Here is a 288,358-nt window from a genome sequence, read left to right as displayed (position 1 = left end):
ACTCTGCCAGCCCCTGCTGACAGGACTTTTGGACCGGATTAACATATTTTCAATTGAAAGGATGCATTCCTCTCCCCTCATTTTGTTACCTGCTGGCCTTGCAATCTCTACCTTGGATAGCAAGGTCAGATTGTGTTCTTTTCTGGCTTGTGCATCCTTGTTATGACTGAAGATTGCATGCCTGTAACTTGGCAATAATAGTATCCAGCAAGAGGAGAAGTAATAGAGTTGTTATTTGTGTCAATAAAACCAGCAAGTAGGACTTGGAACACACACATGGAGCTAAACTCCTGAGAAAGGGAGAGTGACTTTTCCAATTATAACAACACATTGACACACAGGTCAGAGGTTGAAATATTAAAAAGTAGTTAATAGGTCTCTTGAGAAGCACTGGTAATGCACAGCAGCCCTGCATACTTGTAGACAATGTAACTAGCCACAGCATTATCCCTTAAAACCAAATGCTTGTGTGCAGAGCTCAATTAGTAAAAGCTGTTCAGCAACTCAAATGCTAGTTCTGCTGGGAGATGCCCTGCCCAGGAGCAGAAGTAACATAGCGCTGCGATACCCTCCAGGACCCAAAGGTGCTCTGCGAGGCAGGGAGCCTGCTGTCAGGCTGAAGTAGAAGCTGTCTCATACAGCAGTCTTGGAAAAAAGTAATGGTGATGGTGCCTTTTAAAACAGACAAATGACCTTTCTTGTGACTAGCCTTGTTTTTTTTATTTCCACAACTGCCTGAAGTAGTACCACTTTGCTCTTAATAATCTTGGACCAAAATTCAAGTGGGCTGTGCATCCACAATTAGAGCTAGATTTTTTTCTAGAGTGTTGAACTTCTGTTTAGTTATTAAAATTGAATATCTCTCATGGCTTTTCTGTGGTTCATTACTCTCTTCTGACCTAGAGACAGACTGTCAGTGGGAATCGCAGTCTGTGTCCTTCACAACCTCTAGCTGCAAGTTTCTGATCTTTTCCACCATGGTGGCCAGTGTTTGGTGTAACATGGGCATAGGTGAAGACAAAAGCACCCCAGGCTCCACGACCTGCGCTCTGCATGTGCACACCACCGATCCACAGTAACCCTGAGGTGTGCAGCAGCACAACCCATACGGTTCTTTGGCCAGACAGCTCAGATGTCCCACCTGTCTCATAGCCCCATGCTATGGATGAATCTGCAGCCAGCTTCTCCACCCTGATTATTGTTTGACTTTGACATCTGCCTTATGAGACATAGGCTGATGGATTAAGGTTGATATGGATGTCCATGCTTGTTACTAGTTTATCCAGTCTGCTGTACACATAGGGGAAGAGGGAGTTCAAACTTTCTGTGTTGTGCTCTCATGTTGTTTGAGTAGGAGCAGAATTCCAGTCATTTTGAATATTTGATGAATTTTAGAACAGTATGGGGCTGCACCCATGCTTATCTGCAGTTAGGCACACGTATGAAGTGTCAGTCCTCCTAGTTATTCCCTGATTTTGGGGAGAAACAAAGTCCCTGTGAAATCATATTTGCCTGCTTGGTATTATATTGTACATTATACATCTAAGCCACTGAGAAGGGGCTCTAGTTTGTCTGTAAACTCCATGGCTTTTGTGGTTTTGTTACAGGGATTTCATACCCTGAATTTAAATAAACTGGGAAATAAGATTCTGTTCCAGAGCCCACCCAAAAGATTGGTGGTCTTCCCAGTGCACTGATCAGGCAATATGAAGGGAATTCAAAACCTACATCTGACCAAAACAATATGTAACCAAAGTTTCTGAGTGCTCCATGCCAAACAAACAAATGCTGAACCTAGTGATTTTTACAGTCAATATATTTCATCATCTATACAATAACTTGGTAGATGCAGTTAGATCAAAGGTTTTCTTTCAGTTCCAAAGCAGAGGATGTTTTACAGTGAAATCATGACAGTTGTTTCTACTAAGCAAAGTACTGTGTGGCTCTGTGACTGAGATAAAGCTCTGCCTGTTGGAAGGAAAATCTCAGTCACTCTGTGGCTATGTCATCCTTGCTATGGGTGGAAGCTGTTTTGATGGGTAACATCTGTTATTTTCACTGAAATCTGAAAGACCTGTCTACATGCTTTGGTGTTGTGTTTTTTTTTCCTCAGTATAGGATGTGAGTGAGGGAAAAATAACTAAATTGACCTTTTAGTTGACTGAGATGCAGAGTAAAAAGACTCAAAGAAATGAACATCCTCACAATTATGCACAGTAAGGCATTCTTACCCAGTTTTTCTCATGTAAAGAAAACCAAGAAAAACAGAGCTATTATGACTTTACCCACCTACAGACAAAGCCTGAGAAGATCCTATTTCTCAGACCTTTGTCAAATTTTCAGTCTATCTAGCGGGAATTTTTTTCCCTCCCTTAAAAGATAAATATGTTAAGTAGTCTCAAAGGACAAAAGTTTTTCATCTGAGGAAACAAATGTCATCTCTCTCTCTCTTTCTCCATTCTTCTCTTTCTTTCCCCACTCCATATTTTACCCCATCCCTTTTGCCACAGGAATACATATTCTCTTTTGCCATTCATCTTACTTTTCCTGGGATCATATACCATTTAGGGACAATATATACTGACATAATGATATACATATCTTTAAATTTGATTTTAAAGAAAATGTATTAGAAAACATAAAAACAGAATGAGAGATTTGCAGCAGTTTAAACAAAACAGTCACTGATAATGAAATAATATTTACACTGGTCATTACAGCTTCTTGAATATGCCAGCAAATTCACATTTTCCCCTGAACTGCTCTATGTTATGGAAGGGAAGGGAAAGGGAAGGGAAAGGGAAGAGAAAGGGAAGGGAAAGGGAAGGGGTTTACATTTCCAAAGTAACATTGAAAATGTTGAAAATATATAATATGAAAACTTCTTTCTGCTTACAGAACTTGCACACCAGGTAGCTGATCTCTCCAACTCCACTCATGGCTGTTGGCACTGACTTTAAGGCTCTGCTATTAGTATCAGCAACTCTTATATAGTTGTTTACACATATGCATTCCCAGATATTGGATCAGCGTCTCATTACTTCTTGATGACCAGTAGCAAGGCTGGATCATGAGTCTTACACTGTAATTTTAGGCCATGAAACTAGCATGTGCTGTTGTGGTGGCTGCTGGTAATCCAGATCCCTGCCTATGGGGAAGCAGTGAGCTGGCAAGGCCTGGTGAGGCCAATATTGATTGATGGTCATCCTATTTCAAGGGTGCAGCCCCATCCTATCTCATCCTCTAGTGGTGTAGCTGGGAAGTCATTTAATCCTGCCTGCAAATGACTCCTAGGGCTCCTGCAACCTTATGGTTCATATCTTGTGGCTCTTGGGTACACAGAGATTTTGCATACGGCAGATGATGTCAGAAATGTTGGCCAGTCTGGTTCTGTGCACAATGTGAATATCTCTTCCAGCTCATCTCCAAGCTGATAGCTTGCCATCTACAGAAGCAGATACTGGGGCAACAGTGTAAAAGTGTGAAAGTTTCTATTGTAACCAGCTGTGTTGTCAAGTGGGGGTGGGAGGGGCTGTCCCAGGCTGTGCTGCTGCTGCAGCCACTCGAGCACTTGGCAGGGATTGCTAACGTTTCTCACCCTGTGCAGAGATACACACCAAAATCTTATTTTGGTTGATAGCCACAGGATATTCACCATAGCTCCTGGAGAGAGAAATAGAACAAGACCTCTAGGTATTCATAGCCAGGAGATATTCAGAAATCCCCCATTACACTATGCATTAGGCTCGGTACACAGCTAAGTCCCAGAGGACTCCATTATTTTTGGCCTAAAAAAATCTGTGGAGGCACATTTCTGCCCACTTCTGTGGGGTCACAGTACATACGTTCATTGTGGGAACCATTCTTGAACTGCTTAAGGCTTTAGAGTTACAGTTTCGTCAGTTCTGCTCAAGGCTTTATTCCTTGACACCTTCCCCAAAACACCTGTATCTCCAAATAAGGATTGCCATAAAATTAATAACAAAAAATACTCTAACCATGAAAACAGTATATTACAGAAAGTATCATCATGCATATACACATGTTGTGAGTTTCCTAACTTCCTTTGCAATCTTTCTTATGCTCTTAACGTATTTCTGTATGTCTCATTTCTAGCATTTTTAAAAAGCTAAAAGGATAGAAGTTCCAGTGATCAGCAGCATTATGCCATGTGAATTTGAGGAACTGGAATATTTTTATCCAGCACATGGACTTCTGCCATCTGCACTAAGGGAGAAGCTGATTTTGTGGGTAAGTTATCAGTAATTGCAGGGGAATCCCTTTAAAGCCAGATACTGAAACATCTGTAGTGCAAAAAGATTTCTTGGCTACCAGCTGCTAATATCTCACTGAGCTTGTGTGAAATGAAAGGTTTTCACTAGATTTCCTTTACAATTTTTACCCTTTTTCAGACACTCATGAATAATTTCAACCTGAAGACCTGAAAAGCTTCTGACTTGTAAGAAGCTAAATCAGAGCCTTATAACAAAAAATTCTGAGCAAGACTAGAGATAGGCAGAACTACTTTAAGCATCCACCTTGGTAAGAAAACAGTAATAAATATGCTTCCAAATTCAAGATTAAGTCACAAGGATGTTACATTGTGCAAAATCTCAATGAGCTTGTTTATTATTTTCTCTCTTGACCTTTCTCACTTCAGTGCCTTTGGACTACTTGATATTCATTGCAACATATCTAAAACTGGATTGTAAAACTGGTGAGGCTGGAACATATTCAGATCTCTTAGTGTAGCTGCCTAACTTAGGTGTTGCAACTAGAATAGTATATGAATTCAAGAGAATGATATGTGATTCAGACTATCTGTTACCTAGGAATGCCAAACAATGGTTTCCTATTCAGGAACCAGAGGGAAGGTGTTAATGATGCACAGACGCCTATCACTGGTACCTAACTTGGCACTGACTCTCTTACCAGAAAATTGCAGCCTAGGTAGTAGACTTTATATATTATTCTTTTAATCTTTGGTTGTACTTACACGGTCTTTTGTAGACAAAGCTGATTTCCTGCTGCTGCTTTATGAGCCAGCAAGGCCAGGGTGAGCTCCAGAAGAAAAACTGTATATGAGTGTTTTAAGTCATCAGATGTCTTTCCACGACTCCTTTTTTTTTTTGCCCAAAGGGTGCTGGTTTATGCTTACAAAGTGGGAGCTTTCCTCCACACTATTCATCCCTGATATCACCTACCCTTAAATGTGACTCCTGGAGCTCTACTGCAAGACATGTTGGGTTGTAGGCTCACCAATACTTTGCAAATTTTTCCTGTAAGCAGATTAGCTGTTTCTATGCAAACAGACTAACCTGCATCTGATAGATTGCTTTTGTTTTTACTGGACAAAGTTAATGATGAAAATAAGTTTAATCTAGTAAAATAAAAGGTTAAGCAACTGATAACAAAACAGGAAACTGAGCTACTAAGAGCTAAAACAATAAAACATGATGTCAATGTCTTTATTCCCAATTGTTCCTTCAGGTTTTTCTTTCAGCATTTCTCTCATGTACTCTTCCTGTCAGATTCTTTGAGAACCTCCTAAACAGGTATTACTCCGTTAATGTGACTGAGACCCTCCTTCCATGAGCAGCTCTGGGCTCTTTACCTGTCATACTCCAGAACAGGAATGCTGACAATCCAGATTTTTCTCCAGTGAAAATGAAGAGCTGTATGCCCTTCTTGGACATTTCCCCAACTCATCCCTTACTGTATTATTATTTAAGAAAATATACACTGTCTACTAGTTTCCCCTTGTTCTTTTCCCTTTCTGCCATTTTATTTAGTGTTAACACTGTAAACCTATTTTTCTGTCAGTGAAAATGTGAATGTAACATGTTTTCACGTACTAAGTAATGTGGGTTTGGTTACCACTTGGCGTGGGATTCATTTTGCATAAATTTGGCTATTTCACAGATAGGCAGCTCACTGGAACTAGGTGCCTTGGATCTCCCTAGGGATACTGGATGAAGCAAAGCTCCTCCAGAACGTGACTCATCCTGGTCACACGCATACCTATATATGGCAATTAGACACTGTTGGGAAAGTAATCTTTCTTCATACTTAACATATATTGGCAGAAGGATACTGTATACTAGCAAAAAAGTCTTGGTTCATTTCTCTGATAAATGCCATCCCATGTTTTCTAACATGGAAAAATACAGATTTTTAAAAATCAGGCATTTGGTTTTTTAAAAATCAGGCATTTGGTATCAAACTGTAGGTATTTTTGGTCAGATTCATAGACCTTTCTTTGGACTGAATTTGACCTTCAGCTGTAACAGTATTATCTGCAAGACTGAGAAAAGGGTGGACCGCATCCACTCATACGATACTATAAATTAGCTACAAATACAAGATTACAAATATCAAAAGGTAGATCATGCAACAAAGGTATTTTCTAACTTTCCAACTTGTTTGGCTTGAAGACATGAACTCTAAAATGTCTGCTGGGGACTATCAACTATCTTGGAGGCAATAACCACTGACTGCATGCGTGAGATCACAAGGACAATGGATCCAAGAGCTGTCTTTCCTGATATACCCAGGGAATGTGCATCTGTTTATACTTTAGAATAACAAATATCACTTTGTAATACAGTTTATGGCTTATGGGGAACCCTGGTGATTAAAACTATATCAGAGAACATGAATTGGCCTATTTTTTGTTTTTTTTTTTTAATATTTTGACTCATATCATAGTACTCTGTACCTTGCCTAAGTACTTTCAGGTTAATTTCAGGCTTAATCCACCTTTCCTCGAAAAAATTCAACTGATATTAACACCCATATAGTTCACAGGATGAAAGGATGCAACGTCTAAAAAAATGTACCCCAAACTTAAATTTTAACACATTTTTAGAGTGAACAACTCTTGACTTTCGGGAAACTCTTATCAGAATGGAGAGTTACGCTTGTTTTATGATAAATAACTCCCCAGGTATTGAGGTCTAATACTGTAAATGGTGTATTGCTAGGAAGTGAAAAGAGCAAATGGAAACTGCACAAACCAATTTGCTGTTTTCACCTATGCTTCAGAGCTCTGAATGTCATCTTGGGTGGAAAATGTCTTAGCAGCTTTCTCTAGCCATCTGAAACCGTTCTAATATATTGAAAAATGGCAGTGACATTTCCCCATTTTTATGTGCAGTACCTGGTCCAGATCTAAGTGAGAAGAGAAAAAAGAGCTCTGATTATTTCTGCAAACTGCTGAAACAGTGTCCCCAGTTACTGTAACTGCTCTGTTTTTCCAATATATAGTTGTTCTACAAGAATCTTCATCTTCATGAAAATGCTTTTTTAAAAAAATATTCACAAATATAACCTTCAAGTTATATCACGAGGACTCTGAAAAAATGTTGTCATTGGCACTGATTGCATTGGCACTTACTCAGTGAAGAAACATAGTAGTGGATTTCACCCTTTATAAGGATTATTAGTAATAGTTATATTTAGTTTATCTATTCCTTTAATTTATAAAACGCAAAGTTGTAGAATGGCGACTCCTCCTCTCATCCCCTCCTTTCTGGTGGTATAAGGACAACTTTTATCAAGGATAAGAAGCGGCAGGTGCCCCGCCCCCAACTTCCGGGGAAGCCCTGCCCCTTCCTGGCAGTCACCTGTCCCACTTGCCCTGGAAGTCCCACCCCTCTTCCAGTCACGTGGTCCATGTGCTCCACCTCTTTTTGACCTTGGGGGTCACCATTTTGTAAAGCGTCCTTCCCTCATGTGTTCACAGGCTGCCCTGCGATTGGCTGGCAGAACCAGTCGCTCCGCCTGGTTTACCCGGAAATATGTCAGAACATATATGTGCACACACACATGCACATTTATAAAGATGTGGAAATTAGATATATGTATGTGTAAAAAGCATAGGTTTAAAATGGATAAAACATTCTTTAGTAAGAGCAAAGGGAACGAATAATTAAAGTTAAAATGTGAATAGAAAGTAATTCAGAAAGTTAATGCAACAAACAGAGAAAAGATTAATTTTGAGGCACTGAAAGATCTTGTGTTGGATTATGGCATGAACCCAGATAGTGATGATCCTAAAAAGATCGTGATAGAGCAGCGCTCTATCGTTAGGAACCACGGGCAATAGAAACCAGGCCCCTCCAGGAGACGCAAAAAGTGGTCCATGACAAAGGGTACCGGCTAAAACTTTTAAAAGCCTCCTCTGCAGTTTTGATCATGGACATGCACTGGAAGCACTTTTCTGCTATTCTGGCAGGGTCTAGCAACAGTGGGAAAAGTTATTTTGTAAAAAGTCTTTTGGAGGATGCCAACCACTTGTTTTCTGTTATGCCTGAGAATATTGTGTGGTGTTACAGTTGTTAGCAACCGTTCTATCAGGAACTGCTCTGTAAATATCCTTTTATCAAATTTGTGGAGGACTTGCCTGAAAGTCTTCATGATAACCATTTATTTCCCCCTAATAAAGTAAATATGGTTGTGATCTATGATTTGATGAACTCTGCTTGTGAGAGTGACAAAATTGAGAAAGCTTTTACTAAGTATGTGCATCACAGGAATCTTAGCATCCTGTATGTTGACCAGAATGTTTTTTGCTAGGGTAAAAAAAAAAAACACACCATCACTCTCAACACAAAATATACAATGTTATTTAAGAACACCTGAGATAAGCTCCAGGTTGCATCCCTAGCCAATTAGATGTATCCTGGCAAGGCCCAGTTCATTTTAGAAGTGTCTGGAGCTGCCATGAAGGTACCATATGGGTACCTGGTTTTCAATTTAAATGTTTCTACCTCTGAGGCTTTTAGGCTAAGAAATGGTCTTTTCCCTCCAGAGTGGCTAGCTATTTACATACTGGAAAAAAGAAGAAAAAAAGACTGCTGCTCACTAATAAATAGAGAGGAACCGGACTGACACCCTGCATTGCTTTTGGTGCAAACTCAGGAGAATGATGTCCCAGTGCCTGAAGAGTAACCTAACCTGTCCTTTGTTGATCCAGTCCTTCCCCCACAGAGGAAAGCAATATTCTGCACAGCTTCTGATGACCTGATAAAGGTCATTTCTGAAATTGCTCTGACTACCTTGAAGGGGAACATTCCGTTAACATCCCACCAAATACATGTGCTGAAAAAGGGCCGCAAAGCTGGTCCATACATTCCATCAGCATGGAGAGGTGTGGATAACAGCCTTTCCACAAAGCATACTGCCATGTCTTACCCTGCAGCGCTATTTCAAAGGTGACATCCTCACTGATGTTATTCCAGCTGTGCAGGTATTGTATTTCTGCAAGCCTCACCTCCCACTTGCCTGAGAGCTCCAGGGGCCTCACCAGCTGTATGGTAAAGTTTGAGATGGTGTTTTGTGGGAAGAATTTGGCACTGGCATTGCTGGGTTGCATGATGTAGAATCTGCCATCCTTCCTTTTCCCCCCTACTCCACTGCCAGTCACTAGATGTCTGGACTTTAATGGTCTTACAGGTAGCTGTAAGATGCCCCACAACCATGGGGAAAGGGAGCTCCCCCCCACCATGCATCCTCTGTATGTGACACTTACCTCAAAATATAGTTTGCAATTCATGGGCCCATCGGCTGGTTCTTCTCATTTGCGTAGTGTTTTTCAGGAATGCCTTAGGGTCTTTTTCTTCCTGTCTCCATGCACATGTTCTCCTCAAGCTGACATTTTGTTCTGGTTTTCCATTTTTGCAGACATTATTGCCTGTGTCTTGCAACACCGTGCAAAGCCCAAAGTCTGCCCTGGTAATATTGCATGGTCATCCTGTTGGGCTGAGTCTGGATGCAGAGGCCTGTCGAGCCAGCTCACAGGATTGGACTCTTCTTTGCATGTGACCAGGTTTGTACATGGGACCCCTTGGTGGGCCTCCTAGGAGGGGTTTGTAGCCCTTGGGCATGTTCCAACTTGTTTGTGCCCACGCTTTTTTGGTGCTGCTCCGCCCTCTTGAATTTCCCCCAACCCCAGACAAGACTATGGCTTGTTCTGCAGCCTTGTAAAATGGGGGCGCCGAACCTGCCTTTTACTTTAATTACTTTCTATTCACATTTAAACTTTAATTATTCATTCCATTTACTCTTATTAAAGAATGCTTTATCTATTTTATACCTATGCTTTTTTCATATAAGTGGCACCTGCCACTTCTTATCTGTGATAGAAGTAGCCCTTACAGTACCCTGCCCTTCCCTCTCTCTCTCCTTATAAAATGTTGACAAAACAGCAGCAGTGATTGGAATTATAATTGCTCTGTTGTCACTCTCCTGCCAGGCTGAGTGGAGCCTGCAAATACAAACTCTTTGATATCAGCAAAGGAATTTGGACCAGCAGGTGAAAAATGTCTAACAATTTGTATTTGTGTGTGTGTGTGTGGGGGGGGGGTATTTCCTCACATCTAGATGGTGGTGATTGAGCTGCGAACAAGACAGTGCACTTCGGGTGCGTTGTAAACTTTCAGTGCATACGGAAATAGGGAAATTCCTGTGAACCTGCAGTGGAAGTACCTGGAAAAGCAGTTTCCACAAATGCCAGGTTTTATAATATGTTATGGGTGTCACGGTTCATTGTGATCTCTCAAATTTATGGGATGGCGTACTGTGTGAAACAAACTTTATTTTTACAAGCTCATTAGGTTAAAAAAAAAGGAGTTAATCCCTTCGCTGTAGACTAGCCTAAATTGTTAATTCCCTAGTTACTTAATTTGCTATTTCGCTGATTCATTAACTTGATAATTCATGAATTCGGGCTCTTATGAGCAAAATAGTTACCTAACCAGTAGTGAGAGTGCTCATCCTTCCTCCTCCATCATGATGAGGGCATCCCCTGAATTGCACTGGGAAGCACGAGAGCCTCAACAGTCCAGCTGCTGGTGGATCTGTTTCAAAGGCTGTTTGGGTTAGTTGACATATTTGTACCTGCCAGCTCAGAAGTTTGGTCTATACCATCCCTCTTGGTCGTTTCAGTTATTGGGCAAAGATTTACTTCATTCCAAAGAATTTTGGTCTTATCAGGAGTTAACAAGCAGTCACTTATAAAACTGCAAGGCTGGCAGACCTTGTGCATTTTGTGCTCGAGTGTCGGGTGTATGCTTTGCTCTCGCTTTACCCTAATGGCACTGCTCCCAGCATCCATCAGGCCTTAGCATGAGCTGTGTGTCTGGCCCCAAGCCTGAGCAGAAGTCGAGTCAACAGTCACAACAGGTGTCACCTTGTGGACTGTGTGGAGAGCTGCTTTCCCCACTGCCAGACTGAGTGGGGAAAGCTGTTTTCAAATTTTGACTGCTCCTACAGTAGGTCAGGGACATTGTTGGGTATATCAGGATATGCTGTTCATATTGTCATAGTAAAGCAAGCAAAAGGTACCTTCACAAGGTACTATAAAGATTTCTCAGTTTATAATGACACACATGTCCACTAAAATGAAGGTAGGCTTAGAGCAGAACATATCCTAGAGAAGCTGGAGGTATATTTGAGTGTCTGATGGTATGCCACGATGACCCCATAGCGCCACTGGCATCAAGCTGCTAACCCTCTTATTTCCAAAGACAAAAATGATTTAGGAGGTGATCTTGATCAGCTCTATAAGAATAATTGTCAGTACTTCTCAGATGATTTAAGTTAATACATTTCTTGCTGAATTAAACTATAACACTTGTGCTTTTTTCTGTCCATATCTTCTAAGACAATAAGGGAATAATTTCTCCTGTTGTAAAGAATCTTAAAGGATTATCTTCCAACTGATCTTTTATTTTGGACTGGGCCCAAGGAAGAGTTATTGTTGTTTGTGTATTTCTCACATAAACCCAGATAGGCTTGGGTTTTTACAAAACAAGCCAGAGGATTTAGTACATAGCCAGGAAAGCCTCTGAATCTAAAACCAGTGGTGCTTCTCATGGACATGCAATTTTTCATATGTTTATGAGTTCCAGTTTTTCATATGTTTAGGAGTTCCACCCTGTTAAGAGAACAAAGGCAAGTGTGAGAGGAGTGGGATGAGGACAAAGCTGCTGTGTATCACTTCGGAGGCTGAATTAGTGCCTTGATGCTTTATTAATACATACATGTATATTGTTGATGCATTGCATTGAGGTAGCATTGTGTTGGTTCTTAAATACTTAAACAGGCTGAGAGTGTGGCCAAATGTGTTTGGGATTTGGCAGTGGAGACCTCAGTTCAGTTCCTTTCTCAGGTTTTCTTGGTGAAGCTAGGCCAATCTTCCTACCACCCCTAAAGGGCCCCAGTTCTCCTGTGTGTTAGATGACCACAGAGATACTGATGCATTTAGTAATGTACTTGGAGATTCATGGAGAGAGGCACATCATCTGAGAAACGGGAACCAATACCATCAGTGTTGTTATTAGCTATATTACTTGATGTGTTGATAGACACAATGTCCTGGTATCTTCACGCCTGTACTGTAGAATTATCATGGATACAAAGCAAGGTCAGCAGGAGTGAGAATTGATCCACACCTATAATAAAACAGGCCAGGCACAGAAGTACAGCCATGGAAGGGCTGTATGTAAGGGAAGTGCAGCCATGTCTGAAAGTAGCAGCTGGGGCTGTGAGGCCAAGTAGTCTACTTTGAAACTCTCAGATGACAGGTTGTTGCTTGTTTTCTTTTTTTTTTTGCCTTCAGGGATGTGCTTGATGGTTGCTATTTATTCAGATTAATCAGCTTCACACACCAGATTGGGAGCATGAGCTGGATTTTATCCTGGCCTGCACGCTTTCAAGAGAATCATTAAAATGATTGTGAGAAAGCACTGGAAACAAGATTCCTGGAAGTAATTCCCAGCTGTCATGTTGAATTATAGAGTGACTTAGAGCTGGTACGTTTTCCATGTCTCTGTTTAATACTCTGTAAAGTGAGCAAAGTAAAACATATCTCAGAAGGATGTAGTGAGTTACCAAAATGATATTGAGAAAGATTTCTTGTTTCTTTGGAAGAGGTGAGCTGTCTAGTTCACAGTATTAGTGTTTTCCTGTGATGAAGCAGTTTTCTCTCCTACATAAAACAAGACAAAGCCCTGTAACATCAGTGCTTTATGACTGATGACTGACAGCTCCCATCAAATTCATAATTATAGGCAAAACCCACATCCATTTCTTCATAATAAGTGTTTGGAATTGTGTAATTGTGATGTAAGAAGAAAAAGTTTAGACCATTTCTTTATTTTTTGTAAAGAGGAATAAGGGAATAGCATGAGTTAGTGCTCCAGTTTCAAATAAACTCCATCAAAAAAAAAAATCTGTATTTTGCTTTCCTATATGTTACACATTTTCCAGGTTATGTTAGATATACATATTCATTTCATGTGAAATGTATTTGTTATTTTCTGGTTTTCCTCCAAGACATTTTACCATTATCCTGCCAGGACAGTATGTTGTCTGACCACTTCCCCATTGCAATTAAGGATTGAAACCACTTGCTTACGCACAACGGAGACCATCATACCTAACCCCAAAGGAGGCCAGAAACTCCTAGCACACTGCATTTCCCAGACCAACCAGGAGGCCCAGGGCACGGAAGGAAAGTGTGCTATTTGCAACAAGGGCTGGCACACTGACAATCCACATGAGTGGAGCACTTCAAAATAAAGAAAAAAAGTGTGGGGGGGATTTAATGTATCTCACAGAGAGGTACCCTCTGAACTTTCATAGTAAAAAGAGATAGACTACTTACAAATCAGCTATTCAAAACACAGTACCAAAGAGCCAGTCTCAGGGAGTGACGTTTAATGGGCAGAATCACGGGCTTGATCTGAACAGACATCAAAACATGAAGTTTGTACTAAGCCACACAGCCTTCCTCAGGAATCTTGTTCTGCTGCTTCCTTCCTCATCCCAGCTTTTCCTCAGTTCTTTCTCCAGTGTCAGAGCCAAAAAGGAGGAGCAGAGATGATGCCTTGGGGTGCCAGGGGTGGGGTATAAAAGAGAAGGAGGCAGTCTCTGTCTCTGGACAGAAATACTTCATTGGCTTCAGTGTGTTTTGGATCAGGCCCATTGTGCTCAACAGATTTAAAAGTGAGCAGCATGCAATAATGCAAGTTTCAGAATCAGCCTGTCAGGAAGATGAAAGTGATTGTTGACTCTGCAGTACAATTTTCATGAGCTTATTTTTCAGGTATGGAGATAGGACTAATCAGTCATGAATATCAACCCACTGAACTCATTTTTAGTTTCCCACAAGACTGATCGTGCCATATTACATGCTTATAGTTGAATTGTGTATGAATTTGGTAACCTGCACTGACAGTAATCATTGCAATCATTTGTTCCATTTCTTCCTCAAGGCTGATGTTTGAAGACCTGAAAATGACAATCAGTTTGGATCTCCACAGCACACAAAAAAACTGAGCAAGCTGTATTGGATATCCAAGTCCATGTGGCAACATTTGTGAAATACTGTTATATGGTCATAGTATGAGGACATGGTGTTTTCTTAGGATGAGGAAACACTGGGAGGGGAAGAAGCCTATCAAATGACATACTGGCACACACATCCATACATATCTGAACAGAGAGACCTTAGGTGTGGGGAGTGCTCTGTCTACATGCATGTTTAGTCTGAAAGTGGTTCTGTCAGAAAGATCCAGTTCAGAATAGTTAAGAGAAAAGAAATGATGGGGTTGTGTTTTTTTTTTTTTTCCTCCAAGCTTTCATACTAGTCTGAAGCGAGCCACAGTTTGAAAATAAGAAGCTGTTCGGATTTATTGTATTCTGGAGCCATTAATTACAGTGTGTCCAGTTTGTGTTTATTTGTCTTAGTTCTTGGTGTTGAAAGACTGACCCTCATGGACATAAAAAAGACAATCTAGCTTCATCTGTCTCACCATCCTCTGTGGCTTAAGTCCTTGTGGTGGGGCACTTCCCCAGACTACAAGACACAGCCAGATGTAACAATTGGATAGCAGGCTATGAAATAGCTCTATTTTAAGATGTCAGCATTCACACCTCATAAAACAGAGCATATTACAGTGTGTGTTAGATTCTAGAGCAAATAATACCAAACGTCTATTAGGGTGTGTTGTAGATTTGAATAATCTGGCAGACTGTATTTGGAAATATTCTCTAAATTTCCTCTGTCCCTGCCCTGAGACTGCGGTAAGTAGCACAGAGACCAGCTGTCCAGTCTTGTTTTTCTAAGCCATTGACTAAACAGTGAGTTCATGTTCAAGATAACTGTGGGGAACCAGTTCATGAACTTCTTGAACTCTGCTGTCCATATATGTGGTGATGGGATTGAAAAACTGCCATTTAATTAATGGTGAGCCTTGTAACTAGAAATTAACCGTGGACCAAAGTGTTTTTTTCATTAAAAGAAGTCTGGAGAGCAAAAAAAAAAAAAAAAAAAAAAAAGTAAAAGAGCTCAGCTGGCTAAGCGGTTGACTTTTTCTCAGGAAAAGACATGGTTCTGCAAAAGAGGGAGATAAAACTATCACCTGCACATACAATCCAAGGAGTTGCAGTGCATTTTGGCCCTAATGCCAGATTATCTGCATGGAGCAGAATTCTATCTGTGCTTCTTTCTAGACTCACTTCCTAACTTGCACAATGACTAACCTGGTGGTCTAGCAACCAATGATGTCTATTCTACTGCCACACTTTGCAGCCTCCCCTTTTCTTTGTGGGATTCATTTCTGTGACATTTACTGGCAGCATATAGTCTGGTCTCTGAGGGAAAGCTATGTAGTGCTCAAAGCTGCAGTCCTGTATTGCTGCTTCAGCCTCTAAACCTCTCCACTCATCTTGATAACAACATCTAGATGTTGAGACTTTGTCCAGTATTTTCTACTTTTCTATAATACTCTCTAAAATAGCATGAAGCACAGCAATATTGCATAGATCCCCATACTCTGCTTCCCTAAACTGGTAACCATATAATTCCATTCAAGTATGTGCATCTTGCACAAGCATCTTCCCTTTAGTATTAGAAAGCGTTTGACATCCACAAGCAAAAGTCAACAGAGGAGCAGGGCTGGAAAGGACTTCCTGAGGCACTAATATAGACACCTGCTATTGCAAGGCACCGCATTAAATAATCTCTTTCATAGATGGATTAAAGTTCATCCAATGAGGTTTCTAGAGAGGTTTCCTGCCCCTTCTGCTCTAACTGGTAGGCTGTTCCAGAACATCACTCCTTTAATGGATACAAACCTTCTTCTAATTTCCTGCTTAAATATATTCCTTGCCAAGAAAATATATCCATTTGTTTGTGTGCAGGCCTTTAGTTAAATAAACTCTTTTTTTTTCCGGTTTCCCCAATGTATTTATGGCCAGCAATGATACTTCTTCAGCCTTGGTTTTGAGAGGCCAAATAAGTCATGACTTTCTAGTCTCCTTTCAAACAGAAAGCTCTCCATTCCGCTAATATTCTGGTAGCCTTTCTCTGTTCTGCTTGTAGTTTGAAATCATCTTTCTTGCATATGTATACCAGCCTGGGATACAGGATGAGATCTCGCCAGGGTTTTAACCCTGCCTCAGTGGAAACAGAACTGGAACAAGAACATTTTATTTGGAGTCTTACCTAACTTGACCAGCTTGTTAATAATCACCTTTGAGTAAATAAAGCAAATGCAAACATTTCAAACATTTCAAACTATAATTAGTAGGAAATCCCCCAAAGACCAAAGTATTTTTTTCACACTGTTGAATTTGAAGCCTCAAAGTATTTTATGATGTGTAGTTAGGATTCATATCCTGATTCAGAAGTGTGACAAAATTAGTAGCACTATTCCCTATTTCAGTTCCTTCTTCTATTATGCTTTTGTATGATAAAGCAGGATAGGGTCTGATCTTTTGCAAGTATTTACTGGTGAAGAACCTATCCCATTTCTTCATATCCCAAGCTAAATAATGGTGAAGAAGCTGGTTTCCATTCCCATTGTACCTGAAACCATTGTTGACTGTGTGTACTCTTGGTGCACTTGTTAAAAATGTTATACAGCTTTTATCACTACTGACCTACTAATAGATTACTATAAATAGAAGGTAACTACAAGTGCCTTTCCTTGCTGTTGACTATGCTACATTGTTGTGCGGCCTCATTCTGTAAACCCTCTGCTATGTAATGCTCCTGCGCATTTTTTACATGGTGTCTATTTGAACTACTAAGCGGCTCTGGCTGCAGGATCAAATGAGGTGAAGGAGGAGGAAAAAATAGTGGGGGTGTATTTCAGCAGGTTGCTCTGACTACAGCATGGACTTGGACCATGCACTATGGCTTGCTGGTGCTGTATTGCGCACTGTGACACCTAATTTCTGTGATCCTTGCCAAAGCACTGATGGACACTGTCCTGAACTGAGTCTGTAATCCTTGTTCTTCATAGCAGGTACTGTGAATGAAACTCTCAGAGACAGGTGCTGAGCAAGGAACTCTCTTGCGTTGTGGGAGAAAGCAGAGAATGAGAGAGAAGCTTCCTAGACTGGTATTTAGGGCAGACATCTAGAAAGAAAAACACCTGATCCCTGCACCAGAGAATGCTTTCATGATTTACATTCAATGCTACATCATGATTTATATTAAATCCTGCCCCAAATTATGCTCTCTCCTCTTTGCAATGAGTATCCTACTCACTAAGTTGGAAAATCCCAATTTGCTTTCTTTCTAATTATTCCAAGCAATGTGGAACAGTTCTGACAGGTGGGCTTACGCAAATCCCCTTGCTTCCACGTCAGAATAGTGTGCTCATTGTGGCACTCTCCAGGGAAGTGGGACATGCTGCTGTGCCTTTCTTCACAGAGGCAGATTGAATCCAGATGCTCTTGTCCCATGCTTTAACCACTGAAATATGTGGATAAAAGAGGAAGTGCGAGATGAAGACAGATGCTCCTCCAAGGTAAGATATTATCTCTGAGGCAGATTATGCTTTTTATAGGAACACTTACACTCACACACACACACACACACACACACACAGAGATATTCTCTTTCTCCCTCTTCTCTTCATCTTCCAAATCTTTAATTCTGCTAGGAAAACTGGAAAAGCCCACCCCTCAGCACACACATATGTGGTTAGGATTTCTTCTTGGGGATCTTGGAATATGTGTGGGCTTGAATCCCACTGGCGAAAGAGGAATGTGAAGGGAAGTTTCCCACATCCTGTGGAGTGCTCTAATCAATGACCTATTAGATAAAAGTGAGTGCCTGTGGGAGAGCCCAGCATCTCCTCCTAAGGGCTGTTTTGTGCTGAGCCCAGTCTGGTGCTCTGAGAACACCTACCGATGTTGCTGGTGCCAGTGAGATGGGTGGAAAAAAAATTAGTTTGTGAAACCTGATAGGAATGGATGAGAGCACTATCAAAACTTATGTGGGAAGAGCAGGGGCAGAGCTTTTTCTCTTCCCATATGCCCTAAGCAGTCCCATGCCCCCTTTGGTAAGACCAAGATTCATCTTCAAGTAGACAATACATTAAACCAGCTTCCTTTCAAATACTGTTTGGTACTTAATATGAACAATGGCAGTCAGATTTACAGATGCTACTTCTTTAGTAAGAAGCTTCCCTATTGTGTTGACCCACAGTGGTTCTATGTCTTGCTCTGTCCCCACAGGTCTTCCTTCACTATTGAAAGTTTCCAGGTCCTCCCTGCTCAGAATCCTCTCTGAGGGATCTTTGCTACATCATATGGTACTCTCTGTCCCCTCTTGTGAGCCACAAGCTCCCCTGAGTCTCTGTCTGACAGCTTCTGACTCATCTTCTGTGTTGTAATCACTGCTGTATTGTGTCTTTTCTTTTCCCTTTGTGTCACATCCACTTGTCTGTGTCCTATGCAAGGCTCAGCTCCCACTGAGGCTCCCTCACAGGGTATGTACACACACAGTCAGAATCCTCAGGCATCTTCAGGCACAATCTTAAACACAAAAAAATACCACTGCTGGCTTAGGACAGCTCTGAGCCACAAGTTGCTGCAGTGTACTGGGAAGTGTAATTACATGCTTGCCCTATTCTTTCATCTTTCTTCCTGGGCATAGACTATTGGTCACTGTTAGTTCTGAAATCAGAACGTTATTCTCTTGTCTTAGTTGGGTGTACTCACTATTGATCTTGTGACTATTGGTTTTCTTGGGCAGCAAGAGACCCTGGCTATTGAATGCGAGTGTATGTTTTCTACTCCCCATCACTGTGGATGGTGAACTGCAGGTGTTAGGGAGTGATCCTGGCTTTCTTGTGGGCCTGAACCAAGTTCCCAGACAGTTCAAGGGTCTCCGTCCCAGGAACTCCAGCCTGGTGGCCAGGCACACTGCAGCTCCAGACTTGACCTGATTAACAGAGTTGTCCCTGTGAAGTACAGCCTCTGGGGAACTGTAGTCTGGCTTCCAAAGGGCAGGGCTTGGGCTAGCCACACTGCTTTCCACAGCTGGACATCACAACTCCTCCTCTGCAGCAGCTGCCACCCACACATGCAAATGTGAGCTAGATGGATCGTTGTCTGACTCAGTACTGCTGTTCTTATTGTCCTGCTGTGTGAGAAAACTGTCCTTCTGCGCAAATACTATCAAGAAATGATCTGTTTTCAATTTTAGATATCTTAGCTAAATCTGAATGGATTACAGTAATAGCAACACAAGTCTTTTGCTTGGCATCAAGGGAAGAAGTCCACCATTTCTAAGCACTGCTGAAAGCAGTAAGGTATAGTAGCTGCTAGGAAGAAGAAGAAGGCCATTAAAATGTAAAATTATACAGCTCCTAGGTTGTACTGGATTGTAAATTGAAATGTTAAAGTTTAGGCAGATGGCCTTAATAAAAAATTAGGGCTACATGTATTTCATTACCATGTTATAAGGTAGGGGGAAAGGCTGCTCAATGAAACTAGATAGAAGATTCTCAACTAATTCTAAAAACATAATTTAATGAAAAAATACCATTCTGCAATGCTTTGGTTTAACTTTTTTTTTTAATTTTGTTGGGAAAAATAAAAATGAAACACTTTGAAATTAGTTTGACTAGAGCGACTTTATCCAATGTCAGACTTCTGATCACAGCGCTTGGGTGCCTGTGCTCCTGGGATGGATTATAATCCCAAGATGGACTACCATCTGGCTTTTGACTCCACTTTATGAGGCATCACAGGAGTCTCACAGCTCTGTGTGTATCACCTGTAACTTAGTCATAGACCTTGTCTAATTAAGGGCACATGGAGCTTCAGCACTATAAGGAGATGTGATATGACAGTGAAGTGACTCTAAATGAACCTTGTCTATTTAGAAATGTTTCAGCATATCTGGATTAAAGAAATCTCCAGAAGGCTCCTTTTCTGCAAAAGATTAATATTTTGATTCTTTGCCTACAGTTGAAATCATGCTTATTTCCCACACAGCCCAAATTTTGATTTTTCATTGAGTTCTAGCTGAAATATGGACATCTGTATGATGACTAAAACTGCTAGAAGAGATGCAGCTGAGCTCACATGCGGGAAGGATATCAGCACAGACTGTACCAATACAACTAGGGCAGTGCATGCTTGAGAGATGCCTTCAGGTAATGTAATCCCACGTGTGAAGCCTGTACAATGCAGAAATAAATTCTGTAAATTAATATAAGGTGACTTTGAGCCTGCAGACAGAAGAAACCTGGTCCAAAAACCTATTAAAGTTCTGAAAAATATATTCATCAGTTTCACTGAGCTTTTAACAGGCCCCAGGGACTCTAACCACTGACAAGCAATGGTGGGTTTTTTTCCCCAAATGTAGACAGACCTCAACTGTTCACTTATTTATTGCCCAGTATTTTCAACAATACCCTGTCTCTGACTTTATTTCTTAAATGATGTAAGAACATTTCTATAATTTCATTTCAAGTAATTTTTTCTGGACAGAAAAAAGTTATTTCACTACTGCCTTGATTTAAGAGTTTTTACATAATTATATGACTTTAATATACTAACTATTTTTGTTGAGAATTCAAAAGCAGCTTCATTGCTGTGACCTTTGTCATACCCACTACACTAGAAAAAAGCAGAACAGCAAATCACTAGGAAATTTAAATGACATTTTAATGTGTTTTTCCGCTGTTTTCAAATATAATGATTATTTCCTGGTATATAAATTGCTGTTTCCCAGGCTTTTTTAGAACACTATTTCTAAATAAAAGTGAAAGATTTCAGTGAAGGATTCTATGTTATCGGCCACAGTCTGACACCCTTCTTTTTTATAGTTATATATTTCTCCATCTCTGTGTATCATGCAGAGGTGTTAGGAAAAATGATAACTCCATTTCATGACAATTTCTGAGGTTATAGAATTTGGTTTTCTTCTAGCATGCAGGGAAAACACCCCTCCAAATATTTTGACTAATTGCATCAAAATGTCCATATTCACACTCAGTAGACCAGAGTTTCAGTACAGGATTCCCCTTCTAACCCTAAAAAAGCCTGTTCTGTTCCTTAGAAACTGTATGTCCAAATTGTTGTCAAAACTGATACCTCTCAATAAAACATTTGTGCCTTGTCCGAAAAAACTTTTATTGATGAAAAATTTTGCCAACAATATTCCAACCCACCATAACAGCAGAGAAGTTATGAACATCTTTCCCTGGAATAAAATCTTATAGATGTAAGAATAGAGTAGTGGTTTAACAATGCATGTTGAAAAATGATGCAGTTAGATGAATGCGCTTATTGATTTACCTAAATGCAATACTTCAGCTGCATAGCTCTCTCTTGAGTTAAAAAATGCTGCCTGATTGGAAGCATAGATTGGGAGAATTTTTACTGATTCGCCCTATTTTGGAGGAGATCAAACTAAAATTTTTCTTTCAAATGTTTTACTTTGAGCTGCAGGCCTGCCGCTCTTTCACATTTTCAGATTTTTCAAGACTTTCAACTTTGCAATGAGAGCCTTCTTTCAATGTAGTCTTTTATGTAAACGCTATGCTTCCTGTTTTGCTTCAAAGCAAAATGATAAAGAAATCCCAGCAGTTATGCAGTGCCTACCAGAACAGGTACTATATTCATGATGAAGTCTTCAATACAACTATTATGTTGACAACAACAGAGAGCTATTTTCTGCTTGGGCAAGAGTATACAGTTAGGTAAAGCAGATACTGGGTAAAGCAGACATGCTTTCAGGTACATAAATTACTCTTCAGGTCTGAAATATAAGAGAGAGCTTGAAGGTAATTATATGTAATTGCTCTGAATTGTACTTAATTGTGTTTGTTAATCAGTCAGACATTTGAGAGAAAAGCGTTTGCTATTGTGGGAGCAGAGGGTAATTGTGGCCCTGCAAAGAGGCTAAGAGGTGATAGAAGCTAAGTGATCAGAGGAAGTAGTAGGTAATTCCCATTAAAGATCAGCAAACATTGAGATACAGGGAAACTCACAGGTCTTTCCTGAATTCACCTGATACGGCATCTGGTATCTGATAGAGTTCTAAGATTTAGTTCCTTGGCTCATCTTTGATCTTTCAGGATCAGGACTGCAAGGTTAGAGATGGAGTAGTTGTTCTGCAAAAATCATCTCCCAATTGATAACTGGGTGTTGCTGTTCTTTCCTAAGCAGTATATAGTGGCTGCTTGGTTTCACCCACATAATTTTCAGAGAGCATTGAATGTATTGTATGATGACTATTAGGTTTCAGAATGTGCATGTGTCAATGGATTTTGATGGTTCTGGTGTAGCAGGCATGTATCGTGAGGGTTGTGGCAAGTTTGGGATCTGTTTTCTGGTGCCACATGGTTCTAGCCAGTGTTTGCTGGTCTGCCGGAAATTTACTTTTGATGATGGATCTAATGACGCTCTGTGTTGTTTGAAGGGAAGGAGGGATGGTTCTAGGAAAACTCATTTCAAGGTATGATTTTTTTCCAATGTAAGTTGCAACTTGTTAATATTTTCCAGTACATAGTTCTTGCGTACTGTGGTATATGATAACTGGTGGGGAATTTTCTCTATATATTGTAGTAAGTTTTTACAAGGTTTAGGTGGCTTCTTCAAATATGTGATCCATTTCCTAGAGGAGTGTCACTGTTGGATGAATGTCATCTGTAGCTTGGCAAGGGCGTGCCATGAATATTCTCCTCAGAGCAAATGAGGTGATGTCTGTGGGCTGGTTGTATATCACAGTTTTTGTAGTGCGCTTTGGATAGCTGATGGTTTGTGGAAGGAGGTGTGTTGGTCTGTGGATTTTCTGCATATGGTAGTTTGTAGGTTGCTATTTTTTGTGTTGACCGTGGTGTCTAGAAAGTTGATGCTGATGTAAGAGTTTTCCAGAGATAGTCTGATGGACAGTTCTGCTTGCTGAGGAAATCCAAGTTTTCAGTCCAGATGTCATCTATGTATCGTAGAAACCAGCACTGGTTTGGTGGGACTGTTATTCAGAATCCCTTTCTTGAGTTGACTCATGAGGAGCCTGATATCCTGTGAGACCACCTGGGTGCTTGTGGTTCTGCCTGTGACTTGCTGAGGATGAAACTGTTATTGACAAAAATGAAATAGATGGGGTTCATATATATGAGATGACAGCAAGGAAGTTGGTTTCACTTTTTTAGTTGGTTTCACTTTTTTAGGCATAATGCTTTCCCAGTGTGGTATGTTAGTGATGATAACAAGAAAGATGGTGTTGGTAAGAAGACAGTTTTGGATGCAGTGATCAGGAGGAAGCGTGTGTTCTTGAGAAAGCTGCTTTCATGTATAACAAAGGATCTAAAGATGTTTTCTGCAGATCCTCATAGCTCTTCAGTGAAAGTCTGCCAGGGTTTCCTTCTGGAAGAATGTAGAGAAGCACATGAAAGTCTTAAGGTTGCAAAAGAAGGAATTGAATTATGCATTTTTTCCTTCTTCATTAGGAAGGGATTTGAGCTCCAAGGTGAGAAGAGCAGATGTCTTTCTTGAGTTCCTTCTTTTATGAAAGCATCAAAAATCATCTGTTAATATCACTGATGCTATTCTAACTTCTCCTGTATCATTTTTTAATAATTAATTGATGACTGGATTCTAAGAACCATATAGACTCTTTCTTCAATAGAAACAGTAGCTGCAGTTGTGCCTTTCGAAAATCATTTCACTGTTACCCTTCTCCTGAAATGATTGCTAGTGCAGCTCAAGGTAGAGTTCAACCAGTATGTGGTGTCCTTTTCAGTACTAAGTGAATTTTTTTTTCAAGGTTATTTTGCAGGGGATGGTGGTTAGCTTACCCTCATTTTGTTTCTAGAAAAGTTTTTTGAGACAGACTTAGAGAAACAATTCCTCTAATTCTCTGGAGACCACAGTGTTACCAATATTTCAGAGCATAAATGTAAGCATTTAGAAAGAACAGATAGTTGGCTCTGGGCTAGCCATTCAAGGTTGCAGTATTGCTCCATGACTTCCTGATGGGTGATGTTGGGAAACAGGTGCTGTCACCATCATTTCTCAGATGTGTCTCATTGGTGGAGTAACTGTTATTGTGCTATTTGAGTTCGGTGTTGAATGATGTCAGTTTATTTTGATAGTAAGTTGTTGTACTGTGGTGTGGTATGTTTCACAGAGTTTTCTTTTAATTTGTTGGAGCATGTAATTATCTCTTGTTCAGTCCCTCTTGTATCCCAGTCCCTCAGTATCTCTTGTTCAGAGCCTCTTATGGACGTGCAGTTTCTCAGTGTCTTAGCTTAGGGAGACATAAATACAATATTCTGTCATATAGCAAGAGTCAAAGAATTGAACTATTTTTCTACAGTCCGAATGACCTACATGGATCTGTGTCATTCTCATGTTCTTCAAAGCCTGTGCTGGATTTTAGCTTGCCTTCAGCTCTTGTCTGGACCATTGTCCCCACTGAATTTTACAGGGCTGCAGAACCAATAAATCTGACCTGCCTTTACAGATGAGCACTTCCACAAGATTTAGGAGAACACTTTCCACTGGGAGGCTAGTCAGGCACAGGAGACGGATCTGCCACGGAGATAGTCACAGCTCTGAGGGTGTAAATAAACTGATAAGCAGAAGTGCGGAGGGAGGAAAGGCTATAAACAGACAAGTTCTGAATGAAAAGTTCTTCTTCATACGAAGGGGAGAGTTGATCTAAACGGATCTAAGCGGAAAGATGTCGTTCCTAATCATGAGTCTGGAAATGCCTCTGCAGCATAGTGGCTGCATGAAGGGAGATGGGGAGACTGACCTGGTCTTTGACCTGGCAAGTCAGTGCCATCATTTGTGTTCCTTTTAATCTGGCCTGAGTTAAGAATGGGTTAAGAAATCGCAGGGCATGCCAGCATTTCACCCCCCTGGGAAAGGTGAACCCTTGAACCGGACGAGGGCATCACTAACGCACACGCAGCTCCCAGCGCCTTGCTTCGGCCCCCCACGGCACCTCCAGGAGGTGATGTGGGACCTCGGGCGCTGAGGGAAAAGGTGACGAGCAGCAAATTAAAACTTCCCCAAACATCGGCGGAGACCTTGTCTCCCGGGCCGTGCGGGTGCAGGGCAGCAGAGCAGCAGTAAAGCTGCGCGGTGAGAGGGGCGCGGGGGCCGCAGCAGCCCGGCGGCTCCTCCGCGCTGGGGCTCTCGCAGGTGCCGTTTCCACACCCGCCTTCCGCTTGGGCACCGCAAAGCGAGCGCTGGGGCCTGAAAACGGGGGGGAGGAGGAGGAAGGGGGGGGGGCGACGGGACGAGGGGTCGCCCGGGCCGGCGGCGTCTCCCTGCTCCGCGGGCGGGGGAAGGGGCAGCCGGAGTCCCCGCGGCGGGGGGGGCAAGCGGAGCCGGCGGGGGCCGGTCCCTCCTCGGGGAGGGCAGAGGAGAGGAGGGAAGGGGGCGGCGGTGCTGTGTGTGCCAGGGGGGCCGAGACACGCCGCCCGGGGCTGATTGGCCGCCCAGTTTATAAGGGCTGCCCGGCGGCGGCAGCGGCGTTGTTTGCCGAGGCCGAGGAGCTCGGCGGGGCCGCTGGCCGCCTGTGTAGCGGAGCCGAGGCGAGGGGAGCGGAGCTGCCCGCGGCGCCATGCGGCGCGCCAGCCGAGACTACACCAAGTACTTGCGCGGCTCCGAGGAGCTGGGCAGCGGCGCCGCCCACGAGAGCGCCCCGCCGCCGCCGCTGCCGCCGGCCCACCCGCACCCGCCGCCCGCCTCCCGCTCGCTCCTCGCCGCCCTCGTCCTGCTGGGGCTGGGGCAGGTGGTCTGCAGCGTCGCCCTCTTCCTCTACTTCCGAGCGCAGGTGAGCGGCGCCCCTCGCTCGCCGCGGCCGCTTCCCGCCCTGGCGGCGCGGCGTGGCGCGGCCGGGGCCCAGCGGCGTCCTCGGGAGCGGGGAGGGCGGCGGCGGGGCGCGGGGGCAGAGCGGCCTCCCGCGGCCCCGAGGCCGGCCCCGCTTTGCGAGGGGCTGGGCCGGCTGCTGCCGCTTGGCCCGAGGGTGGCGGGGCGCGGCGCGGCGAGGCCGGTGCGATGAGCGCCGGGTGCTCAGCCCCGGGAGGGGCTGGCTCTGCCCGCGGGCCCTGCAGCTCCGGGCTTGTAGCTGCCCGCGGGGGAACGGTTTCACTAGGCTGGTGGCTTCGGCTGCAACCAACACCTCACCAGCAAGCGAAGCGTCTTCAAGGAGGGGAAAAAAAACCCAGTCTGGGATTGTTCGCCCTACACGCGAGCCCCTTCCCCCGTGAGGGCCAGGCCGCGGGCCCGTTGGGCAGCGTGCCGAAGGCGTGGGGCTGCGCGAGCGAGGGCTAGGCCGCGGCGGGGGCGACGAGCCCGCTGGCGGTGGCACTTTCAGAGAGGGAAGGAGCTTGCTTCTTGGAAACCACCAGGCCGGCGGATTCGCGCCCCGCTGGAGGAAGCGGGGGGCTGCTGGGCTGGCGCTCGGCCTTCCCCCAGTGGCTGGCGGGCGCCCCTTGTCCTGCGGGCGCTGCCTTCGCGGAAGCCGCGCTTCCGATGTTTGCCTTTTCGCGTGAAGTTGGCGAGCGGTGGAAACCGGTTTCTCTCAGTTTACTTTCTAGGTAGATGTGCCCGATCTTGGTGCAGCCCAGGCAGGCTGGATTTCTGAGCAGCATGCTCCCAAAGCAGATGCCGCACGCGCGTGTCCCAGCTTAAACTGATGAGTGACTTTCGCATGCACGGTAGCGCTGCTGATGGTTTGTTATGCAGCCCCGCATTGTATTTTCAGTTATCTGCTGTGGCTTTGTGCTTGTCAGTTTAACAAAATAAAATGTATACTCTTGGAGCAGTAATAGAGCCCTTAGTTAATCATATCCTGTATGTTTCAGAAAAGTGACATTTAATTTCTGGGACTCACTGTAAAGTAGCTTACAGCTACTTGTTTGCTTGACAGTGAAATAAATCAATACGTACTTCAGCTGGTGGCAGACAAATATTCTTCACTCTATGACAGCACAAACCTAAAGATATCTTTGTCAAAACATAGCTCATAGAAATGCACAACTGTACCTTGATTAGTATGCTCAAGAGCCATCGCTATCAAAGCAACTGATCAGAATTATTATTTAGCTTATTTCTTGAAAACCCTGTATTTTCCCCCTCCCCCTTATTAAGGACTCCTTCCGATAAGTTCATGTCACTGCTTCACAGAAATCTGATAAGGGGCAAAAAGAGGTTTCTTACCAAAATGACTATTTTTCTTTTGTTTCCTTAATTAAAAAAATTACATGGTCTGAGTGTAATTCTGTGTTTGGCACCTAATCCCCTCACCAGTTTGATTCCTGTAGATTCGGAATAATGCTGTTGGACTGAGTCCTTTGTAAACTTGAACTTCCAAAATATCTAAAAGAGAAGATGTAGCTAGATGTAGACTTGCTTGAAATAACTGCCTGAATAATATCTAGTGGAGAAAATGTCTTCCTTGCCACAACTGAAAAATAGAATATGTGTACACTTGAAGTAAGTACATAACTCACAGTAATAAGAAGTGGTAAGCCATACCTGTTTCACAATTTCTTATTGTGAAATAAGACAGATTGCAGGACCTATTGTGATTTTTTTTCTTTTTTCAAAAGTATTATTTAACTGCCTTGCAAATTGTTTTTATTTATATGGGATCTGATCTTTCTTTTGAAAAGATTGCTCTCACATTTGAGTTGTATTAAGCCATCTAGATTTATACTTTTCAGCTACTTTTAACAACATAGAACTTAAGTAATGTGTATTTTATTAAAATGTGAGAACTTAGTAGTAGGAGAGCACATTTTCTTGAATGTGCTGAGCTATGCATCAAAAATGTGAATTGTTTGGTTGGTGGATTGACCAAATGTGAATTAGTGGGATATGATAGTATAGGCTAATACTAAAAAATTTAATAATTTGAGACAACTGTTTTACAAGCTCCTTAAAACTCTGGCTAAGAGGCTGAGTAAACTCTGACTCAGTTTTACCATATACTTTTTATTTTCATTTGCATAAAATCATTTGGGCTACATCATGACAAAATATAAACTGAGACAATAATTGAGGTTTTGGTTTTTCCTTAGTTTTGTTTATTTTGTGGCTTGAGCATTTGGAATTTCACAAGACATATAACTAAAACTGACACCATATTTTCATGGGTAAACACATGTTTGTGGCCAAGAAATAATGCAGCACAATGCAAATGAGAAAAGGAGCTGGTATATTCAAAAAGAACAAAAAAACCAATGATTAGCTGAGTTTTACCAATGTTTTGGTAATAATATCTTGAATTTTAAAGAGTAAGATGTTCTGCCTTTTTTTTCTGGACCATCCTGTGCAATGTACTGAATCCAAGAACATTAAACGCTAACAAAATATTTTCCTCTTAAATGTTTTTTTCATACTTCATGAGAAAATTTGATTGAAATCAATGAAAAAGCAGTGGAAACTTCAGTTTTCTTAGTTAGATACTTGTAATGGAGCAACTGGAGATCATCAGGTAATACAGACTCATAGGACAAGATGAGACAGCTAAGTATTTTGTTTAACTTTTATCGGTAAATGCTGAAGTACAATCTCCCCGAATCTGGCTTTTATTTTTTTTTTTTTCTGGTTGATTTTCCTTACTTAGATCATAAAAGAGTAGGAACTTGGTCTAATACTGACTGAGCTGGAGGGTAGTGGAACAAGCTGGAAGTGCTCAAATCCAAATGTGAGATCTGGATGTCTAATTCCTGTACCTTAATCAGGAACTCCAAGTTTTACCCATTTTACTCATTAAAAAGTCCGTACAAATGTTATACTTAACATCCTACCTTACTGAAGAATTTATACTTTGCTAAATGGTGACCTAAAGGCAGATAATAAATATCTTTTCATGCATCTATGGAACTCTGACTTTCATTACAGTATGTTTTTAGACTATCTCCTTTCAAACTTCATCTAAAATGTGGTGCCCCTGCTAGCAAAACAGTGGCTAAAAGAAAACAGCTTGCTAGGGGTCACTAGCACTTTTCAGAAGCTCAAAAGAGCCCATCCTTGGTTAAGATAGATCAAGGAGTCAAAAGTGATATTATTTGGTAAATTGAAAGTTGGTTTAATTTTGAAAATAAGTAGGGATATAAATGGTCAGTATTTATTGTGAGGAAAAATGAGGAGATTATAAGATTCTAGCATTGCATAATTCAGAAAATATAGGTAAAGTTGATTGAAATCTATTTTATCTTTTAAAAATGAAGTTAATCTTTTTACTATTGGAAGATTATTTTTAATCTGTTTTTTATGGCAAAATTAAACTCCCACTGGAAACTTTAAATTTTCAGGGAGAATATTCTGAGTTTTATTTTCTCTTGTTTTTTTTTCCTAGTTTTCTTTTTTTCTGTATTTCTTGCTTTGCCACTAAGGCAAGAGAAAGGGAGAGAGATTGTTTTCATTCATTTTGTTAGAAACCTGTGAGATTGGTCATGGCACACAACTTTTTGACTGCCCCTAAATGCAAGTGAATTGATTTGAAAAGGAAGTAAATAGTGAGGTGACAAGCTTGACAGATGGTGATAAATGACTGGTTATCAAAGCTAGAAAAGCCATAGAGGCATAACGTGCAGGATGGTGGACAGCATGATGACAGATGCAATGTAGTCTTGACTAATGTACGCCAATGTATATTTGAGAGAAACAAACTGTGCTGAGTTTTACCTGATAGTAATGTAGAAGATGAAAAAAATCCCAAACCAATCCGGGTCACAACAGAAGGCTCAGTGAAAACTAACTGTGTGCGGTAGTGAAAGCTGTAAACTAGCTATTAATGTAGTGGGTGGACTGGGAAACATGGTGCATTTGAATTCTGTAAGTTGGTCTGGTCTCACCTGCAATGTTGGAGTCATTTTGGCTGCCCTGAGTTAGATAAAAGGAGTCCAGAAACGACTAAAATAGAGACACTGAAAAATTTTGTAATGTAGAAAAAATAAGCTTTATACAACTGTTTTTAAATAGGCTAATTCCTCTAGGGTATTTAGCTTCCTTAAAAAGTTGTAAAGCTTTATTCAATATTGTTGATTGCACCTTGATACCTTTTCTAGATATTACATCTTTATGACTTTGTGCTGTAGATCTCTGTTTTTTTCCAAAGGCTAACCTCCTGTGCCTTGCAAGTTAGCAAGCTGTTCCCTGTAGACCATTCTAGTATTTTATTTTGGGTCTTCAGTAGTTCTTTTCAAGAAGTGTCTTTGAAAGTATTTCTGTTGGTCCTTCTTGCCCACAGTTTTGGTTGCAGTGCTTGGTAATGTCTGTTCACAACCATGGCAGTTTAGTGAATGTCTTTATAAAATATAAGATATGGGATTCCTGAGAATGCTGGTTTAGACAGCTGAGCTAGTTTTCATGGTTGAAATATGGTGATGACTGGGTATTCTTTGAAAAAGGTAAGGGAAATCAGATAGGTTAGCTAGTCCCATGATCAAAGATTCACTTTATCAAACACACTAAATCTCTATAGAGGCTTGCAACTATATCAGAACAGGTTGCACAATATTAAAGTAAGCTGCTGAAGCCATCAGTTAGTGTTTCCATTAAAGCCTTCAATCTTAACTGTAGTTGCAGAGATGTTGGTTGGGTTTCTGTCTTGAGCCTTCAGTAGATAAGCTATCATCCAAATAAGTGCTTCTGTACAAGCTATTGTTACTGTTCTGGCACAGTGTTTGACCCATTTGACTGATTGCTGATGGATGATGCCTGTAAGTCTACACTACACATGATTTGTCAGGCTGGACACTTGATCTAGCCCTTACAAATTTCATGATCTTTGTGTTGTAAAACCTATTTTTCTTGTATATGTTTCAGCAGATTTCTCTTAATATATCCCAAACTAGACTAGTAATCTTTCACTAGTAGTATCTACTGATTAAAAAAAATAAATACCAACAATTATTTATCGTGGCTCCCCTATCTTACATCCTGGGGTTGGTGTGGAGGGGAGCAGATTTATCCAAATCCTATTGAAGACCCTCACTTCCTTGGGTCTCTAATAACCCCACCATCAGAGGTCACATCTGGAATAATTGGCCTTGTTTTGGGTCCACCGATACAAGAAGGATATCAAGAACTGGAGAGAGTCCAGTGGAGGGCCACTGGGATAGGTAGGCGCTGTAGCACATAAGAAATGGAGGGCTGGATTACTTCAAACTATAGAACAGACTAAGGTGAGGGAAGCTAATTGCTGTCTTCAGCTACCTAAAGAGGAGTTATAGAGAAGATGGACCCAGGCTCTTCAGAAGCATGCAGCAAAACCAACAAGAGGCGCAGTCATGAATTTCAGCAAGATGAATTCCAACTGGACATCAGAAAAAGTGCTTTTTACAATGAAAGTGGTTAAATGCTGGAACAACTTGGCCAGAGAGGGTGAAAGTCACCATGAGTGGAGATTCCACAAAACTGGACTAGACAAGGGCCTGTGCAAGCTGACCTAACTTAGAAGTTGGCCTTGCTTCATGCAGGGGGTTGGATTAGAGACCTCCAGAGGTACCTTCCAACCCAGGTTATTCTGTATTTTCTTTCTCTGCATCTTAACAGCTGTTGGTAAACATCTTGTGTTTCTTTTTTTTTTTTTTCCCCTTCCATTTACTGTTGATTTTTTGGGTTTCTGGACACCCTCAGTGGAACATACTGAGGGAGACTGTGTTAGGCTGCAGTTCTACAGTAGTTAAGCTAGTGCTCCCTTCCTGCTCCTTCTTTCTTGTGCCTGTCCCTGTACTGTCTCTGGTGCTTTTGATTTCTGCAGGGAGTTGTTCTGAGGGTGCTAATCCTTCAGGAAACCAGATCAGCAAAAATCCTCTCAGGTTAGAGCTCCATGCTGTTTATTTAAAGGAGGAATGATATTTCATGGTGAAGAGGATGAGAGCCCAGAGATGCTCTTTTAGATCAGTTTAAACTGTTACAGGGCTGCACTACACTAGCTGACTAGAGGTTATTTGTATAGACTTTAGAGGCTGTTTATGTAGTTTTTAGTATGTAATTCATAGAGCTGCATGCAGATTTTCCTTTGGCTCCAGCTGTGTCAGGTCACCCCAGGAAGATGTTATTGTTTTCAGGCTGTCCTGTTACTCATTGCTACTCCTCTACTCAAAGTTATGGCTGCCTTTGATCTTCAGGTGAACCTTTCCTGACCTGTTTCATTCCAAATCTGCAGGGATAACTGAGACCAGCTAAACCAGCTCTCATGGGCTGCTGTTGGTTTGGATGGATCAGACAGACGGCCTTCAGCAGAAGGATGGTGACAGAGGAGGCAACATTTGCTGTTGCTATAGCCATCTGTGTAGCAAATGTTTCTTTGCAGCGTGCGTCTGTTGGATGGCTGCCTGCCTGATGTAGATTTAAATTCTGATCACCTCTGTAATCCTAACCGTGTGCTCTTAAGTTATCTTGGTTCTCTTTTGGGATTAGGGAATAGAATTTATGTACATGTGAGCCAGTGATATAATGTGTGATTCGCTCTGGCTGTTCGGTATCCTGCAAACCTTCCTTTTGATACTCTGTTTTGTTCAGTTGTATGTTAAAGGAAACCAAACAGTGGTCTGTAATGGCTTGGTATTTCCTCTTTGACTGTGAATAATATATTACCTTCTGTAATTCTCAGATGTAAGGTGGCTCTTCAGCCTTATATTATGCACATTATGCCTTACATTATGCACAAAGGTGCAGAAGTAAATGTCTTATTAGACCAGCTGGTATTGTTAGTGAACTTAGGGTTTTGAGAACACAAACCCTTCTTAGTGTCTGAAGTAAAAACAGAATAAATACAAGTTGAGAACAATTGCTAAGAGGCTGTCTCTGAAAGAAAGATTAGTATCTGAGTGTAAGGATCTGGAGGGGGGGGGGGAGAGAGGGTGAAATGGCTTAAATGATGCTTGTGCAATTAAACTCTGAAGACACAATCCCAGTGCTTAGAGTATCCAGCTTTCTAATTTATCCAGCGGATAGGACTTAGGAGAATTCTAAACATAGGTTTTAAAAGTAGAATATTTGAATCAATCAGAGGTTGATCATTAAAAGTATCTTGTAGTTGTTCTAGATTTACTGGTCTTTTTCTAATAAAGTAGAGGTGTTTTTGTGGTACACTTTTATAGTTATTTGATCTTTCTGGATTTGTGCTGTGTTGGTGACTGTTTCACCCAGCAGTATGTCTTGCCCACTGAATATTTTCAGTGATAACTGGCACCTGTATTTCTGTATTTCCGTCTTCAAAAGGATGTGCTAAATACATCCACCAACTTGTCCTACTTGGCATTTGTGTGTCAACTTGTGAGCTACAGTTCTTATGGATGAGATGGCTGTGTATGTTGCCTGCTAAAAATACTCATGAGATTGCATGTAGTTGGTTGAAAATGAAATTCAAGATAATGATATTGCTATAAAGGTGGAAATTTATCTTGTTTAACTTTTAAGTCAGGTGTCCAGTCTAAACTAATGAAGTAGACAGCTCCAGAAGATAATTCATTCTTCTATCTTATGTACTTGTAGGATGAAATGAACCTTCCTGTAGGGAAGTTCATCTCTTCATTGTTTACAATGAAAATCTAGATAATGAACTTAAGTAGGTGTTAAGTTCTTCTAGATGGTTTAAAATTCTCCCTGACTTAATGCTCTTTAATATCTGTTGGGCAATTACTTAAAACTATGGCTGTGCTTATATTTTTATTTCAGATGGACCCTAATAGAATTTCAAAAGAAGATGCACACTGTGTCAGAACATTTCTAAGAGCTCAAGGAAATACAGATTTGCAAGAGACACCATTTGAAAATCAAGAAGCAAAGTTAATGCCTGACTCATGTGGAAGTATGAAACAGGCTCTCCAAAGAGCTGTACAGAAGGTAAGTGCTAGAGAGACACTTTTTTCCTTTATTTGGTGCACCTATCAAACTTTTAACAAGTTTTCCAATATTTGTATTCAGAGGTAAGTTTTAGAAAGTATTTTCTGGAGTTTGAATAATACCTGGAGTTGAATCCAAGATCATACTGCGTTTGCTCATGTGCTAGTGGTTAACCAGTTCTGTATTCAAACTAATTTTATTTTATTATTTTTTAACAAAGACCTGAATTCACACAGAAAACCATGATTGTGGTTAGCTAATTGTCCATTCTGACACTGGGGTGGGTTCAAATGGTAGTCATTTGTGCTAACATTTGTATAGGTTTGCCAACAGTTTGGATGTTTGCAAAGAAGGACAGTTCCACAGTTTTTTTCAAACCAGTCTCCTGACTGTTTCTGACACAATTCTCTTCTTAGTCAGGATCATTGGCATGCAAAATTTTGGCAGAAAGACAGAATGGATAGTATCTACTCTTGTTGCTTCTTGTTTCTCACTCTTTTTGTGTCATATGATGACTGATTACCTAGAATGTGAAGGATAGTATCTCCTTTTTCTTTTTTGCATACTTTGCCAGTTCTGTGCAGACCATTCCCACCTGGGCAGAAGAACTGCTTTACCTTAGCATGATAACTAGGCAGTCTTTCTCCAGCAGTTGAGGATGACTGCTTTTTCCCAAAACACAAATAACAAAAGTAACTACTTTGTTACATCAAGATATCAGCCCTAATGAAGAAACCTGGGCAAGTTGAATATACTTGTCACAATACCCCTTATTGCAGACAATTATTGTTTTTGATCTCTTTGCACATTCATAATAGTGCTTAGTGCTAATTATGAACTAATCAGGGCTATTTAAATGCTAAATGTGTGCTGTAGTACTTGGTTTTCCTGGCTTACTAGGTCCACTGCTACTTTACTACTTGACACCTGCGTAAAGCTATCATTTTTTGTTCATAAAAGAAACTGCATTACCATTGAGTTGAACTCATGTACACTTTGTACAGAGTGAATTATACTTTAATTATATGGTGCTTTAATTGTGCTAAAGTTTAATTTTAATACAAAACACTGAGTGATGGATTTTTTTTGTGAACAAAACTTACAGAAACCTGAGAGTTTGTCGTGCCCTCTTCACTTGTCACCTCCTTTAAAAACTCAGGAAAATAGTTTAGCTCCATAGGATTAGTTTTTTATTCCTGTATTTTCTAGACTCTCTTACACTATATCCATTTCTATATTCTGTGTGCATGTACTAGACTGCTCTTTATGCAACTCCCTTGACAGTAAGGAGCTTGTTACAGTAAGGGAATGGGAAGCCCTATATTCTGGTTATTCACTGCTGGTTACTCAACAAAAGCCTTGGCTTTAGTGGAGGCTGCATATCCTGCCATTCTGGATAGAGGTTGAATGCTGCAATGTCCGTGGCTAAGATAAGTAGCGAGTAGGGATGATGTTTTTGGTTGATGGCCATTAGTTTGAAAAGAATAAAATTTCTTTCGCCAAAGTAATCAGGCGCAAAATTCCCTTTGAATGCAACAAAGTGTATTAAGTAGCTGGATCTGTGTCCTTCTTGCTTTGGCATCATATATTGATGAGATGGATAAAAAAGATAGAAAAATGCATGCCTGGGACTGTATTTGCATCTTTTCAGATGCAAATATATCATAGAAGTATATCACGGAAGTGAAAGTGCCAGTGTTAAGGCAGAATCGTGCTTTATCATGTTTTGTAAGCTGTGCCTTTCATTGGCTATGCTATACCCAAGGAGAGAGATACAGCTGAATCTTGTGTCCAGTTGTGCTAGTCTTTTATGTGAGAGAATGCAGCTGATGCGAGTGGAAAGAGGTTTCCTATCTTCTTTGCTTTGTTCACTTTCCTGAAGGAGAATCTAACCTCTGTGTGTGTGTGTTAAAATCAGGTATCCTTATTTGAGTTGGCAGTACTTTAGGTGACTGAAATGGAACACTCTGAAATACAGTTTAAGTTTTGTGATTTTTCAATTTTGTCTTTTGCAATTCAAGCTGTTCAGGAAATGAAAATAGACAACTTTTTTTTGCTTAAGGTTATGGTCTGGTTACAGATTTTAGCTTACTGCGCTGGTTCTCATCTGTTTTCCTTGCACACCTGTAGATTAGTGTTTAAATTTAAAGTAAGGGTTGACTTTGAAAGTGCTCTTATGAAAACCAGTGTAGCAGGGCTGCAAGGTGGAATCCAGAAACATTTGTCTCCTACAAATATACTAATTCAAAATTTTCTTGTAAAGAATATCTAGTGCTGAATTCCTCAACAGATTCTCAGGTAAAAATACTGCTTAGGGAGCAGCTTGCTCAGTAGAAAACACTTTAAATATTGCCTAAATGCTTTCAAACAGACAAATAATATACTTCCCTAGTCTGTTTAATTTTTTTGCACATATCCTTAAAAACCCTTTGGCAGTCCAGGTGCACTAACCACACGTCTTATGAAGTCAATTATGAGTCTAGACTAGAAAGAATGACAAACATACCTGCAGTCAATTCATGAACTAACTTTTCTTGGCAATAGTCCCAGCCTCTGGCAGCTTGGGGAGTTCACAGGCTTAAACTAGTCTCCCAGATGGCAACAAAGTGCTTTGTTGCTAGACCTCCAGGACAGCCCTTATAAAGAGAGCTGTCTACTTAGCAGACATTCTAAGTGCACATGGGTATGGACAAAGTCAAGGTGTCACTGATGTTTGTAAGTTGTTAAAATTTCATGGTTTTGATCACACAGCCTTACATGCCTTTTCTTTGTGGGTAATAGACTATTCATTTGAGTAGAGGTTGTAATACTGATCTCTAAACTATCTTCTTCAGAATATTGGTTCATGTACTTTCACTTCCTTCCTGATCAGCATTCTTCAGATTGGTGAATTTCCGGCAAGATAATCATACTTCTCTTCTTGGTATTAATTGAACCTGAGGCTCTGAAGTAGTAGAACAAACTGAGTAAGGGAGCTTTAGACTCACAACTGAAGCCACCCATGAATGTCAAGAGGGTCTCTTCTAATTGAGCTCAACATACTATTTATAGCTACTCAGAGTAGATACTGGAATATTTTAAAAGCCAAAGAAGAAAAATGTTCATGAATGTTGTCACTTGTTCAATTGTTAGGCTACTTCAGGGGCCTGTCTAGGCATTCTCATTGGATATAACTTTCAGAGTGAGTGTTGGGTTTTGAAGCTGTTAAGATACTAATGTAGTAATAAGCCTGATAGTTGTCTGAGGAGTAAAACCTTCAGTCCACTGGATGATGAAAGAGCAATTCCTGTTTTTTTCCAAACATTTAAAGCATCTTTTCATTTTTAAAAATTTGGAAGTTTAGCAGCTTCCCTAAGGCCCCCTAAAATTTCTGAAAAAGGAAGACATGTTTCTCTTCTTTTGACTGGTTGTTTGTTTGCTGTTTAAACAGTTACTATATGAAAGAGGTTGGAATGTGGGAAGCAAGCCAGCAGAGATGACTCGGTGGGCAGCCAGCAAATGATGCAGTCAAAGGTGTACAAGTACACCTGATTGTAAGGCTAACAATGTGGTGTGGTTTTTGTGTACAGTTTTTCTAAAAATAGCAGCTTGATAGTGCGCATGCTTCTGTGGGAGGAAGTCTTAAGAGATATTACTGGTGGTAATTTGTCAGCAGTTCTCATGCCGTTAAAGCAGTATCTTTATGACAAGTTCTGTTGAGCTGTTTCTGCTTTTGTAATGGTACTACACATTGTGACTAGGTATGGGATGCTTAAAAGTGTTCAGGTATCTAAAAATGCAGTTGATGTCTTGAAGGTTTGAAAAATCCTATGTCGTAATTTCTTGCTGTGAGGATACAGGGGGATTTTTATAATCCCATTAAGAGGCCATCTTTAGGCATCCAGAAAGCACTCAAAAGTGTGTTCCTTAGCCTTTCAGAGTCAGGAGAAGTGAGTATATACTTAAGCGCTCTTCTGGTTGGGTTGCGTATTGGTATGTTAGAACTGTAAAAATAAATTAAAAATCAAGAGAAGCATTGAAATATGGTATCATTCTTTATGAGCAAACCCACAGCTCCAGCTCTGTTCTCTAGGGACTAGTTCATGTATTTCTTTCAGCTTCCTGTTTGAAGTTTGGGCCACTGAACAGAAAGGAATATCAAAATTAACTGGGCTGGGCAGAATCAAGCAAAGAACATGACTCTAGTCCAGTGCTTGGGGAACTCAGCTGGTGGGAGTGTCCTGCTTTCTGGCCCCAGGCTAGCCACTTCTCATCCAGCAACAAGCACACAGATCCTCTGAGCATGAGCCAGACTCCACCTCTTCTCAGTGTGTTAGTTTTGGACTCGCTCTTTTAATCTCCCCTTTTGTTGTAATGGCACCTGCATTTTTTGTATTGCAAAGTAGCCTAGCTTTAAGAGGAGAGGAGAGTGTTCTTGTCAAACCCGGTCTCCAGTCTGGTGGGATAGAGATGCTTCTAGGAAGATGCATCCTAGAGGGGATGGGTTCAAACCCCTCAGGACAAAGGAGGGTTGAGGACCTGTTTCTTCCTGGTCTGCCGTTCTGCCTACCAAATGGTGATGTAGCAGATGATCAGCACCACCACTAATGAGTTAAAAAGAAAGCTCATACTGGATTTCATGAGGAGCACAGCCTTTTCTTACATTCCGGCTGCTCAAGCCAGAGTGACTTTGGACATGTGCAGAAGCAGAATTCTTCTGCACTTTTCTGCAGAAAAATATAGATTAAAAGGAGAATAATGATTGGCCAGTTCAGGGACTTGCATGGCTATGCAGTTACCAAACAAGGGATTTTTTATCATGTCTTTGGATAATAGGAGATTAAAATCTACATAGGTCTTTTTAGATCTGCTTATTAGTCTCTCCAAGCAAGTGCATTGTCACATCCACTAGAAGGAAAGGATACAAAAGCAGACTCCACCTCCCAAAAGACTTCCCTTAAGAAAGCAAGAGAACAAAGAAGGAGCCTCCCCTTCCTAGCGAAAGGGTTGGGAACAGGTATGGTGCAGTAACCTCGCAGAGCATGGTCCATCTCCCAGTCTTCTCTACATTATTGTGGCTTGTTCTCTTCGATTGCTTTTGCCACTTCTGGCAATACCTAGTACTCACAGTTATTCTTCCTACTTCTGATGAAGTTGAAAGAGCTCAAGTGTGACTAGAGTTTGGTGCTGATTTGCAGCTCTTAGAATGGAGCTTCATGTTCATGCTCCTAGAACTGACACTGAAGTAGCAAGATCAGAGAGGAGAAATGAATGTAAATGGGGGGCGGTGGACATGGGTTTTGCTTCTTTTGAAGTTGCAATTCTGCTTTTTTTTCCTTGGCTCTACAGCAAAAAGCATCTTAATGATTCTTATCTATAAAATGAGCATGTTTCTGCTGAAGTATTGTGCTTTGATAGTCATACTCCAACTTCAATTCTGCTGTGGCTTTCCATTTTGGTTTAACATTTAGACACCTACTGAAAGGGGAAAGTAAAAATACATAAATGCACCAGCTAAGGTGTTACAGATTTCACTGTTACTGCAAAATTGCATAAAGGCAGGACTTGAGATGTTTTCAAAGCAGGATTTCAAATTCTAAAACATTGCAGTGATTGAGAATGTGGGGGACCATTGCTGATCTGGCCAGATATCTGAGGCATATTGCAGATAAATGGTATTGAATTAGCAAGAGAGTAAACAATGCTTGCAACATAAAGACATAAAACACAAGATTATGCTTAGGCTTCAAAAATAAGAGAATGACATGGTATCTGCAGCAAAATATTTCTTTTTATTTTTGATAGCTCCATGGTACTAGGTAATCTAAATAGCTAGAAGGAGAATATTATCCTTGTTTCTCAGACAGGAAGCTGAAATGGGGAGAGTCAAGGGGGAAGCTGGAATAGAACTGAGGATCGAACCGATATTACCAACACCAGACTTGTAACGAGAACATGCTGCTTAGAATTTTGAAAACTGCTGTTTGTATGTTTTTTCAAGAAGGAAACAGGAAGACTGTTGAAAGCAAGGCTTTTTGCAGTGCCTGGTGTCTGCTGTTAGTACGGTTCTTGGGTTTGGGTAACATGGTCTTCATTCATGTTAAAACTCATGTACTGTTCTAAAGAATTCATACATCCAAATCCTGGCACCCAGTCTGCCTGACCCATTCCAGATGGAGAAAATGCTTTAATCCGTTCTTCTGTACTTTGCTAGAATTGAGGCATGATTACAGGCCTTGTGGTGGTTTGAGGCAAACAAATTGCACAAGCTATTGCAAAGCTTTGCAATTGTCTTGCCACCTGTCCTATAACTGGTTGGGTGTGAGGGGCAGAGGTTGTTTCATTTTCCTCATCACTAATGAAATGCACACCTTAGCTTTCCTCTGTTACTAGTGTGACTACACACTAATGTTCTTATGTGGAACTGCCTCTGTCATTACCTTTTGACTCCAAGTAATTGGGGTCTCATTGTTCAATGTGATGTTCTTAGCAGCCATCGTTCCACTATGCTTGCAGAAATATTCCAAATACAATAACTAGAAAAGGTTCTTGGAAACTATTTGCAGTATACAATATTGTAAAAAACAAGACAATGTCAAAGCAATTGCTCTTTCTCATTTTAGGAAGTGCAGCGTGTCATGGGAAGAGAACTACCAAGACCAGAAAAAGGTAGGCACTGCTTTATGCATAAGAAATATTTCAAATTCTTCTAAACATTTTTCTGAGGTAATGCAATTCTTTTATCTCTAGTTGCGATGCAAGCCTTAGGAATGGATCTGTACAAGAAAAGTAAACCTGAGAAGCAACCTTTTGCCCATCTTATTATTGATGATAAGAATATTCCATCCGGTAAGTTCAGTTTTAAGCAAAAAGTTCTAATGCTACTATAAATGTATTAAACAGTGGAGTATATGAAAATAGTTCAGCAATACCAGAAACAGATTGGGATTTCAGAAATGGCTTTTGATAATGAGCATAAATTGAATGCACAGAAGGATTTAAAAGGCAGCAGTAATAATGTTAATGAAGGATAGCTCCCCTTTGTCTCAGGTATCTTGCATGGGAGGCCCTTGTGCTGCTAAATAGCCTGTTTCAGATGACCAGGCTTCATGTTAAGACTTATGCTCTGAGGGCTTGGCCTTCCCGGTGTCCTCAGGTGAAGGTATGCATTAAGTGCCCTTCTCTGGAGTTTCTTATTTCCTTTGGCCAGCAGGGTCTATCTGGAGTTTTTCATCCACAGTGGCGTCAGCCATGTATATACGAAGATATACCAGCAAAGTCCACGGCCAAAATCCCAGTCCTGCAGGCTGGAAGCTTTCCCATTCACTGAGTCTTTAAGGTGTTTTGGTCCTGTTGAACAAATATGCTGATTTCTCTTGTAAAATTCAAGAACATCCTGTATGTTCACCTGGTGAACCCTTCCCAATAACTCTTCTTTTATGTGCTGAAGTGTCATTGGGTCTGCTCTGGGTGATACGGCATTTGGCTGCAGGGTGAATCTGGAAGCTGAAAATCTCTTGCATAAATACACAGGACACATGGATGTCAGGCGTGCATCAGTGTAAAAGCTTACCCATAAACGAAACTCATCTGTCATTCTGAGGTGTTGAAAACGTAAAACTCCAGTCCCGAAGTTGTAACTTGTCTCCTGGTTCCCTGTCCTCTGTGGGCTCAGTGCACTCTGATAGCATAGGACTGAATTTGTAGCAGCTGTTTCCATTTCCATTGTCTTAGAACAGCATGTAGAAAGGGATTTGTCATATTCCATTTTATGTTGTGGTGTGGGTATAGGCCATGACTCTTCCCTATGAAGATTACCAGGGCCTTTCTGACATTCAGACACCCCAGAGCTTCATGAGTGTGTGTCTACATCTAGTCCTGTAGTAGTGAAGTCAACAGCTGTTGCACTGTACTCTCCGCAACGGGGTTTCTGGTCAATGCATTGACTTGGATGCAGTATGTTTTTGAGCTATTGCGTAGGCACTACCGGCCACTATAGAAAGGGGATGGCATTATTCTGTCTTGCTAGAACTCTGTCTCTACCCACAGGAGTGTCTTGGGATGGCTTTGGGAACACCCTTACTAGTATAATATGAAGGAACAAATCATGAGTCTGCCCTTGAACACTCTGCAGAGGGCCTATGTCAAAAGATTAATTCTTAAAATTTTAAGTTACCTCAGTACTGTTTCCTCTTTGCCCCAAGGCACTGTGAGGTAAGATTTTTCTCTCTGTATTGTCAACGTACTCATCACTGGTATGGTAGAAGTGAGTGAGAGTTTGTTTTGAAGCTGTCAGAGAGAGGATCTCAAGCTAGGAGGGAGCACTGGTCACTATTGTCTCCTTCCTCTGCAGATGGATACATTCTGCAATGCTCAGCTCCACCTTAATGAACTTGCATGCATTGCTTTTCTGTTTTTTGCAACAAAACCAAAGGGGAAAGCTCAGATTTCAAGCCTTAAGAGAGCAAATTCCACTGCCTGCATACTCAATAATACCTTGCTTCTGATCTATTTAAATATAAAACACTCCTGCACGCAAGGGGTAAGCTTCTTGCCTGGAGGGATAGAGTTCTCCCTCCATGTGCATTGGCATTGCCCAAATTCAGAGCTTAATAAGCAGAGAGCTTAAGCAACTTGTTAAATGGCAGTCTGACCTGCAGGGTTTCTTACTAGCTCAAATACCTCTTGACGAGTTTCTATTTGCGTTAGTCAGGTGTTTGCTTTTGACATAGGTCAATAGTAGGGGCCACAGCATCTGTAAGCCTGTCTTAGCATTTTGTCTTTGGAAGGATTGGATTAATTTGCTAATCATAGCAACAGGCCACTTTACATCTGCAGCACTGGTATGTGTGTGTCACATGTGGTGAAATGCATCTTTTCCTGTGGGAAACTTATTTTCTCTGTCCCTAGACATTGGTCTGGATATTTTATTTTAACCAGGGGCAGCAGTTGATGTTTTTTACTGCTGTGCATTAACTTTTTCGTGTGTGACTTAATGTTGTTAGCACATATATGGGTAATGGGAGGAAAGGAATTGCTTGTGTGTGTGCGTGCGCGCACTCTCTCGTGCTTGCGCTCTCTCTCTCTCCCTCCCCTTACCTGCCTACCTCTGCCTCTAACTTAACAGCACAGGCTACAGGAATGCTCAGAAATACAGCACCTGTAGCAACAAGCATCTTTGTTTCTCCCTGGAGTAGGTCAGCCCCTTTCTGACCTGATGTGTTGGACTTACTCCCTCCAGATCTGGCACGTAAGGCTTATGTTTCATTTACAAGAGCATTGCCAGGACATTGCTGGTGAGGACAGCTTCTGTAGTTCCTGTGGGCCCTGCAACAAGGAAAGGCTGCATCCTTAGGAATAGCTGAAACTCTGAACTTAGAGGTGTGAGGTGTTTCAGTATCATATGCACTGATGTAAGGCGCTGCCAGGTTGGCTGGGTAGCATACAAAAAGTTTTTGAGGTGCATGAGAGGCCTAAAGGATGAAGAATTTTCCTCAGCATCACCAACCGTTTTTCTGCTCCATCCTATTTTCTTTGATCCCAAATGGGAATTTCTATTTTCTTTTCCTGTTCCCTGTTCTTACCTGTCTGAAATCCTTCTAAATTGTTTTGTACCAGCTGTGAGTCTGGTCAGATACATTCTTAGCATTTTAAGTTATCTGCTGTCATCACTCTGACCCAAAATAAACAATGTCAGGAAAAAAAAGTCAGTCTTGTCATTACTGTCAAACAGGATTTTATTCTTCTGTTTTTATTTGCTACTGACTGCCCTTCATCAAAGGGCACTGAGCAGCTTCTGTAAGGGAACATTTTCCTTTAGCTTGATTCACAATAACATGACTTTAGACTTTTGCAAATTTCCAAATTGATTTTTTCAGCCTTAAGGGGGAAGGGCAATGGGCCTTCCCAGATCTTGATGTCCCCATCTCTTGGCTGCAAAGCCCTAGTGGTTTGGTTTGTGCTATGTACTTTTTAGGTTTGCTGTCTTTGATAAAGGCTGAATGATTGCTGCTTGCTTTTTACCTGAGCTAACTTTAAATGCCACCCAGGTTTTAAGCGAAAACAGCAAATTTTGGTTTACAAATTGATTACAGAAATTAGTTTAAAGCAGAAAAGCATAAACATAAATGAATGCAAGTGTTAAATATGTCATTTGGGAGGTGTTATCCTTAGCTGTCTAAGGAAATGCTGTAGAATTCTCTAAGCTATTTACTGCAGGTTTGGTTCAGCTGCCCTTTGCTTCTAGAAGCAATTTTTCAGAACAGGCAGAGCTTTGGTCCTTCCCCCAGCCTTTACTTATTATACCTGAAAGCTATTAGTGTGCAAATAAGTTATCGATGCAGGGTTGCTTTCTCCTCAGTTCCCCTTCCAGCTTCTTTACTTCTCACTAATCAATTTTCCTGAAACTCATTTGTATTGCTCTTAGTTCATGCCCACTAGCATCCAGGACATTACTTGGGTTTTTCTTGAGTTTTCAGAAGACTGTATTATCTTGATGATTTTCATGTTTGCTGTCCTGTCTGGGGAGTTAACTTAATGATTGACTGACTTGCATTCCCACTGAGGATTCGTCAGATTGCTACATGATTGTTGGGGCTGGCAACTAAAATCTGCCTAGCAACAACCCAGTATGGCACCAGTCTGTCACAGCATGTATTTCTGCTCAGTCATATGTATGCATTCCTGTTCCATATCTGATGCGCCTCTGTCCTCCCCCTGATGCAGTAATATTGATCCTACTTTTTTGCCTGCCCTCCTCCTCTTGAAGATAGCCCAGTGTCCTTGGGACAGTATTTCTGACAGACTTGCACTCTGTGTATGACAACTACAACTTTTCCGGCTGTTCCCAGTGCGTCAGAGTTGTACTCTGGTACCTCTTCCAGCATTGATTCTTGCAGATGAATAGTTCCGGGATAGGAGACTTAGATGTTTGAAGTGTCTTCCAATAATTGATGTTTTTCAGAGTTTTTCTAAGGGACTGCCCAGAAAAGGGTATGTGTTTGAGTTTGTTTGGATAATTTCTACCTGGCTACACTGGAGCCATATGAGGGCAGTTCTTTATGGTTTGCCTTTGACAGTTTATGCTTTGCACAAGTCTGTGGAAGAACATGAGAAGCTTTTTGCCCTGAACTACAGCAGAAGTATTCTTCTGGCATGCAGAAGTTGCTTGCCCTTGGTAGCTAGGGAAGACTTATAGTTCTCAATTCCCCTGTCCCTGCTTCCCCTTGCTTCTTTCTGTGCAAACAAATCCAGGAGGTGTCTTTGCAGCCAGTTGACTCTAGCTGCATGTTCTAAGCAGGTGTTTAGACACGTGAAGAGTGTGGAGCACGGAGAGCCAAAGGTGTAAGGCCCTGCAGTACCTGTGCAGACCCACTGCTGTGGGTGCCTCAAAGGGAGCAGACAAAGCTGGTCTTGTGTGCTGGAGGTTACTGGTTAGGAGGACAAGTTGGCTGACTTCCATCTGTTGTGCTGTGCCCTGTGTTGAAAAAATGGTAGGATGCAGTGGCTCTTTCAAGCCTTGGTGTGTGTCAGGAGGGATGTTCCTCAAGGACTGTGGCTTTCACAGGGGTTGCTATTTCTTCTGCATGGATGTGCATGTGGGCCTTGGCTGAGTCTTCTCCCATTGCCTGTTTCATTGTTTTTGCAGGCAGAGACTGTGAGTAGAGGTGGATGTGAAGGAGATGAAGTGAGGGAGGCACAGGAGATTGTGGGATGTGTGCTGCAGAAACGTGCTCCTCACTAGAAAATACTGTTATAACCCACTGCATAATACACATGCTCTAGGAGCCATGCTATCTAGATGTTGCAGACTGCTGCTTAACAGTCACCAAAACCAAACTGTTCCTCACTTCACTAAAATGCCAGATGTGGCCAGGATTCGAAGAAAGACCCAACCAGTCTCTCAGTGCATTTGTGGCCTCCCATCAGGCTATCTCTTAGCACAGTCTCAACAGGATCTAGATAAAATGACATCTGAGGCTTGTCCAGAAGCTTGAAACACCCAAGAGAGGTCATAGTGTGGCTGCTTCGCATAGTGCAGCTACGTAGCATCCAGGGAAGTGCCTTCCAAGCCAGTGTTCCTAAGGTACCTTAATTCCAAAGTTAACTTCTAGTGAGAGTGTGGAGCTGACAAGCTGCTCAGAATATCTCCAGTCTCTCAGCTATTTCTTTGTTCTCTTCACAGAGCATCCTTCACTTACCTTTACAGGTAAGGGACAGCTTCTTGTATTCCAGGCCACCATCATACAGGCAAAGCTGAGAAGGCTTATATGTACCTGTTACAAGTTAGAAGTAATTTTTGTATAATTCTTATCTGCATATGTCGGTTCTATTAATCTGTCCTTGTTTGGTAGTCAGCACTGGTAATTCTTATGCATCTATTTTGATTCCCCAATGCATGACATTCTGTAGAGAGAGACAGAATATTATGGTCATTTTCTTTCCTAATTTGTGGGTCTCCAGCTTAAGATAATTTGAAGGGGACTGTTCTCCAAGTGTGGATTACTAGCTTATTCTTTCTAGTTCCCAATTTAGGATACCTTAAAGACAGTAAAGCATCTGAAATCACATTTGTTCTCATAGAAGTCTTTTCCCAGGACCTTCTTCTACATATGAGAGGAAGAAGAGTCCGAGTTTGCCTTCTAAATAGCTGTAAAAGTTCATTGCCTAGCTATAAATATTTGTATAGTAATCAAAGAACTAGGATTGTGCTGTAGAGGGGAACTATGTAGGATATAACTAAACCAGACTGTGGAATCTTATTCAGGTATATTCAAGAGCATTGGGTCTAAGCACTATTTTGCTTAAAAAGACTTCTTGTGTCATAAATACTTGAAGTGGTATTTTAAGCATAGGTAAGTTATATAGTACTACAGATGCACAGTAGTTGTATTGATTTTTTTTTTCCATTTTTTTTTGGTTCTCAAGTGAAAATGTTTTTACCTTTGTACCATTACATTCACCAGAGCATAAACTATATGAAGGTTACACTAACTTTGGGGAAATACCACAATTTAACTTTCAGATTCTATTAAATTATTCCTTTCAAACATTTATAGCATGCATGGAATTATATTCCAGCCAACCCTACATGACAAAGATCCTTTGGGGATTAAATGTCTCACCTACTTCAACACCACAGATATAGAAGCTAGTAGAAACAAAGCTAAAGTTAAGGCTGAATCAAGATTTATATTATGTCCATTAGAGAGCAGTTTCACATGATTTGCAGTGTGTCAGCTAAGTTAGGCAGATAGTGATGTTGCTGTACGCATAATTAGTCTAGATAGAAATGTTTTCTGTTCTTTCCATAGTGTCTGTATTTTACTTCTCCATAACTTAATTTACAAGCTTTTTAGGAGATTATGCTTTTAAACTATATATATTTAGTATCATGCAGACAAATGATTCCCAGACGTGGTCTACAGTCATTATTCTAATACTGATAATAGGTGCCTGGCATCAAGAATGCTCTGCTTCTCTTTTGACCTGCTTGTTATGCTGTGTAATCATTGAATTTCTGTAGTAAGTCACTTGGAGGCATCTAGATGAAGGGCCCTCGGGCTCTAAGTAGTACCATCTTTTGTTCATACAGTGCTAGTAAACAGAGAAGTAAATAGAGGCCAAAGTCATAGCTAGATGTTTAAATCCCACTAACATTAAAAGGACATGTTTAGGCTTCTGAGTCTCTAGTCTCGGGGGCTGACAGTCTAAGTAAACTATCCACCAGAACTAGGAATTGCATTGAGGGCAGAGAAGTAGGGTGTGAAATATCTCATCCTAACAAGGCATGTAGGGTCACATTAATTGTCCTATTACTCTTACTCATAAAGAGTGGAGGCAACTAGATTGCATTTGACCAGATGAGTCACATCCTAGAAGAGAGAGCCAGCTCTGAAAGGGGAGTTGGGAGGGGGTAAAGAGAACTTTCTGCACTTAACTTTTGACCTTCCAGATATTGGAGACCCTGCACTGATAAAAGACCAGGAGAATGTTTGAAGAGTGTCTTAGACACAGATGAGATCCAGGATTGGAGATTATGGTGTGTCGAGAGTTAGAATACTTTAGGAGGGAGGACAAAGACAAAGCTAAGAACAGATGTGGAAAAATGGGGACAGAAGAGAACTGCCATGGAATCAGCAGCAGGGGAGAAAATATAGAAAAGCTCAGGGGTTTTGTCTTGAAATAAGAATGTGTTGGCGTTGGTGGAGAATGATCCTGCAGCAAACTGTAGAGATCACTTCCAAGCAGTACTTTGAAGAGTCCTGAAAGAAAGACAGCAAAGGTTTCATTCCTCTGTCTTAGATGTCTGTATGTTATATTAGTACAAAACAGCTTAAAGACCAAAACCAAGATTTACTGTTTTTTCATTAGCAGTTTTTTTTCAAATCCTTCTCAGGTGTTTACTTGAATAAAATTTTTGGTGGAACACAACTTCTATACACTGCTTGTCATATGATCACTTAGCATAATCAAGTTATTGGCCAAACGAATGTTTTGTACCCTGTTCTGCTGATGTTCTTGTGGAAAGGCAGGTAGTTAAAATAGCAAACTGAATAGGGCAGTACATGATAAAAAAAGGAAATTTCTTATGGATGTTTATCGTACTTGTCTAATACTTTGAAGCTTCAAACTTCACTTCATGTAACTGTAGTTGCTATTGATGCTGAAAACCCAGGGACTGCTTTTTAAACATTCAGTTTTGTTAAAAATGCTTGTAAAAGAAAGTAATTTTTTTTTTCTTTCCCCTCTTCAGGAACTCGCAAAGTGAACCTTACATCCTGGCATCACAACAAAGGCCAGGCAAACTTATCAAATATGACATTCAGCGATGGAAAACTCATTGTTAATCAAGATGGATTTTACTATCTTTATGCCAACATTTGTTTTAGACATCATGAAACGTCAGGAAACCTGACTAAAAGAGGGCTTCAGCTGATGGTGTATATGACGAAGACAAACCTTAAAATAAGACGCTCTGATGTCTTGATGAAGGGAGGAAGCACCAAATACTGGTCAGGGAATTCAGAATTTCACTTTTACTCTGTAAATGTAGGAGGTTTTTTTAAATTAAAATCTGGTGAAGTGATAAGTATCCAGGTATCAAACCCATTGCTATTGGATTCATCCCAAGAAGCAACTTATTTTGGAGCATTTAAAGTGAGGGACTTAGACTGAATCCTTCTGTCTTTAGTGTGGTATTATTTTTGCCATGGGACTCAAAAAAAAAAAAAAAAAAAAAAAAAGGGAGTTTATAGTTGTCCAGAATCAACTTGAAGACAAGATTGAAAATCTCTTGGGTTCCAGTTGCATTTGTGTAAGCCACGTATCATGCCTGAAGATGCATTTTGCCCTGTGCTGACTCTAGCAGGAGTCCCACAGATTCACAGAAGGGCAAAATTACACAGTTCTCCTGATTCAGTCTTATACCAGTTTTGCTTCGTATAACTCCACTGGCTTCAGTAGAGTCATTACGACTTTTACATTGGTGTAACTGAAATCAGAGCTATTAATATTATTGAATTTCTGTTTCCAAATTCTTCCCTGACATTCTCTACAACCTGTTCTACTCTGTTTGCTTTGATGCAAAGGTAGAGCACGACAGAATTTGGCTCCCAACTTGCATTTGGGGCTTTGTTTTGCTTGGGACTGAGCACTCTGATCCTGAGGTAGCAAAGATGGCGAAGGTATGACTAAGTACATTGTATTCGATATGGCTTTTAATATCCTTAAAGTTAAGCTTGTTCTTGCTTTGCTGGACCAGGGCTGGAAAATTCAGGTCCTGGCAGAAACGAGTTATAGAGCACCTAAACAGTTCAAATTTAGTTTTACCTTCTTAAAAGGGTTATTCCAGGGAGAGGGGAAAAGATCTGACCTTGCAGTTCTAAAAGATTAATTACAGGTCATTTTATTATTCTTGCACAGCTAATTGCAAATATAGATTGCCAAAGTATTGTGTCCCTTTAAAGTGTTACATTGTGCCAGAACCTGCAAAAGCATTTTTTAGACAAAAAGTATGTATTTTTATATTCTGTAATATCTAAAGTTATATTTCAGATGTAATGTTTTGTGTAAAAAGTGTAAATTATATTGTCCTATAGTATTTGATACAAAATATTTAAAATCTCTTACTGTTTGTATATTTAATGTTTTAAACTGTTTTTAATGTACAGACGTTAAACTGGTGCACTTTTTAATCCCAATGGGAAAAATTGCAGCTAAAAGAGGTTGTTTGCAATTAGCAAATGTAATATATTTCTTTGTTCTTTTTAACTTAATAGATTTCTGTTAAACTTGTCAGTATTATCAGGGGAAAAAAATCATACCAATGTCATGAATAATTACACCAGAATGCTGGTCACTGGGTACCTTTCAAACCTGGAGGGTGATTGACGTTACAAAGCTGGCATTACTTAAAGTATATAATAGGCCACATTATGTCTTAAAGGTATTTATAGTTACTGAACAGGCATTTTTTTTACTACAACGAATTCTCCAAATTGTAAATTCTGTAGTTGAGTAATGACTTTCTTAGCCTAGTTTTCTGAAAAAATGAAGCTTATGCCATTGCAGTGCCTGTCCCTGTCTCCCCTTCTAACTCTTTGCACATTTCTGCCAGATGTGGCAGATGAATGGCAGTGTTAAGAGATTCTTACAGGTTTTATAAGAACTGACAGCTGAGAATAACTCAGCCATTATACATTATTTGTCAGTGGCTGGCCACTGTTCATATTAGCCAATCAGTTAATATGGAAAAACTCCTAGTTAGCCGCTGCATGTGTTGTCTCTTGTATAGTTGCTTGGCCAAAAAATTTAGTTATAAGGAATCTGAGGGTGGGTGGTATGGGAAGAGCTGCAGATACCCATGGTAGATACCATGGGTATTTAGGGCATATCTGGGCAGACAACAGCAGCTGTTGAGAGAGAGGTTAAGAGGGAGGTTTTAGGGGTATTTCAGTCTGGGTGCTGAGAGGATGTGGGGAAAAGCTGTTCAATGCAGTAGGAATTGCAGAAGGCAAATGACTCAGATCTGTAAGAAATGAGGCTTCATAGAAATCCTCAGAGGCTTTTTTTATAAGAAACAGAGTTGAATTCAAGCAATTATTTTATACTGTATCATAAACATTTCTTTTTAATGTTAATATTGTTTTCTTACAAAATATATTTCTAAGAAAAACTTTGTGGTTTTGTGTCTTTTTATTTCTTGTGCAGCTTTGATCATTTATTCATATTTCAGAACATGCAGGTTGTATTACCATAACTCTAGAAAACTGAGGCACAAATCTCTTATTTTGGGACAACTATATTGAATTTTATGAAGTCTTTATTTGGCTCCAAAACTTTGGAAACTCCATTAAAAACCAGAAGCGTGATCTCAGTTAAGCTATTATCTTTGCCCTTTAAAATTTTAAACCTGGTATACAAACATGGGTGAGCAAGCTAACCAAGAGAGAAGGGGAAGATTTCTGACTCTCAGTTATTTCTTGATATTTATGGAGGCACATGTGTACACGGCTTTCAAGCAGGTTTACATCAGAGATGGGAAATTTAGCTGGAAGCAAGGACTTCCACTTTTGTTTTGCACCAAATAGTTGTCAGATATCAAACCCAGAAATGGCTGAGGAAGCCAGGGTTTTTCTTTCAAAATTTCAAGTGTTGTAGGTCATGCTCCAAGAATCTTGTATTTCTCTCCTATAGAGATGTCTGGTGGTAGGCTGGTGGAGAAGAATGTTTACTGTCTGTGTCCCTTCTGTCACTTGATGGTTAAGGCACCCTCTGGGGAGGTGATGTGGGTTTGAATGGCCACAAGTTGTGTTAGACCTAAAGCTTAGTATTTGACCTCCTTAGCTAATGCTCTGACTACTTAAGGTATTACATGAAGGAGGGGAACCACCAGCACTGACTGCTGTGTCTGAATGACAGTGGCAGTGGGCTGTGTGTGCGCGTGCTGTACGTGCTCACAGCACTTGTGCGTATTGAACCCCAATGAAGGCATTTGTTGGCTGCTCTATGAACTCCTGCCTTAGCTTGGGAGAGGGCTCCTGAGGCTCAGCCTAGCAGTGCATCTGTGTGTGCCCACTAGGGCAGTGCTTTTAGCATCTGAATTTCACAGTGAAATGTAGGGCTTTAAATTCCCCTTGTGCAGTGACATAGGGACCTAAATGAGTTTGGGGGGTTTTGCATTAGTGTCATCTGGATGCAACTCTGTGCTATGTGGGAGAAATCTGGTGAAATAAGGTTCATGGGCTACTCCTAGGACTGTGTTTTGCAGCCATGCGCTGGCTATCCACAAAGCAGAAAGCAAGTGGGAGCCCTGTTCTGCCTGTCTTGTCTTGTGTAAAGTCTCATTCTTACATGCATGTGAAAGGAAGCAGGAAATTCCGTGTAGCACTGTTAATAAAGGTTAATTTTGCCTTTAATTTCAGAGCAGTCCCCTTTTGAAAAGCTTTAGTGTCATTTAAGGCAGCCTTGGCAAGTAGCTGAGGTGATAAAGTAAAACCGCTTGTTCTAGCACTGACATTGCTATAAATAAATCTCCCAGAAGTGTCTGTTCTTTTCCCTTTCCTTCTATAAAAGGTGGCCTTGTTTGGACACAGCAAAGAGAGTAGGCCAATCAATTAACAAAGAGAGTTACCTTGCAAGGGAGGTAATGCCTCCTTAGCTAAGAAAGGTAAGTATGGCTCTTATTTTATAATCTTCAAAAGATGGTTTTGGTCTGTGGGTAGAGGATGATAATTTCCTGAAATGTGAAGTTAAAAAAGCCTTACTTGGAAATAGATAATTCATTTGGCATTCTAAGTATTTGTGTGGATGTAAACATCCATATATTTTTACTGTGTTCTTGCAAAAAAAAAGTAAATTTTCATGCATGGGGTTAAGCTGCATATTTTGGCACCTGGGTACGATTTCCCCCCGCCTTCCCAAGCTCTTTCCATCCATTGCGTGTTTCTTTTTCTGTCTATCCCACTTCCTTTTCTCTGGCTCCTTCCAGCTGCCAGTGTCTCCTGCTCACCCCACTTGCTGACTTAAAGCTCTTTTTGCTGGTGGTAGCAACAGCAATGGGCGAGGTGTAGCCATACTTCCCCGCAACTGGGCCCATTTCAGTGGCTTTGCTGTGTATTGGGGTATAAAGCATTAAGAATGCTTGTCGAAAAGGTTTTTCAGGCATTAATGCGAAGGCTGAGCTGGATAGGAGTGAAGAAAGAAGCTGGGGAATAAGGAACCAATGAACTGGACACACAAATCGGTCCATGCTGCCTTTTGGTTTGATGCATCCATTTATGAGGGCTCCAAACAACTTATGCATGCTTATCCTTTTGCCATCATAAAATTAGTCTCCAGCAAAACTTCATAGACACAAACATGATCATACGGAGCATTTTGCTGCAGTGATGCAAGAAAACGCAAATCTTGGCCAGATTCTATTCTCATGTGTATCCACAAGCACATGCAGGTGGTTTCTTCTTCTTTCCCCCTCTCTGTATTGGTTTCTTGTCCACTATTTCCTGGTTGCTGGTATCTGGGATCTCAGCCTGCAGACTTTGCAAACTGTGCTTTTTTTTTTTTTTTTTTTCATTCCCTGGGATCTGATCCTGCAGAGCCCATACATTTGCCTAATGTTACCTAGTCCCAAAGCACAGCTTGACCATGAAAAGCTGAAAAACCTGTCAGCTGAAGGTTGTTTGAATCAGATTTCACAAGTTCGCAGGCAAATATGGATTTTTCTTTCTTCTACTTTGAAGTTTCACCTTAAGTGTCAATGTGCTGGGGTTTCTAATTGCATTTCCAAGGAAGTGTTTGGGCTGGGGTGGAGGTAAGGGGCTGGGTACCTTTGATTTACCACTCTCTGTTCACAATCTATTTTATGAGGTTTAGTTGGAGCATATTTGCACACTGTTGTTCACCATTTGAGCCATGTGCTCCCTACCGCCTGCCCCCTCGTATGAGACACAGTGCTTTTCCCCAGGCTGCACATCACCAAACAGATCAATTTATGTTTAGCTATGGCAGAAAACAAGCAGGAACTCCAATTACTTTCACCTCCTTACAAGCTGCAAGTCACAGAATGATAGATCCCTTTTATTTTTCTAACTTTCTGGTTCTCGACTCACCCTCTGTGAGTTCCTTATGTTCATTTAGCGGAGGATGCCAGAATCCTTTTTTGGCAGCCAAGCTGACATTTTAGGTGCTGTCATGTCTTTATAACTATGATGTAGCTGCTGCCTCATCCTGTAGGTACCCAAATCCCTAAGGCCCTAGTTCTACTTTACCCATTGTGAGTAAGGTTGCCTGGTGGGCAAGGTCACCTTTCAGTTTTTGGGACCCCAACTCTGTAAGGGGAGGATTCACAAAGTGGGTGTCCTTCCCCATCACCTGCCCAGCAAGACACAGATTTTGCAACACTTTGAAACATGAGCACAGCCTCCATGAAGGACAGTTGTTTGCAAAGTTCAGATACTCCTCTGTACATGATGTTTTTAACTCAAGTTCCAACATTTTGAAGGATTTTCACCTGTTCTTTTTTGTTAATTGGACTGAATGATGTGAAATGCTTGGAGTCATCCCAAATTTTTCCTCGCTGTGTCAAAAAAAATATCAGACCCCAGAACCTCAGCTTTCCATGGACACATGTAAAATCATTTCACCACAGATGTAGGCTATTACTGCATAGACTGGAGCAAGTCTTCATTGCTGGGCCATGGTTTATAGCCAGCCTAATAAACGTTTAATTGTTTAAACAAAAATCAAACTCTGCCCAACATAGTGTGCAATGAAACAGCCCTGTTCCAGATTATCCCAACCCCTGTTTACTGGAGCAGTCACCCCAGAAGAGAAGGTAGAAGCTCACGGTCCTGCTCTGACTCCGGCGTTGTAAGAGGTCCTCTACTCCGTGGTATGTTCTCCTTTGTCAATCTGGTGTTCAGAGGAATGGATGTACTCCAAGTCACATAACATTTGTATACTTATTTTGCCCTCTGGGAGGGCAGCTAATAACTAATGAAACTACTTTAGTTAGTAACCATTTGCAGAATGTCTCCTCCTTCTGCATAACCATTTCCTAAGTATTATGCTTTCCGCGTTATCCAGAAGTTTAACCAGGTCCACAATTACGTGTACCACTTTGCAATGTCAGTACCACTAAATGATTTTTCTTCTGTGAAATATCATATGCAGGAATACAGTTTAAACAAAACAAGGTCCCTGTGGTTTAATGTTTTATCTTTCATCATGGCTGCAAACCTTTGCCTGGAAAAAGAACTACAATTCTGAAAATGTGAAGTTACGTTATTTCTGTCCTGCTAACTGAAAGAGGGCTGAGGTTAAGAAGCTGGCTCATAGCCTTGCTACTTAAACCTGCCTCCCTCTTAAGCAGAATGATTTTACATACTGAGATACTACCAAGTCTCCTCTAGGCCCTATAGGGTGGCCATAGGGCTCCTAAAACATAAATGCTATTTATGAACCTGAGAGTATGTACCCTTGGGCTTGACAGAGAGCTCCTGGCAGTGGGTCAAAAGAGACCCAGCAAGACAGCTAAAGCAAACCCATGTGGGCAATGTGGTCCGCATCTGAGCTTTGCCTTTTCCTTCTTTGATTTATCACTGTCAATAGAGAGTGATAAATTGAAGAATAATCTGGCTGTGAAAAAAGTTGTTAATTTTCTTACCAGTTCCTGGAAACACCTGTTTATTTTACCATCTATTGTCACTTGTACATGTAGAGCTGAATTACTATTTATGTGAATTCTCATTTTTCTCTCAAATGTAACAGTTCTACTTTACCACTATGAATAAGAAAAAGTAATTTTATTTGTACCTAATTAGCCTTACTATAAAAATAAAAAGTAATATAATAACTTAGTATCAAGTGTCTTGGATTGCAGTCCAGTGTTTTGCTGTCTCTGTATTAGTAGCATTATATTCTCTTTCTACTATTATTTGCTGTTATCTGGCTATTTTTCTTTTTTTCAATTTGGTCGAAAATTACATTTAAAAACCAAAATCTTTACAAAAACACAAGCCAAATAGAAATGCTCCCATGATTTATTTGAAAAAAATCCAAACAAATTTCCTCAAATTTCCTCTTGTTCTCTGGTATATGCCGTCTGTACATTTGCAAAATTTTGCTGATGTGTGAGATTGTGAAACAAAACAGTTCACATACATAAAAAGGATAATGGAGTACTCTATCGGCCCAGCTGTGCTGTGAGACTTGCTGAATGTGAAAAATTTCCCCAAAATACATAAATTAGTTGTTACAATTCATTCAGTTTTGTTAATCTGGGTTAATAATTGTACTGGTAAGAAAGGGCTCAGCTTCTCACTTTGAAATCAGTGGAAGTTTTCCTGCTGACATCAATAAGATCGCTGTTACAGATTGTTTTATATATGACAGTTTTTAAGCTTTTTTGGGTAGGTGGCTATTTTAGTTCATACTGGTATTTGTCACTCTGTGTCATTTTAAACTGACTTAAAAAAAACACAGGGACAATCCAAGTAATGTTTCTTCTACAGAAGATCCACTAGTTGTATCAATTTCTGATGTGGTACATATAGTACAGAAGTAACTGGGAGTAATACTGGCCATGCCCTATAATATTTGTTAGTCTGTGACATATTCAATCTCTGTATCTCTCGTAAGATTTGCCATGAGGGAACCTTATAACTTGTTCTGGGACTTCTGGGCCTGTGCTGAAGGGATAATACCAAACGACTTTGTAGCATCAACAACAAATAAATAGGTGATCACAGTGGAAAAGCTGTATTTGCTCACAAAATGGGCATGTGTACAAAATGACTCATCTCTTGTCAGCATCCCTGACTGGCAGCAAGTTATAGGTCACTGGTAAGGGCATGTAGTTGCTTCATCCTAGCTTTGAGGCCATAGTCTAGCGAAGGAGCAGGGATGTGACACACCTGGTTTTCCAGTGGGTTTCACATTGTCTCATCAAATGTGCTTGTGCAACATGTATAAAATAGGACCCAGGCAGAAATTCTGCCTTAGTGGTAAGGAGGGTTTTTGGTTTTATTTTTGTTGGATTTTGCTCAGATATCAATGACGCTCATAAAATTGAAAGACATAAAGCAGAGAGGGACTCCAGTCAGCATCTGTTGTCCTCTGCTTGTCAGCCAAATGCCTGAGAGCACAGATGGCCTTTATGACCAGTATGGCCTGGAGACACATTCAATGAAAAGTAACTTAAGTTCTTACAGAAAAAAAAAAAAGTATATGAATGTGGGTTTGCTCCCAACACGAGACAGTCTGAATCAACAATGGGAATGGGCCAGTTACCAAAGAGTCTGCTGGAGCGAGCTCCTGCTGCCAGGGCAGGATCTCCTCTCCCTCTTGGCCGTTAGAGGGAGGAAAAAATAACAGACTGTAAGAGCCACTAAAATAAGGACCTACACCAAGAATGTACCATGGGTTTAATACCAGCTCCTCCTCTTGAAGTAATTATAGCGATGCTGCCCAATGGTTACTGACGAACTATCTTTCATCGTGGTTGTTTGTTGGAGTCAGTAGTTTGGGTTGAACATCAAGACTAGCACACACCAGTCGGGTTCTCACAGAGAGTAAAATAGGACTGAAGGTGACAGTGAGCGTAATGCTGCTTCAACCATGAAAACAGGCAGCCAGCTTTGGGCTAGACCAAAACCTTGTTTGTTTCACACTATATAACCTTTACCCAAAAGTTCACCCCAGCTCTGATTTTAAAGTGAGAAAAGGCCTGGCTGAACAAAATACTAGTATTTCTCATATTATCGTGACTCCTGAATACTCGGAAGTGTGGTACTTGCTAAAAATGTATTGGTGAACGCAGAAGTTTTCTTTGAATTTCTTGTGTGCGACCTAGATTTGGGTGGTGCAAGTAACCCTTGCAATGCCATGTTCACCAAATCCATTCCTATTTATGTGCAAAAGAGAAGTTATATATCCATCACTGTGACTTCCTCCTACAGTTGTGTTTGCAGGGCTTTTTTTTTTTATTAGGGGGATAATTAATTCAGCTTGTGCCATTTAGTAATATGCCCCTGAAAGCTCAAGTTTTGCATTGCTCCTAAATTTTAGTGCAGTACGTTTTGGTGTCTCTTCTGCTATGGAAGTGAGCCGCTCATTAGATGGGTGGCTCATCACTCCAAAGCCACTAATCTGATGGACATGATCATGGATAACTTGACCCATAGAGGAACCTTTGTTTTAGTTACACCAGTTTCTTTGCTTAAGCAGTAGAAAACTTTACTCTCTGATAGTATTCCTCTTCTTGTTCATCTCTGTGGATATGATGATGAACATCGTTCCCAGTTATTTCTAATGTTTAAGGAAGAACCTTATCTAATGCAGTGAAAAGTCTGGAAAAGTGGTAGGAGAGCATGCGCAGATCTCTGCAGACAGGAGTTGCTCCAGGACACATTCATTAGGGTTTTGGTGCTTTTACTAGAGTTGTGATGTACTCCAATAGAATCAAAGCATTAAAGAGGAAAAACGTAGTCCAGAAAACCCACTAGAAAACTGTGGTGTAGAAGTGCCTACTGCCACCATCTGTCTTTGCCTTTAAGGATGCAAACTTTTCTGCCTTTACACATGGTCAGAACCACTCTCATCTGAATGACTCCTGCCTAATCCGGGTAGAGATTCAGACAGAAAGTGCGCTGGTGCTCTCTGCCCCAAGGGGATCAACCCTGCTGCTGTACCAAAACAACGCCAAACAGATGAATAAGACCAGGCTCCTTATGAAACACAGTTGCATTTACTCAGTATCTGGAGGTGCTCAACACTCAGCCATAAAGCAGGAGATGCGACAAGCATGGAACATTTTCCTCCATAATTGCACAGTATTTGTGTGAGAAGGAAAAAAAGGGCAGCTGTGCTGTCCCCGTGATTCCTCCGTGTTTTTCCCACATTGTTCCTTTGTTGGCAGCACCAGCTGTTGTGCCTGAGCTCCTGAACCGCGTGGCAACCCAGCCATGCCTTCAGCACTGGATTGGTCTTCAGATGACCGGCCTTTGTCAGTGATTTGCAGAAGAGCCCCCCAGCCAAGGTCTTTTTCAGTCGGTGGGGCTGGGTGGCAAAGTATTTCTGAGAACTTGAGTTGAGGAGTTCAAGGGCTCTGAAATTTTTTTGTCCTCAGCTTTCTAAATTAGGCAATACTGTTACTTTTTTCAGTGGCCTGTTAACAAGGAACAATGATCCAAGGGGACAGTCCAGCTCACTTTTTATCAAGAGGAGATTTCCAAATTTTACAGTGCTGAGCTGAGCACAACAGGCCCAGGCTATCTTTAAAACTAGGTCACATTTTCAAGCTGTAACTTAAACTAGGTCATACTTTCTGACTAGTGAAGAGGGGGAGTATAAGTTTCAAAAGCTTGTAAATTATCATTTCCTGGAAAAGCCCCAACAATGATTTAGTGCTATCCAAAAAATCGACCAAGCCAGCTTGACATATAAAAGGAAGTTCATAAAACATCACTTTATCTTCCTCCGTCTCATGAAAATGGAAATGTATTTCCCTTTCAAAATAATTGATGGCGCAAACATTGATGCTGTGTGTGGTTTAAGCTGCTACTGAATCATTTAAAGTTCTGTGAACGGGAACATTCAACAGACTTTTCTAGGTCCATTCCTATAAATTACATAAGTAAGGGGGAGGTTTGCTGAGCCAAACTCAGAAGGCACTTAGGTTTGCAGGGCTCAGAGAAGAAATTTAGAACTTGAAACTTAAAAATTTAGAAAATCATTAACAAATCACCTTAAACATTAGTAATCCTCACAATACCTTGCAAAGTAAGAAAGACAGCAGCTCTTGGAAATTATTCATCAAAAACTTGAATACTCAATAGATTCTTTATACTCACTAATGGGAAAAGTAGCCTCAGATACCCACCACGTCCAAGGAATTAATTGACCAAAACTTACTCTTCTGATACTTTGACATCTCTGTGTTAATTCCTGTGAGTATTGATTTGTGTGAAAGATGGGGTTGATATTTGCTGTTTCTTCTTAACATTCCTATTGTGTCCTGTCTTGGTGTCATAACAAACAATAACTGGGACATTAATAATTTAGGAACATAAATAATATGCCTAGACAAATGTATCTGAATACAGAATAATGATTTCAATGAATAATCAGGCTGAGATTTTTGAAGCTGAACTCAAGGGTTTAGCTGCTAATTCTGATGAGAGCTGGGCACTGAAATCCCTTAACTGGCTCAAAAACACCCAGGCTAAGGTTTTCTCCACCAGATCTTCCTGTCTGCTCTGAGGAAGGGGAGCGTCCAGACCGCTATCTCTAATGGAAGACCAGCAATGCTGGGATGGCTGTTGGAGAGGGATAAAACAGGATCTGGTGGAGCCACATTTTCTTGTAACAGTGTTGCCTTCCCACCCCAGACCAGTGTGGGGGGACTCCTCAACTTGAATTCCTCCCTGACTTGCATGGCAACACATGTCTTGCCTCTGCTTGGGGTCCTGGGGAAACCCTGTGGCTGGGAAGCTGCAGAAAGCACGCCAGGGACTTTTGCCGCCTTCATTTTCTTTTCCTGAGCTGACAGTCTGTTTGCTCACGTCCTGCTCCTTGCAGCATCTCTGCCGCCCTGTCGCTTCACCTCAGCTCACCTCTGTCCCTCTTCCCTCCCTCTTTCTTAGCTTGCCTGTCCCACGGCCACCCCTTTCCCATCCTGCAGAAGCCCTGCATCCATTTGGCACTGACAAGGTCTTTGCTGTGGTGATGGTTTTGGATCTGCCGTGTGTCCTACCTGACCATCCCAACCCCCATTTTGGGTACAAACTCTTTAAGATAGAGACTGTCTGCTTCCCTATGTCTGTGCAGCCCCTAGTCTGACAAGGTCCTGGGTTAGTCCTTTGGCATTGCCATAGTAAGTGTGGTTAATGATGAACTGTTTTACATGAAGCTGAAGTAACTTGCCCCAGTGGGCCAGTAGATGAGACAGAGCTTTTTTTGACCTCTTTATCTATGCACTGGAAAGCATTCCCTCTTTGCAAGACAGACAGGACAGCACCCATCCCTCCATGGTACACGGAGGTCCTCATCCTCCCCTCTGCTCCCCCAGCATTAGCGCACTGTTTCAGACAAGTAGAAAGGACACGGGTCTCCCCAGGCTCCCTCTGTCCCCATGATTAGCGAGATGTCAGCCCTGCTCCTCCAGTGACTGTCCCCGGGAGGACCCTGCCTCCCACTGAGATGGGAGCTAAATTCCCAAAAGCTAAATGCCTCCAAGATCCCAGCAGACTTCTGTTTCCTACAGATCTCCTCTCCATCCCAAAACACACAAAAATCCCCAAACTTTTTGTGTCATAATGGGCCCAGATTTAGGGACTTTCACTTGTTCTTAGTGCATTGGCAGCTGCCTCTTGCCAAACAGTGTGATGGATATTGAGATACTTGCAGTATCTGTTTTGGCCCCAGTTGCAGAACTAAAGGAAATATCTGCATTAAGCAGGACGTACGCTGTTTATCACACTATGAGCCAAAGTCTGCAACACTAAAACTGCGCTAGAAACCAGACATTGGCAGATTGGAGACCTATAACACAGCAAGATAGCTACACTACCTAGAATTTCCTCTTCATTTGAAATGCATAATAAAAATCTGAGGCAGGAAACGAGTTATCAGGTAAAATTTCAGATGATGTTATTATCTGGTATAACCTCAACACACACTACAATTCATCACCTACCTTCCAGTCCTTGAAATTAGCTCGATTGTAATGAGCTGTTACTCATTTAAATTCTCATTGTATTGGTGTAGACATACACCATACTTTAATACCTGTGGGTTATTTCTCCCAAATGTCACTTTCAGCTTTCATCTAGGAGCTGAAATTCACAAGTGTCAATGTAAATTAAGGACTAGAGTAATGATGAAATATACATATATATACATGGAGGCACCTACATATATTTACAAATATCCTTGCAAATGAAAACTTTGACTTCTGAGCTAAATGTTCATTGTGGTTCCCTGGAATCACAACAGCATGAATAGTGTCCAAGCAAGTTCTTCTGCTGTCTGATAAAACACATCCCTTAATAAATGTTTAAACATTACAGATGTTAGAGAAACCTTAACATTAACTGATGAGATAAAATTAACACCTATCAATCAGTAGGGCACAATAGTCATTGGCTTTTCAAATGCCAGTTACATGAGGATTAGGTTTCTGAGACATTGTTTAAATCCCATGTAAAGGTATAAACAAGACCAGAAGAGGTAAGAGATGTGCACTTGAGAATGAAGGGGAAAATAGGCCTTAGACTGTCCCTCTAAAAGGAGGGACTCATATTTTAACTCACATCAGAGTAAGAAGTGTTACATGGCGCAAAGTTAGTATTGAAGACACTTCTGTTTCAGCCATCTAAATTAAGCTTGTAAGTCTAAATAGTCATCCAGGCTCTCCAAACAGTCAGTGGAGACAGCAGATGTCTCTGGATGGGGACTGAACCCCCTGTAAAAGAGGACGGTGGGACAGGTGGGAGGAAGGTTGTTGTGGAGTTGTCCATCTCCATGGCTCATGGAGGCTTAGCATTAACCATTATATGCCAAATTTTTAGACAGTTTCAGTTAGGAGACTTGAATGCGCCCCAGAGATACCCACCTGGATCTGTCTGCTCCCCGCGAGCACAGCTTGCAGTATCACTGAGAAATCACTGATTTCTGGGGCCAACCTGCAGAAGCCTTCCTAAAGGGTCAAACAGTTCCCTAAATAGCACAATGGAGTTACTGAGAGTAGGGGAAGCCAAATTGCTAATGAACTCACCAGAAAATGTGAGCCCAGAGGGAGACATTGCCTCCACCGGTGGCAATAGGAGCAGGGAGAACTCAGAGGATGCTGCAAGATCCACCTGGCCAGGCCACAGTGGGTATCTTGGAGCAGTCTGCAGCAAGGGCTTTTGAAACAGCCTGATCCCCACACAGTGCTGATGGGTATAGTTGTGCTGCTAAATAAAAGAAGAGCAGGAAACACGTTTGAGCACAGGCTCCCCTGTTATGTGTGCTGTGTAGCTGTGGCCCAGGTTTGTGCCGTTGAAGCTGGCTCGCACCGAATGACCCTGCTCTCAACAGGATGGCTGGGAGCCTGTCTGTGGACTTGGCCTTGGACTCACCCACGGGCCTTTTTATTTTAGCAGGGTAGACATGGCCTGAAGGACTCAGCAGAAGCAACTTGTGGCCATTCTCTTCTGGAGGCTGGTGATTCCTTGCAGGGAAAGTTTTTGCATTTAGAAAAGACCTATGCTGAGCAGAGGTGAAAAATGCAAAAGGAATGTCAAGTATCAAAGCAATCCTGGAGGGAGGTTTCTGGCTACCCACCTGTAGGCTCTTGGTAGCAGGTACTAGGTGAAATCGGCTGGTGGTTGCCAGCTGGTTTGGCTCCAGCAGTCGCAGCTGTGGCTGCCCAGCTTCCTCTCCCACCCCACTGGCCAGAGACATGTTGAGCAGAGCACCCCACTCCCCAGAGTGAGGCAGAGGGCTGAGGAGCTCACTCTTCCCTGCTGAACGCTCAAGAGCGAGGGAGACAACAGCAGGCTGAAAGCCAAAGAGGCTGAATGTGGCCTTTAGCTTCCCCCTTGGCAGGCGTTGGTCGATTTGACTTTTTGCCATGACGAAATGCAGCTGACAGAGCTTTCCAAGTTAGCAGCTGGGCTCCTGTCAGCTCAATTTGCCTGACAGAAAATCAAAATGTTTTTGAGCAAAATTGAAAATTTTCTCATGGAAAATTGCCTTTTTGTGAGGAAGGTGTTATTTTCCCACTAAAATAATACCAGCTAGCTCTGCGTTACTTGTGAAAGGCTGACATAAGCAGCTGTGAAGCAATAAATCCTGTGCGGGGCAGGATGCAGAAGTCCAGAGAGTCATGACTGTCCAAGCTGTTTCTCTCCCACACAGTCTCCCATGGGAGCCTGCCAGCAGTTCCCTGAAAAAATTGAAGTCACTCTCCTGAAGTTCAAGGTAATTTTTACACTAGTTGTCCTCCTCACTTCCCTCAGGATCTTAAACTCTACCACCTCATGGTCACTGCAGCCAAGGCTGCTGTTGGCTATCGCATCCCTGATCAGTCCTTCATTATCTGTGAGTTACAGAGTTGGTAGAGTACCTCCCTAGCTGACCTGTCCAGTACCTGCGTCAAAAAATTGTCCTTGACACACTCCAGAAATCTGCTGGCTTGCTTGAAGCCCACCAGGCTGCCCTTTCAGCAGACACTGGAGTGGTTAAAATCCCCCATGAGAACCAGGGCCTGAGATCAGAAGACTTCTTCCAGTTTAAAAAAGGCATCTCCTTCCTCTTCTTGACCAGACAGTCCATAGCAGATGCCCATTGTGGCATCCCCCTTTCTGATCCTGACCCTTCCGCGTAAGAATCACACAGATGAGAGCAACCTGAAAGTGTATCTGAGTGTATCAGTATCAAACAATGTCTTCTTGTTACTGGAAAGTAACTGGATACAGTGTTTATTATTAAGGAACAATTGAAATAAAAGACTCAGTGCACAGAAATGATGCATGTAACACATGTGAAGAGTCTGTAGGTGAAAGAGATAAAGGTTTATTTTTGAATGTACACTTCAGTTCTAATGAATTCTGATTCTACCAATTATGACCTCCAGCCAGGTTGGCAAACACAGTGAACCTGAATATAATCAAGCCTTTCACTGTTTGCAAAGCAGCAAACGATATGCTTGCTAAGTGGAGTAGACATATCTGTATGCTGATCTCTTTGCATTGTGCAGTGTGTGCCATGCACAACTGGGCTGCTGCTACTGCTGCCAAACTCTTCTGAGTAAATGAATGGGGCATATCAATTTACAGAAATAAAGACAGCACATCAGACTTCAAATTTCTGTGCATCCTTGGGGAAATATTAACAAATTCAGCAGCTGGGAACTGTAAGAAGAAAAATCCAGAGCAGAACCCTATTACTTGGAGAAAGCTAAGGAGTCCTCAGTAATCTGAAAAGAGAAGCATCACCCAGGTCACATCTCAGGTAATAATCACAGTGAAAATCTAGAGATGTCAAAATTGGAGGGGTTAGTTTTGGACCCCTGTCCAAGTCCTTGTGCATTATAGTCTAGTTCCCCTTTCCCTGGAATATTTCTTTCCATGTTGATCTTCCTAGAAGAGTGTTGTTAAGGAGTGGTACCTTTATCTAGAAATGTAACAGAGAAATATATACCCACTGCCTTATCACCACAGAGCTATGTAGGAAAAAGGAGAGCACAGAGAGAGCGGATGCACAGGAATGCATCGGTCACAGAAACCTAGGTGTTGGACAGCTGAACCTCAAAGATAGCCTCTTGATTTCTCAAGATTTAGGAGCCTAAAGATCTTTAAAAATTTGAGCCACAACAACTTCAAAAGAAGATGTTTTGGTTTCTCCTGCCTCTGGGGTTCAGGCTTTGTCTGTCTGTCTTTATTTCTGCTGTTCCTGCCTCATTTACTCAAGTTTTGAGTCTTCAATTTCAGAATGTTTGGCCTTACTGTCAGCACTTCCCCTGGTATAGCCCAGGGTAGGACCCCTGTGCATGCCAGTGCCTGCACATCTCTGTGGGATTAATGCTGTGTCTCCAGGGAGTGAGACCGGTGAGGGAATTGCCAAGGTTTCGCCTTCTGGTCTTCATAGTGGACTCAAGTTATGAAGGATCACTGAATGTTAAGTCTCTGAAAGTTTATGTTATTCGGGACCAGACAAAACCTTGATTAAAGCTGGGGAGGAGAGGTACATACACACTATGTAACTCAGGTACAAACTATTGTTATGCATTTACCTGGAAGCAGACAGATTGGTGCTACCTGGGGTAATATCTCCTTAGACAGTCCCTTCCTGGCCAGTTTGTGCCTGGATGTTTCAAGAACTGTTTAGTCACCCGTTATGGTCCTGGAGTTGATTGCTTGTTACACCCAGCCATAATGTTGTCCACTATGGTGATGACTGCTATAATTCACGTATTATTGGTAAGTGTAATATATTTCTAACACCCTGTAATTAGCTCTTAACCTTGTATAAACTCTTTCTGTGGGTACCATTTTGGTAAAGCATGACTGAATATTCAGTCTCCTTTCAAGGTAGGATCAGATCCTCAAAGGAATTTTTAGCACTCAACTCCTTTTTGAGTGAGCACTGGATGTGTAAACACACCTGAAAATCTGTTGGCGTTATTGGCACAGGCCCTTTCAAACTATGTGGATTTGTTGTAACATTCAGAAAGCATCAAGGCAGTGCCTGGAGCAGAGGGGTGGTGATGGTTATGGTTTCGCAGACTGGTTGCCACATTTTGATGGGGCTGGCGCTCATTCAAGACCTGCCTTCTGCCTGCAATTGCAAACTGTTGTAATAATCATCCCGCAGTGATGGAAATGTGGGTCGGGGGTGGGTGGGTGGGTAAGCCTGTATCATTCAGGGACACACAGATACCCACAGTACTTTATTAGGAAAGCTACCCCAGAGGTTAGCAGTCTGATGGTACAAGTAATCCAGTCAGACCTCGTGTTGGTATCTATAAAACATAGCTGTTCTCCTGCCTACCCAGAAATGAAAACACTGTATTTCCACATTATTCTGATAGTCCTTGTATTTCAACACACAAAAATTCTCATGGGATACCCAGTCATCCATCTGCTTCCTCACAGAGCTTATGTTCACCTGGGAGGTGCCATGGGCATCCTCAGAAACGGACATCGTTCTGTACCTCATGCCACAGGACCCCAGTGTGCCACAGCGCAAAAGTGCTGAGCTGCAGAGCCCTGGATGGGGACTTTTAGACTTTGAGTCCCTATGGCTACCTCTGAAGAGACAGTAAAGCTAATATCCTAAAATCACCTATTGCACAGACAAGTGTGTATGTGTATTCCTATACATCATTTGTTAGTTATATATACCTGCAGTTTAATAAATGTGGAGTTTACGCAGTGCCCAAAAGATGGCACTGTTTATTTGTACTTTTACCATTCTTAATTGTATACTCTCTCCTAGACTGACACACTGTCTGACAAAATTAGGACAGGACTTATATACTGTAAGAGAAAGAGGCACAAGGCTCAAATCAAGGTATTGATGCAGCGTGGCCTTTTCTGTAGCCTTTAATGGGCAATATTTTAGTACAGATGGGCATAATGAACTGCTTAGTATTATAAAGCAGCATAGTTGCCATTTTATTTTCACCCTGTGTTGTCCCCCCAGAAGTTGCAATCTCATATGTTTCCTTTAACAGCTGGTCATTAAATAATATGCTTAACTTACATAAAAGGAAAAAGAATTATTGACAAGAGATGGATCAGAACCAGAGTTCTGGCTTGAGGGTCCATGAAAGTTAACATAAACATCTCTGGCTGAGCACTAATAATTATCCTGACGTGCTGAAAAGAAAAAAAAATACCCAGAAGAACATGACAGACAAATTGCAATGAATCAGTTGCCTACACTTCTGTTTGAACAGCCAGATCCCAAGTCCTACCTTCACAGCTTGCTGCAGCCATAGAATGAGTGAGAATGTGGAAATGCAGTTTACCTTGCAGCAATGAATTTAATGAAAGGTTTGCTGGTGACCATAGCAAATGACAGCATTAATCCTCATATAAACTGTCAGGTTTCTCCAGGCCTGTAAAACTGGAAGGTGTGCTGTACAAGCAGCAACAATAATAACAATAACAACAATAATAACAACAACTTCAATGCTTTATTTTATTAAATCAAAGCTCTTCACAGTATCAACATAAAAATCACTTCACCTAGCACTGACATCCAACCTTTTCCAAGGTTAAAAAACTTGAATTTGAATCGGAAACAGAATACCTGACAGATGGCTACCATGGCTTTTGACTCCAAATTTTTCCCATTCGACTCTACATTATGTCATTTGTGGCTGCTACATGAAACTGGAGGGTACTGGGGGTCCAGTGGCAACACAAACTCCATTGCTGCTGCCCCTTGCCAGAGCCTCTCCCAGACCTTGGCCCTCTTGTACTAGATGGAGCTGGTCAGTGAAGGTAAAGACAGAGAAAATCTGTGTTGCTGTTGCGCTCTGTGCTGCACAGCATGGGTCCAGGAGGCCAGCTGAATGAGTAAGTCTCAAACATAAAGCTTAAGCCTTGACAGGTCTAAATGGGTAATGGATATAATTGCACATATCTCTCTTTCTGGTCCCTCAGACCTTCATGGGGTTTCACTCCCTGCCCTAAATGCATCTCTCCTTGGCCTGTATCCTCCTCTGCTCTCTGTAAAATTTCCTGCTTGCTTTCCCTTCTTAATGCACTCCTGCTCAGTGCTGCCTAGTCATGGATCCAAAAGAAGTGTGGTGGGCTCAGATGTGCAAAAGGACTAAGCCACTGCGATGCCTAAAAGCTACCGGCTGGCTCTGGAAGCAGTGTTCACAGCGCTGGATTGTGCCCTGAAGATCCTGTTAGGGGAATGGGTCTTACTTTTCAGAATAAGGTGTCCAAGAGGCTGCATGTGAAGCCAAACAACAAGACATGCAGGAGAGAGGGGTGACTCTTAGACCCCATCTTCCTCCTGACTGTGGGTGCTAATTAGCAGCTCAGAAACAAGGGAAAGGGGGATTCAGGAAAGAGAAATGCCAGCAGCCACCTTTGAGCAATGGGCTAAAGCTCTGACTGTCTAAGATATGGTAGACTTGCTTCTAGGTCCACCTCAGCATGAAGAAGTTCAAGGCTGTGCTTCCTGGGAAAGATCCCTAACCGCCAGGAAAGGGGTAGGAGACAACCACCGCACTGAAGAGCAGGGCTATGTCTGCTCAACCTTTGAATAAGAAGACACAATCCTGGTCCCAGACTTTAATCTCCAAGCTACCATGAGCTGTGAGCTCACTTTGGCAGCTCATAGCTCAGTGGACTGACTAAGACCCCTGAAGCACCAAACCTGGTGTCCCAGGTGCCACATCATGAACCCAGGGCATACAAATTAGATGCTGCAGGCTTTAGGTCCTAGGGACCTTGTATGGTATGTATTTGGTTTTGAAAACTTGTTTTGCTTTGTTGGTCTTTTTTTAATGAGGCTCCAGAGGTCCCTTCCAATCTCAACGATTCTGTGATTTTTTTAAAGCTATCTATCTCATGTTGCTTACACACAATTCACACCCATTTTTAAGGTGCATGGCCTTTGCAAGCAAAAATTGTGGTCACATTATTTCTGCTCTTGATTAAATACATAGAAGATGCCTAAGGAGATGAAGTGTGGGTTCAGTTAGGAGGTTCAGTTCTAAATGCCTACAATTATGGATGCCAAAAATTGTTTTTACTATACTGGAAACTGTTTTTGAGAATCTAGTTGAAGATGCAGTTAGAGTAAAAAATGACTTATCATTTTTTTCTTTTTTATCCAGTTTCTTCTTGCTCTTAGATGTTCATCTATTGTTCAGGAAAAATGTGTTGGGATTTGTTTCAGCTTTTGGTTTCTGTTTGTTGTTGTTGTTGTTGTTTCAAATGGTAGAGCTGCAAGAACCGGATGGGTATCTGGAAATGAAACCTTTTTTTTTTCTCTTTTTCTCATTGCCAATAATAAAGGATCAGAAATCAAAATTTAGCTGGCAATTTTGATGCTGCTGCAAGAAGTAGATTAGAATATAGCTTGTTGTTCAGCTATATTGGCTCTGCAGTGCTGAAAGCAGTAAACATTTGATTGTGTCAGTAAACCCAACTGATATATCTCAGAAGATACATATGGGTAAATATTCAATGTAATACACCGAGATGGAGCCACAAGACTCAGTGTTAATGGGAAGTGAGTGACACTACTGAAAACCTCAACCACAGAGAGCAGATCTGGGCAGCAACACGGTGTCATTTTATAATCACCCTTTTCCCGTATCACCGCAATTGAAGACAGTATTTTTCTTTGAAGAACTTTTTACGGGGTGGCATAGCTCGGTCGCTGCGAGCAGGACGTGCAGAGGTGGTGGCTACTCTGGCACTGCTCCCCTGCACGGGGGTAAATCTCCTTCCTGGAGGGAGTATCTCCAAGGCAGAGCCGGGAGCCCAATGCCAAGCCATGGAAAATCTCTGAAAGTGGCTGGCTTTGGAGATAGCGTATGCACACGCAGGCAGCCAGGCTAGCTGGTGGTGGGTAACGGCTGCCGAAAACCAATAGGAGATGTTGGCCTCAGGAAACGAAAGCTGTACAAACTGGCATATGCCCCTGCAGCAGAGCTTCCTCTGCCCTCCTCAGCCTTTTCCTCTCGGAGAAAAAGGGCCTTTAAAGGAGCTGCAGCCAGTGCTCGAGCAGCGGCGGAGGGAAATCTTTGACCTTGCAGTTTCACGACAAGCTCCTTTATTCCCTTTTAAACACCCCCAGCCGAAGAGCACTCTTGCTTGACAGGCTAAATTACAAATACAGGCTCTCAGCTGGTCTCTTTTCCTCACTCAACTGATAAAAGACACAGAGTGCAAATAGCTTGATATATGTTAGCTGAATGTATGCTAGAATGTTGTCAAAGACATTGCCAAGGCTGAGCGAAATGTTGGCTTATTCTGGGATAGATTTGGTACCTAGGCTGAAAACATGAGCATGACCAGCACTGATGAATTTGAGGCAGGGCTGGTGTGCGGTTTGCCACATACAGTCAGTTTTTGCTGGGCACTGCCTCCTTTTAGAGTACGTGTTTCAGTGACTCACCTTGCAAATCAGCTGTGGTCATAATCTCCTTTCTGATGAAATCCATCTTTTTTCAGGTTACCACGGAATAGAGGCTTATAAGGTGCCCTCTGTTAAATCTATGCTTCACTTTCAGACAAGTCTTCTCTGTTTTTTTCTTTTTTATGCCTATTTTTTTCTGCTTGCACCAGATACTGAAAGGGTTCACTGCTTCATGGCACATCCACCCCCCTTGAAGCAGACAGCAGTACTCACAGTGCTGCCCAGTTTGAGTTGGATAGCAGAATATGACTCCTGCAACCATTCCCTTTCAGCAGTCTTCCTGGAAATCCTAACTTCTTTTTGAAAGAGCAAACATCAGACTTGCATCGAGACCACCAATGTCCTAGTAGCTGTCTGGCAGTTAGAAGCTACAGAACTCCCTCCCCCAACCCCATCCCTGGTAAGGAAATGAGCTTCTTGAAAATGCATCAAATTTTCACACACCATGGCACCAGACAATCTAAAATTGCTGCTAAATCAGGATTACCAAAAAAAAAAAAAAAAAGTCATTAGACTGTTCTCTCTCTCTTAGCTATTTAACTAATATTTAACACTTTAATCCCCCTGAGGCATATTTTTCTTTTTACTATAATCCCCTAATACAGTCTGCACTGTTTATAATCATTTTCCTTTCTCACAGTTTTAGGTTCCCATTTAAGCTTGGCTAACTGTAATCTGTCAGAAATCACAGACATGAGAGAAGGCAAGCCCTTATGATGAGGCTGCCTTCTTGCCAAAGAAAAACTGCTCATTGCAGTCTCTTTTCTTAAATTTTATTCACAATTTAGGCTTAAATGCCTAAAGTCAGAAAGCTTCTACTGTTTCCTTTGAGATACTAGACCACAATAGAATAGAAGTCACTGTCAGGAAATTTTTCTATGAGAAGTTTCATGATTGGGGTTGTGTATCTTCAATACATGCAGTATTTACAGGTACTCCCAGCTGTTATCCCCTTGACCTGAAAGCATTCCCCATCTCCAGTGTGAATTCATGCATCCGTGTTACATCATTCCTTGGCCGAACAGCCGAGACAATAAATCATTCCAGGAAGGGATGGACCTCAGTCCTTCTGGAAACATGGAGACAGAAAGGAAAATTGACAGCAGCTAGCAGAATGGTGGTGTTGCTGTTAAATGGATCTGCTGGTTCAGTTCCTAATGATCTGGGCTGGTTCTTTAGCTGATGTAGTCTCTGATTTGTGAGAGCTTTGTTGAATACTGTGGTGCAGTAAGGAGCAAGAACCTCACTGAGTGCCAGCATGGGACATCAGCTACAACATCTGCAGGGTGTGCTATAATTTATTCTTTTGTTTACTAGCTTACTTTAAATGATGCTTTGGATCGTCTTCATGGGAAGCAGCTGTGTCTGTCATTGCAAAGTCCTGGGCATGAGTAGGCAGGGCATTTCTGTAAAAACAGAAGAGAAATGAGCCTAATAACCACAAAATACCTCCCAGAGTAAATAGCTCACGGAAGTTTCCATTCCAGAATAATATTTTCAAGTAACTGGAGATCATTTCCTCTAATGTTCATCACCTTTGCTGGTGCTCAGAATGACTCAGAACCAGCTGCAAGACTTCTGTAGTCTTGGAAACCCTTGAAAATATATGCCTTGCAACACCACTGTGGTAGCAGAAGCCACCACTATACAGTCACATAATGATGTGTACGTTCTCAAAAATCTCTTTTTACTACCCAGTCTATTTCTTCATGGCTCAGAACATATCTGCCACCATGGACTTGAAACTGTCAGTCCAGGATGTGTAGTGCTCTTGTTTGTATGATTTCAATACCAGCTCTAACATTTGTGCCTAGATCCAAGAAGACATGTGGGTGCTTAAAATGCTACGTAGGTGGAAATGAAGCGCTTAAGCCCATGGGAGTGACACACATATAATCTACCTAAACTCTCAGTAGTTGAGAATACTCAGGTGCTTGCATTTTTGCCTGGTCTTGAAAGTCCTGCTAGTGTCTGTTTGCAGAGCTGCTACCATTTTGGCTGAGCCTTGGGGTTAGTCTGAAGTCTATATGTGATTCACAAAGTTGGCCTCCCTAGACCTAAATCCCTGAGCAGTCGGGTTTCGTAGGTTTGTTCTCAGCATGCCTAAGTCATGCTGGGGCACTGGTTTCAGTTCACAGCACAGAAACCATCATTACATTTTCATTTACTGACCTCACAAAACGGTAGAGTAAGTTCAATTATAAAACACAGCCATCAAAGCTGTTCTTGTTTGGAAAGAAGAGAAGGAGACACCTACCTTCTGTAAAACAGCTGGTGGCTGGAATATTCATTGACAAAGTAGTAAAATCAAGTTTCTGATGTCCTCAGCTGAAAAGGAGATGTACTTTCGTCTCCAGCAATTCACGGGATATTCTGGTATTGTGAGAGGTTCCTGGCTGGGAGGGAAATAGAAGGGCAGAAACTAGGCAATTTTACAGTTGAAACTGCAAGACTTGTGAAGCTTGAGGGAGCCCTTGCAAAATCATCTTATAATGAAGGAATTCAATGGTGTTTCCTCCCCATTCCCACAATGGTTTATGCATTTTTATCCTAAGACTTTTTTCCACAAAATTGACTCCCAGAAACCTTGGTGTCCCCTTTACAAATGGACTCCCTAAGCATTAGGCTACTGAGTATCCCTCAACCCACGAATCTGCCATTCTTGCCTGGATGGTGGTAGAGTTTCAACAGGGAAAAGAGCCATGCCATCAGTGTGGTGGCTATGGATCCTTCCCAGGAGCAGTCAGTGCAGGCTCCTGTTGGATCCAGTCCCTAGGTCCATAATCTTCTTGGTGCACTATGTGATGCTTTGGGCACTTCTTTCGCTCACGATGAAGGTGAACAGAGGCAAGGGCTGGGGCTGACAGAGCAGGAGCTAGTCCCAGCACAGCTCCACGCCTAGCTGAGAGAGAGGACTTACTGTCTCAGGTGCAGTGTGTGCGGATGCACAGTGTTAATGCACAAGTTAATGGACCCGTCAGCCCTGTGGCAGCTCCTCCTTGCATCACTAAGGGCTGTTTTTTGGTTTCCATCTTCTCTGGCATGAGGGAGAGACACCTTAGCAGTCAGCCTTATTGCTTGTATCCCTTCCTCTCTTGTCTTTGGTGGATGCACTACTTCGTTTTGGGCCTGTTGCTGCTCACTGTAGATGCCTTAATTCCTATGAACTTCAGGGAGAACAAGAAAAAGCCCTTCATTAGTTAATATTTGTGCAATGCCCTGAAAATATAAAATGCTGTACCAGTGATGAGTGCTATTTACTTCAGAGCTAATTTGTTAACCTTTCCTTTCTTTTGGGACCCTTTGGTCTTTGCTGTTCATTTGCTTAATTGTATCTCAAGCTTCCAGTTAAAAATGCCCATATACACAGCAATGATACCCCAGGAAGAAAACTTTAGGGATAATGTTGCTATCCCATCAATCACAAAGCCATTTCTAATCATGTGCTGCATCCCTCCCTCCACCTATTCACTCCGTGTCTCACTTTTCCCCACCATCTCCCATGAATATACCTGATAATACCTTTGAAATATCAGCTTTACAAGGGTGGGGGGGAGGGGGGCTATGATATCGATAATATCAGCATCATACTAAGGCTGACAATACTTTCTTCTCTCATGTGACTTGCTGCTCTACCTACTCACTAGTTGGCTGTTTAGTACTTTTTATAATTATCTCTGTAACATCCTTAAATATGCTTTAGCCTCATTTAGAATATGCTGTAGATGATATGATTTTGATAAATTAAGCAATAATCAGAAAACATTTTCAGTATTCTGTAATTTTCTATTAAGTTACAGTTATAGTGATACAGTTTGCTCTGCTACAGTTCACATTGATTTAGCCTTGTTTTCATTAAAAACCTCATTATTTAGAGATTTATAACTCGTCCATAGAAATTTGCTCTAGCATGAAACTTGACCGTGTTTTCAGCTCAAAAGAAAACTTTTAAAAAAAAATGTTCTTCTGGTTTGTGTTTTGTGATTTTTAAAGAAAATTATTCTACCTACTTAAGTGTTTTGTGCTCTTATATCTCAAAATAGTCTTAGTTTTAGAAATGTGTTATTATTTATAATAATAATACTTGCTATTATTACAACTTCTACTTATACAGAGAGGATAGCACTGAAGAGTGCAGACAAGAATAAAGTAAAGGTATTTACTTCAAAGAATGTATAACCTCCCCCACATTTGGTAGGTGAATAAGATTAATTTTCCTAATGCTGTATGCTCCCCTTTGGAATATTGCAAGGAACATATATGGAAACAAGCCATGGTGGTTTACACATTATTTGCCAGAATGATTTCCCATAGCTTTCTCTGAGAATTTGGACAACTGACTGGACTAACTAGTGCTTTGACCTCTATTCATTCCTTTGTCATATTTGGCTAATCCAACAGAAGAGAGAAGCTTTGAAACAGGAGTGGGCAATTGTAAAAGCAAGATTAAGATAAGAGCACAGCATCTGAGCAGTACTGGTAGGCAATTTATAAAGCACAGAAGCAGGCACAATATGAAAACCAAGGCTACAAATGCCAGTGCAGAACATGTGTGGTACAAGTATAAGATCCGGCAACAAAGCCCTTCATGAAATCTTCTGAGTGCTACTCAGGCCCTTGGGAGAACCCCCTTGAGTTTAGGGGATCTGAATAGGAGCCAGTTTAGGAAAGTTTTTATTCTGGTCTGTTTCCTATGGACCTGTTTTGCATCAAAATAATTTTGCAGTGTTTCATATTAGTTTGTTGCCTGCATTTTCAAATCCTGCCCTACTTAATACTGTGTATGCAAGGAATTGGTAGTGCCTTTTTTCGGGGGACACATATTCAGCCAATTTGAGTTCACAAATACGAGTTTTGTCTTCCTACTTGGGTGGGTAAAGTCATTTGTGCCTGACAAAATTAGACCACTAATTATAGAGACTGTCTTAAAACTGCTTGAAAATTTGATACAAAGCATGTATCCTGTAGGCAAAAAACTGGGTGGACTCTCTCAGTTTATAACATGCAACCTGCAGGAGAAAATTGATCCTACATAACTTAAGACATTACAGTTTTGTTATATCAAGCATAAAATATAGAAGCAGCATTTTCAGCATCTACCTTATTTCCAGATCTATAAGAACAGGAATAAAAAGAACTAACATTTTACTTTGACTCAGTGACTAATCCTGAGTGTTGCCTCTTTACGTTCCTTATGAACTCTTGCCAGCTTTCTGGGTCGGAGTAGCTGGAAAACAATCTTGTCAGCAAAAATTGAGGAACCAGTTATCTTAGTGAATAATGGAAACATCTTGCATCTGTCTGTGTAGCAGATTAATGCTACCCCAGTGGAATGGACTTGGCAATTGTGAGGAGAAGTAATACTTTGAGACTGAAATTTCAGCAATGAACCTTTTAGAAATGGTAGTTTAGTAGGAAGTTTGTTCTACGTGCATGTATGATATAAAAGAAACCCTGATAGCATTGGGATATAAACTTGATTTCACTGCCATATAAACAGTAGTAAAACAGCTTTTTCTGAAATCAGGACAAGGAGTAGGTTGCTTTTAAGTAGTGTTTGGGATTGATGTTGGGGAAGAGAAATACCCAAACGAAAATTATTGATGCAATAAAAAGAAATTCAAATATTGTTCTTTAGCTCAGCCCGTTTTCCAGGCAAAGTTAGAAGACAGGATTCTCTGGGGGAATGAATACTGACTCCTTGGGCATTCGGAGTTCAGTTTTCAAATGGGCATTTTGTGGCTTTACCTCTGTTTCCACAGAGGTCAATGCCTTTGCCTGTAGTGAATACCATCGATTTAGTGGTTACGCTTTTGCAATTTAGATTCTCTTGCAAATCCCACTTTTTAGGGGTGAACATTCAGGCCTTTGAAGGTGTTTAGGAAGTTAATTCTCCCTGGATACCTGCATGCTTCTGAGGATCTGGATCTACCTATCTGCATATCCAAATTATGCATCACAAATACTGTGGCATCTAAATTCAAGGGGGCAATGGCTGCCTCTTTTCAAGGGCCATCCTTGGTGGAGAAAAGAGGCTGCAACATCGAAAGTAGGCATGTGTAAGAAAGCCAAATATGGCTACAGCAGCCCTATGTCCAGGATCCACAGAAACTCACTTAAATCACAGGGAGGTAATATTGGACATTATGGCAGCAACAAGGAAAACTATGAAGAAATAAAACAGTTTAGCTTCTTTCAATGTTAATATTTAAAAATTTCAAGTTAATTTAAATAGATACATGCAGCAGCCACAGCTATTTCTCAGAAATGGATTGCACAGTTTTGGTGAACCTGTAGGTTCAGGTGACTGCATTAGTAACAGACCAAGCTGATGGGCTTTTTAATGGAATGTCTCAGTCCCAATTAAAAGAAAAAAGGGAAGACTGACAGCCTTGAGAAGACTAGCTTTGGTAATGTATACCACTGCAAAGCAAATGCTGTGATGAAGAAGGATGCACTGCTGTGCTCCATGTCTGCAGGCAGAGACAAGAAGAGACCAAGGAATTCCTTCAGACATCCTCACTTCTCATGTAAGATAAATCAGAAAAGCCCAGGATATATGGTTCCTGACGAATCCTCTGGCTAAAATGTCTCCCTCCCATGAATCCCTGGCCAGCTTAGTGCATAGTGTAGTGATAAGGCATAGTTGCATCTTATAACAGGATGGCCTGATGGCCCAGGCAATCTTTTCCTCTCTGAGGTCTTGCAGTTCCAGACAGGAAAGGATTACATTTTTAGAAGTTGCTATAAGCCTTCTTAATGTGTGTAAATCCATCTGTGAATGTGCTGTGATGTCCACACATGCCAGTAAGAACTCATGTGCGGGAATTTCCACAGTTATGTTCCCAACAGCATTTTTCAGGGAGAGAAAAGGAGACTATTGCAGAATCCCTGAATCCCCCTGCTGCGCCAGCTGCTTCATCATGTGTACAAGAGGGCAAGAGTGCTCTTGGACTCTTCTTTTGCTGTGATGGGCCCCATGCAGGTCATATGAACAGGGACACATCTGGCTCTTTGAGTTACAGGGAAGGGCAGAGCAGTCAGGTGGGCTCCAGTCCACTGGGGATGGTGGGTGTCCTCACTGTGGCAGCAACACTGCCCTCATGGCTCTCCACATGCCATATGGGGCTGAATCTCCAGTCAGGCTTGCCAGCTCCACATGGCAGCCAGGGCCACCAGCCATAAAGGAGGCCTTGACTGTTTTAACTTTCTTTGCTCCTTCTTCCATGGAAAGAAAGTCTTCTCCCCAGGCACCCGCGAGTCAGGGCGGCTCTGCTTGCCTCCATACCCAAGAGAGACACAGCCTTGTAGAAGCTGTCACCACCTGGCACTTGTTTCCCTTGTCCTGCCATGAGAAAACTGGGATCCACCTAAAGGGTCTTCAACCACTGCTGTGTGGGGTAGACAGAGGCTGAGCTGGAGGGGATGATGGTGTAAGGACTTAAGCATCTGGGAGTCAGAGAATATGAGACTGATGGAGGATTGTGTTTTTTTTCTCAGTAGGAAGGAAACTGATGACTTTTTAAGATTGGTTTCATTTGTTGATCAGAGAGCAGAGGAAGGTATATTACCAAGCAGATGTTGCATGATTTGCTGACAAAGGAGAAATTTTTCTGCTGGAGCCCTAGTTAAAATTTTGGCAGCAAATCACTGATTAGATGAGAAATGTGGTGTTTCAGATGGAAGGCAAAACACCTTGTCGTATTTATCTGAAGTGTGAAATATAGATTGGTGACTGTGTAGCTAAGCCATACAGTGCCGGTTGATCATGGTGTATTCCAAGCAGGCAATATTTTCCCTGTCATGGAAGAACCATTTCAAGGACCATATGCTACAAAGTCTTCACATTGATGGGACTTATGTAGAATCTCTTTGGAGCGTGTGCACTGCAGTGACTGCCTCTGGGGTGAATATGCAACACAATGTAAGGGAAAGATGATGTTTTCACATGCCATTTTGGACTTGTGACCACTCCAGTACTGTGTAGCATTGTCATCTGGGTATGTCTTAGCACCCCAGCAGACAATCTGGGAAAGCAGACTCCAGCAGAACTCTTGAAAAGAATGCATGAGAACTTTCTTTGAAGGGACTCACAGCCTCAGTTAAGAATAACTGAGCAAGGTATTGTTCTGTTAAATTACTGTGACTGCCTGAAAGATGAAACAGACAGGTTGGGATGATTCTATCATTAAGATACAATGTAATTATTGTTTATACCTTTTAGTATGATACATAAAATCCAAGTGAGTATATGGGATAATAAGCACCTTACGATTTTTCATCAGGCTATTCCCATTATTTTTGCTATTACTTTCAAGGCTATAACTGTTCTTCTACCAAAAAATTTGCAGGATAGAAGGTAATTTGACATGATTTTATGAGTTAGAAAAGGTTTCAGTTTTATAAAGGTTTTTGTACATTTAATGGAAGAGGACCTTGAAGAAAATTAACTGCATAGGCTGGGCAGGTGCAGGGCCATAGTGGGGCTGGAGCCTGGCACCACTGTGGTGTTGTGGGGCAGGGACTGATGGCCCTGGGCTGTGCTGAGATGGGGCTGGGGCTGAGCAGGGTGGGGAGGCCGGGAGTGGGCAGGGACAGTGCCCTCAGGGCCCTGACAATAATCTAAAGCAGGCTGTAAGTAATAATAATAATAGGAAAATGTAGCCACTCTTGTATCTCTCCTAAGCACTACCCACATGCATACTTTATTCTTGTCTATGTAAACATTTGAAAGAGAAGCAGATATGTCATTATTTTAAAGGCTTCTTTGTGCCAAGCCTGACACAGAAAGGCTGTTCAACCAGTGCAACCAGAAGAAACCAGATGAAACCATAGAATTGCCTCTCTTAGATGTCATTTAACCAAACTGTATGTCTATATTTAGTTCTTTTGACTTGTCCTATGAGGCTTTCTCTTTGGATCATTCATCATTTTGCTAGTTTTTGTCTGGATACTTTCCCATTGTTGACAAATTTTGGCAGTGATATACACAGCGCTGACATTAGTATGCCAAGGATTTGTCTTCACCAGAGAAAGGCATTAAGCGTGAACTTAGGTAACTCGGCAAGGCTTGAGAAATGCCCTGTTGAGTTACCTACATTCAGCTAACTTGACAGACCACCTGCCTTGTTCCTGTGGAGTTACTGTCCAGGTAAGTGGCTACACAATGTCTGCAGCTTCCACCTTACAAGGTTACTTTCTAGCGAAGCCAAGCCTACTAGTGGTCTTTCTTTGGTGATATAAAAGTGAATTGAATTTCTCTTTGCAAAACATAACACCATAAACTAAATTCATATATATTTTCACAAAGGGAATGGAAATTTGCTCATTGAAGGATCCTCAGTCTGGCAGTTGAAGAAACAATAAGATTCAGGGTTGGAACTTAAAACTCAGCAGATTTAAGATAACAAAGAACTTACCAAAGTTTGTGTTGAATTCATCACTGGAATTTTTTGGATGAAGAACAGATTTTTTTTCTAAAAATTATGTTTTAGTTCAAACAGGAATTGAAGATGGGCATGACGACACAGGGGAGGACTATAATGCCTTCCAGAATGACCTACAAGGTGATGGAAACAGAAAAATAGAAATGGTTTGGTCTTTAACAGAGCAAAATTCAAGGTCACCACCCCAATGCTAATAACAATCATTTCTGTTGTAAAATGAAAGCTTGTCAGTTGCAAATGAGGAAAATCTGACTAGATAAAGCCCCGAGCAACCTGGACTGATCTAATAGTTCAAGTAGTTTAAAGCAGAGCAAGAGGTTGGACTAGAGACCTCCAGTCCGAGTTATGCTGTGATTTGTATGATTCTTCAATTCTATAGAAGTAAAGACTGTGTTAGCTAGTTACTGGGTGTACAATGCGGCTGTAGATTCAGACACCTAAATCTAAGCATCTACAATGTATGTGTCTGAATGTGAGCTGAATGCCCATCCTCCCAATACAGTCAACAGAGATCAAGTCATTACAGAAAATGGAGTTTGCAGAGGATCATGTCAGGATGAGATGAATAGCTGTCTAGGTGCTATTGACTGTAATATAGACACGCACTCACATACAGACACCTAAATTGTGGAGTCTGATTCTGGAGCTGCATCCCATCAGTCAGCACTATGACATGTCAATGAAAAAGACAGATGCATCTTCAGGTGGGCTGCACAAAATATTCTTTTTAGAGGTAAAGTGTTAATGTTATTTTACAGGGTCCTTCTGACATTTCCATGTTTTAATTGCAGTTAACCATCTTCAAGACAAATGGAATCGAAGTAGATGAAGAAGAGAGAATGTCTGCTGAGATGGTCAGTGGAATCTCACAAAAATCTTACCATTCATAAGGAATTAAGACTCCATTTGACTATTTTTTTAATACCCAAATGAGGAATATAGTTTCTCTCTATAAATACTTCATGGGTTAAAAAAAGAATGAACTGTAAGGGAACAGTGCTGACCTAAAATGCTTTAACCACCAGATTTGTTTGGGATTAGATACAACTTAATTGTCACTCAATATTTTTGCTAGAATCAACCCTGACCAGACTTACAAAAATCATTACAAATTCTGCCTAGGTAAGCATATATTAAGAGTTAAAATTCTTTAGCACTAATATCAGAAAAGGTTACACTTACAAAATAGAATCTTGGTTGTAATCTGCTACCATTCTTTTACTCATACCTTTCTTGGACTGGAAAAGCAAGAAAACCAAAGAATTCAAAGGTGTCATCCTGAGCAAAGCTCCAAATATTCTTTATATAAGCCATTTCATGCTCCAACAGATATTAATTACATGTTCATTACAAGCATATCACAATATATTTGGGTATTCTATTCCTTTGGTTAAACATCAGTTGCTTATGTCACTCCTAAATTTGCAACAGAGTTAGGGGAGAGTGGCCTTACTGGTAGCTTAACAAACTAACTCTTTTGTGCTATTACCACCATCCTCATAAATCTCTTAGTAGAAGCTTCCTATCATCCATTCTCCACATCCTCTAATTACATTACAATGAATTAACACATTTCAGGGTATTTTTGCTCTTTATATGAATAACAAAAAACAAATGCCATCTTCTGTGACAAAACGATGAAGTAAAAAACAGTAGCTGTAGAACCCTTCCAATCAAAGCATTCTCATATTTTTTTACAATTAATAACCACAAGTTGCTTGTTATTCCCAGTGCTGGTTTTGCTCTGCACTGGAATGTTCTTTTTGGCTGTTCTTCTTGTTCGTCATGGATAATTAACCAAAATACTTCCCATTTTTTTCTCTGGTCATTGCCTTGCTCTTAACCATTGGTAAATACTGCACTTCAGTTATAAACCGTGTCTGTATCTACAAACAGTTGAGGTTCAAGTTAAGCCTTGCAAATCATGTGTTGGGCTTAAGATGTTTACATCTTTGTGATACATTAGAGGTAGCGCTGCACTGGTACACATTTTATGTAGGTTCTGTTTTTAGCAAGACCACTAAACAGACAGTTGCCAGTTATGCAAAAATACCTGTATTTGGGCCAAATGTTGGTAAAGACGTTGCGAATGACGCATATAAGGCTTTTTAGTTCAAACAACAACAATCGTTGTTGGGATGGGGTGTAACAGTTCCCAAAACCCAAAATGTTCTTCAAAATGTTTTTGTTATAATAGTAGGCATTTAATTATCATTGTCTTCTATAGAGATATATGTGTATATTTGCTTAATTGTTATCCTTATTAACTCATTAACCTGATTTTATATTTCATTAAGTTGATGGGCTATTTCACACATAATTAAACTACGAAAACATAAATTGTCATCAACACAATTTGCACCCCTTCTTTTATATGCCCTTTCATTTAGATTGTCTAAAATATTAACCTCTTAATTTTAAAATTTAAATGTAGTTTTGGTTCTGTTTGGAACTGCACAAACCCATGTTGTTATCATTGACCAAGCACATATTTTAAGGCTTCCTATAATAAATTTTGGAATACTTTAATACAAGAGATATCTTTTCCTACTTTTGTCTATGGGTATATAGCAGTGTTGGCAAAATGAGACCTGTGAAAAATGCAGTGTAAGTTTTTGTGGCTTGGCTCCATGCTTTTGAGAGTCTGAATTGTAAGTAGAGCCTGGTCTCTAAGGAAGCTCTCACAAAAATCTTTCTTTTTTGATTCAGAAACTTGCAGTCAGTCTCCAAAGGTATGGTTAGAAACTGGTCATGAGTATATTTGGGTTGGAAAGTTTCCTAATGACAGAGTTATGGGGTTCTGGAACAGAATTCTAGAAGAAAAGGTTGGAACATACAAACTAGTTAGCTTAGAAATAGACCTTGATAAGTTTGAAATAGAAATATTTGGTATACTGGCCCACAAAAGCAAGATGGGCTCAAGCTCAGAAGATCCCACCTGGTTCTATATCCTGTGTTTCTAATTCAGGAAAATCCCTTTGGTTCAATTCTACAGCTAGTCAGGCTTGCTTACAGTGGCCCCTTCCGGATTTACAGTTTATGAATTGTGCTAAATGGTAGCTTCGCCTTTCACTGCCACGTAATTTTTAAAATACTTCAGTTTGTTTTCTAGTGTAGACATGTCTGTGAAGATAATAATTTACAAGTATTTGAAAAGCTCACATTAAAGAAGGACAATAGGTGAGGATGGTCTAAAGATCTTTACCTTGACATTGTGCAAATAAGTTAAGGAAATAAAGAAATTGCCTGAATATCAAGAAAGTTTTTCCAACAGTTAGATTTTATTAGGCTGTGGAAGAGACTGAAGATGTCAATTATACCTAGGCTTAACACTAATTCTTGTGGCAACCCACTAATCACCTTCCCACAATTTGATGAATAGTTGGTTATCATTACGCTTTGTTTATAGGCCTCCACACTAAGGAGAAGGTTTCAAGAGGAGAAAGCCTTTATTCCATTCCTGGCCCTAAGAGAAACTACACCAGTGACAGCTGCTCTCAAAGAAGGAAATTGCTTGTGCCAATTATAGTCAGTCAGGAAGGAAGCCAGCTAAAACCTCTTATAAACACCAACAAGACTAAGTATAACTGGTTTATTCTGCTTACTGTAGTGAGGTCAGCTTTTCCTGTCCCATTTTTGAAGAACTTCATATATATTGGGCAGAATGGTGAGATTTCACCAAACCGTACTTCAAAATGCTGTCTGAGAGTTTAACATATATTTGATGCACAGTCATCATCTGTTAAATTTTATTCTACTCTATGAATGAAATTGGCCCTATATAAAGGTCCAGCACAAGGATTAGCAAACACTTCAACTCATTCTTTGTTTCTGTGTCGAGAGCCCACCTGGCTTCTGCTAGGAATAGTTTTCCATCAGCACTGTGAAATGTTGTTCATTCAGGTCTTTATCATGCAGTAGAAAGCTGCTTAATTATAAATAGCAAACAATGACAGAATATCTAAATAAATGGGTAGGATGTTGGGAGAAAGTCTGCTCCTATTGCAGAATTCCCAGAGCAGATCCCTCTTCTGCAGGGGTGGCATTGTGTATCAGCCCCAGTATAGGCTGAAGATTTGATCCATTGAGATTAAGGTCTGAGTGAATGATTGGGTTTTGTTTCAAAATCCAAATCAAGAAAGCTGACTGATTTAGGTAATGCCAAAAAGAAAACAGTCAGTTTTTCCTGCTGAAATAAAATGCTGCCAAAAAAAGAAAAATAAAAAAGGCTTGTTTGGTACTGACAAAATTGTTTCTCTTCATTTTTAATAAAAGCAAAGCAATTCAAAAGCATCATCTACAAAAGCAGCACAAAGGTAGCTATCACCACCCTCCTTGATCAATGGCAAGGTCACTCATCCAGCCTGTGCAATGTCTAAATAGAAATACTCTTGTTACATGATAGGATTTAATTCTGCATGTCCCATCTCCAAGAAGCGTGCCTTAACTGTTACATGATAGACACACTGGGGCAGGTACTGTTTGCATAAGCAAGAACATTGTCTTGGAAATGGGGCCTGAAACCCTGTTTATTTCCTTGGTGGTTTGTGCAGCAGATTATAGTTTAATTCACGCACGTAGGATGTTTTTTCTCTTTCCCCAACCTGGTGAATAAAGAACTTGAGCCAAGACTCAGCAGTTTGCATGGGAGAAAGTAGGAAATGGCTCACACCAGAATACAACACAGCATGGCGTTTACTTAGAAAGAACCGAGAGTTCCAACCTTTTTTGGGTGGAGGAGCAACCCAAACCCAGTTTTACATACTAAATAAATTCTTTAACTACCAAGTAAAGGGGAGAGGAAGAGGTTGAAATCCAAGTGCAAAGGAATGTTCTGCTCACCCACAGTTTTGGTCCATCCCACATTTATACATACTTTCAGGCTGCATGCATTTTGTCACAAATCCAAATAAATTTGCCCATCTTTCATAATAAGCATTAATGTTCTTAATGAAGCCTGATATTTGTTTATGGAGACCAACAAAGTTTTTTTCTTTTTTCTCACAGAGGTGTTATCATTAATTTCTTTGTTCATTGAACTGCATGATTCTATTACTGCACTTATTTTTAAAACTGCTTTTCTCCGTTCAAAATACAATAAGAAGACACAGATGTGATTTTAGAATCAAAGGCCCAGACAGAGCATTGCGATATAATTTAATCAACAGAATCAAACACAAGGCTGTTATTTAGAAGATGAAATACAAGAAGGAGTGCTGCCATGAATAATGACAGCTGAGATAAGGATAGTAGAGGTGACTCTGAGACTATCAGAGAAAGAAAGTCAAGCTATGGTAAGAGTGGGTATGACAGTTACAGCATTTGGCATTCTCTTTTCAGGCATTTGCATCATGAATGAGTTTATGATAGTATATAAAAATTTGGATAAGCCTTTCCTTCAAAGCATGCTGTTCTCCTCTTCTTCTTACCTCAGGACTTGTCCCATAATGCAAACCTTTTCTTCTCTAGAAAGCAATTCCTATCCACTTTCTATAAAGAATGCTTAAAAGCCAATGGCTTCCTTGAATCTGAGAGCTCACTCCCTTTCCCAGCAAGACCATAATCTCTCGGGGTCAAAAATTATTTTGCTCTGCTATTTTTGCTGGTATTTTGTGCCATCAGGCTCTCAACTTTACTTAGTGCCTTTGTCTGTTACTGCCATAAAAGTAATTGTTTATGAAATATAATTTGCTGAAGTCACCTGGGAAATCTGTGGCAGGGGCAAGGCTTAGAAGGATACTTCATTTTCTTCCTTCTTCTTCTGTTATCCTGCTAAGAGACTGCTCTCACTTTTTAGAGGAATACTGGGATATGAAAAAATTCAGCTCCTTGGAAATGGAGCTAAGATGTGGAGGGAGACCACAGACAATTGGAAAAGAAACTTTCAGAAAATAAATTGTACTCCTTCCCATGCAATAAAACTATAGATGAATATATATTTTTAGAAAGTAATTTTTGAAAATAATTTCAATATTCCTATAATACAGGCAGAAAAAGGGATTGCAAATATTTAACATTTTTTTCTGTAAATAATTGCTTTTTGTGTACTCACATCCAGGATGAACCACTGGATGTGTTGTTCCACCCCTTTAATTGTTGTATAACTGAATAGGATGCAGACTAGATTAGTTTAAAAGCCGTGAAGTGACTTGCTGAGTCATGGAAGAGGGAGAAACAGCATTTCTTTCCCGTGTTTTAAAACATTTTTCTCCTTTTGCTGTTGTTTTTGTGTTTTTTTTTTTTTAATGCCTTAAGCTTAACACCTGATTAAATGATTTATTCATAAGGAGAACTGTGATCACCCAGGGAAGAAGGTTGTTTATTTCTATTCAAATGCTCTTCAAAAAGGCAAAGGCTAATGCGCAGAGCTAAGGCAAGAAGAATAAAGTTTGGGAATATCAGTCTATCAGTGAATTAAGCATTTATGTGCGCTGTAAGTACTCAGGGATGGAGAACTCAAATCCTGCTGGGAATCACCAGCTCAGACAAATGAAGTTTAGGGGGCTGTTTCATTCCCTATCGTCCTTCCCTAGGCAAAATCCCCCCTGTTCTTTATGGCATATCCACAGAGTGATGTGAAACACAAAACACACATAGCCGGGCTGGGGGCACACTTGTGCTGAAATCAGTGAGCGGCTTGTATTAGTAAGTATATTTCTTCTTTGGCCATTAAAAAGGCAACTCTGAGGAAAATGTAAGAACAATATACAAAAGCTGAGATCCTAGTCTGCTAAGCTGTAAAACTTACTTTCGTTTTGTATTACTTTAGATGTAGACAGATTTTTAGCAACCCCTTGCTTTCAGCTCCATTAGCCTTTTATAAGAGTCGATCAAAGTTATCCATAGGTCCCCACACTGAGAATTGGTGTGAAACTGGTTGTCCAAACGTAGACACCAGGTGTCATTTCAGGGTACCCTGCTTGTGCTTCAGCTGTGGCTCCAGAAAGGCACAGATATCCCATAAATCCTGTGTCATATCTACTCACCACATGCAGATGTGCCAGGTGTTGCAGGGAGTCTAAAATGGCATCTGTGTTCAAGCAACTGAACCTGCCTTTAATGCCTAACTGTTCTTTTAAAAATGTGCAATTTTTTTGATGTAACTGTCTTGTTTTTCCAGCAAAAGATATACTTCTACTGGGATGTAACGGGTTGTGACACAGGCTCCTTTACAAACAGATTTGAGGAGAAGAATTGAATTTTCACTTTAGGAGGCAAGGAATAAAAAAAACCCCATCTGATCACACATATTTCCTCAAGAAAAAAATTCTGTCACTTCCAGTGGTTTAGTTGCAATTATTTCCCCCCCGATTACAAGAAACCAGAGTTCCTCTGGGACAAGGACCAGTAGCCTTCTCATCCTTTGAGTAAGCAAGTGATTTTGGCACCTTTCAAAGAAGCCTGTCTGTGAAACTTGCACTATTCTGGGACAAAATTTTCTGTGGTCACAGCACACAGTTTGTGTGGTATTTGGATTCCCAACACCAAGGTACCTGGTGTTCCCTGGGATGCTGTGGAAACGCTGGGGCATCAGGAGGTCATGGTCAATCAAAACAAGGTAAGGGCTGGTTCAGAGGCTCATTGACTTGGGAAATGTGCAGTAAGGGGCAGGGGAGAGGAACGGCTTCTTTTTCTTTTCCAGTGGCATTTACTGTAGTGGACTGAAATTTATATGGCAAGAGCTTAAGACAAGTTCTCTTCTCATTTTCAATTTTGTTTTATTGTTGGAATCAAGAGCCAAGACATCTGCTGAATCATCCACTGCATTCTTCGATGGCTCCGCATGCAAGTTATACCCATTATCCTGTTTTTTTCTTTGCAAATGAAGATTCAATTGCAGTTAGAAAAAACTGTTTTCTCTCATGCACATAACCATTATGTTGTCAGGAGACAATCTTGCATTTATGTCAAAATTAATTTTTTTAGTTCCTTTAAATTTTCCTCTTTTGCTACAATTAAAGCATTGCATAATGAACCCTTCATGTTTAAATATCCAGAGGGAGGTGCTTGAATAAATATTTTTAATTGCTTTTTTTGTGTTTCATAGAGGTGAGATTCCCAGTATGAAAAAGCTCCTGAACGTTCTATTGTACTCAAATCTCACTCTCATATTTATTTGTATGGCACCGTCACTGAGAGGACATTACCGTTCCCCAGGTGAACACAAATTGTCCCTGGATGCAGCATGGTACAAGGATTTCCAGCATAGACACTGGAGCTGTTATTTGATGCTAGCAAAACATCAAACACTTTTCAGCTGTAATATCATCTGTCTCAGTAACATTCTGTTTGTCTGCTTCAAGAGGCCACTTGGTAAATGTTTATCTTTTACTTTTAAAAGCATGAGCTGTTTTCATGTTCAATTATCATGTTCAATTGCTTGTTTCCTCTCTAAATTCTTTATCTTTTGGAAGACCAAGTCAAATTTATAAAGCAAGGTTTTCTTGCTATTACACATTAGTAATTTACCTGTGCGTAAAATTAATCCAGTTTTCACAGGTTTTGCACTAAGAGGAAGGAACAACCACCTTTAGAAGTGAAGACTGGCACAAAAGTTTTGCCAGCCTACTTTCCACTGAACTTGGATCCCAAAGACCTTCCTTGCCTTCCCAAAGTCTGTAGCTCTTAATGAGGCCAGTTGAGAGCTTTACCTGTTTCCATCTTTTTATCCTCCAATGTCTTGATATTTAGATACGATTAAACCTCTTCACTTCCCCTTTAGGTTTCCAGGCAATTTTCTTTGCTCTTTTCTGCTTTCTTACAGACACAATAAGAATGCAGATGCTCTTGTCACTTCCCTTTTCACGTGTTTTAAAGAAAAAAGAATATTAATTTTCATAGGTTGAAATTAAAATCTCTTATTTTGAGGGTAAGGGGTTTGTAAATAAACTATGTATGTAAAGAAATTATCCTGAGTAACTTAGAAACTAAAATAAAAAACAGCAGTGGAAAAACCTGGAGAAAAATTGAGCAATCCTTCAGACTGAAAGACCAGCTCTGTCCTTCCCTTCCTTCCTTAACCTATAATCTTTTTTTTTCTTTTCTCCCCAACTCTGGTTTTTAATTTGTGTATTGTGAAAGAACCTGCATTGTGACCCTTTGCAGAGTAGGAGACCAAAATTGGAGAATGCTGTCACATGCAGATGACCAGGGAACCCCCTCAGAGTTAAGAGGGAAATAAAGGCCACCCAAGAGTTGCACATGGTGGAGGTCACCAAGTTAGTTCCCGCTCACATTAGAGTTAAGGGGAATTTTGCTGTTGAGTTTAGAGGGAGCAGAAGTGGGTCAGGAGGCAGGCAGGATGAGTTTTGTATAAGATTCTCAGCAGCTTTCTGCTGCTTGCACACATGTTCACAGTTTAAAGGGAAAGACCATGTGTGAGCGCCAAGGGGTGGGACACTGTCCTGAAGAAGTGGTAGCTCTCAGCACCATGACTTCTTTTATGCTTCATCAGAACAGAAATGTCAAGCCACATAATCATCCTAAAGCTTACACATTTAAGATAGGAGAGACCGATGACAAGAAAAATATCTCCTCTGTCTCCTTAATCATGCCCTGTTTATGTGCTCTGAGCAGTTCTGTAAAGGGAAACGTCTAATTCTTTTCTGTGTATACAAATGTTATTGCCTCAGGACCAGTTATTTATCTCGAAGGAGAGAGAGGGCAGAAGGGGAAAGCTGTTAAATAACCTAAATGAATTTCTTCTCAGTTCTGTTCATAATCTGGTTTCTTGCTCACTCCTTGTGTCATGGTGAAAAAAAACCAAAAACCCAGCAACATCAGATTGACATTGCCTGCAACATTTATGTTTCTTACATTTTAAAAAATACATCTGAATTGCTAATGCTTTTTAATAGTTCTAACCACTTTATAATACTGATGTGTACCTTATATCTTTGTAGCAAAATATTATTTGTATGCAAAGGGCAAAATATTTGCTACATAGTTCCAGAAACAAAATGTGAAATGGTCACCCCAGACTGGACTTTTTTGCTAAGCTAAATGTGTTGACTGCAACTTTTCATTTTACAGTGCAGAACTCACTAAAAAAAAGTTGTCCTGAGAAATCTGCCTGTCTGCCTGCCATCTAGGCAGCTTTTCTGGATATTTAGACCAAGGTCTCAGCAGTCTTTTTGACGAGGGTGGCATTACTCTGCCCAAAGGTAGGCATCAAGGAGTCTGGTCTCCCTTTAGGTTTGGTGTAGAGAAACAGGAAAAAAAAAAAAAAGACGTAAACAATTTAAATAACCCTCTGAGAGTGGTTCCTCATATTCTCCAGACCAGTAGAGCTGCCTTCCAGAGTGCCTGTTTCTCTCTCCACTGGCCATGTCAGATTTTGACACCAGACTTTTAGATGTTTGTGAGAAGGTGAGAGAAGATGGTTCTCCTTGGTTAGAGTTGTCAGGTCTTTGCTCACATTGCCTCTGAACGGAGGCAGAGATGGAGCTGTCTCATGCTTCTTGACACATACATGCATTTTTATTCCTCACGCTGTTTCTTTGCTGATCATGTATCAAACCAGCAATGGGGCATATAAAGGTGGCATGAGATTATCCTTATGGGAAAAAGCATGAGGCAGCACAGCTTAGAAAAGAGTGACTGGCAGAGGGAAACGTGACTGCTGGAGAAGCTGCACAATGAGGAAGCAGAGAGAGGCAAGATAGTTTGCCCCAGTTTGGGACCATCTGGCCAGTGTATAAATCCAACCACTGGAGAGCAGGGGGGAAAAAAATCCAAACAGCTGGAAAATCTGCAAACCAGCCAACAGCTGCATAAAAGTTGGCTAAAAGCCTGCCAGATTGCTGATGGTTTTGTAGGAACTCTGCCCCTTATTCAGGGCAGGCTCCTACAAAATCCAGTGAGAGCTCTACTACAGTGAAAGGGTAACGCCTGTGTCCCTGCTTGTCAAGTTCCTTCTGGTGGAGCACCTGGGTGTCACCAGAGTGGGAGATGGAAATGCTGTTGCCTTTGGTTACCAGTTCAGAGCTAGACTCCAGATATTTAAAAATCCTCTTGGGACTCACGTGAAGGAGCAATCGAAATGCTACACTCTCTGATATGTCCCTGGGTCTAACACTTACCCACTCAGTAACCATGGGGGAAATGCAAGAGGTTTTGTTTGGTTTATGGAAGATCACAGAGAATCTGGATGATAAATGTTTATTTCTTTATCCTTTAGCCTTCATCCCTTCTTCCTCTTCCATCACATGCTCCCTCTGCTATTTGTAAAGGGCTTTTTTGGCATCATGGGTCCACAGAGCTGGTGGGAATCTTCAGATCTCTGTCTGAGGCAGGACTACATGGAGCCAGCCCATCTCCCCAGCCCCTGACTCCAGAGTTGGTGTATCTGCATTGACAAGGATTCAGAGGATCCTTGCTTATCTCAAAGGAAAGGTGCTATATATAGGATGAGAATTCTGTGGGGCAATGTACATAAAATGAATTATTACATACTTTTTCTCTTGTAATTTTTAGGTCCCTATCACATAACCTTGCAGTTAACCCACATTCTGCACCTATTATTACTGGCAGTAGGAGAAGGCTGTTGCTGCCACAGTCCCAGCCAGAAGGAGGTAGTCAGCATAGACAGGGTGTAACAGCAGGATGAGATGGGCCGTGTGGGCTCTGTGTGGGCAGTGCTGCACTGTACCTATATGTACATATGCAATGCATATGCGGGGCACATTAATAACCTTATTGAACCTAGACTAAATGAACAATATGACATGGTTATTCACAATTGCCACTAGATGGAGAGCTTTAGATACGCTCTGCAAACATATATATGAAGAGATTCAGAGATTTTAAGGCTGGAAGATGCCTGTATTACCCTCAAGTCTGAGCTCCAGCAAAAAAAGAGCAGAAAATTTTACTTAAACACTTCTGCCTCAAGGTCATCATCCCTTGCTGTGCTGAAACATTGCTTCTCAAAAGACAGATATCCTTTATTTAAAGACCTCAAATCAGAGAGAATCTACTGCAACCACACTGAAGTTGTCAAATAGTTGTTCAAAATATGCACTTCATTTCAGCTGAGAATTTTAGCCACTACATTTATACCTTTAATTGTCTTAAAAACTGTGTCTATAGTACATAACTGAAATTTCATCTGCATTTCTTCATTTCTGACCAGTATTACCCTGACCTGCTGTGGCTGGTACTTATCTGTTATTACTGGAGAAGCTAAGTGCTCAGTATTAGTTTCAACGCTTTGTATTTTTAAATTGCATTTTTGTTTTAAAAGCACTAATTCCACATTTAACACAGTTTGTAAGGGGGAACAAAAAGCTTTGCTAAAATCTTCTGCCATTAATTTAACAAGTTCCAAGGAGAGTTTAGTGCTGTCTGGTTTAATTTAAGCAGGTTTACCTTGAAATGCAGCATTCCTGACTACAAATTCCTACTTCAAAAAGAGAGGCTGAAAATCGGAGTTGTCAAAGCATTCCATCAAAGTCCAAAGTAATGTTAAGAACCCTGCTTCTGTCTTGGTCATTGCTAGTTCTGTGAATTATTTGCATTAGGAAGCTGATTCCATACAGCTGCCTCACCTCACTAAGTCTTTTCTCTGCAGAGCTTTCACTGAAGGGAGAGAAATATGAATAGCTTTTTTTTAACTACAAAAGAGCTTTCTTACTACCTCTGTTCTCAGTTCAGTTCCATTTCCACATCAGGCTAGGTACAGTTGCTGTGAGTTCCCAGAAAGTCATCTGGAGGGTGTGGGAGCAGAACCTCACACAAATGAAACCTGGCCATGGTTTTGTGCTAGCAGCATTTCTGATGGCACTTTCCCTACTTATGGTGACAGAGGACTCCTTTCCCCTATGGATTGGGGACTACCCCCCCCGCATGCTTGCACTGACCCTCTCCATCCCTGAGGCTCCACCTCTTCATTTACGCCCTCCCTGCCCAAGGCCTCAGCAAGTCACAGGAGCTTTTCATCTACCTCCTCCCAGGCTGGGCCAAGCTGTCTGCCCATGATGCCAGGAGGAGCAATTTAACAGGGAGGAGGTGACTGGGACTGTGGGGCTTGCTTCTCTGCCTTGTCCACTCATGTGTCCAAGAGGGGCATCACCAGACAGTGTCCACCAGCTCCTCAGATGCCTTCCGGGAAATGATGGATGCTGTCAGGCATGCCCTTCTTGGTGTCCTCCCCCAATTCCCTTGACACTCATGTCTGTGCCATTGACCCTCACACCCTTTCCTCCTTTTCCTCCCCTTCATTAGTTCTCCTCATGTCTCTTTTTCCTTTAGCCTTCTCCTCTCCCAGAAGAGCTCTAGCCTGACCCCAAAAAGGAGGATGGCAGGTGTCCCTGTGGTTTCCTTTGGATTGATGGCCTCTGATGCTTACAGAAAACACCTTCTGGAAGGCTCTGCCACAAGGCAGATATTGCCAGATTGTGCCCTGGCTCCTGCCTGGTGAGGCTGCCTCAAGCCCCACTGACATCAGATACATGCAGAGTGCTCTGTACTTTGCAAGGTTAGCTCTGCAGAAGGTCTCTGACCTGTTTGGAAGGATGAAGGCCTCATATTACAAGGGTGCTGTAAAGAGTCCAAGGAACTGAGTTTTCTGGAAAAAATTCACAAGCTATTTTGATGACATCAGTGTTCAAAAAAAAAAAAAAAGGACATAAAGGTATTGCTTTCAGTGACACAGACACTATTTAACAAGATGAAGTGTAACTTGTGGTGCAGGAGACACTGTCTAACTGGGAGGAAAGCAGAACCTGGCGGGGAGCCCAACTGCAGTCAGTGCAGGTGCACGGTGACTGTGAGAGGCAACTGCAATGATGGCTGGAGACACTTCAGCTACTCAAGAGGAGGAAAGATCCAGAGGTCCTGCAGAAAGTTCAGGAAGACAGGAAGAAGTAAAATCCATAGGAGAAGTCATGTTTTGCCAAACAAAGTTCCCTTCTGTTGGAATCTTTTTTATGTCCTTGATTTTGCTACCAAACCCCCCCCCCCCCACCCAGCACTGAAGCATTTGCTCTTGTTCATACACTTATCAAATACATAAAGGGAAGTTAGACAAGAATCAGATCTTTCTGAAGTCTGCATTTTCATAAATATTTCCCTTTAGGAGTTTATGAAATTGAATTTGGGTTGATAACCCTGCTTTGTTCACCCAGTCTTACATCCTCAGAGAACGGTGAGAAAAATGAAAAGATTTTAACAAAATGTAATCATGGCAATTCAGTACAATGGCATGGAGACAAAGATAAGATGAGAAATAAGGTACTGTTCCCTCTGCTTTCCTTGTTCCCTTGCGTAAGTGATAATTTTCATACCTTACCTTTGAAAGATATAATTACAGTAATTGGAATCTGACTATTTCTGAGAGTTATGTTGTGCAATCCTTTTTCCCCTTGACATTTGTGTCTTTTTAACTAATATAAAATCTTTAATCCACTAAATAAATACGTGGAACCTGATTCTCTGCTGTGTACAGGAACTTTGTGCTTCTCAGGCATCTAAAAGCTCCATTACAGCCAGCATAAGCAACAACAGGAGATTGAAAACTATTTTAGCACTTTTGGGGCCACAATAAGGCATAAGTCCTAGGTGTGGGTTATGTCTCATTTTGCCTTCATTAGCTAATAATTAGGCTAGTTGCTTTTAGTAGTCAGTAAAGAAGGTGAGTCCAAAGAGGGAGGTGTCTAAGAGAGAGGGGAGGGAAAAAAAAGTTTCTATTATTTCCTGCATGTGGTGGAAGGGGAGAAAAGCAAGCTGAAAATGCGAACCTTGAAGAAATGAGGCGGCAAGTCAGCCTGAGCTTGCAGAAAGCAGGCTGTGTACCTCTGGGGGGCCAAAGTGCCCCACACATTTCCCTAGGAAGGTGGCAGATTCTGCTCTCCTCAAAGCCCTTTGGTCCCTGCAAGGGGTAGGATTTGGTTGCCTAAACCTGCACATCTTGTTTAATTTTAGATGTTCTGTTACTGTCAGGAGAGAGATCCAGCTTAGTCACTTCACTGACCAGGAATTTTCTTCTGCTCTGCCTTTGAGCTGAGGTAAATGGAAGCAGATATGCTCTGGGGACCAAATCACTGCCAGGCCAGCCCTACAATTTGGGAAGGGCAAAGATCCATGTTATGTTCTTTACTGGACTCAACTGCCTCTTGGCCACTTCTCAAAGTATAGCCAGGATACCCACTGTCTTCCAGTAACACTGTCCTGGGTAAGAGCCAGGTTACATGACTAGTGAGCAGTACAAAGATGGCCAGGGTTGCTAGCATCAGTGAGCTATAAATGGATTCCCACAGAGTAAGGCTTACACTACTAAAACCTTTAAATATGAAGATCCTGCATCTTGTGCTCAGGCATTCATACAAGGGCAGAGAGGTTTTGTGCTGCTGCTGGAAGTTGCAGGATCCGGACGTATTTTGGTAGTTTCCACCCAAGAACAAGGCTTCCCAAACTTTGTTAGCTTTGCACCACCAAAGCAGCAGCAACAGCTACATCAGTGACCCCTCATTGCTCTTGAGGAGGGGAGGAAACCCACACCAGCTCCCACCACCAAAGGTCCCTTCCATCCTAAATCTTCCTTTGATTCAGTGTTGACCATGGCTGGGCCACTGCTCACAGTAGGTCTGCAAGAGTGTTAGTGAAGCGGAGCAAGCCTGGAGGGCCACCAGGATGACAAGAGGACTGGGGCACATGGTGTACAAGGAGAGGCTGAGGGAGCAGGGCTTGTTCAGCCTGGAGAAGAGATGGCTTTAGGGGGAGCTAACAGCAAGAACAAGTTGATGCCAAACCTTTCTCAGAGATGCACAGCAAGAGGACAAGAGGCAACAGACCCAAGCTGCAGCAAGGGAAATTGCAACTAAATATAGGGAAAAAAGATTTCTTAAGGTGATGATTAAACATCAGAAGAGGTTTCCCCAAGAGGCTGTGTGATCTCTATCCTTAGAGATACTCAGAACTCAACCGGATGAGGCCCTGAGCAAACTGACCTAATTTCAGAGCTAGTCCTGCTTTGGTCAGAAGTTGGACTAGATGACATCCAGAGGTCCCTTCCTACCTGAATCGTCTTTTTGTGATCCTGTGCTTAACTCTACTTAGGTGTGGGGAGAGTTGCTTGACTCTTTGGCAGCATACAACATTCAAATGGTATGCATATTTCTAGTGGTAAATGTGGTATAATACACTTTGGTAACCTCTGCTGTTAACACAAAAGAAGCAGGATTTCTTTCCGCTCTTCTCCCTGAATAATCTTCCTGACTAACAACCACACAGTACAATTATATCCATTGATTAGGGCTAAAACCAGATTCATTGACTGCGATTAACATTTTATATAAATGAGCTTATAAGGCTTTTTTTCTTCAGTACTGGCTGAAATTTATGGCTATTAATGTTTTGGTCAAGGGAACAAAGCAGAAACGGGCATATGGATCCTGCATGCATTCATACTCCTTGGTAAGATGATCTTGAGCAGGTCTGGCATCTTGTCATGGTCAAATGCTTTTGTTTGCAATACCTGGCTGGCTCAGGAAGGGTCAGACATGCTACAGCAGATATTCCTAGCTCAGCTCTTCCTCAGCACATACAGGCAACTTTTGTATCTGAGCTCCTCTTAAGCTAAAGCCAGCACAAAAAGTCATGGTGCTCAAAGGTCTTAATCCAGCTCAGCATGCATTTCATTTTCTGTTGTGAATATAGCTTTTGTGTCTGTCCCCGTTTCTCTGTGCATTGCCTGGGAGATAGAGTCAAGAATAAGTCTTTGGGAGAGTACTGTTGGAATCAGAGGAGGAGAACGGGCTTGACCCTTTTGATGCATTTTCTGCTCTAGCTATTATTCTGCGTGAATAATATAATTTTACATTATTTTTTCACTTAAGTTTTACTGGAGTCTTTTTAATGCTTACCAAATGGCTGTGTATCCTTCAATACAGAAACACCATGGAAGATAATATAATTCAGCTTCACTGATTTTCTCTCCATTGGAGGAAAGGAAAAAAAGGCACATCTTGACATCTTCCATTTTAGCAAGTAGAATTCAGTCATTTCTCATTCTGACCTGTTTTGTTCCATCCCCTTGAAAGTGACATTGAGGCAGAAAAGAATTCAGTCAAAATGAGCAACAGTAAAAGAATAGTGATTCCAGCTGTCCCCTTGGAAAATGGGACCTGAAGCACTAAGTCCTGTTTGCCTCCAAAGTTTCTGTTGGCCTTTTCTGATTTCTTTTAAAAGGAATTCCTTTTCCAGTATCATGAACTTGAGCTATCTAGGGTGATAATACTTTTGGGAAGGTGTTTCATATGCTAAGAAGGCTTCCAGTGATATCACATGCATGGTGACTCAATAGATAAGTTAGTCAGAATGGGTACTTTTTTTTAGTGATTCTTACTTTTTAAGCTAATTTGGACTTGTATGACTGAAGCACAAGAAGGTGGAGTGACTTCCTTACAGTCACACTCTGACTCAGTGGCTTAGTACCTTCAGGCTTCCCATATTTTTGTTCCAGCCACTGAGAAGACCGCATGGCTTCCTCTTGGCATGCTTTGGGGTGTGAAACCCTCATCACAACTGAGAGGTGCAAGCTGCAAAGGCTTTTGCTGTCGATATATGAGCTGAAGTTCTTAATGTAGCAGGACAAGAACTAACTGGGAGCAACAATTGGCTTCTCATCCATTCACTCCACCTCCTCTTTGTGGAGATCCTCTCAAACATTTTCCTACAGCACTTTCACTCACCACATAGTCTCTGCTTACCATGGGAGACAGGAAAATCGCCGTGGTTTTTGTTCCCAGGGTTCTATGTCAACCTTTCGTAGTTTTGGCTGGTGAGGTTCGCACACCCTTATTTTTGCTCATCATTTCAATTTTTGAATGAACCTTCCGTCTTTCCTCTCCTCTGCCCCAAAAACCCAAAACAAAAATCAGCTGAAATGGCCAATTTTTGCCGACTTTCAGATGGAAACCATGCAAAACCACTGAGTTTGGTCTGGTTTCTGCTGGAAACTATAAATAGGGCCATTCAACTTGAAACTCAGCCCTGGTTTACTCAAGCCACAACCCAAAGTTGTGAGACTGTTTCTGAACCTTGGAGGATATTTTGGAGAGTGTTAACCAAGTATGGTGGCTACAAGAAAATCAGAATTCTGCTGAGTTACCTGCTTGGTTTGGTGTTTCCTTGCAGAAGTTTCATACAGCTGTGTCAACCATTGAATGCTCTGAAGCTTGTTTCTAGGTGCCTACCTGAGCTTCTTCAGGATGGAAAGGGAGCCTTGACTGGCAGATAGGGGATTGGGTTGAGACCTGTGTCTGTTTACTGTTCTGCAGCTGACTTTCCATGTGACCTTTGCTTCTCAGCATCTCTGTTTCCCTGGTTGCTGAATGAAAGGCTTCTAATTCTCCCCCAGTTTTTCAAGATGGATGGAAGCATATATATATCTTTTTTTTTCTCAAAGCTTTATATGGTTTATTCAAATCCCAATTCTTTTTATTTGGACCTGACCATACAATTTCATGGAGACTCAAGGGCCTACTGAATGAAAATGTAATCTTCCCTTCTTTTTAAAATAATGTTAAAGGTCAAAACCCACAAAAGTATATATTAAGGGCCTAACTCTGCATCAATTTATCTCTGTGCCTAAAAGAGGAGTTAGACTGTCACAGGGGTTTGGATCAATATCTTTCCCTTACAGCAAACAAAGTACTTTTAACACATTTCATCAACAACAAAATTAACTATGTATATTTAAATTTTTCCATCCTTAGAAAAGCAGTTCATTGTATCTGCATTGCTTGTCTGTGGTTATTTCAAATTTTGCACCTAGGACGGGTTAGAATTTCTGCTGGATTATATATCATGGCACAGGAGATTCAAAGATTTGTATCACAACACAGGAGGACGTTCAAAGACCTTCTTTTCCCAGCTGATTTTTAGTTTATTCACCAGAGATAACAATGTATTCTTGTGTTAGTAGAGCTGTCACACTTCATTTGATAATTTAGAGTTTGTTTTTTTGGTTTAGTGGATGAGGTGATTTTGCAAGGCAGTGTAATTTAATGAATTTTTCTGCCTGGAAGGCGTCACCTGGAATCTCACAGAGATCTATCTTTATATATTAGTAGATCAGCCTTGCCTCTGGAAGCACCTCTAGGTCACAGTGCATCCAAATCACTTTAGCACTGGGCATGTAGTAGTGAGCAAGAAGCCAGCTCCCAACCCAGCTGTCAGACAAGCACTCTGGAGAAATTAATCACAGGGCCAATTGTGTTTATTGCAGACCAGCCGTGAAATACCATAACAAGGACCCCTTCTGAGGCCATAAATACTGTATCTTCAATCCATAATGAGGGTGACACCACCAAAACCAGAAAGCCTGTGTAGAGCTCTCGGTGCAGAGGAGGAGGCCGGACGTGAACCCACTGTGTAAAGTTTCCTAGCTAATGTAAGCAGGCCACTGAAGTACCACTTGCACAGCTCATCACTAGTTGCCTATTTCTCATTTTCTGAGAGCCTTGGACCTGACTGAACCTTGGATCTGATTTGCAGAAGGGGTGAGCGCTCACAGCTGCAAGTGAACAGCAGCAGCTGTGCTTTGAATGTAGAAAGTGCCAGATCATGGTAAATACTGGGAAAAACAAGTCTGGGGTGTCACAAATGAGAGCCTCCAAATTAGTGGCTTTTCTGTATTACTTAACCCCCTCTCTACTACAATTCATGGTCTTAAATAGAGAGGCAAAAGCCTTTTCTTCCTCTTATGGGGTTTGTGAAGGACTCAGGTACTGCAGTGGAGCTAGGAAGCAATAAATGTCCCCTGAAGAAGTGAAGAAGAGCACAGTGAAAACTAAACATCCTGTTCTGTGAGGATTTGTGATTTGGCAAAAAAAGTTAAAGCTAATGGGGATAAAGGTCATGGTCTTACTTGTATGTGTCTCTTGGAGACAGCAAGCCCAAAGTGGAACAAGGGAGTGAGCTAACAGTTAAGCAATATGGACAACCGATGTTGAGTACTGGACAGTATATTTAGCAGCAAATAAACTCTGTCCCCTCCTTCACCAAGCTTTTTGTTTCAGCTGACTTTTCAGACTCTCTCCTTCCAAGCTGGATCTTGTTTCCCTCTGGCTTTCTCCTCTCCAATACCAGGGCATCTCTGGGCAAGAGCACCAGAGAAAGCCTTCTCCCCTTTTCAGTTTCAGCTCTTGGCTCTGGCTGAAAAGGCAGGAAAGGTCCTTCTGAGCCCTGGGTTGGGGCACAGCTGATGCTGGTAAAGCACCAGCAGACATCTATTGAGCCTGTATGCATGGCAGTTTATCAAAATCTCATAACCTATGCCATGTATAGGCATAATTTTTTCTTTTCCTAACAGGACTAGGCAAGTCATTGAGAGAGAGGCAGCCACTCTGTCAAATCTAACATCTACATTACGGAGACACAAAAGGCTTCTTGGGGAACCATGTAGAGAAACCAGTGTTTTGCCTAGTCTCATTCACAGAAACAGGTGAATTTTGTCAGTGAAATTATAAAGAAAAAAAATTGGCCTGAAGCAGACACTCAGAATAGGAAATTTCAGCCTAAATGATTAAAAAATTTGCAAAGGGCAACTGAACCCTGTGGCCAGTTAGGCTGGGCTGTACTTCATCCTCTGTATGCTGTGTTGCTTTTATTCAGTTTAGCTGTCTAAACTAGTCTCTTCTGTACAGAATGACTCTGTTTAAAAGAATACCAAATTCTTGTGAATATGTAATACAAAAATAAAACATTAAAGAAGAGAGCATTTTAGGCTGACTGCCTAAATGTGGGGTCTCTTTCCTCTTTACATGAGTAAACAGGACCACTTTGCTATCTCTATTGCAAATACATCTTTTCTCTTTTTGTTTGTTTGCTATAAAATACATTAAAACAACACACAGTGCTGATGGGTCACATGATCACAACCCAATCAATTAGCAGCTTTTAAAGATGACTCATTGTTTTGTCTGTAATATAAAGCAAAAGTACACAGTGAAAGCCATAACACAGCCTTTTAGAAAAACTCGAGATTTGTTTTTCCATTTGTGGTTTCATTTTTTAATCTTTCTCCAAAGCTTGAGGCACAGATCAGGATGAGCTGATCCAGCATGTGCATGCAGCAGGCATTTCCTCCTCTCGCAGCTCACATTACTGCCCCACCTAATCTACAAGTACAATTTTAGGGTATATATCTGATTCCCACTCGTTGTGCTGAACAACCAGGTTCACCCAGCAAGCCTCAACTTTTGTACAAACAGACTTATTTACGTCAGTGAGAGGACTTTTATAAATGACAAACAATTTCCTTTTGCTTGAGTATGCAGAATCACAACTATTCATTTTCATTATGTATTTTGGGATGTATTAATTCATGTCAAATCTGTATCTGACTTATGCTTTGAGATGCAAAGAAGCTGCAGAAATTCTGCACTGAAATAAGCTCTCCCCATTTCATGTTATGTTGATAGTATTCTCTTTTAATTCAGAAGACTTGAAAAGAGACTTTCTTGGCTGTCACTCTTTATTAGTTTAACTTACAGTCTTGGAACATGTCTTACATGATATTTTCAGCCCTGAACAGTAAAATCCAGTAAAAAACACTACGTCAAAAAACAAACAAACAAAAAAAACCCACCACCAACAAAAATACCCACCTTCCCCCCCAACAAAATGGAAAAGGACCTGAAACAAAAAGACATACTCCGTGCAAGATGGTTCTTTCAAACAGGACTGGCTGCCTTCTGGATAACTAGACACAGGAAAAAAGACTCCTTTCCCATGGCTCCTCTCAGACTTCTATAATTCTTAATCACTAGCTTCCTTTTTTTGTAGGCATAGTAAAATTGATTCCGTTGAATCCCATGAATGGAGTAGAGCAAGAATTGTTAAATACTCATAGGTTCCAGATCTGTTCTTCCATGTGAAGAAGGGTCTGGTGAAAGGGAAAAAGTAGTGCTTGTCAGGTGAGGAGTGCATCCAGCTCATTTCAGGTAGACTAAAGGAGGCCTGTGTGTTGAGTGGTCCACTTGCTCGAAGCTGCTGAGGAATTAACAGAAGTATCTGCCTGGGCTGAAATCTGCACTGGTGAAGGAAAATACTGCTTGAGCCTTTCCTCATACCTCCTCTCTGCTATATTTTTCCAGAGAGTCCAATATGTTGCCTTGCTTGTGTCACGCTGTTATGCTATGAAGGTTCGATAGCAACGACTGAGACAGTAATATAATAATAATAAAAAAGATGTTTATTTCCTCACACAAGTTCTTGGATTAGTAACATCCATTAAAATAATGCGATTACTAATTTAGGAAGGATAACACAAAACCATCAGTTACTAATTTAGAAAGGATAACCTGAAACCGTCGATTACTGCGTTATTAATTGGAAGGACTGCTTATCCCTACTTGAAAGCTTTCTTGTTCACTCTCCTAGTGAGAGGGCTCTCAACCTCGAGGAGTTACCTTAACCCAGCGTCCCAGGAAAAGGGGAGGGGGGGGATACTCACGGTCCAGCCGGAGAGGATGGTCAGGTCACGTTCCCGTCCCTGCTCAAACTCTCCTAGCTCCCAAGTCTCTTTTTATACGGCTGGGGCTCTGGGCAAACACTGCTTTTGCTGACTTTTAGCAAGTTTCACAATCACAGGACTGTCTGTTTGTCTGCTTGGGGGGGGGGACCCTGCTAGCGAAGCAAGACCACAACACCTCCGTATTGTTTCTTCCCTCCCCGGGGGTCCGTGCAGATTCCAGGTGGCAGACTTCACTTCTCCAGTCTTGTTAATCATTCCGCAGCCTTGCGCATATCAGTCCTTGCGCATATCGGTTGGTAGACTTCTTTAGTCCTGTTAAGTCCTCTGTTCAGCAGCTTTGTGCACTTCAGCTCTTGTGCTATCAGTTCTTCTGCATATCAATTGACAAACTTCAGTCCTGTTAACTCTTCACTCGCCCGTCAGTCCACCCCGTGACCAGAGTCACAGCCGTACACCCCCCCTTTTTTGCCCCTCAAGGACAATCATGGGTTTGATCTTGTTGTTGCAAAGGCAAGTAGCCTGTGTTTAAAGCATTTACCTTAGCAAAGATTGTGCGTAATATTAAAGCTTTCAAGCAGACAAAAGCAATACATATAATGATTATCATGAGTACAATTATTATGACAGTTTGTAAGCCCGACGCGAGCCAAGCTGATACAGACAGTCCGAAATTTTGGAACAATTTTTGCAGCCAATTAAACCCGTTATCATTATGCTGTTTAATGTCCAAAGCTAGGTGTTTAAGGTTTGTGATCTCCCCTTCAATCAGGGTCGAATGGTCACTCAGATTGAAGCAGCACATGCCTTTGAATTCTTCACATCCATGGTTGTGTCGTAAAAGAAGATAGTCAACTGCCGCTCTGTTTTCTAATACACCGGCACGCAAGGCTTGCACATCTCTAAGCATTGCTGATAAGGCAGCAGAAGTGGTGTTGATAGTTTTAGCTAAAGAACATGCAATCTTTTTTATAGCTTGATAGTTCATAGCAACTCCCACCCCAGGTGTAAGGAATGCTGCAGCTGAGATTTGTGATGCTGAGAATAAGATTACTTCTGAATTACATTCAGGGTTGAGGGATGAGGCCTCCCTCCTCTTTCGTGTTTGATTCCCAGCTATTTCCTCAATCTCTTGTTTGCTTGGCATATAGATGCTCAAGCGACCTATGGTACAGGGGCCACCAGTAGCATTGGCTGGAATGTAGGAGTAAGCTTTTACCCCACATAGCCAAAACATTCCTGTAGGGAGCACAATATGTGCATAGTTAAAGGTTACACTGGTTGTCTGATTACATTTAAGAGGAGGCCCATCTTCCGTAAAATTGTGGCACGGTCGGGTTTTGCTGGTACAATTTACCATCATAGCACACTCAACCACAGGAAACATTCCTTTCACCTTAATTTCTATCATTGCTTTGTTATACTGTGTTGTGGCGGAACCCCATCAAGACATCTGATTAAACGTATTAGTTACTTTGAAATTTGCTAGTATTGCCTTGTTTTGCACTGTCTCTAGGGGTGTAGGGAACCCAATAGTGCAAGTGGTGTAAATTTGGGCCGCCGAAGTTCCTCCTTCTAGACAAAAGTGAGTGGTATTTAGTATTTCCCTAGCTAACTTTTCCCAAATATTGACATTGCTGCCCCATGGGTTTGAGATCAATGTTGTCACCCGGGCCGTCTGGAGTAGGAGCACAAGTCTCCACATGGTATCCTGTAAGAGAACACATTTAGGTTTTCCTCGAGGCAGGGTGCCTCGGAATAAGTGGTTAATAATCAGGAATTATCCACCGAGAACTGATTCGATGGGTTTTTTCTGTGGCATCAAGTGCTTCCCATGCAAGGGGTCCTCGGGGTTTAGACAATGTTAACGGGACTACTCCAATTTGTGGTAGTTTTACCATCACAGGCTGTCCTGGTTTACCACGTGCAGGATCAATGTCAGGATTATCCTTAACGATGCCCATATCGATAGGGCAAAAGGCCTGGGTTCTGGGACTACCAAATGTTCCCCATCGATTATTAAGTAGATGCACAGCATGGTTAATGCGTAGGTCCCAACTCGCTTTTTCTACTTGAGCATATCTTTTAAGTAAGCCATTGGCCCTTTCCACCATCCCGTTTGCTTGGGGATAGTAGGGGGTGTGGAATGTCCAACTAATCCCTTCTTGTGTCGCCCAGTCCTGGACTACGTGGGCTGTAAAGTGAGTCCCATTATCGCTTTGTATTTCCTTTGGTACCGGTAATACACTGAACCATTCTTGTAATACCTTAATGGTAGTTTCTCCATTCGCAGTTCTGACAGCTGTCGCTCGGAGGAGACGGGAGACCACCTCGACTCCCACTAATATATATTTTCTCCCACTTGATGGTTTAAGAGGCCCTATATAATCAATCTGCCAGGTTTGCCATAATTGTTTTCTATTACTGATATGTAGTGGGGCTTGCTGTTCTGGATGATCCCTTTTTAATCTTAGTTGGCACTGAGGACAGGCTGTTATGATTCGTCGTGCAGTTGTTATATCTATGGGCCATCCTCGAGCTATACTTTCTTTTACTAAATCCTTTTCCCCTGAATGTCCTTGCTGTATATGTAGCCATTCTCCTATTCTGTCCCACTCTACTTCGCTTACTGTTACTCCTCTTACCCTCGACAACTTGTCAACTATCCCGTTCCATTTAGCTGCCAGACTTCCGTCTGAGCTGTGGGCTTTCACCCACCCTATTGCAATAGACTATTTCCTTCCTTCTTCCAACAACTCTTCCCAGTCTGCTTGCTGCCATACTGGGCACCTATTTATTTGCCATTTATTACATTCCCAGAATCCTATCCAGTCTGTGGCCCCCTTGAATACTGCATATGAATCGGTATACACTGTTGTTGCTCCATTTCTTATGGCAAGTCGGACAGCCTTGAGTTCTCCTACTTGGGCGCTGCCATTGCCTTCTTCTATTATCGTATGGCCTGTGCTTATTTCTAAGGCAACTGCTTTGTATTGCCACCCCGTGGCTATCCTATGTGAAGAGGCATCGGTGAACCATACCCCATTTAGGTCAGACTTTTCAGTGAGTGGTTCAGCTACTGCAATGGGAGATCTTGGGTAGCTTGGTACTGTTTCTGGTACAAGGCTAGTTAGGGGTAATTGGTATTTGGTTATCTTTACTAGTCCCTCCTCTATTTCCAGGCTATCTTGGATTCCTGATAGATATGCATACCATTTACGAACTGTTTGTCTCTGGGCTATACCTTCAGGGGGTGGTGTTCCTCGTTTCACAGCATCTAAAATGTGGAAGGGCCCTCTTAAGATTACTTTCTGTTGGGTCGCTATTTTTTCGGTGGCCTTCACAGCCCTTACCATGGCTAAGATTCCTTTTTCCCATTCACTATATCTTTGTTCTGCCTCCTTGAAAGCAGTGGATTCAAATAAAATTGGCCGTTTAGGTTCACTTGTTGGTGATTGGAAGATGGCACAATAAGTTGCATGTGTGCTAAACCCCCACTCTACATCAAGAGGGTTCCTGGGATGCACGGGACCTAGTCTTTGATACTGATTCATTGCTTGCATTATTTGCATTAATGCTTGTTCATGGGTGTTGTCCCATTCCCATTTGCTATTCTTTCGCATAAGGTTATAAAGAGGTCTGGCGATTATCGAGAATCCTGGGACATGCTTTCTCCAATATCCCAACGTACCCATAATTTGTTGCAACTCCTTTTTACAAGTTGGGTTTTTGGATTTTTCTAAAGTCTCGAGCACCCTTTCAGGGATTGCTTCTGCTCCTGCTATCCATTTGGCGCCTAGGAAGGTCACTGTTTGGGCAGGTCCTTGACATTTCTCTTGTGGTATCTTTAGCCCTATCTCAGTCAGTTTTTCCCAAATTAAGTGGGCTTCTTGTCGCACTGCCTCCTTTTCAGGTCCCCCTATTAGTATATCATCTATATATTGATAGACTTTTACTCCAGGGGTTGTACCAAGCGAATCTAAGACTTTTGCTAATGCATTATGAGCGATGGTGGGGGAGTGTTTGTATCCCTGGGGCAGCCGAGTGAAGGTATATTGAATGCCTTCCCAGGTGAAAGCAAATTTGTCTTTATCTTCTTTTATTAGCGGGACCATGAAGAACATATCTTTTACATCTAGTGTGGCCATCCAGGGGTGGGCTGCAGTCCTAAGCTGACTCACCAGTTCCGCTATATTGGGGACCGCAGCCACAGCCGTGAGGGGAGCGGTATTAGCATTCAATCGGCGATAATCTACTGTTAATCGCCATTCTCCATTTGGTTTTTCGACAGGCCACACCGGAGAGTTATAGGGGGAGTGGGTGCGTTCTATAATCCCTTGCTCTTCTAGGTCTCTAATGACTTTGCTTATTCCGGATCGTGCAGCAGATGCTAAAGGGTACTGTTTAACATTAGTTATCTTACTAGGCGGCAGCACGGGGGAGGTTTGCAAAAGCTTGATGTTAGCTGTTCCAAAGCTCCACCGGGTACCGTTTGGGAGTATCCAGTTTCTTCCTCGTAAAACATCAAACCCTAAAATGTTGTCATTTCCCTTTGGGTTTATTACTACCTCAAATTTGGTAAGACGTTTGTCTCCCGGGAGCCAGGCACAAAGTTTTGCCAAAGGACAAGATTCAGCAATTCCTGTAACTCCCTTTATAAAAATTGATCGTCTAGATGGTTTGATATTTAACCTATTGGCTGTCTGTTTGTCCAAAACACTTATCTGTGCACCAGTATCAATTAAAAAAGAAACTTTGTGTTTTCTTGGTCCTACCGGAATCACAATCCGGGGTTCTAAACTTTCAGGCCGCTGCGCTATTGATAGTACTCGGGTCGGTTGGCCTGATTTTCGACCAGCGCTACCTAGTTTTTTAGATCATGCAACTCTTCTCGTAACTCTGAGAAAGTGTTACTAGGCTTAGATTCTTGTTTACGATCTTGTGAGCCAGGTGGGGCGGATGGCAGAGTCACCCTTTTCACTTGTTCCAGTTTGCTCACTATCTGTTCTATGTCTTCTGTTTTCCGATTATGCAGCATGGATCGTGGAACACCTAATGCCAGGGCATGTCGCCACAGTCTATTTCGTTTCTCCCTGTCTTCTTGTTTAGTTCCCATTTCCTTGTTGTGCCGCCTGGGGGGGGAATGTCCTCTCCTCGGGGCATATGAGGCAGTAGCCTGTCTAATGCGCTTTTCCCGTGGTTTGGTATCCATCCCCATCTCTTGCGCAGTTCGATGCACTTCTAACAAGGTATCCGCCCATGTCGGTATTGGCATGGGGGGGGCATTGAGGTTATTATGATTGTGTGCCTCTGCAGCTACAATGCGATCTCGTATTGCTTGTAGCTTCAGCTTTAACACTGTAGGCAATCCCCGTATTAAAGGCGTTAGGCTGTTTGGGCTTACTGGGGCTTGCATGGGGACGTCATAGGCTCCCCTTTCATATATCTGCTGTACGCAAGCTGCCTTTTGTATGGCTTCTGTAAGCTCACTGTGGGTATTTATACCTATTCTCAAAGGTTCTCCTCTGTTCCTCGGGTCCTGTCCCCCTGCCCAGTAGGCTACTCGGGAGGTGAGGGAGCGATTCCCAACTCTACCCGTCAGGAAAACTCCTGGTCCCCAATATCCTGATGCCTCCTCTTCACTTAGTATTATGCGATCACCTCCTGTTAAGGATACCCGCCACAAATACTCAGTTTCTGTTTCTGTAGGTTGCCTGCAGTATTTCTCTTGCAGTTTTCCCATCTCGTCTCCTGAGTAAGGGGTAGTTCTAACTGTGGTTCTAGCATTACCCCCATGGGGTCCTGTTGCGGTTTCGGTTTTTACAACTGGCCGCACATCCAGAGGTGAGGGTTCTGGAGGGTACAAATCACCATCGTCCTCTGAACTACTGCTGTTTCCCCATATATCTCCGTCCCAATCGTCCGGGTCCTCCACCAACATTTTTCTAATCTGAGCTGCTGTGGGGGGCTTCCTTGCTGTTGAAAGGACGAGTTCTAACTTGTTTTGTAATTTCTGATTTCGCTCTTTCTCTAATTTCAATTTTCTTTCAAGATCTACACACTCCTGCACCTTTTCTTGTAACTGTTCCTTAGTTTTTTGATGGGTCCGATTGGCTTGTTGGGCTGCCAGTAAACAGGCCCCTAAGATGGCACATATACCACCTTTTCCTTTCCCATCTCTTTGGTTACCTCTGACTTCCTCTATCCTACACACAACAGAGGCTTCATTTTCCCAATTATCATTTGCCCAGTCAATCCCAGGGCTTGAGGGTCCGCTTCCGTGCCTTCTCAATAACTCACGCAGCGACATAGTTCAAAAATATTTCTATCCGGTTACCCCAGCTTATGTATCCACTAAGTCTGTGTCCTATCCTATCCTTATCCTATCCTGCCGACTACGCCAAAAACTGTCACGCTGTCATGCTATGAAGGTTCGATAGCAACGACTGAGACAGTAATATAATAATAATAAAAAAGATGTTTATTTCCTCACACAAGTTCTTGGATTAGTAACATCCATTAAAATAATGCGATTACTAATTTAGGAAGGATAACACAAAACCATCAGTTACTAATTTAGAAAGGATAACCTGAAACCGTCGATTACTGCGTTATTAATTGGAAGGACTGCTTATCCCTACTTGAAAGCTTTCTTGTTCACTCTCCTAGTGAGAGGGCTCTCAACCTCGAGGAGTTACCTTAACCCAGCGTCCCAGGAAAAGGGGAGGGGGGGGATACTCACGGTCCAGCCGGAGAGGATGGTCAGGTCACGTTCCCGTCCCTGCTCAAACTCTCCTAGCTCCCAAGTCTCTTTTTATACGGCTGGGGCTCTGGGCAAACACTGCTTTTGCTGACTTTTAGCAAGTTTCACAATCACAGGACTGTCTGTTTGTCTGCTTGGGGGGGGGGGACCCTGCTAGCGAAGCAAGACCACAACACCTCCGTATTGTTTCTTCCCTCCCCGGGGGTCCGTGCAGATTCCAGGTGGCAGACTTCACTTCTCCAGTCTTGTTAATCATTCCGCAGCCTTGCGCATATCAGTCCTTGCGCATATCGGTTGGTAGACTTCTTTAGTCCTGTTAAGTCCTCTGTTCAGCAGCTTTGTGCACTTCAGCTCTTGTGCTATCAGTTCTTCTGCATATCAATTGACAAACTTCAGTCCTGTTAACTCTTCACTCGCCCGTCAGCTTGACTGGCCCAATGTGGTCTCGCATGCTTTGCATGTCTACTTCAATCTAAAGAAGAAAGTTTGTAGCTGATCTGCACCATCAATCACCTCCTCCTGGAAATTATATATACTTTATATTCTGTATGAGAAGAAAAAGATTAATAATTCCTTGGTTCATCTGTTAAAATATTTATTCTCCAAGTTCTTTCTACCCTCTCTTTTTCTTAGATATGGCAGTGAGCGATGAAAAGATCTGTCCTACGTTAAGGGGTTTTGCAAGAAATCCAAAAATCTACATAATAATAAAATATTGTTTCCTGTGGTGAAGGCTCCTGAAACTCAAAGTAGAACACATCTTTTTGACTGCCATTGGTGTACATACAGAGCTGACTAATTAGACACTAACTAGCATATTTTGCCTGAATCTATTAGCACGCAGTCTGAGCCTGAGGGTTTCTGCTAGCAGTCTTGGTGCTGCCTTCCCTGAGCTGAAGTGTGGGCTGCTGATTGCAGGGACATAGGTCTAAAATAATGAAAGCATCTTCTTTTCACTCAAAGGCTGATCCTGATGATCACCATCCCTTGCTCAATAGATGAATCATGCTTTTTATCCAATATGTCGTGCTTTACACAGGGGAAGCAAAATTGCTATGTCCTCAAGGTGATTTGCATTATTAGCTAAAGATGAAAATGATGAGCTTGGAGGAAAAAAAGGATTGAAGGAAAAGAACAAACTGTGATACAGGGTGAGGTGGGAGTGTTGGCTTGCAGGTGTTCTCTGTGATATTTGGAAGGAAAACCAAAAAAACCACTTTGTCTCTGCTGAAATCTCAGATTAATTATGCTACTCAGGAGAGACCAGATAGTCGTCTTCATTCACTTGGAAGCATCTGCGTCTGGAGGTGTCTGGAGCATCTGGAAGCCTGAAGCATCTGGAAGCTCTAGCAAGGGGGTCCTCTTGGCCTCTTCCAAAGCACTGGTTTGGAAAGGAACCTTTCCCCTGCCTCAGTTCAAAGCCTTCTGACTTGCTGATGGCCCTGCTCAGAGCTCAGGCTGCACTTGTGGCCTATCCACAGTCCTCCCACAGAGCTGGATGTTCACTTTGCTCAGAACAAACCTGATTGATTGATTGATTTCCACGGTTTCCTGCTGATATAAGCAATGGGCGTTGACACAATCCAAGCATCTAAGGGGGTAAGGGAGGCTCCCTTTTTCATCCAGATGTCTGGCTGTGTTCCTTTACTTGGCTCTTGCTGTCCGGCTCAGTAAGATTACTTGTTACTGTTTGACTGAATGATCTTGTAAGCACTTTAAACAGGAATCTTTCCTTGGAAAATAACTTGCCAGCAGGATTTGTGCCAGTAAATTACTTCCCTTGTGGACAAAAGCCCTTAAGAGCAGAAAAGATGGGATTAGTTGCCTAAATGTAGATGTCTAAAAGTTGTTTAAATCTAAGATGGCTAACCTCAACTCTGTTCACATCTGCTGCAGGTAATTGCAGGCTTTTAGGTGTGATTGACTTCGCCCTAGTATAGACTGCCTGTGGTCAGATGAATCGTTCCCTGAACATGCTTATTGTGTTCTATGGCCTAGGGAGGGAGAGTAGGGTGATTACCTTAGATGTAGATCTACAGGCAAATGTCTAGGGTTAAGTAAAATGAATCCCACCCAGGTTGTCCTTTAGTTTATACAGATATTTGGCACAGCAGAACTGTGATTTGCTCACTTGGGCTTCCAAAACGCTACTATCTTGTAGACCATCAACTCTGCCAGTGATGCTGAAACAGACATAGTGAAAAGGAGCTCAACTACAAATCTGAATTCATGAGATACACTTTTGCCTGAGTGACCTATCTCTCATTTATAAGAAAAACTTTCCTCAGTCTTGCTAATGCTAGAGATACTGTTAAAGCTGGCTCAGCTGTTGAGATGGTGAGATGAGCCTCTTATTCTCAATGCTGTCAGTAATCTGCATGGACCAACACTAGTTGCCTGCAGTCATAGATGGTCCCAGATGGTTCTTCACTAACCAGTGAGGATGGACTCTATCTCTGGCCACATTCAGCCTCCCAGCATGGTGTCTGCTTAGCAAACCAGAGTAGGTTTTGAAAGAGTGGAAAACATTTCTGTTTGATTAGTGTAAGAACACCTTAGAAAGGTGGTCAAAAAAGACACATTATCTTCTAACCCTTGTACACTAGTGTTCTTCATTTTTTTCCTTGCTGTAAACAAAAAGAGATGAGAGCGCTGGCTAGCACATTTTCCAGATGAACAGGGTCAGGTGTCTCCTGCATGCAATTAGGAGTAGGAGTGTCCTTCTGTCCCTTTTAGCTGCCTGCTTTTCCACTGCACCATCTTCCAAGAGACATTTCTCTGTGGTAACGTCGGTCCCTTCCAGTGAGGCTGAAAGCCACCTTTGAGCAAGTATTTTGTTTCTGGGCTACTAATTGCACAATGAAAAATAGTATTTCCTTCTAGTTCTGTTCCTTAATCAGGTACCCCTTTCATAAACAGCACATAACATTTCAGGAGGAGAGGTACTGTTTCCCAGGAAGAACTGTTGGCAGCACCTCCAACACCTTCGAGGAATGATTAATTCAATCCAATATGTGTGCATGGCGTAGGGTGTTTTATTATGTCTTTGTATATTTGGAGCCTGTGTATTAATCATTACATTAGAAGCAGGAAAGAAATTGTTAGACTCTCTTGAGGTGAAAGCTGTGTGTAAAGCAGCTGAGGACTTTGTGGTATATTGTAGTGGTTTGGAAGCTGAATTAACCTGCATTCCTTTATTTTATCTTTTTTTCCTTCAACACAACCAACAGTGGCTACAGAAATGGATTTCTTGCAAAGTGAACACAAGTTCACAAGTGAGCACATCAAAGTGAAAACATCTATTCAAGTAATTTTTCATCCTTTTAACATACTGCCACAGGATTAGGTGCATTTGATCTATGTCATTTGTGGACACTGGTGTGCTTTTTACTCAAATTCTGTAGCTTTTACCTCAACACTGATATACACTTTTGAGAATGGAAGGCAGAGTTCTAACCTGACAGAATTTTTTTTTTTTTTTTTTGCTGTGTTACAGGAATGACCTTTATTCTCCCCCATCGAAGCAGACATATAGCCTGCATGTTGGATTGTGTATAAAATCTGATGCTTACATGTTCACATGAAAAGCTGTGCTTTTGTCTCTTGCTTAGTGGGAAAGGGAAGCCGAAAAAAAAAACCCAGTGCCCCCCTCCCCCCCCTGCCCCAAACCTGAATAATCCTGGTATGCTTGTTAAGAACATAAAATGTAATACAAGAGCAGCAGATCATACCAAATGGTCCTCTGGTTCAGCATACTGTTTCCAATGCCAATGATAAGTGGAGACATATGGAAGAGCATAAGGGGGGGCAAATATCTGCATCATTTTCCCATAATACTCTCTCATCCTTCAGCCTCTTTCAGTTTAGAGATTTTCTGAGCCTGACCAGGATATATTGACCTTCAACAAGCTTCTTCAACCTTTTCAGTCTTCCTTGCAAGCTGTATAAACAACATCCTTTATTAAGGGATTCTGCTGGTCTGTTGTGTGAAGAACCACTTCCTTTTTTTAATTTGAATTTGGTTCCTATTAGTGTTATTTGATGTCCCCTAGTCCTAGTATTAAATCTCATTGCAAGTGGGAAGTTACAGGTCTAACCATGGTCAATTTCGTGTGGAAGGATGGTTCAGAATGTCAATTCAGGGGCATTTTGCCAGTCAAATGCTAGATGTGCTTACAATTTTCTTTTCTTTCTAATACATTTTCTGGTGTTCCATTCAGGACTATTCCATCACAGAATGAATCCTATAATTAATTGCTCACATTTGCCCCTTTTGTTTGCATGCTGTGGTAGATGCTTTCACAAATCAGGGTCTAAACTCATGTTTTTATAACTCAGAGAACAACGTTAACAAGACACTAATCTAATGTCATCGACTGCCTGAGGGAAAGGAACCCACAAGTCAGGCCAAACATGTAGGTTGATTGACTGACAGCAATAAAACCCTTGCATGGGGCTACCACAAAGATCAGATGGTTTGGCGAGGCCCCCTCAGCGATATTGTCTCTCATTTCTCTCCAATTTTCTGAAGTAGACAATTTAACAAATGCCCAGTCAAACATGTCTTCTGTGGAGAGAAGTCCCTCACTCTCCATGACTCCTTATTTCGTTTAGCCACACAATGACAAACATTTCAAAACAAAACCATCAGCATTGCAAGACAGCATGGGAAACTAGAACGGCAAATTAGGTCACAGTTTCTTAAGAACCTTTCTCCTTCATCAGCCCTAATGCTCTTTTCATAAATTAAGCTGTAAACTCTCAGGGCAAGCGAGTATATCTTCCTGGCAGCCTGTCTAGCACCTAGGATAATGAAGTCTCTTCCTTCTTATGGCCTCTGGGCATCACCATAATATAAATTATGAATAAAATCACTCTAGTACATGGTCACAGCATATAGACAGATCCCTATACATTAGCATGGAAATGCAATAATTAATTACTTCTTTAAAAGCAATTAATAAACAGTATTCCTACCAAGGCTCAGGGATACTACTGAGTTTATTGTCTGAAAATGGAAGGTTCATGAATAGGATGTGGGAAAGTATTCAAAGCTAGTCTGCTTATGTGTCTGTGGGTCAGATTTCCAAAACCATTTTGTTGCCTAAAGATGTTGACATGAAAAATCCCACCAGGAGCTTTTCTCCATTTTTTGGCACCCAGATGTATTGGACAATTGGTGCTGAATCATGCTCTGGAAGGAGGCAGCCTGCTTGAAAGGCCAGATTGTATGACTGGAAGCCAGGAGTTGTGGTTTCACTCTGCAGCCACTGATGCTGTCTTGCAGTGCTAAAACAGGTCATAAGCTTTTCCTCTCCCAGCACCTCGTTTCTTCCCACTTGTAAATTAGATGTGATTTTGCTCGCTTTTGGAAAGAGCTTTAAGATCAGTGAATGATAAAGAGTGAATATTTTCATTCCAGGGGTAAGACATAAGTTCATTGTCCACTGTCTTGGTATTTCTGCTGATCTTGTGCACAGTTATGCTAAATTGTAAAGTACTGCTAACTGTGATAAGGCTTCTCTGATGTGAACAAATATTTATTAGGAATGTAACTAACTGAAGCAATTGCCTCAGTTTAAAGAGCTCAACAGCAACCCACTGAATGCAGATTAGGCTACAGATCCTGTTGTATTGTTCACATAGATGCTGAAGATACAATCTACTCGCTCTTCTTTGCGGTGGAAGATCTTGCCATCTTATAAAATACCCCTTATAGCACTTCAGTTTTCATAGTATGTGTTCACAACTCTTTTCAGGATCAGTTGGGACTTCTTGTGAAGAAATTCCTGCTGTTGCAGAAAACCTGTATTGCAGGTATGTAACCTGAATATGTGTATATAGTTAGGGAAAGAGATCACCGTTATGGGAGTGTTTAGAGGACTGATAGATCAAAGAAGTGATAAACTTTAGAAATAAGCTTACTAAATTCATTCATTAACAACACACTTTTTTGCTAGTGGTTAATTCTCACAGATCATCATCACCAACATATGTACAAAACTGTTAGTCTTTAGCAATCATATTCTAAGTTAGTTGCAAGTACACAGTACCACAGTGCTGATGGCTGCAGTTCTTGGTGGTCCTTTGCTGCTAAAGTCAAGGTGGTTAGGCTTGAGAGCTCACTGATGAGAGAAGAAAGAACTGAAGTGTCTTGACTCTTTTCTTCTTTTTTTTTTTTTGCTTATGGCTGATTTTTTTGCTATAGCCTCTTTTCCAGAAAGGAAGGGCTCATCTGCTTCCAATACTGCTTATCTTGTTTTTGGTTTTGCCAGTCATCCTTCTTGTGTATTTGGCAGGATGTCCTGCTTATCTGAAGTCCCTTGTGCTTATCTTATCCTCTGTCTGGCAACTTTTTGTTAGTAGGAGGCATCCAGCCTCCTACCTGCGACTACACACTTTGGTAGTCTTGTTGCTCACACATGTAAGCACAATGCTTATACATTGTGTCTTGCTATGCCATGACAGCATTACCAAATACTTACATTCTTTTGTTAGTTATACTATTTTAGTACAAATATTTGGGTTGAAGGCAAACTAATATTAAGTGTACCCTGATTAATACATTTATAATTTCTAGGTGTCACAGACCTCTGTTTTGCTACACCTGCATATCTGCAATGTTGTCCACCTTTCTGGCCTCTTCTCCTGTGGCACAGCAGGCTTGTGGCCTTTGCGCTTTTACTGTCTGAACACAGGTGGCCACAGGGTGTGGTGACCTTGTAAAGCAGATGGATATTCTGTCAGCCTTTCCATGGCTATTTCTGCAGCTATCTAATCCACTATAGCTTGCTGGGGAAGAAAGGGAACTGTATTCAATGACCAATAAACCTCTTCATAAATCAGTTTCCTACCTCAAGGACACAGGACTCTTTATTCTTTCTAGGGAAAGCAATTTTGTCAGAAAATAAGGAGTGGGGCACATCTCTGACCATACGATGTTGTGTTATTTGTAGAAATGATGCTTGGATTAACTGGTCAGTTTGTTGGTTCCCCTTTGAACTCACCACATTCACTTTGATTTGGGAAGCTGCATTTCTCAGTGGACAGAAGTTTTGAAGAATGAGAATCAGATCCTCCTCGACTTTGTCCCCAGCTCTGCTACCATCTTCCCTTGTGACCCTGAATAAACTGCTATGGAAGTTATTCAAATACTGGAATAACAGTCAGCTAGGAAAAAAAAAAAAGCATTTTGTATAAAACATAGCTTGGTCCTGATATGGTTTGCGTTCCTCGAGATAATTACAAGGAAAGCCGTTGGACTCTGAGGGAGCCCAGCTATGCCTAGCTCAGAAAGATGAGTTTCTGGAGTGGCTTCACGTCTGGTGCACTCTGCTCCTCAGCAGCCTTGCCAGACACGCATGCATCACAGGTGGCCTAGAGACGTGAAAAAGTACATGTTTGCTCCCCAAACAGCAGGTGAGTCCTGTGTCCAAGATGTCCCTGGGACCATCTTGGCACAAGCATATTCATATATGACTGACCCTTAGCATATTCATACCCCCAGTTTATTCATGAAGAAGAAAATCTCACACTTGCTTAACAGGGAATACTCAGGTAAATGTGGCAGCTGTTGTTTTTATCAATGTAACCCTTCTCTGAGACTGTGTTGGATAACAGGACGGTAGAGGTGCTAATGCTTTTGCTAGTTTTTCCATCCTTCTTAACTGAGGAGGTGTTTTGTCATCACCTGGATGAACCAAACAATCATCCATGGCCCCGGTATGAAGCTTTTCCATCTTCTTTTTAGCTAGTGAGGGAAAGTACTGATGAATAGGAGCTTGCAACTAACCGATGGAGTCAAAAACAATAAGGTACTTAGAAGTAAGAAAAACAAAGTGAGGATGTTTGCTTATGTAGAACACAGTCATTGATCATATTTAGAACTTAGGCAAACATAACCATGATAACAAGTTTTGCTTCATTTAACAAAACATCATCCTATGCAGTTCACAAAGTGGTGCACCACCTCCTGTGCCTAATGATATACTCCTGACTTCTACCTCTGATTTGGGCCCCATCTTATGGCTATATTACAGTGTATCAAACTAGCCATTTAACTACTTAGATATTGAAAACATTCAATTAACTTTCCTTGGATCTATCTGACACTAAGAAAGGAAAAATACCAAGACTGAAAATGTATGACTTGACATGATTAAATGGTGAAATGAATAATGTTTTAATGAGTGATTTGTAATTATTTAATAATTAAAGAGCTCTTATGAATATTCTTGAAAACCCTGTGGAAAAGCTAAATGATATGCTGATTTCATCAAGCATTCAAATCAAATCAGAACTTATAGCATCATTTTAAATGCAGTCTACAAGAACATTGCTACAATAATGCAAACAGAACAGAAAAGTATTGTGCTATAATAGCTCTGCTTTTTTAAGATAAGAACTTGATTTTTCCACGCAAAAGATTTTTCTGCGCAAATGGACTGTGGCTGAACTCTATTCAAAGTGCAGCAGTAGCCAGTCAGGTTTCATCAGTGGTACAGTTGCAGGTTAAGGGTGCATCAAGTCTGGTTTGTAAACGCAGATGAATGGTAGCCTCCTGCTGCAAACAGAGCTGCCCCATTCACCCTGGCCTGGAAACAAAGACAGGGAGAGAATGCAAAGGAAAACAAGAGGAAGTGATAAGGGAACCGTTTCAATCCTGATGTGAAATCATTCAAACTCAGGTCAGTCTCTGGAAATCTAATTTTCTTTTAATTTCTGTTACTGTAGTACGCATATTGCAGCTTTGGGCAACATTTTAATAAGATGATGATTTATCCAGATAATCCTGGAAAATACTAATCCCACAGGGACAGCAGAAGTTCAAGGGCAAAGTAAACTATGCAGTTTATAAATCATCCCAGGTTTTCCTTACCACCAGTATTCAGTGTCAGGCAAAATTTATTGTTTAACAAGTTGTTAAGTGGTCTTTTGACAGCTCTGAGAAGGGATGACAGAGGCCTCTGGATGAAAGTTGTCAGAGATCCATCAGTACATTTCAAAGATAACCCCTGCAGACAGAAAAATAACTCCAGAAGGTGAATGGGAACCACAGGTCTCTTCTGAATTCAGGAGACAGTTTGGTACACATATATTTGCTGGGATAGAAAATAACTGAATGGGGGCCTTCTTCCACAGGGATGTGGATACAGTTACTGCCTGTGCGGATATTATTGTCCTATAGAGCTGCAAGAATAATTCATTTTTAATTCCATATTAGATTAATTTCACCTCATCCACTCCTCATGAATTGTCCTCAAATAAATTGTAATTTTCTTGAATATATTTGTTATTCAGAACAGGACTATAGCACTCATGAGTAATTCATTGCAGGTAGGTGACATTCAGAATCTGAGACATTGACAATGGACATGTAGGTCATTGTTGTGCCCTGTTACATGAGTAAAACGTACAGAATCAAGTTTCTACTTCTACTATGCATTTAAAAATCTGAAATTCACTTTCTTTTAATATTCTACAATGTTAATTCTAAATTCACCATATTAGCAAAAGCTCCGGTAGATTCACTGGCTAGAATATTGGTGGGAAGACACTCCAAGTAAATTCATTAAAAGAGTTTGAATAAATATATTCATGCAAGCTTTTTATAACTCCAAATCTAGTCTATTGGCGTGGCATTCTGCTAAGCACAGATTAAACAGAGATTGTATTATCCACCATCCAGTTTCTCCTTTGAGAATTGTACCTCAGCTCTCCCTCAGATGATGTCATTGGAATACAATGTTGATAAGAGTTTATCACTTACTTAAGACCCCCCTCTTCCTCCACCACTCATCTGCCATTCCCCACCCCCAAAAAACACTGAAAGATAAACAGCATTAGCTTTTTGATAACTGTTTAGTTTTGCTGAGACTGAAAAGAATTTCCATGGCTACAAAAGGAAACTATTTATTTGAAAACAAAACATTTTCCATAGAAAAAAATTTTGATCAGTTGAGTCATAAAGTTCTTCCTCCTGATGTTTATTTTCATTTCTGGTCATGGCACACTTGCCTTTTGGTAAGTTCTGCCTGTCCAGAATTGGGTTTCCTTTTGTCTCTGAGTAAGTTTGTGAAGGAATTCATTCTCGGCTGCACTGGTGATTCTGGTTAGGTGACCTCCTGCTCTTTTAGTTTTCTGCACAGGAAAGAGGATTAAACATAGGAGATATGAAGTGGCTGCAGCTTTGCGAATAAGAGGTGAGCAAAGGAAAATGCAGAGCAAATGACAGGGTTGTGGGAGGGAAAGGGACAGAGCCATAACAAAGACTACAGAGAAGGAGAAATTTCATGGAAGTAGAAATGTGAAGTTAGAGGGGAAAGTCATAGAAAGCCTGCAGTTTTGAAGGGAGAGAAATGAAAGGCAGAAAAAGTGAAGCATAGGGAGAAAGGATGCTTTAAAAGAGTAAAAGTTCAAAGAGTGGGATCCAAAAAACCAAACTTCAAACATCAGGAGAAGTGGTTAAGAGAATAGGGTTGTCAGGCACTGGCAATTGGCATCCTTGTAGATTTTCAAAACTCATCTGGACACGGCCCTGAACCACCTGCTCTATCTATCTTTGAGGTTGGCTGTGCTTTGATCAGGGGTTGGACTAGATCCCTTCAGTCTTCTCTTCCCATTGAAATTATTCCGTGGCTGTAAGCTGGGTCTGTAGTGTAGGCAATTACATGGGGTCTCTACAGTCATTAGAGAATGGGAGGCATATCCAGATTGTCATACACCCACTGTAAGAAAAGAGTGGAGCTAGGATAAAGTGTCTTTCACTGGTGGGACCTTAGCATACAGCACAGCCTAAATACCTCCACATTTTGACAGCTAAAACCAGGCAAAATGAACCTTACAATGAAAAAAAGGAAGTTCAAGAAGATGAATGAGCAGAAATGGCGATGTCAGAACAGCTTGTCAAAAAGGATGCTCTTTACACTGTTTTTTTTTTTCTTGTGTCCCTGTTTTGATTTAACTAAACTGAGTTCAGCACTTCACAGGGACATTCAGTAAAGTGAAACTACAAAACGAAGGGCAAATACTAGATATTCAGGGTCTGGATTTTTTCCTCTTGTCTTCCCCCCCCCCAAAAAAAAAAAAAGTATGAAACATCAACATATGAAAAGTGCTAATTTAGGAGTCAAATGCCATTTAGGTTATAAGCAGAATTAGTTTGCCGCTGTCATTTCAGGGTCCAGTGGGTGCAACTGTATTTCAGCAATCCATTTCAATGTGTAGTGTAGTGCACCACAGTTTGTGGATTCTGCTCTGAATCTTCCACCCCTGAGAGACAGCAGCGGGTTCAGCAGGTCAGCCCTGAAAGGTGCGCAGGCCTTTGTGGATTCCCAAGACTCAGCAGCAAGTGGTTTGGCAGGCCAGAAGTGTAGTGTATTAGCCCAGCTTTGCTGAGGAGGGCCTGGCTCTGGAATAGTAATAGAGATTTCAGGCTGGTGCATCATGTTGCTTTAGAGATGGAGAACAAAACAGATTTGTCAGACCTGAATTAAGATGGATTTTGTTGAAAGTTCTTGGAATTGATTTCTTTCCAGTTTCCTGCTTGGTAAGTAGTCAGCACAGTTGGGTTCAACTTACAAAATATCATTGATTTCTCTCCCCAAACCACAGATGATTCAGCTTGTAATTTCCTCTACAATTATAGAGCAGGTCTCCTTAGAAACTGCTTATATCCATTCAAAGTTTCATCTTGTGGAAACCACATTTCCCCTCTCTTTGGCCAGATGTGCTTGGCACTAGTCCAGACAAAAAAGGAGGAGGAAGGTACAATAAATATTCTCCTCCTCCCATTCACTCTTTTCTGCTTCATGTAAGCAGATTCACAGCATTGCAATTTCACCTTTCTCTGAGTGCTTGGAGATTTCAGGCCACCCCGAGTGGTGGCATCAGCTATGGGACTGGTCGGCTCTGCAGTCTCTCTTCTCCTCCCTATAAGCAACAGAAATGGCCAGCATGTTGCAGTCGTTCTCCTTGAAGATAGGACAGGACAGAGCACAACACAGTGGTCATGGTGTTCATGCGCTGACACAGTGTCATGCCACCCTAAGCCAAGTCAAGCCAAGCCAATTGCACAATTGGCTCTGCCTGGGTTGCCAATCAGTTGTTGTATGTTTCCCCTTATATACAACTTCAGCAACACACAGGGGAACTCTCCATCTTCTCTTGGCATCCCCTGTGCCCTTTAAAGCAACCCATTCTCATGCGGGGAGTCCCTGTCATGGAAAGAGCTTGGCTTCTGGGTTTCAGAGATGGGCTCAGAAAAACCACAGGACCTAGTTTGGGCAGATAAACCATAGGAGCTAATGACAGTTTGGAGAGCTTTGCAAGAGGGAAGCCTGTATGGGGGCAAGGTCATGTACAAAATGTCTCTAACCTCTAATCTCCCCTCAGTACTTTTCAGAAAAGATCAAGATGACACTAAATTCATTCTACATTAAAAAAAAAAAAAAAAAAACCCAAAACCTCACATCTTCTGCCTTAGTAACTGATCTGTGCTGGAAACAGAGGCAAGAAGCAAGGAGGGTGAAGCTAGGAGACAGATTATTTTTTACAGCATCAGGAAGACAACTGAGACATATTACACTCACCTTCTGAACTGGAGAGAACTGAGGCTCCAAAAAGCAGGAATAAAACTAGACGGGACATTGTCAGGAGGCCTGGCAGTGCTGCTGCCTGTGAACTGTAAACGGTGGAAGGTGTTCAGCAAGGTACTTAAATGATGGTGGGAACTGGGGAATGAAAAGATCTGCACCATCATCTGCTGTGTTCCAGAGCTGAAAGATAAACTAGTTTTTCATTGCACAAAGACAGTGATAATTCTTTTGCTGACCTGAAACAGAGTTTGGATACACTATTGAAGGTACCTTTCACTGTGCCACCTCATGAAAGAGGCTTATATGAATGCATTTTTTGTCAGTGGGAGTGTGCACATGATCAGCTGGTAGACAGTAACTCTATGGAGTGGAGGCAGATCTAGGCGGATTGAGGACTGGCTGAAGTGCCAGGTTGTGATCAGTGGCTGGAAGCCATCTCTGGTGGGGTACCTCAGAGATCGATACTAGGGCCAGTACTGTTTAACATCTTCATTAATGATATAGATGATGGGGCAGAGCGCACCCAAAAAGCTTACAGATGATACAAAACTGGGAGGAGTGGCCAATACACCAGAGGGCTGTGCTGCCATTCAGAGAGATCTTGACAGGTTGCAGAAATGGGCAGAGAGGAACCTCATGAAGTTTAACAAAGGGAAATGCCAAATTCTGCACCTGGCAGGAGAAATAAACCCATGCACCAGTACAGGTTGGGGGCCGACAAGCTCAAAAGCAGCTTTGCAGAGAAGGACCTGGGGAACCTGGTGGACACCAAGTTAACCCTGAGCCAGCAATGTGCCCTCATGGCAAAGGTGGCCAACAGCATCCTGAGCTGCATCAGGAAGTTTGTTGGCAGCAGGTCAAGGGTGGCGATCCTTCCCCTCTGCTCAACACTGGTGAGACCACATCTGGAGTGCTTTGTCCAGTTCTGGGCTCCCCAGTACAAGAGGGACATGGACATACAGGAGCAAGTCCAGTGAAGAGCCACAAAGATAATTAAGGGACTGGAATGTCTCTCTTATGAGAAAAGGCTGAGAGAGCTGGGACTGTTTAGTCTGGAGAAGAGAAGGCTCAGGGGGATCCTATTAATGTGTATAAATATCTGATAGGAGGGATTAAGGAAGATGGAGCCGGTCTCTTCTCAGTGATATTCAGTAAATGGACAAGAGGCAATGGGCACAAACTGAAATACAAGAAATTCCATTTAAACATAATATGTATATATATATATTTTTTATGGTGAGGATGACTGAGCACTGGAACAGGTTGCCCAGAGAGGTAATGGAGTCTCCATCCTTGGAGATATTCAAAACTTGATGGGACAATCACAGAATCACAGAATGGTTGAGGTTGGAAGGGACCTCTGGAGATCAACTAGTCCAACCCTCTGCTCAAGCAGAGTCACCTAGAGCACATTGTACAGAATCGCATCCAGGCAGGTTTTTTATATCTCCAGAGAAGGAGACTCCACAACCTCTCTGGGCAACTTGTTCCAGTGCTCTGTCACCCTCAAAGTGAAAAAGTATTTCCTCATGTTCAGATGGAATTGTCTGTGTTTCAGTTTGTGCCCGTTGCCTCGTGTCCTGTCACTGGGCACCACTGAAAAGAGTCTGGTCCCATCCTCTTGACACCCTCCCTTTAGATATTTGTACACATTGATAAGATCTCCTCTCAGCCTTCTCTCCTCCAGGCTGAACAGGCCCAGCTCTCTCAGCCTTTCCTGATAGGAGAGATGCTCCAGTCCCCTAATCATCTTTGTAGCCCATGCTGGACTTGCTCCAGCAGTGCCACATGCCCAGAACTGGACACAGTACTTCAGATGTGGCCTCAGCAGGACTGAGTAGAGGGGGAGAATCACCTCCCTCGACCTGCTGGCAACACTCTTCCTGATGCACCCCAGGATCCCATTGGCCTTCTTGGCCACAAGGGCACATTGCTGCCTCATGCTTAACTTGGTGTCCACCAGCACTCCCAGGTCCTTCTCGGCAGAGCTGCTTTCCAGCAGGTCAGCCCCCAACCTGTACTGGTGCATGGGGTTATTCCTCCCCAGGTGCAGGACCCTGCACTTCCCTTTGTTGAACTTCAGGAGGTTCCTCTCCACCCACCTCTCCAGCCTGTCCAGGTCTCTCTGAATGGCAGCACAGCCCTCTGGTGTATCGGCCACTCCTCTCAGTTTGGTATCAATAACCTGATCAACCTGCTCTAGTTGACGCCTCTTTGAACAGGGGGTTGGGCTAGATGAACTCCAGAGGTCCCTTACAACCTCAATTCTTCTGTGTGATTCTGTTTGGACTCAACAAACTGCAATAATTTGGTTACATTTGGTTGTGGGTTTCTGCTGTCATTCTCTGGGCTTACTTTTTCAAAAGAACGTAAGTGTGTTAGGAACCCAAGTGCCATATTCAGTAGTGATAAAGAAGCAAATTGCTAAGATGTTTAATGATTTTGGATGGAGAAGATGTAGGACAGATTTTCAGAAGAGAAAAATCAGCTCTTTTGACTCCTTTTGATTCCCACTGGAATTCCTCTTCCATTCACCTTTTCCTTGCTTTCTCCCTGCCTACTCTAGTAATGTGTTTCCTGTTCCTTTGCTTAAGTCATTTGTGGCAAAGGGGCTACCTCTACATTACTTTAGGATGAAGTTTAGCCCAGTAGCAAGATAACTTAAAAATTCTGCCCCCTGTATTTCAGCATGGATATTCCCTTTCCAAATTGTCACCTGTTTCTTGGGACCTTATTTTCCTTAATCAGACTCCTCCCTTAAGTGTTCACTTTAAGACTGAATTATCCCTCCTCCATTCCATTTTACCCAAATTGCACATTTTCAGCTTTTTGTAAAACAGCTCTGAATAGTACAGGAAGGAAAGAACAGAAAGCAGAACAGCTTTGGCACCTGTCAGAGGTGACTTAGGAGGAAGGTGCCATGCAATCACATTACAGAAGTTGGGAGGACTCTTCTAAAACCCCTGTAGCATGTACAAGTAAGGATGCAATAAATAAAAGCAAAAGAGGTGCAGAGCTTAAAGCAGCAACAGAAGGGTAAAATTCATTCATATGATACAAGGGGCAAAAGGAAGAACAGACCCCAAAAGAAACATTGTTGGCATGACAAATGGGGACATTTCAGTGGACCTCAGTTAGCATAAATAGGAGTCACTTGGTTAACTCCTATACACAACAGGTCGAATTCAGTACCACTTTGCCCAGATTTTGACCTTTGTAGTGCCACAAGAAACCCTCAGAGCAATTTAATTTCAACTTTCGCAGTGGCTCTGGATTGACAGGAGAGTAAAAGAGTGAAGTCATATAACTATTGTATGGAAAAGAGACATCTGTAGTGAAAAAGAGATAAAGGAGGCATAAGGAATAGATAAAAAGGAAAATGATACCTATATAGAACAGAAGGTGGAAGGTATGTTGTGTGTTTGTATACATAACATGCGCACACTTATGTAGTTGTATACACATACACATAAGTATGTGTTTATGTGCACATATATACACACACACACATACATAACAGCTATGCAGAGGTATTAAAATTATATAATGGATGTTACCCCCCCACACCTTACTAACAAACAGAGTGGGGATCTGGGAAAAAAATAGTAAAAAAAAAGAGAGGTAAATAGCTGTTTTATGGATGTGTCCTCTTACCTTTTTTTCCTTCTTCCTTTTCTCTGTAGGGAGACAAATTCTTGTCCTTGAGGTATTTATATTATGCCAGCTTTTGTCAGCATGGCTTTTTGCTCTGGCAAATGAAACCACTTCCAGTATTATACCTGAATGTTTTTGTACAAGTGCTTTCCCTCAAACACAGGTGAGTGGAATTTGGTCTTCCCAACACCTTTATGTACATTGTTTTAAGAGTGTTTGTGTGGTTTGTCAAGCCCTTAATCTGAAACACACCCTTAATCTGAACAATTAATTGAGAAATCACGTGTGCCCGGAGGGCAAATTCCTGTCTCAGTATGGGAGGCAGTGGGGTTGTGGGTCCAGGGATGAGACGCCTCCATTAAAATACCAGTGCTGGGCACAGCCATCACCCCAGCATTTCAGCCAGCACTGTAAAGTCTTTTCTGAGGCTAGACAAGTGTATATGTTGTGTGTGTGTGTGTGTGTAGATTACATTTATGCAATTTTGTGTATGTATGTCTTGTAGTGTGGATAGGTGCCAGCTCATTAGTGTCTTCATTACAGGACACTTAACATCGCTGTAATAGAGACTTTGCATGTACTATACCTTCAGGAGAGAATTTTCACATGAGGCCAGTGTTGAGGTCTGCTGGTAAAACAATGTTATGGGGCAAAGCTGAGCAGCTTCTCAAGCTCCATTAAATTTACATAGACTCCTACCCCTTTCTTAAATCTTATTGAAATATCCTCAGGTACAACAAATAACTTCTTGGATGTCTTAAAAAAGCACTGACACATAGTACATATTTGCATTAATGCACTTATTTTAAATCCAAATATTTAGTAAAGGGGCTGAAATGACCTCTTTTCTTCCTTGATACAAATACAAGCTCATCACCACCAGGCCCAGAAAGAACTGTTCCTAAAATAACTCTTGACTCTTAAGTGGGGGTGGAGTATATTTTGGTGAGGACATATTTTTTACAGGCACCTCACAGACTGGATTCTGGGTCCTCCTTACAGATGGACAGTGTGGTTGCTTTTCATGAGCTTGCTCAGCAAACGCTGAAACCCAAGTGTCCCACAGCTTCCTGGGACACCCTCTTGGATATCAGCTCTGGGGCAAGTTTCCAAGCCTGGTAGGTGTCCCCTACAGACAGTGCAGGAAAATGAGATCCAAAATCACATTGGAAAACACTTTCTAGGTGAGCTTTTCTATGCAGTGACTACAAAACTGCACATGATTTTAGAAAGCCACTACTTCTTCCAAATAGTACAATGCAAGATGTGTCTTTTGAGATGAGCAGCAGTGGAGGAGGATTAATGTGCTAAACGCCCAGAATAATAGGAAATGAGTGACCAGAGTATTCTATGCACTCTTCAGTTTCATCATAAAATATTTGTAAAAGAAGCCATTTCTCAGTGCTTGCAATTCACAAAACAGCAGTCTCTCCACTACAGCTAGATGCATAATTCCTACCGGTCCCAATACATTTCAACACCTCTTTTTGTTTTGTTCTTGAATAATCTGTGAACCAACCATGATCATCCCAAATACATTCATTACCTGGTAAAGACTTTTGACAAATAATCCTTGGTCTGTGAGCTCTTTGTGAACAGTTATATTCCAAATATTCATGCAGATTCATAAGCTGTCTTTTATGCATCCTTTTCCCGACTCGATGAAATTAATTCTCAGCAGTAGGGTTTCAGATTGTGAATTTAAAATTTGCTTTCTAGGAGTATTTTGTAATACTTGTTGGAAAATTACTATTTCATCCACTCTTTTGCTACTATATTTGCAGAAATTGGGCACAGAAAGTTACAGGGGTTCAGGGAGGGGATTTTCAACAAAATCCCCTGATGGAAGTCAGTGGGACACTGTAACGCCATCCCATTATGCCATATCTGAAATTTCCCTTTCTGCCTTACTAACAGAGCTGAAGCTGGCTTGTTTGAATCTGTATTCACAAAGTATTTTCATAGGATTTAGCTGAGTCTGTTGTCTCTACCTTCATTGCCCTATGAAGATGTGCTTGCTGTCTGGTTCTCACAGCATGGGCATGTTCTGCCTCCCAAAACCTCTGCCTGATTTTAGGATGCACAATGCTACTCGTTTGCACTCCAGCTCTCATCAGCCCTGTGTGTCCATGAAAAGATGTTTTCTGAATGCTGGGTAGGGTTTCTTGAGCAGAATCAGAGCAATGAGAGGCATGGTGAAACAGCAAAGATGTGGTTATTCGAACGAATCAGCAGGGCAATGGCCGAGCTTGTGCAAAACACTTAGATTGGTTCCCAGAGCTCTCTGTCACATTCTCTCCTTCTCTTCCTCTACCCCGTGTTGCTAGGATATTTGTCAACAGCATGGAAATGATACTGTTCCTGGGGAGAAACGGAATTTAATATTAATACTATCTCTCATGGAAAAGCGAGGGGTGAGTCAGCTGAATAGAGTTTGTTTTATATATGAAGTCTTTCATTCTGCAAGGTAACTCAAAGCAGAGTACTGTGAACTTAATGCTATCAACTCTGGTTGCCATGTAGGCAAACACAGCAGGCTTTATGCATTAAGCAGCAACATGCACTGCTGTAGCCATTAGGAGCAGTTTCACTAACAAAAAAATGGGGGAGAAATGCTCATCAGAATCTTTCTCAGTGGGCAGTATTTGAAAAGTGCCGCAAGAAGCTTTGAGTACACACTGGGCTGAAATCAGGTAGGATTGCCTCACTTAAATGGCCTGTGCTTTCCTCTCTGCCTTTCAAATATTTTGTGGCTCTCCTTTTCTCTATATTCCTCCTCAAAATTGGCTCTTTCCAGCAGTGACTTCTATGTCCATGTTGCCCTTCTCATTTCCAAACAAAATAGCATGATACAGTTTAAAATGTCAGAATTCAATGATAGAAAACTCAAAGCAAGCAGCTTTGTCTGTGTGTTTAAGTAAGAAAGCCACCTTTCCCTTCAGTGACCTTTATGTCATCTCTCACTGAATTTGTCCTGTGTCCTGCAATATCCTGATATTATGTCCTGCCAGATGCTGTTATATGTAGCTGGCACTTCCCCGTATCCTAATTCCTTGTGGGGAAGGAGTAAACAAAGTATCAGTAAACAACAATGTCAGGATCTGACTCTGAGACTGTCAGCTGGGCAGGGATTAGTATTTTCTCTGAAAATCACTGTAAATGTCCCCATGGAAAATAAGAATGTAAACCGTAATTCATTTCTGTACCGCAGAAGAAGAGAATCTGAAGAAAAGAACTGAATCGGTCTTACATCTTCTAAAGGGGTGCCAGTTTGTAACTCACATGATAAAACATTTGCATAATGCTAGTTTGAACTAGCTTGTGTTTTTCTCTTCCCAGATGCTCTGACTCTGTTTCTTGTGTGCATAGTGGCCACATTCCTGTTCTCCTTTCTGCCTCATTTTACAGATCACAGCCTGAATCCATTTAAGGTAAGGGTAGGCATTTGAGCAGTTTTGTTTTTCTCTCTAACACTGCTTTCCCCCCTCCCTCCAGCTCTTTTTTCCTCCTGGAGGAGTTGGACTGCATACATCAAGGCGCGGAACAATTTTTTTATTGACATAAAGTTCATTTTTTGTCTTGTTTCTAGCTAGCCTTTTCTTTGAGAGGCAGGGAAAGATGGGTGAGAAGCAGCAGCAGAAGCCCAGATCCTGCTCTCCCCTGAGAGCTTCACACGTACGAGTCCCTCCGGCTGCCCGGGATAGCAGCTTGCTGCAGGTAGACACACAGAGAGAGCAGGCACAGTGCACTTTTTCTCTGTGCCTCAGCTATGGCCCTGGGTTTTTCAAATATCTGCGGTAGGCCCCACATTAACATGAGCCTAAATATTTTCTCATAACAATGCAAGAGTGTTTGTTGAGGGCTTAGTTATATCCCATGAACACAATGTTTCCAGCTGCTTTCTTTCCACCTATATAGGAAGCAAATCATTGGCTTGAATTTGGTCTGTTGGTTCGTCCTCCATGACACAAAATAAAACAGATCATCCCCCTCGTTTGACCATTTATCTGACCTTGATGTTAATTTTGAGAGAAAAAAAAGAGTTGAAAGATGTGAGGTTGCTACCAGGACCCTGCTGCTGTGTAACACTAAACAGATAGGCCAGGTGTCAGTCCTGGAGACTGTATCCTGTCTGATTATCACAGAAATCACAGTAAGGAAATCACATCAAAGTTCAGGAATGTGATGACTAGAGTACACTAAAGAAAAACAAAATTAGACATGACATGTTTTGTAACCAAATATAAATGTGTGTGGGGAACAAAGAGAAAAAACAGGGTAAAGCCAGGTGATTATTTCTGATCTATTTAGAACCAAACTGTTTCAGTGTTGTTGCCTTGTCCTCACTCCTTCCCCCATCCCTCCTGTGCCTGTCAATGCTCGTTACTTCCCTCTACCTTCTCCTACCTCACTGGCAGCTCTAGCAACATCATTCCCAAGATACCACCGTAAAGAAAAAAAAGCCTGCTAGACCCTCTTTACCTGGGTCTGCTCTACCCCCCCTCACCTTACATTTTGGGGCATTCACTGCCGGGGAGCCAGGATGAGTGCCTGGGAACCGATAGCGTGGTGGCCATAAGAAACAACAGAGGTAGCTCTCCACAGATGAGTCCAGTTACCACAGTAGCTGTCCAGCTGTCTGGATGCACAGAGTCCGAGCCTTGCTGTGGGTAATGTACTTTGCACCAAGGCTAGTTTGCCCTGGGCTGTAGCCTGGCTACTTCTGGCAGCTGAACCTGCTGAAGGAACTGCACAACTCTGTGTGGTGTTGCACAGGTATCTCTATTTGGTCAAACAACTTTGTCAAACAAGGCGATAGTGTTGCTTCTGTTGTGCTGCTCTGAGATGCTGCTTTCCCTGCTTGTGACCAATCATAGATAGACACAAATGGAGGGAAGAGAGAAAGGATAATAAAACTGGGGAAAATGTGGCGTTCTGTTGATGCTTGCAGGAGCCAGGGCAGATGGTCAGTCACAGATGGATGCTTTGGGCTGGCAGGTCAGCTACAGCAGCTATTGCTCTGGTCACTGGCTCCGTTCCCCAGTTAACTGAGTGGCCTGGTCAGCTCTTTTTTTCTTTTTTACAGATCTTTCCCAGTCTGGGCAGATCTGGAAGGCTCATAATGTCTCATCCTGTCAGCCAGAGTACTGTCAGTCCCAAGCCCAGATGAAAGCTGAGCGTGAGCCTGAAAGAAAAGACAGCCGATGGAAGAGGAGCTTTGAGAAAATAGAAGAGAGCAGGATATCACATCTCTTGGTCCTTCCCCATGTACTAATAGCACTCATGGTGCTACTGTGATTCTTCAAGTCCGAAAGGACTTCCTACCTGGAGTGGAGCAGATGCATGCTGACCCCTGAGCCTTCTACAAGGATCTCTCAGCCCATCTGACCTCCTTCCCTCCCCCACTTACATGTCTTTTTTGTTTTTGTTTTTAAGGAGGCCAAAGATGAGACAGACTCATCCTTTCATTTTCTTATCTCATTACTTCTGGTGCATCTTTTAATTAACTGATTTCTGACTCCAAGCAATATCTATATATTCCTTGGGCTTTCTGTGCTGGCACATTTTATTGGCGTAATTCAGTCTCCTCTTACTTTTGCATCTTTGCCATCTATGCTCACTGTACAAGACTATCAGAACATTTATAAATCTGTGTGTGCTTCTCAGACTTGCATTCCCAAGCAAGGCTGGAGCTGCTGTTTTTCAGGCTGTTGCCATCTACCATCCAAAAGTATACCAGTCCTTTTGGAAGTAAAAAAGGGCTTGTCTAACAAGCATCACATCATGGAAACAGGCTCTTAGTGTTTTTAAAAGGTTAAATATATCCCAACATAACCTTCTCTCTATATTTTTTGTCCTTGTTTTATTCTCTGCTTTATTTACAAAATCCCCTTGCAACAGAACAATGGGGAAGGGTGGAGAGAGAATGAATCCTTTCAAAACCATGTCAAATTACTTTGGAATCAGATGCAAATTCAGTCCTATTGTTCACAAATTACTGTGTGCTGCCTTTCTCTGACAGGACTGAGGAGAGGGCAGAAATGTTATCTCTACGGCATCATGAGACTTTATGACAAAAAACCTTTGAGGGAAACATTGTACTACTGATATGTGTTCAACCTCCAGCAGCAGAGCTCACTGGGTAAGTGCCTACTGGCACTGCTATGCGCATCAGTAGCCTAAAGAAATCAGAGCCTGGAGGATAAACCTGGGGCTGGAGGGGGTTATGAGGAGAAGTTTATGTGCCATGCAGTCAGCACGCATATATATACATACGTGCTCACACACACACATACACACACGTACACACAAGCTAGAAAGCACTTGGGAAGCTTATGACTGTTGAGCTGTGCCCTTACTGCCACACCAACAATTACAGATAGCATGCTTCCTGCTATTTATTTCTTCATTCAGAAAGTGCCTGCCCCTTATTCCAGGCACTAATCATGGAAATGTTAAATGCAGACAGCCAGAGACTAAGTCTGCATACCGGCTTTGGCTTTGTCCATTAGCTAGTTTAGTAGCTGTGGTTTCTGTTCAACCTTCATGTCTCTTGTCTCTGTACTCTGCACCTCTGCGAAGGTTAGGAATCCTGGGTTTTGTGGCACAATCAAATTGGGGTTGCAGCCTTTATCAGAAAGCGGTCTACCAGCAGCACCTCTTGGAGATACGCAATGGCATTCCTGAGAGTAGAGTGAGTTTAACTAAAAACAATAGCTGTGGTATCACCCCAGGATGGCTAGGTTCCAGATATTAAAGATTATTTTAAGACAAAACCAACATCAGTTGTGCCATTGAGACTTCTCGGAGGACATTTTGGTCTACAGAGCACTGGGAGAAAGGCAGGGATGCTGAATGTAGGCAAACAGTTTCCTTCTCCTGGCTGAGCCCACAAACCTGATACTTCAGGCAGGATTGCTTTTGTTCTCACTACTCTTGGCAGAAGTAGTGCCACATCACCGGGAGATGGTGGCTGCCAACAAAAGGCTCAAAAACTCCAGCTATTACTGTGGATGGTACCTTCAGACTCCATCATTCACACTTGGCAAAGGCTAATTCTTGTCCCATCAGTTTTACAGCCCTCTGCTGCTTTGACCAGTGCTGCTGTGTCTGTGGTTCAGCTAGCTCTTATGTGCAGCAGGATGCTTCCCCAGCACAAGCTCCCATCTCTTTGGCATTTAGTGGTATGTGGCCTTGCCACCCACTGGGGCTGCAGCAGTGAATTGCACTTGTACATTCACCTGACGATAGATTCCTTTCCATCTTCCCCATCTGCCATTCAGGTCACATTACCCAAGAAGAAGTCAGATTTTACCTCTCCTTCCTGCATGAAGCTGATGAGAGATCTCCCAGGAAAGTCTCAGCTAGAAAGAGCATCTTAATTGAAAGGATTCAGTTGGAACTGGAGTCAGCTGCATCTGAATCGGATGGGTTGGCACAGATGGAAAGATGTTGGGAAAAGAGATATCTGAGAACTGGTAGCTTCTCTCTGGCCATCACTTTCTGTTGGAGTCTCACCCTGTCTTTGGTGTACGTAATACTAATGTGGCATTAACCTGTATCTCCCTCTCTCCTATTGACCTCCAGAAATTAATGTAGATTAAGTCTCAGTAGGTGGACATGGTGAACTCTTGACATTTACAGCCATGTTAAAGCATTAAAATGTATCCTAGCATTAAGAAAAAAATGAATCCAGACTGGCATTTCTGAGCTATACCTTGGAGTGAGCAATGGGCAAAAAGAGAGATCTGTGACAGGAACAGTCTGAGAAGGCTTACAAAAGACAGCATAAAGTTGTTCCCATCTGGCCATGGTAATGATTTAGGCTGGGATTTTTAGAGGCACCTGATGCAATGATGTGTCCAAAGCCAAAAGACTTTGCCAAATTTCCCGACTTTAATGTGGGATGAAGAGCAGCACTGCATGAACCACATCTGAAATGCTCTGCTGTATTAACTTTCTGGGGGTTTTGCTGACCATCTCTATTCTTTTTGAAGGGAAACAACTTGAATGGGACCAATGTTTTTGCTTTCTCCCTGCTCTCCCTATCAGCTGTAGCTGCAGGAACAGTACTTTTGTCTATTTGCTCCCATTTCACAGTGATCAAAATGCCTCAGTATATCTGCTTAGATTTGGTGGAGTGGCAGACATGTTAAGCAGCTGTTCTGCTCCTCCATTCCCTGGGGGCCTTTTGTCCCTTTATCAACATATGAAAACATGGACTTCTGCCTGAAATAAGCAAGAAAAAGTTAAGACTTTTCATCCCTCTTCTCCAGCCTTAGACAGGGCACCAGTGAGCTTACCCTGTGCTTGAACCCCTTGAACAACACACCAGCCTGCCCACTACTCTTGAAAAGAGACATGGATGGGGACCAAGCAGAGTAACCCAACAGCTAGGTGAGGTTTCAGACCTTCGCTCAGAGTTTGTATGTGCCCTTAGTAGACTGTGTCCCTGAGGAGGAGGTAGACTAGATGGTGGGAGACAGATGTTCAGGGCAGAAGCATGTTGGGGTTAAGTGTCACAGAGCCAGCACTGCTGAAGCCTTTTTTTGTTGTTGTTAGACTATGAGAGGAACATACCTAAAGGCTGCACTAGCAGACACCTTTTCTGCAAACTGAACCGATCCAACTACAGTTAGACAAAAAGGTTCCATGTGGGTTGTTTCTAAAGGAAAATTGGAGTTTCAGCTAAGAAAGAGCTCAACTTCCCAAGGAAACCTTTGACTCAGAAGACATAATACAACCAAGAATCTTGGCTTATCTGGGAGAACAGGGTGTGATACTTTACTATGATACAGAAAAATTGAGCCATTTGGGCCTTGACCTGACAAAGCTTGTGGATATAATTTTCCCTTGAGAAATGTATAGGCTGGAACCATAAAAAAGGCCCTTTTTTAAATTGAAAAATAAATACTCTCCAAAAGAAGAAAAAATTCTTAGCAAGTCTAATTAATTGTGTAGTTGTTAAAATCACCCTTCCCTGAAAACCAAGATAGCTAAAACACACACAAGAGTACCTTCAGACAATGTGTTAACAGCCTAATAAAAATATTTACTTACTTTGATTTGATTAGTGATTTATTCTAATTATCAGACAGATATGAACTACTTTTCCATATTAGATGCTAAATAAAATAAATTTAATTATATTCAACTGACTTGAATAATTGGCAGGGGGAAATTGTGCAGAGAACTGAATACTCTATTCTGTCTGGTGCGAGGAGTGCAGCTTGCACAGCACCTCACAGGATGAAGCCTTCTGAATGCTCCCTCTTCTGCAGGTGTACTCTGTAACTCTCCAACCCTTGAAAGGACCACAGATACATGAAGGGATAATGAAGTCTGTGTCTACGCAATTATAATGGATTACTAAAAGTATCAGAGTGGCTGTAAATAAATCATTATATCAGGCTCATTTAGCTTTATTCCTACCCTCAGATGGCTTGTAATACAATCCCAGCTCTGAAAGTCAGCCATTTCTTCAAAATTAGATTTATTGCTAATCAAAAATGGAAGCTATCCTGCCAGCTTTGAAATACACTTGGAAATACAGAGTTGGGCTCAAGCCTCAAAGCTGTGTTTATTCATTTATTCAAATTAAAAAAAAAAAAACCTCACCCATCTGCAAAGATCTAGATGGTTTAACTATTAATTAAAACTTTCAGTGACCATCTAGCAATGTTCAGCACCCACATTAACCCAGCCAACTAGTAAATCATAGCAACAGAAGAGCTCCTTTCACCTCTGGTCTCCTGGCAACCCACCTTCCACCTTCCTCAAAAACTCCATCAAGTAAATACTTTGCAGCAATCTCATTTCTGTAAGGCACAATTTCCCCTTTTCACAAAGCCCTAACGAACGAGCTGTCGGCAGGCGGCTTGCGCGGCTCTGCGCGAGGCAGCGCCCAGCTCACTACTGCTGCTGGGAGGAGGCACACCAAAACGGAGCCAACTATTTGCCGCTACGCGGGCCAGACCCATGCTGACCGTACGCGGGACTGAGTGGGGTTTGATGGCGTGCTGGCCGGGCCTGGCTCTGCGCTGTCTGCCCCGTCCGCCCACACAAGGCAACTGCAGGGTTTCCACTCTGGGCCACAGAGAACTTGCACCGGGGGCTGAGACCATCTTAAAAGGCGTCTTCTGCTTGTCTCTGACCATCCTGTTTGACGCACCAGACTGTACGGTCACATCTGCTGAGCCTCGCTCATCCCTGACTTGCTCTATTTCCTCTTCCTTTCGAGTCTTAAATCACCGCATAGGGAGAAGAAGAATTTTGTATCCTGGAAGGTCTCATGTCACTTCAAGTTCAGGGCCAAATTCTCATGTAGAGGTGAGTATGATCTCTCTCCCTCACTGCCAAATACATGCACAAATTCTCAGCTAAGTAAACCCATATTCTGCAAATATACATGAGGTCAGGATAACAAACAACATACTGTGTGGGTGGATGCAAATAAACTCCCTTTACCATCAAAATCTAGCCATCTTTTGGAAGCCATGGCAACTGAATAACAGTGCTCAGAATCTGTCCTCAGTGATACAGCATAGAAGTTTGTATAATATAAACACAGCAAAAGTTTACACTAAGTTTTACACAAGGAAGTGAAAAAGTAATACTGTGTTTGGTAAGAGCTACAATAGGAACCAGGTGTGTGGAGGAGACAGACTGCAGTTACACCTAGGATGGCATATGACCAGATTATAATTTGTTTTTTAATCTCTTTACTGTCTTGTAAATAGATTTAGGTGTCAAAATATTCTTTGAAATTTCCTTGATGAAATTGTTCCTCAGTGAAATTCTGTTCAATGAGCAACATTCTGCTAGTCTATATACATGATCTCCAAGGCTGCTTTGAAGATTTGAAAGTATTTTTCTACTGCTGTGTGACCTCAAGAAATACTAATATCAGATACACTTCACATAATTCTTGGTCCCTAAGGGAATAATTAAGGGGAGGAAAGAATGTTTTGTCCAGGCACAGGAAATCTATGGGAACAAAAAATATAATGTGAAACAGAATTCCGTTCTATACAAGGCAGTAACTCAACCCATGTCTACATTCAGATATCCTCCATGGCTTGCTCTTCAGGAAAGTGTGGTCTTTGCTATTAGCTGGAGATTTTTAATGGGGTGATACTCAAACATTCTTTCTCTTCTTTTCCCTAGATTATATTCTGCTGCAAAAATACTCTGCTGCAAAAATATACTCTGCTGGCAAAAATATAACGTGGTGCACCAAATGGATCAATTCTGAAAAACATTCTCTTGCTGACTCTGATGGGCATGTATGAAAGTGAATACAAACCAGAAATATTAATAGAATGCCTTCATTTTTATCCTAGTTCATCCTGATCTACCTGACTCCTCCCTTGGTCTGGAGTGTAAACTCTCAGTGTAGCCCCCAAGCCATAAGGTTGAGGCGCAAACTATTCAGCAGGCAGGATCATACTATGTGAAGACAGCTGAAAAATAGCACCTAAGCAGAGCACAAAAATGAAACAGGCTCTCAGCTCTCCATAGCACAGAGGAGCACTGTACGAACTCCTCACACCATTCCATGCCATTAGTTCCCACAATAATTCAGTAAATATCTCATGGATAAAATCTCCCTGAAGAGCTGATGGCAAAGATAAGTCTTTAGATTTGATCCATGAGGCCTTTTCCCCCATTCTTTCTCAGTGGTTTTACACCTCTCTGACACCAGAATTACAGTAATAAACCAGATCCATCATATTCATATGAAAACTAATAATGTACATTGGAAATGAAATAAGCAATTAAACAGGATAATATGTTTCAACAAAACACCAACTGTTTCAATCCAGCAGAAGCAGCAGGAAATAGTTTCATTTTATTTTAGAAAACTCTTCTTTTTTTAAGGAACATTTTAAAAACTTTTAACAATTTGAGTAAATGTAAAGGGAAGTCTTTAGTCAGCACTCAGAAAATGAGAAAATGGATGATTTAAGATGCAGAACCTATAAACTTGGCCTTCTCAAAGTTATCAAAGCCAGTAGAAGATCTGATGATAAAAGGGACAATTAAAAAAAATAAGAAAATGCAGTAGAATAAAAACCATGGACAAAAGCTACATACATTGAAGCAATTATTGTTCAACTTGTTGCAGTAAAACACATTAATGTAGTACAAACTTTACATGCAGTTTTGTGAATTTAGTAAAAATAAGAGGAGACAGTTTTGAAATCTTCAGACCAAATGGATACATCAGAGCTTCTGATGCCTCTGATCTGGCCATCACTTTAAGGGCTGAAATGCTGCCTTGGGGTCCAGGATGATCCATGATTTTGTCTCTAGGTAGTACACCAAAGGCTCAGCACAGACCTTGGGCCGCATTCAGAGTACATGCTCCAGCGAGGTGTTAACACCAGCCAGCCTCCTGCCACGTCCAGTGGAGTGCACGTCTGCACATCATCTTCTTTGGCCCCAGCCGGGGGCCTTCACAACCATTCCTATCAAGCTCAGGGCCTGTCTTTGGCCATATTCTGCAGAAACCCAGGAAGGATATGGGTGCCAAATGGCATTCAAGTCTGAAAGTTAAGAGTGGCTGAGTCTGAGTAGTAACCAGCTGTTGGACTCTGACTACTCCTGTTAATCAATGGAGTGGGTCAATTGAGTGGACCGTCTATGGTAGATACCAACTTTGAGCATTACTGCTAGTCACAGAATCACAGAATCACAGAATCACTGAGGTTGGAAGGGACCTCTGGAGATCATCTAGTCCAACCCCCCTGCTCAAGCAGGGTCACCTAGAGCACATTGCACAGGATTGCATCCAGGCGCGTTTTGAATATCTCCAGAGAAGGAGACTCCACCACCTCTCTGGGCAACCTGTTCCAGTGCTCTGTCACCCTCACAGCGAAGAAGTTTTTCCTCATGTTCAGATGGAACTGTCTGTGTTTCAGTTTGTGCCCGTTGCCTCGCGTCCTGTCACTGGGCATCACTGAAAAGAGTCTGGCTCCATCTTCTTGATACCCTCCCTTCAGATACTTGTACACGTTAATAAGATCTCCTCTCAGCCTTCTCTTCTCCAAGCGAAACAGGCCCAGCTCTCTCAGCCTTTCCTCATAAGAGAGATGCTCCAGTCCCCTAATCATCTTTGTGGCCCTTCGCTGGACTTGCTCCAGTAGTGCCACATCCCTCTTGTACTGGGGAGCCCAGAACTGGACGCAGTACTCCAGATGTGGCCTCACCAGGGCTGAGTAGAGGGGGAGAATCACCTCCCTCGACCTGCTGGCAACACTCTTCCTGATGCACCCCAGGATCCCATTGGCCTTCTTGGCCACAAGGGCACATTGCTGCCTCATGCTTAACTTGGTGTCCACCAGCACTCCCAGGTCCTTCTCCGCAGAGCTGCTTTCCAGCAGGTCAACCCCCAACCTGTACTGGTGCATGGGGTTATTCCTCCCTAGGTGCAGGACCCTGCACTTCCCTTTGTTGAACTTCATGAGGTTCCTCTCTGCCCACCTCTCCAGCCTGTCCAAGTCTCTTTGAATGGCAGCACAGCCCTCTGGTGTATCAGCCACTCCTCCCAGTTTTGTATCGTCAGCAAACTTGCTGAGGGTGCACTCTGTGCCTTCATCCAGGTCATTGATGAAGAAGTTGAACAAGACTGGACCCAGTACTGACCCCTGGGGGACACCGCTAGCTACAGGCCTCCAACTAGACTCTGTGCCACTGATCACAACTCTCTGAGCTCTGCCATTCAGCCAGTTCTCAATCCACCTCACTGTCCACTCATCTAACCCACACTTCCTGAGCTTGTCTATGAGGATGCTATCGGAGACAGTGTCAAAAGCCTTGCTGAAGTCTAGGTAGACAACATCCACTGCTCTCCCCTCATCTACCCAGGCAGTCATTCCATCATAGAAGGCTATCAGATTGGTTAGGCATGATTTCCCCTTGGTGAAGTCATGCTGACTACTCCTGATCACCTTCTTTTCCTCCACATGCTTGGAGATGGCTTCCAGGATGAGCTGCTCCATCACCTTTCCAGGGATGGAGGTGAGGCTGACTGGCCTGTAGTTCCCTGGGTCCTCCTTCTTGCCCTTTTTGAAGACTGGGGTGACACTGGCTTTCTTCCAGTCTTCAGGCACCTCTCCTGTCCTCCATGACCTTTCAAAGATGATGGAGAGTGGCTTAGCAATAATGTCCGCCAGCTCCCTCAGCACTCGTGGGTGCATCCCATCAGGGCCCATGGATTTGTGGGTGTCAAGTTTGCTTAAATGATCTCTAACCCACTCCTCCTCCACCAAGGGAAAGTCTTCCTTTCTCTGGACTTTCTCTCTTGCCTCCAGGGTCTGGGGTTCCTGAGGGCTGGCCTGACCAGTAAAGACTGAAGCAAAGAAGGCATTCAGTAACTCTGCCTTCTCTGCATCCTTCGTCACCAGCGCACCCACCCCATTCAGCAAAGGGCCCACATTTTCCCTAGTCTTCCTCTTACTGCTGATGTATTTGAAGAAGCCCTTCTTGCTGTCCTTGACATCTCTAGCCAGATTTAATTCCAAACGGGCCTTAGCCTTCCTCGTCGCATCCCTGCATACTCTGACAACATTCCTATATTCCTCCCAAGTGGCCTGTCCCCCTTTCCACTTTCTGTATACTTCCTTCTTCTGGTTGAGTTTTGCCAGGAGCTCCTTGCTCATCCATGCAGGTCTCCTGCCTCCTTTGCTTGACTTCCTACTCATAGGGATGCACCGCTCTTGAGCCTGGAGGAAGTGACGTTTGAATATTAACCAGCTCTCTTGAACACTCCTTCCTTCTAGGGCCCTCACCCATGGGATTCCTCCAAGTAGGTCCCTGAAGAGGCCAAAGTTTGCTCTCCTGAAGTCTAGGGTTGCTATCCTACTTAGTGCCCTGCTGCCTCCTCGCAGGATCCTGAACTCCACCATCTCATGGTCACTGCAGCCAAGGTTGCCCCCAACCTTCACATCTTCCACCAGTCCTTCTTTGTTTGTTAGTACGAGGTCCAGCAGCACACCTCTCCTTGTTGGCTCCTCCACCACCTGTGTCAAGAAGTTGTCACCAATGCTCTGCAGGAACCTCCAGGACTGTTTGTGCCTAGCTGTGTTGTCTTTCCAGCAGATATCAGGGTGGTTGAAGTCCCCCATGAGAACCAGGGCCTGGGATCGTGAGGCTACTTCCAGCTGTCTGTAGAAGGCCTCATCGACTTCCTCATCCTGATCAGGTGGCCTGTAGTAAACACCCACAACAGTGTCACCTCTGTTAGCCTGCCCTTTGATCCTTACCCATAAGCTCTCGACTCGCTCTTCATCCACCCCTAGGCACAGCTCAATACATTCCAGTTTCTCTCTCACATAAAGAGCAACTCCACCACCTCGCTTTCCTGGCCTGTCTTTCCTAAAAAGCACGTAGCCATCCATGACAGCACTCCAGTCACGTGAGCTATCCCACCATGTCTCTGTAATGGCAATGAGATCATGGCCCTGCGACCGCACACATATCTCTAGTTCTTCCTGTTTGTTCCCCAAGCTGCGTGCATTGGTGTACAGGCATTTCAGAGAGGTGATCGAGCATGCAGGTTTCCCAGGAGGGGTAAAAGAGGGTCCTCCATAGCCACATCCCATGCGCACTTCCCTGGCTGCATTCACCTGCTGGAGGCATCCTGACTTGAGCTGTCTTTTGCCAACTACCCTGTCACTATAACTCTCCCCTTCCCCCATCATACCTAGTTTAAAGCCCTCCTTACCAGGTTGGCCAACCTGTTGGCAAAGACCTCCGTGCTCCGCCTCGTGAGGTGGATCCCATCTCTTGCCATCAGTTGTTGATCTTCAAACAGGGTCCCATGGTCGTAGAAACCAAAACCCTGTTGCCAACACCAGCGGCGCAGCTAGTCGTTAACCTGGAAAGTCCGTCTCCTCCTCCTCTCATCCATCCCCCTCACTGGCAGGATTGAGGAGAAGATGACCTGGGCTCCCAGACCCTTGACCACCATCCCCAGAGCTCTGAAATCCTGCTTGATGGTCTCCAGTTTGCCCTTGGTGTCATTGGCGCCCACATGAAAGAGCAGCAGTGGGTAGTCCATGATATCCTTACTCACATTCACTGAGTTCTTACCTCCGCTGTTTGCACAAGGTCCGTCATCCCTGTCTACTGGCCCTCTGCATCATTTGTTGTTCTTCTGACAATGAATTATGCCTTAACAGGTGTTTCAGTCCAGCTTTGGTGCCATGGGATGTGGTCTGAATATGGTCTATGTCTATGCTGCTAAACTGGAAGAGGGCTGGGGACCAGTCTCTGACCCTCAGACTAGGTAGCATGGACACAATGTCCACATTGCCTTGGGCAAGCCCCTAGAGCAGTTTTGTCTCAGAGAGATCTGGCTGCGGCAAGCCAAAAAATGAGCAATGTGGATGATCAGAGGTATGCTGTTTGACCTTGTTCCCTGACCCAGTTTTATTATCAGTGTAGACCTATCCAATATAACCATTTATGTAAGCTAGTGCACAGGCTGACATAACATTCCCAGCATAAAAATGTGGAAGAAAATCCAGGCCTGACCAAGAAGGCCAAAGTCTGCATTCTAAAACATAAAGATATGGTTTATAATCTTTATTAGCATTTCTATAAATATTACTATAGAAATCCTCATACTATCAATATATTTCCAGTAGCACTTACATGATGCAAGACATCTCTCTATCATTCAGAAAAATATCATCCCTGCCAGACCTCTTCTACTTTTTGCAGTAAGGGAATGATGCATTTTTTTATCCCCACTGCTCCCTTTTACAGGAGGATAAGGTGCTGTACTATGAAAGAGCTAATGAATACATTCTGGGGACTAACCCTGAGCTCACAGGGGATGAACCAGAGAGCAGACTCATGGGTTTTGGTTGCTGCAATTTTGTTAAGTCTATCAGTGGCAACAGCTGCTCCTTGAGAGAGTGAATCTGAAAATGCTTTCTTCCCTTATTTAGTCATCAGGGTTACTAAAAAGGAGGGTAAAGCAGTGAGAGTTGGCTCCAAGGCACTCCACAATGTCACAGCTATGTTGTTACAGGCCCTTGGATTACTTCATTTAAAGTTTGCTCAGGTCTTTACACTGGACTTCAGTGCAGATGAGCCTTTAGATGGCAACTGTAGGTATGTCTGGAGTGAGGGAAATATGACATTTCTACCAACACTGTCCAGCTGATGGATGTCCCTTCAATATGCAATTGTTTTTTTTCCTAATTTTTGAGAAGAGGGAAAAACCACCTGTTTTAATTGTGCTTTGACAGCCCTAAGACAGCTCAGGTGTAGGAGTCAGTAACTAAAGAAGGCACCTCACCTTCTCCATCCATTTCCATTCCCACCTGCTTTGGAGGAAGGGAGAGAATTTATGTGAGGATGAAGGTGGTGATGCTGTTGGACTTGAGTGTAGGATTTTATGGTCTCTCCTTTGGAGACAGCCAGGTAGTACTAGTCCCAGTCTCATCCTGGATGTTTAGTATTTCATTGCAGATCCATCAGTCCTCAAATAAGAGGCAGATGGAGAACTTCTTTCTCATAATAGAGTGAAATTGTTGATGCAAACAGTTCCAGTGGGGCTACTCAAGGGATAGTTCACCAGTGTTAGAAAGAAACTCCTAACTCTGCCTTATACTGAAAACAAATGTGCAGCAAGTCAAACAAGTATACAGAAGTCCATCAGGAGACTTCTGTCAGTTGTAGTTAAAACAAGCACTTGGACTCTTCCAGGCCTACTTGGAGCTGTCGGGATGTAAGGCTAAAAATAATCCCACTTGGAATCAATGGAGTTTAAGGGGGCTGCTCCTGGGGACCCATACTCTAAACCTATGTCCACTGGGTGGTACTATACAATGCACCTTGCTGTATGGATATCAGCAACATCTGCCATGGGATAAAACACTAAGGGAAGAATCCTCACCCTGTTCTTGTCTCTTTATGCTAAGTGAAGGAACCATACTAAAGGCAAGGAGTGCTAGAAACTGGGACAGAGAAGAAAGAGTAGCTGGGAGATCTGAGGGAGAAGAGACCCATAAGCCTATGCACGTGGTAATCCAAAAAAACATCCACTTTGCAAAAATCCAATTGTAGACCCTGGAGTGGAATCAAAGGGGAAGAAAATATGAGCTCGTATTAGAGGCAGAACCATGATAGGCAAGGGCCTAGCAGAAATGCTAAGTAAGCCTATGACTATTTAGGCAGCCCCAGGGTGACTTCTGCCATATACACAGGGAACAGCCCCAAAATCAGGAGGCACAAAATTCCATTTTGCATTTGCCATCTCCCTCCTCCTCTCCATCCATTGGCCATATTCCTGAGCTCAATTTCTGTTCTTTGGCTCTTTGAAATGTGGCCAGCATCCATGCTCAGGGTCACGAGGGTGTCAGAATCTGCTCCGAGTCAGGGGTATTATACAGCAAGAGAAAAGCTGACAGAATAGGGACTAAATCTTGTTTACCCTTCCCACACCCACACAGAAGCACTACCACACAGTAAGGAGATTATATACACCTCTCCTGATACTGGTGGTAATGAGAAACAAGAAGTAGTGAGGTGATTTATTATCCCCTGTCCCTCCTGAAGACTTCGACACACTCTGACTCTGTCCTGTACTGCTCGGCAATTGATTTCAGAGAGACAGAATTCTATTCACTTCTTTGCTGCAGCAAAATACCCTGCCTGTTCCTGAACACAAACAAATGAGGACACCAGGCAAGTTGCCAGGTTCTCAGAACTTTCCCTCATAAAAGCAATATATGTGCTTATTGTTCTTCTAGATTACAAAAATTGGAAAGGAGAAAAGAAAACAGTAAATTGCACAGTTTGTTTTATGGAATGGAAAACACAGCAGCAGACCACTACTGCAGTGAAGTCCATTTAACCATAAATGTGTCAGGGCTTGATTTAGAGTGCCGTATTCACACAGATGAGGCAAGATTCCCCAGGAGGAGTTCCCACCGAGTTCAGCATGGTTTACCAATCCTGATGGACAACAGAACACTGTGAAACTGCTCCTGTGGCTAACTGTCCCCTCACTTCATGCAGTCTGCCCTTAACTGTATCAGTCTTTTGTACTCCCAGGTGCTCCAAGGTCTTATTCAGAGTCAGAGTCCTGTTGTACTAACCACTGTACAAAGAGAGATGAAGAAACAGTTCTTGCCCTGGAGATGCTATAAGACTATCTTCAAATTTTTCTATACTTTAAACATGTGTCTGAATGGAATCTAAGGAGGGAATGAAATATTCATTTTGGGATTGTGAACTATTTGTTCAGGATGGGTTAGATTCTTAGGCTTTCATTGCAGGCTGTTTTTCTCCATCCTTGATTCTCTTGGCTTCTGTGAAGCTCCTGGTGAAGTAAAGCTGGGATGAATCCAAATCATGCCACTGAAAGGCAGGCACCAGTACACCTGTATGGTTGAGTGCGTAAGCAACAGCCAGGTATCTGGGCTGGTCTTGACTGAGCAAGCAACTCTCCGAAAGTGTGGTGTTGATAGAGTCATGGTATACTGAAAGGTTTAATCCATGTTTACCCACAGTCTCACACTGTGTGGGACATATCTCTAACAAAGAGCAGACAGTGCACAGCCTAAGAAAAAGAGAAAAGCACAGCCCTATGGGGCCTGGGAATCCACAGGCAGGCTGAGCTGAGTTTTGGAGCTCAAGCTGTCCTTGTGTTCCTTGCAGGAGCTGGTGAGACCCTCCAGCTGTGGATGATGATAATCTGGAGGTCTTCAGGCTGCACTCTTTTTGCCTGCTGAATACGAAGACCATGGTTGGCACTGTATGATGTATGGCTACAAGAATAGGGTGAGTGACTTGGACTGCCTCCAGTCCACAGATGCCAGAATCTGACTTCCTGCAACACAGATGGAAAAAAAGCCACCAAGGAAAAAAAGATCAGTTAGGAAGCTCCAGTATGTAATATAACAGCCTGGTCTCGTGACCACTTGCAGTCACCAAAACTCGATGTTGGTTTAACTGAATCAGTCTTTATAAGCTCTGTTGGAATTGACAATACTGAAAGTGATCCACAGTGCAACACTTAAATGAGGTGGCACTAGTGTCATTCCAGACTGTAACTACAACTGTATTTTCTGATAGGCCCATTGGTCTTCTTCATTAGAAATACAAGCTACATAACCTGAATCTGGGGATTTAGACAGTTTTTCATGTACTGAATAAGTTCCAGTGACATGAAGAAGAGCCAGTAAGCTCCAATTTCAAAATAACTCAAAAAGAAGACCAAGAACAAGAAGGGAAAGGAAGAGAAAAAGAAAAAGGGGAAAAAAGAAGCAGAAAAAGAAACAGAAAAAGTCCTTCTCTTAATACAGAGGCTTATTTTTCTGGGGGACAAACACCCTAAAAATGGAGCTGGCATTCTGTTCACAGCACTTACAGTGTTTATCTCATGTTTTTCTGCATCATTCAAGAGCAGTATTTAAATGAATATTAAGTTAGGATGCTCCCATCCATACTGCAGGCAATTAATTTTCAGAATCCTGCTGAACATACCTGGCCCAATAGTTTTATCACCTGAAGTTGGCCACAGGGTTCAGCAAGATCCCTGCAGCAAATGAGGATCTCTGTTCCCCTGATCTGCAGTGGACATGTTCTCACACACGCAGGACAGACAGCAGGCTCTTCCAGGAAGTTCTGATCCTCATAGTCTCAGTGGAGCATGACCACTGACCCTCTCTTCTCAAAAACCTGTCCTCCCAAAAGACCTGTCCTCAACTCCTGTTTCACTATGTGTGACTGTACTGACAACAGCCTTAGGAAAAGTCTGGTTTTGCCCAAGAAGGAATGCATTCTGTATTATAAATAAATACTTGCAATTGATAATGCAGAAAATACAGAAAAGGAACTAATCACCAATTGCCACCAATTAAGTCGTCTAGCAGTTCCACCAGGAAACTTCCAAAACTGAAGTCTTTACCGGAACTGATATCTCATGTAAGTCCATGGGAGGCACCCTATAGTGTATGAAACTTCCAAAACACAGGAAAGCACAAAATGAAGCCCTGCTTTCCCAACACATACCCTGCAAAGATGAGCAGGAATTGCATTTTATTTAACACTGAATTCACCTGGAACTGAGGTTTACTTTGGCAGACCAACTCTAAGACATACCTGTAGTGTGTCACAAGGCATTAGGAGGAGACTGGAGTTAGCACCAAGCAGACTTTGGTCTGACTATCCCATCCAGTGCAGCGTCAGCAGACACCCAGGCTCAGATCCCAGCAGTGCTGTGGCTGCATGAGCCTGGTGCTGTGCCCGGAGTAATTAGACCTGCCTCTCAGCAAGACTAAGGAGCTTGGGCAGAATGACAGGGCAATGTAATTATACCACTTCTGGAGCTAATTCAGGGATCACCACGTTAGGCTGAGTTGTGTAGTCTAGATGTATCAAAAGTTACTCCACTTTGAATAGTAAGAACTCACAAAAGGACAAATTTAGCACTGCAGTTGTAGGTACCCACCTGTCTCACCCTCCTACTTCAATTAGCAATGCCTCCTGCAGTGTTTGCCCTTCCAGTCACAAAGCTTGTGGCACAGCCACGTGAGCGTTGGACACCCCCACGCTCCAGCCTCCATCATGATCACAGTCCAGCATGACTTTCTGGCAGAAAGACATCTGACACAGCTTCCTGGTCAACCTTGAAAAAGACCTTACTCCAACAATTTTCAGGATTGAAGAATGGGGAAGCACAGCATTAAGAGAATGAAAATTAATGGTGTCAGGTACAAAGAAATTAGGTTATGTTAATAATGTTGGAGGGTCATTATTAAATTTTGCTGGCTTTTCAGAATATTTTTTACAAAGCAGCTCAGATACGTTACCATGATAAACACAGGATAAATGCCCAGCCAGACAGCCAGATACTGTACCTTCACCTTATTACATGTGACTGAAACTGCAAACAGCTCAGATCAATCTCAGAGATATTAAATTAGAGCTGAATCTCTCTCTGCATCCCATACAAAATGAGCTGAGCTAAATCTGAGATAATGCCCATATCAAGAGACATTACAAACCACATTCCACTGGATGAAGATTTACTTTTAGTTTTTCCACAGAATATTTCTGGTTATATGAACAATGGGAAAGGAGAGAAATTCTCAGCATTAGAAATGCATTGAATCTGTGCATGCATTATGTAGCAGCTGGAGGGTTTGTCTTTAAGACAGGGCCGAATAATGATTCTTGCATAATATAGCAATATGATAACTACAAAGAAGGTCTGGGTTGAAATGGGTAGCAGAGAACATTACAGAATAACAGTAACAAAGCCATTAGGAAATGAGGACAAGTAAATAAGCCACTCTAGGAAAAAAAAAGTAGATAAAAAAGTAGATACAATGAACAGAAAGGAAACTTTAATTATGGGATGGATGCAGAGCAAGGAATAATAAATAAGTTAGATTCCTAAACTGAACTAAATTGTTACATACTGGCAGTTTTCTGTGTCTGCATCTTTGAAGAAGAAGCTTCTCCCACTTCCCATACTGTTATTGCAGTTCTTACAGGGATAAAGTGGATCTTGCACCTTGTTTTAGTGCCTTAAGCACTGAGCTGAGCATCCTAGTCATCATCGTGGCTAAACTGGTTGAGGCCACCTCAGAGGGTTCTGTGGTCGTTCTTGGCTATGTCTATAGTAGCAGATCAGGGCCAGGGTATGGGCTTACACACTGTCCTAACAGTCTGGCATACTTTTGTCCTTTGCTAACTATTATTTTTCCAGCCAGTTTCTGGACACAGATGGGGTATAACCTGGGCTAGGGATTGTTTGAATGTGGACACCCTTTTTTGAGGAGGGAGGGAGGGAGGTTTAGCCATATGGAAATGAATTGTGCTGTGCCACTCAGCCTCAGGGCCAGTGTGCTTGTTGTTCTGTTCTATTTAGTAGTATAAAATGTAACCTTTGAGAATTCATGGAGGTCAAATAGGTACTGGGAGACAGGAAAAGTGTTAAGCATAGTGGTGTGGGGTTTTTTTAGGAGGAAAGAGAAAAGACCAGTCAACTTAACATCAGTTCCTGGAAAAAATCTAGAACAAATATCCAAACAAACTATTAGTAAGTACCAGGAGGATAACAAAGGGATAAATAATAGCCAACAGGAATTTCTTACAATCAGTTTTCATCAAACCAGTTTTACTTCCTTCTATGACAAAGTCTTACAGACAGAGGTGAGGCAGTTAATATCTCATATTTGATTGTATTTCATATTTTGATTTTAATACTGTCTCATATGACATTCTCATAAAAAATATCTATGCATGTATGGTCTTGATGGAACTTCTGTAGTGTGGGACAAAACTGACTGGGTAATCATACTCTGAGAATATTTATTTGTAGCTGACTGTTAAGATGGAAGGATGTACTGAGTTGGGTGCCAGAGGGAACTGTCTTGGATCTCAATCTATTTGATATTTTAATTAATGACCTGAATGGTGGAAGAGAAAATAAGCTTATTAAATTTGCAGATGGCCTGAAGTTAAGAAGGACAGTGAATGCATTGGAGGATAGGACTAGAATTTAAAGAGAAATTGAAAAATGGAAAATGTAGAATAAAATTCAAAGAAGTGGATAAATGCAGGATATAACACTCTGGCAAAAATAATCGACTGCACAAATTTGGTATAGAGAATAATTCGTAAGACACTCTTTAAGACAGATTGTGAAAGTGACGGGCTCTTTCTATATTAGCAAGCAGGGCTGTGCAACATGAGCAAATCTGTAGAGTGAAAGAGCTTGTGCTGAGGACCCAGCACGCTTGGGTTCACTTTTAGAGAGTTTACTTCAGTCTAGCTCTACTCTGGTCTTGTGGACTGACTGTGCATTAACAGAAAATGCTCAGTATGTGCACTCTTGAGGAACATCTTTCAGTTTAGTTTCATCCCAAAGGGAATGTGCTTCAAGACTGCTCTGTGATGGTGAATAAATATGTTGGGATAGGGGCAATCACTTCAAAAGTACTCTCCTGACAACTGAAACACTCATGTACATACATACAATATAGCATCATAAACTGAACTCAACAACGTTATTCTGTTGCAAAAGTGGCAAACAACAGATCAGGTTTTAGAAGTAGGAGAATGGCTTGCCAAGACATTACTTTGTTCCACACTGGTAAAAGCTCAGCTGCAGTACTCTGTTCAGTTCTGGGTATCAGCAAAACAAGTCCGAGTTAGTCTAGAAAAAAGAGATTTTGAAAATATGATCTATTGGGAAAGACTGAAAGACTTGGGCTTGTTTAATTTAAAGAAGAATGATTAGGGACATGATCACAGACCTCAAACACTTTTAGAGGAAAGAGAATAATCTGTTCCCTGTTCCCATAATGGGCAGCACAAGCAAGAATAATTTTGACTTGCATCAGGAAAGATTGAGTTTATACATCAGGAAAAACCTTCTAAATCTATGGATAGAGAAGCACTGGCACAGATTGCCTAGGGAGGTATAGCAGTCCCCATCCAGGGAGTTTATTAAAATTTCATTTCTCCTCTTCAGACCATGGTTTTGAATAAATGTGGTTATGCTTATTTGGGAGAGGTTATGGCAGTGAAGATTGTATGCAGAAATAGAATTTCAGGAGATTTGGGAAGTGCATTGATTGCTTATTTGGACATCTGAGGATATTTTGAGAATTGAGCTGTGACCCTAGATTCTACCTAAATGTCTCATGAAGAATCTAAGCTGTTTTGTACATGTGAATCTAAGTGACTTCCTCCAAATGACATAAGAAGATTGTGGCAAAAATGGGAGCACAACCTGCATGTTCTGTGTTCCCATCAAATGCCTTCAACAGAAGACCATGAGGAGACCAGGCAGTAAAAGGAGGAAAAGCGACTGGAACTGCCAGTTCCAGTGGCATATCCACATGGGTAAACTAAACAAGCACTTGATCAATGACTGTAATCACTAGGTAGAACAGGACACTATCTGCACTCAGCTAGTAGTAAATTGCTGTTAACCACATAATCTGTAGATACAAACCACTGTTCCTAGCTTATATGCACACTCAGGAGGTTAGTGACTCCCTGTTCTGCAAAGTCGCACCTTCTGCCTTGGCCTGGTACAAATAACGCGAGATGTCTTTGCTGAAGGAGCATGAGGTCTGCTGCAACGGGGATGTGTGCTTGAATAGATGCTTGGAAACTTGGAGTACTTTCAGTACTTCACATAATGAAGGCCAGGCATCTCACATGTCAAAATGTAGTTGCTGCTCAGGAACAACATGACATTTAGCATTGAGTCAAGAGAAGCAGAATGGCCTAGGCAGTGCTGAATTATTGTGTTGATGATCATATGTGTGGTGACATTTTAAAAATGAGCACTGGCTTTTAGTGCCCTACAAACTGAAAACCTGATCCTTTGAAGCCTCCATGCGTGGAATTCACATTGACTTGTGTATACAGAGGACTAGCTGGGTCAAGCCCTGAATATTAAATAATCACTTGTCATTCCAGATGTTGCTGCTTAGAACCGGCATCTTATTCTTTGGCTTAGGCAGAATGTCTTTAAAACTTTTTCATACCCTGGGCTTAACTGAACTGAGAAGACTAATATTTATAGAGCAATTATTCCAGGAGGGAAATCTATACTGTTTTTCATCCCTCTAACCCCCCCCCCCCCAAACCTGAAATGAGAATAACATTAGCAATATCTACCAACAAAGCAATCATGGAAACAAACAGTCAATATTAAAAAGAGTATGAGGCCATCTCAGAACAACTTCCACCTTATTAGGCAGTCTAGACAGCCTGGCTGCAATAACATGAAAAATTTGGCTTTCTCAAGCGACAACATATTATTTTTAGCAGCCAAAATGCTCCATAGGCAAAGAGAGCATACAGCCAAGTTTTATTCTGTCAGTGCTGTTAATTTTTAACATATAGTGGAATAAATTGAAAAGGTGTAGGTGTTAGTGGGGATAGAATACAATGAACTACACAGGTGGGAGAATGTGCCCCTGGCTTCCAGGACTTTACAGTATAACTCTGTGTTATCTGCACATTTAATCCTTATTGATATCAACTCCTGCTGAAGTCAAGATCAGACTTGTCCCTAGAGGGGGTTAACTCTAGAAATTGCAGCAGTCTGCACAGTTCACTTACTTTCCAGGGAAAATATATTAAAAACCTGTAGCTGTGGCATGATTCTTCTCCTTACAATGTATAAGGAGTTCAAACTACTCCTTTTTATGAAGATAGAATATAACCCTTAAGTATCTGGAAAGCAGTCACAGTGGTTTTCCATTGTGCAGAATTTTGCTCGTTCTAAACCATAATGAAAAAAACAGAAATGCGGGGATTAATTCTACTTTCTAGAAGAGTGGGGAATTGCAAATATAATTCACTACATGGTAATATATAGAGGCAGTGCATTTACAGATAGATGTTGACATATCTAATAAATGGATCATTTTTCTAAGTAGGGGCACTTAACAAACTTGTAACGACAGAATCCACAAGGTAAATCCTTGTTAACTGCAAACTTGATAGCGCTTTCACCATCTAGGGTTGGATCCAGCTCTTGCTGAAGTCGATGATGGTTTTATTCCATGCATGATGGCCACATGCCATAAATGGTTAGCTGAATTCTGCCTTCAGGTGTATCTTAGGGAACAATCCTTAGGGAGGAAAGTGACTTGAGGCTTGCTTTGGAGCAAGGCATTCAGACTCGCTTCCTAGCCCCATCTGCAAGCAGGCCACTTCATATTTCTGGGATTTTATTTCCTTCAGGGTGATAATATACCTGGTACTATGTGTTTGTACAACACATTATGACCTTAGCCTGGCTGTTGGTCTCTGGGCAGCGCTCTCTAATAGATGATATTAGTAATATTAATGGCGAGAAAGAAACTTCACTACTGCCATCAACTGCCTGTTCTATGGAGAGACCAAAGGTAAGCAAAGACCCGGAAAGCATTGGTCCTCCCTTTCCTCTGGGTCACCGTTAAGACATCTGTGTAGGAGAAACCTGCCATACTCCTTTGCATGGAGCACAAATCCAGAGACTTTTAGGTCATGCCTGTTACAAGCACCAGTTACTTGTAGTCTAACAACAACAACAACAACAACAACAACAACAAATGCTCAGGCATTCACTGACTGGCCTTTTCAAAGGGAGTTGCTGTCATATGCTGCTAAGAGAAGGAGCTTTGTAGGGAGTGTGGGATCTATTTCCCCCCCACCCCCCCACATCAATTCCCTCTATTACTGTGCCTATTAATCTGTTTCAGTATTTTGTTAATCTCTTTGGTTAGAGCTAGACTTGGAATTAAGGCAGTTTTTTTGTCATGTACTTCCCCTGGCTGGGATTCCTCATATTTCTGGAGCATTACAGCAGTTTTTACAGGCAGCTCTGAGAATACCTCCACCAAGATATGCATAGTACATTATTTACTGAGAAATTTGCAAAGAAGAAACTGCCCTTTAAAATAAACTTTGTTAGACCTAGGCAAATAGATTTAGAAACATTAGAGCCAGAGCATTTTCATCTATATAAAAGGATTCTTTTTATTTACTAACCAACAGCTGTGCTTGGTGGATAAGACCCAGCAAAAAAAAAAACAAAAACACCCCCCCCCCAAACATGTCCATAGCTATTACAGCTACTTTGAAGGACTATTACCAATATCTAGCTTAGCCACTTTTCTCTCTCTGTGTTGTGACTTTTAAATAAAGTCATATTTCTTTCTAAATATTCTCTCAGCTGGAAACATTATCCTTGAGGATTTTCCCCTCCATGATTTTCTGTATGCAGGTAAGGTGAGCAGATGTAGGGCTATTCTGAGACAGATGCTTTTTAATTTGTATGCATGTGGGCCTGATAATCAATGTAGAGTGTCCTCTTGACCGAAATACAAAGACCTTGGTGGTCTGGATTCTTCTGGTAAATGTGTATGATTTCCTGGAAAGCCATAAGCAATTTCACACAGGCGCTGCTCAGCGGAAGGGGAGGATTGTATTGTAGGCACTTAGTAGTGTATGCTTTTTGGAAGACAGTGGCCCGAATATTTAAATATATTAAATATCACTTCATTCCCTGATGTCAGATACCAGAAAGGGTCCTGCGAGAAGGTCGACAGAGATCAGTCATTGTTTCGTTCTCAAGGTCGGGTGATTATGTTGCAAATACCAGCACCACAGTTGATCACACTGCTCACAGTACAGTTGATAGGCAAGTTCAGACCTCAGCTGATCAGGGACACCGGACAACCTTCCAGCTTGGGAAACTCATTTCAAGCCCTCTTTTGCAGGGCCATTAGCAGCTGGGTTGCCTCGCAGTGGCATGTCATGCCATGGGACTGGTACTGTGCTCTATCCAGTGCATGGAAGACAGTCTCTGCTCTCTTCCATTCCCCACTCAGGCCCTGCTTTTTTTGAAATTTGCTCCTTAGAGAAGATTTTACTTAACCAATTTCATTTTGACACGTACATAACTGACTCTTTAATGATAGGTCACATTAAAAGTGTAATTTGAGTGTAATTCTAAGCTTTCATACCAACATGCTATAAACAGGGCATGTCCAAGGGACATGAAAACATGTACACTGGTTGTGCTTTAATAGTGTGATACGCTCCCACTGTGCTGATTGAACTGTTGGTAGTGTATTGTGCTTGTTTGTGGTTGACTGCCTCATCAATTTTCGTTTGGGAACTGAAATGGAATATGAAGGTGGATATGGTATTAATTAGGAAGGAAATTGGCTGCAATATGCTTAGAGGCAGAAATGTTTCTGGTGGGAATCTGATTTTGTGTCATGGCCAAATTGTTAAAGAATCATTTTACTGGAAAAGATATTTTTATGCAATACTGTTACCTCTCAAAAGAAAAAGACCGAATAAAACCTGAATGTTATTAGATCAAGTAAGAAGAAAAAAAAAAACTTTTCTAGCTACAATAAATTCTCAAGAATAAACCTTTGGCAATGCACATACATAACCCATGCGTAGCTCTTATATCTCTGTAGGTATATAGGCAGTTTTCATGGTACCTTACACTGTTTATTTGGCCACTGTAGTAGGAACAGAAGATCATTACAAAACACCCGCAAAGCCACATAGTAGTTACAACTGCTGCCCTGTATTTCCCAAGTGCTACTGAAACACTTCTCACATATAAGCATTGTATAATGGCACGTATTTTTGAAAGTTAGATAACAGTTTGGCAGTGAATTCTGATTTAGGGCTCTCTGGCTTGGATCATCTTCAGTCCCCTCTCCAAAAAAACAGAGCTCCTTCAAGCTTTGAAGAAGTTCAGATGCCTTCCCAATTCTAGAGCACATCTTCCTGCATTTGAATTAGCCCTGCATGGCGTTTCTTGCTCTACTGGGTCTTAAGTGTAGACCACAACAATAAGACAATAGCAACATAGGCCAGAAGAGGGAAAAAAATGGAGGATATACATTGGACACACAGTCAGGCATAAAGCGATAGAAAACATCTCAGGAATGGAGGCAGGAGAAGCAGGGTGACAGATAAAAAGGCAGGCTAAGGAACATGCTAGGAGACTGAAATTCATTAAAGGGCCCCTGAGACACAGGGAAGAATGAAATCTAAGGAAGAAAAGCAAGAAGTGACTGAAAAGTGTGCAAAGACTGAGTACAAACTTGAGAGAACAACTCTGGCAATCAACAGGAGTTGGAAGCTGACAGCAATCCAGGAATTTAAATTCAAGCAGTGAGAGACTAGAGTGAGGCTGACTGTCAACATGCAAACTGAAGTCTGATCTCCTAAAGAAGGGGGAACTTGAGGTAGAGAAAACATCAAAATTTGGGGAAAAGGAAGCTGAACTCACCTGAAGATAGAAAAGAGATGAACAGTTGGATTTCCAAAGAGAAGGAAGAGAAAAGGGGAAGAGAGATTGAGTGGACAGGAGATGGCAGTAAGAGTGGGAGTCTGACAGCTCTATAGTGGCTTTTGAGTGTCTTAGCAAGACCTAGAAACATAAGGAGCAACAAGGATGAGTCAAAAAGGCCTTCAGGGGAAAGCTGGCAAAAGCTGAAGAGTCACCTTAGCAGTGGTTCTAGCATCAGTGTGGTATTGGGGAACTTGGAGACAGGGACTGTGACACAGTGAAGGAGCTCAGTTTGGACAAGCCATGGTGGTTTGATGCCACAAATCCAATTGCTTTGTGACGAGTTTCTGGAAAAGACAATTCTGTATTCCTTAGACCAAACCGCAGACCTCTAACACTACCTAGGGCCTGAAAAACTGGGGCTGCAGCTTGTGCTTCGTGGGTTGAGGAGAAAGGACTGTCTTAAATAGGAGTTTCCACCTATTATGTTAAAGTCAATTTTATTTCTCTGCATACCACAGCTGCTAAATCTGAGAAAGAGAGAGTGATCAGAAGGGGCAATGATTTCCCTGTCATAGCACATGTTGGCCTTTTCCAGACCTTTAGGATTACAGCTCCCTTAAAAAGCTTCCCAAAGAGGAGCCATCCCTTACCTGAATCTGCTTGGCTGGAGAAATTGCTTTTAGCTACATTAAAATTAGATATCAGAAATTTCAAGGTCAAGCTTTTGTTTTTATCAAAGCTATAAATTTTTAAAAACTTTAAGGGCTTACTTTATAGAGAGTGCATGGTTGAAAATTTAGCAGAAATGCTTATCAAATCTGCAAAACAGCTCTACGTATTTATATGGAAGACCTCTTCTGCACCAGAGCAATTTCAGTTCATGAAATGCTCAAAGATGCAGTGCCACCTTTTGGACAAACTGGTGTCATGTTAGGTCAGGCATAAAGCTAAGGAGGGGAGAAAGAAATAAAAACTGACATTCAGGCCCTGGCCAGAATTGGTTCTCCTACAAATGATCAGTTGCAAATGGAGAAGATAAGCAGGAAGGGTACTCATGAATGTCTGTCTAGATTTTCTTCAGCATATTTATGACTGCATTTCCCAATTCATTTGAAAAGCTTTTTAAGGCCAATGAAGTCTACAACTTAAAAAAAAAAGGAAAAAAAGAAAGAAGAGAAAAAAAATGTGCTATGGTTTTATAGAACTGCAAGATGGTTGTTAACTCATAGCACTGGGCCCTGTCTACTGTAATGTTAGATAAGTAGTACCAATTTCTCCAGAGACTACAAATCTACAGTGTATGATCTTTCACGACTTAGGGAAGAACATTCAAACAAATATGTATGGCATCATCTAGATCCAAAGGGACCATCTGTGTGGTCTTGGAGATTTAAAGGCTGACAGCACAGAAACTGTGTGTAGTTCTAATCTAGCAGAAGGATCGTTTAAATGATATATCACTCATCTTCAGTTAACTGTAAAGTCTGTGGAATACCTTGACTGGGCAAAGCATGAGTAAACAAGAGTAAAGCTAACCATATAAAAAGGTGAACTGAGTAATCTGGAAATATGCCTCTACTCAGAGGTAGCCTCTTGCTGTACTGTACATACATTAGGTAATCTCCATAGATAAACTATTTGCTGGAGAACACCAACAGGACAGAGTGCAGAAAAAGTGCCTGACACAGAAACTATCAGAAAAAGGAAATAAAGTCTACATCTTTCTTCAGTGTACATCATTTGCGTTGTACCCAGACCAGTTCTGAGAATAAGGAGTCCAGTCTCAGAGAAATTCCCTTCATTTCTTCTCCCTGTATCATAAGAGCAGCAGCAGTGACTGCAGCCCTTGCTCAGAACTCCTTTGGGCCCCAGTAGTCTGCCACAAAATAATATCTGTCCTTCGATCAATCATTAGGGTGTCCTAACACTTTCCTGGAAAGCCGTAATAAACCCTTGCAGTCTGAGGCATGACAATATTCTGCTTCTGGCTCCTGGCAGTGCCAGGGCTGTGTAGCCACTGGGAGAGTGGCGGGCTGAAACCAGCTTTTCCCTTTCTCCAGCTCAGTCCGTCAGTCTTTGTCTGTAGGACTTGTCCATCTTGTCACCACTGGTCCCTTCCATGCAGCCTCCATCGTGTCATCTAGCCACCGAGATGCTGTTCTGGGATTTGAAGACCCCTCTAATTTTGCATGAGGATACTGGTAGGTATCTTAGTGGTCCTGGGAACCATCAGGAGTTTAATCTGTTTCTTCCCTGTGCCAGAACAGGGAGTGTTATTAGACTCCACTCCACTGTCTACTCCCTTTTCTTCTCATAAACTCAGCTGATTGCCGACACAGATAGTCTTCTCCAGGAGGGTGGGTTACAGAGCATGCACATATTGCTTCCTAGCAGGGAAGGGGAGCTTTCAAGAATGATACAACATTCTTGTTCCCAGCCGTGTACCTGTGCTAAAGCAGCTGTCTCCCGAGCATTGTTCGACTTGTCTTTGACAAAGCACCTTCTATCTCCAAGCCCATTCCAATAATGCCGTGGCTGAATATGGATCAATCTACGGCCTTGCTAATGATAGTATTTCATCTTTTGGCTTGGTGACTAAAACAAAAATATAATTACGAAAATGCATTTCAAGTGGCAGAAATCCTTTTCGCTCAGCCCCAAATGAAATATTTCATTTTGGTTTCATGAGTTTCTCCCATCCTTTAAAAACTACAGTTTAGCTGAATTTAGTCTTAAAATGCTGTTAGAAGAATACTATATATGGTTAGTTTCAAAAGTTTAAATATTTTGATTTTTCCAATACTAAAAAAGAAATGATTAGACTTGCATCCCCCACCAAAATATGTTTGATTTCAGCTGTAAATATGCATGGATTTTGGCAAGAATTCAAATATTGGTAGTCCAAAACATATTTTTACTTGGCAAATAAATGATGCATATGTAAAAATGCATCTGACTCCAATCATATCTCTCAATTAAAATATGTGCTGGGAAGAAAACATTTTGTTTGCTTTTAATTAGCAATCTATCTGAAAACATATAAGAAATAAAGATAGACCTCTCTCACAACATGATATTAAAAGTTTATATTATACACCAATTTAATGCAGATGCCTCCATTTCACCTTTGTTCAGTGTGGGCACATGCCAGCAAATTCCAATTAACTGTTTATGTTCTCCATTATTTGTACTTGTCTGTTATTGTGGCATGGTTGTACTGTGCTTTGTTGCAGTTTTTAAAAGTACAGGCCATGTTGCAGGGGTACAATACAATATGACAGGACAGTTAAACTGTAAAAGAAATGTGATGGTGTGTAATTCTGTACATACACAGCAGCTGCTGCATATATGATTCTATTGGAGATAAAAGGTGAGTGGGAAATGTGAAGTGAAGGGCTCGACTAGCTCTTCTATGACACCAGTTTTATGCAGGCACCACCAGATTCAAACATAGTAGAATGTAGAATTAAGCTTTTGTATTTCTCATCATGGACAACTAAAGCTGTAAACAGAAGCAGGGCTTCCTTTCACTTTCCCAAGATAATCAGGTTTGGTAGAATCTAAAATGCTATAAAGGGAGGACATGCACATTAAAGAGATGGACTAGCAATCTATTGGGCCTAGGGAAAAAATGGCCAGATCTCATTCATACAGCAGTTTCCAATAAATGAGTTGGAGGAAATAAGGTGTTAGCCCTATTAAAAAATACGGAATAAAGTAGTTGCCATGCATAAGAATAAGATGATAGTTTAAACCTGAGGTCATGCTGCAATTATTTTTCCTGAGGTGCAAAGCATCTCCAAATCATCATCCAATATTCACGCCAATATGCTGCAATTAGACCGATGACTAAGTAGCAATACGCAGTATGCGAGGGAGGAAAAGCTAAAGACACAGTTGAAAATGCTCCTCTTCACAACTGCAGCAAGAAGGTCTTCTAGTGGGTGCATCCATTCCACTTAAGACATTGAGTTCAATTTTCAGGTCTGTATGCAAAAGTTGTTTTCCCTTAACAAGACTTGTATTGTTAAAGCAATACAAACCCTGTCCAGGATAAACACAGCTGCAACAAGCAGCTTTAGGGGTAATAGATTGTCATCCATTATTAGAAATTGAATCGATATCATTGCTTTTAAAAAAGTCACTCTGTAGTTAGTCTACAGTTTCATCCTCTGTAGTTACACACGGAACTGTGTTTGCACCAGTGCCTTCCTTAGACATTCAGACCAAGTGTGCTTTTCCATCGTGAGCCGCCGTGCATCAACATGCACTTTACTGTTATCTCACATGAATATGATTAAAAACAAATGATGCACCTGTAGCTGGCATGAAATGAAGTCATAGTGTGTGCTAAGCCCATGGACTGTGGGTATCCCACCTCTGTTCTGCTTGATTTTCAGCATTTCAGTGTGAACTCCTCTATGTGCCGATAACATTGAGTAGCCTTATTGTAAGCAAGAGCTGTTTTTTCTGAGGCATGCTTAATCCCGGTGTAAAAAGGTGGGATTTCATTTGCCTTGGGGATTTTGCAGCCATTTACATCATGGTTGAATCAGAGCTGTTCTTCTGGAGTTCAGATCTGGTAGTAAGTTTTCTTTGTTTGCTGGTCTGTTTTTTGGAGAGAGAGAGAGTGTTGTTGATTAAAGCAACACAACAGATTTTGCAGATTTTTTCTGCTGTGTCCTGGAGATGATAATACACTGAAACATTATTGGAAGATGATTGTAAAACTCCTGAAACCAAGCTGCTCAAATCCCCCTGCCTTGCCCCTAGCAGTAAATGTTCTTGTTAGGCATTAGGGTGAATCAGGGGTGGCATCACCTGAGCAGAAATCACAATTCAGTGGACACCAGAAAGTGGTGCCTAAGAATAGAGTGCCCATACTTGTACAATTCCTGCGTTATTATTGTGTGCATGGAAATATATTGCCTGAAGAAGGTTTGAGGCTTGTTTACACTTACAGCAGTTCTGATGGCAGTCAGCAGAGAGCAATTGGTGCAGCTGGACCAGTTAAAATCTTGTGGAGACAAGCAGTAGTCAGACGCTTTGCTGTTGGGATGCTTAGTGCAGACAGCAGCCTATGTGTGTCCTTGCCTATTCCTAATTGTCAGCATTGGAGCATCTATATTAATAGTTTGCAGCCAACTGCTGAACTGGGGCTGTTCCTAAGAAAAGCCATGAGAGTTGCCTCATATATTCATGCCTGCTTTCTATGCGCAGCTGGGGCACTAGAATAGCAAAAGACAGAAAATGAAATGAATGTGGGCCTCTGTCCTCATTTCTGGCCCAATTCTGTAGATCTTATGTGCAGCAGACTGTGCGAGTGACTCTCTTATGGAAATGTACTTTCTAGAAGTGCAGAAGAAGTTCATCAGCAGAAAGTTAAATATTAGATAGAGAGGGAAGATTTCCTCATCCAAATCTTCTCTGTCTGATTTTGCAGTCTTCCTAAAGATTTCTTTTGGGTGAAAAATGCTCAAAAATAAACATTTATGTGGTATCACGCAGCATTTATGATGCAAAAGAGAGAGCATTTTGGCAATGCCAATGTTTTCTGTAATTGGTAAGACTGCAAAAGTATGTACTTGACTGAACTCTTGAGTGACAAGTATTTTACTAGGAGTAAACAATGGAAGATCATCAGGGAGGTATTCACAAGAGAGAGACCAAATCAGTGACTGAGCAGCAGATGGGGCTTGAGATTCAAAAATGAAGAGCATGGGCAACTTCATCTCCTAAATCTATTATTGATTAAACCATGAACAGTCAAGACTCTCATTTCACTGACATTTAGTGCAGCAGCTCTCAGCTGCCAAGCTTAGGGAGTGAGCAACCTAGCAGGGATTAGAAAAGGGCTGAATGACAGAGTCTATGCAGATGAAGAGCAATCACACCATTGTTGTTAATAATAATTCATGCATTGCTGAAGCCATGTGCACAGAAATTAAAATTAGAGATGAGGAAAGAAAATCTTTAGTAGTACTGGTGGCAGCACAGTTGCACAACTATGGGGCTGGCACAAATTTCGTGTTAGTGAGTGACCCATCTCCTGAGTACCACTTTCTGCAGCACCTCTGTTCACTCCCTTCTACTGAGACTCTCTCTTTCTTGTCTTGTTCTCATCTCTGTAGTAGCTGATGGACATCTGCAGAAGGACAGGTGGTTCTGCCTCATCTGAGATTTCTGCTTTGATTCCCTTTCTCTTTCTTAGCACAGTACTGGGTTTTCTTTCCTACCATGCTAAATTAATTTTCTTTTTGGCAGTTCTTTTTTTGCCTAAGTTCTGCCTTCATTTTAATGTCTTCCTCTTGACCCCAGGCTTCTCTAGAGTTTGGTATCTATCCTCTTCTTTCTGGACAGGATTCTCGCTTCCTTCAAGCTTCTCTTCTCCTAACAAAATTTGGACACTTCTCTTAGGGTCTTAACTGGGTAAAAAAAAGACAAAAAACAAATAAAAGGCAAACCCAGATAATAGGCAGATAAAGTGTTTTCTCAGTGCCTGGGCTTTTAGCAGAGTTATTGCTCAGTCTTTCCTTCTTCCTATCCTACCTTGTGAACTGGGAAGACTGTTTGGCCCAAGCAAGCCATTAAATATCCAAAGACAATATTTGGGACATTTTAATTCTTATTCTTCCTTGTCTCTTCTTTCTGTGTCTGAATCATCTGATTCCTAATGATTCGAGAGCTTTTCCCTAAAGGCAGTTGGTAGCACCAACAGGATTTTGAACCACAAAATGTCATGCCATGCTAATCCTGAAAACTTATTGTCCTCTTACTTTCAAATTATGGCCTGAGTCTTTGCTCTTCGCAGGCAGCACTTCTGCTCAACCCCTCTAGCCAAACTTCTGCAGTGTGTAGAGCAGGTCTTGGGAGCGGAGCTGCAGTAGTACAACAGCTGTTTGCCTCGTATTATTGGCCACCCAAGAGGCTTTGAAGACCCTTGCACCCTGATATGAAGAGATGAAAATCTGCCATGTTCAGAGCTGCAGGGAAACAGGATATATGTGGACTTATATCGCTCTCCTTTGGCTCATTGACAGAGGCCTGACTGCTTGTGTAACTTCAGGTTACGCACATGAGCAAGTCCTTTGCTGGATAAGCTCTATTGGGACCTCTATTTTAAGCTCAAGTGGTAAAAATTGGACTTGCTGGATGGCAGGTCCTAGCCAGAGCTAGAGAGGGGGCAAATTTAACCCAGTAGCTGTGTCTGCAGCATGTTACAATCAACCATCTCAGTGCTTCTGATTCTGTGATACAGAAGATGGTGAAGTTCCTTTCAGCTTCCAACAGCACTTAACCCAAATAGAGCGTGACCTGATCTGCCTGCTAACTACTGTCATCATATTTTGCACTCTGCTCTGTCTCAAGGGGAGGTTGCATCTTGCTTCCTGCTAGACACACCTGGCCACGTTTGATTCTGCTCCATTTCTTAAGAGGTCAGATCTTTTGGCAAGTAATAAGAATTGCCAGTGGTATTTGGAGATTTACAGATTTGCTCTATATATTGTAGGCTTACAGTCCTTTGCACTTGTTCAGCTGGCAACCCCTGGCTGGCTGAGCTAGTTTGTTTTTTGCACCGGGCTCTTTTGTCTTCCCCTTCTAAATTTATTAACATGATTTTCAATTACTTTTAGAACCCTGGTAGTAATTTATTTTTAATTATCTACACTGTGTAGCTGTAACTTGCTAAATATGCAGGTCAGTTTAAGGTCTCCCTCTGAAAACAAGTATGGTGGCCATGGAAAGGCTTTCAATCTAGTTCTATTATTGTTATTAATTCTAATTTAAATTATACTTAGTACTTATCTAGCAGTTTTATGTCTGGAGTATTTTGCAAACATTTACTGATTAATTTCACACAATTATTGCAAGGTAGGTAGGAAATAACAATGAAAAACTCTGTAGCATAGAGTGAAAATAAGAAAGAAAAGTTACTTATCCACAATAAATGGAGTTCCTGGACATGTGCTGTCCATAGGCTCATTTTACCAGAAGCTGACATAGTTTCCTGCACATGCATGTGGATCCACTGCATAGAAACACAAACTGTGTGTCCTGACGGCATGTAATTGAATGCACACTGTTTGTTTCCTCTCTGCAGGGATTAGAGAGCAGAGAGGTCCACATCATCAGGTTCAGGGTGAAAAGAAGAAATTTAACCATCCCAAGGTTAGGATTTAAGGAGAGAATAGGACTGCCTGTCTTGATTCAGAATCATAAAGAGAATGGGATTCCTCAGAACATGATTAGGCACAAAGGGAAAAGGAATAAATGGATGAGGTTGGATTAAAAAGAAGAGAATAGATCTAAAATTCAAGTTAGGGTAGAAATGGTAAGTCCCTGGCACTGCTACCAGATTTGACACTGACAGAGATTAGTCTTGGCACCATCAGTAATGAGACAGTTGTGGTGCTTTTTAAACTAAATTTGCTGCCAATACCCAAAAGGTCTGCCATCCACAGATGAGCACATCACATGTCAGAAGCATAAGAACCATTAAAACAGTCACTATTTGATGAGTGGGGAAGGACCAAAGGAGGAGCATCTGTAGGATTAGGGAAAGCCCGAAGTCAACACCGGGTCTTCCAGTGTTACAGCCCTGCAGGGCAGCTGCAGCTCAAGTTTGGGATTGTAGTGGAGCTCGAGAGCAGCAGTGATGCAAAGTCACTGACCTGCACATATGCCAAAAGAAGGCCCAGGAGGCACAAGGAAAGGATTTGCTCAGCTAAAACGGAAATTGCTGGCTCTTCTCCTTGGAACAGAAGGATGCTAGTATGGGACCTCTGGGCATAGTACGGATGCATAGTCTGACTGCAGGCTATTAGATAAGATCACTAAGAAGCCATTGCCACATGCACCTCATACTCTTGTCATTAGGACTCCATGGGATGAAGATAAAGTCCTTCCCAGGAAAAGCATAAATGGAAGAAAGCACCTCAAAGTGTATGTATGTTGCTTGCAAATGGCTCATTTGTCTATTTCAGAGGGCAGGACCCAGGCAGTCAAATGCAGCATGAAACAAGCTGGAGGCAGAGAAACCACCTATTTATCCAGGACTGGCCAGATTTCAAAGACTGAATGCAAAAGACATTTATATCATGTAAATGATAGGATTGGTATGTGCAAGAAATGATTTTGTTTAATAGGGCCAAGCAGTTATCCCTGCTGTCATGAGATAGACAGATACTGAAAAAAGTCCGAATACATAGCACAGATTACTAGTTGAGACTGTGCATGAAATAGTGAAAAGTGTATAATGATAGAGAGGAACAGCAGAAGCACATTGCAGCCTCATTATACCACTTCCACCTCCCTAAAATATGAGAAAGCCTGTTCACTTTTTCTGGGTGCAGCAGAGATCACAGCTCATTACTATTCTCTTGACTTGTGGAGGCTGTCTAGAGGACACTCAGAGAAGACTTGTGATTGGAAAGGAGCATTTTGTACAGGAAAGCTTTAAAAACGTGTTGACCAAAGCAAAGCAGACTAGAAGGGATCATCACTACCTTAAAATCTTGGGTCACCACAATACATCTTTCCACAGATAGCCTTGTGCAGAGACTGACAAGCCAGGACTGTTCTCATTAAGGAGAGGGAGGGATAGTTTGCTGCCGCAAATGCATGCTTTAATGATGAGTTAGAGAGGGTAGACAGTCCATTGCAACAAAGGAATCGAGGCTTCAAAGCAAATGGTGAGCAGACATAAATTAGCCAGTCACAGAAATAGAGAATGGCAAAAGTCCACATCGCCAGTCAGAGACTGACTCTGGAGGTGCAGTCAACACAAGTACATCTTTGGAGCTGGAGTAGATAGCTGGCACATCACCAAAGGCAGATTCAGGACAGGGAGGACATAGAAAAGGCCTCAGCTGCTGGCTGGTGGGCTGGTGCAGAGCTGTATTAAGGCCCCTCAGCACCGTGCTGAATTGTGCCTCCCAAGCGGCGCAAACAAAGCCAGAGCAGGGGAGGGCTGCTCCTACCATGGTGAAAGCAAGGGGCTGGAACTGGCGCGAAGAGCGTGGGAAGGCCTGAAAAGCTAGGTTCGTTGCCTTGTACCGCTGCTGGGCAGCTGCGGGGGGTGAAGGTGGTTATGCAGCTAGCTTTTATCCTGACTGAGTTCACAGCTTTGAGCCTCAGCCCCTGAGGATGCCTATTTCCTTGCAGCCCTGGCTTGAGCACAGTGCAGATTCCCACCCTGTGCTGGCAGAAAACCGCTCACTGCTCTTCTTTTGCTCCCTGCACTCAGAGGTGCTCAGCACAATATTTTTCTCCTTTTTCTTCATTCCTTAAGGAGCTGCACATACCTGCCTCATCCTGCATGGATAGCTCAGATGTCCAGGGTGGATGACACCTGCAGGCAAGGAAATGCAGTGCATATCACAAACACAATATATGATTCCAATGGAGGAGCTGATTCACTAGAGCCTCTAACAACAGGCTTTGGTAGTAGGGACAGCAATGTAGGATCTTAGCCTACACGGACAGCTGGGTTAGCACCCACAGAAGCAAATATCTGCTTGAGAAGAGTGCATATTATTTAAAGCACTGATTCATTCTTCACACAAAGCATCGCTATGCAGCGTGTAGCGTGGATCAGGTGGTCCTCTCTGCATCCCATCCCCAGCACTCTGCCTCTTTTACTTCAGTTTTATAGTTTGGTGAGGGTCTGCGCTGGCCTGGTCAGGTCTACTGGCCCACATCTTCATGTACGATAGCTGTGCCATTCCCCCAGGTAACATTTCCTATATTTGTTCTCTAACTGAAGTTGTCAGCACCTTTCCCATTCCTCATGGGCGCTGGGCCAGCGTTGGTGATACTGATTCCTGCTCTCCTTTCAGGTCACTACATTCACTGTGACACTGGAAAAAGAAAATGTTTGATAGTTTCCTACCTGAGGAATAATTGAAAAATTATGCTTAGTATTTTCACCCTATAGAAAAACCTCAGCCATTGCCCTACTCTTTGTGAACTGCAGAAAAAAGCTTGCGTGCGGGTCTCTTCAGAGCCAATATACATAGCAGTACCTCAGTCCATGCATCTGTTCTGCCCGCAGCCTGGGCTGTGGGAGTCGTTTGGCTGCTGTAATGGCTATATGTGTAATAGCTATATGCTGTCGTAGCTATAATGCTGTCATCTAGTCTTAAATATCTGTTTTGCAGGGGTGAGGGGTGGCATTTGTAAGGGTAATGTGTTACAGGTTGGGGCATATGCTAGAGGCCGTAATGGTAAGGGGTGGCAGTGGTGGCCTGGGTTGGGGGAGGTCATGGGCCATCAAGTGTGGTATTAATGTTTCCAGCTTGCCCTGAGGCACTTGAAAACAGCAGTGGGACTCCCCCCCCCCCAAAAAAAAAAAAATTAACTATCATGTGCCAAAGTAACCATTGTGCACCAAAATTTTATCCAACTGGCAAAACACAGAGCACACCTGCTCAGACATATTTTGGAAAGAAACCAGCAGTCCCTGTGGCTGGAAGCATGCACATGGGTGACTGGGGAGGAAACTCCATGCCAGAGGAGGTAGGAACGCCCCGGGGGACTGCAACCATGGGCAACCCATGCTGGGCGGTTGTAACCCATAGTGCAAATAAGGAGAATTGAGACCATGGAAAGGCAAAGATAGATTTTTATGTAGCTAATTGTGTTCTCCTTGTTCTCAATATCCAAATCAGTTATGGGAGGTTTGTGTTGTTTGGAAATAAATTAACTAAAGTAAAATTCCCAAGTTGAGCCTCTTTTGCCCGTGACAACTCTTTTACTGCATCTTACTCTGGGGTAATTAATGATATCCAAAGAAAGAACAGTGTTAATAATAAGAGTAATGAGGACATTAAAACAGATGGTGTATTCAGGATAATCAAGATAGCATGAAGGAGACTTGATAGCATGGATGATACCTGATCCACTCCATTTCAAAGGACAGATACACACACACACATATATATGTATGTTTGTATACATTTGTGTGCATTTGTGTGTGTAAATATGTACATATCTTTGTATGCAAACATAAAAAGATGTATTTGGTATAAATATAAATTAATCTTTATTATATATTAGTGCATTTTTGTATACATGAATTAATATATAAATATTTGAAAGTATATATACCAAAATAATCTACCCAATATGCAGACATACTATATACAATATAATATGTAATAGACAAGTAAGAAATTAAGGCATATTCTTCATGGATGAATACACTCCTGTCCAACCATCCAGTCAGAATTACAGACAGACAAAAGCCTTCTACAATAAAACTTGCTTTATTTTGAAATTCTATTCTATTTTTACTAAAGCTCAATAGATTCCTGAAATGTGACCAGGCAGGGATTTTTTTTTTTTTTTTAAATGCAATTTTTGAGTGCGTGCCTGCCTGTGTGTGTATACACACATGCACATATATATAATTTCTCACGAAAAGAAGAGATACTGTTTTCCAGCTTTAAAATGCTTTGAAAATGTTTTTACCGACTCCAGGGAAAAAATCTGTCTCTCTCTTTTCATATCAGCAGGTTCCACACTTCAGCAGTCATCAGGAATTCTGCTGATTTCTCTAGCGCAGTCACCGCTGGGACATTTCGCTTCCAATCTTCCCACCACCTGTTGATGAGAAGAGATGGAGTCCTAGGGACTACTGTGGGCTTTGGTCTGGCCCCATGCAGGAGACCAGCAACGGACCAGCAATGCAATGAACCTATTAAGGAAAAAAAAATTACATTTAGGAGAAAATGACTGAAGTGTCTGCTAACAATACATATGAGGACATTTTGCCTCACTATGTAAAGCAATGCCATTTTTTCTTAATAATATTCCTGTTCACCTTCTAAGACCCAAAGTAATATAATTCTTTAATCATGACAGTTTGGCACCACATCTAAATTTACAGCTAAATGTAGCTTTCATTGAAGTCAAACCCCTGCTGGCATCCCAGTGGCCACGAAAAGAAAGTGTTCTCTTTCACTGCAGAAAAAAGCGAAGGTGGCTGCAAAAGAATAAATGAGCTACTTATCAAACTGCATTTTAAATATGTACTTTTTAATGTTATGGGGTATTTTAAGTGATTTATTTTCTTTCCACTCTCTCTTGTTAATTGTTCCTGTACCAAGAAAAGGGAAATTAAGTAAAAGAAAACAGAAGTGCCGATCAGAGAATAGATTTGATTTCTCATAGAGTGGTCATGCTGTGGTTAGTTAGGCACCTGCTCAAAGAAATACAAGGAGCAGGACTATTCAGCTCACCTCAACTTAGGGAGAACCTTTCAGCCCAGTTTCTAAACAATGAGATTACACACTGTTGCCCTTCTGGTGCTGGGTTAAATGATATGATAGTCAGAGAGACATAAAAGGAATGGCCAGAGATAGAGAAAGTAGAGAGCTGTCAAATGTGTGATAAAAAACACGGTCACACTGAAGCTGTTCAAGCAACATTGGTCCAGGTTTTGGATTTCCTTTTAATACTATATTTTACCAAAATGTTATAGTGAAATAAGCTGTAGAGGGCTTGGGCAGCTGTATGTGACATTTCATTTCATTTCTGGATACCCAGGGAGATGAATGTATAGAGACCCCAGCCTGTGCATTTCTGTTCCCATTTATCCCAAAATGAAATGTCATGTATAGCAACTTATTCTTTATGGCTTAATTTCCTTCTGCCCAACCAGCCAATCAGAATCATAAATGGAGAAAAGCCATTCTACAATAAAACTGTATGTGTATTATATAACAGTCATATTATTCTGAACTTTTGCTCTATTTTTGCCTAAGGATCGATGAATACTTGAAACATAACAGAGATATTTTGTTTGCTTGTTTCCTAAAAACAACAAAAAAGGACCACCTTATTAATAATAAAAATTGGTATGTGCCTTCTTGTGAATACATTCCAGTGCTGCAATTAAGTATTGAGTAAATAATAAACATCTCAAGACAAACCTTTTATAGCCTAAATAAGACGAGTAAGCTACAAAATGTTCACTTATAATAGGAAAAAGCTGCTTTATCATCACTGGAAGCAACATGAAACAAATGACATTACAATTCTAGACGTTTTTCTCATAGCAGAGTGGAATATCAGATATCTTTTGGAATGAAAGAATTCCTTTGTTCAAGCACATGGAAATCAATATTATCGAGATTTCCCATATACTGACACTGTATTATCCCAGGAAGAGAGGAAATGTTTCTGACTCCATCACAGGGTTTTTTGTTTTGTTTTGTTTTTTATCTAAGGGTCTTGAAAGCTACTTTAGTTCATAAAGGTATCCAGCAAATGCCTAGTTTCCATAATACTATTAAAGACATTGACTGGCCAGCTGGCAGAGACAGCAGTGGAATAGCAGTCCATTAACTAATCCAATCTGCAAGTTGAATGCTTCTCTGTGATGCTGGCTGCTGTTGTACGAAGTATGACTCCTACTGCAGTCGGTGCTAAAAATGGCCTCTGCCGAGAGGGGCTTTGTCTCTCAAGGACAGCCTGTTTCGTGTGAGAGCTCCCTGGTACCACTCTCTTGCTCGGGTTGCCTTGGGACAGCGTCTTGCTTCTCCTCCAAACTGGGAGAGCCCTGAATATCGCAAGCGGGAGAGCCAGCTCCTGGGAACGTGACACCAGGCTGCCTCCTAGGGACTTTGCTTCCTGCTTTCCTTGGGCACTTTGCTTGCATAGTGTCTTTTTGTCTGCACATTTTCCTGTATGTTAACTAGGAGTTGCGCTTGACCAGGAGTGGCTTCTCTGGGTTGTGCTATGTATTACTAATCAATAAGATAGACACAGAGACATAATGTGGAAATGAACTGATCTTTGTGAAAAGAGAACAATATGTGACTGATTATTGCTAAGCTACCTGCCGCTACAGCTGTATTGAAACATCTCCACTATTCTCTGTTACGTTTAGCAGCAAATTGCTAGGTGCAGAAACTTTTTGTGAGCAATACAAATGCCCAGCATGAGAGGGTGCCTTACTCACAAAGTAATCCCATGACTTCAGCTTTTGTAGGCATGCTGGCCTCAAACAGGCAGCCCAGGTACTGCTAGCAGAATAGCCATGGAGACGTACAGCTCAACCCATTCACCTAGCTTTTAGGAAGAGATTTTCAAGGTACTTTGAAACTGAGGTAGGAACATGACCGTGACCTGTTGTCCTGGCACTGACTTTGTCATAGACATACCTGGAGGAAACTGTTTTTAAAGAGTGCTTTTCCTCCATAGGTGCTTCACAAAAGCTGCATTGATTAGCCCCTTTTATGGAATGGAAAACTGAGGCAGGGAGAGAGGATAACGACTATATCTCATCACCCAAGAGAGCAATGGCAGAGGCTGGAGTTGCATTCAGGTCATTTGCAAAATCACTCCTAGGTGCATTATTTTCTAGGTATCTGTACATTCTTGTTTCTTCAATTCTTCTGGGAAGTCCTTTGCTCTAAGAGGAATGAAATGATTGATCTCACCTGAGCTATTTTCAAAGCTAGTTAGGTTATTTCAGTCCCAGACCTATCAAGCTGACCTGGATGCTCAATATGGCTACTTCAGATATATTGCATTGCAGGTTTGGCTCGTTGCTACCAAGATGTAAGTGATGCTTCTGTCTATAAAAAGATCTATTCATAATGCCTTGATACTATTTGCATTTCCTATAGTCACATGGTCATCAGACAAATTCTCCCTTCTTTCCCTGCTCATTGAAAAATCAAGCTTTTAGCTTTTCTCCCAGCATCAACATATGTCTGGGATTCCCTGAAAGCATTGAATAATTTACAATGATTTCTCTAGTGTTTTTGACCACCTGTCTCTTTAATATGATTGTGATTCTGATGCATGGAAAAATCTGCTATCAAAACATTAGTCTCACGGTTGTTGTTTTTTTATGCAGACTGGTCACCTGTCAGTCTGGAGAGCACCCTGTTCACCTGCCACTGTAAAATATTTAATTTCTCCTCCTCCTCCTCCTCTACTCATTCCCGAACAGACACACAGACAAAAAGACAGGAAGACCTTCACTTCCTTAAGTGAGAATATCTAGGATTGTATAGGGAGAGATTTTAATATCTCATATTTGAAATATCTTACATCTCAGATTTCCCTGCTTAAAGTCCCTTTGAAGTTCTTTTTTAATTGGATGGGACTCGGAAATTAATTATCATGATTCTCAGTAGTTAGAGAGTGTTTTACCTCCTCTGAGCCTTGCTCAGATGTTAATGAATTAGGGACAGTTTGCATCTAATTTGGACGAGGTGACTAAACAGCTCAGATAAGGGTCGTATTTCTATATATGGTATCTCATTTTGTTGCTGCTGGGGAATGTACCTGCTGTGGGATGGCTGACATTTAAGGGCTTGTTCAGAGAGGATACTTCCTTTTGCAGCATGGTCTCATTAAGGTTTGCTCCGAGCAGGTTTTTTTTTAAAGGTGCTGCAAACAGTTGAACCCTGCTCTCTCAGCACACAGGCAGCTGTACCAAGTCACTCAGAGAAACAACCAAAAAGCACGGACAGCCTGTACCAGGGTAGATGGGCATAATAAAGTGCTAAATACATTCAGCCATAGTCAATGGTTCATTGCTGGTGGGTTAAACAACCTTCTCCCTTGCTGAGGGATTTTATTTGACAGCAAGGTTATGGTGAAACACAGAAATCCAATATCCTTTCTATAAAATACAGAAGGAGAAAAAAATTATGTGGACTAAAATTATGACTTAATATCACATTTAGTTTGTCCTTTGCTGGGATTGGTAGGCTGTGTTTCAATGCTTTATAATTGATATTGCTCATAACACTGGGGAAAAAGAGAAAGACGGCAGGCTATAAACTAAAAGACTGGAGCTGTAAGACAAGCATATTGTAAAGTGACAAAAGGGAATAAGGTGGTTAAAGGGATCGCTAGATGGCAGTCAGCTTTCCGGCAAGGGTAATCGAGGACAGGAGATATAGGCTTGTGGAGGGAGACACAAAAACAGCAGGGAGGAAAGCAGCTGTAATGTCATAAAATTATTGAAATGGTGTCAGATTTGCTTTGCTTTACACCAGTAGTCCCAGAGCAGCCAGTGCTCTCTCCAAAGTAGTCTCATTGTGTCAATAAATTTACGCACATGAGGAGAACAGGTGAGATCGGTCTATTCACACACAAAGCAAAAAAGATAAAGGAATTCAGTTAAAAAAGGAAAGAAAGAAAGAAAGAAAGAAAGAAAGAAAGAAAGAAAGAAAGAAAATTGTCTTGCCAAGTATTTTGGCCTTGATTTGGGATGTGAAAATATGGTAGCTCAAACTCAAACCCTAATGAATTTTTGGATAGAGATTGCATACATTAATGTTACTTACTTATACACCATCAGTGCAGGAGTGCCATATGTTTTAGCTAGGCTGAAAGCAGTAGAAAATCTGAAAACCTGGCGAGTTTATTAATGTTGTTTATTATTTCTGTTACACTGTTCATTGTGCCTCAGGCTGTGTTAACTTTAGTGGAGAAGGAGAGGTATCCCCAACCTGTAAAGCAATGCTGAGGAATTCATTAAATTGTACGAATTAAGGATCACTCCCAAGTTTCCCTTTCATGGATATGTCAGAGCAAGACAACCTTGACTGTTTTTTTCTAAATGTCATTTTCTCAAAAGCTTCAACTCCAGATTTAGACAAGATATCAGTGATATCTTTTGCAACACTATAGACCAAGACAATACCACCTTCCAACACCTATATTTAAGAAATACATTATTCCCCAACAGTCAGGAAATAACCAGTAGGAGATAATGTTCAGTTGTTTATCCAACATGGACAAAGTCTTCTCAAAGTTATTGCTTTTTAAGACCATCACTAGCCAGTGTGTGCTCTGTTCTTTATTTCTACAGGGATGTAGAAATTTGGCCACATTTATGGCTTATTTGAGAACTTTTCAATGCAACATGACAAAACATGCTGATTCAATGAACTCTAAAGGACACGGTGATGACTTACCACTTATGACAAAACTTCTATCTGAAACTTGTCTGATGTCTTGACAACATTCCCAGGCAAGCTGCCTGATCATTTCCCAAACCAAGTGGTCCTCTGTGCACCGTAGGTAGAGAAGCCTTGCCTTTCTGCTCCCATAGATCCTGGGAAATCATTTCATCATTATAGGAAGAACAAATTGTTCCCACTCTTTCTGAAATAAAATACTGTAGACCTGTTATTCAGGGAAGAGGGAAGAAAATGCTTTGGCTCTTCACTTTGACTCAGCGTGAACATTTTCTTTCAGGTCTTGAGATTTTCAATGAAACTGAAATTGTGGGTGTGTCTGAGTTATTTTAACTCAGATCAGCAGGGCACTTTTGAAGCAAATCTCTTCACCATGCTATTCACTACACTTTGTTTCGCATTTCAGAATGGTTTTGGAGCATATTTTTAGTAGATGAAGCTAAAATGTAAGAAGCACTCCTGTAACATAGCCAGCATGCTCCAGCCACTAATGGGCCTTCAGTCTGGAGAGTTAGTCCATAGTAAACCCACCCGAAATGAGGGCACTGTGGGCCTGGGTTCCTCAACAACAGCTGATTTGTTCTACAAATATGGTTCTATTGAGCAGCACTGCTTGCTACCGTAATACAGCACTGTACCCCAATGAACCTAACAAAAGCACACCTTTTGAATGCACAAAACTTATCCAGCAATATCTTTGTTCAATTCATATCAGTGACTTCGTCTTCATTATTATTACCTACTGCATGAAAAATGTTCCAGCAATTCCATTACCTGCTCCAAACAGGAGTCTTGATTTTCACAAAGTCCCTGCAGACTGATCTGACTTTTTGGGGTATCCACTTAGAGTTGTTCCCTTGGTCTCACTAAGAACAAAGCAGAAACCTGGGATAACCAGGAGCATATAGACTGCTAGATGACGCTTGCATTTCTGATGCATTAGGCCCCATTGACTACAACCCAAGGACAAGCATCAGGGTCTCAGGATTTTCAAGACATCTATATGAGCCTGCTTTCAGTGTCTAGCAGGAGACATCTGAAGCTGAGCTAATCACATGAGGTTCCTTCTGTAGCCAATGAGGAGAGACAGGGGCCTGCAGAAAGCATTTAATTTGACCTACATTAGAAACTTATCTTAGGACAAAATGCATCACCCAACAGAGATATGTTTTTTTCCACCAGCAAGGGTACTATGTCAGATCTAGGTGTTTTGGTTTTAGAATTTGGATGAATGCTATATGGGGACTAGCTAGAAAGGGATGCAAAATTAAGGTTTGGGAAGAGAAAACTGAAATTTAAATTTTCTGCCCAAATCACTATAAATCTCCATATTAACAAAATAAAAATGCCCACAGTGATGAAACATTCCTCAGGTGATGGGTCAGGCGGGCAATTTGCTGTTTCTGTGGAAGAATTTAGGTGAGATAACAGTATTGTGCACAATCAGAATATTATGTGTGTAATAAACAATTATCAGTTAAGAGCTCTGTTCCCCAGGCTCATTGTAGAAAAAGGATATCTAGGGCTACTGCTTAATATTATTGTCTTAGGCTGAGTTTCACCTTACTGCAGTCATATAGAAACGAACTGTGACTTCTTTTCTTAAACCTTTCTCTTTCATGGTAAGGATAAGACATTTGTCATTTGTGTCCCTGGTGCCTTATTATCTGTTTCATGCCTAATAGTTCTTGTCTTTGTCTGCACTGCCGCCTTACTTGATAATATCAAAGCAACTTCGTCTGCTTCTTCTTATGCATGTACTTCTGTGATGAGGTGAAGAAATGAGGATAATTCATGTCGTGGGACTGGGATGTGTGCATGTCATCACAACTGGTTAAAACTAGAAAGCCCCGTGGCTTGCTCTCTATTATTCTGTTATAAAGCTGGTATATAGACAGACACACTGGTAAAAGTAGATGAGGACGTTTATGTTTCCCTCCTTAGAGGAAAACCCCTCTGTTGCATTGTTTCAGCTTTGCAATATACTTTCCATAGTATGTTTGAGTATCAGTCATTTGCTACCAATATAAATACTGATTCTATCTCTTCCAGGTATTTCTTTGTTCCTTCCTTCTTGTTTTTGGTTGGTTTGACTTTTGTCCTTCTGCATAGAAAATCCTCACAGAAACCAGTGGAGTTTGTAAAACTTTCTATGGCATTTTAAAACCATACCATAGCACTTAGTAAACAACTGCACATTTGCTGCTGATGTTAGAGGTCAATAAAAGAAAATGGATAAATGCCTTGGGAAATTATATAGGCTTTTTGACCAACTTCTTTTTAGTGCAATCATTTTACAAGAGTTCTTCTGAAGATGGGCCTTGGAGCAAAGTTTTATCTCCCAGGGATGTGGAAGAATAACTTGCAGCAGCTCCAAGCTGTACAACTCACCTCAGTCCTGGTCATAGTTCTTTCTATTAAGGGCTTGACTGGCACTTGATTTCCACCTTTATCTAGCTGTTCACACTGGCTTCTTTCTCTTTCCTTTACATCCTTATGACTTTCAGCTCTTTGTTTCCTTTCAGGACTTCCTTGATAAATTCAGTATTCGTGTTCCTGATCTTGTTCTAATGCTATTATTAGGTTGGAGGAGTACTAGTTTCTTATAAGCATTTTCTTTAGATTATAAAGCATAAGTTCCTGAATATTTTGTTATTTCGGATGGCTTTATACCCTGATCATGTAACTAATCAGATGATAAGTTTTTATGTCTTTTTTAATTATTTTTTATGTCTCTTCTGATATTGTTCCCAGCTGGCCATTTTATTCAGAAACAAAGATGTTTTGAGGGATGTTTTCTTGGTCATACTGTGCATAAACCTTCCTGTGCTTCTCTTTCAGTTTTAACACAAAATTGTTCCATGTGCCAACTTACGTTGAGCGTTCTGTACTCTGGTGGTGGTCTTATATTCTCACAGAGCCTCATAACAAAGAAAACTGCCATTTTGGGGGGCTAGAGATCAAACTAAGCATTAGTACTCAAAGCTAGTCCCTGTCCCAAAGACTGAATCAACACTTCTTTTAATTTTTTTTTTAAGACCAGTCAGGAACATATGGTACTCCCTGACTTGCTCAGCTCCCAGACATATGGGCGCCTTTCAGCCACCCTGATGGCAGATTGAGCTGGGTACTGCCTTAATGCCATTGCCATAGGCACACTTGGTTGCGCAGCCTCCCGTGTGCTTTGGAGGGAGCCCAGTGGGGCACCCATGCCTATGCTTCCACCAGAAAGCTGTCTTGAGGTGTCCCTCAAAAGGTGACAGGGCTGCATCCAAAGACCTTTTGAATTGAATGTGTGGGATATTTTTCACTGTCATCTTTTGAAAATGATTGTTGTCCCTGAGCTAAAAGGTTTTGGCTGCTTGTCTGTGTAGTGTTAAACTCTGACTCTCAGTAACCAGTAATGAACCGTTCACTGTCAGCAAAGATTAATTTATGAGTGTAATAATAGTTATATGCTTACTATTAAATATTACTAAATGTAACTCATGCACATGTGGAATAAAGTCAGTTCTGAGACAACTCTGGTCCAGTTTCATTAGCTTTTATTTTCCTCACCTATCTGTTTCCAGTGCCATTACTGTCAGCTTGGGGACAGGCATTGCTGAAACATTCATTTTAATTATAGCACAATAAGAAGACAACCCCTTGTGATATTTACTGGTGGAATACTCAGGAAATTTTTAATATATTGAAAATAAATCCTGTTTACAGCATACTGCTTTCCCAGCTGTAGAAGACTTCAGCAGTTCATATATCATGCATTTACCACCTTTTTAACATTTAAACAGAGCCTGGAATTTATACCCTTTGATGACTCACTAGTCCCCACTGCTCAGATGTAATCATCACTCAATAAGAAGTAGAAGAACTGAGCGAACACAACTAATGCTGCAGTGTTGATCTGAGTCGAAGAGCTGAACAAAGTGGATTAATAAATAGCAATATGATCTATTCTGACAGACAGACATGGGCACCTCAGAACAGGCTAGCTCTGATCCATATACATGCAAGGCCAGGTAACAGAGAAGCGGAGGCTGACAGATGCTCAGTACAGAAGCCCATTATGAAAGCTCCTGCTAGACTTTTACTGGCCCCTCAACACATGAGAAATGTAACCTTTGATGGATAAATCATTCACCATTTGCTAGGAGCATGCAGAAATCACAGAACAAGATATTTGTAGAACCTGTTTGAATAGCTTCTGGCACAGTGTACCTTTGACAGGCTAACTGTATCTTATTATGGTAGGATAATATGTCATAGGTACAATAGCAAGGAAATGTCCAAGGAAAAGACTAACTCATCACTGCTGAGAGCCATAATTGCATAGTGTTACTGCCCTTTTTCCCTGACATGTGGAAGGGTTCAACATAGTCAAACATTCAGCCTCATACTCAGCCCTGAGAGACATCTCCAAAACCTCCTTTATTGATGCGCACAACTGCACTGCTTTGGCATTTGTGGTAGATGCACTGTTGGGGTGTTTTGGAGGTGCAAGGAGGTGCGGTAGCAGCAGGCTGCAGCTTGCTGAAGGGGCTCCCAGAGGGGAAGAGCCACCAGACGGGAGATCTCTTTCCAAAAATGGAGGAGAAACTGCAGATCCTCCAGTCTGCCCAGAGCCAGCTGTGTGGCTCCTTTGCAATGCATGAGACTCAGCTGCTTGGGATTGCTTGTGCTGAGATACATAACTCATGTGCGGTTTAAGGGACCCAGTTTCACTGAGGCAATGCTGATTTACCCCTCCTGATGATCTGACCATATATATTTATTTAAAATCCTGTCAGATTCAAGGTACCTTAGAGCCCTGTGTGGTCTATATTGCCTTTAGGATGAAATACTGTATCAAGTGACATAAACCTCAGTACTCATACTGGGTATTTATGGCTGTTGTCACCTCCTTCAAATGGATGCCTGACAAACAGCAACCTGGAGTGAAACAAGGTGGCTCAGGGATAAAAAGCTTTCTTGACAACACTAAAGTCATAGCACATCATCTCCTCAAGACCTGACCCTGCCTACATGTCTGCTAGCTGGTACCAGGATGAAGGCCAATCAATGGCAGAAACACCTCTGCAGGCCATGGAAAAGGAAAAAAATAGAAAGATGCAGTTTAGCCATAATCAGAGTTCCCTTTTGGCCACTCCCTCCACAGGTACTGTGTGGTGTCTCTCTGCCTCTAGCACAACCAGGATACTCTGAGCCATCTCTCTCAATGGCATTTGGTCCTCAGATTAATTTCTTTCTACCCCTCAAGCCTTGTGGAATCAATAAAGGAAAATTCTAGGAAAAGGTCACTTTCTTGGGACAAGAAAAGCTTTTAAGTTGGTTATCTGTTTGCACACTGTCTCCACAATATCTTCGCTGCATCTGCAGGCCTTTTACTTTCTCCCTTCTGCCCTGCACTAATCACTACCCTTCCACTCCCTTCCACTTCGCCTTCCCTGGCTTCCTCTGCTTAGCTAATCCTCCTGTTAACTCCTAAATAATTAAATAATTTAAAATGTATCTCAGAGTTAATTTGGTGCTTGCTAGTCATCACTGTGTTCATACATAATATCTCTTTCTCCCTATCCTTTGCCTTGACTGTTTTGACAAAGCCTTTTTGGGTCAGGGACTCTCAGAGTGCATAGTAATTAGTACAATGGGATTCTAATCTTAGTTGACCTCTGAGCAATCCTTAAGCTTATACTGCTGCAAATATCAACATTTAATTTCAGCTGGTCTCAGGATGTTCTGCTAAGAGATATCAGTAAGGACTGAGGCCTCCATTTTAGACTGTGATCTTTGTATTTGACTCAAGAACAATTTGCAATAACCGCTAGACTGAAGTATGGAAAACCTTTGTGTTTATTTAGGAAAACAATTATTAATAAAGGCCCCAGGAGTGCCCATATAGTTGTCACTATGGGAATATAGACAAACTGATGAAGTGTGGGCTAGATAAGTGATCAGGGAGGTGGACCGAAAACTGGCTGAACTGCCAGGATTAGAGGGTTATGATCAGTGGCATGAAGCACAGCTGGAGGCCAGTCACTGGTGGGGTACCCCAGGGATGGATACTAGGGCCAGTACTGTTTAACATCTTTGAAGACCTGGATGATGGAACAGAGTGCACCCTCAGAAAGCTTGCAGATGATACAGAACTGGGAAGAGTGGCTGATACACCAGAAGGCTGTGCTGCCATTCAGAGAGATCTGGACAGGCTGGAGAGGTGGGTGGAGAGGAACGTCCTGAAGTTCAACAAAGGCAAGTGCAGGGTCCTGCACCTAGGGAGGAATAACCCCATGCACCAGTACAGGTTGGGGGCTGACCTGCTGGAAAGCAGCTCTGCGGAGAAGGACCTGGGAGTGCTGGTGGACACCAAGTTAACCCTGAGCCAGCAATGCGCCCTCATGGCAAAGGTGGCCAACAGCATCCTGAGCTGCATCAGGAAGTTTGTTGGCAGCAGGTCAAGGGTGGCGATCCTTCCCCTCTGCTCAACACTGGTGAGACCACATCTGGAGTGCTTTTTGGAGTGCTTCTGGGCTCCCCAGTACAAGAGGGACATGGACATACAGGAGCAAGTCCAGTGAAGGGCCACAAAGATAATTAAGGGACTGGAATGTCTCTCTTATGAGAAAAGGCTGAGAGAGCTGGGACTGTTTATCTTGGAGTAGATAAGAGGATCTTATCAATATTTATAAATATCTGAAGGGATGGTTTAAAGAGGATGGGGCCAGACTCTTCTCAGCAGTGCCCAGGGACAGGACGAAAGGCAATGGGCACAAACTGAAACACAGGACGTTTCATCTGAACACAAGAAAACAATTCTTTACTGTGAGGATGACTGAGCACTGAAACAGGTTGCCCAGAGAGGTTGTGGAGTCTCCATGCTTGGAGATATTCAAAACCTGATGGGACAGGGACCTGGGCAATCTCCTGTAGGTGACGCTGCTTGAGCAGGGGGGTTGGACCAGATGAACTCCAGAGGTCCCATCCAAACCCGACTATTCTGTGATTCTGTAATATGCTACAAATAAATCACTTTTCTTGATGCCTAGGCTTCTAAGGTTGGGATTCATGTTATCTAAAATTTAGGAATAGTGAAGAGAAGAAAGATTGACATCCTCAGATGCTGATTCATTCTAAGTGTCAAAGATCCCCTTCCAGATGGGCTAGCATAGACCTGCTCTTTAGATAGCTGAAGCTCAGGAACCTGAATCCCTCCCTCAGTAAAGGCACTCCTCATACAAAATAAGATGCTTTTGCAGGACCAGTACATATTTCCTTTTCCTCTCTCTATGCACACTACAAATCTAATATGTGGTCTGTTTGTATCAGCTCCATGGTTGTATTTCACTGACCTCTCCAGTTTATTCTGCCTCACAGCATTAAAAGATTGCTATAAAGATTTCTGTTACTTATGTTAAACTGAAAATAGAATCTGTGAGAAAGATATTGCATATCGATCACAGATTTTTACAAAATGTTACAACAGTAGCATCTGTTTTTAGTGCTTGTTCATGCACCCACGTACCTAATCCAAAATGTTCATTTTGCGTGTCCAACAGAGAGCTAATCTTCAGAAGACCCAAACGCTGACCATTCCACTTGCAGTCAACAGAAGCCACAACTTGTAAGGTAGGGATTACTTTAAGTCCATTTATTTATTTAATCTTTATAGTTGGGCTTGCTTCCTATCCATTTAATCTATTTCAGTTCCAGTATTTTCCACTGCCTTCTGCCTGGAGACAACTGCTGGGGTACAAAGAGTATAGCAATGCATTTTCTAGATTAAACAGTGAAAACAGAATGAATCACTGCTTCATACAGTCTTTTTTTGAAGGAGACCCAAGAGAATCATTGATTTAAAGAGTGAAGTAATTGACGCTTTGAGTTTTGATCTCACATATAGAAAACATAAAAGTTCAAGAGACCAGAGAATTCATCACAATTGATTCAGTGTGACAGGGTACTGCAGGACTTCTGAAAAGTCACATAAAATAAAGGCTAACCCAAAAAATTCTCCAGTTGATCAAGTTGTTATCCTTTGACCTTTTTTCTCTTTGGAGGAAATGAAAAAAAGAGGTTTCTTTCGGCCATTTTATTTGTGGTAAAAAGAAATTGGGTGCGTTCATAGGTGAAATTTACCTAAGAAATTTCCTCATGTATTACAGCTTAGCAGTTGCTAATAGTTTAGCTTAACCTCCAGTAAAAAGTCCAAATCAGTTCATAGTAACTAGCTTTTTGATTTATTTAAATGGGGCTGGGTCAGGTGCATGAATAAAGAAGAGCAGTGAAATTTCTAGGACTGTAGGCTCTAGAGTCTGCTTTGCTGTGCTGGCTACAGCTACCTTCAAGATGTACTACAAAAGGATCTGTTCTCCCACACTTTCCACAAAGAGGGCAGAAGTAGTTCAATTGTCTGCAAAAAAAAATAAAAAATACAAATCAAAACAAAACAAATATAAGTCAAGATACAAGGATTCCAACAAGCCTTTTACACATCAAAAAAAAAAAAAAAAAAAAAGTCAAGAGCAGTAGAGTCTGTCCTCAAGAGCAGAGCAAATCTAAAATAGAATAGGATACCCTGTATTAGAAAGGAAACTGTAGATTCTCAAGATGTGAACTGCTTTATTTGCATTGAACAAATGCAATTGAACAAATCAGAAAACTTTGGCTACAACTGAGAAGATGGCAATTAAGAGCAGAGCTAGCTGAGATTTTCTTTTGGCTGTTAGGACCATGCTATTACTCAAAGCTTTGAAGTGACAGCTAGAGGAGAACTTTGGTGTCATGGATACACCAAAACTGTATTTGCTATTTTCCTCTTTTCATAACTTTGTTTTCTCTTTTGCAGGCTGGGACCAAACCTTTAGCTTTGGTAGAACAAATATGAATGTTTACCGCTAAAAGCCTATCTGCTGTTAAGAGCAAATTGTGCAAACATGAGGTACCTTGCTTCTCCAGTAGTCACCTGCCTTGTATAAACGGACACGCCGGGGATTTCGGTAACCTGAGAGGAGTTTGGGAATCTTTGGCACTGGAGTATTTCTCCTGTCAAGCGGCCAGGGTCACCTAGGGCTACTACTACCAGGCGCCTTCTTCCGGGGAAACATCCAAGTCCAGGCAGAGAAAGACAAGGAGCACCAATAGAGAAACCCTCACAGATTAGCTCAGTAACAAAAACTGTGACAAAGAGGAGGCAAAAGTACAAAATCCTTTTTTTCTGGTAGTAAAATAAATCTTCATTTAGTTTTGGGAAACAGACATATTGCTATTCCCAGTTTAGAATGGGGAAATATATTTCTTTATTCCATCGGTAAAGCAGCAGGTTACTAAATAGAAACAAAGCAGAAAACTTGGACCATTGTCTTTGAAAGTATTGACTGAGGAGATTGTTAAACTGCTATTTTCAAAGTGGGATACTGGGAATGTCCTTTGAGATACAGTGAATGTTCAAAAGATTGAACAGAGAAGACAGGAAACAAATTTTTCAATATTTCAAAAGGATAAAGTGCTGAAAATGTAAGTACAGGTCTGTCAGTTTAATGCTTATCCAAGACAAAATCTCAGGTAGGCAAAACAGGATGCGTTCAATAAAGAATTAAGGGACAACAGCATAATTAATACTGGACAACATGGTTTAGTGAAAGATAAAACTTTGAAGATAAATAGGATGTATTTTTGGTGAGATTATTAGTCTGTTTGACAAAATGTTCATATGTTAAAATAGCGGAGTTATATAGGTCATTAGAAATAAAAAACAAAGAAAAACGCCATTCAAACTTCACAGTTCAGACAAGCAAATGAAACTCGTGAGAGTTTAAAATAAAATACTGAATGGAAATTATCTTTCAAAAAGAACATTTCTGGTAGGGCTTTCCATCCAAATATAGTTCAGTGAGTTCATGGACTGGGTGGGAAAGGAGGAGAAATTGGTGGTAAGGTTGTGGTTGGCACAAGCTGAGCAGGCGAAAAAGACAGATTCTAGAGAGAGGTCCAGACTGCATGAGAATCTGGGCTTACCTGCTTTTAATTAAAGAGCTAGGTGCCAAGATCAAACAGTGAGGAACACGAATTAGAGGCTGTATGTGAAATAAAAAATGAATTGATGTTGGCAAGAAAAAAAAAAACACTTTTCTAATGACAGCAGACTGGAGGGACTTCAGATGAGATGCCTGAAATGATTTGAAATTTGGAAAGCCTTTAATGAGAGACTCAAGAAACTCAAGTGTATTTTCTCTGAACTTCATGCCTGCATTACTACAAAGCCCCAGTCGCAGCAAACGCTTCCTCTCTACCTACAGTGCCAGCATCTGCCATGTGGGTGCCCATGATTGCTGGGACTGTCCTTTAAGGCCAGGACAAGAGAAAGCATTTATTCCAGGTAATATGAGGCACTTATGGGAGTTCTCCTCCACAGACAAGGGAAGGAATGAGCAGCTCAGATCTCAGCTGCACTGAAACTGGCATCCAGGGTCTTGCAGACCTACTCAGAACTGTCTGAGGGAGCAACCAGGGAGGCAGAGGAGAGCCACCATGGGCAGAGCTTGAGAGGAATGGGACTGACTGCTGCTAATAAGGAAGGAGGTTGAAGACAGAGGGACAATTCCAAGGTGTAATGGAAAAGAAATCATTTGAGATTTTGATTAAAAACACTTCTGTGGAATATCAGATACAGAAACCGAGAATGACTTAAAAAATATAAAATTACTGTAAATAAGCTACAAAATGAAAAAGAAAGGAGCTGTTAGTGGTTAAAATGAATTGGGGCAAGAATATTTTCTTTTTCTTTCTGCAAAATAACACAACAACTCTTTCTTGAATTGTGAGATGAAAGTGGAAAATGTGGATTAACGAGAAAAATGAGTGAAAGCAGGAGATGAAAATAGCTGTGGACAGTTTAAGAGATGGGAAAGGATGGGGTAAGCAGGGGACCAAGAGGAGAGTGAGGCAAACACATCTCTGAGAAAGGAGAGAAGTGACTGCAAAACAAAAAAGGTAAGTTGAAGAAACAAATGACAATCATGTTTCATCCATTAGTTCTTGGACAAGATGTAGTGGAGAGACAGTCCGTTGATGACTGGATCAAGAGTGACAAAAAGAATCTATAGATTACAGGCATCTGATTCAATTCAGCTGGTGAAATAGAGATATTTAATGAGAAAGGTGGTGTGACTGAAAAGAAAGGAGGAATGCATAGCAGAGGGAGTGAAAAGGATTTCTGTGAGAAAGAGTATGTTCTCTGGGAGCAGGACTAGAGAAAACAAATATCTGGAGGTGGGTGGAGAAAAACGAGTGAGCCATGGAAGACAGTCCTCAGGACAGACACTGCAAGTGGGATGGACAGAGCAGGAAGACCCAGGTCTTACACATTCACCACCACCCTTTCACTCAGCACCTGGCTACACAGACATGCCCCTTCTCATTTCCCAGGGAACTCCGTTCTTTTGTGTAAAGCAGCCTGGGTAAAGAGCCATCAGAGCCTAAGTGCTGAGAAGTACCATAAAGAGCCTGATAGTTGAGATATTCTCCAAGGCGGGAGACAGGGATTTGCATTTCTTCATGCAACAACACTGTAAATCCTTAAACGAATATTGCATTTCTTCCTAGGAAGGCATTTTCTGATTTAGACAGCCCATAAAATCTAGACACAGGAATCTTGCTGTCAGGTTGTACTGGAATTCAAAATTGCTGATCGTAGAGGTTTAGCCGTTCTGTTGAAATGAATTTGTATCAACATGGATAAAGCAAAGGTGGTTCCTGTCCTAAATCCAAATCCCATACAATTCCTGTTAGGAAGATTTCTTTCTGAAATACTACCAAGATCATCAATGCTGGCAATTTTCAAAACGACCAAAATTAACCTGTTACCTTTATATATTAATAAAATCTTTTCTCATATCACTAAATAACAGATAATTAATTTTGGTGGTGCAAGTTTATAGCCAGAGGAAAACTATTTATTTTCAAAAACTGTCATCAAAGCTTCACTGCAATAGGTAGATAGCAAAAGCTTTTAGTTCCTAACTGTTGACTGACATGAAGCCAGTCTTCCAGTCTATAGCCAGTCCATTTCATTATAACCCCTTTAAAATGATGTCATACTATCCCTTTACTTTCAGGTTACTATTTAAGGTCTTGGCAGGGTGCACGTGGAGGAAGGGGGTAATTCTGAGATACTGGAAGCCTTCCAACAGGGTAAGAAAAGCTGTTTCTAGATATCTTTGTAACATCAATTCATGGATGCATGTAACTTCTTACCATCTCTATTGCAGGCCATGACTCTCAAAGACATTGCCCAGGCCACTGCTCATATAGAGTTGTTTGTTCTGTTCAGAAAGATAGCACAGGGAAAATTTAGATGCTTTGCCATTAAAAAAGGCTGGAATAGTCAATGTCTGAAATAGCTAAATGCTGTGGAGAGCATTTCAAATAAGAGATTGAAATGCTGGATAAGGGAAAGCACTTTGAAGATTGTGATCAAGTTTCATCTTTGAAGACAGCCAAAAGAAAGTAGACAAGCTTAATGGAAGAGGTTTCCCAAGGTTACTTGCCATCACTGTTCCTGAATGTGAAAGCAGCAGGTTAATAAAAAGTTCTTTTTTTTTTCTTTGGTATAGAAGCACAGCAAACATGATAACACTGAATTTTAACTTGTCAGTGACCATGGTGACTTCCCTTTCCACTCAGCCTCCTCAGCAGGACCTAGGGGTATGGTACTCCAAGTGTGGAGAAGCTGCAGGTTCACTACTTCAAAAAGACCATCTGCAAGCCTTAGTCTGATTAGAGTACAACACAAGGACCTGATTAAAGCAAAGACATTTCCTTTAAAATATATGTGCTCACAGGTACATATATCCCACCCAGCAGACACCTAGGTCCAGACCCTGACAGCTATAAAATAAGGTTGGTGAGGGAAGTCTTGGAGGGAGATGTGAATTTAATTTTCAAAGCAGCATTCAGATAGCACAGTGAAGCACTATTGGTAATACAGTGGCATTCTGCAGGTATGCACAATTTTTCCTGAGGATTTTCCCAGTGTCAGATGCTTAAAAAAGGGTAAAACACAAAGCATTGACCAAACCTGCGGTATTTCCAATCAACACCAGCTAGCTACTAACTTGTAAGAGGTTAGAGTAAATCTCTCAGGTGGACATAACTAAGGGCAATTGCAGAGAGTCCCAGAGAGGAAAGCAAACATAACATCCATGCTTCAGAAAAAAAACTTCAAGTCATCCATTATGGAATTGTCTTATTGTAATGGTGGTGGAAAAATATCATGGCACATCTGTGGATTGGAAAAACTGCTCAGGAAACCTTTAACTTTGCATAAAATATACTTGTAAATGCAGCAGATTTGTTTTATCTGCATGGTTTATGTACCACGTGCTGCAGACCTTCCTTTTTCATTAGACATTTAGGTCGTGCATCTGGCTCTTGGAAAGCATTAACATGTTCTTCTTTGCAGAAACAGGGATATATAAATGCAATTCCATGAGACTACAGGGAAAAAGAAAAGTAAGAAACTAAAGCTAAGCTTGCAATACCATTTCCCACTTGTGTAACAGAAGTTACAAAGGTAAAACAGGCAAAGGGAAAAACTGGTCTATCATATCACAGAAGATGGGGGAAAGATGAAATAACACTGAAATTTATTTAGTTTTATTTCTCTCATGGGTGTTGTACCTTTTTAAAAACATTTGAAAGATTCTATCTACAATATATACACTTGCTTCTTCTTGAGACTTCGCTGTTATATATAACTATTAATAAACAACAAGATGAATAAAAACAACCCTCACCCCTGCTCCCCCACTCATCAGCTACTTCAGTTCAAGTCTCTGAGAAGTTTTTTCCTGGGTACAGAACAAAATGTATACATTGATATTCCTGCAGCTTCTGTAGGCACTAATGTCTTCTTTTTTTGAGATCCCAATAACTGGGATAATTGCATTCTGTAAGAGGCAAAACAATTTATGAAAAAAATGACACATTCACTTATTAAAAATTAAATAGGACTTTCATAATCAGCTTCTTCAAATATACGTGAATAATGACAGCCAGAAACCAGTCTCTGCAGATTGCTCATGAAGTGGGTGTGAAGTTGAAGTCAGGCTAAGGAAAATAAATAAATAAATAAATGTCATGATAAGAGAGAGCTTTCTCGAAGCTTTTACAAGGTCATTTGGCCAAGACTGGATAAAAGTGAATATTCCTCCAATACCCTGTAACAAGAGAAAGAAAACAGAATTAAAAATAATCTTTTGCAGCAAAACAAAAATCAAAGTCACACTGCTCTAGGATTAAGTCCACTGGAAAATAAAGTCTCCCTTTTCTTACGACAGGTTTTAGCTTTTAATTATGTAAAGCACTCATGAAAGGATTTCTATCTTCTTGTAAATTTGATTCACAAAATGTTCTAATTATCTGCAGACATATTAATAACTCTTTGAACAATATATTAATGTAGCAAGCTGAAATCTGCTTTCAAAACAACAGTAAAACAAAGCTTAGAAAAAGTACACCCATCCATAACTCTTATACAGTTCATATGTAAACATACCATTGATGTTGTAGATATTGCAAAAAACAACAAACAAAAAATCCAGTGAGTTGAGGCTCCTTCTACTGTCCCAGGTTTACAAAACCTAACAGTATTGTGTGTTGCACAAGATGGTCGTTTCTTCCCCCATGGGGAACTGCCTTTGTCTATTCATTGCCATCTGTTGGGTGAATTTAAGTTAATTTTTAACAACATTTTACTCCTCCTAAAACTGAAATGACAGTTCATGAGAGGCCAACAATATTATTTGGATCCCATCTTCAGAATACAATCCTCTGCAAAAATATTCACTAATAACAACTATTGCAACAGAAAGCTAGGAAGAAAGAAGCATAAAAAATTGAGAGTATCTGAATCTGTGGGAGAAGGGCTGAAAGGAAGATCTGTTTTTAAGTTTGATTTTTTTTTCCAGTTCCTCTTTATAAAATTCTAGCTTTTAAAAAAAGAGTTCTGTCAAAGCCATCTCCTAAGGCAAAAATAGTGTGTGTCAGGACCTGCATTTGCTTCGAAATTCCAAGAGCCTAGAAGCAAAGGCTCTGCAGAAATTTTAAAATGAGAATTGGGAATTAGAACCCATTTGAGAAAAGGGTGTGGGTGCAGTGAGGCTTATGAAAAGGTCATTTGAAAACAGAGGGCCTGATTTCTGTCACTCAGTACTGGTGTTTGACCAACAGACTCTATTGATATGAATAGCCTCCCTTTTTTCTCATGGGAAATAGGCAGAAGAATGCAGCCCAGAACAAAGTCATTTTCTTTCACTTATGACCACTGGAAGTTTGCATAAACAAATCCTACATTGCCAGCTGCATTCCTCAGCTGCCCAGATTTTTCGGTCACAGTCCGTGAAAAAGTGAATGTGACCGTACTGAGGTTTTAGCATCAATATCACCACACCTGGAGCAGATGCTTTCAACGGCATCAGCTCTTCTTCTGATAGCAACACACATTGTGCAGTTGTTCTTTATGAGAGAACACAGCTGTAGTGATTTGGCCTTCAAAGACCCAGAAATGAACAGGACCCACTGGGTAATGGCCAGCTACAGAATTAGTATGCATTTATGAGGCTATGTAATGACAGAGTTGGAAACTATTTATTTTAAGATCCCCTTTCATAATACTTGAGGATAAAACCACACAAGCTATCATAACGAAATATCAAATATGAAGTTAAATTAACACCAGCACTGGTATTAAAAGCAACTAAAACAAATTTATTATTCTTACCTTTGGGCAACACTGATCCTTTATGCCAGATAGTTTGACCCCTATGTAAAAAAACCCCAAAAAACAAAAACCAAAGACTGCCTTAGTACAGTACAAATAGATTTACAATGATGTATTTATACAAGAAATTATGGCTATCCACTTAGGTGGATTTTGTCTCTTAATTACTTGGTGCCCTTTGCTACCTTTTGAAAGTCCACCTAAAATAACAATTAAACCCTTCTGCGAGATTCCAGTTCCAGTAATAAATATCTCTCTGATTTGAACTGAATGTGAATAGAAGGATGTATGAACTCAGAAGACAAATGTATCTTGGTTTTGCTGGAAAAGTCAATCCAGAAGTGTTGCAAATACCTTCAGATGCCTCGATCCTTTCTTGATCTCACACAAACTGAAGGAGCAAAAGGTTTCTTCCCTTCCTCCCCAGGCTCCCGCTATTCTCTTTTAGGATGAGATTTTCAAAGGAAAGAATGATTGAGCTCAAAGTCAAGTCAGGCAGAACACATTTGCATATGCTGTTTGACTGGCTTTTCAGATGTAAGTTATTAAAGTCAGCTACAGCATGTCAGGACCCCCCCCAATTTTGGTCCCTATATCAATGCTAATACTTCCGCAGAGTGGTTTTTATTTTCCTTCATCATTCTGGCAGGAAAGACTAGCACTTTGCTCTCAATAAAAAAAAGAAACAGCTTTAAGAAAAAAGTTGATAATCTTTCCAAAATAGATTGTACCTAGACTAACCAGGTTAAAGCTAAGTTAGCAAAACATGCTTTTTGTTAAAAGAAAAATAACCATGGTGGATTGCAATCTGGAGGCTTTTTATAAAAAAATTCCATTTGCAATGCTCCCATGTTAAATGAAAAGCTTTTTCTTTGTGATGGGAAACCAGCATTTTCAGTGCAACTCTACACATGCAAAAGCTCATTAAAGTCTCCATTAAAGTCTGATAGTGTATGAAAGACTGTGGTATACATGCTGGCCTTGTGACTTCATAATTTTGAGCTATGATTTTTCTTTGTTGTACAACACTAAAATTCATGACATATTTCCTATCAAACTGTAAGCAAATAATATAAATCCAGTGTTGACTGAGACTCCAGAGAAACACTCCAATGCAGCAAACTACAAAAACTAAACCAAGTGTTAATCCACTAACCATATTTATTTAAAACAGTTTTATCTAGTATCCACCGAGTTACTGTTCTATATGCGGGAAAGAAGAATGTGGTTTCCTGTTGCTCTGCACCTGTGTATTCAGGCCATAAGTTGTTTCTCCCTCTAAATATCTAGAATTATGCATCATCTGAAAGAGCAGAGTCAGCATCTGAAAGAGCATTCCTCATTCTTATGCATGACATGCTGTAATGGAGACATGAAACGGGAAGGTGTAATATGTCATATTGCCTTCTAGACTGCGGGTTGATTATAGCTCAGAGAGTTTCAACAAGAAAACTAGTATTTCATTAAAGAAGAGTCGACACATAAATTCTAGCTATTCGCCATATGACCTTTCCCCATTAATAGAATAGACAAAAGGGTCCTTAACAATGCTCAATTTCCACATGAAAAAAAACAAGGGCTCTGCTACAAGCTTGCTATGCATTCACACTTGGCCTCTGCAAATCCCTCAGTACTGGAGTATAGGCAAATCTCATGATGGAGCAAATATAAAAGTGTTTAACTGTTTAACTACTCTAAAATTATTCTTTCATAAAAATAGAAGTGTTTTTATATTTAAATAAAATTGATAATTTGTGCCACTACAGTGAACAGAAATTGTCTCAGTTACAGGCTGCAGCTAAGGATTAAATCCTATTGGTCAAACTTTGATGTTGAAATGAAAACTTTCTTTTTTTCCCCCTTCTATCCTAAATGGTTTACACTTATGTTAAGGACAATGGCAGCACAGGGGACATCAAAATTTTCTACGTAGCCTATAATAAGACTCATGTCTATCTCAAGGGTGCAGTAGCTCACAGAGAGAAGTGGAAATTTATTAATTTATCTTCCCATTAAAAAAAGCAAATGACATAACCACCCAGAGAGAGCCCTAGCATTTATAACCAAAAAGGGGGACAAGATTACTTCCATGAAGATACTTCTTAAAATTACAGCATATAAATATTCCTAATAAAACACAAGATGTCTGGAGGGCAGAACTTGTAAGACCTCATTTCCTATCAATTAGGGGACAAAACGATGGGCAGCGGAACTGCTCTTCTCCTTGTTCCCCAAACCTACACAATAAATTCACCTCCCTCCCCCATGTCCTTTATGATATTCTTCTCCCCCTTTTCCTCTCTTAGCCTGCAGGAAAACATCGCCGAGCTGCAGCTGGTCTGGAGCTGTGCCTGTGCTGATCGGCCAGATGGCAGCTGCCCGACAGCACACACGGTGCTCTGTCTTTCCCATCTTCCCACAGAGCGGGGCACTGCGTTGCAGTGTCTCTCCTCTGCCCGGCCACTGCTTTTCACAAAGCACATAGAAACCTAATTATCTTTAGGACTTGTACACCGTTTCAAATTCATTGAAGATTGGCCAGCAGGCTGAAAAACCTTACTTCAAGGCAGACAGACAGTGCAATCGTAAAAACTTCATTTTCTTAGGAAATGAGGCTAATAGGAATAATAGTCAAAAATACAGCAGGTGTATGGATAGCACAGCACAATGTTCAGGTTCTGGAAGTCTGAAGTCATTGTGATTATGAAGAGTTCAATCACAGGAAAAAAAAACAAGCAGCAACAAATATTTCCTTTTTGGTGTCACTGCACAGAAGGAGCAGGCTCAAAAGTACTTTCAGGTCTTAAGTTTGGGAACCCATTTCATTCCTTTTAATCTTAGTGTATAGTCTGACCTGCTTCCGTTAACCCCTTTGCAATGTTAAAAACCATGCTGCAGACTACATGAATTCTAAGCCCCACCTGGAGTTCAAGTCTTTTTGTTTAAAAACGCAGGAAGAACTTGGATATAATCAAAGACACTGAGGTTGCAGCCTCCAGCCTATCTTTTGCGAGATATTTTTCTTTCTTGCTCTTGTTACTAATACTCATTTTCAATTCTTCTCAATGATGATGTATTCTTTCATACTTTATTCTTTCCCTGCTTTGTTTAGGTGCCTTATCTCAATTTATGGCATATAGGAAAAACAGATAATCTAGCATTATACAACAGAAGGCAAGTTCCTTGGGAACCATTAAGTAAACACCCAGAGTGGGAAATTTATCACTACTCCTACACAGAGGGCTTTGTTGCAATTGTTTTGGTGCCTTCTTACTATATTAAAAAAAAAAAAAAAGATAGATTGGTTGTGTACATCATAGAGGTGTCTGTTATTGAAACCATGTCTGGGTCCAGTAAACGCATTTGGTGCTACGAACACCTGCCCTGTGGAAGAGAACATATGGCACCTGACTAAAGGCAAAGCCCCACTCCCACTGCAGATGACAGCAAAGTTTCCAGTGATGATGGCGGACACTCTGGTTGAGATGCTGGAGTTTAGGATATTGGGGATCCTGGCTGTGTCATAGACTACTTTTTGGATTTCTCAGGAAATAGTTTACAGATTGGGATAAAGGACACAAAGCGAAATAAAAGAATAATGCCTGCCCTTGCTGGTCTTGTTCACCAGGCCCCATCCAGCAGACTTTACCTTTTGCCCCTTACTAGGTACCAGTTGGCTCTATCCTTTCTGAAGTTTCTAATACTGCTGTCTACAGACACATCATCTTTTCAGGTCCGCCACTGATGGGCGAGTGAAGAGTTAACAGGACTGAAGTTTGTCAATTGATATGCAGAAGAACTGATAGCACAAGAGCTGACCTGCGCAAAGCTGCTGAACAGAGGACTTAACAGGACTAAAGTCGTCTACCAACCGATATGCGCAAGGATTGATATGTATAAGGCTGCGGAATGGCAGCATTAACAAGACTGCAGAAGTGAAGTCTGCCACCTGGAATCTGCACGGACCCCCGGGGAGGGAAGAAGCAATACGGAGGTGTCGTGGTCTTGCCTCGCTAGCAGGGTCCCCCCAAGCAGACAAACAGACAGTCCTGTGATTGTGAAACTCGCAAAAGTCAGCAAAAGCAGTGTTTGCCCAGAGCCCCAACCGTATAAAAAGAGACTTGGGAGCTAGGAGAGTTGGAGCAGGGACGGGAACGTGACCTGACCATCCTCTCCGGCTGGACCGTGAGTATCCCCCCCCTCCCCTTTTCCTGGGACGCTGGGTTAAGGTAACTCCTCGAGGTTGAGAGTCCTCTCACTAGAGAGTGAACAAGAAAGCTTTCAAGTAGGGATAAGCAGTCCTTCCAATTAATAACGCAGTAATCGATGGTTTCAGGTTATCCTTTCTAAATTAGTAACTGATGGTTTTGTGTTATCCTTCCTAAATTAGTAATCGCATTATTTTAATGGATGTTACTAATCCAAGAACTTGTGTGAGGAAATAAACATCTTTTTTATTATTATTATATTACTGTCTCAGTCATTGCTATCAAACCTTCATAGCATGACAGCGTGACAGCCACACAGAGCACTCTAACTCACTCCTTTACTAGCCTGGATATCACTAGCTTGGCTTCCAGTAATTCCTGGATACCCTGGCATGCAATAGTGCAGGCCCTTCTGGTAAAGTCCCTTGCCAACTGGTTCACCCAGTGGCTACCACCAGACCCCACGGGACATTGAGCTGGCAGGTCAGGAGAACTTGCCTGAAGTTTGTAGTGATTAAGAGAATCTTTATCCAGTTCCAGTTCCTGGAAAACTCTAGCAGTAAAAATACCTGCTTTTCTGCCATGCCTTTTATGTTCAGGACTTAGTAGGAGCTTGAGCCCAAGTTCCCTGTCATTTGTCTGCCAAGATACAAATCCACACTCCTGTGAATGTCTACCAAAGCGTGAATTACACATGGTTACCTTTACATATAATTAAGCAGATTTATACAGCTTCAGGATGGGGCCTCAAGGGGCCATAACAATCCAACCACTCCAACTCAAAAGTCTTTCTGGTTTCCAACTAAACATTCTTCTCTACATTGACACATTCTCTATGTTCTCTTAGACTCGCATCCCTTTGCTTTTCAGTCTTTTTAAGGCTTCCATTTCTGCACTACTGTCCTCTTAGCAATGCAGTTTCACCCTAATGGAAATTTCCACAGTGGGAATGCTACAAAATATTTTTGGATCACTGAAGAGTGCAATTCTAAATAACAACAATCACATTTATGCCTCATTAAAACAGTGGAAAAAATCTGGTATCTAGGACTGAATGTTTAATAGGCTAGAGTCAAGATACCTTTTCTTCAAAGAAACCTTGCAAGTATTATATATTTTAAATGGATGCAGTTGGGTCTTCCTTGTCACAACTTTATATGGGAAAAAATGAACAGCTGTATCTTTCATGTTTTTTTCTCTCATTTGCTTTCAGTATCTTATTAAAATGTTTATAGCATTTCCAAGCATCTTTCATTTAAAAAATTTCCAAAAATCCCTTAAAACTTTATGATCCTTGTTCCAAACTTAACAAAAGACCTTGGATACAGTACCTTGCATGGAAAGTAATATGCTTCTGCTGCAAGGGCAGCTGTTACTCCCTCCGCCCATATATGAAGAGCTTACATTTAAAGGCAGGATTTCTTTTTAAAAGCTATTGTAGGCAGTCAGCCAGGACTGTAAGTTCTACCATGCAGACTAAATGCACACAACCACATAATAGTATCCAGGGAAAAAATTAACTTTTAAACAATCCTATTGTTTTCATGTTTTGGATCCAGAAACTTACCCAGCAGCTGTTACTGAAGCAGTCCTGACTCCCAGCATATTCAGGGTGGTAGATGCTATTAGCTTGTGTTTTGTTCTGTAGTCGGTCCAGAAAAGCATTATTTATCCTTAAAAACAATGAAAAGGTAGCTGAGGAGTTCACAAACTTTGGAGATTTAACATTCTGTGAGTAGCTTTCTCTATTCTCAGTTAAACATACACCTTTCTGTCTTTCAAGCCTGTGTTGAATAACCAGAGACTGGCATAAGACAGGGTGGGTTTCATTTTCAGTTCACCAGGTTTATTCCTACCCTGTGATCAATCTTTTATGATTAAAAAGCATCCTGTGGCTGCTGTGAGAAATGCACTGAAACCCTCAGCAGAAAGTCTACGCGCATAGCACCTGCATTCCCAGTGAGTTTAGCTTTTTAGACAATTCACCTTAAGTAGTCTTTCAACCCTCAGTACACAAGGAGAGTTTCTAGAAGCACTGATTTCCTAATGTCAATGAAAAAGCCACTTAAGTTTGTTACTAATAGGGACAAGTTGTGCAGCTGTCAACTTTCCCTACTCTCCAGTTCAGAAAGCACCTCTGGCATTTTCTTATACCGCTTTATCAATCTGGAACACATACAAATACACTTTCCCTCAGTCTGTTTTGAATATTTTCAAATTGGCTGAAAGCTGCATCTTTTTCCCCCTTATTAATGCCTAGGACTGACACACATGCTTAGAAATGACAGTCATGTTTTACAATACTTTTCATAAAAACGATGTAAAACGCAAGATCCTAGATTATTTCTATCTAGGGACACAGAGATGGACTCAGTCTAAAATATTTCATTAATTTCTATGGCTAAATATCTCAATATCTTTGCTGTAAAAAAAACCAAAAACAAAACAGAAAAAAAGAAATGAAAACAGTATGGAGAGTGATTGCCCAAAGAATTGCTTCTTTTTTTAAATTCCTTGATGATAAAACAACCCCCCCCCCCCCACACACACACAAATGATGGGGCTTTTATTATTGAGACTGAGAGGTGTTTCTTTTTACCTGCTGAAAATAAAGCTGACAATAAAGCTATGCTTCAAGAGAACAGAAAGTCAGTTGGTGACAGAACTGTAAGATTAAAACCACACAACACGGATATGGCCCAACAGTGGGGCGCAGCCTGGGATATGAAACACTGCAACTACAGAAGGCCTTGCCGCACTGCAGTTTCTATCTGTATAAATATCTAAACTCATATTTAGCTCTGCCTGTTAGCTTCAGTGCCAATGCAAAAAATTGCATGGACAAAGTAGCCCATTACAAAATATGCTTGAGCCCATTATAAAATACGCTTGAGCCCATTATAAAATATGTTTGTGTACATATATATGTATGTATGTATTCAGCTAGCTTTCAATGGTTCAGCTTAATGTTGATGGAATAAATAAAGTGAAAAAGGCACTCTATGTCATATTGCATACTGTGAGCAGTTGTAATGCTGGATATTAGTGGCTCATCTGAAGGCAAAGTTAAAACAGAGGCTAGGTCAGGGATCCTCATTGCAGTAGTTTTCTAACACATGAATGGCTGCAATTTTGAGACCCTTTCTAGATAAGAATTCAATTAAAGTGCATTCTCATTTTTTTGTATCATACCTCCTCTGTTCATTTTGGCGTGCTCTTGTTCGGGTTTCCTCTTCCTGCTTTTGCTTAAATTCCATTAACTCAGCCTGGGAATGATAAAAATCAAAAAGTAAACTTTTTTAATTAACGTGCCTATGTTGAAAACCCAATTAATTCCACATGGTGTTAACTTCAACCAGAACAACATGCCATTTCCAAAAACTTCCCTCAACAGCATTTTATTTACATGACAGCCCTATGTTAAAAACTGAGCTCAGTTTTCTGTTCAGGGTTGCACTAGATGAGATATATTTGTGCCCAAAAAGTAGGAAGTAAAAGAACCCGGACAGCTGCATTTGTACATGTAAAGGGATATGCCAGACACCAGTCCACATGCAAGGTTTGTTCTTCTAGCTGAGCCCCTAGCTTCCAGACACTGCTCCTTCATGCCCTCAGCACCCTGAGCTCCAGTTTGCCATGCAGTACGACGGAGAAATGAGCAAAGCCTTCAGCTTGAGACCTTCAGCTTCCTCCTGCTCCAATCCCCAGGTCTGAATATCCCTGCAGGTAGGACGGCGAAGACGGCTGAAGTTCCTTCACAGGAGACAACACAGCCCAACGTGACCCCTGAAGATGCGAAGGAGATGTGCCCTTTGCCTCCTGCCTCTGTGGAGCCTTTTGGGAAGCGCATCTACTGTATCTTTCCCTCTTTCATCCACTTCCCCAAATTTCTGTCTGACAGGAAACCTCTTCCAAAAGTATTTTTCCAGTTTAGAGCCCATAACAAAATAATCACACTTATACTCCATGTACAGTGATCTTGCTGTATCTGTGGATTTTCTCCTGTAAAGCTAAAAATTTTAGGACTGGAGCCTACAAACCTTATATTACATAATATTAAGGTATATAAATAGTTTCAAAGGGACTTCTCTCAAGAAGAGGATTTGCCTATTCATTTTCAGGCTGGACTGCTAAGGAAACACAGCTTATGACTGTGCTATGCATGTGTACTTGTTTGTTTGTCTCCAACTCCCTGCAATGCACCCAAGAATTGAAGATGCAGATTTTTCTGCAAAGAGAATTTGGCTCGCAGGGGGAGGGGAAAGGGATAAGAACAGACCCATCCTTCACATTTTCCATAGCAACTGAGTAGCAGTAGGAATAGGAAGTAAAATAAATGATGCAGTTAGATAAAAGCTTCAATAACTGAATGGAACTACAAAAGTTAAAAAAAAAATCAGTTTAAGTGGAACATTAAATAAAAACTATGCAATAAATGTATGCAAAAAAAGATCAATAACTGCAAATGTGTTGTGTATCAATATTTGTCTAGCCCTAAAAGAAGAAACAGGATTAAGAAATAAAAAAGCCAACCTTAATTTTCACTGTTTTAAATAACTATTCAACCTGAAAATTAAAATCCAGTATCTGACTTTCCAATATGCTGAGTCCTCTCCTAGAGCAATGTTCTGAAATATATTGCGTGTATATGATGCAGTGTTTAAAGTGTACTGAAAATTTTTAAATCAAGCAATACATACTAAAACCTGCTCTAAAAAAATGCAACTGACAATACCTATACGTTTTATAGCAGCACTGTACTAGAAGGTGCACACAAGACAGAATTTACAATTACTTTAATACATATTAGTTTGAAATAGAAATGAGCCAACATAAATCCGAGGGACAATCATTGGGCCTTTAAAATACGTATTATTTACAGTGGGTTTGTAAGTAGTACATTACTCTGTGCAATAGGTAACAGCAAATACGAAGGCAAGGAGCACTCTGGAAAGGCACACTAAGAAAGAATAGCCTTGGAACCAGTCAGCACCTTCTTCTTAACCTGTGTTAACCAGTGAAGAGTCTAAGCTCTACACAAGTCTCTTAAGCCTAACTCACAGAGCGCAGGCATGCCAATTTGCATTTGTATTTATTTTGTCTATGATAGAATACATGCACAATACAACACTTGCAGGCCGTGTGCCCCCCATGACTAACTTTCAAGAATTTTTCTTGTGTATGGTTCCTGGGAGTAAGTATACATCCAATAGGAAAGCAGTTAAGACTCTCCCTAGGTTGTTTTTCCTTTTGATTCTAGCATTCTAATTACTAAAATACTATGAAAAGAGCACAATTATCCCCAGCATTTAATGAAAGACATCTGTGAGGGGACAGAGTCATCTGTCCAGCTCTATTAGAAACTCATTATATGGGATTTGCTGAGCTACCTAAGATTCGACTACTATGAGTTTAATTTGGATATTACTAACAGCACAGGCATAACAAGAGGCTTAGTATTTGCCAATGTGTTTCTTGAGTGATTTACAGTTAATGCTGCCCTACTCATACTTGCACAGTTAGAACTGGAGCTGAGATAGCCAGTTTAGCACAAGGTTGTAGCCTTGTGTAGATTAACTTCATGTGCCTATAGTAGCCAAAATAATGCTAGAGGGACTGTAGTGGTTAGGATGCATTTTCAGGCAACGTGTCTTGCATATGCAGAAGATGGATTTCTCACTTGTAGTTATGGCATACCTGCTTTTTAGACTACTCAAAATTCTTGGTTTATGTGGTTAGCAAGGAAACACAGAAAAAGGCAGACTGAATAGCAAATCTGAATGCTTCCGCACGCTCATTTCAGAAGGCAGGGCACACAGGCCTTGGTTCTCTAAAAAGAGACTTTATTCAGAGTCTGAGATCATCAGGAATATCTCACTAAGATTACTTCTGCCTGAAAGAGAGGAAATTGGTTTCCTTAGAGTATGAAATTGGGCACCATGATTCAGAAAATGCTCTGCACAATTGTTCAAATGGGGAGACGAGTGGAAACTTGTCATCTAGATGCAAATAACCATGAACTCAGAAGATAATTCAATCTATATCCAAATCTTACAACTTGGTGCATCTCTCTCACAATATTTGAAAACAGTGACCAAATCATTTTCCCTAAAGAGAAGCTCTGTGTGTAGGCTACAGTAATCAATGTATTTAATTGGTTTCACAGCATGCAAAAATGATACAATATGCAAACTGTTGATGTATAATTACCTTCCTCTGTTGTTCTTGCTTCATTTCCTCTAATCTTCTGTTTTCATCCTCTCGAAGAGCTTGCTTGTAAGTATGGCTTCTAGTCTGTTGTTCAGCAGAGAATATAAAACATATTGACAGGGAGAGGGGACAGCACCAAAATCCCAAACCTCATTCCCAAATCATTATACAAGTAATTAACACAACAGAAATGGTTGAAGGATTCTGGTCACTTAAGAAAATTCAAGTCTTCACACTAATATAAGCTAGAAGCATTCAAAAAATTTTTCATTCATTCAACTTGGCTAAAAGTCCATCTGCACATCACAACAAACCAGCCACAGCACATGCTATTGCTTATCCCAGTGATAAGCATAAAAACACCCTAAACAATCAGAAAATGCTATAGGCATATATGATAGTGATATGGGGTATTTTGGGAAGAAGAAAAGGTCTGGAAGTATTACCAGGATAACAAAGGAGAAGGAAGGCCTGATAAAAGAGGGTAACCCAGGAGTATTTCCATGGAAGTACTGAAAAGGGATGTGTGGAGGAAGAGCAACAAAAGCCAAGAGATCCTGCCTGCTGTTATTTGAGGGGCAACTAAGAGAAGTGAAAGTCTGAACTGGACATCACAAATAAGATATTTGACTGTGTAGGAGTTCCTTACGATAACTAGCCCAGGTCTTTCATAAGTTGCAGCTATGTGCGAAGTTCTAGTCTTGCATTAAGTCCTTAGGCCCTTTTACTGTAAAGTCTTTGAGCAGGGTCAGAGCCTATGTGTAGCACACTAAATAATAAACCAGTGTGATTTAATACGAAAAGTGTGCAGGTCTAGCTCATAGTTTGACTTTAGTGAGGGATTTGATGCAGGTCTACACAATGTTCTTCAAACTTGATATATGTGGTTCAGAACGACACCATTAAAACGACAGGCACATAATCTGCTAAAAGGGCTGAACAGAGAAAGCGATTATTAATAGCTCAATTTTGAGCTGGGAGGAGTTGTTACATGTGTCCAGGGAGACTCATTCTGGGTCCAATATTATTCATTACTCTCAGTAATGGCTTGGAGGATCGTGTGGAGTGTATGTTAATCAAGTTGGAAGACAAAAATCTAGACAGGATTGTTAACACTTTGAAAGACAGAATTAAAATTAATTATGAACTTGATTAAATAAGTAGGCCAAAAAAAGTCACCAATGACATGAAGTTATTCAAAAGAAGGCAAATTTTTCCACATGCATTTGAGTAATAATTGACAATGATATTTGAACTAGGTGTACTAAATAAGTATCAGTATCAAAGAAACGATGGGTGTGAAAAAAATTCAATCAACATGACAGTGTCCAGAACTTGCTTTAGAACATTAAAAAACAAACAAACAAACAAAAAAACCCGCAAAACAACATGAATATCAGGCACTTCTTAGGTTTATCATACTTCAGAATTTCAGATAAATTTGTCCTGAATGTTTTAGTTACTCCAAACAAGGGAAAAGTCCAAGATCACATCAAAATTAGAGTATGAGTTTCCCCACAGTTAAGTGATTTGTTATTATGCCAGTTCTATCTGGGTGACAAATCATTGGTTATGTGCTTCATCCAAGGGTTAGATGCCCTTTCACAGAGCACAGAGGCTGTGAGTATGGCTACAGATTGTGCTTCATCCAAATTGGTTGGAAAGACATTTTGCTAACTGCATTGCTGCAAGTGATAAACTGAATCACTAAGGTATACAAATGTTGTCACGCAATAGGCACACATAATGTTAGCTGGTATTAATAAAGAACATTACAGATAAACTATGTATTTTATCTGCTTGGATACTGGTTAAGCCAAAGATGAACTATGGTGTGTGATTTGGCATAATTTATTAAGAAAACCCTCAAAAACTGTAATAAGAATGGCACAATTAAGTGGATGAAGTGATGGCAATGACTAAAAGCAGGACTTGCATGACTAAAAGAATCCAGTGTTCTTTTAGGTATCCACCCACTTCTGCACAGATATGCAGACACAGCACTAAAATCCTGAAATCTGAGTCAGTCCTGGGGACATGTGCTCACTTATCTTCTCAATTCAATGCTCAATGTCCTAAGAAAGGCTGAGGAGCAGGGTCTGCTACAAACAAAGGACCAGCTCCCCACTGATCAGAGTGCAGGGTGCTTCAGAGGGAGGCAGAAGTAATTTCAAGACATTTTTTCTCCCTTCCCATAGTATTGCATATTGCTAGTGTCCTCAGGACTACAAAAGACAGCCTGAAAGCTGCTCTCTTACTTCAGTGGGCCAGTGTTGCTGGGCAAAATTTGGTTGCCTCAAGCTGTAAATCTGTCTACATTACACTAAGATTTCTTTATCTTTTTCAAAGATACAATATGACCTGAAGAATCGAAAGGGGAAAGGAATCTACTTTCAGTATTACCTCCTTTCATACAGCTGAGACACAGGAAGAGATACTACAGCAAGACAGAGCCCTCATATATTGTTGTGATAATTTCTATAAATGGGAAAAAATCTGGCACATTTCCATGGCTCCCGAGAAATATGCAGGAGAATCTTTTACTCCCTTTCTCAACAGTTGATCTTCAAGGCTCCATACAACAGAGGGCTGCCCAGGTTAGATATTTCCAAGTTTCTGCTGATCCAGGACTATTGTCTGTAACAATAATTTCTGTCCACATAGCTGTCTGCTGCAGGTTTCCCCCCACTTGGAAGCCCCCCCAAAGGAGAAAATTTCTATCTCAGGGTTAATATGCCTCACTGCAAGTTTTTCCATCAGTGGGAAAGCTTGGTTTAGACACAAAGAGACTAACCATATATGAAAAAGCCTTTTTGAAACAATTAGAATAATTAGAATTTAAGCAATACTTTACATCTTTCCTAATTACATTGATACTTACTAGGCTCATTCAAACAGGGACAAAGTCCCCATGCAGCCTATGGAATCACTTTTATGACACACTGAAAAATAAGCTTCTCTTCTGACTAGATTTTCAATGCAGTACAACATCCACTGACATGAGCCAGCTGAGATTTCATAAAAGCGTGCCACCAGCTGATGGGTACAGACACATTTAAGATTCTGATCTGAACTTAGAATATAAATCTGCCTCTTAGTTATGAGAGAGAGATCAGCGAGTAATAAAGGCTGTCCCCTACTATGTAGGATACTCTGCCAGTGTATCACAGATGATGTACGCAATCTCATTCACGCGAAAAGACTCCTTGGTACTCACTGAATTATGTCTGGGCAATTAAGCTCAATTAGAATACTCTAATATTACACTATTGACAGTACCTGGAAAATTAACAGAAAATATTTCACATTCCATGGTTTTACTTACCCATGCTGTAGATTCTGGGCCACGATTCACAATCTGACAGGAATCACTCTTTGGCAAACCCAAGTCTGATCTGTTCAATAATTCATTGGTTTTGCTACAAAGAAATCCAATCCAAATAGAATTGTTAGTGCTTTCATAAAAAAAAAAAAATACAGCTTTTCATTCCATCCTTGGAATCTAGCCTAGACATTTTATCATGCATCTACTGAAAAACATCACAGGTGGAACAAAAAGTTAAGGAGACAGACAGAATGAAATGGGACAGCTGAAACAGAAGCTACATCGTGGATAAGGCATTTGTTGGGAGGATTTTTAGGTAAACAATTATTGTCATTTCCATGTGTGGGGTCTGTAGTGGCTATGCTTTCTTTCCTCATTGTCAAGCTCCTAAAACAGATTCACACACCACTGGACTTCATCAGAATGCAATACTTCAATGAATTTTTGCAAATCTTTCTATCAGATCCATAAATCTCAGATAAGTAATTTAAAAGATTGTTTTAAAGCATTTTCCTTCATGGTTAATATAATACATGCTTACAATGGATTACTTAAGTAACAAAACTTTGAAGCATTTTGTAGCATTGAGAAAAATTCTCTTGTCTTTAGTTGAAATGGAATTGCACAACATTGTCATTTCTTATTCAGGCAAGGACAACTTTATTTTTCTAATCATATCCCTTATAAACCAGATTTTCAAAGTGGCATCAGTTCATTCACAGTTCCAAGCAAGTACAGTTAAACAAAGTCATAAGAGTAACACTTAAACAAATGCTAAAAACAAGAGTTTTGGTGCAGTGATCACGAATCTGAGTTTCCTAACCTGCAGACCCAGGCATATCTATTCAACTCTTTGCTCATTCAATGGAACCGAGTTGAAGGAAAGAGGCAATTTTATTTCTGTACACAGATTTGGATACAGTAGTTCACTGCCAGTTTAAAGAAAGCATGAAAGTACTGAAGTGAGAGCACAAAGAGTGCTTCAAAAGGGATTCAACACAAAAAGATTTACTTTGCTTACAGAGCAACCAGTGAGCTCTATGGGGAGAAGAGGCCAATACTAAAGGCATCTTAACCTTGGGGAAAAACCCTAGGCTGCCAAATGATGATGATGACTAACTGCTGAAACAGACTATAAAGCATGGTTTTGTCTTTCACTCCATGTCCTCAAATCGAGAGTAGATGCATTTTTGGAAAACGTCCTGCTGGTCAGTGGGTGTATTGGGGGGGGGGGGGGTGAAAAAAAAAGAACACAAGTTCTTCAGTGTTACTGTACAGAACACAAAAATACATTACTGCTTTAAAGTGTAGATCACTGACTATGCTCAGGCTGTGCAAAGTCAAGCTTTTAGAGTCTTAATATTCCCAGTTCATTCCTCCTTTTCTTCATTACAGGGGGAATTAATATAGATCTCAGTCAACACACAATACAGAAAGAACCAAATGAAACATAAGATACCCTGCTATACAGAGTGCCAGGTTAAATGAACTAATGGTCTCTTCTTAGCCCAGCTTTAAGAATACAGAATTTCTCCATGAAAAAAAATCAGTGGATGAGTGGTGATATTAAACAGAGTAATTTCAGAAACTTTAAGATTTAACATTTTAACATTTAAGATTTCATATTTCTTCAGCTATGCCAAAAAGAACAATTTATTTCTACACCAGAAAGACTAAATATTTTTACAGAAATCTTGGAATATATTTGAGAAGTCCGTTGCTCTACAAAGAAGTATTTTGCACCCTCAGCAAGTTCTCAGATAAAAAACTGGGAGGAGGGGGTGATACACCAGGTGGTTGCACTGCCATTCCAAGGGACCTCAACAGGCTGGAGAAGTGGGCTGAGAGGAACCTCATGAAGTTCAAAAAAGGGAAATGCCAAGTCCTGCACTTGGAGAAGAATAAACTCATGCAGGGGGCTGACCAGCTGGAGAGCAGCTTTGCAGAGAAGGTCTGGGGGTCCTGGCAGACAACAAGTTAAACATGAGCCAGCAACGTGCCCTGTGGCAAAGGCGGCCAATGGCATCCTGGGCTGCACTGGGAAGAGCATTGCCAGCAGGTTGAGGGAGGTGATCCTTCCTCTCTTCTCAGCACCGGTGAGGACACTCCTGGAGTGTTGGGTCCAGTGCTGAGCTCCCCAGTATGAGAGAGACATGGATTTACTGGAGCAAGTCCAGTAAAAGGCCACAAAGATGATTAGGGGACTGGAGCATCTCTCTTATGAGGAAAGGCTGAGAGAGCTGGGCCTGTTCAGCCTGGAGAGAGAAGACTGAGGGGGGATCTTATCAATGTGTACAAATATCTGATGGGAGGGTGTAACGAGGGTGGGGCCAGACTCTTTTCAGTGGTGAACAGTGACAGGATGCGAGGCAATGGGCACAAACTGAAACACAGACAATTCCATCTGAACATAAGAAAACACTTCTTCACTGTGAGGGCGATTGAACATTGAAACAGATTGCCCAAAGGGATTGTGGAGTCTCCATCCTTGGAGATATTCAAAACTTGACTGGACATGATCCTGAGTAACCTGTTTTAGATGACCCTACCTGAGCCAGGGGGGTGGACCAGATGATCTCTAGAAGTCCCTCCAACCCCAACTATTCTGTGATTCTGTGATTTGGCAACTTGGGGTACAGCTGAATGTCCTAATACCATATGGATGACGAAAGCATGACGTGGGAAATGTGGAAATTCTCATTACTGGCACAAGAAGGGGGCGGAGGGTTAAGACATTGCTTCCCCAGATCAGCTCACTGATATGTGAAAAAGCTAACTCAGTTTCAGTACTAGAAGCTATGATTGCAAGAGTGGAAACAAATCAAGTTTCTCAGCAAGACTGTGTGCTACCTTTGAACATACTTAGACATCCTACTACACCACACCAAATAATATTTTTACAGTGTTCCTTTTGCAAGAAAGGGGTTCAGATTTCTGAATCTGACTGAGGACGGACACTGTCAAGTCAGTCATACATGTTAATACATTGCGTATCATCTCTATGGAAACCCAGCAATGCACCTTCAGTTGCCAGACTATCAAAATGTTGTCTGGATGGTACTTTTCATAATATTTATCCTAAAGTCATAACAATGCACAGCATAATGTAAGTTACGTTGCTTGGAAAGAGGGAAGTCAGAGAGATGACAGTTCAGTTAACATCTTAGAGAGGCAAGCATCATCTCCAGAAGGAAATAAGCATATCAAAGTGTTTCATAGGTGTTCCACATGCAGACAGTTGGTGCAATGTCTCACTCACACAAAATTTCAAGGACTAATCAGAGAAGCCAATAAAATGCGTTCCCCTAAAATAACTGGTATTAAGGAAAGAAGCTCCAGCTTCAGAAAGAAGCTTCAGCAAGAGCTGAAGAACCAAAATTAATTTGCATACATCAGCAAACTGATATCCTTCACAAATAGTTAGACAGAAGAGACCCAAAATTTAGACAAATCAAGATGATGGCACCCTCCTCTTGATGAGTAAGGTGCTAACCTGAGCTCTTACCAGCATGGGGAAGCCTCAGGCTCCCCTCGAAACATCAGGCTGAAGAGAAGAAAATAGTTGAGAAGTATAGTTTGTATAGTATAGTAACTGGAATGTTCTTATGAGGGTATTTTGTGTTTCTCTGTAACGCTGTTTCCCATTACACAGTTGGGAACAATACCTTTCACTTTGCTAATAACAATGCCTGGTATGGTTAATAGCACTAGGCAATACTCTTAACACAGGAACTCAGCCATCTATCTATATTGTCAGAACAGTCGCTGGCATAGTTTTGACCTGTTCCAAATAGCACTTTAACACATGCACAGATAACTCCTGGATGCTGTCCAGTAATTATTAACTGTGAATAACTCCCATTTTGGATGCACCTGCCCCATTTTAGGGAGTAAAACAGTTTGCTAGCAATGGAGGCAGGCAGTTTCAGTCCTGCTGACCTCAAACGTAACAAAGTCACTAACACTCTTTAATTTATGAGTATAGATGCAGCAATTGTGGACCAAAGTACAGGGGTGAATTTGGGGCTGAAGTTGCTAAGAGCTTTCATGGGAAAATATTGAGACTGTTGCCAGCACCACTGAGTAACATGATAAGCGGGGACAGTGCCTGACTACAGAAATCAGTCCATGTTGCAGATACACACAGAGGCTTTCTGTGGGTTCTTAGATATATGGCTCTTTGTTTTGCATCTGTTCTCCAAGCAGAGTCCTCTCTTGCATTTCTTAAAAACTTTTACTTAAAAACATATATACTTGAAGTCCAATGAGTATGTGTAAAATGCAGAAACATGAATGTCTGCTATGTGTTCCACTGAGAATGATGTAACTTGGGGATTTACAGTTGGCGCCCTGCTACACTTGGCACTCACAAGCTACCTCTAGATGAGGGAGTGTACAAGCATTTCATATTTTGGGGTACAAAATGCATGTCTTGCTTGTGTCAGCCAAGGTTTCTATGACCTAGATTGGGTTTAACAGGGTCCTATAACAGGGTCTAACAGGGTCCCCAGCCTTGAAAACTGAGAGGCAGAAAGAGCCACTGCTGACTCCAGCAGGTAATTGTTGAAGATCTGAAGACCTACACTGACCTTACTGCAGACTTAAGGTCTAAAGTCCTATGCAGAATAAGAGCTTTGACTACTTATATCACTTGGGTCTTAACACTCATCTAATTTACTATCAGAAAGCATATGTCTACAAGGTGAAGAGAAGACCCAGTCCTGAAAAGGATTCAACCCTAAGGACATGAATACAGGATGTGGACCCAGTCCCCAGAATCTTCCTCCACCCAAGATTTGTTCTATGAAGCTTGCTAAGCTTTTTATTTGATATAGTCCTTACTTCTCCTCCGAATGAAGATGTAAAGAAAAGATTTTTTTTCTGCATATAAATAAAGTTCTTGAGTTTTTTGAATCTGTTTTTACAGACTAACATTAAAAATGCATATATTAAAAAGGCTGCTTGTAATCTTCATTACTGCTTCCCAAGGAAACTAGTGGCAGTTAATTCTTTTGCTTTAATTGATGAATATTGAAATGCCAGGGTACAGAAAAATATACTGGCTTTAATGCCAGTACTTTAAAAAAGCATATCACTTTTGAATATATCATAAATCTATTTATTTCTCTTGATAATATTTAAAAATATAATGGCCACTCTTATTACTACTGAAAACAAGACAGCTTCTAAACTCTGTTTTCTCAAGCTACAGAATCTCCAGCATTACAATGCTGCTCTAACAAAATGTCCACAAGTAAGCTAAGAGATATCCAAACAAAGCAATACAAAACAAACAAGTCCAGTCCAGGTGAATCATCATAGCCATTTCAGACAGCAGAGAACATGATTGACTAAGCAGACAAAAGTACCATCCAGTGATGAATGACAGGAGACACATCAGCTTCCAAATTCATAGCCAGTGAGCTATGCTAAAGTGATAATCCACCATTTCCTTCAAATTCATCTGAAATAGTAAAATCCATGCATGCATAGTGTCAATTTCATAGATCTGCACAGAAGTTTCATGATGGCTTTTAAAAAACTAAGAGGACTCCCCTTCTCAAAAATAAAAAATCTGAATTTCATTTCAGACATCTTTTCTGTGTGCAGTTCTGGGCTCCCCAGTACAAGAGGGATGTGGCACTACTGGAGCGAGTCCAGCAGAGGGCTACGAAGATGATTAGGGGACTGGAGCATCTCTCTTATGAGGAAAGGCTGAGAGAGCTGGGCCTGTTTAGCCTGGAGAAGAGAAGGCTGAGAGGGGATCTTATCAACGTGTACAAGTATCTGAAGGGAGGGTGTCGAGAGGATGGGGCCAGACTCTTTTCAGTGGTGAACAGTGACAGGACGCGAGGCAACGGGCACAAACTGAAACACAGGAAGTTCTGTCCAAATATGAGGAAATACTTTTTCACTTTGAGGGTGACAGAGCACCGGAACAGGTTTCCCAGAGAGGTGGTGGAGTCTCCTTCTCTGGAGATATTCAAAACGCGCCTGGATGCAATCCTGTGCAATATGCTCTAGGTGACCCTGCTTGAGCAGAGAGGTTGGACTAGATGATCTCCAGAGGTCCCTTCCAACCTCAGCGATTCTGTGATTCTGTGATTCACAGCACTAACAAGCATTTGTACACGTCTCCCCACCTCAACATATTTAATTGGCCAAGCATAACACTTTTCTCTACTTTTGCAGAAATTGAGATGCATTGTTTAACACCACCATAGGCTACCAGCAAGAAAAGCTGCCCTTCATTTCAGTAATGTCCACAGAAGCTGTGTTCTTACCACAGCCCTAAAATTAGGCTGGATTAGCCCAGGCCCAACAGTCAGTAGACTTAACGGAAGTGAACTTTGTGTTTTATTCCCTGTTCTTGTTCCCTCCTCATCCAGAGCTCTACCTTGTGCGTTGCCACATGCAATCTGGTCAGTCTCTTGCTTGACTGACAAGCCAGGTTGGCTGGTACTAAGGCTCTTCCTCCTCTATCACACAACTTAACACACTAAAATTAAATGTTAAAATAGAATAAAATTTCAGAAGTCTACACAAAGGTAGATGGGATGAGTATTAATTTATGCAGATTTTATGCAGATTCTATGCTGGGAGATGGAGAAAGACTCCAGATGGAGATTTCACATGTGAAAATCATTTGCTGAAATGAGAATGAAATTGGAGGGCAATACCCAGATTTACCAAAAAAATCCACCAGAGGCACCTATTTTAAAGTTAACTCATTAAGAAAGTTGGAAGTAGTCTCAGTGGAGAGACCCAAAGGCTTTTTGATTGTGTACAGTCCATACATGATTCCTCCCACATCTACTCCTTTGTCGCTGTGATAAACCTCTGTAAAAGAAGTTTAAAAGGTTACAAGGGTTACATGTTTCCCATGGCTGGGCCATGACAAGGGGCAAAGTAGTAAAACCACTGCCATCTCTTGGCAACAGATATGCCCTCTGCTCCTACACAGATGCTGACTTTTTTTCCTCTACCTCAAGTCTAACGGATACCTGCAGGACAGGTCCACTTTTGTATAAAAAGAAAATCTGAAAGTGAGTCATGTGCAAAGTTGTCAGCATGAACTAATGCACATTTTTTCCCGGGGGGATTCATCTTTTCCTGGAAGCTATTAGGTGAAAGAGCCTAATACTTAACCCATTAGATTCCTGCATGATTTGACAACTCCCTCACAAAAGCCTTTACTGGGAAGAAAGGCACTGCTTTGGGTATTTAGCTCACTTACCTTCTAGCTCAACTCCTTTTGGTAGCCACATACCAAGCTAAAACACAGTATCCACAGACTTCACTGGGAGCCATGCACAGGCATGCAAAGGAAGACTTGGACAAATCTAATATTAATGATTAAAACTGTGCTGCCTTTGGCTGGTAGAACATTCGTGTCTGCAAGTCCTTGAGCATGAGTTCTTATTCTTGTGGAGAAGAACAAAATATATGGAACTTCTTTTTAGGTATAAGGCTTGAAGAAAGTATAAAAATAGGTTAAAAGAACACAGCAACTTTCTCAGCAGACTTATTTTCTTCACTTCCCACCCACACCAAAACTAATTTTTCCTGTCAACCCACTTGCTCTTTTTGTTTTCCTGACTGGATGAAATAATACTGCTAGGCTATTCTTTCCTCCCACCAACTCATCCAATATTCTAGGAAGTTATTTTAGGCATCAAGTTTCATTTATTATCTGAAGTAATAAGCATAAATCCAGTTTTAAGGAAAATGCAGTTTTGTATAAGTCTATTGCATAGATCTTCCATTCTGTGTGCTCCATCTGCATGTGCAATCTGCTTCTATATTTTCAGCCAGCTTGCATGGGCAGATTAATGTGTACAATTAGAAAGCAACCTCACAGGCGTTCAATAAACTGCCTTCATTATTACACTCAAGAGAGTCCCTTTGGATGTCTATAAAAGCCTAGTTTTCTGCCTGTTAGCTAAATAATTGACAACGCTTAAAATAATCAGGAGCAAACGAACAAAATGAAGACCATTGTGGTGAAAGAAAGCAAACAAAAGATTCTCAAGGCTGCAAACCTTTTTTTTGTGGTTCCTGCAAGCCCTCTTTCACTCTCTTTGGCAACCTATATTAAAAGTCTAGTCAGGTTTACATTTGCACTTCTGTGGGGAAAATTTGCTACCAGCCTGCTGTTTGAACCACACATCATAGAGGACTGAAAACTGGCAAGGACACTAGAATTTATCCTGTAAAAATAGATAAATAAATAAAAATTCTGTTTTGATTCTGGTTTTATTTTCTTGCATTTTATGACTTTTGAGAAGATTGCTTTGGCAGGCAAGCGTACATCAGCTTGGTTGGGTGAAACTCTGCATTGTATTTGGAATATTCACTTAGTGGCACTCTAGCAAATTCTGTGTTTCAAGTTCCAAATTCCGAGCAGGATATATTGAGTGCACACATGGACCAGAGTGCAACAGTGCCAGAAATTTTTACAGGAGTGCAGCCTTCACAAAGACATGAATATGTAACAAAGGGAGAAATTAAGAGATAAAACAAATATTATGTAATATCTCTCCTCTCACCAAAAACCCCAACCCTATGTGCTAGACTACTTTTCCTGTTATACAAGCAGGTGGGCCTATTATATAAGCAGGTAGATAGCTATTAGAAACAAAGTGGGCTACATCCAACACTATAGTTCCTGGGCAGTCAAATCCAAATTAAATAAAAGCACCTTATCAGAGAGCTGGGCTAAAACCTTGTAATGAGCTATCTGACAGTTCAGACTCAGATTCATGCAGCCTGCACAGCAAGTCACAGAGAAAGGCAATTTACGATGTGGCCATTCCTCATTACAGTTTGAATGATAATTTCCATGTCCTAAATAAAGAGGGACTTCCAGGAGGGTCTTGGGCAAGTCACTTAATCTCTTCTTCATTCCTGCTCAGAAAGATGGATGCTTAGTCTTTTCCCTAGAAGAATTAGCAATTACAAATTTAGGACCACAAAAGCATTCAGTATCTTTTAACCCAGTCTGACAGAAATACAGTCTCTAGTGCAGGGTATTAACAAATGTAAAATGCATCCAAGACACCATTACTCAGAAGAAAGGACTCCGTTTCACATACAAGCAGTTTCCAGTAGACAACTGTGCATGTATGCCTCATCTTCCTGATTCAATGTCTGTACAGTCAGGACCACAGAAACGCTGCCACCAACAAATCCCCCAAGTGCTTCTCCTCTATTAGTACAAACCATAGCAATCCTGCAGTGTAGCAATTCCTCCAGCCCAAAGTCTGCTTCTGTGGGCTGTTTAGGCTTTTTATACAGGGCTACCTTAGGACATACCTTGTGGGTTTTGCCCATCTTAGTCACCTAATAGAGCCCAAGTCCACCTGAGTCAGCAGAGCTGCTGACCCCAAGAAAGGGACTTGGAGTCTTTTCCACAACTCTGCATGTGAGTCGAGACCTCATTTCCACAGGACATCAAGAGTTTAAGCAACTCTCATAGTAGATATAGTCCACTTTTAAGAGACATTTGTACATAAAGAAGCTAACAAGCTCTCAAGAGTTAGGAAATAACTGTATTCCCCAGACAGTAGACAAGGTTGCAGTCAATTTTTCCTTCTGTCATTTGTTCACTTAATATTACACCCTTCAAAAGGGGATTTCTGTGAGAAGTTCCTTTTTTAACAGCGATACGATTTTAGTCAGAATCGAGAAACTTCTGTGCACTGCTGTGCTTTATTAGCACAGTATGTTAATGACCCAAGAGTTTTAGATGCTTTTCCATATCAGAGAGAAGAGAAATTTCATACAAGAGAAGGCTCTGATTGGGCTCTACCCTATGCAGGAAGATACGGCTGAAGGAGGTGATCAATTTTAAAAGGTTTCCCAGCTAATGAGACCACTGGTAAGCACTGATCTCTTAAAGAAAATAGTGATGTTGCAGCTAGGGATACTTAGAGAGGACAGACTGACAAGGAGGCTTATCTTTTAAGATAGTCCCACAGGCGACAATTTTGCAGAGGTCATTGCTCTGTACGCAGCACATGTCCTTCCCTTCCCCCTCTCCCAGGAAGCAGGGAAGGAGAGCAAAATACCCTAGTAGAGAGAGGGATTAAAGTGGCACAACCTCCTGTTTATTACTTTCACCTCTAGACATGGACTCTGCAATGACAGAAGTAACAAGTCACTTATTTTTACACAGTATGCATACAGTACTGTGTTAAATACAAAGCACTTCTCAGTGAACATGTCTCTAATAACAAGTAGTACATCGTCAGAGTTACTTTACAAGAGCTGAGATGTCATACAGCAGCTTCCCATTACTGCTGGATGTTGTGTTCCACCTCAACAACATCCAAAGGTAAATTCATTACTGCCCAAGACTCCTATTCCTCAGTCCACTGGCAGATTTCTTCAGAGCAGAGAAGGCACTAGTGTTGCACTGTACAGTATGAGAGGTTTTTGGTTGACCAGATTTGTATTCACTGTATATAGGTTTTCAACTCTCTCCAGGTACAATATCCACTAGATCCTCCTGGTATGTTCAGTACACAGAGTACGTAAGTCTTTGGACAGTTATATGCAATCTCCACTGTAACAGAGCTTGACAGTCCAAAACTTCATCTTTAACTTCGGTCCATTTGGTTTCCTAAGATGACCTCAACTGAACAAGGGTCTCCTAAATCAGGGGACATAATAAGCAGCCAACCAGTCTCCTTCTCAGTGCCAAGCCAGCCCGAGCTCTTGCACCACCTGGGGCTGACTGACTGTGCTCACCTGGGGGTGTTTTAGAGGGTTTGGGCCTCCTTTTGACAGGACCAAGCCTACTTTTAACAGGAAAAAAATGCCAAATGGCCCAATTCACTTCACTCTAAGCAAAGACAGACAAGGAAGGTGGGAGAAAGGAGGAGCTATGCCTCCATTCATAACTGAATAAGCTGTTAAAACAAAAGTCAGATTAAATGGAAAGAGGAGAACCTTGAGAATCCTCTCAGGAAAAAGCAAGTCACATAACTGAGGACACTATACCGAATATTTGATGAGGCTGTTGTCAGGTTAAGCTCAGAGAGCATGAGTCACAGAATCACTGGAGCTGGAAGGGACCTCTGGAGATCATTTAGTCCACCCCACTGCCCAAGCAGGGTCAGCTAGAATAGGTTGCCCAGGACTGTGACTAGTCAAATTTTGAGTATTTCCAAGGATGGAGATTCCACAACTTCTCTAGGCAACCTGTTCCAATGTTCAGCCACCCACATAGTAAAAAAGTTTTTTTTAATCTTCAGACAGAATTTTCTGTGTTTCAATCTGTGTCCATTACCAATTGAAATGAAGATGTCTAGTCTATCAGAAATAGAGATTTAAAGCTATACAGAGTCCTCAGAAGTCCTGAAGAATCAAGGAAGGTGGTGGTGGGGATGTGAATCCACACTGAGTGAGACAAACATAGGACAAAATACCAATATCCATGAGACAGACTTTGGCAACGTTTAAGGAAAGACCTAAAGCCAAACAGGAAAAAGAAAAATAGAAGAGGGGAAAAAAAGGCTGGAGGGCAGAGTCTGAAATGAGTGAGAAAGCACCAAAATGTCTATACATTAGAAAAAGAGTCTGGGCGGAAGATGAAGGAACAGGAACTACTAGCATAGGATACAGCTCTTTTAAGAGTCAGAGAAGGATAGAGCAATCAATCATGCTGGGAACACAGGTGAGCTATTTCAGGAGTTAGAGATAGAAAAGGGAAAGGTGACTGAACAGCATTGTGTGTTAATTATGTGATATAATTGGTTTGGATTAGTTAAAAAATAAATACTTCAGGGTAGAGTGAATTGGCAAGGCAGGAACTTCACTGCCAATGGAATCAATTATTTCAGGAGTTAATCCATATCTAAATCTGGCAATAAAGAGGTATTCTTGGGAAATAGGTCTTCACAGCAGGCTAAATTCCCACATCTAAATTTTAGAACTGTGCTAAATATAGGAAGCCCTCATTATTTTCATATGGGTTAGATTTCTTTACCAGTCACTAAAATAAATGGGTGGAGATGTAATTTAGATCCTGTTTTGATAATTAATCTTGGATTAAATGATCACATATTCATTCATTTAGATAAAGAAAGCACAAAGTCAGTCTGCAACTCACAGTTTTCATTTCAGAGTGTATATTTTGAGAATTTAAAATAAATCCAGTGGACAAAAGAGCTCACAGAATGAACTATAGATTGCATTACTTCAAGTCAAAAAGTGGAACCCCCCCCCCCCACCTCCCGGCTGCCAAAAATAATAATTAAAAAGGAGAAGGGGAAAAACACTAGTGCACACCACACTCTTTGGGAAGCATTTCAAATTTCAAACATTAGTTGCTAATCTTTTTACCTGATTTACACACTAGTTAGCAAGGAATGAAAGACTCATATTGATAAAACAGCAGTTTCTCAGACATCAAGAAATTAAGTAGAAATGCCAGAAGGCTGGAAAGTGTAGCTCAGCTAAAGCAGCAAAAGGTTCTTCAGGCATACAAATGCATAGAGGAGAGGAAAAAGAAGTAGGACAGCTGTATACAGAAAAGGTGGCTGAAAACAGCTATCAGGTAGGGTCCTGAAGTGAACAGTTAGTCACTGGAAGAAGGTGAGTGTACTGAAAAAGGTAGCCAATAGTCATCCTCTCTTATTTTCCCCTCAGTGGCTCTCACAGAAGGAAAGAGGCAGCTTCTCTTTAAAAAGGGAAGGAAGAAAGTCCCATGACAGCAATTTTGGTCAGTTCCCATGCCCACCTCAAAATTATTTTATTTATTTTTTCAAAATTATTTTATTTATTTTTAAATGGTACAGGAGAGGAAAAGAGAGCAGCACTTTCTCTGAAAACCAGTTATTATTAAAGTGAAAATTACTGTGCGGACAGTTACTCTGTCCAGTAGAGCCTGGATTCTTCTCACTTACTTTAGAAGAGACCGTTGACCAGTCTCTGTCTATGGTCAATAGAGGTGAACTTCTAGAGGATGATTCATGTTCTCTGTACTAAACTTTTATTTTAAGATGGGCAAAATTACTCCCTACAGGGGACTCTCTATACTCACAGAAAAGACAGACTTGTTTTGGACTCAGTGCCTAATGCTAAGCAAGTTGAATCCCTCCTGACACACAAGGTCTTGCTTCTGATTATCTGATGGAGGAGTTAAAGAAGAGAAAAGAAAAAGTCTCCTGGCTGTTACAGTTAGGTGGGGATGGGGGACGGTGAAGAGAAAAATATTTAGAGACAGCTAAATATTTATTTTCATTTTCAAACGTAGAAACACAGAGGTGAAACCTGCGAGTTATATGTAGACAAGATAGTTCTAGAATAGTAGCTGTGGTTTTAAACTATGTTGTTGCAACATGGCAACACATGGCTATTTTTTCCCATTTAGCAGTGTACCCACCACCATAAGTACCTCTGTATCCTGTTGCAAGACTTCCATTTTTCAAGAAATAAAATCCAAGCACTACCTCTATAAAAGAGAGCACTCTAGATACATTCTTTCCTCTTGTAGTTCTTTCACATTCTTTTTCTATAAAAATATTGTGACCTTTCAAAAGAAGTTAGTTTTTGAAACCAAAAATAGGGAGTTGGCTCCTTCCTTCCTACCTAACCACACACACCCAGCTTCTCAAACATGAGGAATTCCCCCAAAAGTTAAATATGTAAGAGGAAAACATTATTTGAGGAGGGAAAAACAGGTTACCCTAGCCAGTAAAGCCTAATGGTTTGACAGATAATTCAGAATTACAGTTCAGTAGTTTGGAGCCAATGGACCAGATGCCCCTGCTGGAAGAATCTCCAAAGGCATCAGCTTTTGTACAGACATACAGATATAGATGGTAACTACAAGTTTCACATAACAAGCAAGCAAAGACAAGTAGTCAGATTCAAATTTTACTTACTAATATTGATCTTCAAAGTACATCTCTCTTCTCCGCATTTCTTCTTGCCTTTTCTTAGCTTCAAGCCTCTCTGCCTACAGCATTAAAAACAGCAAAACATTCTTGAGATTTCTGATAAGCAAGAAACATTATTTCAGTATTCTGGTTTTCAAAATAATAATAGTAGTAGTTGGGTACACAAGTGACTCAATCCCAAATTAAAAAGTATTTAAACATGAGCAGGAGTCGGATAATTTAGTAAGCTTGTCAAGAGACCAATCTGAAATACAAAAACCCACTGCTTTCCTGGCAGACACATGTACCCTCACAGAGGGCCTCATGAGGCTTCACGGTTCTCAAGCTGTAACATTAAGGCCATCTCTAGGATTAATTGATGCAGCTTAATGGGACCGGTACATGAGTGATGATATGGGCTACTCCGAGTTGTGGAAGCATTTGCAATTAGATTAGCTGTCGGTCAACGATGTTTCAGTGGCTCTCAGCTGTGCTGCACGAGTAGCAGTGACATGAGCGTTCACAGCTCTGTGCGTAGACCTGTGGCTTTCAGAAGCTTTAGGTCCTGACCAGTGCAAAGATGATGAAGATGAGGGATATATCTCCACTTATCAAATGCTATTCTACCTCAGATACCATGCCTAGTGCAAGAGTCAGCCAAAGTTCTGACACACAAAACTCCTATGGATATCTGGATAACACAGAAGTAATGATGCCCTTTAACATAAAATTGAATGTAATACCCTTGTGCAAGGGTAGTTTAAGCACCTCCCCCCCTCCAAAAAACCAGACAAACAATAAAACCCAAACTTTCACATAGAATTAAAATGTTAAAGCAGAAACTAGAGAATTTGCTGCAGCAACAATATTCAGCTCAACTTTAGTTTTTAGTCAAAAGAAGGCCAGCCAATTCTTTTTCTTTTTCTCCAACACACAGGTTTTCAGTAGATCCAGTGGAAGAGCAGTCAAGAAGCAGTTCAGTGTGTTACAAGCACAGATCAGAAGTGCCAAACCTTGTTTTCAAGCCTGCTATATTTTGAGCAAAAGCTCGCACACCGCAGTGGGCAAGGGTAACAAGAGCTCCCATTCAAGGTTCAGAACGACTGATCAAACAGACACTGGCAACCAGCATGGTCACTCCTCTCATCCCCCACCCTCAAAATAATAATAATAATAATAATAAAAGCCTAATTTAAGGCAGCAACTTTTGGGTAACCCAACAATCAAACATTAAACAAAAGCACCCTGGAAATTTCAGCAAATGTCTGGCAGAGAGGAGAAAGCAGCTGTAGGTGGGAATGGCCCATTGCAGAAGCCCCCACTCCTGCCAACCCGCTGACTCTCATACACCAGCATTCATTTGGTGACAGCCACAAATCAGAGGGACGACACACTGCATGGGTGGAGGGGTTGTGCAAGGCCAGGCAGAAAGAGGGGTGTGTGCACACCCATGTGTGTAGAAGTGTAAGGGGGAAAAGAGATGTTAAAAGCAGAGCTGTAAACCTCCCCTCTCCTCCTGCCACACACACATCATTTTCTTCCTGTGCTGCAGTCAGAAACATTTTAGAAAAATTATAATTCTACTGGCAGTAACTCAATTACTTTGCCTTCAGTGATTTCAGGGTGGATATTTTTTAATTGGATAAAGAATGAATGTCTGGAAGAGATTTGTAAAACAAGTTTAAATTCCTCCTCAGCATGTACTGGATTAAAAAAACAAGCAAACAAAAAACAACAAAAAAAAAAACAACAGAAAAACCCTGTCAGGTGTCTGCAGATAGGAAAAAGATATTATGTTGTATAATAGTGATATAGATACTAAAAGGCAAATGACTTAGAGACTGTATTTTGGAAGAGGCAATGGAAAAAAAAATAAAGAGGAAGAAAGCTCTCTGAATAAGGTGCCCCATTGCCCAGTCAACTGGGATGTTGAGATATTTGTAAAGTGTATACACTATTGATGTAATAAAACAAACAAACAAAAAACAAAAACAAAAAAACCCCACACACCACATACTAAAGTGAGGCATACCAACCCTCTGCATGGGTAATTTTTTAGTGTTCAAGGGATATCTCGTCTGCTCCTAACTCCTCTACCCAGAGACAGATAATTCTTTTAGGCAAAGACTCCCACCTATCATCTGTGCCACTTAACAATTTACATTTCATCTTCTGTTTTCCCCAGGGTTTCAGAAACAAGTCTTCCAGCAGCAGGTGATACTCTGCAGATTTGAAAAGCATTCAGAAAGAACCTCAGGACTGGAGAGTTGAGATATTCAGACCCACTATTCACTTAACAAAGAAGGCAACATTTTTGGTACTAGCGAGGTAACAGCGCTAAACAGACTGCAGAGAAAACAGATAGATCCATATCCTATCAGACCTGGTCCTACTCTGGCTAATGAGGAAGAAAGGAAATCTGATATTATTGTCAAGGGCGATGTTGACATCCCTATGACAACAGGGACAGTTCCCAGGCTTTTCGTCACCGCTGCTCAACACTGACAGCTGACGCTTTCACCTCTGAAAGAGCATATGGCAAGGGGCCAAAGTTGAAATAAATTATAAGTTAAAATCCAAAGCTCACCAGAGTTGCCATGGCCTTGCTCCTAGCTAGGACAGAACGGTGATGTTAAATTTGATCAATCTTATCCTTCAATACTACCCCCATCTCCCACTAGGTAAAAAAGAAGCCAATATCCTACGCCTGTTCTGCCACCAGAGTGGTGCTGGAAGAAAACTCCAGCATATTGAAGTTATTTTTAGGGGCTGGTATGACTGCTTTCTACTCTGAAAGTTTACCTTGGGACCCTGCTTAGGACACATGGATATGACAGGAAAAAGCAAATGGGATATTCTCTAACTAATGACAATCTATCAATAAACATTGCCAAAGCACTCCGCATTTGGCACAGTCTTCAAAAATAAAGCCAACAGTGGAACAGCTGTGATATTGAAGGTAAACATGTTGAAAAGCATTAGCAGAAGGTCTGTAAAGTGCCCGGTTTTAACAAATTCCCGAAAAAGGCCATTCATGTTGATTAACACAGTCAAATTAAAGAGCACATGATTTGATAAAGAATAAAATGAAATTACAGCTTATTCTAAATAGGACAGTTTCAGAAGTTGGCACAACTGTTACTATGTAATGAAAAAACAAAAGAAAATTTAGTTGCAGACTAGAATTAACTTGAGCCTTTTCACTTCAACTCTTTTGAATCTTTCTACATTTATGCAAATTTTAGAATACACACAAGAAATTCTAAATGCAGGATAATAGGAACAGAGATTGAATGACAGAAAACTGAAACATGCAATACACTGAAATTTGACTTCTTAATCTTTAAGATTTCTGCATGTGTGCTATATGCAAAATAGCACAACTTCAGTGTCACATGCTTATTTTCTTGGAAAATTGACTGCCCTTTCATCCAAAAGACTCAAATTAAGTTATGGTTTAGCCTGGTAGAAATTTGTGATGTGAAAGGCTACACAGAAGATACCAAACTGCAGATGCTTGCTACAGATGAGGAAAGAACAATAATGCTACTTCCTATGTATTCCCACACTTTCTGCAAATCAGACACCCATCTCAGAACTAGGGTCAAATATAAAAAAAAGGAATTCATTGCTAGCATCAAAGTATCTCCAAAATTATTTCAGTGAGCATTCAGAAATCACCACCTTAGGAGGAAAGAAAAGCCAAATTTGTACAGCCCAGGTTACCCTGTGAGCAGCTTGGAGCAGTCACAGGACAAGTTGGCTGATGCAGAGCACATGTGATCTCAAATCCCACTCGCGGCTACCCACAGAGAACCAAGAGCATCGGTTCACGCAAGCTGGTTCTCTAGCAGATGGGATGGGGAAGATCTACCTTTCTTCTCTCTGGGAGCTGGAGAGAGACAGAGTAGATGCCAGGAGCATTGGTATTATAGCCCTTAACTTGATCTTTAGAGAATGACAGAGACAGACAGGTGTTTCCTACTGAAGGTAACGCAGACCATCCACATCTGGGTACTGCTTTAACAGACACCTATTTTTCTCTTGGTCACAAAGACAAAGGAAGAATGGATATTACTTTTCTCTGCAAAACAAGTATTAAAGCAATAACATAAGCAGAGCCTATGTTCCTAGGCAGCATTGGCTTGCAACACATCATCCTTACGATCATGGGAGACCTGAGCTGAGTATCAGCACGTGTTCTGGTTACCATGCACTCTTTTGTAGGGCTTTACAATTCTTGTTGGCTGGCAAAGCAGCTCTCCAGCTGTGAAAATTTCAGGGCTCCTGCTGACAAAGCCGCCTAGCCATTATCTTCTCTCAGACTGTCAGACAATTTGTTTTTATTGAACGAATAATAACCTTGAGCAAAAGAAGGTCTGTCCAGCAGGAAAGGAAGACTTGTGAATTTGCAGAAAGACATGCTCCTAGCTGAATCCCTGCATGTACTAATTTACCACTTAAAAACAGTTCTTCTCCTGGAGAAACCAGGGCCTGACATTGGCCCTACAGTAGCAGTCCTTTAGGATCCCTTCCCTTCCATCCCTACCTCTCAGGGACCAATCATCTGCAGCAATGTGAGATAGCCAGATCAACACCCTTTAGTGGCTTTCCAGCATGCTTTACTTAAAGTTGATTTTTAAGTGTGTTAACATCTTATTCCAAGAAGAAACCTTTACCAGCTCAGTTACTATTGTGGAAGACAACCCAAATAAACAAATCCAAGTTAAGGGATTCCCTTCATCCTCCCCTGTTTTGTTTGCTTGCTTGCATTACGGGTATAAGTTTGTTTATTCAAATTAAACTGTTTGGCAAAGATGTTTGCCATGATATTGCATGCTTCTTTAGAAGAAACCAACAGAGTTTTACTATCTATACCAACTATAAACATTTTATAATCTGTGGGTGTGAAGGTAAAGAAATTAAAGGGCATGAAAACAGAACTGATACATCAATATATTTTCTAGGTGTAACTATAAATTATGACAGTCTTGCAACATTCTTCTCGTCCAACGCCCACAGGCAAACAACATACATTTAATAGGTGAATAAAATACAATGAATCCCCTTTCTATCACTGTTATCATCACTGCTTCTGGAGCTATACATGAGCTGGTAAGTGTTAATGACATTTCCACATGATACTATTTATGCCCCTGCAGGTTATCGTGTATGGGCTTATCCCCAAGGACCACCATTAAACGATAAAAGGCAGGGAACAGACTGACCTTTATCTAGGCATAATTAAGGCTATTTTTGTTTTTGCGTCTCATTGTATGCAATCCAGTACTGATAGTTTGTGAACTAACCCTCAGCCTTCAGGTTGCACACAGAGGATTATTTTTACTCTTGTGGAGACAAACCTTGAAAATCTCAAATCTCCCTTTCTCTCATAACTATTTTGCACATCACTATCATGCCCCACTCCTCCTTTTTTTCTTTTTCCTCCTTTTTTTCTTTTTAATTCCAGGTTACATTCTCAGCTGAGCACCAGTTAGTTTCTACCAAGGAGAGTGAAGGACCAAGGCAAAATGAACAAACTTTTCCCAAGGTTTATATAGCACGCATGACTAGAAGCAGCTTTGTGGAAATAATTGGAAGAGACAAACAAATGTGAAATAAAACTGAAGATCAGAAAGTGAGCTATTGTTGGTGTACATATATGCTCAACAAGAGAAGAAAAAGTGATCTTACACACTAGCCAATGATTAGCACTGTGACAGGTTTACCAACTTAAACACCAGAGGTGTACACTAAAGAGTAATGTCAGTCTCCGGGTACGGGGCTTGATTTGTGTGCTCAGAGGAGGCATTGACACTGCTCTCTCAGCGCAGGATCTGCAGCGCAGATGGCCTTGAGCTGCTCCACTTTCAGGACCACGGCAAAGAGCAATGCTGCAGGCCACGCTAGCCCCAGCAGTACCGTCCCTAGACTCTCCAGGAGCCTGCCAACAGCCGTGAGCAGGCTTCCACAACACTGATACACATATCAAACAATACATTTCTGCCCACCTGAAAGAAGGAAAGGCTTTTCTGAAAGAAACCTTGATCTGCAAGCTACAGAGGAGCTGTGATGCTTGCCAGCCAGCACCCCAATCTGGGTAGTTGAAGGGGCACCAGAATTTCAGAGTGCATGAGGGCATACTGCAGACAATCATTATCTTTCCATGATTTGGATGCGTTTTCTACCACTACAGGCTGGCTTTTCTTGGATGCTTCCTACACATGTAGCAGGCAACTACAGATTTCTGTAAGTACTTCATGCTATTTGCCACAACTGGATAGTACAGAGAAAGTTTATGCCAGAATAAGCTACATAACCCATATCACTATTTACAACATTATTCCTTACCCTAGCGTTTTCCCTTTATTTCTGCTAACTCCTGAGGACATATGCAACCACAACACTGAAGTTCCCAAAGCACCAAAAGAATAGGCAAGCCTAGCAGAATACCAGGCCAGATTTCCTTTAGTGAACTAATAAGAAAGGGAGGACTGGATCCTCTAACTTTCTGGTGAAATCCAGGGATACCATTTCATTTAACAAACCTGTTTCCTGTAGTTCAGTAAAATAAAGCATCACGACATATACTTTATTATATGGTTCCAACTCTACAGTAACCACATTTACCTTTTCTCTTTGAATTGCTTTCTTTTTCAGGATTTCAGCTTCTTCAGCTGCCTTTTTTGTTCTTACATATTCTTCTCTCTTGTACTATATGACATAAACATAAAAAAAAATTACATATGTATGTATAAAAGAACACATAAGATAAGGTACCTTGACTCCTGTACTGCACATTTTTCAAACCTAAAGCATGGTTGATGAAAGTTACCAGGGATTTTTCTTAAACTGAGACACTCCATTAAATAAAGCAGGCTGTGCACCAGCTACTCTGATATTGACTTTAAGAAGGCTGAGAAATCCGGGAGTGATAAATGGGCATCTACGCAAGGAATCACAAAGCTGATTGATAACTTGCAAGTGTTTATAAGAACAACATTTCTACATATAGAACTGGATGGTTGGTACATTGATCCATTAGTTGAAGTGTAGGCAGCATGCTGGAGGATACAGCGAAGTGTGTAAGTGATTTTACAACTGCACTGGTTGTCATTTTAGATGTGATGTGCAATATGGTTTGCTACGTATTTATAGCTAGTTTTCTCATTTTCTTTGATGCAGAACATTTGTTTCTAGTTTTCTGCTGCTTCCTTCAGTTTTCATGACTTTCTTTTGTCAAGCAGCTGGGAGTTCATTTTACAGCCATATGAAACAGTGACACTTCCTGAAAAGCCTTTTTTGAGCTAGTTTTTAAAATAAACAAATAAATTTATTCTTCCTGACCTTTTGCTGGTATTTAGATTGCATGAGTATCATCTGTTGTTTTTGCCTTGCTTGAGCCTCTGATTCCTTTCCACCTAAGAAAAAAAAAAAGAGAAAGTATAAATTGCATTTTACATGAGCATTTTAAGTTCAAATGCCAGTCGTTTCAGAACACAGCACTATAACAGACTGGATGTATATACAACTTGCATATACAGCAAGTTTTTCATAATTATAGTAGCTGTCTGACTTTAAAGAAAACATACAGGAGAGCTTTTCAATCATTTTATCCATCCTCCAGAAGCACTGACTTGTCATTTACAGAGTATCCATTGTATCATCCACTCTGCCAGTAAATATGTCCTATTGTGGGTGATCAGTTTACTGAAAAACTATTCAATTTTCAGATCAGTCATGCTTTACAGATAAGTCTTCATTTCCAGACCTAGATCCCCCCCACCTTTGCTCAGTTTCTGTGTCTCTCTTATACACACACACACACACAGTCAGAAAACTTTATTGCCAGAAAGTTTCTGTTCTATCAATTATAAGAGCTCAGAGTTCCTGCCAGCTCTAATAGGATGTTACCATTATAGTATTTTCTTCCTAGCAATGTCTTGAGGCTTGAGGAATAATCCCCTTTCTAAAATGGAAATCAAAGCCTTTTCAAACAGACCTCACAGTCATACCCAGATAGCAGAAGATGCCCTTTCCAAGGGCATGGGCTCTCTGTTGAGAGCATCTAAACCTCTTCCCATATGGGTTCAGCCTTCAATTAAAAAAACAAAAAGAAAACACTCCCACCTGCCCCCACACACATACAGGAACTGATAGGTTTTCTTAAGGGATGGAGGGTATTGGCTGGAAAACCAATAGTTTATTCCCTCAGTTGTTGGGGTTTGGGGAACAGAGAAAACAACAGCATGCCCTAATCTGTAGACAAAGGCTGTGTATTTGCTTATTGATTTTCTGAGAAGTTCCCCACTACAGGACTTAACTCAGCAGTGACAGCTAGACCGTTCTGTGCAGGCATCAAGGACCTGACTCACCTCAGCTACCTGAGGAGTCTGACGTTGGAGACAGCTACCCCCATAGCTGTCCATCCCCCTTGCAGCAAAGGGCATGAATCACCCTTTAGTAAACATTTCTTTCTATTTACTAATGGAAGGTAACTAATCTTTAGGTACCTTTGTGAGGTTCAGTGAATGGGAGATCAATTCCCTAAGTATGGAAACATCCCTATGCACACAAATAACTCCACAAGAATAAGGCTATACAGGATACAAGCAACAAACTTATGGAAGTAGTAAGCGTACAGCTGGTATCGTATAGTGTCTCATCCCCAGGTCTAGGAAATGAAAATACTACTAAACACTTTAGAAGCTTGATCTTTCTTTCTTTCAACCCTGATATCGGCAACATTTAGCTCTTGTGTTCACTGTAAGTTTCTGCAGGTGCTGCTGGACATCAGCTCTAAACAAGTAATCAGCCATTACCCACAGCCTTTCAGCCAGGTTTAATTCATTCAAGTTGGCTTGGCTGTAATGTATCTAATGTTTCACTGAAGTCAGACTGGTGTGTTATGACTGGCATTCACTTTATGTTATATAATCAAAGAAAAGGCCACTGCATTTTTCAGGCATGATTTGTTCTTTACAATCCTGCTCCATTCATGCTTAGAGAGAAGGATGGAACTTAGATGATTTGTCGCTCTCATCCCTCCATGGTAACCTTAAAGTTCATGTGTCTCAGTCTCCAGGAGTCTTTCTAAATAGTAGCTAGACAGTGACTGAAGAGCTTATATAACCTCCTCAAATTCTTTCAGAAGCTTTTTGATTTTTTAAAAGTTTGCTTCTTTCCCAAGAAAGTTTTTAAATGCAGTGGAATCAGAGGAAGTTAAGACTTCCCACATTCTTAGTCACTGTAGGTTTCTCACTACATCCCCAGTCATGCAGCCAGCCTGCTTGCTTTATGAACAGACACCACACACCAACTTTCTGTTTTCAGATTTCACTTTCTTCAGCAACAAGCTTTGTAGTCCTCTTGGGACAGAAGCATATTTTCTAGGTACCTGCTCACAGGTAGGAAGCAGCTAGCATGTATGACCTGATAAAGAACATGCCCGTCCCCATGACTGCAGATGGGGTGGAAATACAGGGTATTGCACTAAATTGCAGAAGTAGGTTCACCCCTCCAAGCAACTGGGACTCAGGCAGAAGGGCAAAACAGCATGTGGGACTAGTGCCACCTTGACCCCAGAAACAAATCTGGCTTGGAGTCAGTTCAAATTCCTTCACAGACTTCTGATCCTCCTTCACCTCCCACCTGGTATCAATTTTTATAGACCTCATACTGCCCCAAAATAAACTTGTGTAGCATGGCAAAGAAAGAACTTAATTCCCAAGAGGTCAAGGCAGACAATAGCCCGCATGGTGTACCCCAAATTCTCCTGTGACAGCCAAGAGAAGGAAGGGGAGCTATAAATTTACAGAACTAATAAATGCACCATTATAATCCTTCACTTTGTCGTAATGAATTTTGTTCCATTTCTATTAATGCAGTCCCTCAAGGTCATCCCATTCTTTCTGTGCAATATCCTCATCATATTCTTCACAAACAATGCTTTCAAGTTTTGTCTTGCCAGCAAGTTTCATCAGCCCACTCCTACTTTTTGTGCCAAAGACATTAATGAAAGATATTAAAACAAGATAAGTTTGAAGGCTGGTAGTTGAAAAGCACTTCTAATAACCTCCCTCTTGTTTCATACTTCTTTGCAGCACAACCTGCAGCCCTATTCTCCTTACAGTTCTATTTTCCCTTTGTTCTCTGGTCTTTTTTTTTTAAGCTAACTTTCAAGTAGCAATTGCTTTATGGGTGTTCCATTTGAAGAGATCTACTATGTTTCTTCTCATTTGTCCAAAAAACCAAAAAAGTTGTCTGTTATCGTATCAAACACACAGTTCAACTCAGTGTGACTTAAGTCCATGTTGCTTTTCATCCTGTTTTTCACCTCATCTTCACAGTTATTTTTGTTAAGATTTGTTATATAGAATCTCATGCACATTTAGCCTGAAGCTGCAGGGATCACTTTTGCCTCTTCAGGAGTCAGCAGTCAGGCCCCTAACACAGAGGCATAACACTGGCCCCTAACACAGAGGAATTTACTTTTAAGTAACCGGAGGATCTCCGACACAGGTTGTTCATCTGCACACTAATGCCAAGTGTACATTTCTTCAGAGATATCAACCACAGACAGTGCTCCCAGAAGGTGGGTTCATCAACCTCTCGCTCCCAAACATTAATACAGATTTTCTACGCTGATCTTGACAGATTGCTTGAATGATAATCTATGCTGCTTTGTTTCAAAAATATCTTCATTGTCAGGACCATCAAAATCCACAAAGCTTATAAAGCAGGCTCCTGTTAGCACTTATTGACAGTGAATCTCTTAAATAACAAGCTTATGAAAAGAAGTGAAAAATCTCTCATGAAGTGAAGGGTTTATACTTATTCACATATATTTTGCAATCCATAACAGCTCATCTACATTTCTTACCCAGTCTCTGTGGAGTTAACTTAACTGGCCCTGGCCTGTGTTCTTCCTTCCACTTCTCCAGGTCATCTAGCTCTTTTATAGCAACTGAGGAAGTACAGAAAGAAACAGACATGCATGTGAGAGGCAGTACTAAAAAGCAGGCAGTATCATTAATTGCATACAACACTGAAGACCCAGCCAGAAACAGACAGATCCTTGTTTTCCATGGATGCAGAGAATCCTCCTAAGACATTGATACATCCACTGGAGCTATCAGCACTTGGGGCAAACACTCTGTCTCATCCAAGACTGTATGGTGAGCAAACCCTAGGACTCTATCACCAACCCCATTAGCAAAACTAAAAACAGCTAGTGGGCTGCTTTTTAACTCCTGGAAATCTGTAGGTATATACTACACTATTTGCGGCTAAAGCAGGAGTTGTCACATTTAAGATTGCTGCATGCTCATGCACTCTGCAATAAGCAGTATGCACTTATGCACTCCACAGTAGAAAAATGAATAATAAGCAACCCTTCCTTCCTCCCTCCACATGCTCCTTGAATAAAAGCAGGAGGTATGCACGATTCAGCTTCAAATTAAGACATTTCAACATGTGTGTCCACAAATGAGCTGGGTGTCAAGCTCACACTGTAGTCAGCGCAGATCTAGTCAATACAGTCAGGGAGATCTATGCAGCCAAGCTATATGCTCTAGGATGACTTGGTTGATTAAACTGCTCTCCAGGATCAACTGACAGAGGAAAAGACAGTGTCTTTCAACAGCAAGGCCCACAAAGCCTATGGAAAGAGAAGCTGTGTCTCAGAGTGGTACCGGAGTTGCTCTGAGAGCTCATTTCACTCTTACCAATATCAGTAAAAACAACATGAACCATAGTTTCTAATGGCAGGTTATGGCTAACAGATGCTAACATCAATTCTCCTTCAACAAGATAAAGTGAGTCCCTGGGCAGGTCTTCAAAGAGGCCCAAGAGAATCACTCACTTGTGATTTCACCTTTATAACAACAAGTGTTTAGGTAGAGATTGGATTCAATGAGTTAGGCTGCATTTCTGCCAGCATGCAAGGCAAAAGTACTTTGCATGCTTGATAGCTTGCATGCTGATGGCATGAAGTGAAATCAGATCTTTATTAAAGCAGCAGCACCTATGCTCTTAGGGTCAGATTCAGCTCTCAGCTGATCTGCTTTTCTTCTTCCTTCCAAATGATTAAGGTTTGGTTCAGAGGAAGTCCATTTTATTTCTTGCACTTCAGCACAAGCTCGCAACGTTTGAGAAGAAACATTTTAACTGCACAATTTCCCAGAGGACTCTAAACTTGAGGAACGCTGACTGATGCCTCTTCAGCTGTCATAACGATTCTGTGCAAATAAACAGCCAGGAGTGCAGGACTGACTACATATAGCACCCATAAACTTTTCCTGAGTAAGATTGACCGATCTCTGCATGAAGTTTAGTCAAATGAGAAGTTAATCTTAAAACAAAACAAAACAAAACAAACCCACCACACCTACATGATGATGGAGAATGCTCATAGTACTCATTTTACTGTGAAAGCTGCACATATAAAAGCATTGTAAAAATAAGGATAAAGATTGTGAGGGTGATAAAGCACACAAAAACCTAACCTTTTTCAAATTGAAATAACGTATTATAATATTTGAAAACCAAACTTACTTTGCTGCAACTGGTTTCTTCTTGTTTCATTAGGAGTTATCAAGATATATGGGCTGACACTGAAATGAAAGACAAGACTTATTTATTCCTGTCTACAGAAAAACAGGACTAGAAGGGGTTTCCTTGTTCATTAAGGCCAGTTTTCTGCTATTGTAGCCAATAAGCATAAAAACTAGCATTTATTTTGATTCAATTCTTTAGAATTTTTTAGTAAATATTCTAAAAAGAGCTCTTAGATGTGGAGTTAAGCTGCAAATATTAAGGGTAAAATTTTCAGAAACCGTTAGCACTGTCTTTACTCTTCTTATTTAAGTCTCACTTTAGACTGCCAACCTCAAAATCTCAGCTCAGCAGTTTCAAATCCAATAGCTTCCTCAGATCAAAGAACTCCATGTGGTAGACAACTTTTCCCCCAGACTGGCTGTCAGTGTTTTATAGCTCAGCTTGCTCAAGTGCGGAGGAAGAACACTGTCTTTTGGGAAGAGCATGGGTGCTGGCAATCCCATCCCATGCTTCAAGGGCACCACACACCTCAGAGGATTTAGGCAGCCTGCCCAAGAGTTGCCCAAGGACTACACAAAATCATACTGTCTGTTTTGGATTCATGTGACCTGCTCTCAGCCTGAGCCTCAGTTTCCTTGTTAGCCTCATGTTTGCCAGGCACTTGAAATGCTTTGGGCATATTTATTTTGCTGTCATGCCTATGGTGCAACTCACTAGATCAGGACAGAGGCCCTATTTTGCTAGGCTTAATTCAAAACACAGTTGCTGGCTCAAAGAGCTATCAATCTAATGTGACAGCAAAGAAACAGGACAGAGTTCAGAGTGTTTTAGAGACTTGAGGTGATCAAAAGAGTGATGAAAACACATCAGTTCCACTTGGAGAAAACAAAGGTTTTTATCTACACAGTATATCGTGAGGGTATGAGCTTACACTGCTTGTGCTCTGCATCAGCAAAAGCTAAGCCACAGGGATGCAGGCTTACTGGAAATGCACTTAGCAGTGGCTGGATCCAAGTATCAGAGTAAACTTTCATCTTCTGCAGTATTCAGTGTGGTTTTATCTGCATATATGTGCACAGATATTTTATCCGACTTCCTCATGGGGGAGACCGAAGGAAAACAGAAAACAAAGAATAATGAGGGATGAAGACTGAGCCTTTTAAAGGAAGAAAGGGCCACAGGGGGTGGCTAGAGGACAAGCCAGCAAACAGAAAGAACACAGTGGGCTGCAGAAAAGTAATGAGGGAAAGAGGCCTGAGACTATGGCTAAAAAGGAGAGAGAAAATCATGCTAACAGATCAAAGTGCAAAAAGCCGCTTGCTGCTGTATCACTGCAGTTCAGAATTTGGGAAGGAAAGTATTTATATACAATTACCTCTTTCGCTTTGAAGACTTATTCTAGGAGGATGTGGATTAATTTATAAGATTAAACTAGTAAATATAGAGCTGCTAGCTTTAATGGTGCCAATTAATACAATCCTTTCCCTTCCTGTCATTGAGACTAGGCAGCACTCCTCCAGCATTTGCCACACAACAAAAGGAAGTTTTGACAACCTATCTTACTTTTTATGATATATCATAAGCTTCTTGATCACTGATCACTTTCCAGATTTTCCTTTATTTGATTTAGCAGCATTTAAAATTTATCCCAAACTGTCCTTGACTGAGCTGCTCTACAGTTTCAGTGTTGACTTTTGTTTTCAGCATTTTTTGTTAGCTGTTTCAGATATTAGTGCCTATTTCTCTCAAGGTCATACACACAAATTATTACTTAGTACCTTTTCTAACTGTCCTCTCTTTGTCAGTGAGAAAAATAGCTGGAATTGTAAGTTGCATAACTGTGTATTTTTCCTCTAACCAACATGAGTGCATCTCACAGACCCTACTGGTTTACAGCATAAGAGAACAGAGGAGTTTTTATATCCTCAGTTTACTTTACTGACATCAAACAGTTATTTTTTTGATTATGATTCCAATCAAAAAGAAAGCAAAGATCCCTGCGTGTGTGTGCGCATGTATGAGGCATCATATCAAATCTAGCCCTTAGGCCATGAATCATTTCCTTCACCTGCTTTTCCTGTTTGGCTGGAAGGCTCTGGGCCTACAAGGCCAGATGGGCCACTCTTCTGACATCTGACCATGGTCATTACCCAGTAATTCAGAAAGACGGCACATGAAATACAGCAAAGATCAATCAGTTTATGAAAGGCATAGAGGTGAGACCAGCAATGACAGGGGACTGGACTCACTTCTAGGGAGAGCTCAGCTCTCTTGTCTAATCAGCAGCTTCAGAGTCATCATGGTTTAAAAAGTGCTTGTTTAAAGGCCAGTTGGGTTTCCATGTTACTGAAATAAAGGGGAAGTTAAGATTTGAAATCTTTGTTTTCTTTTAAGTAGGGGAAGGGAGAACACGACACCAACTTTGGGTTCTATTTTACTTGGTGCTTATGCTACGTGATTTTTTAGTCCAAGTTCAAAAAGAGAAGACAAGAGCATTATTGAGTCTATCTAGTTTCATAAGTGCGTTCATAGTGTACACTCATGGGTAAAACCAAGGGATGTCTTTTCTGCTTCTCATCACAAAAGAGAAGTCATGCAGACTTGATACTGTTAACCTTGGTCTCCTCGAAGTATTGAAATGTGAGAGCATAACTTTGGATACTGGGATCAGGGAAAGGAAGAGCAAGCATGTGGTGGACTTCTTGTGGTATTGGTGAAAATCAGGATATGAAACCCACAGCCATGAGAAAAGCCAGGTGAGTCCTCTCCAGAGAGACTCCTACTGCCCTAGCAGTTCTAATGCTAAAATTCAACTCCATACCTACTGCCCATCATTTTCCTGAGAACTCTCTATTAAGAACTTTCTTTCCTTTAAAAAAAATACATGTGTATGGATATCTTTCACCTTGTATTTTAGTCAGTTTGTAGGATATTGCATGTTATTTCTTTGATCAGACAAATCATCTCACATCCTCTGATCCAGCAAAGCCTATAAAACCCACTATAGACTGTCAATTTAATATTCCAGTCAGTTCCTAAGTTGCCACAGTAGCCATGTGTTTGGAGCAAATCATCCTGCTTGCCTAGGTAGCAATTAAGGAACTATTCTAATGTGAAGATCAGTGGTGTGCAGACTTTCTGTATTTTATAAAGGGCTGAAAAATCCACAACCAGAAATAACAAAGAATTTGACTTTTCAGGTTCTCTAATAATGATTCTTACTGATATATGACTTAAGTCTGTCATTGAGGTTGGGTTGTTTTATAAATAAAAATACAGAAGTCAATGGGGGTGGGAGGAACGCCTCACCCAGCTTATGGCTCTTCATAAAAGAGAAGCAAATCCTCTTCCACCTTTATAGATCATATTAATCTTAATAAGTTTTTTTTAGTTTCTTTACAGAAAAGGGAAATGGATTGGCTGATTACTCAGACTGAACAAACATTAACAACAGTAAAGAAGTTATAACCCAATAAGATAATGCATCTGTACTAAAATAAAAAAAATCTCATATGAGTTTTCAAGTAGACAGACATCAAACGTTACAGAAGTACAGTGGGAAGATAAATAACTATGTATCTATATATAAGTATATGCATATACACACACACATATATATACACACAGAGAGAGGGAGAAATATTTCAGTCAGAAGGAACGCACCATCCCCTCATAAAATATCTGCAAAGATAGTTTAGTTTGAATTATCAGCTACACAAAGAACATCATGTCTGCAATTTTCAATTCTTAAGCCTGTGTGTAGTTCTATTAATTTACCTAGCATTACTCTGGGACTAGTTTTCAATGCTTTCTGGGTAGAGACCATAAAAACCTTTGTTCTCATTTCTTCTAGGTACGCATAAAATACATCATCTGTCAAATTGAATAAACACGAGAACTACAGTTCACAACTAATGTTTCTTGCAGAGCTGTGCCCTTCAGTTTTTCCTCAAGCCCACTCCAGCCAGCTACCATTGGGGAGCCTTCCAAATGAAGTGTGAAATAGTTTAAAGAGCTACAAAAGTAATGGCTGTTATAAACTATTTCCAATTCCACTGTGTTTTATACTGCCTCCCTGCCCCCCGCATCAGCACAGGAATACCACATAAAGCAGAGAGTTAAATACTTTGCTCTCTAGGGCAACGGAATTTCTGTATTCAGTCCGAGACAGAAATTGAAGAGAGCACAGTGCAGAGCAACACAAATGAATAAAGCTTTGAAAAAAGACCTGGGCAGGTCCAGTCCAGAGAAAGGACTCAAAGGAGACAGAGTACGTATTTGTATGTGTACCATTTCTTTCTATAGAAAGGAAAAGGATTATTTATATTCAGTAATCAATGAAGAGAGAGATATGAGGGGAAAAAATGCATGCACATGTATGCGTATTTGCAAACATATGTTTATTTTTTGTACCTGTGGGTATGTGTGTGCATATTTTTCCCTCTTTGATTAATATATATACTTAATATATGGCCTTAACTCCCAAGAAGGAAGGCTTAGGTGAAATACTGTATTAAATAATATGTTAAGACTGATTAACTTTAGGAAGAAAAGAACAAACTGCCAAGGACAATTGTAGAATCATCTTCAAAGATATGCCAAGCTGAATTTAGCATTCAATTATCAGAAATTGTTTAAGACCAATCAAGTCAATCTCATCACAAAATACCATTTTCACCAAGGCTCTTATGCCTGACAGAGCAGTTGTATGCTGCTAAGCACCATGGAAGCTGCCAGATCAGAGACCTACAACATGCCAAATCCAAGTGAGCAGACAGCAACTGTCCTGTAGGTATCTATATTTCACAGTGCGCCATGGCCAGATGCTAATGATAACTGACAGCCACAGTTCCAGACCTCAGTCTTGCAATATGATCCATGCCCAGGCAGCACCATAAACAGACCTCTGGGAGGATGTAAAAATCTCATATACAGGTTTGGGGCTCTCACTTTCCATCTTTATCAGTAGCAGCATCTTACCACTTTACAGCTCAGACACAAAAGTGAATTACTGGGGCTTAACATTACACACCGTCTGAGTCATCCTAGCTGCGTGCCTGCTCTTAACATGAGAGGCAGAAAATAAACTGTGCTAGCTGAAAATGTCTATCACTGAAAGCCTGCACTCATGGATTTTGTCCTGTGTTTGCCACAGGCTAAGAGTGTACTTAATGACTATAGCTCAAATGATATCTGGAAGCTTATTAAGCCAGGGTAACTCGCTTGCATAGCTCGGCCCTCCGTTTAGTTAAAGCTTCTATTAAAGTGACCAGCATTTTTGCCAGAGTGAGGCCTGAAGGCAAAACAAAGAGTTAAATCCCAGAGAGAACTTGCACAAGGAAAGAAGGATTTCTGGAAAAGGGCAACAGCAGTAGAGAAAGGCCCAGGAGAAGGTATAAATCAAAAACAAGCAGTAAAGCAACAGACCTGGTGTTCTGCTATTGGCACCCACATCTCAAAGCTCTGGTACCCCCAGGCTTAGAGAGAACCTCCTGAAGTTAGAATATGATCCAAAGAGTAAAACTGAAATTCAGACCTGAATTTCCAAGAGTTAAGAAGGGGCTCAAAGGCAGTTTAGTTTGGCTCAGCACACGACAGCACAGCAGAAAGAATGACAGATGCTTTAAACCAGACCCTTTTGGTGCAGTAAACGCTGTAGGCATACCAGCAGTGAGCGAGGACTGCAGAGCATCTATTCCAGCAACACAGGCTGAGCACTGGGCTTGGCAAAACTTGTGCTGAGCCAGGCTGCTTCTTGCAGCACCATCCACACGTTGCAAGTCACGCTTGCCACCATTCCTGGAGAGCTAGGCAGGTCAGACTACACAAAGATTAAGACCTAAACTGGCGGCATGTTCATCTGTGCTTCCCCCACTTTGTTTTCAACAGCCTATCTCCTCCTCTTCTCCCCTTCAACCTTTTGTTGTCCTTTTATTGCCCCTTCCCAAACACAGTACCCTCCCATATATTCCTTTTTGCTTTTCTTGCCACAGCTTCTCATGTAACTAAGCACAGAGAGAACATATCTGACCTCACGTAATCCAAGTTCTTCTGAGAAAGTCTTCTAATACAGGAATTAGAAGCACTTCTTTCCCCCCCCCCCAACACATACATTATGGGGAACACAGAAACCCCCATAATTCAGACTAATGGAGATCTTACTGTATAAGATATATTTAACTGTATATGCTGTATCGTTATCTTCTTACATTGACACAGCCACTGAACACTCATCTGGAGATAAGGGTGGCTACTGATCACACTGAAGCTGGACATCTTTGAATTGCCTCCCTGTGCTGTAAAGATTAGTACATCCCCCTGAAAGGTATAGAGATGGGAGATTTTTTCCTGTGTAGCAAGTACGGAGTTCAACTCTAAACAAATTGTCCATAATTCAAATTGCACTTCTGCAAGTCCTATAAGTGGCAGGGCAGTGAGCAAAATGAACATTTTGATAAACATCCTCCTCCAGTTTAGTAGCCTGATTCAGTGTATTTAAAAAGGAAAAAAAAAAAAACCTCTCTGATTGTCAGATGGACAAAAAAATTTTCAGGAGAATTGTAAGTACACTCTATCAGCAGAGGATTGAGAGGTGCAAAAACATTATAGATTTTTTTTTTTTCCAATTCAGGATGAAGATTGGAAAAGGAGGGAACAAAAACCACAATGGATTTGGCTCCTGCAGCCAAAGAATATGATTTCTCAAGTCAAGCATTCTAGTAACTCCAGTCTCCTTTCACACTAGGTGATGAGGGACTGTTCCCAGTTGTGGGTCAATATATCTTCAGATTTTATTATTTTGATTTAAAAAAAAATAGATTTTACTATTATTTTGCCAGGTTTAGAGATGCCAAGGATGGGCTGCTGAATGGGGGTGGGGACCATCATGACCTTTCTCTTTTTCAGGCCTGTAGCTCATGATTTTTTTCTTTTTCCAGGCCTGCCATTCGGCCTCTAATTTCCCCACTTCCTTACACCTTTCTTCTGTACAGACTTTTGTTTCTGAACAGTTATGAACAGGTGCAGTTTGGGAATTCACTTTCTACAGGTTCATTTCATGGCACTTAACAGACTTGATGAGAAGTAACTTAAATGCAAGTTTATTATTATAAGTAGTTTCAAGCACTTGTCATCCTGGTGATTTTCTCTCCATAGCCTGAAATAGCATTCTATATAGAACTAGGGGTGGCATGTGCAAATTTTTATTTCAGTTTTGGATTTGAACAAGTATTTTTCCTACTTAATTACAATCAGTTTTAACATATCTTTTCAGCCTCCATATAGAAAGGCTTTTCCAAAGCAAGAGAAAAATTACTACCTAATACCAGTTTGCACTATGTTCTCCAGAAGTACAAGGAGCCTCATGGTAGGTTCAGTCATAGGTACATCTAGGCCAGAAACAGTTTCCTTGATTTATCTAGACTCATTCAAGTGAGAGCCTAGAAATGGGTCAACACTGACTGAACACCACAACCCCTACATTTTCCATTTGCACTGCTAGCATTAGCTAGGGTTCAGGTTGCCCATGCTGCACTTGAGTGAGTCAAGAGTCAAGTTTGGATGAGGCTATAACATTCCTGGTCCCACAAATATCTGATGTGTCCAGGCAGCATGAAGGGACACTTGACCCCATGCTAAGACACTGCTAAGGCCAGAGATTTCCCACTTCCTAGTGCTCTGAAGCACAGCCTGAGACTCAGAGTGTGCACGGAAAAAAAAAAAACAACATGCACACACATGTGCACGCGCAGATGCACACACACACACACACACACACACACAGAGGTCATTCACATGTAGGCTTAAACTGAGACTCAGACTCCTGCCTGGCTGGCAGCAAAAGCATATCCTGGCTGTTTCTAGAAAATAGCAAGCAGCATACAAATTGAAACGGAGCCACCTCTTGGCACAGAGGTATCCTCCTTGGGCCCCTCATGGAGTAGCAGTGCTCTCCTCTGCTACTCATATTCTGGAAAGCTTTCTTGGTTAATGCTACTCTAAAGAATTTCTCTTTTACTGACACTCAGTGACATTAGCTCTCAAACTGCCCCATACAAGCCTTGGATATCCCAGAGCCTGAAAAACTGGGTGATTCTGAGGCTGTCCTAGTATTTTGGTTTTAACGATCGTCTTAAAAGGGACAGAGTGCCGAAAGACTAAGATTTATCATTACCAAAAATGATATTTTAATCTGAGGTCTTACCTGAAAGATAACTTGCAATAATAGAACAAAGAGATGAGAATAAATATAATAGTTAATTATTGTTTTAAGAATAAAGATCTCCCCTTGTCTGCTTCAGCATCTCAGACACCTTCTACCACTTTCATCTGAGTCAGTTAAGGGAATACCATTTTAAAAGGATTCACCTCATTTAAACTGACTGTTGCCCCCTTCCTCCTCCAAGGGGGGTGAAGGAAACTCAAGCTTGCCCACTTCCTTTTTAAGAGCATTTCTTTCCCAGTTATATCACATCGTACTGCTTGAACTTACCTTTCCCTCATTCCTCCTTCTCATCAACTACATACTACTGTACTTTGTAAAACTGCTAGTTTAAGAATGAATTCTTTATCATAATTTTCTGAAGACACATGGGTAAAATCTTTTGTATTGCACAGTGAAAAATATTAAGTGCACAGTCCTTGTACTAGATTCATAACAGTTTTGTCGCTGAAAGTATCAAATCAAGATGAAACAGGGAGCAAAGCTTTAAATTATTCTTCCCCCAAAACATATCTAGTTTTATGGGGGATTCCATTGTCTGGTCAGAAACTGTGTAGAAATTTTTAATCTAGCCTTAATTCTGTGGGGAGTTTGGGCTAACCAACTGATCAAGTATTTACATGAGCTTTACTAGAGATTTGTAACCCAGACCAAAGACCAGTACAAAGACAGCTATAACAATGAGAGGGTGCAGCCTCCCCACTAAAAAAAGAAAAAAAAAGAAAAAGAAAAAGAAAATGCACATACCATAAGGATCTAAGCTAACTAGGGCTGCTCTCACTGTACTGTGCATATATGGCAGCATGAGGGAAGGCAAGACAGAGGGTCTTTCATGTTTGGAAGTGGCAGAAAATAAACATAGATTGTAAGTCAGGAATGGCTGTTTGTTCTCCTGAAAGTGCATCATTAGAGAGCTCACTGATTTCCAGGCTACCCATCTCTAAATAGTCCACATATAATTACTACCTAGTGGCAGCCTTTTAGGTGTTACAATGCAAAGCTTCTGGTTGAGGCTTATGACCAGCAGTCTGCCACAGCTTTCGCAGCGTGGTTCCACCTTCTTCTTCCAGAAAACAGAGAAAGGAAACTGAAACAGGTCTTCAAAAGTAGAACCTGTTTTCATCAGCTGCACTTTGAAAGAAGGGAAAAAAAGAAAGCTAAGCAAACTCAGCACATATTAACAGTATTGCATGCACTGTTACTAATTACAGCTCATGAAAAGTATATTTGGAAGAAAGAATTGTAAACAATTAGCTTGCATCAGCTAAACATATATACATTAAGTACACATGCGTAAAACACACATACCACTGTCAACTTCTACGCTGTATTATATCTGCATGTTAGAGCTTATACAAGCTATCTAAGAATAGACATCCAGAAAAAGAGATGGACGGAGCATAGATCCCAATAAAGCTTAAAATGAAATTCAGGGCTGAGGTTTGGCTTTAGTTCTGCCAGCATCAAGTTGTCAAGTTGTTCAAGGTTGTTCTGTATCCTGGATTGCATTCAGATCACTTTTGGAACGCAGCCTATATCCATTTCTTAAGCCAGAAGAAATATTTTTAGACTTAGGATGAAATATTAGGAGAGAGAAAAAAACAGAGAGGTAGAATTGGATTTGAAACTCCGTTAGAAATGGATTCCAAGAAACATGTAGAGCAATACCAAATGTACAGAACCTGCTGCTGTTATTGCACATAGTACTGACACTGTCTGCATACACATACAGCACATTTGAGCAGCCTCAGCTGTAAGCCATGATATCACAAAATCTGTCAGAAAAAAACAGGTCTCATTTAGGAAGTGTCATCAGTAGCTACACTTCAACTGACAGCAGGTTGCTCTAAGAGCATGAGGACATGCTACTTATATGCCCTGTCCCGTTCACAGACTGTCTATAGAAGTATTCCTACCTCTAAAGGCCAAAATCAAGTTAGGTGGAGAACAGGCACTTGATACAAGCAACACCACTGTTTTAGCCAGACTCCTTGCTACTTACTACTGCTCCTGCTGTGGTTGGAGAACTGCTGCTTGGCCCGCTTGCTCCTCTTCAGGTATCATCAGCTTCTGAGTTTTTTCAGCCCTCTCTGTTTTTTCACAGTCTTTCCTGAGGTAACTCTGAGAGGAAAAGGGGGTACTGGAGGCAGCAGCCACCCCATACCTGCTTCCTTCCCTGCCTCCTCCAACCCTAGACATCACCACAGGAATGTCCTGTCTTGTCAGAAAGGAGTATTGAGCTAAGGCTAGGAAAAGACTCCGAAGTCTGTTCTAACAAGTTAGTTTCAATTCCTTGTAAGACACACCTCTAATGAGATTCTCTCAGCTGTAAAACTGCAAGTCCACTTACTGGTTTCTGGATCACGCTCCAGCTGAAGCTCAGGCTGATCTGAATCACAGCACCCAGTAAGACTGGGGCTAGATTCATGGGCCCATAGCAAAGCTGATTTATTGCTCTTATGAATAAAACAGATGAGTAATAGTTTGTGCAGTCTTGCAATAGACTACTCTGGAATAGGCAAAGTGAGGTCTGGCTAAAAGCCAAATTTCTGACAATTTTTGACTCCAGCACTACAAATTTTCCTATGAGAAAATGGAACACCTCTAGGGTTTTTGTTTAGTTGTTTCCTTATTTATCACAGTGTGACCGACCAATAAATCCATATAATGGAAGAAGGCTCAGAGGAGATGGGCAAGGGCAAGGTGCCCATGCAGCTCAGGAATAACATAGGGTGTGACTCATTAATCACAGCTGTGTCATAGAAAGCTGACTTTATCTCAACACGAAAGGGACTGGAGGGTGGCCTTTGTTTTAGATAAACAGCTGTGTCAGCTGAGTGGATCAACTGACTATATCCCAGTTGAGTGGATCAACTGGTGTGTAAATGATTCTTCCTGAGTTTATCAAAAGAGTGTGAATGTCTCCCTGAGTCAGCCAAACCAGCATGGGGGGGTGTATATGTGGCTCAGCCCAACACAGAGTATAAAACCTGAACAACTAACAAAAGGACTTCAAAGAGAGCAATGGGCTTGAGCTGGCTTCAACCCATATATTCCTTCCTGGTGATTGGGGATGTCCAGTGTCCTGGCGGTGAGCATGTTTTAGAGACCAGTAATAGGAATCACACTGGTATTGTGATTGAACTGTGTATTGCAATTGCTATATTTTGCTAAGTGTGTCCACTTGTATTGTTATTTTGGTATATTGCTGTATCACTCTGCTAAATCAAAAATCCTGTGTAATATTAAGTACCTTCAAAGTAAACTTTTATATTAAACATTGCACTCTCCATGTGTGGAATATCTAAAAGAATCTGGTCAGAGGGTACTGGACTCTGACATGCATGTGTGCATGCAGATAGAAGGAAGTGAAATTAGAAAATAACCTTCTGACAAATACTTAGGCAATGCTCCTATAAAACTCCAGTTCTGCCTCCGAATGCTGCTCAGGTCGAGATTTTTCTTTGCGTTAACTTTCCTAATTCTACCCCATGAATAGTGAACAAATGCAGGATCCTTTGAAATAAAAACAACCCCCTTCACTGAGCACAGTTGACTGGTGGTGCTGCATCTATCAGACCAGATGCTGTGGAAACTGCAGGGCTAGGGAACTTCACTAGCAAAATAAAGATGTTTGGCAGCTCCTAACCCAAGAAGAAAAATACTAATAATGCAACTCAGCTTTATACAGAAGAGCTGGGGGAATCCAGCTCCACACAGGCAGATCCTGTCAATTTCTGTCCCCAGCCGCTCAAGCTGCACTTAAACCACATTGTTTAAGGAATGCCTTTGTGGCCAGATTTCCTGACCAGCTTGACCGTCTAGGTCTTACAGCACACCCCACATATGCTGGGAAAATAGCAAGATGAAATGCCACATGGAGAGCCTCAGACTGCCTGGTGTTCGTGGCTCTCCATGGGACCCCATCACCAGAAGCACACCTCCCAGAGCTGCCACGTCCAGCAGCACGTACCTCCGAGGGCTGCCCTGCAGAGGCAACACCAATGGTCCCTCCTCCCGTGGTCCCCTCAACGTGCTCTACAGCATGAACAGAGCACCCCAGTTTCTCATGTCCTGCACCTCAGAGGAACAACTCTTGCTGCAGAAGGATTATGGTCAGGACTGGAACCAGGGGGGAACCAGGGGAACCTGCTCCAACACTACCAGATGAGCACCTCAAGAGGCTTCTGGCCAGTATAAATGTCTAGCTATGAGTCCTGGCAGCCCATCACAAGACTTGCATACCTGTCACCACTGTACCCCTCAATAGCTATTAAATCCAGGTCCTGCTCAGCCCTCTTCCCCATCTCTGCTGCTCCAGCCACTCTCTCATTTTTCAACAGGGCCAGTGTGGCTAGCTACGGATTTTCTGAGCAGGCAGTGCATGGGCATATGAATACATAGGTTGACAGAGATGGGGAAGACAAGCAGGTATGCTCTCTACTTGTACGCAAATCATTCTGCACAGATTCTGGAGTGCAATGCCAGTATGTTGCAAAGGATGAAATGGTGCATAATCCCTCGCATCCTTCACAGAACTGTCCCACTTTTGGGCCATGACCTGTCTAGCCTGGTCCTGGAGCACACAGGAACAGTGGGAGAGTCCAGTATGGTCACCTCTTGGAGACAGCAGAAGACACCATAGGGACTCTCCCTACCTTCAGCCAAGCCCTGACTTCTCTGCTCCCTGATCTCCACCACAGGCCAGTCCAATCCTTCTGGAGACAAGGACATGGCATGCATTGAGACATACGCAGAAGCCAGCTCAAGTTGGCCCTACACCCTCTTGTTTTGGTTTCTTAGGAGAAAATTTGGTCTCTGGGACATTTTCCAGGGAGCTGGCTCAGCTGAAGGGATGGATGCCAGTTGCCTTTTAGCTGTCTGGGTCATTAATCAGAGTGCTTGGTCACACAGTCCCAGTCTTGGTTTGGAAACTGCCCAGGAAGGCCGGAGCAGGGCATGGCCCTCTTTCCCCCATGTCGTTTATAGCCATGTGCTATGGGCAGAGAAATGCTTCTAAATCTGTAGGGGTCATAGTTACAAGGCATCTCTTGATGTTGCCAACAGCCAACATAGTCAGCTTTCTCATTTCAGGGTATTCCAGGTTGTTCTGGGAGAGAGTATATCTCCTCCGTCAGATGCCTTCAGGAATTGCTGAAAGAGTGAAGGGCCTCATACCCTCAGACTAATTGTGCAGGCTTATTCTTTACCTCTGGTCTCTGTCTGTCTCACAGGCATTTTGTCTTGGATAATGATTAGGCTCTTATCAGAAATCACATATATGTCACTTGACAATATGAATCATTCCCTAAGTTGTCCAGGCAGGTGTTTAGGTAGGCCATGCGGCCCGAGGCTTGCCAACCTGCTTCATGTGGGCTGCCAGGTATAGCTGAAGGAGGCAGACCCTGGGGTAGATATCTTAACCTAGGTTCCCCCTCATCTTCACACAGATTTTTTTTGGACAAGCCACTGGCAAATGAAAGTAAGCATCGAGCTTAGTCCTTTGTGTAGGACTGTGGAGTGAATACAAGAGGTGCAGAGAGGTTAGTGACAAGGTAAATGCTAGGGAAATGCTAGGAAAGTCATGTTTGAGGACTGCAAAGATTTGTGAGGTAACAGCTGTGCCTACAGGCACCCTATTTGATAAAAATCCAGTTTCAGCATCTGGATTCCTCTTAAACCATGCAGATTTATGTCTTAATGACACAAATTTAATTACCAAAATTGATTGTAATTGATGTAGCCACTGCTGCTGTATCTTCAAACCCACATTGTTATGTAAAATTCAGATTTAGTATCTATTTCCTGTTGAACTTTACATTTTGGTGGCAAACAGTAACTGCATAATCTAAAAAGTTTTAAAAAACGTATTGTTGAAAAAAAGAGGGACATAAAATGAACTCAAGCACTACACAGTGGATTGCTTACATTGCTTCACTGGTAGTTTATTTCTTAGCTCTCTTTTGGATGACCCTAGGTCACCCCAGGTCAATGCCCAAGGCTGGTTCTGAGGATGGTTCATGTCAGACACAACTCCCAATAGATAAGCCTGCACCAGGTCTAGTTTCCTCTACCCTAATCAGCCGTCCAGCACTCTCCCAGCTATCTTTGCATCTCACATACATCCAACGTACCTCTGTGTCATACTCTCCAGTATGCCACACATCCCCTCAGTTTCGTGCTATTAAAACACAACTTCTGATGGGCTGTAACACATCCCTCACATTATTTCAGACACGGTGAACTGAAATATGCTCTCAAAATAATAATGTTCTAGGTTTACAGCGGTACCATAATTTTAACTCCAAACTTGTATTTTTATAGACACAACAAATATTGGCCGCATATTCTATTCTACAGTTTATGTTTATAGTTGTCTTACATCCCTAACTGGGTCACATGCCACAACAGTTTCTTGCTTTGCCTGTTTTGGCAGAGTAAAGAATCCTATTACTAGGCACAGAATAGCTTGTTTTCTCAGAATAGCTTGTTTTCTCTGTCCTGTGTCTTCTGCTTCCAGAGTCCTTCTGACTCTCACCATGCCCATCCTGTCTAACAGAGATATGGGGAGACCAAGCAGGTCTGTCTAACAGAAGTCTGCTGGCCACACAGGCATTTATAGATAAACAACCAGCCATCACTTTCTGAGCTCTCTGGAGTCCAAAGAAACAAGATGCTTTGATCCTTTTCTAACAGTAGTACAATTCTTGGACAGTGGCATTAGCAAAATCAGCCAATTAATTCTGCATGTATGGGGAAGCAATGTGTTTAAATGAGCGCCAACAGCTTCCTTTGATGGCTTCCAAGTCCTGGCCAGTTCTTTCAAACTTATCTTGAAACTAGAAATTCCCTCTCTTTCCTCTCATTCCAAAGTTGTAAGGGGTATTTTGAATTTGTTCTCAACAGCAAGGTTGCTACTTTTTAAAACATATTTTGGTCTTATTTAAGGTCATCAAGCTTCCTTTGGCCCTTTCTGTTCTTCAGGTGAGAGCAGTTCTTAGACCTATAAAGGGTGAAATAGGCAACAGAAAGATACTATATCTGCTATACTCAGAAAAGAGACTACAGATCAGATGATGTCTTGCTACCACAAGGGTCTTTGTTCGTATTAGTGGAATCCTTCTGACTACAGGAGAAGAAAAATTAAGAGTAGGAAAAAAAATAACTGTAATGAATAAGAGATTAATGGATAAAATGAAACTGATCCACACTTATCATTATGAATGTTGTCACTTCAGATAATTGTTACATTGGAAAGAAAGCAATGAAGAGTGGGAGGCAAGATGATAAAAATCAAGTTGGAGAGAACAAGCAGACAAACTAGGTGGACAATGAAGAGGAGCAAGAGCAGGGTAGCACATGAGAAGGAGCATGCTCTGTGAAAGAATTATTAAAATGAATGAAGGAAAAAGAGAAAAGGAAAACTGGGGGCATAGAAGACTAAAAGCCCTCAGCAATTCTGCTCTCAGCTTGTCACTTTCCATTCCCAAAGCAACCTGCTCCTTCTCACCATGGGACTTATGATCTACAAGTTGGCCTAAGACCACTAAGATCAAGATATTCTCCAAGCATGTGCATTCCCAGCACCTGTACCTCTTCCTTTCAGAAACTCCCTGGTTCCAGAGTGTTCCTAAATTCACCTTTGTTTCACCATTACACTTTTCCTCCTCTGTTTAGTCAGCATCCGTACATCAAGATATTAAGGGGAAGCAGGTTCTCAAAACAGTTGCCCTTGTGTGTCTCTACTTCCTTACCTCCCTACTGGCCGACTGAATTATTGCTTTCTTTTCTGCTTCACATAGGAAGGAGGTTCAGTTGTGCCTCCTCTTCCCATTGCGCAGTCTCCCACTGGGAAGGCCATGTCTCAGCTTCTTCTGGCTCTACAAGATGCTGAGAAAGAGGAACAAGGAGGAAGAGCCCTTCTCAGCCATTTTCCCTGTTTTCTTGCAATGTGTATAAGAACTTCAGTGCTGGGGGTTGAGAGTCCCACATGATAGCGGGTGGAGAAAATATCTGTGTTTATTTTGCAAAGTCCTTTCATCAGCTGTGTAAAGCCTGATGGCACATGGCTTACACCAGTGCCAAGTACACTTGGCCTGACTATGCTTAATTAATAGAGAAGGGCAAAACATACAAAGAATTTTTCCCCTTTACTTTTTAACATGAACTGCTTAACACACTGCATAGATGTGTCCTGCTGGTAAATATGGGTAACCCATGGGTGAATATCCCCTCTGTGCTATTAGACTTCCCAGAGATATGACTCTCAGGTTCAAGTCTTTAATCTGGCGGTTGTAGATGCAGTCCCTAATGTGTCAGTCAGATTGACAGCTGTCTCACATGAACAAAAAAATCACCAAAATGTAGAATCAGCTAGGTGGGAGCAGAATAGAGAGTATCTCTATTTAAGCTTCCTATCACTTACCTTGATTTAAAAAATGCTGTTACTTTTTCTCTGTAAAACTCTATTGCCTCCAGGTATTAAAAACATTTTTTTTGTATTTTGCAGAAGGAAAGTCCTTAGAATAGAAAATGATCTTTCTTTTGCTTTGATAAATTTCTTCAGTGGAGATGTAAAATACTAAGAATCACCATACTCCCTCCTTCACGCAGTTCTTCATGAAATTGTAGTAATATGTATAGCAAAATAATTTCTGGAGAGGAACATGCTACACCGAACCTGTATTTTCAACTCAGCAGCAACATGAACTATACTGAAAATGAGAGATATCAGTACAATTTTCTCAGCCCAATGGATACTCAGAACCCCAGTAAACCACCCCATCCTTTCTTTGGGAATGTCAGATGGGATACAACTCCTTCCTGCAAAAGGAACAGTATTAAAAAAGACAAACAAAATAAGCTTTGAGATTGTAACTCAGGTCGTCCACCTCTTCCTCCTTGAAAATATCTGATCATTCTTTTTTATTTCACTGTTGGTTTATCGGCTTTAAGGCTTCACATTTTCAATTTTTTTCCACAACCATGGACACTTTTCATTGAAAACTAAGATCTTCATTTAATCTAAGGAGACCTGGAGCCTAAAGCCTTAAGAAAAGCAGATTGCAGGATAGTTTTGAGAAAGACAGCCAGGACAGAGTAGACTTCCTACAGCCCCACTCTGATTAGCTAAAGGAGTCAGCACATGGTATCAGCAGGCCTTGATTTCAGGAAAAGCTTTTTCCTTTGCCATCAGCTAAAATATTTAGTCCTACAGATGAGTAGGATGTTCAGGGGTTCACAAACATAGGTTTTGTCCTGGGTGGTTTCACTAAGCAGGCAGAACACATAGCCAAATGTACTACACAGCATATATATTGGAAACATCTCTGCATATTTTGGAACAATGACAAAGGATGGTGAATATACATAGAAGCATGTCTATAGTCAGTACTGCATAGAGTGCTTTTATACTGTGATTGCAAATTCCAAATTGAATTTAAAAAAAAAGTATTTGTTTTACTTTACCACAGTTTTCCTGGTTGAATAGTATAGCTTGTTGTACAGAACAACTCTTTCTGCAAACAGAAAGCCTTAAACTGGAAAACACAGTAATGTTCAGTTCCACTTTTAAAATATTTAATTTGAAACATACACTTATGGCAAGCAAAATATCTGAACTCACAAAGACCAAACCCACAAAACATTAATATGAATTAATGCTGTAGTATCTCTTTGATTTTGGGATGCCATCAGTTTTGTGCAGTTCACATAAAATGTTCCATTAGGAGCAAAATTGTTCTGTTATGAGGACCATGTGCTCTAGAGGGCTGAGAGCATTAATTGTATCAGCTCACGATGCTGGAGAAATTTCACTGCTCCCTAGAGAGGTAGCCCGAGGAGGAGGGTGAAATGTTACATTTGGCCAAGATTTATTCTTGTTTAGATTTAGGACTGAAATTTGTCAGGCTGAGCAGAAAGAATGTTGTTAGCTTTGACAAGTGTGTGTGTGTGTGTGTCTGTGTCTGTGGGGTAATCTATTTAGGAGATGTAAAATGCTGCATGCACTTCCCATTTTTTTTGCAAAAAGCTGAAATTGACAGTACCTGTCAAAAACTATTATATTCCATGCTCTGAAAGAAAATTGACCCTTGCTTTCTCTGCAGTATTCCTCAGCATTAGACCAAGTCTGCCTCTCCTTTAGCTAATACTGCTTCACTAAAGCAAGTGGAGATTGAAAATATAATTGACCTGATGTTCAGAACTTTCTATATTGAAGTCCTGAAGGAGTATCTGAAAATTATTGCTACATTTTAGTAGCGTATTCTTATGCCTGGAGAGTGCTATGAATATCCATCTTGCTATATAAATAATACTAAACAATAGAGCAGAGCTATTTTAAAGGTCTGATGTTACAAAACACATTAGGATGACAAATGAATGTTTTATACCATTAAAAATGCCTGCAACAAATCTGTTGGAAAAGACAATTGCTAAATTAACTGGTAAAATACACAAATGCTATCAGAAACAATGAACTCTTCCAGCTATTGCTCCTGCACTGTGGCCAGAAGAAAAAGTCCTTGAGAAGTCTGTCAGTATGAAAATAATATTTGTAAAATCCTAAATATATTTTTTTTTGAACAATTCTTAAAGTGGAGAAGATTTGCTTGTGCATACCTTATTTTAACACTCTTCACAAAAGATATTTTAGCCTTTTGCTGTATGTACCATCTTCTCCACCATTTCTTCAAGGAATAATAGTACTCTTGTAATTCCTGAAGGCCATGATTAGTTCCAGTTTAGGATTTTCTATAATATACTACCCTGCAGTAGCTAATCTACCTAAGGTGTCATACAGACAATTATTAAGGTATCCAGAAAGAATGTTACACTTTTTTTTTTGTTTCATGTTACCAAAAGGATTACTTAAAGAAAGTAGTACAATTCCACAGCCCATGCCTCTTTTTGCTTTTATAGTATATTGCAGTAATTAGAGAATTATACAAATGCTTTTAGGAGCAATCAGCACTTCCAAACTCTAATCCTGGTACAGTGGTTGGAAAGTTTTATTCTTTATTCATTCATATGCAAGCAGCAATTCAGCAAGGTTCAAGTACTGACTACCAATTTTATATGATACACCTTATGATTTTCTTGATAACTCTAAATTACACTCCCTTCGCTCCTTAACCTCAGAAACTTTCATCTTTAGCATCAAACTTCAGTTCCTGCCATTCTAATATCATTGTTCAGGAGCTACACTTACAGGGACTTTGGAAATCATCAGTGGTGAAGAGTAAATCCAAAAGCTCACCTTCCCTCCTGCTCTCAATTTCATAAGCTTTGTTCTCCTTCACCCCTTACAGAAACTCTTGCAAACATAGACCCTGGCTGCAACATGGACTACTGTAATACAGACTGTTTCCGAAAGTCATTTACAGGAAAAATGCGCAGACGATTAACTTAAATGGCATAACAAATATGAACAACATTGCTAAACACTAATAGTGAAAATATGCTCGCAGATATTAGGATTAAATTAAAATAGTAACAGGCAGACTGTCTCTACCAGCTCCTTCCTGTACATAGCATGCTTAGAGGAGCTTAGGGTGAGAACCATAACCAAAGCCCCAGTTACTTTCATCCCTCCCCTCTTTGCTTACAAGGGAAACAACCCAGTGGCTTCCACTCCCAGCAGATTTATTTTCTTTAGGTTGATTATCTGCTTGGCTCTGTTTAATCTACATTCTTCTTGAGTCTCACTATCCAGAAATTGATAATACCATAGTTGGTAACATGAGGAAGACATTCAGAATAATGTTTTCCATCTTAGAGCTTGCCTAGATGCATTTGACTAGACTACAGTGTGGCCCAGTGTCTTTAAAGGCCAGTTTGCTACTCTTACAATAACACAAGATGTTTCTGGAGTGCATTGATGACTACTTCCTGGCAGAGGTGATCAAGGAGCTGACAAGGGGAGATGCTCTGCTGGACCTGATACAAATGGGGAAGAAATGGTCGGGGGTTTGAAGGTCAGGGGCAGCCTTGGCTGCAGCAACCATGAGATGGTGGCGTTAAGGCAAATAGCAGGATAACAACCCTGGACTTAAGGAGAGTAGACTTTGACCTGTTCAAGGATCTGCTTGGAAGGATCCCATGTGATACAGTCCTGGAGAGAAGCGGGGACCAGAAGGGCAAGTTGATTTTCAAGGATCACCTCCTCCAAGTCCAAGAACAGATCATCCCAACATGTAGGGAGTCGACCAAGAGCAGCAGGTGGCCTGCGTGGACCAACAAGAAGCTCCTAACTGAACTCAAACATATAAAGGAAGCATACAAGAGATGGGAGTAAAGGCAGATGACCTAGAAGAAATGCAGAGACACTGTCTGAGCATGCAGGGATGGGGTTAGGAAAGCTGAGCTGAATCTGGTGAGGGACCTGAAAGGCAACACAAAGAGCTTCCACAGGTATATCAGCAGCAAAAGGAACTAGAGAAAATGCAGGCCCAGGGCTGAATGGAGTGGCAGACCCGATGGCAGAAGTCACAGAAAAGACAGAGATGCTCAACGCCTTCTTTGCCATAGTCTCTACAGTTACGATTTGCCTTCAGCGGTCCTAGGCTCCTGAGACCAGTGAGAAAGTCTGGAGCAATGAAGACTTACCCTCAGTAGGGAGAATCAAGTTAGTGAACATTTAAACAAACTGGACATACACAGGTCCATGAAACCTGACAAGATACATTGGCAGATGCATAATATTCTCATTGACAAACAGATGAACCATGGACCGAATAAGTGGACAGTGAGATTCTGGCTGACCTGCCAGGCTCAAAGGGTTGTGATAAGCAGCACAAATCTAGCTGGAGACTCACTCCAGCACTCACCAGCACTCCAGCACTCACTGGTGGGGTACCCCAAGAATTAATACTGGGGTGGGTACCTCTTTATCTACCTGGATGATGGGATTGAATGCACCCTGAGCAAGTTTGCAGATGATACAAAACAGGGAGGAGTGGCTGATGCTTCAGATGGTTGTGCTGCCATTCAGAGGGAACTTGAAAGGCTGGAGAAATGGGCCGATGAGAACCTCATGAAGTTCAACAAAAGGAAATGCAAAGTCTAGCACTTGGGGAGGAATAAACCCATTTGCCAGTACACCCTGGGGGCTGATAAAAGCAGCTTTGCAGAGAAGCACCTGGGGTTCCTGGCAGACAAAATGTTGAACATGAGCCAGCAATATGCTCTTGCAGAAAGAGGGCCGACAGTCTCCTGGGCTGCATTAGGAAGAGCGTTGCCAGCAGGTCAAGGGGAGTGATTATTCCCCTCTACTCAGCACTGGTGAGACCACATCTGAAGTGCTTTGTCCAGTTCTGGGCTCTCCAGTACAAGGACATGGGCATACTGGAACGAATTCAGAGGCGGGCCACAAAGATGATTAGGGGACTGGAGCATCTGTCATATGCAGAGAGGCTGAGAGAGCTGGGACTGTTTAGCCTGAAGAAGAGGAGGCTCAGGGGGATCCTATCTGTGTGTAAATACCTGACGGGAAGCAAAGAAGACAGAGCCAGACATTTCTTAGTGGCACCTAGTGACAGGAATAGGTTGCCCAGAGATGTTGTGGAGTTTCCATTCTTGGAGATCTTCAAAACCCAATTGCACATGGCCCTGTACAACCTATTCTAGTGGACTGTGCTTTAAGCAAGGGGGTTGGACTAGATGACCCCTTGAGGGGCCTTCCAACCTCAATGTTTCTGTGATTCTATGACTCTTGTGACAGTGCCTTGGAATACCACATCAATAGGGATGCTCTAAGAATAATGAGTTTTCCATTTACCCTAAAGGATTTTGGAATAGATTTGATGTGGCAGTTCTTTACATTGCAAATACCTTCATTGCTGTGCTATCTACAGCCATAGATCTGCACCACTGTAACTTGGTGTGGTGGACTCTGCCCAAAACTATCAAATATATACATATATATTAAGAGAAAAAAACAACTAGCAGAAATATGTTGGCTAATAAAGATATACAGAACAACTATGATGTTGATCTCCAAGCAAATATTTCACTAGGCAGCTCAAATTAATACATAACAGGTACAACATCCTTGTTGTACCTCCCTCCTGTTCCACATATGTTTCCAAATGGGGGGTGGTGACCTGCACCCAGCTTTCTTCCAGACATAGCAAAAACACAGACCAAGATCAAGGAGCTGGGAAAAGCTTCAAAACTCCCACAGTGCATAGGCTGATTTGTCTAATTTGATGCTTATGATTTATGTCACTGAAGTGACTCAGATGTCTTTGCTTTATTGAAAAAAAATTAGCTAAATAGAGAATGATTTGTGGGCATACAGTTGCCAATCAAATATGGTGGTTAAATGAGTAATTCCCATTCACTTCACTGTCCCACTGGACTCAAAGAAGCTACTTTATGGGTAGGTACTTTTCAATATGAGTAAATGTTATGGAAGCTGAAAAAAATCAATGTCGTTCTTTTCTGAAGTCTTTCACTTCACAGATTTGCCTATTTTCTCCTACACTTAGTTGTTTGGCTTTTTATTTCCTGCCATTTCAGTTTTTTTCCCTAAAACAAATACATCTAATGTTTCTTCTCTTGTGGCTGATTATCTTTTGACAACGAGCGTTGTGCCATCAAGAGAAACTCAGACCTCCTAAACAAGTTGTAATAACACACAGGAGAAGGGAAGTAAGAAATAAACCTCTTCTAAATTCTAGTAATTTTCATTTAATATTTTTTAATCTAAGTTTACTAATTGAAAAAGTAGTAAGGGATGTGCTATTTTTTCTGACTTCTGTACAAATCAATGAACAGAAAAATGATTAGTTGGGGACATTTTTATTGATTTTAAAATAGGTTTTAAGATTACAAGAAATTCAATTCCACTGAAGGCTTAAAAAATTAATCATATATGATCATATGTTATATGTTCAATGAAGAAGTAAAAGCAAATATATTTCTTCCAAAATGGATCATCATACAACATCCAGTGAGTTCTGTGCTGTAGAAAGTTACATTTATACTTCTGCCTAAGATTAATGTAATATTATTTACGGTCAATTCACCTTTATTGTTAATAGCGGCTGTACTATAAAAAGATACTGAGAGATGAATTAAAGCAGTTGCATTTCGGTGTTACAGAAGATTGATGGATATCAATCAGATATACAAAACCATGATACGTGCTCCGAATTATGCCTTAAAAGAACAAGTAGTGTTTGAAATAAGAGATAAAAAGAGTAATTCTTTTTGTTGAGTCACACTGCTTAATAATCTGCAGACAATTCAATTCCAGTGCCAGTACTACCAGGTAAGAGGGAGAGAAAACCAGGATAAGAGCAAAAGAAAATCTGTTATGTTGCAGTACTGAAAAGAGATTGAACATTTTATCAATCTGTGATGCAGGACTAATGGTGGTGATCGATAACTGCATTTGACATATCATTTGAAGATTTTCAGAAAGGCAAACTATGAATTTAACTTTGAGCATTTTCTGGAAATCCCTATATAAATATATTGAAGCATGTACACACATAATCAACTTGCAAAATATAAATATTAAAAAACCCCATAATCAGTTGCTTGTCTTCCCAGATCAATTTTTCTTTATCCTTTCCTCTGCTGATGTTTATATCCCTTCCTAAAATCCTATATTCCCTTAGAAGGGGGACATGAATCACTTCTGTGTGGCCTCATCCTCTCAAGTGTTTACTCTCTTTCCTCTCACTCTAATTCTTATACATAAATTAACTCTCATCCCTTCCTTTCTTTCTCCCCCCCCGCCCCCCGCCGCTTCTTTTCTTGATTGCCTTGGGATTTAGAGCAGGTAGCCCCTCATCCTCCAGCCCCTCACACCAGCCAGGAGGCCAGAACATGGCAAGACCAGGAGGACCTCCTACAGGAGCTGGCTCCACCCCCACCGCGAGGAGCCGCGAGCCAGCGCCCGCCCTTCCTCATGGAGGTGTGAGGGGAAGGGCGGGGCCTTCCAAAGGCCGCCGAGGGGGGGGAGGGGCGGGCAGGCTCCACGGTGGTAAAGCCGCGCCCCCCGGCCGCTTCCACCCAACCGCGCGTGTGACGGCGCCAGGCGCGGGTGGGGGGGGGAAGGGGCGAGCCCCGCCCCCACAGGCGGCCGCCCGCGCCCAGCCCCGCAAGGGGGAGGGGATATGGGGGCGGGGCCGCTCCCCGCCTGGCCCCCGCCGTGACGCGAGGTGGGCGGGGCAGGGCTGGGAGGGCGTGGGAAAGTGGCCAGCACTAGCCCCGCCCATTCGGCGGGATGATTGGCGGGGGGGGGAAGGCTGCGCGTAGTTTTGGTTTCCGTCCTTCCAACTGGTTTGTCCTTCCGGACGACCTATAACGGCTTCCCCGCCCCTTTCCTCCGTCGCGCTGCGGCATGGAGGGAGCCGGGGCCCCCTCCGAGGGCCTGCGCGATGCCGAGTACGCCAGGGTCCCTACCGGCACCGGCAAGGGCCAAACCGAGCTGGACCGAGGCCTGGTGAGCGCGGTGACGGCTGCGTCGGGACGGGGAGGGGGGGAGGGACAGCGCGCACTGCCCTTCCTCTTCCTCTTCCCGCCCGCAGAGCCGGGGCGAGGGGCGGGGGCGCCCGGCCGCCCCTCCCCTCAGCCTCTGAGGGGTCCGCGGGCGGCGGAGGTGCCCCCCCCGGGTGCCTGACGGACCGTTGGGCCGGGAGGGGGCCCCTGCCCCCTCCCCCCCCCCCGGGTGCCTGACGGACCGTTGGGCCGGGAGGGGGCCCCTGCCCCCTCCCCCCCCCCCGGGTGCCTGACGGACCGTTGGGCCGGGAGGGGGCCCCTGCCCCCTCCCCCCCCCCCGGGTGCCTGACGGACCGTTGGGCCGGGAGGGGGCCCCTGCCCCCTCCCCCCCCCCCCCGGGTGCCTGACGGACCGTTGGGCCGGGAGGGGGCCCCTGCCCCCTTCCCCCCCCCCCCCCGCCGGGTGCCTGACGGACCGTTGGGCCGGGAGGGGGCCCCTGGGGCCCCTGCCCTTCTTCCCGGTCCCGGGCTTTAACCCCCAAGGGGGAACGGCTGGGAGGAGATGGGGTTGCGGGCAGGTGGATCCCGGCTCTCCTTCCCCCCCGGGGATGGGAGACCGGTCGGTAGCGCCGCTGGGGGAGAAGCCCTGTGTCCGCTTGCCTTTGGGGGCGAGCGTGGCCCTGGGTGGCGCAGGCGGGATTGCACGGGGGTGCGGGCGCCGGGGGGGCGGCCGCGGGGTGTCTCGCCCCGGCTGAGCTGTGCTCTGCGCTGACTGCCGCGTGGGGATGTGGCTCTGCTTCGGGGGCCTAGTAAAATACCCAGCCTTGTAAGCGCCAGTTCAGCTCCCCGGTACGAACCGAAGTAGGAACTCCTCTGACCCTGTGTTAAACATTGTGTTGATTAAGCTTTCTAAGGCACAAGAGGACAAGGCCTGAAGTTTGTTGCCTTATCATAAAAAAGATGTTATCTGTGAAATTTTCACTTATGTTGAGTTTTATTGCCGCAAATCTGAATATTAATGGTTTTGTAAAGCTCTGGGAAGAGGAATTCTCATCTGACAACTTGTCAGGTGGGAAAGGCTGAACAGGTCTGGAAGGGGAGGCAAAATATCTCCTGAGTTCCCTATATGATGCCAGGCTCTAGTGAGAAGGGTTTTTTGACTTTATCCCTGGATCAGTGCTTAAAGCGCTTATCAGTGTTTATGTGGCTAAAGCTAAACATATTTATAGTGTACCGAGGAAAAAAACTTTCATGCTTTTAAAATTGCCTCAATTATGCATTTACCTTACTTCATTATTTGCATGTTATTGCATCTATAAAATTTATTAAAAAAAACCACTGCAATTTTTAAAAATCAAAGTTCTCTATCAATGACTCATTCATTGATATTACAGTCTAGGACTAGAATATCTTTTTCCAAGAGGGTCTTTCTGTGTATTTGACAGCAAGTTGTGTAATCCTAAGAAATTTACTCCGAAACTCATCACTGTCACATCTGTCTGCTTTCCCTGTGGAGTGGTAACAGTGTAATTTCTAGTGAATGTTATGAGTCCCTGGATCTTCTTACCTGTCTGGGATAGAAGTTGCATCTGGGGTTAGTGGGCTTTGCTCCTTTGTTAGTGTGAGTTGTTTTGTAGTATTTGTGCTATGGTCTAGAGTCTGTTGTAGGTTTTTAAAGAGGACTAGATTCTGGATTACTGAAATCTTCTCTTGAAATTTATTCTCTAACCAGGTCTTTCAGTGAAGAATACAGTATTCTCTGCTTTTAAGCATTTCTTTCTGGGCTGTGTTCAACATTGCTTTGTGTTGCTGTCACAGTGATTCATAGGGTTAAAGTTTAGCTTTAGTGGAGTTGAAGGTTGATCCAGTAATTGTTTTGATGATAGCTGCAACTGACATTGCAACAGAAGAGATGAAAGATTTCAAAAGGGGCTTTGTGTTTGTGGTAGCCTAAACCATGTACCATTAGTCAGCCATACTTGGACCATTTGGGCCAGCTGCGGTGTCTTCACATCCAGATCCAGGTGCTATGAACCTTAAGAATTCTAAATCAAAATCCATGCACTATTGTGGTCAGCTCTGTGTTGTGGAAAAATGGAAGATAATTCACCTTTGAGTCTCCAGGTACTAAGACATCCTTTTACATGTAGCTGTACCAGCTCATCCAAGCTTTTTGAGGAATAAAATGGGTAGAGGCTAACCATTTCTGTAATAGCTGGAGACTCCTTCTGTTCAGCAGAAGGGAATATGATAGTATACTATTGGCAATGGAACATATTCACAGTTCCTGTAGATGTTCTTGTGTAGATAGTTAGTGGAAGAGGAAACAGTATGCATGCTCATTGATTCCCAGCTAAAGACTTCAGAAGGAGGTCAAGTTGTATGTAACCAAATTCCAAAATTTTACTAGAGAGAAATAGCAAGAAGAACCATAGTGCCATGCAGCTGGCCTCTTATGTCATACAGGATTAACAATACCTTTTTGCTCTAGTATTGAAAGCAGAAGAAAAGATTTGTAGTAGAGGCAAAGTCTGACAACAACCGCATCCATCTCTTAGGGCTGAAAGAGCTCTGTTCTATATCCTACCCTGAATCTTGGTTGTGAGGTGTCCAGGATGTTGGCTGAAGTCAGCTGATCTTGGTAACTTTTATTTTCATAGTTGTTTTACTATAGCATGAGAGTTTGGAGAGATAAAAGAACAACAATAGCAATACAGAGTCTGTTCTTGAGGATAGTCACAAGAGGATATTGTTAATTAATGTATATTCAAGAAGATTTGCTTGAATGCCTTATGTTAACACTATTATTAGAGAATCTGTAGCTCTGTCACCATTTACTATGAAAAAGTCAGAAATGTTAGGCATAGTTTTATATATAAAACAAATTGACATGAGAGTTGGGTGAGTATGGAAAAGAACATCTAGCTGAAACAACTTTTAATTTGTTTTTGGAAAGTGAATTAGATTTCATAGGAAGATAAGACTGGAAGGAAAATGGTTATGAAATCAAATCTGTTGCAGATAGCTGCATAAGATAGTCCAACTATAAAATGTATCTTGCTCCAACTAGAGCTAATTATGAGGTTTGCTTTAAGACAGTCTTCCAGTAGGCTGTAGCTATTCTGAAGAATAGAAACATTCTTTTAACTTCAAGGATGGATACAACTGATTATTTCAAGTCAAGAATTTTTATTAAAGGAAAAAATAGTTTTAGAAATATTTTTGTACTCTGCCTTAAGATACTTGTGAATCATATTTTTTTAGCAATATACAACATTTAAAATACTTTATAGAACTATGTTTTTAATTAAGCAAGTAATTTACACTTGTGTATTTATTTAAGTAGAGATACATATTTCCTATTGTGCTGACTCATTACTAAGCATGGACTAATAACAAACTGCTGTCCAACCCAGAACAGATAATTTTCTCTGTGCTTTTTATTTCATTATGCTGCAGCTTTATGATGCCCAAAAGACAGCAGAGCTCTTGTTGTATGAAAAGAGCAAAATATTTTTCATTTGACCTGGAAGGGTATTTTTCCTGATTGTGACAGAAGAGTCAGAATATAAAATTCAAATCAAACAGCTATGTCTTAACCTTTATGTCATAAAGGTGGTTCTGGTAGCTAGTAGTCAGATGTAGTAGCGTTGTGCTAAAATTTTAAAATAAATAATTTTCATAAGTTATCTTTATGTTTATGAGTTTTAACTTGTCTTTTTTTTCTATTACATAGAGGGAAAGGCTACAACATTGTTGTTGCTGTTACATTTTTTTTTGAATGTGGTTAGGTTAGCAGAGCACTGTGGATTAGGAATTTGCAGAAAGAATATCTCATTCATTTAAAGCTCCTGGAAAGTTATATATTAAAAGATTGTCCATAGATCTCTGTATGCTAACAGTATATGACATATTAATTAACATACTGTGTGTTTTGGAGGTATATGCTTTATCCTCTTGTTTGCCAAGAATAACTTGTTACTGCAGTAAGTCAGGTCTTGGACTGGCCTTTCTAATGTTTGTATTTTCTTATACATGTTTCTCAAAGGAATAAAGAAAATCCTACGGCCAGGCTGCTGTAGCTGGCCCTGCTATTAGCAGGGGGACTAGACAATCTCTAGAGATCCCTTCCAACCCCAACTATTCTGTGACTCTGTTTTGTAGATTAGCAAAACTTTCTTTATTGTTGTCTGTGTCTGAGAGGGTTTGTTACTGAAAACTGAACTACATAGTAACATTAAAATACTGAAATCAGCAGAATAGGATAGAGCTGATGACTAACCTTTGGGAGACGATGCTTCGAATAGAGAAAGGGACAGATGCTACTTTTTAATCTTTTATTTCTTTATTTTTCCCTCTTGGATCTTAAGAGAATGCTTTCATTTAAACTTACATCTTGGAAATTTCTTAACAGCACTTTTTTTTGAAAAAAATGAATGTCAGTTCTCTCATAACTGAAAGTCAGTGAGTATTTATTAATTTCTTGAGCCTTTATGAGTCTGAAATAAAATGCCTTTTCAATCAATGAGAACCAAAAATAGTCATGGTGATAATTGTCTTATGTCATAAAAGAGCTGGGCCCTTCTAGAGTGATAGTGAATTGCCCTCGTTTAATGTTGACAAGAAATCAATGCATTTAATTGAAGGTCTGCACTCATTGTAAGAATAATATTTAGCACTTTATTTTTCAAAGCACTGGACAAACATTGATTTATTCTTCTAAATCATCTGAGATAAGTGAATGTAAATAAGGAAACGGAGGCAAGCTGGACTTAAAGGGTTTACTGATCAGTACTTGAAATTATCAAAAATTTTATAAGAGAGCTTGTGTCAGTAAGAGATAGACTATACACTTTTTTTCATTTTGTTAGATTTAAAGTCATTTTTTTTCACATGTTTATAGTCATCCCATCACATATTCATCCCATGGCAAACATTCAAAATGCCTCAGCATCACAAGTTACCATTTCTTGGGTAAGCTGTGGCACATGACTGTTCCCTAACCCCTTGGTAACACAGATAAGGTGAACTGTCCTAGACCAGTGAGCCTCAGCCTTTTTGGTAGCTCTACCTCACTTGAAATTGTAGGCAAACTTTCATGCCTCTCTGGCTTGAGCTCCCCATCAGTTTTACCTCGCTTTCTGGCTGGTCTTCAGATTCCTGTTGATCTTGCTTGCCACTCCTATTCTAGAGCTGCTGCCACTCTTTCTTAATCTGCTGCTAACACTTTCCACTGAGATTGATATAATATACCCCAGTGGACATGGCTGACTCTATCTAGGGCCCTCAGGGGTCTCTATATTGTGTTCCCAGACTGCTCTTAAAACACTTAAGCTATTTCTACATTGAGCTGACAGAGTCTGGGTATTATTTTTTAGCCTGGTCTCTGTGCTTTACCTTACCTGTGATGAGATGTCTGCTGCTAATACCTTGTCAGTGACTCAATGCCTTGCTGTACACTGCTGACTTAAACCACCTTTATTGTGGTAAAGTAAGTATAACTTAATTTTGACAAGCAGAAGCTAATAAATATTTTTTTTTTTCCAATGTGAACTATTTCACACATTGTTGGGCTCTTAATTAACTGTAACCACTTGTTCAGAGTGACAGCTAGAATCTTTTACTAAGTCGTGGAAAGTCTCTAGTGAATATAATCCCATGATCGCAAACTACAAGATAGCGAATAATATATGATGTCTATAATGTTACAAAATATTTCCAGAAATATTGTGACCATTGCTTACTGTCTAAATATAGGATTTAGAATTTTGTGGAAGGTTTTGAGTAGTGAGAGCCTGACAAAACTGATTTGTGAGAACAAGTGGAAAGAGTTATTAGTTTAGTGAGGAGATGAACTGTATGCTTCATTATCTTATATCCTCTAACATTTAAGATAACATACTGTACTTATGTTTTTTCACGGTCTAAAGATGAAGAGAAATTTTGTGGAACTGAAAGGAACAACAGACATAAAACTACTGCATTATTTTTACATGCTTATCATTCAGAAATGGATGCTAATATTGAGTCTGAAAGCTACACTGAAGTGGGAGAGTTAGATACCTAAAATGGGAAGGACAAGTAGATTTTTAAGCACTGCTGGCTAAAACTCCCCTAATCTCTACTTTCAGCATATTTAGGGAGAGATGCTTTTCTTTTTTTTTCTTTTTTTTTTTTTTTTTAACAGAAACCTCTCTAGGAAATGGCAATATTACGTTATGCAAATGGTTAGAATAGCCCCATTTGAGTAGATAGGATGTAGGTGTCCAGCTAAAACATGTTAGGATCCAGAAGCTATATGTAGAGGAATACAACTTCTTGTATATAGGCTTTGAGCAGGTTACCACTTTTTCCATGCTGAACTCAATATTGCAGACAGCAATCCCAGTCACCTTGCTTCAGAGACGTAGCTGTAGGGAGCAACCGGGTGCAATGGTAATGCCTGTGTTTTACGCAGCTGTCTACAGGCTGAGAAAGTTGTTGATGTGTTCTAGCCACTACTAATCCAAATCTAGAAGGCTTTAAAGCCTGTATTTCCCAACTCTTCCCCTGCTCCCTCTCTGTCTAGAAAGAGTTGGTTAGAAAAGTTGAGTACAATTAAGGACAGACTATTTTAGCCCCAGGTATCTTACAAGCAAAGGGAATGTGGCTCCAAATCCAGTTATTAGGGCACACACCTTCAAATTTGGGGTTCCAGTCCTGCTCTCAGACTTGTTGGTAGAAAATGTATAAAACAGTAACTGGATAAATACAGAAATAATTATAGGAGCAGAAAGCCACACTTAGAGTCAGTCTGGTGATAAAGGAATTTTTACTGTAGATATATTTTGAATTCAGGCTGAAAAGGCCTCATCTGATTTCTCTCATTTCCTGAGTAAAAGTTCAAAGCACTATTAAGCTATCATATGATAATACATGACAGGTAATGCCGTAAGACTACACCAAGATGAGTGAGTTCATTTCAGATTATATATAGGGTCTTCAGAAGTGGATTGATAGGCTTTCCATTTCAGTGCTGGCTGCCCTGAGTTCTGGAGATGTGAGGAGTCAGTCCTTTCTTCAGATTTTTTTATTGGATATCTTTTAAAAGCTTCTCATTTAACATGGAGATATTTCTTATTGTTCTTCTTGAGATACTTGACCTTCAAGCACTGTATAGGAAAATATATACATGTACTCCAGGGCTTTAGATTTAGCAAAAGCTAGGAGATACTGTGGCATAAATTAGATGTTCAGTGTGACCTAAATTAGATGCTAGACTTAAAATGCATTTAAGCTGATGATGAAAACTGCCTGAGGAGTGTCATAATTCTATTTACAAATATCTGCTATAAGATAGAATCCAACCAGAAACTGACAGTAGGCAGTGAAAAGAAGTTACGGGGCTTCATGTCTTTATTGGGGCTTCCATGGGTCAAACAATGAAAGATGGAAGATCCCAAGTTACCTTTGTGGCCTTAACTGTGGGATGGGACTGACTTCTTTGAAGGAATGCTATGAAGCAGCTGGGATCACGGTTCTTTTCTTAATGGGCAAGCCCAAGTACAGAGTTTAAGTTAATATTCTGTTCTTATTTTCAAGCACTGTCATGATGATATTCCCAGTAAAAGACTTTGTGAAACAATATCCAGTGCCTTAGAGTTTTTGAACTCTTCATGTTCTTGTAAAACACTGATACTTCCTGTTATCATCACTTCAAAATGTGTTGAACTAATCTGTGGGACTTATTTCAGGTGGTCCTGATTAGTTGTCTGCCTTGGGTTGTTTATTAATTTATTTTATTACATACTGTTAGCTGTTTGCCAGTATGTATTCACTAAGTTGCTAATGAGTAGTTCCAAATTAAATCCTGAAGCATTGGTATGGGTTAATAATGGGACTGAACAATAAAAATAATGTATTCTGTGGAACACAGAACTTCTTCCTTGTCTTCCAGATAAATTACATATGAAATGTCCAAGTCGGACATCAGAAATGCTTGCCACTAAGTAGGAGCTGAATACATTTTAAATCCAAGTTTGCAGTTTATTTTGATTTCCATTTTTCTGCTTTAGGCCAGAACTATGATAGCAGTTGGACTTGGTGTTGCAACTGTTGCATTTGCAGGTAAGCTAAATTACCAACAGAGCGTGGAACTGGCACTTGTCAGATGCTGTTTCTAAAAGGGTTGATGGAGTTCTTGGGAGTATAAATAAATTGGGAAGTAGAAAGGTTGCCTGAGAGTGCTACTGGAGAATTGTGTCCAGTTGTAGTTCCTGTCCTTTCAAAATCCTTGACACATTTCCAGAATGCTTTCTGAAGAAGTCACAGCTGGAGAAACTTATTTTATGGGCATCGGCTAAAGGAGTTCCATCTGTGTTTTTTGCCTTCAAAATGTAATGTGAAAAGATGACTTTATCTTTTTTTAGCATACTGCAGTGGAAGCTCTTTAGTATAAAAGAACACAGCAGGATCTTTTAGTGGGAAGGTGATAATCAACAAATTCTAATGGAGAAAACTACAAGTTTCTAGCAGCCATAGTGATTTATCATAGTAAGCTGTTTCTGTAGTACACTGTCGGTTACCTGAACTCTTTATATCTGGGCTGTATGTTCTTCTGAAAAATAGATTCTAGTTCAACCACGGGTCGTGGGTTTAACATGACATACATGATGAGTTGCTCGGACTAGATGATAACAGTGGTCTGTTCTGGTTTTGAAATACACAAATTGATTTTCATTACTTTCAGGATGTCAGATTGGCCATATTTGGCTATGTACAAATGTTCATGCCAAGAATAAAAACATTAGATGAACATGTTACACCAAGCTTCAGCAGATGTTTTGTGGGTACTGCTATTTTTTTAATTAAGGGAAGGAAAAACAAACTCTTTGATGGTGGATGCACACCTGTTAAGTAGTTGGTTAATATATGTGTTTGTATAGACACAGAAGAGGAGTGTTTCAGAATTCTTCTGCTGACTGAGTTGTGCAATTAGTGACAGCTAGCAAAGAAGTGTTAAGAGAAAGCCTTAAGAAGGTGAGGTAATATATTAATACACCACAGCTTTTCAGCTGTGATATTCCAACTGTGGTTTTAACTTCTTTGTTAATACAGGCACATGTTTAGATGACTAAAATAACCTATGTAGACATCCCATATTTTGAGAATGAAAGCAAGATACTATCTGAATAATGCAGTGCCTTTTTAATAAATGGTTTTACATTGTGTATGGTAGTAAGTTACATTGCTAATGAATAGTTAATCAAAACAAAAATTGTGTGGGAGGGGACTTAGAAGGAAAATCCTACAGTAGCATAGCACAAATCTTGATTCTGAAGTTGGTAAACCTACTTTGTGCTTCCAAGAACAGTCTGATGTAAGGTCCCTTTACAGAGTTCATATAGCCTTTCTTAGCTATAGACATATTTACTGCCATTGGGGAGTTGAATGGTGGTGAATCCCAGAAGATCCTCTCTTTGTAACTAAATAAAAAATGCAGTACTTGCAAAATGTGTGAGTAAGCTTACAAAATCACAGCAAGAAGCCTGTAGTACAGACAGTTTTTTCTTAAGACATAACCTTTGAACAGTATTTAGTAAATAATGTATATCCAAAGCTAAAATTGCATATTGCCCTCTTTCTTAAAAGTCACAAGACAGATGTCTCCATTTGTCATATTGAAATGCATTTGAATCTATTTATTCTGTGAGCCAACACAATCTTTGCCGGTCATGGTTATGTTTTTAGATTAAGTATATAAAACTTCTTTTTTCGCTCCCTATAGTACAAAGATTAAAAAATATAAACCATTGCAAGTTCACCATGGGACTTCTGCTGGGCAGGCCTCCAAAACCGGCTGTTCAGGGAACATCTTGGAAAGCAATAAAGTGCAACAGTGTTGGACAGCAAATAAATGAGATGAAAAGATTAACAATGAAGAAGGATTTTGATTTTTAAACCAAAATTATTCTTGCTATAAGCCGGTGAACAGATGTCAGAGATTTATTTATTTATTTATTTATTTTTAGTGAATGTTGATTATAATTTCTTTTAACTTCAATCTTTTTCAGGTCGTTATGCATTCCACCTCTGGAAACCATTGGAGCAAGCAATTACAGAGACAGCAAAGAGCATTTCAACTTCTGTAAGTTTAGAGACTACTAGATGTTAATTTTATGAATCTATATTTTAAGTATTTAAAAAGGAGCCACTTTGATGTAGAATATAGTAAGTGCAAGTTGTTTTTTTTTTCCAGTACAGGGCTGTTCCTTACTCCGTATGTTCTAGTGTTAATCTAATATATTTTAAACACCTGTAGATGAAGCTATAAGCTATATCAGAAGATGTTTGTGAGATCCGATAAGCAGTTTTAATTTTTCTGAAGTGATGTTGCATTTTTCAGAACTGTTTGCTGGTAAGTTTATGAGAAATTGTTAAAGTGAGCTGAAGTGGGCTAGAGATTATGAAAGTGACGACTGCAATTTCCTTTTTAAGACTGTATCTAAAGGACTAAACTTTCATTTTCAGCTTCTTAAAATCCAGAAAAAAAATTGATAGGGAAACTTCTAGGAAAGGTTGCCAAAGCTGGGAGGAGGGAGGAGAGGAAGCTTCTTTTCTTGTTCACATGAGCTGTCTTTTATTTTATGTTTCCCATCTAATTGGAACTTTTAACCAAGTTTCTACTCTTCTTTTTGCCCTATGTATTTAAAAGTATAATAACAAATAATATAATAATAAAGAGGGAGAAAGTTGAGTGTTGTCAGAGGAGCATATACAGGGACTGTTCCAGAGCATTTGCTTTTTAGCTTTGCTGATTACACTGTTCTCTGGTAAATAAACATGTTCCATTCCTGTCTGAGTAAAGTAATTCCCACTGAGATAGGTGTCTGCTTGTTTAAAGGATATAGTGCCCTTTTTGATGCTGGTGGGGGAAGATGTTGATGGAGTAGCTGTTGTAGGTTATTATTTCCTGAAAAGCATATTAAAGGTAGGCTTTTAAAAAAATGTTAATTAGCATCATACCTATTTGTGTGAGGCCAGCTGCAACACAGGACTTTCCTATATGCTGCATATCAAGAATGGGCAGAAGTTAGAGTTCGGATTTGTTGGCTGTCTGTACACGTTCTGAAGGTGCAAGCTTGATCAAATGCAAGCTTCCGTGGAAGGGAAAGACACTTGAAACTTGGACTATCCTTTGGGGCTGGCCCACACTTGTCCTTAATTGCCATGCGGATAAGCATAAGTTATTGCTCTCTGTCCTATTTCTCCTTGGCACTGGCCACACAACAGCAATGCAAAAAGACTTTTTAACATCCCTTTTGGAGAGATTCCCATCTTGCCTGCCACAAAGCGAAAGGGGACTTGCAGGTACTATGAATTCTGTTGCTTTTATATGATGTGTGCAGCCTGACTTACAGGCTTCCTAAAAAGTAGTTAGCAATAAGAACGTACAGCTTCAGAGTAGCGTGAGCTTCAATCTTCATCCTTCCTCCCCACAAGTTTTACTCCAGCATTCTTTTCATCCATTTGTGGATATAAGCTATAGTCTCTAAATGCAGACGTGCACACATAAGAGTGCAGACAGTGACTCTTTTTAACACATGGAAATACGACATGTTGCTGCACAGGGAAGTGTCCGTTCTGGAGAAACTGTAGCCCTCAGCCTTCAGAACCACTATACTGGCTGAGCCAAACTCACTACAGCCTATCTGCTTTTATTCTTAATGATTTTGAGCCCTACAGAATTAATGAACAACGAAAAAGAGCAACCTGGGAGCATCTAAATTCTCACTTTGTTCCTAATCCCTGGACTTGCATTCTTTTTCTGCCTTCAAACCCCTCCTGGAAGCCTAGAATTTTATGTTGATCTGAAGTGCAGTATCTTTCTTCTCATGTTCTATTTCTGAACTTAAAAATAAAAGATTTCAGTATAACACAATCTTTTACCTGCTGAATACTATACAGTAAAACTTTGTTTTTCTCTTCTGGTTTGCTGTTAACTGTATGTACTTATTAACTTCACATTTATGAGGGTAATGATAATACTTATTCTTCTGCAAGCATGGTGCAAATTTAGGACCCTTGTCTAATTCTCAACCAAGATATTTAGGCTTTCTGCTCTAAAACTGCTTTCTTTGATCGCATGTTTTAGGACTTTTTTCTGCCATTTACAATCAACTATTTCCTGTTTGTATTTTTTCTTTAAAGCAATAGAAAGAGAAAACATTAATTACCAAGTAAGTTATTACTTGTGTAAGTCCTTATTGTCCAAACTTCATATTTTTATGTCTGCACCTGATTTCATTTGGAGAATTTGAAGCTGCCGAATATAATCTATGCTTTAGCTCCTTCACTGCCTCTCTTTGCAGTATATTGCCTTCTAAACCATGCTGACTAATGGAAATCAAGCAGTTAGTACTTCTACAAGAACCATGTTATTGGAAAAAAACATCTGCTGTGATATTTAATGTCTAGGCTTAGTGTTACTCTTCTGGTTTCCTGTGGTGCTTGGAGTTTTCAGTGGTTACTCTAGCTTTCTAGAATCAAACCCTTTCCCTCATGACCTCCTTTTGTGGGAAGGTATGAAAGAGCTTTATATTTCTAAGCTAGCTGGTTCTCTTTGTGACCTTTTCCATTCTCCCTCCCCCATTTGAAATTCCTTTTTCCTCTGTTTGCAGTAGGAGTCACAGTTCATGATAGCTGCAATCTCAGAAAATAATTCAGATGCTGTTTATCCTTTCTTCCAACTCACTAATAAGTTAGGTGAAGTCGAGCAGAGCAATTAGGAAGAGATCATTTTAAATGCTTGTACTGCTGTATCTTGAGTCTCTGCCCCTTTCTATTTACTTATATAAATAAATAACATGTATAATCAACAATTAGGCTTATCTTTTAATTAGAAGTAACAAGTAAAACTTGTTACATTTTGCTCTGAATTTCTACCTTCCATTTAACTTTAATTTATGGCAATTAAATATATAGACTTAACTTTGAACTGTAAATACTTCTGTAATTTAATCTTCAGATTTTCTACTGTGTTATTTCAGTGGAAGGAGACATAAGAGGAAATGTTGTCGTTTCCCCTCTACAGCAAGCCATCATGTTGGTTTCCAGAGAAATGGTTTTTTAGTATGAACCCAGTGTTGTTGCTTGTGTCACTAATGCCAGTGACACTGTTCTGCCTTTTTGTGTAGTGATGTGACTCTGTTGCCAGTAGGAGCATAGCCTAAATAGTCATCTGGCTTTTCTTCCCCAGACAGACCTTAATGCTATTAATCATAATATCAGTAATATCTTAAAATGGGGGGAAAAAATCGAAAGTATTTCAATAGCATTAGCTTTCCCTGTTGGATCCATGATATTGAGGATTGAGCTATAAAAATAGCAATTCTAGGCAAAATGAACCCTTAAAATCCATAAATTCCACAATCCTGAAAGTTCTGTATTCCAGAAGGAAAGGGTCTCTTCTACAGCACTTCATTAGAGATTTTTGCACTCCCTTTCCATAATTGGATCTGATTCTGCTCAGTCTCATAGAATTCTGAATGAGAGGTAAGGGTAGCAGTCATGTCTTGTCATTCACTGAAAATAAAGCTTCTAAAGAATAATATAATTTGCAATCTGTTTTATAAAATTTTCTGAGCAAAGCTAAGGAAGTGGAAGTTGGGTTTAGCAAATTATATGATATATTATAACGCATCTTCTCAGTAGTTTGTTATTATATTGTGCGTTTTCCCCCCCCCCCCCCCCCTTTTTCCAGTGTTTGTCACCTTTTCAGGAGGGGACTATATTGTTGGCAAAGCAACACGCAGAGTCTTCAGGAAAAAAAAATACTGCCTCATATAATATGATGTAATGTCTGGTCTCAGTTGTGGCCTTTTGCATCTCTCTGATCTGGCACGGAAGCAGCAATCACATTTACCCTGTGCAGTGCAGGAAAGTATCTTGAAGATTTCGTAGTGCTAATCAATCGGATTTTCTTAGCTGACTGCCTTTTGTGAAAATTTGCAAGAGCGAATACATATTCACAGAGCAAATCCTATTTGCATTTCCTATCCCCCCCCACCCCTTTTAATAGAATTTGTTCAGGAAGCAGAATTTGCTTATGTAAGTTGCTAAACAGTAGCAGCATGCAAAAGGAAATCAAGTAAACAAAATAGAACCCTCTGCCCCAACCCCTCAGAAGTATGAAGAAATGGAGAACACTTTTCAATGATTTTTCCAGTACAGAAATTGTTTGTGACAGTCATGATTAATAAATGATAAAGTGATGGAACTGCTCAGTCATTGAGAAGTTCTTACAACAGAAAAATATCAAAGTATTGTTGCATTGGCCATTACTTACAATTAAAATGTAAAAAATAAATTTGCTTTAATATGAATAGCATGCGAAAGTTGTTCTATTTGGGAACTAGAAATTTGACAAGATGTTTCCTAAAAGTAAGACTTAATGTTTCTTCTCCTTCTTCTAACCAAGGGGAAAAATGGCTTTTATGTCTAATTTCCTTCTGCTTTATGTTCCATTTAGGAGCAAGATCTTAAATTAAGAAGTTGATTATTCTTGCCATATGCTTCACTTCTGAGAAGAAAGGGCTTTTCCTTGATGACCAATTCAACATGATGTTTTTGAAGGCTCTGGTTCAGATTTGGTTTTGTGCCAAGGGCACAGACCACAGGATTTCTTTTTTCATTCCTCTTGGAAGCTAACTGAGCTGAGGCTTCTTGAGGTTATAAGAGTGTCAGGGAAATGTGCTTTAAAAACATGAAAAGGTATTTCTGAATTTAAGCCTACAGCCAACCCTCTGTAGTCCCTGATTTCAAATGAGCTAGCATGGTCAGTACTTCAGATGAAGACTTCCAAGATTAGAGAAGAGCTATGTTAGGGATAATTCAAATATTGTTCTTCTCTACATGAACAGTGAACCAGTGTCCTCCTGGATTAGAGTTGTATGCTAGGATTGAAGAGCAGAGAGGAATTAACCTTTTCAGAGATCCATCTGTGTGGTGTATTTACTCCCCCCCCCGCCTTTTTTTTGGAGGGGAGGGAGGGAGAATTTTGGAAAATGTTTCACAAGACGTTAGATTATGTTTCTGTCCTGTCTCCTGCCCTTAATTGTTAGATGTCCTTGTCAAATTTCTGTGCAGTTTCACCTACTCAAGGGCCTTACCCAGTGACTGTTAAGTCACTAGGATCATCTCCTCTTGAAGGACTGGAGAAGGCCCAGTGTGTTCCCCGAGTATTACATATTCTAACCTGTAATGTTGATGTGCACTATTACAGACTGGCTCTGTGTTACCCTATAGCAATGGTTCTTCAACAGTTTTTTGATGTAGGCATGGCATGTCTGCAGTTGCTTCAGTTTTGATAACTGAAGTGTTAAAGTAATGGATACTTGATGTATGGTGGCGGGGGAGAAGAAAAAGAAAATTTGTTTCAGATCACAGCACCACACCAGGAAATCTGTGTGGCTGTTTGCAATTTCATGGCTACACTAGGGGATCATCGCCTTTAGAGACAATTGTGTATTAGTAGCAGGTGAAGTATTTCTGAACAATACTTTTGGGTGAATGTTGCTCCTAATCTTAATTAAGGGCTATGTTTTGATATCATAACCAGAGCCTTATAAATGCTTTGGTGCTTTTGAAGTTAGCTGAGAGGGAGCTTGTGTAAACGTAAGGCAAAATTCTTATTGGATGTGAATGGATGTATTTAGTAGCTGGTGGGAAAAATGTTTTATGAAAGACTAGGCACATTTTTTACTTGGGGGTAAAAGGAACATTAAAAAAAAAAAAACTCAGTTCTCAAGCCAGACTTCCCTTTGATAGCAACAAAAGAAGTGTATTCTTCCCCAGCTGATAAATTTTGCATTGAAGAAAGAACTTCAGTCTTGTCAAGTGATTTCTGTGTGCTGGTTCCCAAAGGCAGGCTGTCTCAGAATTACATCTGCTGCCTCTGGGGCTTGTGCAGCTTGGAGAATTGTTTGTATTGCAGCAGGCTAGTCCTTAATTCTTCTTATGGAAGCATTTGCATTGCGGAGATCACAGCTAACAGTCAGCGGTGGTTCAGTAACTTTTTTCATTTAAAAATGCATTTATGGGTTGACAAATATATTTTCAACCCTTTTCCTTTTCCTTCCAATGACAATTAATTGTTATAATTATTTACTTTCATATCCATCTCGTTCTCTTTAATTTTCTTTTCCCTCTCTCATTTTTTTTTTTCCCTCTCTTTAAAGCAGTGGCTAAGGTCTCATATGCTAACAAGTTTTTTTTTTTTTTTTTTTTTTTTTTTTTTTTTTTTTTTTTAAAATCCTGTTTCTAATCCTCATCAATAATGGGTGTCTAGGAAAGGACATAAAGGCAAACATAGGTTAGGGTTTCCTGTATGCTCTGCTACTTTCCAGTGATTTCCTGCAATAGAGGTTGTAGTTCTATGCTAATTTTTTATTTAGTTTTTGTTTGGTTTGTGGGCTTTTTGTTTTGCTTTTGTGGACAATACTGAGAGGAGGGCAGGCCACTGATTGAGACCGGTTTTTGGTTCCGTTCTTCAACAGTTGGTTGTATCTTTATGCATTTATGTGCTCTCTTGACAAATACTAAGCATTGAACTGAAGTTTCCATAGAATTGTTTGTTAAAATTCTAGGATGCTTTTCCTATGTAGTAAAAGCTTACATACATAGAGATGATTTTTAAGCTGAAGTTACAAACTCTGTTTCTCAGTGTGCCTTGTTTTATATTTATTGGTGTTGGATGTCTTTTACAACTTTGAGCCCCCTTTTTTACAGTCATTGAGTATGGCATTGGCACAGACCCCCTTGCGAATCCTTTTGTGACCTTCTTTCATGGAGATAGTCGGCCATCTGCTGTTTGTGTTCTAACCACTTGTTTGCCCATGTGAAGACATTCTCTCCTAAACCATGGCTGCCTTGTCTTTTTTTGGTTTTCTGAAGAACAATTTAATGAGGGACCAGTTCAAAATCTTTTGGAAATGCAAGCAGATTACATTAACCAAACAAGTCATTCTTGACTGCATGGTCAGTGGTTCCATCAAGGAACTCTTAATATATTTTTGAGGTCTTACTCCTTGTAAAAACTAAGTTGACTATTCATCAGTATACAATATTTATCTGTTCTTATCCTTTTACTATAATTTATACCTGCTTTCTTGGTAGAAACATCTGGACATCAGAGTGATTGTCCGTAATTCCATAGATGCCAGAATCCTTTTAAAATGTCGCATTTGCCACTTTCCGTTGCACTCGTACCAAAGCTGTGTTAAATGAAAGACTCTCTTCCTTGGTACCTGCCCTCCCCTCCCCCCAGTGTACCACTTCATGCCAGCGTGTACTTTGATTCTGGACTATTTTACCCCAAGTTAGGAATTTAGTAGCTGTAGCTGTTAATAACTCTTATTAGTAGTAGAAGATTGTAAAAACACAGTCATTTTTAAGTCAGCTTTTATATGTGTTAAAACCCAGGAGAAGTCCTTTGATATTGTCTGGTTTGTACTTTTTCCATACCTTCAAAATAAATTACAGACAAATGTAATGCTCTGAATGGGCTCATATATTACGATTTAGGTTCTGGCACCTTGTGCATGGAACTAATTATTTCCTGTTTTTCCTTTCTTCTTTATAGAGTCTTTCATCCTACTATAAAGGAGGATTTGAACAGAAAATGAGTAGGCGAGAAGCTAGTCTTATTTTAGGTGTAAGGTAGGTCTGTTGCATTAATATATTTCTGTTTCTTGATGAATCTTGAATGAAAAAATCCATATTGCAAGAATGTGGGATACTCTGGCCAAATTCCTAACCTTTTCTTTTTTTGAGGCTTCTAATGGCTCATAAACCATTCTAATATTCTCTTTAAGCTAAAAAGCAAACACTAAAATACTAATAAAACATGCGACCTGTGTTTGGCTTGAAGGCATGGTAACATATTGCAGTGGAGAATAGAACTGGTGCTCTAGAAATAATCAGAATAGCACATACTATGCTAATTAGTGTGATCACAGGGCCTGTTCTCAAAAAAAAAAAACCCAAAAAACCCTTGAGATAAGCAATATTGTAGATTGTATTAATAAATGAGGAAAGCAAATCAATTTTTCTCATTTTTTTTCATAAGTCACTATTCCCCCCCCCCTTTGATTTGTTTAAAGAATTGGAGCATACTTCAAACAAAAATACTCAGAGAGACTTGTAATTTAGAGCCAGTATAGGAAATCATTTCCAGGCTGAGGAATCAATGGATTTTTTTCCGAAATATCTGGATGGCTAGTGGTAGCATCCATCTTAGTGTTTTCTATAAAAACAAACAGTGAGTTTGAAGGCTTTCCAGATGAGAGGGACAGATCGGGCTTTAAGTAGTAGGTTTCCTATTTCTGGTTCAGATTGGCTCTGAATTTTAAGATTAAAAATATAGGGGAGGATGGTTTTAATAATCTCCAAAGAAAATTATTTCCAGGGAATTCCCAGGTGGGAATTAGGAGTTAAAATCCTGTTTCAATGTACTATTTATGTTTACTTCTAATGTAATGGGGATTATGCAGATGTAACATTCATTTTAAGAAACTGTAAAATAAAAGATTACATTTATTTGAAATGTTTCATGCTTGCACACTGAGCAGGAAATTAATAGGAGTGCTACTTAGACATATTTCCTTCAACCTTTAAGTTTGATAACGTATTAACATTTTAAGTTATAAGGGCAGATTCAGTGATTTTTTTCCAGAGTAGCACACTGCAACTTATTAAAGTGTGTTTGTATTGGCTATGCTTAGCCTGAACACTGCTCTTTTGCTTCACATCTGAAGTTTCATCACATGTTAAATCAGAATCTGCTTTTATTTTTAGTTTTAATAGCTTGAGTCCACACCTAGAATGGTGACACTGCTTGGTGTGTTTGGGCTCAGTCTTGTGAATGCCATTTGAGAGAAATTCTTCTTTAGTGTTTAAAGGATTGAGTCTTTAGTTGCATAGAAGCATGGCTAATATCTTTATAGGAAGTTTTCACATTGTTTAAAAACACTTTTATAGACCAAGTTTTAACTCACTGTTTACTTAATTATAACAGTGCTACCTGTCCTATAACAGGGCTACCTGTGCCATAACAGTGCTACCAAAAAAAAGCAAGTCAATTTTAAAGTTTTAGGAAAACTACCAGGGTATGCACAAACCAGATCTGACTAGACACTGATCTTATTAGTGTAACTTTTGTCTTTTGTGTCATTAGTTCCAAGTTATATTAAGTTTTAAGGCAGAGATATTCTTCATTATTTTGAGTGCCAAGTATGTATGAGCACTCTAGAAATAATAAACACAAGGTATGATAAAGGTGAGCATTTAACCGTTGTTTTTACATTTCAAATGTATTGACTTTTTATACATTTCAGATGTTACTCGTTAATAACCATCTGGTAGGATTGTAGTGTTTTTGGTAAAAGCATGCATATGCTTTGTTTGCATTTAAACTGTATAAAAGGTGTTGAAAGCTACAAAGTACTGTATTGGAAATGTTCAGTAATTTTAAATTTTACTGTTCTTCCATTAGTTGTCATGAAGCAGGGCTGATTACTGAAGTTCACTATGAGAATAGCATTAATTTTAACAATTAAATATGCTGTAGAAGGAACTGCTGGTAGGAGAGGAGGGGGAATGTCTGAGATGAGATGGGAAGTGCAAATGTTATGAGTATTTTCCAAACAATAGACAAAATTAAGCGTAATAGTTTGCTACCATCAGATTGCTAATGCTGAACTTTCTGAAGTTAGATAATATGTCTGATGAAAATTGTAAGTTAAAATTCTAGATAAAAGTGAACGAAACTTTGTACCATTTCTGCCATGAAACAAGATGCAATGTTTCTCTGTCTGTAGGAAATGTTTAATTGCTTGTGAATATAAAAATGAATTTAAATAAACATACATTAGTTTACATACACATTAAACTTTTTTTTTATAAAAATGAAAAAAAGCAATTAGGCTATTACATTAAAATCATCGTATAAGTGTACAAACAGAAGAAAAATATTTTAGGTTTGAAAGTCATGCTTCAAATATGATTTGTTTTTGCCTTTTATTTATTTATTTATTTTTTAACAAAAACAGCAAAAAAAGGCCAATTTACTGCTCAGGTAGGTATAGCATATGATTATAAAATGGCTCAGGTTGAAGGGACCTCAGAAGGTCTCTAGGCCAACCTTCTGCTCAAAGCAGGGTCAGCTGCGGGGTCAGACCAGGTTGCTTGGGACTTTATCCAGTTGGGCCTTGAAAACCACCAAGGATGGAGACTGCACAACCTCTCTGGGCAACCAGTTTCACCACTAGGCTGTCCTCATGGGGAAAAAGCTTTTTCCTTGTGTCCAGCCTGAACTTCTTATTTCAGTCTTTGCCCGTTGCCTCTCATCCTCCTGCCGTGAACCACTGTGAAAAGCCTGGCTCCGCTTTCTCGGTTCTTTCCCGGTAGGTGCTGGGAGGCTGCTGCAAGCCCCCCCGTAGCCACCTCTTCTCCAGGCTGAACAAGCCCAGCTCCCTCGGCCTCTCCTCACAGGGCAGTGCTCTGGCCCCCACCACCCTGGTGGCCCTGGCTGAACCCCCGCCAGCTTGTCAACGTCTTTCCTGTGCTGGGGGTCCCAGAGCTGGACACAGGATCTAGATGTGGTCTGACAAGTGCCAAGCAGAGGAGGATAGTCCCATCCCTCGACCTTCTGGTTAATACAGCTTGGGAGGCTGTTGGCCGCCTTTGCTGCTGGGCGTGCTGCTGGCTCATGTTCTTGCTGTCCCCCAAGTCCCTTTCAGCAGAGCTGCTCCCCAGCCTGTGTCATTGCAGGGTTTCTTCCTTTGCTGGTGCAGGGCTCTGCCTTTGTCCTAGATGAATTTCATGAGGTTCCTGTAGGCCCATTCCTCCAGCCTGTCCAGGTGCTGCTAAATGGCAGCCCTGCTGTCAAGTGTTGACTGGTCCTCCAAGATGATAGAAGTTTCAGCCAGAGGAAAACCTGTGATATCAGAAGCGTGTTATGTTGGTGTGACTCAGGTCATGAGGTTTAAATATGATTTGACGGAGTTTTTCTTGGTAGTGACTTCAGTGACCGGTCATGACTGCAGAATAAGCAGTATATTATAAACTATTCGATTTGAATAGTATTTTAGATCAAACAAATTTGGTTTAAAATACCAATTTCACAGCTGCTTTTCAGAGCAAACCTGCATGATTTTCCATAATATGTAACTACAGCTTTTCCAGAATTTGACTTTTGTGGTCTGAATTTCTAAATGTGATATATCAACTTTCCTTTATATTGTTACAGTATTAAAGAAGGGATTTACAGGTCAAAATATAGATAATTGTTATGCTTAGCTATCTGAGAACAAATCATTTCATTTTTGGAGCTATATAGTTCAAGACCTTTCACCCTCTCTTAATTCTTTCTTTCTGGATTACTTCGTTCCCTTGAAGTATTCTTTTCTTGTGCAGTTCTGTGAAGTATTTTTGCAACAGACTCTAAATTCCCTGTGACAAAATAATAATTACAGGTTGTTTACTTCAGGAATGTAGTTAGGCTGATACCTTGCATTCAAACTCTATCTACAAAAAGATTAATTAATTGAATTATCACTGATTAAGAAGTGATCTGAAGTAGAAAACACTGGTTCATTTTTCCATGCTAACAGATTATGAAAAATGAAACCATTCAAATTTAAACATTACTGTTCTTTTGCATACCATAACCTACTGTGCTGGCACACTGCATCCATAAGTGGTTATTTGTCTGGTAAGGTACATATTTAATTTAGTTGAAGTACATGTTTTACGTATCTGTCATTGAAGGAAACAACATTATGTAGCACTTGTAAATCAACATATCCCTGAATGTAACACATTGAACAGCTTTGCAAAAATAACAAATACTGTTTTTTCAGGCCCCAGCAGAAAGAATTATTTATAGCAACAATAATAATATTTACAGTAGAATAAAATATGGTAATATTAAATACTTGTTTTGTCACTGGTCATATAAACACCCATTTTCTAGGGGAGAAAAAAATGTTTTCCACATTTAATGATAAGAATGCAAAGTAGATTTACTATAGAGCTTTTTTTTTTAAATTTGTTTACTTTACATAGCAGTGGATGTATTGAGTTCAAAAAAACCTGAAAGATATTTGTATGCCTCAAATACACAGGCTTTTTTAAAATACCCTTCTCAATGTGTCTCACATGCCTTTGTTAATGTGTTACTTCCTCAAAGATGCAGTTTTGTGTTTTGTCCACAAGATGGTGAAAATCTCAAATTTTAATTGTTTTTGAAGCCGGTATAAATCATTAGTTTATAGCCTGGGTTTGGTGGAATTTATGGTGAGCACTTCAATTTATTTTTGTAGTCCGTCTGCTGGCAAGGCCAAAATCAGAACAGCCCATAGAAGAATCATGATTTTGAATCATCCTGATAAAGGTAATTCTTGTTTTTTCTTAACTAAAGCTGAAAAAGAAGAGGCTTAAATGAGGTCCTTCAGTTTGCTGTTTGTGTAAATGAACACAATCAATGCAACTATATGATTTCTGTTTATAGACTAGACTTAAGTTCTGTGTGTCTTTCTCTCCGATGAAACAGACCGCTTCCCCCCAGGCTTTATGAACCACAATTGTAGTAAGTTGTACAGCTCTATTTAAGGTTATTTTCTAGACTTGTGCTGCTTTAGTCAAAACCATGAGCTCATGGACCACTGTTTTACACTTTAAGAAACTTATAGCTCATTTTTTTCTTACCTTTAAATAATATTTTTACATTAAACATTCCTGTTTTGAACTGGGATGGAGCAGTCACATGTTTGAAAGTAACTTTCTGTGGGGAAGTGTTCTGTAGTCACTATGTCATTGGTCTGAATTCAAGGAAATTTGAAATCCTTTGGAAGAACTGTGAAGCTGTGCACTGTTGCTTTACTGGCGAGGTTTTTAATGTAAATTCATCTTACAGAAAGGCTATTATTATAACTTTAACTACACTACAGCTGGTTGAGAAAGAAAGCCCATATGTTCATTGCTGTTTCTACTTTAAAATAACAGATGGTGAAGAGTTGCACTGTATTTCAGAAGTCAAAAGGGGGAATTGGAAGTTTTTTATATTTTTGACAGGATTACAGGGTTCCCTGCCTGCACCCCATCTTAAGAAAATGAAAAAATAACTTGGCAATGTGTTTAGTTGATGCTTTTCTTTGCTGTCCTCACCCCTCAACTTAATTCTAAAGCTGTCCTGCTTATTTGATGTCACACCACTTCATTTTTTTTTTTTACACTTTTTGCAATGTATAAACTCCACAAACAAAAACTGGAGAAGTTCTTTTCTACGTTTGTAATATGTTGTGATCGTCAGAGATCTCTTAACCAGCAGAGTGCATAGTAGGTTAAAATTTTTGATAATTAATTTTTTAAATTTTAGTGTAGCAGTATCCAGAGACCTGAGCCAGAACCGTGAATCTCAGTGTGGATGCTGAGTAGACCTAGAGAGATGGTTCCTGTAACAAAGATTATACATTTTAAGGGACCAGGCTTACAGCTGTAATGCACCTACAGCTGGGCACAGTGTAGGGTTTGCTGGACATATTGTAGGCTTTGGAGGCCTCCGGTGTGCTATCAAGATGAACTGTTTTCTCGGTAGGAACACCAATTTAAGGGGTTTGTGCCTTTGTGCTGCCCTGCAGCTCTGTTGGTATAGCCACAGGAAAAAAAAATTGTATAATGTCTTTAGCTGGAGAGCTAGGGCCTGGAGTAATCTTGAACATGTGGCAGCAGAGACCTGTTTGCTTACATAGATATCTTGATTCCTTCAGGGCTCTAGTAACAAAGCCATGGTTTTAAAAATAATATTCAACTGCCAAATGTTACTCTAAAATATTTTATCAGTTGGAGTAGGTAGAATAAAGGACAATAATTACTGATTTTAAAAAGCTGCATATATTAGCTGAGAATTGAAGCTTTGAAAAGAGAATTATTAGGAATAAGAAATATACAGAAGATGTCATAATAACATCCACAGTAAGGGCTATTAAAACAGTTGTGCATTAATCCTTACATAATTCTGTTTAAAAGTATTTTTATATTGATACATTGTATGTTAACTTTTTCAGTCACTAATTTTTTGAAAGAATACTTGCTCGCAGAAACAGAGGAAGAGATAAGTCTTTTGGACCTGCCTGATTATAAACAAACACTTATGCAATCATGAGATTGAATTTTCTCTCATTGGAGGGCTACAAAATTAATATGGCACTTAAGGATGTAAATGTAGTGAAAACACTTCTAGCACATTTCAATTTACTTTTAAGATCATGCGCTCTTGGCATTTAGAAAATCAACGCATGGCTAAAAATTACTTGGGGTACATTGTTGCAGTTTATAGTCTTTATTGTTTGATACTCTTGTCTACTCTTTGGAGCAAGGAGTACTCAACCTAGTAAATCCTATTCCTGGCTAAAAAGCTTATAGTTTTTTGTTTTTTGTTTTTTTTTAAAAAGTTATTTATTTTCCAGTAGTCAATTTCTCTACCTTGTTCTTTCCCTGCTCCACTTTCCTCAAATGTGTCTTAACTATTAGGACTACATTCAAACAAAACCAAAACACGAACAAGAGAACTGAACTCCATTGCTTCTTCCAGTTGTTTTATTAGACTGTGAAATGATTATAATGATTTGGATTCCTGCAGGAATGTCCTAAAGAAGTCTTTAAAGAAAGCCTTGCATTTTTGTTTTTATTTACATATGTTTAATGTTTGTTCTTCTGTGTGTTTCTTCTATCACTATCTTTTCTGCTGAATGAAAAATTATGACAGAGGCCTTGGAAAAGGCTATCCAGTGCACAGTATTACTGAAATCACCTTTTTATGTAAAAAGAATAATAATAAAAAAACCCAGGTGTATTCTAGTAAATGTTAAGCTACTGATATAGACTTTGTAATGTTGTTTTCAGTGACTGTAGGCAGATGGTTGGTACTCAAGGGGAGAGTAAAAAAACAAACACAAAAAGACCACTGAACTGTAAGCAAATTGTTAGATGGAGCGTAAAGCAATGACAGTGTTCAGGACTAGAAGTTAGAAGGCATACCATGTTTAAATAGCTTTAATGTGATGGTTTCTGGCTGGTAATTCTGGGTGTCTAGAATGGGAGAGGCTGAGGGGGGCTGTTTTTTGGTTTTTGATAAAATTTTGCCTCTCAGTTTTCGAGATGGGTGGGAATAATAGCAATCAGCTTTACGTGAACATTCAAGACAGCTGACCTTGCATACATTTGCAGCAACACTGCACTGCCAGTCTAAGTCACGCTAATTTAAAGTGTTTTCAAAGAATCATTTTAAGACTTTGCTTCATCAGAATGACTTCTGAGATGAATTGTTCAGCATTATTCTTCAGTCGTTTCAGTTTTGATTACATTTTTGTCATGTTTCCCTACTCATTATTTTACTTCATATCAATGACATTTTTAAAGCAGTCTTATGAAAAGGATTTTTTGAGGAAGGAGGAGCTAATAAAATCGAGTAATATCAGGATGCTGTAAGAGAAGGAGTCTGATATTTCATACCAATATGTGAATGGTATTCCTTTGCCTTTTCAGGTGGATCACCTTATTTAGCAACAAAAATAAATGAAGCAAAAGACTTGTTGGAATCCAGTGCCAAAAACTGAAATACTAGGCCTTGGGTCATAGGACAACCAAAAAAGAAACAGCTTTTTACACATCTCTTTCTGTGGAAGATCCAGTGGATGCATTGTGCAACAGCTTTCATATCTACTTGTTCTGCACAGCTTCTTAAAGCTGCATTCAGTGTTTGTATTTATTGTCATAATTAAAGGTTTAAGATTACTTAAAAGTAAATTGAAATATTTTACATGTGATGTGTCAGTTTTAGTGTATTTTTACTGAATTGTGACTTTTTTTTTAGCAGTAGATGCTTCTTTCATGAAAATTTTGGAATGTTTTAAAATTGAAATAATAACAGCCTTAAATTATAGGCTTTTCCTTCATTGAAGACTTGATCATTGCCACAAAATCTGTGACGAGTCACAGGAAGTATAGCAGACCCTAAGGTGAATTTTCAGCATCACCTTACATTAGAATCTGTTCATTTGTGAAATAGTAGGGTTTGTTCGTGAGTGCAGTTTTGGAGGTGTTGCTTGGAGCAAAAATGACTAATGAGACTACAGGCTGCGGTTTCCATTAGCTCTATGTATGGGACTCAGAGATACAAAGAAAGATCTTGATTTTTGCCTAGATCTTTTGCATGTTAAAAGATCTCTTGAATTGTTATGTGGAACACACTTCTATTTTCCTTGAAATCACTGAGTATGATCACTCTCTAGAAATCAAAGTGGTGCAGGGGTTTTCATGGCAGTGGAAATGAAGAAGGTACATCCACATGACATGGGGTCAGATGAATGTTTATAGGATGTTGTCGAGATCATTCCGGTCATGTCAGCCTGGTGTAAGCTTGATACAGCAGGGAACAAACGTGGCTGGATCCCTGCTGACATTTACTTTGGTTATTGCTCTGTGTAGACTTACTTCTCATGTCTCTACATTATGCCCCATTTTCCAAAGCATTGTACCTGTCTCCTTATGTAGCAACCTAGTGCTGGCTTCTGGGAATACTGAAGCCATGGATCTCTGACAGTTGTGACTGGATGCCATTTGAGGCACCGCTGGCTACTGCAAATTCCTACCAGGAAGCTGGTTGCAGATGAGTTGACTCGGAGGATGATGAGATGAGACATCAGTCTAATGTATTCTGGGTAAGATGTCAAAACTTCTTAGTATACACTCAAAATAATGCCATCTTAGGTACAACAAAAGCTCGCTGAAGTGCTATAGGTAGAAATCTTAAATATCTTATTCCCTAGGTTATTTAGTCAGAGGAAACTGGTTATGGATGATTAAGTAAAGCATCCAACCACATATTATTCCCTGGAACATGCATGTGTGTGTCCATCCAGTGGCAGGTGTCCAGATTGTTTGGATTTTTATCTTGGAAGGAAGAAAGAATACGTTGGGTTTTTTGTTTTGTTTTTTAAAGCTGGCTCCTCCCACTATATAACTGTTCTCTTACTCCCATTGAGGAGATGACGGAGAAAGTTTAATTAAACCCTGAAAGAAAATGCTAAGTTTAAATAATCTAGGGACTTCTTGACAATTAGAGAGAGTTGCAGCACATGCATGACACATCTTGACTGGATAAAGCAACAAAGGCCACAGGGAAAAACCTGCCAGGGAGTGGACGTACACTATATGAGTACTACAGTTCTGCCATTTAACTACTGCTCTAATACAAGAAACTGCTTAATTTAAAGGTAACAGACTCTATTCCTATGAAGGGAATTTCTAATTTTTTGGGGTGGATTCTGTAAGTGATGTGGATCATTGCTCAAAAACAAAGTTGCTGGTAGCAAAAATGTTCCCTGTAATGATTTTGAACAGACTAACTCTTCACATGATCACCTGTCCTTGTGACTGAGTAAATGAATGTCTAAAAAAGCTTTTCTAACATGTCAACTGAAACTAATGCATTAAAGACAATTAATCTTGTCCTGTTCTAAGAATGAACTTCCCATATCTTTTGGGAAGTAGTTTTTGTTTTTGTTGTAGTGTTGATTTGTTTTCTTCCTGATCTGATTATTCATATCTGATTATTTTGGAAGAAACACTGTGTTCACTGTGTTCTGGCTTTAGTTATGAGAGAGATTGTCCTTCTCAAAAAAAAAAAAAAAAAAAAAAAATCCAAGTTCTAATTCTGCTTTCTTCTTCTTTTCAGATCAGAATCATGAATCTGAAATGCTCTGACAAATTAACTTTGGCCAGATTAATTCTGAGTTAATTTTGACAAATTAACTCTGGTAGATCCTGTAAAATGAGGGAGGCTAATGAAGAGTGGTCATGAAAGCATCATTATTGTATGTGCAGAAATGTAAAATCACATATGTAATAGCACAAGTGTGTATATCCTTGGAAGCAACTGTAGTTTTTCTCTTGTCTGTTCACTGGCAAAGTTTATGTTTTACCTACTAAATCATATTTGGAAGGATGAAGATAGGAGGGCGAAAGCAAAGATGTAGTCAAGCAAATCATGTAAATACTGTTCAATTTAGTTGTTCCCAGTTGTCACTGACTGTAAGCTGTGCAGGCTAAAGAGTGTCTTTGGAGAATGTTTATATCTACTGCCTTGCAGAACAGCACACGAATTTGGTGTTTCTGTGCTCAACTGGACTGGGAAGAACAGGCTACTACTATTTATTTATTTATTGATTTATTTTTAAAGTAGCATACCCTAGTAGTTTAACTTTGTTCATCCTCTTGAGACTACTTTCTTTACCTGCCAGATGGAAGAGTTCTCTATGTAGGAAAGCTGCATAGAGGTTGATTTATTCTGGTGCAATTTTTATCCATCCATCACACCAGCAACAAGAGAACTGATCTTTTTTAGTGTGTGTTAATGTTCAGTAAGCGTTCATCTGTAACTCCTTAGGTTAGGAATTCTCAGGTAGTTTTGTACTTACGTACTAACCAAGCCTAGGTTATACTCTCAGACAGGACTTGAGTGCATCTATTTGGCATTGCTGTGGGCGATTCCCGTTCATTTAATGAAACACAGCTTCCTTCTCTGTCTAGTTCTTGCTGTGAGAGTTTTCTCTGAAATTTGATTCTTTCGTTTGCACTTGCCTCTGCAGATGTAGGCTTAAGTCTGAATGACCAGATGAGTCTGGTCATCTGACTGCAAGAATGCAACCTGCAAAACCTTTGCTGGCCTAAAATGGGACTTGGGTAGAATTGAAATGTGAACACAAGGGTACAATTGACAAAATCTTTGCCTGATCTCCTAAGGAATTTTAGAGGTAAAAATTTGGTCTCCAGTATGCTTATATTTCTGCTTCAGCATATATGCAAAATTGCTTCCTTTTTGCCAGGTCTTTATTCAGTTTAACACTTTAACCACCCTTAAATCCACAAATTAGGTGCCCAGTGTCCAAGTTCACTGAAAAACCTGGTCTAGTAGCTATGCTTGAGGTATGCCTGATGCATGCTAATGTTCAATACCTCTTCAGCCTTGGTGTGAAAATCCTCATCACTGTCACAGTGCCCTAAGGAGGCTGGTGATTAAACGGGAATGAGGAGGGATGGCACTTCCTCCACTTCTTGCTGAACTTTTGCCTTTTTGTAGAGTGGAAGATCAAGGGCCAAAGGGTTAACTTCCAGTCCCCACTTCTCAGACTATTTAAAACATTAAACAGTATCAAAATAACTTATCAGAAAGGTCATGATCAAAATCAATAATTTCTTTAGGAGCATTGCTTTCTATATGTCATCTTTTCTTTAATTCATACTGTTCTATGAGTTTCTGCTTACCTGCCTGTCTGTCTGTCTTCGATAAGCAGCACAGTAGACTAGTACCAAAGTGCCAGCTACAGCCTTCAGCACTTTTAGTTTGAATGGAGATAAAATTAATGTTGTTCTTGGGTCATCAACAGCAGCTTTTGGCATGTAGCTTGCTAAGACACATTTGTTTGTGAGTCAGTATTGTCAATGATGTCAGCACAATCTTGAGACTGCTGAGCTTTGTCGTTTCAGCTATTGCTGTCAAGGAACAGAATGTGTGTGTATGTATGTGTATTTATAAAATGTGTGCCTGTATATATACATACACATGACTCCTCAAGATCCTGTTAGGAATCTTTCATATGCAATGGAAATCACTTTTCTAATAACCTTTTTTCTTGCATTTTTTGAGTCAGTATCAGTTTTCCATCTCAGATCGTTAGAATTTAAGAGAAAAAATCCTCTTGGTGAGTACATGCAATTTCTTGCACCTCTCACCCTTTTAAAGACAGGAAAAAATAATGCCAAAGTTACAAGCCTCCATTTAACTATTGGAATTAATTTAGCAGGAAGCCCACTACTGAAAACTGCCCCCTATTTATGCTGTTTATTCAGTTTCTTTATGCCCAATTTTTCTCTGGTATATATCTATATGGCATAGTTATGAACTGCAAATACTTATGAGTCTTTTATAGAAATAGTAAGCACTGCTGTCAGCTTGCTGTACTTGTACAAACGTATACCTTTACAGATACATTTTTCCAACCTTTTTTAAATGAGGAACATCTCAAATTTGCTGGGGGGGTGTCAGGGGGAAAGCTAGGGCTACCTTTTGCAATGTTGCCCAGTAAAGTTTTCTATTTGTAAATGATTTAAAATTTCAGCTACATTTAAAATACTCTTTTGTATTAATTTTGCATTAATTTTACTTTCCTGTTTTATAAGTTTGTTCACTTGCTCAGGACTAAATAGGAAGAAGGGGGTTTCAGATCACTGTTGGTTGTCTTACTGACTGTCAGTGATCTGTGAACCACAGGGTGAGAAACACCTCTGCTATGGATAACTAGAATTATTAGCCAAGGTAGCAATGAACTTACTTCCTTTAATACTAGGAAATCACAAAACTATTTTTAGAATGAGGAATATCATTTTGACAACAGTAGCATTATCTGATTAATATTCTTGAGATTTTTCAAGAGTTAGTAATGGTACACAGAAGAATTGCTATACAGCTTCATATGACATTAAAACACCCCTACTGTGCTATTATAGTTCCCTTATTTATATACTAACTCATACAGAGAGGTTAATTAGTTGTTTTTTTTTTTTTAATATAGCAGCTATCACATGTAATAAACTCTAGATCTAAACAGTGGAAAGGTTCCTCTCCAAAATGCTTGTATTATTTAAACATTGTATAAAGCCTGGTTCTGGATGTAGTGATTTCTCCTGACTAATGGAATTGATGTGGATGCCTTGGATGTTCCTCGCATGCTGGTAGGTGAGTGAACAGTTTATATTGCAAAGAATAGTAGAGATTCTGACCCGGGCAGGGAATGCAATGTAATGAAAGAAAATCTAAATAAATTTGATTGGACAACTCGATGAGTAAAAAGCTGTCTGGATGATCAGAATCATAAGGTTAATGGGTTGTGCTGCCAGGAAGCTGGTAATAAGTGGAGTACTGCAGGGTTCTACTCTGGGACCTGTTGTGTTTAAGATCTTTATCTGTGACTGGGAGAAGGAGACTGACTGCACTCTCATTTTGCAGACTCAGGATTTTGCAGATGACACCAAACTGTAGGAACCAGTAAATGCGATCAAGGGCAGCACTGATGTTCACCAGCACCTGGACAGGCTGGAGGAATGGGCCTACAGGAACCTCATGAAATTCATCTAGGACAAAGGCAGAGCCCTGCACCAGCAAAGGAAGAAACCCTGCAATGACACAGGCTGGGGAGCAGCTCTGCTGAAAGGGACTTGGGGGACAGCAAGAACATGAGCCAGCAGCACGCCCAGCAGCAAAGGCGGCCAACAGCCTCCCAAGCTGTATTAACCAGAAGGTCGAGGGATGGGACTATCCCCCTCTGCTTGGCACTTGTCAGACCACATCTAGATCCTGTGTCCAGCTCTGGGACCCCCAGCACAGGAAAGACGTTGACAAGCTGGCGGGGGTTCAGCCAGGGCCACCAGGGTGGTGGGGGCCAGAGCACTGCCCTGTGAGGAGAGGCCGAGGGAGCTGGGCTTGTTCAGCCTGGAGAAGAGGTGGCTACGGGGGGGCTTGCAGCAGCCTCCCAGCACCTACCGGGAAAGAACCGAGAAAGCGGAGCCAGGCTTTTCACAGTGGTTCACGGCAGGAGGATGAGAGGCAACGGGCAAAGACTGAAATAAGAAGTTCAGGCTGGACACAAGGAAAAAGCTTTTTCCCCATGAGGACAGCCTAGTGGTGAAACTGGTTGCCCAGAGAGGTTGTGCAGTCTCCATCCTTGGTGGTTTTCAAGGCCCAACTGGATAAAGTCCCAAGCAACCTGGTCTGACCCCACAGCTGACCCTGCTTTGAGCAGAAGGTTGGCCTAGAAACCTCCTGAGGTCCCTCCTGACCTGAATTATCCTATCCTATGAAGTCCAGTGGGAAAGACAGATGGTAGAGGTATAATAACAGCACAGTCCTATCTGGGAAATATCCTGTAATAGTTGTTTTGCATTCTGTAATGCTTGCTTTTTATGAAGTACAATGTTTGTGGCCTCTGCTGAACTTAGAACCATAGTTAAAATAACCTCAAATGTTTGGAGAACTGCACAGGAAGTGAAGCTTGATATTCTAATACAGTTTCATGCTGGTGGCATAGAGCCAGTACTCCAGAGGACTGTGAGTCCAGTCTTGGTGTCACCGGTCAGCTCAAGTCGTTTGTTCTTAACATCAGGTGGTGGGAAGCTTTCTAGTCTCCACTGGGCTGAGAGCAAGACAGTTTGGCTTGTAAAACTACCAGTGGCCTAAACAGACAGAAATATCTCCTCAAATCATGGGCATCTAGTTAACGGAGTTCAGCAGCAGGCCAGCTTGTAATTGTTTAGTGCTTCCCTCACTGGTGTCAGTGGGAATTACTGCAGTATAAATTGCTGTAGGGGACAAATTGATCAACTAAGAGAGGTTTAAAGATCTGAGTGCTTAGGTTACTGACAGCAGTTCAGGTTTCCCAAATTAAATAGATGGATACAAGATTCTGGGTTAGATTTTCTTTAGTCACAGCTGGGGAAGAAGCAGTGCGATTCCCATTTGAAAAAAAGCCCTTTGTAAGCTTTTGTGATGTTTCTCCTGGTCTTGGTATATTATTTAACCACCAGCCGACATCATTACTCTCAACAGTACATAGATATCATTTCAACAGGGGCCTTAAATACCTGAGAGACTAAGCTTGAAAGCCAGGTGCTGTGCCACAGAGCAACATCTGCAAGTTGCTTACATGCTCAATTGGAATTTCCATATGCTGACATCACACTATTAAGTATTTCACTCTATGGCGAGTCAGTTTAGGTCTTTTCCTCCACCCTCTTCATTAAGAATACAATTCTGCAGATGTTTCTGGGACTCCTGCCTTCCCTTCAAGCAATCTTCTCAGTAATGGTGAAAATGTGCTTCCTATCCATCTTTTTCTCAGTGCAACCACTTTACCTCCGATCTTCAATAATTCATAAACTTGCAGGTGGTGCACCAAAATGATTTTAGCTACCTCCAACTTTTTTGGACAGAAGGAAAATAAAAATGATTTCATAGTAACTAAAGTAAGTCAGTTCATTGGTGAAAGCACTTAAGTATAACTTATTAGCTATTCAGGAGGAAGGTTTCACTGAAGGTACAATGCATTTATGTATTAAAGTGCAGCTCAGCTCCTGAAAAATGTCTACGTAAATAAGCACTTGTCACATCCCATTTTTGTTGATTTTTTTTTTTTCCCCCCTGTATTGCAATTGTAGGTTTAACCCTGAATTAGCTGGATCTGAGGAGTTAATTGCCAGTCAGTTACACGTGTGTGTTGCCACTGATGAGTAAGACAGTGTTACAGGCATTAGTTTAAGACAGAAGGCACAAGTTAGTGTCACAAGTGGCACAATCTGAGCTCCAAAACTTTTTTCAGAGGGTGATGTTTGAGATGAAGACAACTAGGCTGTGGCCTGATTTGTAAGGATGGGAATAAAAAAGGTAAACTGAGAATCCTGAACTAAATCCACAAAGTGAATTAAACTTAATTTCCACTTGACTTGGCTCAACAGTATAGGTGCAAGTGTTTCCACTGGTGGATTTGTCCAGAATCACTTTGGGTCCAAAAGCATTCACAACTAGTCTAATTTCTTAATTTCTTGATATCTGTTGAACATAGAGGCAGTTAGCACTAATAGGCTCATTTCTGCCAATGAGCAGAAGCAAAACAGAGTTTGGGTGAAACTCAGGTTAAAAAAAAGCAAAATAAATAAATAAATAAAAAGTTGCAGTACATTTTAAAGCCTAGGCAAAGAGGGAGCTGTAGAGAGGTTTCTAGAGCACAAATTATTTGACTGCACACATTGGAATTCAAGTTATTCAGCTGTTTTTTTTATCTATTTTGTATCTGGCTGTTAGCACCTTGGTACTTATATACAAAGAAATACTTGATAGCGCAATCACAAAAGCAATAAACAGCCTTACTAAGGCATAGATCTGAGGTGACTCCTTCAAGTGGAATCTTACTTTAAGCATGATTTCAGTGTCATGTATCATAATTGCATCTAATATTAGAGATTGACTTAATATAACGTAATGTCAATGACAATATAAAGACAATCATGAATGGAGGAGATAGTTTAAAAAAAGTTATGGGGAATGGAAGGAAGGATTACGCTGTAATGAAGACTTCAGACTCCACAGATCTTTTTCAGCAACACTCAG

The 288,358-nt window shown here is 41.0% G+C and overlaps 4 protein-coding genes across 6 annotated transcripts; 2 read left to right on the top strand and 2 right to left on the bottom strand.

Annotated features, from left to right (window-relative positions):
* The first annotated feature begins 25,886 nt into the window (after positions 1 to 25,886).
* TNFSF11 (TNF superfamily member 11) lies at positions 25,887 to 51,210 on the top strand. The gene is made up of 5 exons (XM_067289677.1): positions 25,887 to 26,107; positions 33,973 to 34,140; positions 40,743 to 40,788; positions 40,870 to 40,968; positions 48,875 to 51,210. The coding sequence occupies exons 1-5, from the start codon at positions 25,895 to 25,897 to the stop codon at positions 49,294 to 49,296; spliced, it is 948 nt and encodes a 315-aa protein (XP_067145778.1). The 5' UTR covers positions 25,887 to 25,894; the 3' UTR covers positions 49,297 to 51,210.
* A 66,766-nt stretch (positions 51,211 to 117,976) lies between these two features.
* LOC106489178 (C-type mannose receptor 2-like) lies at positions 117,977 to 122,113 on the bottom strand. Its single transcript, XM_013948312.2, has 5 exons — positions 122,056 to 122,113; positions 121,308 to 121,396; positions 119,483 to 119,605; positions 118,344 to 118,479; positions 117,977 to 118,059 (listed from the first exon to the last, which is right to left on the bottom strand). Exons 1-5 carry the CDS (start codon positions 122,111 to 122,113, stop codon positions 117,977 to 117,979), a joined length of 489 nt encoding a protein of 162 aa, XP_013803766.2.
* Positions 122,114 to 187,193: 65,080 nt separating this feature from the next.
* Positions 187,194 to 239,848, bottom strand: EPSTI1 (epithelial stromal interaction 1). Its single transcript, XM_013948311.2, has 11 exons — positions 239,652 to 239,848; positions 229,426 to 229,484; positions 227,753 to 227,836; positions 224,218 to 224,291; positions 223,501 to 223,584; positions 216,877 to 216,950; positions 202,985 to 203,078; positions 199,660 to 199,743; positions 196,642 to 196,715; positions 195,017 to 195,122; positions 187,194 to 187,679 (listed from the first exon to the last, which is right to left on the bottom strand). Exons 1-11 carry the CDS (start codon positions 239,846 to 239,848, stop codon positions 187,491 to 187,493), a joined length of 1,119 nt encoding a protein of 372 aa, XP_013803765.1. The 3' UTR covers positions 187,194 to 187,490.
* A 14,057-nt stretch (positions 239,849 to 253,905) lies between these two features.
* On the top strand, positions 253,906 to 288,127 carry DNAJC15 (DnaJ heat shock protein family (Hsp40) member C15). 3 transcript variants are annotated; one of them, XM_067292432.1, is made up of 8 exons: positions 253,906 to 254,105; positions 262,155 to 262,206; positions 264,153 to 264,226; positions 271,721 to 271,797; positions 276,462 to 276,532; positions 279,685 to 280,859; positions 281,876 to 284,931; positions 285,206 to 288,127. In XM_067292432.1, exons 1-6 carry the CDS (start codon positions 254,004 to 254,006, stop codon positions 279,753 to 279,755), a joined length of 447 nt encoding a protein of 148 aa, XP_067148533.1. In that variant the 5' UTR covers positions 253,906 to 254,003; the 3' UTR covers positions 279,756 to 280,859; positions 281,876 to 284,931; positions 285,206 to 288,127. The 3 variants fall into 3 exon arrangements, with proteins under 3 accessions (XP_067148533.1, XP_067148524.1, XP_013803804.1); XM_067292423.1 differs by having other exon boundaries at positions 281,876 to 284,935; XM_013948350.2 differs by lacking the exon at positions 281,876 to 284,931.
* Positions 288,128 to 288,358: the final 231 nt, after the last annotated feature.

This window comes from Apteryx mantelli, chromosome 1 (genome assembly GCF_036417845.1).
Source record: "Apteryx mantelli isolate bAptMan1 chromosome 1, bAptMan1.hap1, whole genome shotgun sequence".
Lineage (NCBI taxonomy): Eukaryota > Metazoa > Chordata > Aves > Apterygiformes > Apterygidae > Apteryx > Apteryx mantelli.
This window is presented reverse-complemented; position numbering and strand designations above follow the sequence as displayed.

Coding starts and splice junctions, on each gene's coding strand:
- TNFSF11 (XM_067289677.1), top strand. CDS start 25,895: ATGCGGCGCGCCAGCCGAGACTACACCAAGTACTTGCGCGGCTCCGAG. Junction 26,108..33,972: donor TCCTCTACTTCCGAGCGCAG/GTGAGCGGCGCC, acceptor TTTTTATTTCAG/ATGGACCCTAATAGAATTTC. Junction 34,141..40,742: donor TCCAAAGAGCTGTACAGAAG/GTAAGTGCTAGA, acceptor TTCTCATTTTAG/GAAGTGCAGCGTGTCATGGG.
- LOC106489178 (XM_013948312.2), bottom strand. CDS start 122,113: ATGTCCCGTCTAGTTTTATTCCTGCTTTTTGGAGCCTCAGTTCTCTCC. Junction 121,397..122,055: donor AGTTCTCTCCAGTTCAGAAG/GTGAGTGTAATA, acceptor TGTTGCTTATAG/GGAGGAGAAGAGAGACTGCA. Junction 118,480..119,482: donor CAGGCAGAACTTACCAAAAG/GCAAGTGTGCCA, acceptor TTCTGTCTGCAG/GGGTTATCTTTGAAATGTAC.
- EPSTI1 (XM_013948311.2), bottom strand. CDS start 239,848: ATGTCTAGGGTTGGAGGAGGCAGGGAAGGAAGCAGGTATGGGGTGGCT. Junction 227,837..229,425: donor AAGAAACCAGTTGCAGCAAA/GTAAGTTTGGTT, acceptor GTACTTCCTCAG/TTGCTATAAAAGAGCTAGAT. Junction 187,680..195,016: donor GCTTCAGTAACAGCTGCTGG/GTAAGTTTCTGG, acceptor CTCTTGTTACAG/GGTATTGGAGGAATATTCAC.
- DNAJC15 (XM_013948350.2), top strand. CDS start 254,004: ATGGAGGGAGCCGGGGCCCCCTCCGAGGGCCTGCGCGATGCCGAGTAC. Junction 262,207..264,152: donor TGCAACTGTTGCATTTGCAG/GTAAGCTAAATT, acceptor AATCTTTTTCAG/GTCGTTATGCATTCCACCTC. Junction 271,798..276,461: donor AGTCTTATTTTAGGTGTAAG/GTAGGTCTGTTG, acceptor TTATTTTTGTAG/TCCGTCTGCTGGCAAGGCCA.